Genomic DNA, 204,830 nt, shown 5'->3' on the forward strand with positions numbered 1-204,830 from the left:
AGAACATAAGAAATTCTGCTGCTGGGTTGGACCAGTGGTCCATCATGCCCAACAGTCCACTCACGTGGCGGTCCTTAGGTCAAAGACCAGCGCCCTAACTGAGACTAGCCCTACCTGAGTACGTTCTTGTTCAGCAGGAACTTGTCTAACTTTATCTTGAATCCCTGGATGGTATTTTCTCCTATAACATCCACCGGAAGAGCGTTCCAGTTTTCTACCACTCTCTGGGTGAAGAAGAACTTCCTTACGTTCGTACAGAATCTATCCCCTTTCAACTTTAGAGAGTGCCCTCTCGTTCTCCCTACGTTCTCCCTACCTTGGAGAGGGTGAACAACCTGTCATTATCTACTAAGTCTATCTCTTTCAGTATGTTGAATGTTTTGATCATGTCCCCTCTCAATCTCCTCTGTTCGAGGGAGAAGAGGCCCAGTTTCTCTAATCTTTTGCTGTATGGCAGCTCCTCCAACCCCTTAACCATCTTAGTCACTCTTCTCTTGATCCTTGCGAATAGTACCGTGTCCTTCATGTACGGCGACCAGTGCTTCACGCAGTAATTGGTTACATTGATAGTTACCTAAAAATAACTAATTACAGTAACTAGCATTAACTGTAGTTAGTACCCAGCACTGGGTATGCATATATGTGGGTACTGCATAAAGATTTTAAAGTGACAGCACACTTGTGGATGATGTTGCCCCTATGTAAGAATATATGTCTGATGGCTTTAGAGAACATCTGCTACAGGTAAGTTTCTGTACTGTTTTTGCCAAGATTTAAGAATGTAGAGCAGTGGTTCCTAAGTCTGTCCTAGAGGACCACCGGCCAATTGGATTTTTGGGAAAGCCCTAATGAATATGCATGGGGAGATATTTGCATATAATGGAGGTGACAGGTATGCAAATCTGACCCGTGCACATTCATTAGGGTTATCCTGAAAACCTGACTAGTTGATGGTCCTCCAGGACAGGGTTGGGAACCACTGATCCAGATGTTAGCCTGCAGTTTTCAGATCAAGTAGAAGTACTATAGCTTTTCAGAGGCTATAGGACACATGGAACTCCTGTCATTGAAAGTTTCTAATCCTGAAATACAGTAGAACCTTGGTTTGCAAGCATAATTCATTCCAGAAGCATGCTTGTAAACCAAAGTGCTCATATATCAAAGTGAGTTTCCCCATTGAAAGTAAGGGAAACTCACTTGAAAGTAAGGAAAACTCACTCCCCCCCCCATGAGGCCACTGGCGCTGCTCGCTTCCACCCCACCCCATCACATCCCAAAAGGACCCCACCCCCGAGAACCAACATCACCTGCCCACCCAAACCCTTACCATGATCTGGCACCGGCACGCAGCACCAACCCACAGGAGGTGCCGGAAGATCCTGCCTCTTTTTGCTGATCTCTGCTGGGCTGGGCCTTGAGCATCTGCGCATGCTCAAGGCCAGGGCTGCTCAATTCTGGTCCTTGAGATCTACCGGCAGGCCAGGTTTTCAGGATATCTACAATGAACATGCATGAGAGAGATTTGCATACCAAGAAGGTAGTGCAGGCAACTCTTTCTCGTGCATATTCATTGTGGATATCCTGAAAATCTGGCCTGCCAGTAGATCTCGAGGACCAGAGTTGGACATCCTTGCTCAAGGCCTTCTGGCTTCCGCTCTCCCCGAGAGCAGGAGCCAGAAGGCCTTGAACATGCGCAGATGCTCAAGGCCCAGCCCAGCAGAAATCAGCGGCAAGAGGCAGGGTCTTCTTGCATCGGCACATCCTGTGGGTTAGTGCCGCGTGCCAGTACCAGATTGCGGTAAAGGTTTAGGTGGGCGGGCGATGCCAGTTGTTGGGGGTGGGGGTTCGTAGATGGGGGTGTGACAATGCCAGTCGTCGGGGGTGGGGGCTCGCAAATTGAGTGAACGCACGGTTTGCGAGGCACAATTTGCTTGAGTGTTATGTTCGTCTCGCAAACCGAGGTTTGACTGTATAGTCAATTACACATCACAATTGAAACTCCTTATAGAGAGCCAGTTCTTTAATATTTTTAATAACCAATAAATTCCTAGCCAAACACAGGAATCCCATAGTTGGTAAAGCAAATTTTAATTGGACTTATTTAGATGGGATTAAAATTAACTATACTAATTTTCCTCGCAAAATTGGCCACATTCACCAGGTTTGCCTTTTTGCTGTGTTTTCACAATCGCTCTTAACATTGGTCATCTTCATGAAATCTTTCTGCTCAGAAATCCCATAGTAGTATCAAATCAAATCTGAGCTAACATTTTAATCTTAAATATTCCTTTTACCTTTTTAAGACATAACGTAGAACATCACACTGAGGACTTTAAGAAAGTGGATGTGACTGACAAGCCTGAGGTTAAATATTATGGTGCAAGAGACCAACCTAAGGTTACAGATGGTTCATTAAGTGAGTCTTACTTGAATCAAATTCCAAGTGAGTGAGGACCACTTAGAAATGCAACTTTCTGTGAAGGTTGTTAATTACATATTTTAAACTCATGCATCTAATTTGCATGGTCAACTCAAAAGGCAACATTGGTGTCAAAAGTGCCCTATTCTTTTCCCCTTTGAAACCACTGGTTGGGCCTTTCACTTTGCAAGCATCCTTCCCATGTGAGGGGTATATTGGAGGTTAATAGGATGCTTTTACAACTAAGAGTTCTTGTGAGAACTTTTTTAAGTTTGTAAAAATTAGGCTTTCTGAATGTTTGGTTTTTAAAATCAGGAACACTGCTTTGGTTTACAATGTACTGTGTAATTATTTTTTCTATTCTTGGTATTTTGTGTAGAGATTTGATTCAGCTGAAGAAATTCTATAGTTTAATGAAGGAAAAAAATATTCCATAATGCCTGTTTGTCATTAATATGCTTTAGTAAGCTCAGAGTATTTTATAATGAAGTACATGAACAATCAACTTTGATAACTGTATGACTTATAACCTTTTATCATTGTCTATTGGTTTGATATATCAATGTTACCATAGTGCTAGACCAGAGAAGGGAGAGTGGACAACAGACCTTTTTGGGTATTAGAAAATTTTATGGCTAAATTTTTGAGATTGTGGTTTGACATGACCTGACATATTATAGTTTACTAACATGTTTTAGGAAATCTATTTAACTTAAGTGGCCTTGAGTCTTGGAGAAACTGCTTTACCTGACTGGCCTTTAGTCAGTTACTTAAAATTGTGCTTTGAACACTGACTAAAGCCACTTCAGGTAAGTACAGTAAGGAATAATTTTTGCAATATTTTATATGTCTAACTTTGTAACACTTCAAAGTTTATAATTGACATTCATAACTAAATGGTAACTGAAATCTAGATGTGAGTAAAACCACACTTAAGACAATACAAAGGCAACAAACAGCCAATCTAACTGGTATCTTATGAAAGATCAATAAATTCTGTTCTTGACAAGGGTGAGAAAGTTGTTTGTTCCAAAGTTCTGTTCTGGTCTGTTAGTCAAACCACATGCACATTTTAATATCCCAGTTAAGTATTGGGCTGTGAATGCAGTGTTCATGAAGAAACATGTTAAAACTGGTCATTATTGGAGGGAATTTTGCAAGTGTGTAAGGCTTTTAGAAGCATTGTGAATAGCTTGAACTGGATATAACCAATTTGGGGGGGGGGTGATAGAATCTGTGATCAAAACACTCATAATGGTTGTTGCGTTCTGTAACAACTAAGACTTAAGAGATTTAGGCTTACTAAATACAATGTTTCAAGTTACTATTATTCAAAACTGGAACAGGTCAGAGATGGTCCCTTTAGATTTTATATCCCCCAGCAATCTATACAACCTATAGAGTTTGAAGGAAAAACCTAAACACACTTGTTTAACTTGTGGACACTAGCGTTTAGAATCCAATTTTGTATTCAAATATAACTGCTTATGGGTATAGGCTAGTGCTGCCTGATTTGCCGATTTTAAAACGATTCACTTCGATGAATTGATTCGTTGTCTAAGGAAATTGGACTCACTAATTCAGCAGCCAACACCCCCCTCCCCCTACTCCCAAAGCAGCAGCGGCGATGGTGGATGGTCAGTAGTGGCATTGTTCTGAACAGGCTGCTTGCAGCCTGCCCTGCTCAGGCCTTCCTTCGCTGCATCACTGATGATGTGGCAGAGGGAAGCCCTAGCACAGCAAGCCACAAGTAGCCCAATCAGAGCGATGTTGCTGCTGACCATCCACTGCTGCTGCTTTAGGAGGCCTCACAGGTATGTCAGGAGGATGGGAGGAATGGAAAGCTGCTACACGGGAATGGGTGGGAGGGGAGGAAAGATGCTGTACATGGGGGCAGAGGAAGAATTTTGGGGGTGGGAGGATGGGAAGGGAGAGAAGAGGTAGAAAGGGGTGAGGGAGACATACATGGAGCAGAGAGGGGAGACATATTGGACATAGGGTGGAGGGTAGGGCAAGATGGTGCATGAGGAGAGAGAGAAATGTTACACATCATAATGGAGGGGAGGAAGGGAAAGATGCTGCGTGGAGGGGAATAAAATAGCCTTGGTAATACTGATTACTGAGGATGGCTGGTCTTGATACAGACCAAAAAACTGGAGGGAAGAGGGCAAGAACTGTACACTGCATGGCAATACAAGCAGAGCACAGGGTACTCCACTTTTGTGGAGAGGTACCACGTGCTCCCTTTTCCTGTCCTGATTCTCGAGAAGCATTGAAAAGGTCAGCTAGCGGAGCTGCCAGAATTTCCCTAAGTTGCTTTAGTACCCTCAGCTGTACACACTATCTGGCCCCATCGCTTTGTCAACCTTTGTTCCAGTGTCAGGGTTAACATCTACTGCCACGCCAGAAGATGCTGGAGGAGATCAGCTACAAGTTAGAGCTCCTGTCTTAGTGGTTTTGGCAGGAATGACTACCATCGTAGATGGAAGTGATGGTGCATAGTGCAGATGAATGTGAGCATGCTCTGTGATTAGCTAGTTATCCAGGTGGCTCCTCTGTTAGCTCCCTTCACGGATTCAGTGAGGCCAGACTTATGGGACCCCCTCTTTAAAGCCATACGACATCAGCCCACTGGCTTCGGAGACATAGGGCTCCTTTTACTAAGCTGCGTTAGCGGTTTTAATGTGCGTTGCATTGCCGCACGCTAGATGCTAACGCCAGCATTGAGCTGGCGTTAGTTCTTGGCGCATAGCGCGGGGTTAGCTCGCGCGGCAATGCAGCGCGTGCTAAAAACGCTAGCGCACCTTAGTAAAAGGAACCCTTAGGTGCGCTCTGTACAGCTATGAGACTTCCCTAAGGACTTCAGTCTTCCTCTAGAGAGAAGGCCTTATCCATAAGAATCATATACTTGGGCAAAAATACTATTTCTGTTCGACTAGACATTAGCCCCTTGGGTTCTAACAGGGCGCTGGGTAATGCCTTGATGTGTGGTATAATCAAAGCAGTTTACACTTATTATATGCAAAACTAAAACAGCTAGGGGTGTTTATGCTTATTTTGCTTCTTAAGAGCAATTTGTTAATTTTCATCTCAACCTTTGGTACGCTCAGATGTCCATCATCTGGCCCCATTGCTTTGTTTACCTTTAGTCTATCTAGCTCCTTACAAACACAATCCTCTAAAAATCAATCAGGGTCTACCACACCTTCCAGCCCTATTTGCTTGTCTTTTGTAGTCCCGCTCCTGGCATTTCAGCTGTGAACACAGATCAGAAATATTTGTTGAGCAATTCAGCCTTAGCTTTATCAGCTTCTACGTATTCTTCCCCTTCACCTTTGAGTCTCCTAATGACACTTTTGCATTTCCTCCTATCACTAATATATATATAAAAAATGTCCCCCCTGTTTTATCGTGTTGGCTATTTTTTCTTCCATTTGCTGCTTTGCTTTCCTGACCACGTGACCAGCCTCTCCGAACTTTTCCAGACATTTTTTTGCCTGTCTTCCACTTTCTGCAATATTTTGTAGTTTATCAAAGCTAACCTCTTTTTCCTTACCTTCTCAGCTACTACTTTTGATAACCAAAGCAGCCTTCTTTTCTGCTTGTTTACTTTCCTTACAAAATGTTTTGCTGCCTTTCTACCATATTTACCCATATATAGGCCACAGCCTATAAATGGGTTTTACAAATCCGTGTATGGGGCACGGCCTAGTTAAATCGGGCGACTATGCAGCAATTTTAAATTGACCCCTACCCCCTGTACCTTTCTCAATCATCCCCCTCCCCCCCGTACCTTTTTCGGAGCCCCCTTGCTGGACGGCAGATGGCACACGGCTCGAATCTCCAGCAGTGCAGGGCAGGCAGCTGCAATCTCTACGGCATCCGGCCTGCCCCCGCACTGCTTGCTGAGTGGCTGACGGCCATTCAGCAAGTGGTGCACGCCATCCAGTTAGGGGGCTCCGACTAAGGTATGGGGGGAGGAGGAATGATTGAAAAAGGCAGAGGGAGGTACCGAAGATAAGCCACGGCTAATACCATGAGGTGGCTTATCCTCCAGTTTTTAAACATAGACTGCCCTTTTCTACAGCCTATGCATGGGGCAGCCTATGAAGAGGGGCGGCCTATATGCGGGGAAATACAGTAATAGCTCCTTTCAGCTTTGCAAACTACTTTTCTACTTTTTGCAGATGTTCCCATCCAGACAACAATTCTTTGACGCAGTCTCCTATCTGAATAAAGTTAGGACTTTTTGTATTTAAGTCTAGAACCTTTACTTTCAAATGAGCCCTTTCCACACCTGTCTTAATATTAAACCAAACTGTGTGGTGGGCACTGCATGCCAAATGATACCTACTACAACATCAGAATAGTAAAACTAAAATAGATAAAATAGAATTGTTTGTTTATTTAAGATTTGATATACTGCTCCTGCATTTTACTGACCTAAGCAGTTTACAATGCTTCAAGCAAAAATGAAATTAGGTACTTGAGGAAAAACTAGCCTATCTGTCCCAAAGGCTCACAATCTAGCTAAAGTATCTGATTAAACTAAAAATATGTAATATTTCCAAGATCAAAAATCAAAGAAATAGAAAATAGGAATAATGAAAGAAGATAAAAAATTAAAATATATTTAAGAGATAGAAAAGTCTCTGAGGCGACTTGATAGTAAGTTAAGTCTCCAGAACCAGATAAAGTCAACCATTGCTAATCAGTGTGATGGATATGCTTGTTTTTGAGTGCAAATTAACTCGAAACACGGCTCGATAATTGACAAGCAAACACAAATTTCATCATTCACCAATTTAATTTCTATCCGAGCTGAAAATCCAAGTTTGCAAAGATCAGAGGATCCAAATGGCAACAAAGCCTTGATTGCTTTGTTGCTCAAGTTAGGATAACTACTGCATAAAAAATAAAACTAAAAAATTCTGGAATTTCTCGTGGCACACCCAGAATCTCTTCAGGGTACACTACTGTGCCATGGCACACAGTTTGGGAGACGCTGCTGTAGGATATTGCAAAAAACAAAATTAAGGGTAGAGACAGATCTAATAGAGACAATGAGGAACACCAAAAGATCTGGTGACAGAAATCAAATTTTATTAAAATAGCAAACTCAGTCAAGCCAGAAGCACTGTAATAGAGTAGATCAATGGACTTGACACAATACTGTTTTTCAGCTAACATGTGCTTCAGAAGTCTTGGTCTAGACAGGGGTAGGCAATTCCGGTCCTCGAGAGCCGGAGCCAGGCCAGGTTTTCAGGATAACCACAATAAATATGCATGAGATAGATTTGCATCTCAAGGAGGCAATGCATGCAAATCCATCTCATACGTATTCATGGTGGAGATCCTGAAAACCTGACCTGGCTCCGGCTCTCGAGGACCGGAATTGCCTACCCCTGGTTTAGGATGATGTAGCGTTTAACATGTCCACATACAATATTATTTATTTTATTTTCTATCCAAACAGGTCATAATTTATCATGTTTATCAAGCAGTGTGGTTGTCCTAGTATGACATATACAAAGGATCTATTTCTAATATACAGTATATTACATATACAGTATATTACATATATTACATATACAGTAATATACATAATATCTAATATACAGTAATATACATAATATCTAATATACAGTAATATATATATATATATATATATATATATGTATGTATATGTATATATATATATATATATGTATGTATATATATATATATATATACAGAAAATACATACACTACTTGCCAGAGGGTGGGAGCCACCAAATCCAAAGAAGCAGGTGTGACAGTGCTCTTTATACATAGAGAAAAAAGCAGCCAATCATAAAAAGAGACAATATACCCCAAAAGCTCATGTGAATGAACCTCTTATTTATTCAATTTTCTATATCGTTCTCCCAGTGGAGCTCAGAACAGTTTACATTAATTTATTCAGGTACTCAAGCATTTTTCCCTGTCTGTCCCGGTGGGCTCACAATCTAATGTACCTGGGGAAATGGAGGGATTAAGTAACTTGCCCAAGGTCATAAGGAGCAGCGTGGGTTTGAACCCACAACCTCACTCTTCTTGGTTATTCTCCTGTTTTCATTTATAACAACCTTTTTTCTGCTCACTTTTTAACTTGATTATGCAGTCCTTTTAGGGAGCTTCTGGATCAGACTGAGTTTAAACATTAGATCTATGCAAATGACACAACTGTCATTCTACCTGTATCTTAATTGTAGACTACAACTTTGTCTAATATTTCAAATTGCATCAGTATGCTAGAGAATTGAACAACGATCCTTCTTTTCAAACTGAATAAGAATAAAACCAAGTTTATTCAGTTTGAAAAGTTGGACCATCGTCCAGTTCTCTGTTAGCACACAACTTGTATACATCAACAGTGTGGAAGAAGAAAATATGGCAGTGGTGATCCATGTGGGGACAAACAACGTGAGCAACAGGAACTACAACAGAGAAGTACTGAAGGACAAGTTCCGAATGCTAGGAAGGAAGCTGAAGACCAGAACGCAGAGGATAGCATTCTCTGAGATCCTGCCGGTACCCAGGGCTAACGAGAAGAGGCAGATGGAAGACGTGGATGTGGCACTGGTGTGAGAGAGAAGGATTCCACTTCGTGCACATTTGGACGACGTTCTGGGGAAGAGCAAGCTATTCAGGAAGAATGGACTCCACCTCAGCAGAGACGGAATGAGGCTACTTGCAAGCAACAGCAAGAGAGAAGTTGAGAAGTTTTTAAACTAGGAAGAAGGGGAAAGCTGACAATTGACCAAGGGAGAGAGTCGATGGTTCAGGAACCGGTATACCCGAAGGATACCGTGCAGGAAGATAGAGGGGAAGACTCACCGGATCACAGGCAAGACAGATTGAAAGAGACAAAAGAGAGAAGGAAATGCAAGAAAGGAACAGGCCGCAAACTCAAGTGTATGTACACAAACGCAAGGAGCCTAAGGAATAAGATGGGTGAATTAGAAGCTATGGACATCGGCATCACGGAAACATGGTGGACTGAGGAAAACGTCTGGGATACTGTGCTACCCGGATACAAACTATACTGCAGAGACAAGAGTGGCTCAAAAAGGGTGGGGGCATTGCCATATACATCAAAGAGGGAATTGAATCTACTGGAGAGAATATGCCACAACAGACGGATAAGTTAGTTTCTATGGGTCAAAATTCCGGGAACAAATGGACTGGAAACGAAGATCGACATCTACTACTGACCCCCAGGGTGATCCGAAGAAATTGATGGAGACATGATGGACGAGACTAAACGCAACTGCAAGGGAGGCACCACTGTTATCATGGGTGATTTCAACTAGCCAGGGATAGACTGGAACCTAGGCACCTCTGGATGCACTAGGGAGACCAAGTTCCTGGATGCTGTAGGCGATTGCTTCCTGGAGCAACTTGTCAAGGAAAATGCAATTCTGGACTTAATTCTAAATGGACTACGAGGACCGGCACAAGATGTAGAAGTAGAAGGGACTCTGGGAAATAGCGATCACATGATCCGCTTCAACCTGGACGCAAGGGCGAAACATCGGTCCAGAATGATGGCCACAGCACTGAACTTCCAAAAAGGGAATTACAAAGAGATGACTCATGGTGGGGAATAAGATTAAGAAGAGGATAAGCACTGTAAAAACGCTAAAACAAGCTTGGTCCCTTTATAAGGACACAGTCACTAAGGCGCAAAATCTATATACACCGCATATCAACAAGGGATCCAAGAGGAAAAAGAACAAGGAACTGGCGTGGCTCACTGTAAAGGTGAAGGAACTGATCAGAGATGAGAAAACTTTGTTTAAGGAATGGAAAACATCAAGAACGGACGAAAACTGGAGTAAGCACAAACAACATCGACGCAGGTGCCATAAGGCTGTAAAAGAGGCCAAAAGAGACTACAAGGAAAAAATAGCCAAGGAGGGGAAAAACTTCAAGCCGTTCTTTTGATATATTAAGGGGAAACGACCCGCGAAGGGAGCAGTGGACTGTTGGATGACCATGGAATAAAGGGAGTGCTAAAGGAGGACAAAGCAATTGCTGACAAACTGAACACATTTCTTGCATCTGTATTTACCAAAGAGGATATACGCAGCATACCAGAACCCATCAGGCTATATATATGCTGGAAACGAAGACTGGAAACTGACAGGGTTGACGATCAGTCTAGAAGAGGTATGCAGGCAGATCGATAAGACTTAGGAGCGATAAGACTTAGGAGCGATAAGACTTAGGAGCGATAAGACTTAGGAGCGATAAGACTTAGGAGCGATAAGACTTGGGACCGGATGGCATCCATCCGAGGGTCATCAAGGAACTGAAAGGGACCATAGCTGAACTGCTTCAACTAATAGCCAATCTGTCGATCAAATTGGGAAGGATTCCGGAAGACTGGAAGGTGGCTAATGGTACGCCGATCTTCAAAACAGGTTCGAGGGGAGATCCGGGAAACTACAGACCGGTGAGTCTGACCTCGGTACCGGGAAAGATGGTAGAGGCGCTGATAAAGGACCACATCATTGATCACTTTGAAGGATACGGTCTGATGAGGACCAGCCAGCACGGTTTCAGCAAAGGCAGATCTTGTTTGACGAACTTGCTGCACTTCTTTGAGGGAGTAAACAGGCAGATAGATAAGGGCGACCTGGTCAACATTGTATATCTGGATTTTCAGACAAGGTTCCGCATAAATGACTACTTCAAAAAATTGCGAGACATGGAATTGAGGGTGAAATTCATGGATTAAAAACTGTCTGGAGCATAGGAAACAGAGAGTGGGGGTAAATAGATATTACTCTGACTGGAAGAGCATCACCAGTGGGGTGCTGCAGGGCTTCGTGCTTGGACCCGTGCTCTTCAACATCTTTATAAATGATCTGGACATTGGTACGACGAGTGAGGCGATTAAATTTGCGGACGATACAAAGTTATTCAGAGTAGTGAAGACACAGGGGGATTGCGAAGAGCTGCAACGTGACATAATCAAGTTCGAGAAATGGGCATCGACATGGTAAATGAGGTTCAACTTGGATAAGTGTAAAGTGATGCATGTCAGTAACAAAAATCTCATGCACGAATCCAGGATGTCCGGGACGGTACTTGGAGAGACCTCCCAGGAAAGAGACTTGGGAGTTCTGATCGACAAGTCGATGAAGCTGTCCGCGCAATGCGCGGAGGCGGCAAAAAAGGTGAACAGAATGCTAGGAATGATAAAGAAGAGGATCTCAAACAGATCACTGTACCGGGCCATGGTGCGCCCTCACCTGGAATACTGCATCCAGCACTGGTCGCTGTACATGAAGAAGGACATGGTACTACTCGAAAGAGTTCAGAGAAGAGCCACTAAAATGGTTAAAGGGCTGGAGGAGTTGCTGTACAGTGAGAGATTGGAGAAACTGGGCCTCTTCTCCCTTGAAAAGAGGAGAGTGAGAGGGGACATGATCGAAACATTCAAAATATTTAAGGGAATAGACTTAGCAGATAAAGACGGATTGTTCACCCTTTCCAAGGTAGGGAGAACAAGAGGGCACTTTCTAAAGTTGAAAGGGGGATAGATTCTGTACAAACGTAAGGAAGTTCTTCACACAGAGAGTGGTGGAAACTAGAACGCTCTTCCAGAGTCTGTTATAGGGGAAAACACCCTCCAGGGATTCATGACAAAGTTGGGCAAGTTCCTGCTAAACTGGAATGTGCGCAGATGAGGCTGGATTCAGTTAGAGCACTGGTCTTTGACCTGGGGGCCGCCGCGTGAGCAGACTGCTCGGCACGAATGACCATAGGTCTGACCCAGCAGCGGCAATTCTTATGTTCTTATCCCAGTATAGTCTTTCTTAGAATTTATGATACTGTACAAAACCTAGCCTCATTTGTTCTCAGTCCAATCCGCAGGGCACACCTATGCAGTAAGCTTTTCATGATATATCCACAATGTCTGCGTGACAGATCTGCATGCTTTACTACCTTTGTGTGCAAATCTATATTGGATATCCTGAAAAACTGACTAGCTAATTGTGCCCAGTGAAGTGGGATGAGAACCACCTTCTAATGAAGGGCATCTCTGCCCTCAAGACCCTTCCAGCCACTCAGTCCTCAAAATGAATATGCAAGAGTGATTTACACACAGTGGAGGCAGTACATGCAAATTTATCTCATACATATTCATTATATTGTAGATCTCTGGAAAAACTAGACTAGCTTTGTATGTGTTAAGGAGCGAGTTGAGCACCCATAATCAAGGGACAGAGAAAACAACCTAACCATACTTGCATGTAACTTGTCTTAAGCTACTAAGTATAAACTAATAATTTTCTATTCAGTTCTGTGAGACCAACTGTCCAGTACATTTTTTTACAGAAAGGATGGTAGATGCATGGCACAGTTTCCCAGCAGAGGTGGTGGAGACCAGAAAGAGTGTCTGATTTCAAGAAAACTTGGGATAGGCACCTGTGATCTCTTAGAGAGAGAAAGAGATAATGGTTACTACGGATGGGCAGACTGAATGGGCCATGTTGCCTTCCTCTGCCATCATCTTTTTATGTTTTCAAGATGTCTGGATTGAATAAGCATCAGAGAGATTTGCATGCATTGCCTTAATGGTATGCAAATTTCTCTCATGCATGCTCATTGTATATATCCTGAAACCCAACTGGCCTGGTGCTCCCTCAGGACTGGGTTGAAAATAACTTTTAAAAAATACTGTTCTAAAAGTCCTTGTACCGTGTGCCGGATCAGTCTGCAAAGAAGATATGGACACTTCCTCATATTGCTGAGAGGAATTCATAAGTATTGAAATACCATTGCCTTGTTATCTAATCGTGCTGTTCATTAAACTGATTAAAAGGCAGCTCCCCTGACCCTCTACTGGAGCCAAAACAAACAAACCTTTTCTAATCTTAGAGCACCAAGTACATTGTCGTGGACTTGATAAAAAGCTTCATTTGCTAACACGCCTCGAACAATAAACATGGATATAGCAGCATGCAATCCTGACTGCTCTGTCCGAGAGAGAAGGGGAGGTGGCTTTCCTACAGCACCTGATGTTAGGTAAATATTTGTAGTTATCTTGGATAGCCACTGAAGCTGTAACCTGCCAGTGCTTGGATTGTGGGTCCTACTTCCTGTTAATAGTTGAGCCCTTAGCTGCTTTGTGAAATGAGGCTTTTCAGGCATGTGAACAAAACACCTTTGGCATTTGAGCAGTATATGTGCCTTTTGTGTACAGTTGCCATGGGCTATTCTCCATTTGATACGAATCTACAATAGGCCTGTAGCAGGACATGCAGTTCCTAGAGTAAATTAAAAGACAGAGTAAGTCAAATGAAACAAAAGCTTTGATGAGCCTTTTCCAGCTCACCTGCCAGTTTTTACGCCAGTGCTTGTAGTGGTTGAATCGAGTTTATCCTTGATGCTATTATTACAAGACACAATGAGGCTTTTACTGTGTAGTGAAACATTGTGCTAAAGAATAGTCTACACGCCAGTCGGCAGCCCAGGGCTTGTTCTCAAATGTACTACATTTTAGCTACCTTTGAAAGGAGTAGACGGAGAAAATCTAAAAGACTAGTTAAAATGCGTGCTAACGGATTTAGTGCGTGCTAAATACCAAGGCATTCATTATATTCTATGGGTGCTTTAGATTTAGGTGCACTAATCTTTAGCACCCCTTAATAAAGGGGTCCATAAGTTTTAATGCAAAGAAGTGCAGCTATTCAAAAGAGCTGTATCTGATACTGAAATGACTTTTATCACGGCAAGAATATATAGATAATGCAGTGTCGCAAACTTTCTCTGCCGCGGCACACTAAGCTCTGGGCCTCTAAGCATGTGCAGGCGTTGACCGGTGTGAGTGACATCACATTGATGCCCGTGCATGCTCAGAAGCCCTCCAGACATGGCTGCGAGCTTGGAGACCTTCCAAAACCCAGACAAACTGCCGGGTGTTGGAAATCCCTCCAACACGGGGGCTGAGAGGAGGAGAGGCGCCAGCGGTGACAGGCTCCTGTCTCGCCATGACACACCTGGAATCTCGCTGCAGACCCCAGTTTGCACATCACTGATATATTGTATATTCAGATAGAGATTGGAATCTTATAGGTACCTGTGTCTATATATTTAGTGATGCAGTAAATGGTTTAAGAGCATAAGAATAGCCTTATTGGGTCACACCAATGGTCCATCAAACCCAGTAGCCCATTCTCACGGTGGCCAATCCAGGGCAGTAGAACTGGCCAAAACCCAAGGAGGAGCAATATTCCTTGCTACCGATCCAGGGCAAACAGTAGCTTCCCCCATGTTTTTCTCAATAACAGACTATGGACTTTTCCTCCGGGAATTTGTTCAAACCCTTCTTAAAACCAGCTACATTATCCACTCTTATCACAACCTCTGGCAACGCGTTCCAGAGCTTAACTATTATCCGAGTGAAAAAATATTTCCTCCTATTGGTTTTAAAAGTATTTCCCTGTAACTTCATTGAGTGTCCCCCTAGTCTTTGTAATTTGTGATGGAGTGAAAAATTGACCCACTTGTACCCTAAAATGTCAAAAGGACAGACATGAAGTCTTGGCCCCTCAGCAAAAACAGCAGCGAATTGCATGTCTAAGAAGGCATAGGGGAAGAGTAACCTATGTGAAGTGGTAGTTACAGCCTTAATCTTTCTGGGCTGCCTAGGTAGGCTATTCGTGCCTTTGCCATAATCCTGGGTTCTATGCATCGGCTGATTCCATATGCCTGCTGCTCTGTCATGGTGAAAAGCATTTTGCAGCATCTTGCTTTCCTAGAAATTGCCTTGGGTATAAATCTATAGGCTGAAGCGATTCCTTTAAATTAGAGCTGCACTACATTTCAGCGTATGATTTCCTAATGCAAGGGTTAAAAAAAAAAAAAAAAGTCTTGCTAAAGGGAGGATGCCAATTAAATAGTGCATCAAAAATGTGCTCTAATATGCATGCACAGGTCTGTGCTAGCAGCAGCTATGCTTTGCACATCGAAAAATTGTCTAGGGCAGTGTCCCGCAAACTGCCTTGAGCCGTTGCACGCAAAATGTAGTGGCCATGGCGCAAGACACCCGGAAGTGCACAGACATCACTGTAATGATGTCGTGCACAGGTGCAATGTCATCACGTCTGAGCATGAGCGAAGGCCCTCCAGACGGGCTCTGAGATGCCAGTGGGGGTGCCGGCAGGAAAGAGGGCTGGAGAGAGGGAGAGGCGCTGGCACCAGTTAATTGCCTACAGGATGTGTCCTTTGCTGCAAGAGTCATGTCCTGCAGTCAGTGCCTCTCCTCCTCCCCAGTGTGTCGTGGCACACCTGAAATCTCAGGAGGCACACAGTTTGCGATACACTGGTCTAGGGTCTAGGAACAGCATGTACTGCAATGCTTTTATGTATATAATTTTTGCAATGCCAGCTTTATTTATGCTAGAAGAGGATTCCATAGAAACTCTGGTTTCTGTTTGTCTTCTGTTAATTTGCTGGTCAGGGTCTCCTGCCCATTTGACATTTTCTTCTTTCTCTGTGCTCACCATCCATCTTCCATTTCTGTTCCTTCCCACTGTCTACCTTTTCTCTCTCCCTGCCTTCTGTCCTGGGTCAAACCTCTCTGTTCCCCTCCTTGCAACATCTCTCCTTTCCCCCCACCATTATGATGTGCAACATTTATTTCTCTCTTCCCAAGCACCATCTCTCCCTGCCCTCTACCCTATGTCCAACATGTGTCCCTCCCTTTTCTCCATGCATGTCTCCTGCCCCTCCACTATATACAGGATTTCTCCCTCACCCATTTCTATCTGTTGCATCTTTTCCTTTGTCTCCTCCACACCATCTCCAACAATTCTTCTTCTCTCCCATGTGCATCAGCTTTCTATCCCTCTTATCCCCCTGTGGAGCACCTCCTAACCGACCCCCCCCCCCCCCCTTTGGGCCTCCTAAAGTAGCAGCAGCTGTGGGAAAATGAAAGCAGATAAAACCCATAAGGCTCATCTAGTCTGGCTAACCATGTCATCTACTATTCCATTGTATCGCAAACAGTGTGACGTGGAGGATTCCAGGTATGCCCTGAGATGCCGGCGAGGAGGAGAGGTGCCGGCTGCCTGCTTACAGGATGTGCTGCTTGCAGCGAGAAGCACATCCTGCAGTCAATCAGCTGGTGCCTGCGCCTGCTCCTCTTCACCTCTCCTTCTGCAGCGCACCCCCTACTGGTGGTAATAGGAGGCTCAGGGCCACGACTGGAGGATGTCCCCGCATGCATAGATGTTAATATGATGATGTCACATCTGCACATGATTTTGTCATGTAGACATCTGTGCATTTCTGGGTGCCTTATAGGATCAGCCCTGAGATTAGCATAGCAGCAGCTTAAAAAGTTTGTGATGCACTGTACTATTCCCCTCCTCTCTCTCAGAGAGTCAACATACTTGTCCCAAGCTTTCTTGAATGCAGAATCACTCTTCGTCTCTTACCACCTCCACCAGGAGGTTGTTCCAAGCATTCACCACCCTTAAGGCAGCCAGAAGACCTTCAACCAGAAAACGCTATGGGTTGAAAGGGAGAAGGTTCCGCTACCAGTGCACAGACACGCAGCGAGACCCCTACAACTGCCCCATACCGGACATCCTGCAGTACATACTGAGCTTATCTCAGGGGGACCTAAAACCCACTTCCATCAAGGTCCACCTAAGTGCAATCACGGCATACTACGCTGGCCTAGACAGCAAACCAGTGTCGAGGCATCCAGTAATCACAAAATTTCATGAAGGGACTGTCCAATCTGCACCCACCGGTCAGACCACCACCGCCCGGATGGGACCTCAACTTGTTGCCGCATCATCTCACATCGACCCCTTCAAACCTTTGGGGGAGGCAGATCCCGTATTCCTGGCTGGGAAAATCCTGACCATCGTGTCTACCGACACACTCCTTCATGAGAACAGGGTGGTACCCAGAACCCACCCCCGATTCTTGCCGAAGGTGGCTTCAGCGTGCCTCCCGGCACTCTACATCTCCCCACAGGGAGGCACACTGCTACCTTAGCAACACCTCTTGGACTGTGTGCGGGCCCTGACTATGCAGCAGATTAGACAAGCCTCAATTGTTCATCTCCTATGACCAATACAGACCAGGACTTCCGGCCACCAAACGCAGGCGCTCGCGCTGGATATAAGAGTGCATCCCCTTCACCTATAGAAAACGCAGCATCAACCGCAGGTGGGAGCCAACGCCCACCAGCGCAGAACCATAGCCAACACAACGGCTCATCTGCACCACACACCAATAGGGGACATCTGCGATGCAGCCACTTGGTCCTCCATGCACACCTTTACCAAGCACTACTGCCTCGACATAGCATTCCATGCTCCAAATGCATTCGGCCGAGCAGTCTTGGAAGTGGTTCTTCCCTCCCGGGAGGGACAGCAACCACTAGCACAGCCTTGACAAACACTGTCAAGTAGGGTGTTATAAATATCGACAAACACTGATCAAGTAGGGTGTTATAGATATTGATTAAGTAGGTCTTCCAGCACTCCTTCCTAGACTGAATGTGGAATAGGCAAGTATGAATTCTCATATGCAAGTACGAATTGTCACTATTGACCAGTTATGAATTGTCACCGTTGACCAGTTGGTTTTCTCACTGTTCATTGATTGTCATTGACCAGTTTTCGCTGTTCTGTGAGTTAAGTAGGTCTTCCAGCACTCCTGTCTAGACTGAATGTGGAATAGGCAAGTATGAATTCTCACATGCAAGTACGAATGGTCACTGTTGACCAGTTGGTTTCTCACTGTTCTTTGATTGTCATTGACCAGTTCATTGTTCTGTGAGTATTATTGCTCAGTTAACACAGCACTTTATCTAAAACCTTGTTTCCACAACTTTACCTGCTTTGCCTGATTACCCTGCCCGGCTCGGCTTCCACAGCCAGGCGAGGGATGCACAAAGCGCTAAGGCACAGGTCCAGTCGGTACATCCCTCGGCTAGGGAGTCACCCATATGTGGCTGACTCATCCTGCTTGTCCTAGGAGAAAGTGTAGTTACTTACCTGTAACGTAGGTTCTCCGTGGACAGCAGGATAGTCAGCCACACAACCCACCCGCCTCCCCATACGGCTGACCCGGCCACAGCTAGGAACATCCTGGGGATTAGGGGGAAGCAGGGGGAAATGGGTAGGGCTCGGGCATGCCCAGTGGGGCCCGGGCACTGCACGTGCTCAGAGAGAGAGAGAAAAAAAAATCTCTCTGAGCTATTGGAGAGCTTATCCGCAAATTGGGAGGTGTTGGGACAACACCCATATGTGGCTGACTATCCTGCTGTCCACGGAGAACCTATGTTACAGGTAAGTAACTACACTTTTCTGAGGTTACTTCTGAATCTATCCCCTTCATCCTGTGCCCCCTCATTGCAGAATTTCCTTGCAACTGAAAGAGACTCGCCTTGTTCAAGCAATGCTTGCAATGTTTTGCAATTCTATTCAGAGTTATGGGTTCACGGGCAGTTGTGTTTGTATATGTTATGGACATGTGCTGGAATGCTATTTTGTCAATAACCATTAATAATAATCTGTGCACTTATCAACAGTCCAGCACTTTGGTCTGTTCTAGCACATCTGTTCTTCATCTCAGCCTTTTTGACTCCTCTCCTTCAAGGAAGCCAAAAAACCAGTTGTGGGTCCTGTATGCTCGCAGTAAAGAGAAGGAAGGCATGAAATGCTCATTAACACTGACCTCTGAAGAATGAGCTAAGCTTTTACTCCTCCTCAGACCTTGGGCAAAAACCCTGTGCTCAACCTTTTGGGTCTTCTGTACACTTCTCTGCATCTGCTTTTAATAGCTAGGATTTAAATGAGCTGTTAAGAGTGTTTATATAGCATTAGCTTATGTAAAAAAAAAATATTTTAACAGAGTGTCCACAGTAGTGTATAAAATCAAAATTGTGGTTAAAAATGGAGTTAAACTAATGCAGTTTGAGGTTGGTTCCTTAAATTGTAAGCCCTCGGGGCACTAGGGCTGTGCCTAAGATGCTCCAATGTGCCTTGAACATAATTAAAAAATAAATATTTATGTTCAACAGCCTTTTCAGCCTGCCTAGGATGGAAATGTCACCTCTCTTTAGCCAGCCATACCAAACACATGTTTAGGAAAGAAGTAAGTTGTTAATAGTGCAACATCCTGATGAATCTGGTTTGTAGAGAATGTTTAGTGGGTCAGGAGAAACCAAAAACTATTTGATGCTAGGAGTAACATAGAAACATAGAAAAAGCGGCAGAAAAGGGCTACAGCCCACCAAGTCTGCCCATTCCAAGTATCCCCCCCTTGAATTTACTTCCTTAAAGATCCCACAAGAGTAGTGTGTGATGGATTTAGTGGACAGTTACAGTCAAACGCAGAATCTGAATGTTATCCGTTCTGGGTTTGTTGGGGAGAGCGGAATGGAAAGTGAAATCAAACAAGCAAGCAGTGCTATGTAGAGAATGACACGGGGACAGATTTTTCCCCGTCCCTGTCCCTCTCCCTCTCCCATTCCTCTGAGCTCTGCCTTAACCGCATAAGCCGTGAACACTTAAGATTTCAAAGTGTTTGAGGCTTGTGCAGATGAGGACAGAGCTTAGGCATAAGAATAGCTTTACTGGATCATACCAATGGTCCATCAAGCCCAGTAGCCCATTCTCACGGTGGCCAATCCAGGTCCCTAGTACCTGGCCAAAACCCAAAGAGTAGCAACATTCCATGCTACCAATCCAGGGCAAGCAGTGGCTTCCCCCATGTCTTTCTCAATAACAGACTATGGACTTTTCCTCCAGGAACTTGTCCAAACCTTTCTTAAAACCAGCTATGTTGGTGGAATGAGGTATTATGACATAGCAATCTGAGCTCTAGAATGTTGCTACTTATGATTTTAAAGGGTTTGAGGCTTGTGCAGATAGGACAGAGCTTGCAGGAATGGAGCAGGGACAGGAAAAGAACTCTGGGACAGAATGGGAGAATGAGTTCCCTCAGGGATGGAGAAAAATTTGTCCCTGTGTCATTCTCTAGTGCTATGCCCTACTCCTGCTATCTTTTACTAACTGGTAGTGCTTGTATACTCTTTTAAAAACTCCAAGATGACACAAATACTGTTACATCTTCATTTCTTGTCTAAAAAAAATCTATTCTCACTAACTCAAAGTAGCACTACAGGAGATATTTCTTACTTACAAAGTTCAAAACCAAAATCGATAACTGATAGCTGAACCAAAAAACGGCCAGACACACCTAGCAAACACTTTTGTAGGAGGAAAAGACCTCAAGTGCTCCAGACATACAGTATAAAAATGATTCTTGCCTTGTGTCTATAATCAGGTCATAAAAAAAGCAAGCTAAGTAACAATGTTTGATTTTACTGCTTGACATTGGGCAGTTTATATTTGCATTGCTCGACTTGCTTCAGTTTGATCTATTTACAATTATCTATAATTGTTCAGAATTATTGCTTGGATGGTTAAGTACTGACTTTGGAGGTTTCTTATTGACCAATGATAGCTCCTGATTATAGACACAAGGCATAAATCATTTCTATACTATATGTCTGGAGCATTTGAGGTCTTTTCCTCCTACAACAGAGTTTGCTAGGTGTGTCTAGCCGTTTTTTGGTTAAATTACTTACAAAGTCAACACAATACAAGTTATTATTATTATGAAATCTTTTTTATTGGTAAAGAGAATAACAACTCACAACCACAGAATACAGATAAGGATTGTAACTATTCCAACAACAGACAAAAGAGGGACAACTCCCCCCCTCCCCCCCCCCCCGAAGAGGACTGGACTCTGATGTCCTCTCAGGGAACAAAGAGACCCAAACACTCCACAATACAAATTAAATGGGGCAAGTTGAGCAGAAATGTGTAGGTAAGTATATTAAAGAAAAATAGGTAGACCCAATGATCCACTGATAAAAACAAAAAAACTGTGGATATAGATGTTCTGGAGATGATTTATTATACACTGACATAAAAACATGAAAATTCAATGAAAAAAGTACAATGATAAAAAATACAGTGGTAAAAAAATCCAACCGGACCTTACACGGTCTGTGTTTCGGCGAACACGCCTTCCTCAGGGGTCCAATTATTTGCAAACTCACATATAAAGAATTGAACTGAAGTCTATTTTCTTTAAACGTGAGCAAGGAACACCGCAGACAAGCCGAAGTAGCAAAAAAAACCACTATAGTATATTAAAGCAGATAAAATAGATCAAACAGGTGCCTGAATTTTTTTTAAAAACCTTTCCATCTTCTCCAGCTATCTCCTCACCTTCATTACCAATTCTTATGTCCCCCCTCTACTTCCTCATTTTGTTCCCTTCAGAGGCCAGTGCACAAGCTGCAAGCACTGAAGAGGATGGTGAAACATGCTGCAGTGCCTGTGGCTCCCATCTGTTCCTCCTGCCTCCCTCATGTAGGGGCTCCTGTTTTAATTTAGAAATGAATCCTGTGCAAGGACGGGATGAGGAGAAGGCAACCACGCCATCAAGGTTTTCAGTGTTGCTTTTGTAGTGGAATGGAGGAAGTGGCTTAGGAGTTAGAGCTGTGGTCTCAGCAGCCTGAGGTTGCAAGTTCAATCCTATCCTGCCCCCTGTGCCCCCAGGAAAGCCACTTAACATTCCACTGCCCTAGGTATCACAGTTAGATTGCGAGCTTGCTGGGACAGATCGGGAAAGTACTTAAGCGAACCTGATTTCTGTTCAATGAATTGTAAAACGTTTTGGGCAAATCTCTTCATGGAAAATGCAGTAAACGGCGTCCTGCAAGAGGTCAGGCAGCCTGGGGGTTTCCTAGAATGGCTGAGAGACTTTTGAGTGTTATTCAGTCCATATCGGAGGCAATTCTGGTGTTTCCATGTAGGTGCACCAACGCCAAGCACCGTGTACTAAAATTGTGTTATAAAATACCAGTGTAAGTTGACAGGTGCATCTGAGCTTAGGCGTGACCATTTAGGCAGGTGTAGATTTCCTGATCTATCTTTTATTCTACAATGTAATCACTCTGCTTGACTTTCCCTGGTTCTCTGCATCTCTCTGGGGCTCCTCCTTCCTTCCTGGAAAAATGCAAAGTGATGCACTTAAAGCATGAAAAAATAAGGAACACAAGTATAGTATGTCAGGTGCAAAAACCGAACCGGAAAGGGATCTGGGTGTATTAATCGATAGGACCCTGAAACCGTTGGCGCAATGTGCGGCGGCAGCGAAGAACGCGAATAGAATGCTAGGCAGGCATGATGAAGGGAATCACGAGTAGATCGGAGAAAGTAATAATGCCGCTTTATAGAAACATAGAAACATAGAAATTGACGGCAGAAAAGGGCTATAGCCCATCGAGTCTGCCCATACCAATGACCCACTCCCTGATTCTTACTCTCCTAGAGATCCCACATGAATATCCCATTTTCTCTTGAACTCTAACACGCTGCTGGCCTCAATCACCCTCTGAGGCAGCTCGTTCCAATGATCTACCACCCTTTCAGTGAAGAAGTACTTCCTCGCATCACCCTGAAATTTCCCTCCCCTGATTTTCAGCGAGTGTCCTCTGGTTACTGAGGGCCCTGTAAGACTGAAGATATCATCTTTCACCTCTATACGCCCAGTAATATACTTAAAGGTCTCAATCATGTCCCCTCTCTCTCTTCGCTCCTCCAGTGAGTACATCCGGAGTTTTTTTAACCTTTCTTCATACGTGAGTTCCCTGAGCCCCAAAACCATCCTGGTAGCCATTCGCTGAACCGACTCAATTCTCAACACATCTTTTCGGTAGTGTGGTCTCCAGAATTGAACACAATACTCTAGATGAGGTCTCACCATGGATCTGTACAGCGGCATTATGACTTCAGGTTTTCTGCTGACAAAACCCCTACGGATACAGCCCATCATTTGTCTTGCCTTGGATGATGCCTTCTCTACCTGATTGGCAGCCTTCATATCGTCGCTAATGATCACTCCTAAGTCACGTTCCACCGTGGTCCTGGACAAGGTTTCACCATTTAGTGTGTAAGTTATAGAGCGATGGTCAGACCACACTTGGAGTACTGCGTCCAACATTGGTCTCCATACCTAAAGAGGGATATAAAAATGCTCGAGAGGGTGCAGAGATGAGCAACGAAGCTAATAAAGGGCATGGAGAACTTGGAATACGAGGAATGACTTGAGAGACTGGGATTGTTCTCCCTTGAGAAGAGGAGACCACGAGGGGATATGATCGAGACTGTCAAAATACTAAAAGGAATCGACAAAATAGAGCAGGAAAAACAGTTATTTACAATGTCCAATGTGACAAGGACTGAAGCTGAGGGAGGACAGGTCCAGGACAAATATCAGGAGGTTTTGTTTCACTCAGCGAGTGGTGGACACCTAGAATGCCCTCCCAGAGGAGGTTATTGCGGAATCCACCGTTCTAGGATTTAACATAGTAACATAGTAGATGACGGCAGATAAAGACCCGAATGGTCAGGGGGGCTGAGGCTGTAGCTTTAACCACTGCAACACTCTAGAAATTAAAATGTAGTAAAAGTGAGCCAAGTAAAGGACAATCAAGCCATTGTGACATCACTGACGAGGTTGGCTCTTAGGCATTGGTGGAAAGAGGCATTATGACATCACAATAGCAGCTGTGGTTATCAGAGGCTGAAACTTTTCACACTATTTATTCAATTTTCTATACTGTTCTTCCAGGGGAGCTCAGAATGGTTTACATGAATTTATTCAGGTCCTCAAGCATTTTTCCCTGTCTGTCCCGGTGGGCTCACAATCTATCTAATGTACTTGGGGCAATGGGGGGATTAAGTGATTTGCCCAGGGTCACAAGGAGCAGTGTGTGTGTGTGTGTGGGGGGGGGGGGGGGGGGGTTAATTAGTACTAAATTCTATTAAAATGGAAGGTAAGGTTTCCAAACTTGTTAATTTTGTGCATACCATGACAAGAATGAATTTTTATATGCTTACAGTATGCTGGAGATTGTCTATATCTACCAGATTCACTGCTAATGCTCGTTTCAATATTTCCATTGTTCCAAAGATATCTCTTTTTCCAGTTCATAAGATGTAAGAGAGTATGATTGTGGGGTTCTCACTTCACCCAAGATTGGTTGTATGGTTGCTTTTGGCCTCTTGTTTTGTCTGCTTTTAAGTTCTGGGTTGTAATCATCTCCGATATTTTGTTTTAAGGGCGGTACATTAAAAGCTTTGGCTTAAACTATATTAATGTGGCGATGTGCTTGGAAAGTTCCTTTTTAATCAGACCATAAGTACAGCCTTACTGGGTCAGACCAATGGTCCATCAAGCCCAGTAGCCCGTTCTCACAGTGGCCAATCCAGGTCCCTAGTCCCTGGCCAAAACCCAAGGAGTAGCAACATCCCATGCTACTGCTCCAGGACAAGCAGTGGCTTCCTCCATGTCTTAATAACAGACTATGGACTTTTCTTCCAGGAACTTGTCCAAACCTTTCTTAAAACCAGCTACGCTATCTGCTCTTACCACATCCTCTGGCAACGCCTTCCAGAGCTTAACTATTCTGAGTGAAAAAAATGTCCTCCTATTGGTTTTAAGAGTATTTCCCTGTAACTTCATCGAGGGTCCCCTAGTCTTTGTCATTTTTGACGGAGTGAAAAATCGATCCACTTGTACCCGTTCTGCTCCGCTCAAGATTTTGTAGACTTCAATCCTATCTCCCCTCGGCCGTCTCTTTTCCAAGCTGACGAGCCCTAACCTTTTTCGTCTTTCCTCATCTGAGAGGAGTTCCGTCCCGCAGTGGCATCGAAGCCACCATGTCTGTATGCATCTGACACATTTTCTTGGTCTCTTTCTCACTTGGCACTGACACATCCACCAGTAATACCGTTCTAGGATATCTTCTTTTTACCCCGCTATTTCCTCTTTGCAAAGATACTGTTAAGTGTTGGAAAGTCACTTTTACTTGGTGTTACTCATGAATTAACAGGAACTTGCTTGCCTTTTTTTTAAACATATATAAATAGGTGACCTAATTCTTGCTACATTTATTAGATAAGTAACCTATGAAACCACTTCAGGCATGGCCTTGATGGTTAATCAACATTGGGCTTAACTGCTTATAACTCACTTCCTTCCATTCAAAAGGCTTAGCGCTAGAGTCCATTTCTCAGAATCAGCTAAAAGTGGAGTACTTATTCTCGGTTTATCTATGCAAAGGAAAAGGCTGATTGGTGAAATGCATTTTCCTAATTAAAGTTGATTTATATTTATAGACCCCCCAAACCAACATTTCCCCACTGTTAAAATTACAGAGTTTCAGTTTCATGTCCCCTCTAAGCAGCTTTTTCTAATTATGGCCTTGCTTAATTTTTGTTATATGTCTTGTCTTTATACTGTAAGCTCCATGAAGTAGAGGCTCTCTAGTGGCGTAACAGGAGGGGACGCAGACTGCACCAGGCGCCGTCTTTGTGGCGGCGGCGTTGCCTCTCCTTTTCTCCGCCCCCCTGCTCCTCCCTAGCTGCGGACGCGCCTTCAGTTCCCCGTCTATCTATCGCAAGTAGCAGCTCGTGCTGCTTGCGCCAGCCTCGGAACTCCCCCCTCTGATGTTACCTCCAGGTCATAGGGAGAGCTGGCACGGACAGCAAGTTACAGATGGGGCGAAGGGGGGCACCTCCCATCCTCCCTATGCCACTGAGGCTCTCCATTACATTTTATTGAATAGCTGAAGTCTAGAAGGGCTGATGCAGAAGGCTGTGGGTTAGACCCACAGGCTGATAACTGATCATGCAGCTTTTACACGGCGATGCAGTAAGCTCATTTGAAGCATGCAAAGCCTGCTGAAAAACACGCGGCACAAGGGTCTGCACCCAGGGCAGCCAGCGTGGCCAACTAAAATGAAAGTACAGTACCAACATCCATCTGCGTCTGTGCTAGGCTGCAATGTTATTCTATGGAGACATATCACTGTCCCAAAATATTTCTTGCAAGAATGATACTTATGTGCATAACAAGATTCCAGTTCATTGTGCAGATAAACTTGTTTCCTGCTCACACTTATGTGCAGCGCTGGTCACTTCCCATTCTGTCTTTAAAGTTGCAAGCACTTGCTAGGCCCATCTTGTATGGCCAGTAAGGTGGCTAGATTTGCAACCGCCGCCCCATGCCTTTTTCCAAGAGCAAGTCATTGCACTGCTGTTATGAGTGGAAGGGCCAAATGCTTGGTCCTCCTGCTGTTACCATTTATGGATCGTCCTATGTGAATTCCATTACCATTTTTTTCTCCATCTCTGGCACATGTTAGGAGTTATGGCTTTGTAGACACTGATTTAGAATGAACCTTGGACTTCACTCCTGTACCTGTCATGCCACCAATGCATGACGGCGAATTGCATTTTATGGAGATAGTAAGCAAGGTGATATCTCATGCATATTCATAAAAAAAAATTCAATACAAAAAGAGCTATACATTAAAACCATTAAATATTATGATAAATACTTGTTTATTATTTAATCATTTTTATTGCACCATATCCCATTTAAAAATATTCAATTAAATAACATATTTCATACACACCAAAACAGTACACGTGAAGCTCTCCCAGTCTACCCGGGGCTTAACTACTCATTTGGATCAGACTTGGGGCTTCTTTTACAAAGGTGCGCTAGCATTTTTAGCGCACGCACCGGATTAGCGTGTGCTAGCCAAAAAACTACCGCCTGCTCAAGAGGAGGCGGTAGCGGCTAGTGCGTGTGGCATTTTAGCGTGCGCTATTCCGCGTGTTAAGGCCCTAATGCGCCATCGTAAAAGGAGCCCTTGGTGTAATATGGCGAAGAGTTAACAACGGAATGAAAGTAAAGGAAATTGAGAGTTGGCACAGGGGTGAAGATTTCTTATGATCTGCTAACTGGACAGTATTTCATGTAGTGGATGAACTTTTTATGAAATTTGGGATAATTAGGGTAGCCTGGGAGGACTTCACATGTATTTTTTAAATAATAATAATAATAATTTTATTCTTTTTTTTATTTTTTTTATTTATAGCCTTTTCAATTTTAAATCAAGCATACATAACTTGAAAAAGATCAGAAACAAACAAAATGAAAAGAAATCACATAATTATACAATCAAATGTATTGAAAACATTAACTAATATTTAGTCCACAATTTCGAAAATCAAGAAAGGAAAATTTCATCAATTTGGAAATAAAATTCTCTATTAGAGTAACGGCAATAGGTAACCCAAGCTACAGCCGGATGGTAGGTCATTTATCATTGGACTGAGATTCCAACCTTTCTTTTGGTCCAATAAAATCTAAAAGCTGTTTGGGCTAAAAAAAAAAAAAAAGAATATTTTATTCTTTTATACCGCCATACTGAAAAAGTTCTAGGCGGTTCACAACAAGGTGAGCTAATACATGGGATACAGATAAAATACAAATTAGAATAATGGACTTAACAACAGATAAAAACAGAAAGCATTTACAATATAATATAGGAAAGAAAACAACAGTTTAAAATTGGGGAAGCATTGTTGACAGTTTAAAAAGAACTGTTTAAATGCCAACCGGACAGGCAATAGAATACCAGCATGGCAGGGAAAGAAGTAATAAATACATAGAACAGATAAAATACATCAAGTTGAATATAAGGAACTTTATTGAAAAAATGAAGTTTTGGTGTATGAAATATGTTATTTAATTGAATATTTTTTAAGGGATATGGTGCAATAAAAATGATTAAATAATAAAATATTTATCATAATATTTAACAGTTTGAATGTATAGCTCTTTTTGTATTGAATTTTTGTAAATTAACCAGAACTATTGAAGGTATTTTACAAGTCCTGCTACTGGTTTTTGTGCAATGCATATTCATTAGGGAGATCCTGAAGAAAAACGAATCTGTAGGTAGCTCTCAAGGACTGGGCGTGAAGATCTAGGAGGTCAGGACGTGAGTGTTTTCACTTTTTTGAGGCTCATACCTTTCGTTTTCTTAGTGAGTAAACTTGAACTCATTGAATGATGCATCTAAGTTCTGTGCTGCCATCTAATGGCTCGGAAGAGGTTAAAGCAGTCTGTTAAACACCAGTAAATTCTTTTAATACAAAATCCAACAAATTTTCCTGACGAAGAGTACGACCTGACTCTTCATTAAAGACACAAATGAATTATTACTGGAATTACTGTTACTCATTTCAAAGCCAGTTTTCCAGGAGACCCACTATGCATGAGATAGATTTGCATAGAATGTAGGTAGTGTGTGCAAATGAATTTCACGCATATTCACCTTGGGTATCCTGCAAACCTAACGGGTTAGGTGTGCCCTAAGGACTGGGTTCAGAGACCCCTTGCTAGATTTGTCATTTTGACCACATCCTCCTAACACATTTCAAAGCTTAAGTATGTGCTGTGTGGAAACCCCCTCCCCCCATCACTTTCTTTGATTTGTTATCAATCTAGGAATTAGTTTAACTGAATATGCTCTTGGGCTTGGAGTGGGGTTTTTTTTTGTTTTGGGTTGTTTTTTTTTTTTTACATCATTTGAAAGTTTAATTACCTGTTCCCTATTTAACCCTTCCACTGCAATCATGATTTATTGTCAAATATATTTATTGAGCCCAACAAAAGCAACAAAAAAAGAACACAGCAATACAGCAATTCCAGCTCAAAGTTTCATGCTCCCCCAACACCCCCTGCCCTCCAGTCCTCCTTCAACCCACTAGATATATAAAAAAAATAATAATAATAATACAGGCAAGGACTAGAAGTCTAGAAACAAAGGAACAACAAATTAACAATTCAACAAGTGACTATGAACCGCCGGAGCCATTGTTGTCCAAAGGGATCCCATGTACGCTGGAATGCTCGCCCAAGTGGAGAGGAGAAATCTTGCACTCCCCCACGCTCCCACATCAGGAGCGTTATCAGGCAACAACGCCAGAGAGAATGGTCCGATGCCTCCACCTCCAGGTCACCGTTCATGAAGAAGGACATAGTGCTACTAGAAAGGGTCCAGATAAGAGCGACTAAAATGGTTAAAGGGCTGGAGGAGTTGCCGAGATTAGAGAAACTGGGCCTCTTCTCCCTTGAAAAGATAATGAAGGGAATAGCCTTAGTAGAGAAAGACAGACTGTTCACCCTCTCCAAGGTAGAGAGAACGAGAGGGCATTCTCTAAAATTAAAAGGGGATAGATTCCGTACAAACGTAAGGAAGTTCTTCTTCACCCAGAGAGTGGTAGAAAACTGGAACGCTCTTCCGGAGGCTGTTATAGGGGAAAATACCCTCCAGAGATTCAAGACAAAGTTAGACAAGTTCCTGCTGAACCAGAACGCAGGTAAGGTTAGTCTCAGGGCACTGGTCTTTGACATAAGGGCCACTGCGGGAACGGACTGCTGGGCACGATGGACCACTGGTCTGACCCAGCAGCAGCAATTCTTATGTTCCTAGGTCAGACCAATGGTCCATCAAGCCTAGTAGCCCGTCCTCATGGTGGACAATCCAGGTCCTAGTGCCTGGTCAAAGCCCAAGGAGTAACAACATTCCATACAGAATCTCAAAGAATAGCAAGATTCCAGAATCCCAGAGAGTAACAAGATTCTAGAATTCCAAAGAAGTCCAGGAAATTGTCCCAAACCTTTCTTAAAACCAGCTACACTATCCGCTCTTACAAACTCACCATGCTCTAAAACTGGCTTCATTTCATGAAAAAGCTTAATCCTAGCAGTGATGGCTGCTTTTCTAGTGCAATAATTAGTCACATAAAGGTACAATTGTCTGCACTGCTAATCTTGTCATGCTGCGATTACAAGCTCCAGCTCTTGTACATAACTGAAGAGAGAGAGAGAGAGAGGCGGAAGCATAGAGGAGCCGGTGTGACCCAAGTGAGAGGAGACAGAAGCAGTCCAGCCGCGGGAGTGATCTGTTGGGCATGATGGACCACTGGTCTGACCCAGCAGCGGGAAATTCTTATGATCTTATGATTTTTGTGTTTATGATTTGCTATGAGAATCAATCTTGCTATAACGGTCCGAACCTTTGTATGTGTCACATTTTATCATTAAAAAAAAAAAAATCTGTATTCAGTGGCGTAGTAAGGGTGAGTGGCACCCCTCCCCCGCCCCCCTGCCGTGTATGCGCCCTCTTCCCTTTCCCCGTACCTTTTAAACTTCTCTGCGGTGTCGGCTCCCGTTGACATCACTTCCTAGGCACGGGTCCTGGCAGTGACATCGGAGAGAGCACCAAAAAGGTGCGTGGAAGGGGTTCATAGACAAAATCGCACGAGACAACGGCGTGCCGACAACTGAGTGCAAGGTTGACGGCGTGCCGAAGAAAAGCACTATTTTAAAGGGTTCCGATGGGGGGTGTTGGTGGGGAACCCCCCTATTTTACTTAACAGACATCGCACTGGCGTTGTGGGGGGATTTGGGGGGTTGTAACCCCCCTCATTATACTTGAAACCAAACTTTTTGCCTGTTTTTTAGGGAAAAAGTTCAGTTTTAAGTATAATGTGGGGGGTTACAAACCCCCACAACGCCAGCGCAATGTCTGTTAAGTAAAGTGGGGAGGGGGGTTCCCCCCCACACCCCTGTCAGAGCCCTTTAAAATAGTGCTTTTCTTCGGCGCGCCGTCAACCTTGCGCTCAGTTGTCAGCACGCCATTGTCTCACGCGATTTTGTCTATGAACCGGGCATGCGCACAGCAAGGAGAGGAGCGGGGAGCAAGCAGACAGACGGGCGAACGAGCTGGGGAGGGCAGAGAGGATGAGGGGTGCTGCTACACCGTTAGGAAGACCGTGCCCATGGCGCACTGCACCCCCCCCCCCCCTTACTGTCTGTATTTGTACTAAAACGTGATTTGGATCTTTTCAGTTCTTTATTGCGGGATGTTTCTCTTGTGTCTTGTTGCCATCCTCCCAGGAGGCTCAAACTATGCACATTCCTGGCCAACTTCTTATCCTAGCGCAGGGGCTGTTTATCTAACAGATAATAAGATAAGAGATTGATCTTATCCAGTCCTTTCTGCCAGAAGTTCAGTGCGTCACTGGGTGGCATGGCCTGATCTGAGATGTGCTGATAAGAGTTGTTGGGAAGTGCAGGAGAAGGAGCTGAAAGATAAAACAACACATTACACAGAACGTTTATTTTAGAATTCCATTTAAATGCGTTTGTATTTCTTTTAAAATTCTACATGATATCTGTAATCCTCTTATTCCTTTATTTTGGAACGTTTACCGATTCTCCTTTACGAGAGGTATCCAACAATTTCTTCCAGAAAAGGGATTAAAGGAGTCAAGATCTTCAGTCAATCTTTGGTCTTTAAACTCTCTCAACTCTGGAATGATCTCCCCTTTTTTTTTTTTAAGGAGTTCCAGTTCGTTTCAATTTTTCCGTAAATTTTTAAAAACTACTCTATTTGCCAAACATTTTGAAAATGAATTCTTTTGAAATTTTGCTATTATCTTCTATTTATCATTTGTAAATCATTCCCTGTTTATTTAATTGCTGTAAACAGAGTCGAGCCTTCTCAGAGTGATGACTCGGTAGACAAAGTTAAGCTTTAGTTTAGAGTGTGTCTGGGATTTACAAATGTGAACTTTGGCCCCCGAGTACTGGACTCATGTTACGCCACCGCGCCCGATACAACATCAGCAACTGGAGCGTTTGGGGACGGAGCTGGAGATTGGTCTGACTCTCACCCTCCCTGAATATAATATGCAAACTGTACCCGGAAAAATCCCAACCTCCTCCCACCCTGGGCCCAGGCCCCCTCCAAACATTCACTGCACCCATTAAATGGCTGGCAGGAATGCCAAAACCCCACCAGCCAATGAAATTCCTTGCCGACCCACACCCCTCCTCCTCACGCTGCTGAAGCAACCAGGAAGTCAGCAAGGTGCTTCCAGCACACCGACACCAGGACTCTTCCTGGATGCTTAGTATGCAAGAACTGAGCATGCTCAGGGAGTACCATAGTTAGCAACTGGAGGCACCCTGCCAACTTCCAGATTACTGCAGCAGCATAAGAAGAAGGGGAGCAGCTTGCCAGGGAATTTCTTTGGCTGACAGGACTTCAGTATCCCTGCCAGCAAAAGTAACATAGACACATGATCGCAGATAAAGGCCAAATGGTCCATCCAGTCTGCCCATCCTAGACTTACCAGATGTCTGGATTTCTCTGGACATGCCCTCCTTTTCGAAGACATGTGCGGGGGTTCGGATGGCTTTTCAAAACCTGGCACTTTGTCCGGGTTTTGAAAAGCTTCCTCTAAATCGTGTCGGGCAGGAGGGCATTCCCGCATACCCAGATGCCCTCCTGCCCGACAAGAGCTGGCGGGGGGTGGGTGGGAGGGGTGAGGCTAGGGAATGATTGGGGGCGGGACTGGGGTATAATAGGGCGGGGATGAGTGGAACTGGGGGGGGGGGGACCGATCTAGGGGTTCGGATTTTACTAAAGTAAAATCTGGTATTCCTAGCCCATCCACAGTATTCACTTTCTCCTCTCTAAGAGATCCCATGTGCCTGTCCCATGCTGTCTTGAATTCATACACAGTCTCTGTCTCCACCACCTCTACCGGGAGACTGTTCCACACATCTACCTACCTACAAGAGGGCATCCGCTCAATCTCAAGGGCGGGAAATTTCATGGCGACACCAGGAAATATTTCTTCACCGAGAGAGTGGTTGATCCTTGGAACGAGCTCCCGGTGCAGGTAATCGAGGCAAACAGCGTGCAAGAATTTAAGAGCAAATGGGATGCCCATGTGGGATCCCTTAGAGCAGGGGTGTCCAATGTCGGTCCTCGAGGGCCGCAATCTAGTCGGGTTTTCAGGATTTCCCCAATGAATATGTATGAGATCTATTAGCATACAATGAAAGCAGTGCATGCAAATAGATCTCATGCATATTCATTGGGGAAATCCTGAAAACCCGACTGGATTGCGGCCCTCGAGGACCGACATTGGACACCCCTGCCTTAGAGGGTTAAGCCAAGGGAACCTGTCACCAGGAGTGGGATCCCTAGGATAGTAGACTTGGGGGTGGGTCTGTAGAGTGGGCAGACCTGATGGGCTATGGCCCTTATCTGCCATCATCTTCTATGTTTCTACCTTTCTGTAAAAAAGTATTTTCTTAGATTACTCCTGAGACTATCACCTCTTAACTTCAACCTATGTCCTCTCATTCCAGAGCTTCCTTTCATATGCACAGGGGAGGACCCTCCCTTCCCCCCCAAAATAAAAAAAACGTGAAGGTCTGGCTATGTCACTCGATGTACCAGAGTAAAGGCAGAGGCCAAGAAAATGTGACCGTAAGATACCAAACTCGAGTTCCAGTTGTACTGGACATCCGTGGCCTGATTTAAGAAAGAATTTCCAAGTGCACCTTGATATATTGCCTGTACAGCTCATGAACTCCAGGAAAAAGATCTCTTCAGATCAATGCAACTACTAATGTGAGTATTAGTAGTAAATTTGAGAGAATAAGATCGTACTCATCATACCCTGGCTTAGGCCTGAGGTTCATTCCACTATTACCCACTTGGGGGCACTGTTGGCCAAGCGATTCATAACCCATGTCTTTATCTGGGACACATGATAGAGCAGTGGCCTCAAACTCAAACCCTTTGCAGGGCCACATTTTGGATTTGTTGGTACTTGGAGGACCGCAGAAAAAAAATAGTTAATGTCTTATTAAAGAAATGACAATTTTTGCAATAGGTAAAACTCTTTATAGCTTATAAATCTTTCCTTTTGGCTAGGTCTTAATAATAATATTGTCATTTAAAGCTAAAGAGACATATGATCAAGAAACTGTTTTATTTTACTTTTGTGGTTATGAAAAACATACCGAAGGCCTCAAAATAGGACCTGGCGGGCTACGAGTTTAAGACCACTGCTATAGGCTAAGGCTCTTTACACCTGCATTGTGATATCATAGAACTTTATGGCAGATAAAAGGCCAAATGGCCCATCCACTATCTCCTCCTCTCCCTATTGGCTAAGGCTCTTAACATTTGCATCTCCTCTTCCTATAGGGCAGTGGTCTCAAAGTCAAACCCTTTGCAGGGCCACATTTTGGATTTGTAGGTACTTGGAGGGCCTCAGAAAAAAATAGTGAATGTCTTATGAAAGAAATAACAATTTTGCATGCGGTAAAACTCTTTATAGTTTATAAATTTTTCCTTTTGGCTAAGTCTTAATAATAATATTATAATTTATAGCTAAAGAGACAGATGATCAAGAAACTGTTTTATTTTACTTTTGTGATTATGATAAACATACCGAGGGCCTCAAAATAGTACCTGGCGGGCCGCGAGTTTGAGACCACTGTGATAGAGGTCTCCTGTTTCCATCTCCACTGCCATCCTCTGCTCTTTTATCCTCTCGATTCTGTTTAACTGTAAATAAATTAATAAAGGTGTCACAGATTCTTTTTTTGGTCAAAAAATCTAGATTTTTCCTGATGTCACTAAGGTGACTCAATAGCGCAGAAAAGCCTTTTTGGCATATGGTATGTGGGAGTTAAGAATGTATTTTTTGAACCTGAACAATTGAAGTCTTTTCTGGACCTGAAAAAATTTGGTGTAGCCTCCAATTGATATGTACCGCAATCCGGGCCCCTTTTACAAAGCTGCGGTAGTGAGTCCCGGTGTGGCAAATACAACACGTAGGAATTGAATGGGCTATGCCACATTTATGAATTAGGCAGGATAGTCGAAGCTTATGCATTGCTTTATAATATTTTTCTTTTCCTTTATTAAAAACTCATAATGTGATTGATGTTCCCCCCTCAAACTGGTAATCTAATTAAGGGAAAATGTGTTCCTTGTTTCCTGGAATTGATACATTCACTCTGTGTTTCTTGAAAGTTTAAACAAATATTTGCTTGTGTATCATATTGTATCATAATTATAATAAATAAAAGAATTTAAAACATGTGTAGCAGATCTGCAGAGAATCAAGGGGAAAAGGAAGTAAACCCCTGCTCTTTCAATGCAATTAAACAGAATGTACCAGTGGTGACATCATTAAAAAAATGCATCTCCTGATAAGGCCCAGGCAATATAAGTTAATATAAAATCTTGGCAAGTCATTAGGCTACTATTAAAGAGTTTTTATTATATCATGTTCATATACGTTGGAAAGAATTCCGTGGCCCATTGCTCTGCATGCTTTCTCCGCTTGTAATACACAGGTGCCCGAGAGAGGAAAAAGCAATCCCTAGCAGAACTGAAATAGCAGCAATTGTGTATTTTATATAGGGCTACCTTATGGCTCCAGAAAAAGGGGGGACGGATTAAGACATCCGGGTTTTACTTCCATTGAAAGCAGTGGAAGTAAAACCCCGATGTCTCAATCCGGCCTCCTTTTTCTGGAGCCGTATGATAACCCTACACTTGGGGGCAGAATCGCACTTGTTAAAGTTTTCAGATCCCACTGTGGCTAATTCATCCCAGGACCCACCCTAAGGTCATCCCTGCCGGCCTAGGAGGGAGACATGAAGTGGGACCTCTGAGATGTATGTGCCCTGTTATATAAGGTCCACCAACACTACAAAACAGAATTTCCTTCTATAGCAGGGGTAGGGAACTCTGGTCCTCGAGCGCCGTATTCCAGTCGGGTTTTCAGGATTTCCCCAATGAATATGCATGAGATCTATGTGCATGCACTGCTTTCAATGCATATTCATTGAGGAAATCCTGAAAACCCGACTGGAATACGGCTCTCAAGGACCGGAATTCCCTATCCCTGTTCTATAGCTAATGGAGATGTCGTATTCCCCCTTCAGTGATTCCTTCCTTCCCACTACCGCAGCAAAAAGTTTATAGGTTGAACCTTATTTTAATTTGCTGAACAATCAGGGTGTCTGTCATGCAGAGAGCAGTGAGGCTAACCCCCCCCCCCCATTATAAATAGAGTTACCATATGGTTCCAGAAAAAGGAGATATCCCACTGTTATCACAGCTCTAATAAAACTTAATTGTTAATTATAAGTAAAGTGCTCAGACCCTTCAACCAGACTGTTTAGTGATGTCACTAAACTATGGCTGCCGTTGGGACCATCACGGCCTTTACTGTCCCATTGCCTTCCTTCTTTTGTCACATAGATATTCCAAGTGGACTAAAACCAGATAAGAGAAGCTGGAACGAACTTATGTTGTTGGGGAGCCTTGTTGGATACACTTTCGGCGGCCATAGACTGGAACGTATGTAAGTGCTAGTGCTCATAAGTGAATGCAGCAAAAAGCCATTTGAGTAAAATGGCCCCCCGACTCGAGTTTTGCACTCTTCCTCAGGAGGGGGGGGGTCACTGTCGGTTAAATACAAATACAAAAAATATGCTAAATAATCATGTTCTCCTTATACTACCCTCACTAAAAAGTTCCTAATTCATACTGTTTTAAACTACCTTAACATAAATTGGTTTATAAATCAATAACTCACATACCTGGGGCTCCTTTTACTAAGGTGCGCTAGCGTTTTTAGCGCACGCCCCAAATTACCGCGTGGTATGCTTCTAGAATAACACCAGTTCAATGCTGGCGTTAAAGTCTAGCATGTGCGGTAATTTAGCGCGTGGTATTCTGCGTGTTAAGGCCCTAACGCAGTGTTTTTCAACCTTTTTGCACCTATGGACCGGCAGAAATAAAATAATTATTCTGTGGACCGGCATCGGTCCGTGGACCGGCGGTTGAAGAACACTGGGCTAAGTCGTGGGCCAGACTCCGCCCATCTCTACCCAATGTCCACCCCAGACCCCGCCCCCATAATAGTAATAATTGCACCTTGCACGTCCCGTGCCTCACCTGGAAGCCTTCCCTCTGACGTTGCAACGTCAGAGAGAAGGCTTCCGGTTCAGGCGCAGGACGCGCGTAGGAGTCGCTGCCCGTGGCTTTGTGCACTGAATCAGTTAGCAAGAGGGAGCTGGCTCGAAGATAACGCCACATCGATTGCACCGTGGACTGGTGGTGGAAGAAGTTTATTATTAAGTTTCAAGTTTATTAGGATTTTATATACCGCCTATCGAGGTTATCTAAGCGGTTTTTACAATCAGGTACTCAAGCATTTTCTCTATCTGTCCCGGTGGGCTCACAATCTATCTAACATACCTGGGGCTATGGAGGATTAAGTGACTGGCCCAGGGTCACAAGGAGCAGTGCGGGGTTTGAACCCACAACCCCAGGGTGCTGAGGCTGTAGATCCAACCACTGCACCACACACTCCTCCCGGTTTTGGGTCTGATGCATGTGCTGGCCCTGTGGACCGGCAGGAAATTTCTGTGGACCTGCACTGGTCCATGGACCGGTGGTTGAAGAACACTGCCCTAACGCACCTTAGTAAAAGGAGCCCCTAGTCTTGGCGATTTCGAACTCAAAGAACAAGGAAGAATGAGCTGCGTGTGAGCATCTGCTGTTGCCCCCACCCTTTTTATCTCTCTCTAGCGGAAATGACATCATCCAAGAGAAAGTCAAATGAAAACCAAAAATGGAAACAGAAAAATGAATGAAGAACAAAATGAAATAAAATGAAATAAAAAAACTGCCCTCAACACTAATAATAAATCATAACTGGAAAGTGGGGGGAAGGGAGGTGGGAGTAGTAGGGGTGTCGATATGGGTCATATGGAAATATATTTTGGAGGAATGATAGAAATACTGTATGTATGAAAATATAAATGTGAATCTTTTTGAAATGAAATCTATTTGTATTATATTATATTTAATTACAGTATTTCCTTCAATAAAATGTTATAAACTAAATCATAACTGGAACCAGTCTTTTTCTACATTTAATCCCCGAGGGGACAAAGTTTGCCACTTAAAAATGAAAAAGGAAGACGGATTGAAACATCCAGGTTTTACTTCCGTTGTTTTCAATGGAAGTAAAACCCACATGTCTCTATCTGTCCTCCTTACTTCCATTGCTTTCAGTGGAAGTAAAACCTGGATGTCTCAATCCGCCCTTCTTTTTCTGGAGCCATATGGTAACCCTAGCTTATATAGTAACATAGTAGATGATGGTCGTTAAAGACCTGTATGGGCCATCTAATTCTACATATGCTCTTGATCTTGATTTGTCCTTGCCATTTTCAGGGCACAGCCCATAGAAGTCTGCCCGGCACTAGCTTTGTTTCTCAGTTTCTGAAATTGCCATCTCTAAGCACTGCTAAGTTTGGTTCCATTCTCTTTCCATACAGGATTTATTTGTGTTTATCTCATGCATTTTTTTTGCAGGGTCAGGAATAGATGCAGACAATATGATCCTATGTCAAGATAGGTTTATGGTTTATTTAGTATTGAATATACCAGCATTGCCTTTAGTGGGCACAACAAAGCGATTGGAATCCAAAAAATAATTTTGGGAAGAAAAAAAAAGGAACACCATTAGTCAACAGGATAGGACGGAGACAGTATCCAGTAGGATCCAGGAGTACAGAGTACCCCTAAACACCCAATAGTGATGAATTAAAGATCAGAAATTTCCAAGTTTTATTAAAAATTTGATAAAACGCTTATATAATTTCTAAGCAATTTACAATTAAAAAAAAAAAAAAAGATACATAAAAAGAAGACATATAGACAATACTTATGTTAATACTAACTTACAGGAAACACAAGGAAAAAGGGAGAGAGCTACAGTTTTTGAAAGCAAAGGAACATTCAAGGGAAGCACATTAAGGGAGGGAGGGGTTTCAGCCTTATAAGGCTAGTTTCTGGTATTTTGGAGAGTCTTATCTATCTATCCCTGTTAATGGATAATATCAATTTAAGATTTCAACCATCAGGTCAATCCTAGAAAAATCTTATACATGAATACAGGTACTTGGAGAGACCCCCCCCAGGAAAGAGACTTGGGAGTACTGGTCGACAAGTCAATGAAGCTGTATGCGCAATGTGCAGCGGCGGCGAAAAGGGCAACCAGAATGCTAGGAATGATCAAGAAGGGGATCACGAACAGATCGGAGAAGGTTGTCATGCCGCTGTACCGGGTCATGGTATGCCCCTGGAATACTGTGTCAAGCACTAGTCGCCGTACATGAAGAAGGACACGGTACTACTCAAGAGGGTCCAGAGAAGAGTGACTAAAATGGTTAAGGGACTGGAGGAGTTGCCGTAACTGGGCCTCTTCTCCCTTGAAAAGAGGAGACTGAGAGGGGAGGACATGATCGAAACATTCAAGATATTGAAGGGAATAGACTTAGTAGATAAAGACAGGTTGTTCACCCTCTCCAAGGTAGAGAGAACGAGAGGGCACTCTCTAAAGTTGACAGGGGATAGATTCCCTACAAATGTAAGAGAGTTCTTCTTCACCCAGAGAGTGGTAGAAAACTGGAATGCTCTTCTGGAGGCTGTTATAGGGGGAAACACCCTCCAGGGATTCAAGCCAAAGTTAGACAAGTTCCTTCTGAACCGGAACGAACGCAGGTAGGGCCAGTCTCGGTTAGGGCACAGATCTTTGACCTGGGGCCAACCCCATGAGCGGACTGCTGGGCACGAGGGACCACTGGTCTGACCCAGCAGCGGCAATTCTTATGTTCTTATGAGACAATTAGCGCTGCAATAGCACTGGCGTTAGGGGTGCACAGAATGTTCAGAGAGCACCAATGCTGATTGTTAGTTATTCCCTCCCCATGCTGAGAGACTGCACAAAATGAACCCCGCCCTTACTGCTGAAAACCTAACACCAGCTCGGAACTGGCTTTTGGGGGCTGGATGAGCCACAGTTTATTTCCAGATCACTGATTCCTTACAAACCTAAACGTTCTCTAAGATCATCTGATCAAAACCTGCTCTCGGTGCCGTCTTTGAAGATTATTGGGACCAGAAGATCAGATATGTTCACCGTTATGGGCCCACAATGGTGGAATACCCTACCTCAGTTTATTCGAACTGAAAAAGATATTGTAAAATTTAAAAAACTGTTAAAAACCCACTTATTTAAAGATGCCTATGAATCTTAACATTAGTTCTTTTTTTTTATTTAATCAAAAACTATACTAGATTGTGCATTGGTACTATGATTCCCTCCCATTTGTCTTTTCCTTTTTTCTAACCATACCCAAATATTGTAACTTTTAACCCCACCCCTTAAACTCATGTCCGTATTGTTTAATTTTGTTATTTGAATTTATTTTGTAAAGTCTTTTCTATCTTAATTATAATATGTACATCGCCTAGAAAATGTAATAGGCGATTCATCAAAGATTAAATAAACTTGAAACTTGAAACTTGGATGCACTATAAATGGTCGTTAAAACTGTGCAGGTCGCTGTGGGCCGAATTTTTGTCCGATTTCAAAATGGTGATTGATATGCCGAATGGCTTCCCATGCAAATGAGTTTTGCGGAGGGCAGCCACAATCCTATCCGATCGCTCGTTTTGAAAGCGACTCTCTCACAGGCACAGAGCTGGCAGGGGAAGCCTGAACAGCTGAGTGACAGGGGAAGCCCCAAAGCAGCCGCCCGCCACTCAGCTGTTTGGGGTATTTTTCTTTTTTAAAAAAAATTGCCCAGATGTGCGTGTGTTACACATTCACAATACTTGTCCCCATAAAAAAAAAGTGTCAGCTCCTCCCAGACTCCCCAGACCCCCTCACACTCCTGACTGTCCCCCTCTAAAGATCGCACCCCCCATGAGGATCCTTGGCAGGAGGGATGCCCACTCATTGCTGTGGCATGTTTTATTGCATCTGGCCCCCCCATAGCCCCTCGACATGAAGGCCCCCCTTCCGACTCTCCCACCATCCCACCAAAGTCCCCAAAAGAAGGCCCTGCTGGGCTGAGTGGGGGGGGGGGGGAGGGGTTAGGTCAGACACTCCCTCCAGCTAAAGGACTCCCCCACAACTCCTTTATACCTTGTAGGCATTAACGTCATTGAAATCTGGCAGGAGGGATGCGCACTCCCTCCTGCCGGCAGGACCCACCTCTGCATAACGGTGAGCTTTCCCCTTCCCTATAACACCCTTTAGTCAACAGTCCCCTTAAACTGTGTAAATCCTCCATGCACAGGAAAATACCTACTGTACCTGAATGTAATTCTCCTTGAAAATGGAAACAGTGGTGTGAATTAAACCCAAAATTCAAATACAGAAAGTGCCCACCTGTTTCCTCTTCCAGGATCTCCCTGGAATGATTTCCAATCCCTCCTGATGGCTCTGTGCTTGCAAATGAGAGACCAACAGCCCTGGTCACATATCAAAACTGTCAAGTGCCTCTACCGATGGAGAGACTCTGTGATGGGGAAAGACCCAGAGTACACACATCTGGGCTGTACTTGTGTGGAGAGCAGCTGGATAGAGCTGCAGTTGAAATGCAGCCTAGAGAGACAAGGAGGAGTAACCCCACCTCTGCCAAGAGACTGCACCGGCCACTTCAGCATTAGCTCTCTTTAGCTGACATAAGACCCCGGGAGACGTTAACCCCTCTTCGCTCTACATTTTAGGAGCATCACGAGGGCAGTATTTTGCAGGTGAAGTGGCGACACCCTCTGCAGTCAGCTTTGAACGAGGAGAGCAAGACAGGGCAGAGTGGGCAGAGCAAGGAGCAAGAATGAATGGGATGGGGGGAAGGGAGGGAGGGTCAGGGGGAGGGAGCAGCAACCGGGGTCTTGCAATGGAGAGGCAGTTGCTGAAAACACTCAAGGGCTGCGGTTTCCCAAAGAAGAGGAAGAGAAAAGAGACAGAACAAAGCGGAGTAACTGAACCTGAAAGGACACAGCTACTGAAATGAACCTGAGATGCCACCAACACTTGCAGGGCTAGAAGTTTGCTAAAGAAGTTTGCATATAGAGAGGTCTGTTGTCAGCTATTAAAAAAAAAATGCCTTGGTTTACATGGGCAAAAAATCCATCATCTAATTGTAGACATTTTTGTCGTCAGAGGACTATTTGCATTCTCTGGACTCTCATCCTTGGCTTGCTAGGAATGTCCCACATTGGTGGTGTCTGTACTTGCAAATTGCCTGAGATCTCCAGGGCTGCAGCAAGACAGGTACAAACAGGAGAAGACACATGGCTTGGGTTAACAGAAACGATGTGCGGACTACTTTCAAAGTGCAGGTATAAATCCAGGACAACTAGAGATCTCAGTTTAGAACAGCCTATGAGTCCACCAGTGGCAGCTAAGCCCAATACATCCGCACGGGAAGCAGCAATGGAGGAGCCTTCAGGGGGCAGAAGGAGCCTACTGATGAAGAAGACTCAGTGTCTGGAAGGAACGGAGTGTGAGGAGCAGAGGGAAGACATCCCAGGGTTTGACTTACCATGTCCAGCTCACTGCTTCTGTACCTCCACAGTAGTGAACTGCTCTTGTGCAGGGCTGCTGAATATTCCTGCAATAGGGTCCTATCCCTTCAGCACCAAGCATCTGTAAGTAGACAGAATTCTCCTTAAAAAGGTTTGAAGTAAGAGTCTTTTTTTTTTTTTTTTCTCCAAATGTTCTTTCTTTCCTTCTTAGTTCCTTCCTGTCCTCCACTGTCGCTCTCTTTCATTGTTGAAATTGTTCAGTTTCTGTAAGGTGATGGATCGTTTAGCTGTACCCTTAGGAAACCATAAGTTGCCTTTTGGCCTTGATCTGCTGTCATGTTTCTGAGTTTCTAAATCTGAGGCGGTAGTGGATGCTGCAGATAGGCAGACTGGATTGACCATTTGGCCTTTATCTGCCATCATGGTTCTATGTTTCTATAACCAAAAAGCTCTATGACCTCACAAAGCAAATGTTGAGAGTCTTAGCCTATAACAACAATGTTCTATGACCTCACAATGCAGGTGTAAAGAGCCTTAGCCAATAGGGAGAGGAGGAGACAGTGGATGCTGTGGATGGACCATTTGGCCTTTATCTGCCATCATGGTTCTATGTTTCTATAACCAAAAAGCTCTATGACCTCACAAAGCAAGAGTAAAGAGTCTTAGCCTAAAATCATAAAGTTCTATGACCTCATAATGCAGGTGTAAAGAGCCGTAGCCTATAGGGAGAGAAGACGATAGTGGATGCTGCAGATGAGCCATTTGGCCTTTAACTGTTCATGTTTCTGAGTTTCTTACATTTCATGACATCTCACAACCTTTATGACAGTGATATGTAGGGAGATTGATGCCAGAGAATCACCATCCTGTAATAACCATAAAGGTTCGGACAGCTGCATGCAGTGGGTGATTGAGCACCCCCAATATTGAGCAGACTCATGATTGTGTCCAGGGGTGGGGGTCATTTCCATTGGATTTAGCACCCCCTAATCACTGGTCCAGCGGGTGAAAGGAGGAAGAGAAAAGTGTCTTCTGCATATTCACTGGCCAGAAGCAAAAACAGAAAGGTTAATATCAGAAGAAATTTCTCCAAGAGGGTCAGTTTTGCACATACCATGACAGGAAATGTAAATTCCGCTGCTCTGTATATAACCACTAATTCGTATTATATTTTCCTTTCTTAAACTCTTGTAAACCGTGTGGAGTTCTATCCTTATAGAGAAGATGCGGTATATAAGCTTAAGGTTTAGTTTAGTTTAGGAATGACCCTCGCTCGTAAGCCAGCGCAGTCTCGGTCGTGTGTGGCCTACTGGGTTTCTCATTCTTTGACCGCAGCATGAATTTCTCAGTATGTGTTTATACACGCTGCCCTGCACCTCCTCACACAGGCAGGTGGGGAGCTGGGTTATTCTGTGGGAGGTGGTGGTGATGGAATGCTGTGGGAGACCATGCCAGCATAATAAGGAATGCATGCTATTCCCAAGGACCTGTGACCTCTCAGAGGGAGCCAGCAGACATACAAAACCCTAAGAAACAACAGACCAAAGTGTGGATGCCGAACTCCGTTTTCTAATCTGCCTTCCCCCTTCTCTTCCTACCCTGTGCTTTTCTCATAGGTAACATTTCGTAATGTTTCTTCATGGAGGCTCCACTGTTGTCCTAAGCGCTTGAATAAAGAAAATATCAGTCAGATGGGGTGAAGGGTCAAATGTCAGATGGTTGACCCTCCAAGGGGGGAACAAGGGATACTGGTTCAATGGAGAGAAAAGCTGAGGGACTGTGTCTGAATTCAAGAAAGTCTGGGATAGGCACATGGGATCTCTTAGAGAGAGGAAGAGATAATGGTTACTGCAGATGAGCAGATTGGATGGGCCATTTGGCCTTTATCTACCATCATGCTTCTATAACCATAAAGTTCTATGACATCACAATGCAGGTGTACAGAGCCTTAGACAATAGGGAGAGGAGAAGATAGTGGATGCTGCGGATGGGCAGACTGAGTGGGCCATTTGGCCTTTATCTGCCATCTTGTCTCTATGTTTCTATGATTCTGTGAGTGAACAGAGCTGCTCATCTTCCTGCCTAAACCCACCTCTCTGCTTCCCTCATTCTCCATCTCTGTAGACAACACTCTCATCCTTTCTGTTTTATCCACTCGTAATCTCGGGTTCATCTGTGACTCTTTTCTCTCCTTCACCGCTCACATACAACATATCGCTAAAACCTGCCGCTTCTTCCTCTATAGTCTATAACATTACCAAAATCCTCCCTTTCCTCTCTGAGCACACTACCAAAACACTTATCCACGCCCTCATCACCTTGCCCTTAGACTACTGCAACTCACTACTCTCAGGCCTTCGGCTTAGCAATCTCGCTCCCCTCCAATCTGTCCACAACTCATATTCTAATCTAATCTAATCTAAATCTTGGGTTTATATACCGCATCATCTCCGCAGATGGAGCTCGACACGGTTTACATATTCCGGGAGAGCCGCTTTCTCACGTTACTCTTCTCCTAAAGTGACTTCATTGGCTTTCCATCCGTTTCCAAATACAATTTAAACTCCTCTTACTGATCTACAAATGCACTCACTTAGCTGCCCCTCACTATCTCTCTTCACTTATCTCCCCCTATGATTCCCCCCCTCCCATGAGGGTAAGTCCCTCCTTTCTGTGCCCTTCTGTTCGGCTGCCAACTCCAGACTCCGTCCCTTCTGCCTTGCTGCGCCATATACTTGGAACAAGCTGCCCGAATCCCTCTGGCAGTGTTCGAGGCCCAGTTAAAAGCTCACCTCTTTGAGAGTGCTGTCGACTCCTAACTCCTCTAACTTTGATTTCTGCATCCCCTACCCTCTATGTCATGTCTTGTCTGTCCAAGTTAGATTGTAAGCTCTTCCGAGCCATGACTGTCTATAAACATCAAAATGTACGTCTTTCAGTGCCATATAAATGATAAAGTTGGAGTGGTAGGATCTGGCATCAGGTACAAAGGAGATCCCAGATCTCAGGTGAAAGGAATCGGAGAGACTGGGCTGTGAGGCTCACAGCCAGCGAAGCCCATGAAGAAAGTCTGTGAGCGTCTTGTAGAAATAGTTTGCTAATTGATGGGAACTTCTGGGACTCAGAGCTGTTGTCTCTGTGCAGGGTCCTACCCTAGCTGATTTCCTTTAAGAGCTCGGTCTGTTTAGTTTGCTGTCCATGACGACGAGTCTCCCATCTCGTCGGCCTTGACTCTTGCATCTGGAATCTGTAGCCCACAGCTGCCAGGGTTGCGGCTGGCACAAGTAAGGAATGCACGCATGACTAGCTGCTGCCTGCAGGTGGCCCAGACCTTGTTAACTCCGAGCCTTGTCTCCATGGTAACTCAGCCAGCTTTATCCTATGGGCAGGAGGGGGGGGGGGTTATTGCTACATTCCTCTGACTTCTCTGCCATTGAAGGGGTCTTTGCTTTGTTCCCACATTACCCAACCAGACAGAGGCTCTCTATAGGGACTGAGAAATACCGAGAGCAAGAATAACACCCAAGACCTTAAGAATCACTTTCAAGAAAGTTACAGGAATAGAATAAAGCCAGCAATTCAGCTTCTAGACAGGAGAGAAGGAAAACCCGACCTGCCACACTGTGGTCTTAGTTGTGAAGCCTTCAGGACTGGAGTTCACACCCCAAGTCAGTCTGGTGTTCAAGATATTCAAACTGAATACGCATGAGATAAATTTGCACGCACTGCCTTCATTGTATGCAAATCCTATCTCTTGAATAATTATTGGGGCTATTCTGAAACTCTGACTGGTTAGGTGTGTCTTGAGGCCCGGTCTGAGATCCTCTGTCCTAAAGACAGCCATCTTTAAACAGAAGTCGCTCTTCCCTTTTTAAGTACAAGAAACTTATAATTTTTTTTCATTTTTATTATAATCACATTTCACACAAGGACTTTTACACCTGGTTTCCGTTGATGTAAATCCTCTTGCCTAAAATTGGGTGCAAATCCTGGCACTAAGCGCTATGCTGTCAACAGCATCCAACTTGGAGTGCCATTTCTAGAATAGTGATCAGCGCTCTTTTTTTTGTTGTTGTTTTGTTTTGTCAAATTTGGTCCTCGGTCATTCTGGTTAACTGTCTGAGCGTGGATATAGCACTGGTGCAGTCTAGGGATGGAAAAAACCATAGTCTTTATTTCAAGAACTCTCAGGAACAAAAGATGTGCCTGGTGTGGCCGCATTTCACCCATGTGGCTGAGTCAGGGGCAAACCAGTTGGTGAAATGCACCCTATAAACACCAAAGCTGCAAATACACCCATAATTATTTCACTGATCCCAGTGCCTAAGTTTTGGCATTGTTTTCTGGAATCTACTCCAGTTTGTCTTTTATCTCCTAACTGACACATCCATACAACCCCCCTCTACTAAATAGTTTCCCTATGGGGCAGATAATATTGTAAATTGCCTTAAACTTATATAGGCATAGTGAGTCCATTGCAGGGAGAAAAAAAAAAAAAAATCCATATTCTCAATGCAAAGATCATCCCCCTCCTTCTACAAAACCTCCAAAGCAGTTTTTAGCAGAGGCCAGTGTACTGAATACTCTGCGCTAACTCCCGATGCTCAAAGGAACTCTATGAGTGTCGGGAGCAGCGCAGACCAGCCGGCGCTAAAAACTGCTTTTGTGGTTTTGTGAAAAAAAGTGTGGGGGGAGGGGGAGAGAATGTATTACATACTATAATATTTTAAAATATAAAGCTTAAAAGTAAGAAAAGACACCATGCTCCTGGACCCAAGTAACAATTTGCCTTGTTTTCCTCAATGTGCAGTGACTTGTCTTACAACCGACTGAGTGAACTGGGAAGGAAGGATCTTGATGGGTTTCCAAACCTCTACTCTCTGTGAGTAACAGAATTCCCATTTTCCAAGACCCACAGTAAGTAGAGTTGCCAATGAGATTCAACCATGCAGAGAGGTTGCACCAGTCCTTTTTAACCCATTGTATCTAAAGTCAATAGATGTAGTGAGGTAGGGGTGGGGAGGTAGGGTGGAAATCTGATTATAAATCAGTTTAATCTCGACCACAAGAGGGCACCCGCTCAAACTCAGGGGCGGAAAATTTCATGGCGACACCAGAAAGTATTTCTTCACAGAGAGAGTGGTTGATCATTGGAACAAGCTTCCAGTGCAGGTGATCGAGGCAGACAGCGTGCCAGACTTTAAGAATAAATGGGATACCCATGTGGGATCCCTACGAGGGTCAAGATAAGGAAATTGGGTCATTAGGGCATAGACAGGGGGTGGGTAAGCAGAGTGGGCAGACTTGATGGGCTGTAGCCCTTTTCTGCCGTCATCGTCTATGTTTCTATATTTCTATGTTTCTATGTTACCTGCCAGTGGAAGGCCCACTTATCTGGATTACAGGACCCAAGGCAACATGGATTCACATCTGATCAATTTCTTTGACTAGGTGACCAGAGAATTGGATAGAGAGCGCTAGATGTGGTGGTTCACGTCTTTGGCAGTGTTCCACACAGGCATCTAATAAATAAACTGAGTGCCCTCGGTATGGGTCCCAAAATGACAGGCTGGGTCAGGAACTGGTTGGGTGGAAGGCAACAGAGGGCAGTGGTCAATAGAGATTGCTCTAAGGAAAGGGATGCTACCAGTGGTGTGCCTCAAGGTTCGGTTCTTGGGTCTGTTCTTTTTAACATTTTTATAAACGGTATTGCTGAAGGGTTGTCGGGTAAGATTTGCCTCTTTGCAGATGATACCAAAATCTGCACTAGAGTAGACACGCCGGATGGTGTGAATAACATGAAGAAAGACCTGGCGAAGCTTGAAGAATGGTCTGAAATTTGGCAGCTAAAATTTAATGCTAAGAAATGCAAAGTCATGCATTTGGGCTGCAAAAACCCGAGGGAACGGTACAGATTAGGGAGTGAAGAGCTTTTGTGCACGACAGAAGAGCGGGACTTGGGTGTGATTGGATGTGATGATCTTAAGGTGGCCAAACGGGTTGAAAAGGTAACGGCGAAAGCTAGAAGGATGCTAGGTTGCATAGGGAGAGGTATGGCCAGTAGGAAAAAGGAGGTATTGATGCCACTGTATAAGACTTTGATTAGACCTCATTTAGAATATCGTGTACAATTCTGGAGGCCGCACCTTAGAAAAGACATAAACAGGATGGAGTCGATCTAGAGCAGGGGTGTCAAAGTCCCTCCTCGAGGGCCGTAATCCAGTCGGGTTTTCAGGATTTCCCCAATGAATATGCATTGAAAGCAGTGCATGCACATAGATCTCGTGCATATTCATTGGGGAAATCCTGAAAACCCAACTGGATTCCGGCCCTCGAGGACCGACTTTGACACCTGTGATCTAGAGCAGTGATTCCCAACCCTGTCCTGGAGGAACACCAGGCCAATCGGGTTTTCAGGCTAGCCCTAATGAATATGCATGAGAGAGATTTGCATATGATGGAAGTGATAGGCATGCAAATTTGCTTCATGCATATTCATTAGGGCTAGCCTGAAAACCCAATTGGCCTGGTGTTCCTCCAGGACAGGGTTGGGAACCACTGATCTAGAGGGAGGCTTCATCATAAGGCGTATGAGGACAGATTTACAGATCTCAGTATGCACACTTTGGGGGAAAAGCAGGAGAGGGGGAGATATGATATAGACATTTAAATACCTATGTGCATGAGGCGAGTCTCTTTTATTCGAAAGGAAGCTCTGGAATGAGAGGACATAGGATGAAGTTAAGAGGTGATAGGCTCAGGACAAATCTATGGAAATATTTTATTTTATTTTATTTTTTTTGCAGAAAGGGTGGTAGATGTGTGGAATAGTCTCAGGGTAGAGGGGATGGAGACAAAGACTGAATCTGAGTTCAAGAAAGCATGGGAAAGGCATGTGGAATATCTTAGAGAGAGGGGAGATAGTGGATGCTGCAGATGGGCCATTATGTTTCTTTGATGGAGGCACCTCAGGGTTGGAGCAATGCTTAAGTAACCATTTATTTCTATGTTTCTAAGGGATTTGAGCCACAACACCATCCACACTATTGAAGATGGCACCTTCTACCAGCTGCATCACCTCCAGTCTCTGTAGGTTGAAAGGGAAAATGCAAAGTGCCTTGAAATGATCCCATATCTTCCTGCCCCCATGTCTCTGCTTCTGTGCCTGTTTATCTCTCTTTTTCTACCCTACCCTGGTCTCTCTCACTCACCTCCTGTCTTCCCTTTCCTTTTGCTCTCTTTGTTTTTCCATCATCTCCCTTAGTTTCGTTACCCTCTTTATTTCTGTCCACTTTGTACTCAACCCAACCTCTATTGGGTTCCCCTTAATAAACCCCAGCCTCTTTCCACTTTTGTCAGGTTCTATCTGAGGATCCTATGAACTGCAGGTGTGTCTGACTTTTTGCTTTCTCCTCTCTATCCTTAGTAAACTGGGCTTCAATAATCTTGTGTGTGACTGCTCTATACGCTGGCTCATGGGCTGGATCAGAGAGCGAAGAGCCATTGTGAAAGATCATGAACTCCTACGATGTCTCCAGCCGTCGAGGTCTAATGGTGTCCATGATTCCAGCATTGAATTGCTGAAGTCTGATTTAACAGATCAGCCCTGTGGTAAGACTAATGTGAAGTTTTCCTTGCTGGATAGAAATCCCTGAGAATGAATCACCCTAAGAACATGGGACTCTACATTTACTCACTTACTCCACCTAGAGCTGAACTGAACCGAGGCCACTTCTTCCTACACAGGGTTAGCAGTGTAAGCTTGATAAAGCAACATCTTGAACCAGGGCAGTGTCTGAGGGCCCACAGCAGTAGAGGACCCATTGTCCCCTACCTCCCATTTAATTTAATCACTTTTGATAGTTGGTTAGGGGCCCATGACCCTTATTGCTTGAGGGTCCAAATCATTGCTCTTGCCCTGTTCAGAAGCAGCAGGAAACACCTTCACTTTCCAAGTAACCTACCCCCTTTTATTAAACCGCGATAGAGGTTATTAGCGCAGAGAGCTGCACTGCTCCCGATGCTCATAGAGTTCCGATGAGCATCGGGAGCAGCATGGAGTATTCAGCTGTGCTAAATCCTACTGAAATAAATACATGATCTTTGATTTCACATTAGTTCTTTTATTATTTGTTATGTTAAACCTCAATGCTCCCATTATTTGTATTCGGTATTTGACTGAATAGTATTTTCCATTATTCATATTCGGCTGAATAGCAAAATAAGCTATTCTGTTCAGCTCTAGTTGTAGATGAGTTTAGTAGACCGTGTCGGAAGAAATGCCCTATTCAGTTGGCACTTCTTCCACCACAACACTCATTATAGATTTTTTGGGAGAATGACAATTGGTAGGATGACAACTGGTAGGATGCACAAAGTCCCTACCAATTGTCGTACTACTATGGTTGCCAGATTTCCTTTATTAAAAAAGAGACCACCTGGTCCCACCCTGTTCTGCCCCCAGCCCTGCCTCATTCTGTCTCCTGCTCCGCCCCATCATACCCCCCAGCCCCGCCCTCACACGAACTTCCCAGAGCTCAGGACCGCATCTGTGGATGATGTCATTGCGTCAATGTCCATGCATGTGCAGACACCCTCCAGATGCAGACCTGAGGTTGGGGACTTCCAAAACCCGGACAAACTGCCAGGTTTTGGAAATCCCGAACAACCCGAACAACCCTCTAAAAAGAGTTCATGGCCGAGTTTTCCCGGACATCTGGTAACCCTACGTACTGCGAATTGACTTCCTGGCTGCATTCCGCACATTACCTCCTATATGTCCTTCCGCCACCTCCTTCTATTCATCATCCTTGAACAATTAATCCAAAGAAGGTCTCGACACTCACGTGCAACACACATCTTTTTGAATCATCCAAGAAAAGCTCTGGCAACCTGCAACGATTCCTTCTTGTGCAGTGGTTTTGTCACTGGGCCCAAAATGACCCGAAGACAGGGTTTGAGGGACTGACCCAGCTCCAGCCTCAACTGCATCTCTGTTTCCTCTCAGCCAACGATTTCGTCTCATGTGTGGCGGACCCAGAAAGGAAGAAAGACACCGTGCTTTACTACACTTACCTCGCCTCCACTTCACACACGCGAAGCTCTTGCCACACCCTCTGTTTCCGGAAAGACCACTCGCATTACGCCCAGGACTGTGAGGACCGCTGCCTGTGTGGATCGCTCACGGAGCGGCCTGCGAAAGAGACTGCCTGCGCTGCTGTGTGCTCTAACGCCGTTCAGACCAGTGTGTGCAACAAGACCATCGTCCATGCAGTCTACCCGGTTCAGGTAATTCTGGGTTTTTGGTCCTAACTGTGGAGGGAGGTGATGAGTTACAGATGATTTCAAAGAAAAGGACTCTTGGATTAATGCCGTACATTTTAGGCTCCCCAAACCTGTCCTGGGAGCCCCATAGCCAGTCAAGTTTTGAGGATATGCACAATGAATATGTATAAGACTGATTATCCCAGGACAAGCAGGCAGCATATTCTCACTCATGGGTGGCGTCAACGACGTTGCCCCCCGGTCCAGACACTTTAAAAGTGCATCGCCACTTTAAGTCTTTAGAAAGTTCGCGATAGCCCGCACCGCGCATGCGCAAGTGCCTTCCCGCCCGACGTAGGCACGCGTTCCCTCAGTTTCTTAGTTTCTGCGGAGCTAAGAAGTTGCGTTTTGGCGGCCGTTGAAATTTTTCCTTGCCTTCCCGCTCTCGCGCTTTTTGACTTTTGTTCATTTTTTCTTCTCTCGTTTACTTTCTTTCCTGAGGTAAAAAAACACAGAAAGAAAGAACTTTATTTTTTCTTTATTGGCAGGTTTGGTCCGGCAGGGCCTTTTCATCCACCTCAGCCATCATGTTCAATTTGGCATAGGCGGTATTCCCGTCCATGTCATGCCCGCCGATGGGTTTGAAAAAGTGCGGTCGCTGTGCTCGGGCTATTTCTGTCACTGACCCTCACTGCTGGTGTCTCCAGTGTTTGGGGCCCGGGCACCGTCATGAGACTTGCACGCACTGCTCTTCCCTACAAAAGAGGACTGTGAAAATCGTCTTCTGCAGCAGAAACAGCTCTTTGGTGCCGCCATGGATGGTGAGCCCACCTCAACACTGACACCGTCCATGCCGACCACACCGACAAAAATGACACCGAGATCTCCGGTGCTGGCAGATCCACCAGCGCTAACTCTGGTGTTGCAGTATACCATCTCTTTGGGTAATCCGGCTAAGAAGCCTTCCACTTCCCCATCGGGGCCGCAGGTCAAAGCTGCATTGAGTCAAGTCATGCTGACCTCGCGGAAATCCCTTAAGCGCACGGCTCCGATACCAGTGAGCGCCTCTTCATCGGCCTCCTCATCTCCGGACCGTGTTGCGGCACCAGCGGTACCGGCGAAAAAGCAAAAAATAGACAACTTGCTTAGGGAAGAATTAGGGGAGCATTTTCAATTATTGGTGCCGACCCTCCTTTTGATTTGCATATACTGAGTCTCCATTGCACGCAAATTGATTTTATGCATATTCGTTGTGGATATCCTGAAACCCTGACTGGCTGTGGAATCCCCATGACACATTTAAGAAGTCTGGCCTTACGTTTTGTCTAAAAGAGGCAACTGGACAAAGATGAATAGACTGATGTCTCTATTTCTGATGCAGAGAGAGGGTTGGTCCCCTTCCAGTGTAGGACAGAGTAATCTCCTTGTTTGATATGGGATGCCATGATTGTGAGAAGCACAGGGCAAGAGAATCTTCTATTCCAGGGGTGTTAAAGCTCAGTCCTTGAGGCCTGCAACACAGTCAGGCTTTCCCCAACGATTATGTATAGAACATTTAAATAATACATACAATGCTCTTAATGTCAGTAAGGTATAGTGAGAAGGGAATCTTAACAGGAAACTGAATTTAGTGTGAGTAGACCTAGTTTTGAAGAAAGATGTATGTTCAAGCTCCACTTTCTGATGCATGTTGCAAATACCATAATGTGGATATATAGCCAACAAATCCAGGACTGACCCAAAGTTTCTCCACTGGTAAGCAGGTTGTAATTAGGTGCACAAGTGGATGATGTCATCTGATGACCCTGTCAGATGATGTCACCCACTAGCGTGTCCACAGAGAACATAAGAATAGCCTTACTGGGTCAGACCAATGGTCCATCAAGCCCAGTAGCCTGTTCTCACGGTGGCCAATCCAGGTCACTAGTACCTGGCCAAAACCCAAAGAGTAGCAACATACTATGCTACCGATCCAGGGCAAGCAGAGGCTTCCCCATGTCTAGGAATTTATCCAAACCTTTCTTAAAACCAGCTACGCTATCCGCTTTTACCACAACACAACAGAGAGCACTTGTTATAGGTAATCAATACTTTCTCTACTGCAACCATGAAGTCTGACCCAGAAAAAGGAAAGAAATGGAACCTGGGAAGTTCCGTTTGTCACTTTCTGTAGACCCATCACCCTTCCTCCTCCACACCTTTCCCTAGTACTGGGATGCTTGGTAGATTTAGTTATATTTTTGGGGCAATGTCATTTTTGAGCATTCACTTCTGACCCGAAGAAGGCAGTTAATTTCGCAAAAGTTAGTCCAGAAATATATTTTTAGTCTAATGAAAAGATATCGCCTTATATTTTTATAGAGTTGTTTTTCTTTGCTATTGTTAATCTTTTCCTCTTTATTTTGTAGAATGTAGATCTGTTGGTTTTCTTTCCCAATTTTTTTAAAATTTCATACATTATCACAAAAATACTGAAGTCCATTACATAAAGCCATATGTTACAAAAAATGATTAAAAAAAAAAAAAACCCAAACCCAATGTAAACAGCAGGCAAATATACCCCATCAGTTAGTACAATTGTCCATTTAGCCCAATATTCTGTTTTCGTTGTGGTCAATCCAGGTCACAAGTACCTGGCAGAAATCCAAACGATAGCAGCAGAGTTCAGACAATAGATAACATTAATGCTAGTTTACAATGGACATAAATATGGTGTTCTCTCTTTTTTCCTACAGGCAAACCTCTTGCTTTATGCCCAGAAGCACTACAGCCTCTACCAGCTGATTAAATTCACAGCAGAGACCTCACTGTCTGTCACCCATCTGCAGTGGGACTTTGGGGATGGAGGAGAGGTGCTGAACACAAGTGTTGCACAGGCTCAGCACAAATATGCCCTCCCTGGCATATACACAGTGTCTCTCTGGGCACAGGTGGGAGTAAAGCTGCTGCATCACAGTCTGACGCTCAGAGTATCTGTGCCCCTAGGATGGGTACAACTAGAGTGCCCCCGTGTGGTGGAAACAGGACACAGCCTTGATATTTGGATCCAGACCCAGATGGGCACAGACCTCACTGTGCTTTGGAAGATGAAAACACCAGACAGACAAGAAACTCTAGGTAGGTCTTTAATAGCTATACTCATGGCTGGTAATTTATAAAGATGTTAATAGTTGCCTGGGTGTAAGTAGTAAGTACATTACATTACATCAGGGATTTTTATTCCACCATTACCTTGCAGTTCAAGGCAGATTACAAATTGTTTGTCCAGAGATTAGAAGTGTTTAGGGGGTAGTTTGTACATTTCTTTGAGTTGTTAAGGATTACATCTGAATTGTCATGATATTAGAAGTTCATATGTAGTAGTTGCAGGTGATGCAGGTGTTAGTTCGGTTTTATGTGTTTTATGAATAGAAGGGTTTTTATTTCTTTTTTGAAGGTTTTGTAGTCTGTGGTCGTGGTCAATAGGTTGTAGAGATGTGGGTCGAATTTTGCAGCTAGAGTGGCTAGGAGGTTGTCGTACAGTTTTTTTTCTTTTGCCGTTTTTGGTTGGAGGGTGTGTGGGTTCTCCTATGTCTGGTTGAGGTAGATTGAACTAGTCGATTGTTCCAATAGGCTGGGCCGTCTCCGTTTATTGCTTTAAATGGTAGGCAGTAAAATTTGAAATGTATTCTGGCTTGTATTGTATGTGCATAAGTTTATCCAACTTGTTTGGAGGCATTTTTTGAGAGAAGGGTTTGGGCAGAGTTTGAATTTTTGCATGCACTTTATATAATAAGTATATATGTATGCAAAATTAGCTAGGAAATGTGTGCATGTATTTTCAATAGGGTATTCTAAAAGGGAAAGTGTGTGTTTACTTTCTTTTTTATACATGGGGTAACATAATGTGCTTTTTTGATGCACAGATTAGGCCTCTGTTTTAAAATTAGCCTCAAGATATCCTTCATTGTGAACCGCCTAGAAGTTGCAAGATTATGGCGGTATAGAAAAAATTAAGTTATTATTATTATTAAATACCACTGGAAGTTGGGCCATCTGATACTGCATAGACCTGAACTAGGGGTAACGAAGCAGTATAGTGGTATGACTGCTTTGGAGTAGGTGATTGGCTGTGTGCATACAGCTGTACATATGAGGAAGAGAATATTAAACTGAAGAAAGGGGGAGGATTAGAATCAATGACTGAGAATAAAGGCAACATGGAGTCTGAGCATAAATGTTGACATACTGAAGATCCATCAAGCCCAGTATCCTGTTTCCAGCAGTGGCCAACCTAGGTCACAAGTACCTGGTAGAATCCCAAATAGTAGCAACATTCCAGAGCTGAGATTGTGATGTCATAATGCTTCATTCTATCAATGCCTAAGAGCCAACCTCATCAGTGATGTCACAATGGCTTGATTGTCCTATTCTTGGCTCACATAAGAATTGCCATACTTGGACAGGTCGATGGTCCATCAAGCCCACTATCCTGTTTCAGCAGTGGTCAACCCAGGTCCCAAGTACCTAGCAAGATCCCAAGATTTTATGCTGCTTATCCTAGGAATAAGCAATGGATTCCCCAAGTTCATCTTAATAATAGCTTATGGATTTTCAGTAAATTATCCAAACTTTTGTAAAACCCTGCTAAGCTAACTGCTTTTATCACATTCACAGGCAATGAATTCCAGAGTTTAATTACACATTGAGTGAAAAAAAATATTTTCTCCAATTTGTTTTAAATTGACTACTTAGGGGAAGATTCTCAAAACTTAATGGTAAAATCCGACGGGCTGCTACCGAAGTCACTATTGTAACGATTTTAAAAAGGCAAGCCATTTTCCAAAGACCCCGCATGCAAATGAGGTTCACGGATGTTCACTTAGGCTCACTAAATTTACTTGAGATGAGTCGTGGTGGTAGCGATCAGCACACCTTTCCTGCCGTGTTGTACAATCCCCTGACACTACTACCCCACCTCCCACAGTGAGAGGGATGCTCACTCCCTCCTGCCGTAGCCCAACCCCCCCATACCCCCGATGACTCCCCTGCCCCTCTCTACCTTATTGACGAAGCCCAGCCAGAGGGATGCCTATTACAAAATGGTGGGCCTGCCCCTTCCTGGTGCATCCTGAAAGGCACCAGGGAGAGGCCCAAGGATCTGATTGGCCCAGGCTTTTAAGGCCCTTCCTAGGAGGAGTGTTCTCAAGTTGTGGTGCCTCGAGTTGAGGCAGGGTAATCTTACGATATAACGGAATTAGAAAAGGTACAGAGAAGGGCAACAAAATTGATAAAAAGGATGGGACGAATTCCCTAGGAGGAAAGGCTAAAGTGTCTACGGCTCTTCAGCTTGGAGAAGAGATGGCCTAGGGGTGATATGATAGCGGTCTATAAAATACTGAGTAGAGTGGAATGAGTAGATGTGAATCACTTGTTTACTCTTTCCAAAAATACTAGGACTAGGGGCATGCGATGAAGCTACTATGAAGCAGGTTTAAAACAAACTGGAGAAAATATTTCTTCACACAACGTGTAGTTAAACTCTGGAATTCGTTGCTGGAGAATGTGATGAATTCAGTTAGCTTAGTGGGGTTTAAAAAATGTTTGGTTAATTTCCTAAAAGAGAAGTCCACAGGCCCTTATTGAGATGACTTGGGGGAAATCCACTGCTTTTTCCTAGGATAAGTAGCATAAAATCTGTTTTACTACTTGGGATCTAGCTAGGTACTTGGGACCTGGGTTGGCCACGTTTTGAAAACAGAATTTTGGACCTGATGGACCTTCGGTCTGTCCCAGCACGGCAATTCTTATGTCAATGAATAATTGTGAGAATTGAGGGTGCATTGGAATGAAGCTGGGGAATACTGGAATTATGGAAATAAGTAGAGACTAGGAAGCAGTTACTAAATCATAGCCAGGGAATAGAGAATATTACATAATAGGTTTAGCAATCAGTAAGTAGTTGTACTGGGATAGGGAGAGTTTGAAATGAATGCCCTTGGAGCTGGGGGCAACATGGGATTTAATCAACATTGCAATGGGATCAGGATGAGACCAATCAACCTCAACACACAATGCCCATTTTGTTCAGTCTTGGTTTGGACCTCAAAACTCATTAGCATTGATGGTTCTCATACTAAATATAGAAAACACTGGACTACAAATACCAGAGTGCACTAGGGGTGACTGGTCCAGCCTTGGTGACCTGATGGCCACTGCCTACTCTTGCTTAGTGACTGAAAAATGACAGGTAGAATCAGAAACGAGACCCATTTTTGTAACAGGAAACTAGACCTGATTTAAGGCTGCAATTTCTTCTCAGCCCCAGAAATGCCTTCCACGTTGAGATCTTTAGAAAGGAAAAGTAATGTCTGTATCCAGGGTGATGCTGGGCCAAGTGGGGAGGGAGAGGGTGTTAGTGGCTGGAGCTCAGCAAAGCCTCGTATAAGCTTCTGGGCAATCGCGTCGCTGGGCAGTTCATTTCAGCTAAGACAGATCGCACACAAGCCCACAGCAACCGGGGTGAGACTTTTCGAAGAGAGGAGGTGGATAGGACTAATACAGAGACGTCCAAAGTACAACCAGTGAGAGTGAATTGTTGTGCCGAGGAGGACAGGAATAGGCGCTTGGTGGCAGGTGCATCCGTGCCCTCTGGTGAAGGAGATAGATCTGAACAGAAACAAAGAAGACTCTGAGGCTGAAGGCCAGGCCACGGATGTAGACCACTCACCTGTAGACCACTTGGGCTGCTTGCTGACTAGCCTGCTGGCCAGTCATACTCAACGTGGCAATGCGCTGGATCTTACTGTTCTGGCTGATGGATTCTCTGACCGCAGGCTCCACCGGTAGGTGGGCATTTGCCAAAGAGAGGATGAATTGAAAATACATGCGCGCCTTGTATTAAGGGGCCTAGGGCTAAGTCTAGAGTTTTGTGGGCGGACGTTACATTTTAGAGGGTCAGGACTAAGTCTTGAATAGTGGCAAAAGAACAATACTTTTTCTCTCCTGTAGCATATTGACTAACACTTTACAAACTCTTGTACCTACTGTTTCATAGTATACTAGATGTGAAATGTTGGTTCATAGTAGAGAATGACACGGTGACAAAATTCATCACCGTTCCCGCGGATAACCGCGGGAAACCATCTTCATGTCATTCTTTAAGGAGAGAGGGAAGAATCAGAGTATGAATAGCCACAACCACTGACCCGCAAGCTTTGCTTTGAAGAATGCTGGTGTAGAAGGACCGAGGTTGAAATAGACACTAGAAAATGACATGGGATTATTTACCACGGTTATCCGCGGGGACGGGAACGGTGATGAATTTTGTCACCGTGTCATTCTCTAGTTCATAGTTCGGCTGGCTGAAGGCATTGCGTCCAATGAGTCCAGTGTATGGACTGTGTCATGTCCCATGGAGAGTGAAAGAGGTGACACGGGGAGAGCGATAGATGGCCCTTCTGCTACATAATCTTTCTTCATCGTCCCACAAGCGATGAGTTAGGTGTTTGGGCTACGCGGATCTTAATTTAAATGCCTGTTTCCATGTTATGAATTTTGCTTGCCCTGGGCCAAAAGCAGCTTTATGGTGCACGACAGGAAAATGATTCTGCAATACAAATAGGTGTCGCGAGTATTACGTTATCCTTCCAACATTACAGTCTGAGATGGTTTCATCTCTTAGGCGTCCTTCAGCTTTGCGGGTGCAAGAAATTTTGGGAGTGATCTGCAGATGAAACACAGCAAACTCGGGCCACTGTCAGATGTCTAGTTTTTAAGTGAATTTATAATAGCATTAGAAATATCTGGGCACAGAGAGATGATGAATTAGGAAGGTCATAGTCGCGGGAAGAGGCAGCATCTAAAAGAATTAGGATCTGTTAAGCAGGGGCCCCCTCGTATGTCTGACACTGAAGTGGAAAAGACCTGAACAGGTTGATAGCTAAGTTTTCCGTCAAATTTAAGGTGCGGAAACAAGTACATAAGAACCGCCATACTGGACCCATCTAGATAGCTGTTTCCAGCAGTGGCCAATGCAGTACCTGACAGACTCCCAAAGAGTAGGAAAATTCGATGCTACCGATCCCAGGGATAAGCAATGGCTTCCCAGGTCTCTCATAATAACAGATTATGGACTTGTCCTCCAGGAACTCGTTCAAACTTTTTTTAAACCCAAATATGCTGACTGCTGTTACCCCCTATCCTCTGACAAAAAGTTCCAGAGCTATATATTTTGTTGAGTGAAATTTTTTTTTTCTCCTATTAAGTATTACCGTTTAACTTCATAGAGGGCTCCCTGGTCTTTGTACTTTTTAATATGGTAGCATAGTAACATAACATAGTAACATAGTAGATGACGGCAGATAAAGACCCAAATGGTCCATCCAGTCTGCCCAACCTGATTCAATTTAAATTTTTTTAATTTTTTCTTCTTAGCTATTTCTGGGCAAGAATCCAAAGCTCTACCCGGTACTGTGCTCGAGTTCCTACTAGTAAAATAAAAACCCAGATGGTCCATCCAGACAAGTATAAACAATTAATTTATGTTTACCTGTTCTCCTCCAGTCACCTCTACTATGTCTTCCTTCGGACATCTCTTCTCCAAGGTGAAGAGCCCTAACCTCTTAAGTTTTTCCTCAGGGCTTTCTGATCATTGCTCTGGCTCATAGCTGCCAAAGCTCTTTTTCACTGAACAGTATTCATCTTTGGGGATACGTATTCTTTTCTGTAATTTCATATGGGCTATGGATGTTAAAGATGGTCACACACATATATATATATTTTTTAAATTCTTTATTTATTCATTTTCACATCAAAGAACAAAATACTTTGACAAAGGAAATAAAATATACTTTGAAGAACGTTATTACAAGAAAAAAAAAAGAAGGGGTGAAAGCATTCACACCTACTAATACTATGAACATAGTCCACAAATGTGGGGGGAGAAAAACTATTCTCTGTCAAGGAGAGTTGAGCTTGCAAATGATAACACTCATGGTCAAACATATGCACGACAGAAAGAAATGCAGAGTTCTGTCAATCGGTTCTCAGTTTGGGAGCTACCTTTCAACTTCGGTTTCGTGTTGCATTACTTCTCAGGCAAATAAATATATTTTTTATGACCCGGACCAACTGCATTTTTTTCTGGAATGCAAGGCTGCCATAAGGGCTCCAGACCCCTCCGTGACATCTGCTATCCAGGCATAATTAAATGGTCACACATATTTTTATATCTCCCTTTTTTTTTTTTAAATCCAGGCTCCACATCTTCTTTTTCAAGTGTTGCCTTGCTCGTTGGTTATAATATTATGGGGTAGAACAAGTTATGAAAATAAGAGTGACAGCCTAAGATACTTTCACTGGGGGCTGTCTTGAGAGTAAGACAGGGTTAAGAGTTTGCTATTATAGGACTGGGTGTATATTACAAAGTAATGGAGCCCCTTTTTGTTGACTTGTCAACTTTTCAATGGAATAACGAAGTCTCTAGTCCAGGAGTGGCAACTCCGGTCCTCGAGGGCTGGAATCCAGTCGGGTTTTCAGGATTTCCCCAATGAATATGCATTGAAAGCAGTGCAGGCAAATAGATCTCATGCATATTCATTGAGGAAATCCTGAAAACCCGACTGTGCATGTAGAATAGGGTAACTAAGGCGGTCTTTGGGGATTGGATTCAGAATGAGGTAACACTTTTGTTTCTTCTTCCATCTTTCTGCAGTGGTTCCCAACCCTGTCCTGGAGGACCATTAGCCAGTCGGGTTTTCGGGATAGTCCTAATGAATATGCATGGGGCAGATCTGCATTCCTCTCATCTTCATTACATGCAAATCTCTTTCATGCATATTCATTAGGGCTATCCTGAAACCCGAACTGACTGGTGGTCCTCCAGGACAGGGATGGGAATTAATGCTGCCCGATTCACGATTCAAATGGGTTCCCCGAATTGAATCAGGTGAATCGATTCGAATCGGTTTGTTTTTGTGAAAAACTGGACACATCAATTCAGCCCCGAGACAAGTTCAGGCTTTTTCTCACCGCCGGCCGCCGGACTCGTTCCCATCTAATGTAACTTCCGGTTTTGCGAAACCGGAAGTTATAGCAGAAGAAACGAAAGGACATGGGAGCGTCAAGCGAGTGGACCTCGTGCTGCAGCAAGGGGTAATTTTTGCTGGCTCTCTTCCCGCATTTCTCTTCTCTTCCCCGCGATTCCACATCCAGTGCAGTAAGTAAATGAATCGGCAGGGGGACTGGTGAGTCTTGGGGGCTGGGGATGGAAGCAGCAGGTCAAATAATTGCTGCTCGGCGAAGTTGTCTGAAGCCAGCCAAAGCTGACAAACTGATTTTTCTAAATAAGAACTGGCAAATGTAATTTATTTAATCCATGTTTCTAACTAATTTTAAAGCTATGGTATAGTTTGGATGTTCCTATTTTTGACATGACATTGCCTTGGTTAAATAAAATATTTAAACTTAAAAAGCTGTGTCATTAACAGTAAATCGAATCGAAAAATCGATTCAACAGGGTGAATCGAATCGAATCGAAATATTTTTCTCTGAATCAGGCAGCACTATTGGGAACTACTGTTTCTGCATCTGAGGACATTCCTTATTTAGTTAGAAGATAATGTTAAAAAAAAAAATAATTTTCCTGGGTCTGAAAATTGTCCATTCTTTCTGTAAGAGGAAATCACAAACACATATACATTTTACCAATGGAAAAATTAGTAGGTGAGCTCAGAGGTGGAGTTATGTTGAAGAAGCAACAGAGAAAAGGTGGGGAAGGAACTGAACACATCAACCAGAGATAAAGTAAAGTTTATTTAATACATGCAAACTGTATAAAATGCAAACAACAACCTGTGTAACTGGCATTTTCAAAACTGTGCATATTGAAAGGAAAAGGGGCCTGCAGACAGTGTGTGTGTGTGTGGGGCGCACCGCCCCAGGCGCCGTGTGGGTGGGGGCGCCGCCATCTCTCCGCCCTGCCACGCCAGGCCACACTCGTGCCATCCCTCCCAGCCACTCCTTACCTCTGTAGATCTTTGCTAGTGCGAACAACTTCTCCTGCCTGTTGCTCGCGCCAGCCTAGTTTCCCTCTGAATCGCTTCCAGGTCACGGGGCCGGGAAGTGATATCAGAGGGAAATCCAACGCTGGCATGAGGACCGTGCTGCAGAAGACATTCGTACTGGCGATCATTTAGAGGTACGGGGGGAGAGGGAGAGCGTGAGTGGGAAGCATGAAGGAGCAGGGAGGGGCACAGAAAGGAGGGAGCAGAGGGCACGGGGGGGGGGGGGGGGTGCACCCACCCACAGGTGCCTCCTACCCTTACTATACTTCTGTGGGTTCTTTCTCCTGAGCAGCTTCTAAGAGCACAAGTTGCTCATACTTCCCCTTTGAGATCTGGGGCAACATCCATGGATGAAAGTCCCCACATACTTTACAACTCTGCAAGCTGTTATGAAGCTTCTGATTACAATGAAACAGCTGTTTGCTTATGGTCCCTGGCCCTAAAGAACCTGCTGCCCTATGCTGGGGTGCCAAAAAAACAAGATGGAGCTGAAGGGTGATATAGGGATTAGACAGCAATAAGTGGCAACAGAGTGGAGAGTAGACCTCAGCAGAGCGAAAAGCCTCCCTCGGAGACCTGGAGCAGCTTGAAAAAGCTCAGACTGAGCCACTTGTTGAGGGAAAAATCACAAGCAAGTTTCTGTTGCTAGTGGGATCGACGGCAGATAAACTTTGTGTAAGGTTGCCAGGGAATTGGAATCAGTGGCTGACGCAAACTTACCAAAGCGACAGCATCGTCTGTTACTAAGAGACCTTGAGAAGACCCTGGACCTCCATGTGAGGCCCAGAATCTGAGCCAAAAGTGCAATGAATCAGTTGATTTACAGATTAGGGTCATTAGTTGGTTTTATATCTTCAGTCTCTACTCACAGCAGAAAACAATTAAGACTGAAATGCAAAAGCTGCAGTTTGCCATCCGTTTGGAACAGGCTGATTGACTGCTGACACTGACATTTTTGGATTTTTTTTTTTAAATTTGCTGCACTCTCTTTGAAACATTGGTTGTCTTTCACCTCATCCCCTCCATGCTACTCCATTAAGACCACAACACTATAGAGGGGTTTTCATGTCCCCCTCATACAGACCACATACCATTAATGCCAAAGCTGGTAAAACACTAGTCAGCTGGGCCCCCTGCAGGATGGTATTATCTGTGCAGCACACTCACAGCCTCCCCACTGCTCCTCAGATCATGCTACTCCATTTCTGTTATAACTGCATTGACTGCCCTTAAATGCAAGAATTGACGTTAAACTCCTGACTAGAGGTGTAGCTGGGGGTGGGGGGGGGGGGGGTGGTGCAAGGAGAGCAACTGCTCCCCCAAATGGATTTTGAATGAAATGACACTTATGTGGATTGGGCCTGAAACCTTGCATCAGTGCCTTTTACAAGATATCTGCTCCCCTTGCAATCAAAATCTAGATACGCTTCTGGCTCCAGAATATCTTAGCACTTTGATTTCACTATATACTCCATGTAAATCTTTGCAGTCATCTCAGTTGTTCCATCTAACTCAATGTGCTGGAAAATATCAACATGAAATAAATCAATGGTGGATAGAGGACCAGACATCTGGAATTAGCTACCATAAACCTTCAGATCCATGGTTTTTCAGTACTCTGGGATGTATACCATCAGGTCCAGGTGATTTATCACTTTTTTTTTTTATTTAGAACATTTTATTGAAAGAATTATACAAATATACAAGTTTACAAAAATATAATACAAATTGACTCTAACAAATTCATAAGAATATCACTTTTTAACTTGTCAACTTGGCTTAGTACACTTTTCAGGTTCATCAAGATTTTTTTCAGTTCCTCTGCACCATCACCCTTGAAAACTATTTCCTGTTCAGATCGATCTCTTACATCTTCTTCCTTAAAGACCGAAGCAAAGGATTCATTCAGTCTCTCCACTATGGCCTTATCCTCCCTGAGGGCCCCTTTGGCTCCTTGGTCATCCAACAGTCCCACGGATTCCCTCATATGTTTTCTGCATCTGATCTACCTAAAAAATTGTTTCTATGAGTTTTTAGGTGTCAGTTGAAAGCACAATTTATTTCATCAATATTTCTTTAAAAGATAGGTATGACTTGGGATTTCTTGTTTAACTTGTTTTTTTAATTTTTGTTCTGAATTATTGATTCCTTGGTATTCTAGCCCAATATTCTTGTTTTGTTATCCACATTGAGCCATAAGTGAACTATAAATGTCTATATTAGATTAAATCCATTTTTTAAAGTGAAAACAATGCTATTTAACAGTAGCATGGTAGATTATCTTGGCAAACCCTCTAATGGTTGCTATCATATGGTACACTCCATGCCATTTTAGACCAGAGGTTCTCAACCCAGTCCTTGGGACACACCAAGCTAGTTGGGTTTTCATGGTACCCACAGTGAATATACATGAGATAGATTTGCATACAGTGGGGGGGGGAGTGTGATACAGTGGTCAAAGCTACAGCCTTAGCACCTCAAGGTTGTAGGTTCAAACCCACACTGCTCCCAATGACCCTGGGCAAGTCACCTATTGCCCCAGGTACATTAGATAGATTGTGAGCCCACCAGGAAAGACAGGGAAAAATGCATGAGCACCTGAACAAGTTCATGTAAACCATTCTGAACTCCCCTGGGAGAATAGCACAGTAAATTGAATAAATACATAAAATACAATGGAGGTAGCACATGCAAATTTTTCTCAAACATATTTATTATGAGTATTATAAAAAAAATCTGACAGGAGATCCAGGAAATTGCAGACTGGTAAGTCTGACTTGAGTGATGATCAAAATAATGGAAATAATTATATAAAATAAGATTGTGGAACACGTAGACAAACATGATTTAAGGGGACAGAGTCAGCATGGGCTCAGCCAAGGGAGGTCTTGCCTCACCAATTTGCTGGACTTTTTTTAAGGTGTGAATAAAGGTGAGCTAGTGGATGTGTATTTAGATTTCCAGAAAGCTTTTGACAAAGTTCCTCATGAGACACTCCTGAGAAAATTAAAGTCATGAGACAGGAGGCAATGTTCAGCTTTGGATTAGGAATTGGTTATCGGACAGAAAACAGCATTAACCCCCCCCCCCCCAATCTTCATGTATTGCAGACAATTTTAGCAACATGTTACAGATAACTAACAGCAGATTAGCAATTTCATGTTTGAGTTCTTTCAGTACCCTGGGATGTATACCATCCAGTCCAGGTGATTTATCACTTTTTAACTTAAAGGCCACTACAGTAGATTTCTTTAGTGACGTCACTCCAGATATCAGCTCAAATTTGATCACATTATGATCACTGTTTCCCAGTAGATCCCACACAGTTACCTCTTGTGCTGTGCCCTGCATTCCACTATGGACCAAATCTAAAATAGCAACCCCTCTTTTCAGTTCCTGGACTAAGTGATCCAAGAAGCAGTCATTTATGACATTTAGGAATTTTACCTCCCTAGTGCTCCCTGATGTAACATTTATGTTGGGGTAATTGGAAGAGAGATGAGGGGTATTTGATCATGAACTTCATGTACACAGCTATTTATTTGTTAACTGCCTCTTCATGAAGAGATTCACCCAAAGTGCTTTACAATACATTGAATAATCAGGTACTCTTAGGTATTTTCCCAGTCTGTCCCAGAAGGCGTACAATCTAACTGGGCCGATGGATGGTTAAATGACTTGTCTGTAGTCTGAAGGAGCAGGCTGGGATTGAACTCACAACCTCAGGATGCGGAGGCAGCAGCAGCTCTAACCACTAGGCTAATTCTCCACTATGTTAGTCCTCATGGGGGTAAAATGAGAGAGGAATCAGTGAGCCCTAGGGTTAGGCTAGGGAACACAAAGAAGGAGCCACAGGATCTCCTGAATGCTACTCATCAGGAATGCTGCTCTGCATACGTGTGGCAGTGATTGTTCTCCAGAGAGGCTCAAGGAAGTGTTGGGGGAGATCCTGGCCTTTCCTTTCCCTTTCACTGCACATCTTTCTTTTTATTGACAGACAAATCCTCTTGTCCTAGAGGAGGGCGGATCCATACGGGAAACCTGAATTGCTATTGGCTACATCATAATAAAGAGAGCTGGCAGGATGCCAGGCAGGTGTGCCAGAGCAGTTCAGGAGGTGACCTGGCAGTGGTCAAAACCCAGGCTGTGCAGACATTCCTGCAGGAGGCTTTCTCCAGGTGAGTGTTTGCTATAATTCGTTGTGCTGCTCCTTAGGACATTGCATTGTCTTATTTATTTTCATCCTATGTAGAACTATAACACAAACTGTACTTCCTGTACTTTTCATGAAGCGGGTCCACAGCAACCTACTTTCAGACCTGCATTTCTCCTTCAGGCCATGAGGTAGCAGTATTGCATTTCATAATAGTGTGATAGTAACATAGCTGACGGTCCATCCAGTTTGCCCAACAGTCATACTCATTATCAATTCATGATTAAAATCCATGACGCTTTGAAAATGAGTCCTCATATGTATATTTGATCCGGATCTTTCTTTAAAAGAAAAATCCAAAAAGTGAAAGAAAAGAAAAAAAAAACCAACCAGGGACAGTATCTTCTGGGCAAACTTTTATTGTAACAAAATGTGTACTGTATATGTTTTACTGATCTCATACACCTGTGTCCCTGACATAAAGATACGCTTATCAGAAAGTTAAACCGTTAGCATGCTAACACACATGCAAAAATCCTTATAATCTTCTGAATTACGCTTTATTGAATAAATATTGCAATTGTACTCACAATTATTAGTTCTCAGAGGTTGGCAGTCTCTGAGCACGGTTTCTCGGTTACAATACGATGTAGAAAAATGGCAAAGGTTTGGAGATGAAGAAAGTAAAACAATGAAGTAATCCAGATTCCAGGAAATAAATGCAGAATTATCCTTGCGTGAGATCAGGTGCTATGAATGCGGTGAATAGACAGTCCTAGAAATAGGCCTATCTGGATTACTTTAATTCCCTCTACTACAGAATCACAGAGAAGGAAATGAATTGACTGCAAATGCTAAAACTATGCAGCGAGGCTAATTTGTCACACAAGCCATTTTGAGAGGGCTAATCCTCTGCTGCTTAAACTACATTGGCTGCCAGTGACTACACGATAACTTGTATGATCTACAAGGCTATCTATGACCATGGAGGGAACTCTGCCGGACTAGTGTTCAACATTAAGGTTTCACCCACCTTCCTCAATTCAAGATCTACACAGTGCTACCAGTTGCTATTCCCATCTTCTCAGCAAGTGCACCAGAAAAAGATGTTTGACTCCACTTTTGAGTTCCTAGGACCACACATTTGGAATAGTCTACCTACATTACATTATATTACATTAGTGATTTCTATTCCGCCATTATCTTGCGGTTCAAGGTGGATTACATCCAAACTAAAACAAAAATTACATTCAAAATTTGAAGGAATAAAATAAGTGATGACATAGAATTTTTAAGACACTAACAACTGGGGAGATATACAATATTATTCTGTGATGATTATTGAATCAACTCTCAAATTTATCACAGCTCTATAGTTATAAATATGATAAAATTTAAATATAATTATTGTGAAGTGTTCAGACCAATACCCTTAGATTCAGTGATCTCACCAAACTGGGGTATACTCGGGACCATCATATCACTTCCAATGTCCCTTTGCCATCCTGCTCCATTTGTACAATACAATAGATCTTACTATGTATGCAGATAATAAGATAGATTTCACTTATCTTGAATATAACTTCAATGGGCTTGACGGCAATCTCCTTGACCTCCAGCTGCGATGAGATTAAAGTGCAGTAAACTTAGAGTGCTGTGTGCTACTTGTGCTTGCCTTAACGGACGTGCTTGCTAAAAATTGTTGATACTAAGCCCGACCCCCCGACTCGAGTTTCGGGTCCTTCGTCAGGAGGGGTCCCTGTTAAAAACACAATTTTAATTAAACCCTAATTAAAACTTAAATTTTAAGCAGTACTGAATCTCTATTCGTATTACTTTTATTTATATAAATCTCAATCTACCTGTCCCATGAACCTACTATTATAAATCACTCTTACATACCTGTGAGGCTTTCTACTACTGGGTTAACATCGAAAAAAGAGCACGCTTAAAATCTATCTGCCTACGTGCATTATATATACTCCACTTTGCTTTTAGACACTCCCCCTACTTCTACAACTATCTAACCGGAAGTGACGTATCTACCTTACCAATAAGGTTAATACATTATAGATTTAACCATTCAATTTCTGAATTAAGGCCATATGGGTGTAAAGTATTCTTGTTGAAGATGAGACGTTGTTCTTTTTGCAGCAAGCATTTTGTAATGTCCCCTTCATAAGAGTCTATGTGAATCAAAACCGTATATTTTAATTCCTCCAAAGAGTGAGACTCTTGTATTCAATGGGCTACCAGAGGGACGGAGACTCTTCCCATACGTATGTTGCTTAGATGTTCTGTTATTCTCACTTTGATTTTACGACTAGTCTGGCCTATATATGGAAGACCACAAGGACATACTATATAATACACCACTCCCTGGGATTCACAATTGGTGCCCGTAGATAACATAAATTTTTTCTCTTTGGAGGCTGGAAACATTACTGATGATTGCTGCAAAACATAACTGCATAAACAACAATGCCCACATGGTTTGTGTGGAGGTAGAGAATAATTTCTGAATGACTTGTTAGTTTTTTTATATTTAACATAGAAACATAGAAGATGATGGCAGAAAAAGGCTACAGCCCATCAAGTCTGCCCACCCTGCTTACCCACCCCCTGTCTATGCCCTAATGACCCAATTTCCTTATCTTGACCCTCGTAGGGATCCCACATGGGTATCCCATTTATTCTTAAAGTCTGGCACGCTGTCTGCCTCGATCACCTGCACTGGAAGCTTGTTCCAATGATCAACCACTCTCTCTGTGAAGAAATACTTTCTGGTGTCGCCATGAAATTTTCCGCCCCTGAGTTTGAGCGGGTGCCCTCTTGTGGCCGAGGGTCCCTTGAGAAAGAAAATATCATCTTCCACTTCGACACGTCCCGTGAGGTACTTAAATGTTTCGATCATGTCTCCCCTCTCCCTACGTTCCTCGAGAGTGTAGAGCTGCAATTTGTTCAGTCTCTCTTCGTACGAGAGACCCTTGAGCCCCGAGATCATCCTGGTGGCCGTCCGTTGAACCGATTCAATTCTGCGCATATCTTTACTGTAATGTGGCCTCCAGAATTGCACACAGTACTCCAGATGAGGTCTCACCATGGCCCTGTACAACGGCATTATGACTTCAGGCTTTCGGCTGACAAAACTTCTATTGATACAACCCAATATCTGCCTTGCCTTAGATGAAGCCTTCTCCACTTGATTGGCAGTTTTCATGTCTGCACTGATGATTACTCCTAAATCTCGTTCTGCTGAAGTCCTAGTTAAAGTTTCTCCATTCAAGAAGTACGTCCTGCATGGATTTCCGCTTCCGAGGTGCATGACCTTACATTTCTTAGCATTGAAGCCTAGCTGCCAGGTTGAGGACCAACTTTCCAATGTAAGCAGGTCCTGCACCATATAATTCTGTAAACTGCATTCACTTACTATATTACATAGTTTGGCGTCATCGGCGAATAGTGTTATTTTACCTTGAAGCCCTTGAGTCAGATCCCCTATGAATATGTTGAAAAGGAGTGGACCCAGGACTGAGCCCTGCGGCACTCCACTGGTCACCTCCGATGTTTTAGAGGGTACCATTAACCACCACCCTCTGAAGTCTGCCACTCAGCCAATCATTGACCCATGCAGTTAGTGTCTCTCCTAACCCCATCGATTCCATTTTGCTTAGCAGCCTGTGGTGTGGGACACTGTCAAAAGCTTTACTGAAGTCCAGGTACACGATGTCCAAAGACTCTCCCAAGTCCAACTTTCTTGTTACCCAGTCAAAGAAGCTGATGAGATTGGATTGGCAGGACCTACCCTTGGTGAATCCATGCTGACTGGGATCCCGAAGATTCCCTTCATTCAAGATCGTGTCCAATTTGCTTTTAATTAGTGTTTCCATGAGTTTGCACACTATTGATGTGAGACTCACCGGTCTATAATTTGCAGCCTCTGCCCTGCAACCCTTTTTATGCAGAGGAACGACATTAGCTAATTTCCAGTCCAGGGGAACTTTCCCCTTACTTAGGGAGAGATTGAATAGCTCAGCCAACGGTTTCGCCAGGACATCGCTCAATTCTCTGAGCACTCTTGGGTGCAAATTGTCTGGTCCCATAGCTTTGTTCACCTTGAGTCTTGCCAGTTCACTGTAAACTTCACCTGGTGTGAACTCAAAATTCTGAAATGGGTCTTCTGTGCTTTGTGTTGCCTTCAACTGCAGACCTTGTCCCGGTACCTCACAGGTGAAGACTGAGCAGAAGTATTCATTCAGTAGTTTGGCTTTATCGGAATCTGCTTCAATATCTCCCCCAGATTCTGGGTCCTGGAAAAAGCAAACTTCGGTTTTTCTAACAGAGCTGGATAAAATTGGACAATGGGCCAATGTTTTAATATAATCTGTTTGAAGTAATTACTGTTGTTTGAATATGGTAATACACATACCGTATGTTCTTCTTTATTTTTAGCTTTTGGTTGCATCAACCAAGACCATTGACAAAATTTTGCCCGTTTCCATGCTCTCTTAATGATTTTATTTGGATATCCACGTTCTAAGAATTTTTTATACATGATTTTTGCTTGCATATCAAAATCTTGTTCATCTGAGCTGGAGGTCAAGGAGATTGCCGTCAAGCCCATTGAAGTTATATTCAAGATAAGTGAAATCTATCTTATTATCTGCATACATAGTAAGATCTATTGTATTGTACAAATGGAGCAGGATGGCAAAGGGACATTGGAAGTGATATGATGGTCCCGAGTATACCCCAGTTTGGTGAGATCACTGAATCTAAGGGTATTGGTCTGAACACTTCACAATAATTATATTTAAATTTTATCATATTTATAACTATAGAGCTGTGATAAATTTGAGAGTTGATAGAATTTTTAAGGTAATATATATTGGGTAAAGAGTTACCAAGGTCTTTAGGAGATAAGAATAGGATGAAATTATGGGTTTTAGATAACGTTTGGTAGATAAAAGAGTATTAGAGAGATCTAAGGGTAAATAGAGTGTTGGATATTGGGTTGGGATTGGTTTTGCTGGATAGGTTTTATGTGTTTTTTTTAAGAGTATGGTTTTAATGTCTCTTCTGAAGGCTTTGTAGTCTGTAATCAAAGATAACAGAGTGGTGATTTGTTTGTCCAGTTTAGCTGCTTTGGAGGCTATTAGGTTATCATAAAGTTTTTTTCGTTTGACATCTTTGGATGATGGGTGAGTGAATAGTGAGTGGGATCTTCTCTGTCTGGTTGAGGAGATTGATTTAGTCGGTTATTCCAGTAGGTTGGGCTTTCTCCGTTGAGAGCCTTGTAAAGTAAGCAGTAGAATTTGAAGTGCACTCTCGCTTCTATTGGAAGCCAGTGCAAGTCATGGTATGCCTCTGTGATATGGTCATATTTTTTTAGGAAATAGACAAGTCTCAGGGCTGTATTCTGTATTGTCTGCAATTGCTTCATCATGGTCGCATGACAAGGTAGGTATAGTATGTTGCAGTAGTCTATCATCCCATGGATAAGAGATTGTACCAATAGTAGAAATTGCTTCTTTTCAAAGAATGTTCGGATTTTTCTTAGAATTCTCATGGTCTTGAACGATGCCTTTATTATTTTGTTAATTTGGGGTTGCATGGTGCAGCCTCTGTCAATTGTGACTCCTAGCAATTTTAGTGTAGGTTGTATTGGGTATGAGATCGAGTTTATTACAAGATTAGTTAATGTTGGAGTTTTGTTGTTTTCACGTACTTGTGGCAGCCCTCCACAAACAATGACTTTAGGAAACAGCTAAAGACATATCTTTTCCCTTTGTAGCTGCTAAACATTGACCCACAGACTTCATCTATTTCCTTGTCTATCCTTACCTCCAACCTGAGACATCAATGTAGAGAATGACACGGGGAAAAAAATCTGTCCCTGCCACTGCCCCGTCACTGGACCACCGTCCCCTTCACTGCCCTGTCCCCGCCATCCCCTTCACCGCCCCGTCCCCATCGCATCCACCCTTCCCTCTCGCCACCTCACCGCCCTTCAGCGGCTCAAGAATCTCCCTCCCTCCCCCTTACCTTTGCAGCACGTTAGTAAAGAAACTTACTTACTGAAGCCGGCGGAGACTGCCTGCCTATGCCTGCAGTCGCGTGTGTGTGGGTGGAAGCTTCTCCTCTGACGCAACCGGAAGTTGCGTCAGAGGAGAAGCTTCCTCCCACACACATGCAACTGCAGGCAGGCTTTGCCGGCTTCAGTAAGTTTCTTTGCTAAAGCACCGCGAAGGTTAGGGGGAGGGAGGGAGGGAGATAGATTTGGCCGTAGGGAGGGAGGGAGGGGTCTGCACGCAATTGGTGACCGCGCGCCTTCCCTCCCTTAACTGCGGGGACAAACCATTCACCGTTCCACGGGGCGGTGGATGGCCTTGTTCCTGTGCCCGCAGTGAGCACTTTTCCCCTCCCACCATTTTGGCGGGTTACCCATGGCTACTTGTGGCTAGCCGCGGGGAACTGCCACCATGTCATTCTCTACATCAATGTTAAATGTGCTTATCTCCAAATCTTGAATCATCAATTTAACTTCTTCTTGCTGTGAGCCGCATTGATTCCATGTTGAAAATTGTGGAATACAAGAAGTTGTATTGTGTTATTGTATTTTCTTGGAACGACCAAGTTAGTCCAAATTTATTTCTGTACAGTTAACTGGACTAATGTAGCAACAGAATCCTTCAGACCATGCTGTAGGCTGTAGATTTCTCATGTGGCTTCTCCCCCTTTTCCTTTGCAGTGCTGGAGGGTTTGCGTGGATCGGGCTGAGTGATCTGTCCTCTTCTGGAACTTGGCAGTGGGTGGATGGAAGCCTCTTCGATCCTTTGCAGGACTGGGGAGCGTCAGGAAGGCAGGAAAGGAAGAGCAACTGTGCTGAGCTGCAGATCAACCCCAGGGGCGTGCGGAGGCGCAGCGCCTGTGATAAGAAGTCAGCCTTCATCTGTGAGAAGCAAGCTGGAGGTTAGCACTGAGATCCAGTGGCAGAATAGGGGGGGGCACCCCTCCTCCTCTCTCCCCCACCTCCTCCCACTCCTCCCCTTGCCACAGGCCCCCCCTTCCCTTCCCCCATGCCTCTAGTTGTTCACTGCCGCGAGCAACACCTTTAACATGCTCCTCGTGACCGTGTCATCTCTCCCGCTGACGTCACTTCCGGGTGCCGCACCTAAGAAGCGATGTTAGGCGGGAGAGACAACGGGATCGCGAGGAGCACGTTGAAGTTCTTGTGGCTTGCACCAGGGAAGGGAAAGGGGGTGCGCACGCGGCTGGGAGGATTGCAGAAGGAGCAGGGGGGCGGAGATGAGGGGCACCACCATCCCGGGCGCCTCGCACCCTCGCTCCGCCACTGCTGAGATCGGTGGGCGTTATTCTTTCCACGTGGGACTTGAGGGTGCCTCTGTGAGCAAGAATTCCAAAGCGCTGCATTTGTACCTTGTCGCAAATCTAATTAGCAAGCTCATTATCTAGAAAGGGCGCAAAGGGTTTTGCAATATTTCTAACGTTTTTCCCTCTTTGCAGATGTTTTATCAAATGTGAACTTTTTCCTCACCGGCGTGCCCGTGTTCACTGGAACGTACAACGTCATGAATGCCAGCCTGATGCCATCGTTTCTTCCATCCAGCAATGAGAGTGTTGAGGTAAGCAGTATTTTTCTGTTTTTCAGCTTCCCCCCCCTCCTTCCCCCAAACCTTATCCCAGTCTCTCCTCGTCTGGTTCTCAGCTTTTCCGTTTAACCGCCATCGATAGTTCTGTTCTCTCTTTCAAGCGTCACTGTTCTACCTTTCCTGCAGCTGATGCTGTTCCCTGGGCTTTGGTTCAGCCATGCCGGGACCCTGATCTCTGCGGAATTTGGGCTAAAAGCTGTGAAGAAGGTGCTCCGGATGCGCTTGCAGCTCTTCCGTCCGTACTGCAGCCCTAGTCAGCACTTGGTGCCCCCGGGTAAGAAGCGACGAGCTTCCTGTGCATCCACTTCCTGATTGTACTACACTAAAACTTAAATTTATAGACTGGGTCATCTTCATAAAAAACAGAGCTCGACTCGGTTAACAATCATGAAGTAAACTAACAACAATATTAGTCATAAATAAAATACACTTCTTCCTCCGTATTCGTGGTTTCCGTATCTATGGATTCGCTTATTCGCGGTTTTAAATCAAAAAATGCTTTTTCATTTTTCGGGCTATTTTAAGCCCTGTAAGCCCCCCCTTAAGCCTTACCTGGTGGTCTAGCAGGTTTTCGGGGCAGGAGAGATCTTCCACGCTCCTGCCCTGTGCAGATCGCTCACAAGAAATGGCTGCCTTGAGCTCCCGTCGTCTCTCGAGACTACGACGGGAGCTCAAGGCAGCCATTTCCTGTGAGTGATCTGCACGGGACAGGAGCATGGGAAGATCGCTTACAGGGCTTAATATAGCTGGGGGGAAGCGGGGGTTATTCGTGGGGTTTTTTATATTCGCGGAGAATAGCAGTAAGGAAAATTAAGCAGAACGGGTTGTTAGACACTTGGAAAATAAAAATGTTTTCAGTGTTCTATGGAATAATTGAAGAGAGTTTAAGTCTCTTATCAGAGTAGTGGGTGGTTAGTAGAAGGGATGGTGCTAGCAATTTAAAGGTAATAGGGGAAAAAAATCAAATTAAGGATCTCGTTCAGTGACGTGTTCATGTGATATAGACCCTGTTTACTAAAGTATATGCAAACTTGAATTATTGTGTTTTGAAATCATTAAGTCAAGTTAGTCGATGAGGCTCAACTGCAGATCAGCCTCTGATAAGAAGTCAGCCTTCATCTGTGAGAAGCAAGCTGGATGTCAGCACTGAGGGCTGGGGTTAAGGAGTGGCAGAGCACCAAGAAAATTGACCCTGGTCCCTCCACAGAGAGTAATATCGAAGAAGCAAAGAATCGTGGAGAGTCAATGTCCAGGATGAAGGCTTTATTCAAACAAATAAATAATCCACCTCAAAAATGTCTAGGGCCTGAACCTCTGGTGAAACATATAGACCCAATAGGGTCCATGTTTCGACAGTATAGTCTTCTTCAGGGGTCCCTATTGGGTCCTAAATGCAGGCATGTGGATGAAATAATGAACGTAAAGTCTCAACGCAGTCTCACTATTGAGTGCATCTCTACTGCGTTGAACTTTACGTTCATTATTTGATCCACCTGCCTGCATTTAGGACCCAATAGGGACCCCTGAAGAAGACTATACTGTAGAAACATGGACCCTATTGGGTCTATATGTTTCACCAGAGGTTCAGGCCCTAGACATTTTTAAGTGGATTATTTATTTGTTTGAATAAAACCTTCATCCTGGACATTAACTCTCCACAATTCTTTGTTAAGGAGTGGCAACCAGGGCATTGCCCTGGACCCTAAGCCGGAAGAGGCCTCAAGCCTGTCTCCGGCTGAAGGTGGCTTAGCCTGAAGTTGGACTTTTGGTCTAGATGAGTGTTTCTCAACTCGGTCCTGGAGTACCCCCCTGGCCAGTCAGGTTTTCAGGACATCTACAATGAATATGCATACACTGCCTCTATTATATGCAAATTTCTCTCATGCATGTTCATTGTGGATGTCCAGAAAACCTGACTGGCTAGGGGGTGCTCCAGGACCAAATTGAGAAATGCTGATCTAGAATGATTGTTTGTCTATAATATGTCGTATTCTTCCCTAACTATTAATGGGGTTCTTTTCTTTTATTGATTTTATAGTATGCTGCTGTGATTCTAACAGCTGATGTTGTATATCAAGTTTTAAATAAACACCACAATAAGTAGTCTCCAGTTTCTGCATGTTTAACACTTGCCCTGGACTGATATTTGCAATTTTTCAATATAAGTGGGAGCCGGAGAAGGTTAGGACGTCAGAAGTGTTATGTAAAATGTGGGACTTTTTTCTCGTGGTTTTGTCCTTTCAGGGGTTCATGTGTTTATTTGCAGGGTGCAAATTCCTCTGGACCCCATTTGCGTCCTGCCACTCCAGGCCTCTGTGTAACACCACTGGCGTGTGCCCTGGAGGGCAGCAATGGTGTTCACTACGGGAAAGTTGCCTCAATGTCTCCAGTCCCTGCAGCTCATATGCCTTTGAAGATGTCACATCAGATATCCTGCCTATTGCCAACCCACCGCGCTACAAAGGAGACCTTCCTTCCTATTCTCAAGTTGCCGATGTGCCGCTAGTTTTCAATCCAACCCCTGAAAGTTGGCATGTGCAGGTAGGGAACATGAGAGGTGCTTTCTTTACATCTTCTACCTCGTCAATGAACCTCCTCCATCCTGTGCAGTCTCTCTTTCCTCCAGATCTATTATTGTCTGTCTCTGTTAACTGGATTCTCTGCAGAGTATGACATTTTTATTTGGCCAACAAGAGCTCTCCAGAGATGTATGTGAGCTTTTGAGACCATATAGGCCTCTACTTGTTATGACGCAGAGATATTTGGCCCAGGATTCAAAAAAACATGTATCTGGGGACCAGATTATAACTATTTATTTATCTGGTTAGTTTATATCCTGCCCTCCCCAAAGAACGGGTAATAAGGTTGACATTCATAAAACATAGGCAAATTATGAATTTACATTTGTATAATAATGTTAGATATACAGAGTCAAGTTTAGCGTACAATTTGGTCTTTACGTTAACATACAGTTATTTCTATTTCTAATCTAATCTAGTCTTCGATTTATATACCGGGTCATCTCCCAGTGGAGCTCGACTCGGTTTACAAGTAATTAAAGACCAGCAAAAAAAAGCAACCAAGAGCATAAGAGAAAATAAGTGTTGTAGAGCAATCAATTCATTGAACCTTCAGGTAAACTATTCAAGTATTGTGTAAATAATAAAGTTTTTAGGACTTTACAAAATTGTAACTGACCTATCAATCAGGAAGCCCATCCCACATTTCTACCAATTTATAAGCGAAAGATTGACTGAATTTCCCTGCCGATTTAATTCCTCTGAAAGAAGGGAACAATAGTTTATATCTCTGTGTATTCCTCGAATGGCAAGACCCAATCAAACGATTGACGATGCCAAAGGGGGGATGGTACAGAACACGTCAACCAGAGATAAAACCAATGAATAAATATTTATTAAGAGCCAATAAAACAGCCTTTGTCATATATTGGATTAAACTGTATTGTACAGCCAATAAAAATCTCTGTCACAAATTGGATTGAAATGTGTTGTAGACCTGACATGGTCCAAGGCACCAATGCCGAAACACGGACCATGTTGGATCTACAACACATTTCAATCCAATTTATAAGCGAAAGATTGACTGAGTTTCCCGGCCAATTTAATTCCTCTGAAGGAAGGGAACAATAGTTTATATCTCTGTGTAATTCCTCGAATGGCAAGATCTAAGGGTATTCCAGTATAAAGGGACCAAAGGACCAAATATTCCATAGAGAAGCTTAAAAATGATGCAGGCGCGTTTAAACTGGAACTTCTCTGCTTGAGTGCCTATGAATACAGAAGCCATTTTTGAATCATTCTGCACAGAAATCAAAATTAACTAATAAAAAGAAAAAGGCCTCCAAAAAAACATCTAAGATACTTTTCTGTCGAACCAACTTTACGGGGTCCTTTTATCAAGCCGCGCTAACCCCTGCGGCCGACTAAAAACTAACGCCTGCTCAATGCAGGCGTTAGCGGCTAGTGCGGCAGGTGGTTTAACGCGCGGTATTACGTGCGTTAAACCCCTACCGCAGCTTGATAAAAGGACCCCTATATTTCTTGACTGGTTTTCAGAAATGAACATTCCCTTCCTTAGTTTAGAACAGTTGAACAAAAGATGCCTTTATCAGATAACGTATGTGAATTCTGAAAAGAAGTCCAATGACAGTCTGAAGGAAAAAGGTTTAGGGGGAAGCATTTTATAATCACGTAGGGGCTAGTCCTTCCAGTCCAACAGCAGAATCACCAGCAAAGTGCCTGCGTCAAAAGTTGTCCATGTAAGTCCTTTGTTCCTTCAAAGAGCAAAAAGTATTACCAACACATACAATGGATAAGTAACTTGGCTAATTCATACAGCTCACAGCTCAGTAGGATTAGGGTTACCAGATTTTCCAAACGGAAAATCCGGACCTCCTAGACCCGCCCCCTAGGCCCTCCCAGTTCCACCTATCCCGCCCCATTATGCCCAAGTCCCGCCCCCAATCCCGCCCTAGCCCTGCCCCCACTGCCTGCTCTCGTTAAGCAGGAGGGCATCCCGCACCCGCGTGTGACATCATTGCGTGGCGCGCGGATGCCCTCCTGCCCAACGGCGACTGGTTGGAAGCTTTTCAAAACCCGGACAAAGTGCCAGGTTTTGAAAAGCCGTCCGGACCCCCGGGACATTTCCTCAAAAGGAGGACCAGTCCAGAGAAATCCAGACGTCTGGTAACCCTAAGTAGGATAGATGAATAGTCTGTTGGTTTTGACAGCCTTTCTTTAGCTGTATGAATTTTCTAGGCACTTTGCTGAAACCCAGCCCATGTTGGGCCCTTTAATAAACTTTAGATGCCAACCCTTCCTTGGAGGCCTACAATGTCTTTTTAACTTGGGATAGAATAGGCTCTCATCATACTTTTTTGGGGAGCCTAAAAGGAGGCACAGGATTGCTTCCTATAGATTCAAATTGTGAGGCCCCCCAGCTGTAGAGTAGATCGTGACATGCTGGAACATTCTGTTATTCTGTTAAGAATGTGAAACATTCACTCTTCTTTCCTCCGATAACCCCTTTTCCTTTCCAGTTTCTTCTTTGTGTCATCTCTTCCACTCTATATCATGCCTAACTCCTACCTTTCTTATTCTAGCCCTTCTGAACTGATTTTCTAGAATCAAAGGCTTTATCTGATGCCACAAGTTTTAGACCAAGATTGTGTTTGATTCTTGCATTCTAGGTCCTCTTATCTGGGGAAGAGATTAGTGTGTATCCAGATGACATTATTGGAATACAGCATAATGGTGAGGCAGGCTCTGTACTTCACTGCCAGCATAGCCATGACTCCCATTGGCGTCAGAGCTACATCAGCTTGGTGAAAATCGGCTGGTGGGAGAAAGAGATTACTGGACTCACCAACCCCATTTGGGTGGACAATGCCCTCTGTGACCTCAGAGTGAGTTTTGCATATGATTTACGGAGCTTTGCAGCCAGTCCTTTGTTGGACAGCCAGTCAGAATCTGGTTCCTACACCTACACAGCTACGGTAAGAAATGCAGTCAGTGAGGCACAAGTGAACTGTTCAGTGGAGATGCAGACCAGGATCAGTGGACTGCAGATCATATACCCAATGCCAGTCAATGGCAAACTCCATGTTCCGACCCACCAAGAGACTCCTATTGTTATCAAAATCATTTCCGGCACCAATGCCATGGTGCAGTGGACAGAGCCGGTCGATAGGTCAGGAGTCCAGTTCCAATCTTCATGCCCCAGCAGTATCGTGAAAGATGTTCCTGCCTGCCGAAGGGACACTGATGATACCTGGTTCTCCTCTGCCCTGGTCTTCATGACAGAAGAAAAGCCAAAGCTCCTCACCATTATGGTAGCCAATGAGATCAGCTCTCAGAACCTGTCTGTGAAGATCCAGTCATATGATGCCATTGAAGACCTCCATGTGGTGCCACCAGGACCCCTCAGAATGCTGGTGGATGTCTCTCAGGTATAATAATAATAATAATAACAGTTTATATACCGCAGGACCTTGAAATTCTATGCGGTTTACAATGAATTAGAAAGATTCTACAAATTGAATGGAACATTCATAGTTAGAAATTAGTTGTTAACAGTTTACGGGATCAGATTTGGGGGGTGAGATTATGATGGGGTCGATTGTACAGCTCAGGTATGTCTGGAAGTGCTTGGAAATGGAGTGTAGAGAGGGTTTAGAACTAACTTTTCTGCTACTGCCCCATCCCTCTGGAACACCATGCCGTCACACCTCCATCTTGAAAGTACCCTTGACAAATTCAATATTAAACGTAAAACCTTTCTATTCCAAGATGCCTATCAAAATACAAGTTAGACCTTTCTCAAGCCATTTTTTCAACGTATATTAAGAAGCGACCATCCCTCCTCACTTGTTTTCCCCCTCCGCTGCCTTCTCACCCTGAATTTTTATTTTAACTTCGATGTATTTTTTGATCTTCCCCTCCCTCAGCACCTTTCGTATCAACTCCCCTTCCCTGTTATCTTTGTCCTGTCCATGTACCACCCCATTTTTATTTTAACTATTTTAAACTCCTATTTTAGTATTGTAAACCGACGAGATACTCGATGATGGCCAGCCTATCGAACTGTAAATAAACTTGGAAACTAGAAGAAAAGCATAGTTCTTCCTAATACCACATTGGGTTTTTGGAATATGGACACACTGTGCAGGATAACTTGATGTGTTGTCTCTATACCAACTTCTACATTCTAAAAATTTTTGCACCCAAATTTTCAACTTGCATTCAAATTTGGGCAAGTAAATACCACATTAATATCACTTTAGTACAGGTCTTGCATATCTCGGGGGAGGGGAGGGGAAGACATCATATAAATGAACTTAGCAAGTAAAATGTAATAATGTACTGGATTATTGATTCAACATTGCCTTGGCAATGAATGTGAAAGGCAAACAGGATGGACCACACAGGTCTTTTATCTGCCATCATTCACTATGTTACTGTGTAATAAGGTAATTCCGTAGTTCATTTTATTCTAATAACATTGATTGTGTTGCCTGTTAGTACAGTTTGGTTGCCCATGTTCCTGACAGGAGTTGACAGTGCCATGCCCCCCCCCCCCTCCACCTCCGGTAGTGTTGCTGGATTGCACTGGTCCTACAAGTAGTACATGGCTTTCTGGTGGTATTGGGTTTTGACACCACTAAGGCAGTTCACCCTTATGGCTTGCAGGTTTTTTCTGCTGAACTCAGCAAAGGCACTTCAGTCTCCTATACCTGGATAATTGACAACAAGGACGTGTTCGCCTACAATGGACAAACCTATAGTGTCAAGTTCAACAAGCCTGGCTTCTATGAGTTAAAGGTAAGAAAGTGTAACATATCACAGTCCTTTCCTGAAATTACATCAAATTATTTCCAAATGAAGGACGTTTCTGAGTGGAACTAAGAACTACGGGTTTTTTTCTTTTACTAAAATGTGTTAAGTTTTGGGCTTAATGAGCTATAAGCGCTAAGCCCACGATCTAACACTGCAACAAGAAGGGATATTCATGCATGAACAGGAAGGGCAAAGAAGGGGCAGCAGCAGTATAGGACAAAGCCATGGGCTGAATCAAGTGGGAGAGGGAGCAGTTCTTGTCTCCAGAAGACCCTAGCAGTGGGCTTGGGGATCCCCACCAGCTCAGGTATTTTTAATGCGTTGAGTTGGCCCAAGAAGGGAAGGAGGAATGTGGAGACCCATATGCTTACCCACTTTGCACAGTGGCCCACCCAGAATTTGAGGTCTAGCTACAGTCTTCTTTAGCTGTATCAGTCTCAGGTGGCTTTGAGGTCAGTTGTCATAAGTCCTGGTGATGTGGAATGTATGGGAGGGATTTCTCTAGATGTTCCAGGAAGATCACTTGAAGTTTTTCAGATGCATAAAGGAGCCAGCTGACTAAAAAAGTGCTTTGTTATATTAAATCAATGTGTCTTGGTATAAGTCCCTGGAGTACTCCAGCCAGTTAGATTTTCAGTATATCTACAATGTACAGTATATGTGTGATATAGTTTTGCATACATTGTGTCTCTAAAATTCACAAAAATATCTCACAAATACGAGGGGCCGCTGACAGGTTCTCAGCCCAACCAAGAAGAGAATGATATGAAGACATGAAACTTACCAATTATTCCACACTTTTCCTTTCAATGAGGCAAATTTATCAAATAAATGGGCAGAAGTATAGGGAAACCAAGCCATTGTGACATCACCTATGAAGTTCTTAGGCCTTGATGGAATGAGGCATTATGACATCACAATACGAGGAGACCACTGAAAGGTTCTCAGCCCAAGCAAGAAGAGAATGATGGAGCCATGAAACTTACAAGTTATTCCACACTTTTCTAGACACTTTTCATTTCATTTCATATCATTGAAACAAGAAGCATCAAGAAAAGTGTGGAATAACTTGTAAGTTTCATGGCTCCATCATTCTCTTCTTGGTTGGGCTGAGAACTCTTCAGCAACCCCTCATATTGTGATGTCATAATGCCTCATTCCACCAATGCCTAAGAGCCAACCTTATCAGTGATGTCACAATGGCTAGGTTTCCCTATACATGCGCCCATGTACTAACTAGATGCATTAGCCTCATTGAAATGAAAAGTATCAGGAAAAGTGTGGAATAACTTGTAAGTTTCCTGGCTCCACATCATTCTCTTCTTGGTTGGGCTGGGAACCTTTCAGCGGCCCCTCGTATTGTGATGTCATAATGCCTCATTCCACCAATGCCTAAGAGCCAGTCTCTTTGGTGATGTCACAATGGTTTGGTTTCCCTATACTTGGGCCCATTTACTAGATGCATTTGCCTTAGTGAAACAAAAAGTGTGGAACAATTTGTAAGTTTCCTGGCTCCACATCATCCTCTTCTTGGTTGAGCTGAGAACTTGTCAGTGGCCTCTTGTATTCATTATGATCAGCTAGAACCACTGGTGTAAATTGCCTGTTGCACCCAGAGAAAGGAAGAGCCCCACAGCCATTACATTAGTGACTTCTATTCCGCCAGTACCTTGCAGTTCTAGGTGGATTACAAAAGAAGATAACTGGACATTTCCAGGAAAATTACAAATTAGGGTGCTGTTTACATGGTTGAGACTTTGAAGGGAAATTTACAAGAGTGGTTGAGACTTTGAAGGGAAATTTACAAGAGTGGGGATAGACATGGAGATATATTATGATTTCTTGATAAATTTTTTGAATAACAGGGTTTTAATTTCTTTTCAAAATGATTTGAAGTCGGTCGTTGTCAGCATGTTGGAGATGGGGTGATCAAGTTTTGCTGCTTGCGTTGCTAGTAGGTGTCATACATCTTCTTGTACCTTTGAATGGGGGGAGATGCCCCACCTCAACCCCCGTCTCTGGATGCCACATGTATTGTCAGAAATAACTCAAGATTCTCTTGTGACTGCTATACCATGCATTTTGGTTGTTTCCAGTAATTCTGCAAATCTGGCTTTACTGCAACAAGCTTTTACTTCATCCAGGACTTCTCCTGATTATCTAATTTGTGGAGCTAGTGATATAGCATCACTTGATCAGAATCTTCAATCTGTGGAAGCCATCCTGTCTTGTACAAACCTTAAGATACATCCCTAACTTTGACACCGCACTGCCTCTATTTATTTTAACAATTTATAGTCCCACCAGCTTGATTTAAAATCCTCAGCAGGTTGCAAATGCTGTCGATGAGAGCTGACTGCGAACATGTTGATAAGTACTTAGTTTCAGTTCTAGAATTGTCTGAGATACCTTTTCTCTCTCCGCAGCTCAGGGCAGAAAATCCTGTGAGTTTCAAGACAGTAAAGCTGGAACTGACAGCCGATACCATGAATCCTCTGACAGAGCCCAAATTTCTGGGAATCCCTTGGATGGTACCAGTTCATACTCCACAAGTGCTGATTTTTGGGGTAACGGTGGACATCTCCATTGAAGTAACCATAAGGTGAGACTTCAAGGATCCTCAGGATTGTGAAATTAACAAAAATCAGCTAACATTATATAATATGACTAGACTTTAAGCCCTTTACATTAACTGGTGCTAGAATAGATGTGTGTGTCGGTCTTTCTTTCTGTCTCTCTCTCTCCTTGGCCGCCGTCTGTCTGTCTGTCTGTCTTTCTTTCTTTCTGTCTCTCTCTTTCCTCGGCTGTCTACCACCACCCCTTGCCTGATCCCCCTGTCCAGCAGTAGGCCCTTCCTAGGAGTCAAACTGCCACCGCCTTCGCAAGCCACCCCATGCACCAGAAATCGAATTCGGCACAGAGGCACACAGCATGGTGGCAGGGATCACAAAACTGTAAGTGCACATGCGTGCTTAGGGTTTTATTATAGAGGATTAGAATGCTTATTTTGCAGCTACACTGTCTCAGCCTTGCATAAGGCTGAAGATTTTTCAGATTGTAAAAATTGTCTCTGAATTTTCCACCTATAGGAGGGGCCTTAAGCAACCTGGGCCAATCAGAGCCTTAAGCCCCTCCCCAGCGCATCCCAGAATGCACCGGGAAGAGGAAGGCCCGTCTGCTAGCTGGAGCAGGGTAGGTGTCCCTCTGGCTGACCTTCCTGAATAAGGTAGGGAGAGGTGAAGGAGGTCATTGGGGGCACAGGGGGAGTTGTCGGGGGGCTGGGTGATGGTGTGAGGGAGTGGGCATCCCTCCCACTATGGGGGTGTGTGTAGAGTTGGGCACTTGTATGAGCACGGTGGGAAAGAGTGGGCATCTCTCCCATTTCCCCGGGTTGGGTATCTGGAGGTTGTGTGAGTGCGGAAGGAGTGAGTATCTCTTCTGCCTCAATCTTCAATTTGAATTTTATTAAAAAAAAAATATGCGAGTGTATTCTGCTCATGTTCTGATCGCTACCATCAGCAACTCATCTCAAGTAAATTTATCGAGCCTACGTGAACATCTGTGAACCTCATTTGCATACAGGGTCTTTTGAGAATGACTTGCCTTTTTGAAATCATTACATTAGTGACTTTGGTAGCAGCCCGTCAGATTTTACCGTGAAGTTTTGAGAATCTTCCCCTTAGTCTCTTTAGAATTTTTGGATGCTAGGCCATTCTGAGTGTCTCAGATAATATCCCTCCCTGATAACTCCTCATGCTGAAAGACTCTGTACACTTGAACTCGCACAACAGGTGACATACATTGCCCAGAACTCCTCTGTGTACACCTGTGTAGCTTTTCTTCTGAGATAGAATGATGTGTGTTTCACAGGTGGGATTTCGGTGATCGAAGTGCTGTGGTGGAGAGCCCACTCTCGCCTCCATATAATCAGGAACTCATGCAGCCACTTCCAGGATGTAAACAAGTGTCTGTGCAGAGCAGGGTGGCTCATGCGTATACTAAGCCAGGTAAGAAAAGCAGAACAGGGAGAATGCAGAAAGAATGAGAACGAATTGTATAGAAAAATAGAGGACAGGGAGGTGGTAAGAAAAGCAGCTTGGAGAGACCACAAGTCAGGGACAGGAAAAGAGACAAAGTTAAGGAAAAAGGCAGAAGGAAGGGAGAAGATGAAAAACAGGGAGAATGCAGAAAGAATGAGAATGAATTGTGTAGAAAAAAGTAAAGACAGAGGACAGGGAGGTGATTAAAATAGGGAAAATGCTGAAAAGCAAAACCTAAGAAAATGAGGGAGTGATTCATGCTGTACAGTGTTGCCCTGGTCATTCGCGGTATTCTCTGACCGGGACTTCCTGTGCTAAAGTCGGGCTTCTCCAATCAGGAGCTGGGTGTCAAAGCAGCTCCTGATTGGTGAAGCCTGACTTTAGTGCAGGAAGAGGCGGTCGGAGCATACCGCGAGTGATTTCCTTCACTCGCCGGCGCTCCAGCTGCCCTAGCCTGCCTCTCCAGCTGCTCTCTCCTGCCTCCCCAGGCGAAAAACCGTATTCGCGCTTTTTCGATATTCACGGGGGTTCCTGGAACGGAACCCCCATGAATATCAGGGGAGTCTTGTATACAAGTAGGGTTACCAGATGTCCGGATTTCCCTCCGAACATGTCCTCTTCTTGAGGACATGTCCGGGAGTCCGGACGCCTTTCCAAAACCCGTTACTTTGTCCGGGTTTTGAAAAGCCTCCTCTAAATCGTGTAGGGCAGGAGGAAATCCGCACGTGCACGGATTTCCTCCTTCCTGATGAGGGCAGGCAGCGGGGGCGGGGCTAGGGTGGGATTGGGGGCAGGACTGGGCGTGTAACAGAACTGGAACTGGGCGGGCCAGGGGGCTGGGTCTAGGGGGGTCCAGATGTTTCTATAGTAAAATCTGGCAACCCTATATACAAGTACAGAGACAATTAAAGAGAAAAGGGCTGATATTCAGTTCATGGAGGTTAAGTCTCTGACAGCCATGGGCTTACTACAGTTGTATTTAATGAACTCCTGAATGTTCATGTTGGGCCATGCATTGGCACTGATATTGAATGCATTTGTCAAAGCTGCAGACCCAGAACTTATGTGGATGCCAGCCAGTATTCAATGCAGACATTTGCATAAACTAAGCGGGTAAGGATAGGATTGCTTTTTGTGCAGTTCTCTCTGTCCACCTAGCTATGTAGGCAGTGCCCATAACCTGCCAGCTCCACCCTGATCTTCGCCTATGAATCATCCTGGTGGTCAGAGGGGATGCCAATTGAATGTGGTTTAAGTGGGCAGGAGCCCCTCCTGCCCACATAAACCCCATTCAATATCAATCCCAATTATCTTAGCAAAAAAAAAAAATCAGATTACCAAAAAAAAAAAAAAGTTAGAATCCAGACCTACACCAGCTCATGCGTGTTCTTTGTTGATCCTTTATAGGTGATTATACTGTGACAGCTGAAGCTTTCAACCAGTATGACAAAGTCCAGCAGATGACCCTCATCCGCGCCATCAGCCCTTTACTCTCGCTGGGTCTACTAGCAACTCCAAGTTCCGCCCTAGTGAACCAGACAATCTTGTTTGAGATCCAACCTCATCCTTCCCCTCATGGCAGTACCTACTTGTGGAACTTTAGCGATGGGTCCCCTGTTCAAGAGGGAAGAAACACAGTGATGCACCACACATTTGGGAAGACTGGAATGTACAATGTCACAGTTTCAGCCAATAACAGCCTCAGTGAGGTCATCACATACCTGCCTATGGTGGTAGGGGAGGGAGTCGTAGGTCTCCAAGTGTCTTCTAGTGGACTTAGTGAACTTGGTTCACCTACTGTCATCAGTGCCACATTACAATCTGGTACAAATGTGCTTTGGACATTTGATATGGGTGATGGGTCTGTGTACCATAACTTATCAACAGAGTCTGTCTCTCACTTCTTTGCCAAAGAAGGCAACTACACGGTTACAGTAACGGCAAAAAACATCTTCGCTTCCACCTACAGTTCTATCAGTGTGGAAGTGTACTGGTTTCAAATCACTGCTCTCCTAGCACCAGGCTTCCTCCTCAGCAGAGAAATAGCTCTTTTCCAGGCGTTTGTAACTGGGCCTATTAAAGGGATCCACTTCTCTTGGAACTTCGGTGATGGCAATTTGCCTTCAGTCTTAGAGGGTGACTCCAGAATTAATCATAGCTATTCAAAAGCAGGAAATTATCTTCTGAACCTGACTGCGTTCACTATGATCAGTACAGACTCCCACCAATCCATAGTTATTGTGGAAGATCGGATCCTTTCTGTGAAGTTGGCAGCTCCAGCCCAGGCAGCGGCTCTGGGTGAACCCATTCGATTCACATCTGAGGTTATCCCTGCTCCAGACCCACAGCACCAGTACCGATATTACTGGGATTTTGGCATCCATGAACCACCTGTGCAGTCGAGCTCTCCTGAAATCACTTTCATCTATGTAGAGGAGGGGGTGTATCAAGTCACCGTTCAAGCACAGAACAATGTTGACAGGCGGAACACGTCCATGCAGATCATCATTCAGAGAGGACTTGGCGCCATGACCGTTCATCATAGTGGGGAAACTGAGCAGGTTTTGGCAAGCAACACTTCCTACATCTTTACAGCTAAAGTTAGCTCTGCGGCGACTGCAAGGTTCACATGGAACTTCGGAGATTCCTCTCCCCTCCAAGAAGGTCAGAATGCCTCTCATGCTTATGACACCATGGGCAATTTCATAATAACGGTGTCTGGAGAGAATCTGGTTAGTAGTAAAACAGCCATGGTGAATGTAACAGTACTAACCCCAGTGAAATCATTGTCATTGAGATCTGAACACTTGGTGGAAGAGGTTGGGCAGGAGGTCACCTTTTGGACCTCTCTAGCCACGGGAGACAGAGTCCATTACCGTTGGGCAATTTGTGAATTCTGCGATTTTAGGGAAGGAACCTCCTCTTTAAAACACACCTTCTTCTCTACTGGTGTCAACATGATTGTGGTCATTGCAGAGAACACAATCAGCACACAGAAAGCAAATGTCAGCGTTGTGATCCAAGAGAAGGTACAAGGGGTTCAAATTCACAGTCAGAACACAGTCGGGGGACGATACGCTGCTGCCATGGAACCTTTTGGGCTGACAGCAGATGTGGTGTGTGGCTCAAATGTGACCTTCAAGTGGATCATTTCACAGGGTTTCAGCCAGCTGTTCTCTGCAGAGGGATCCTCGCTTACTTACTGTTACAATACCAGTGGAGAGCTCCTGGTAGTGGTAACAGCTGGGAACTGGCTGGGGAATGTGTCTGAGAACTTGATCTTACAAGTGATAGAAAGGGTTGATGGTGTCCAGGTACAGTCGACCACATCTAGTGCAGCTGTCGGGAGTCCACTTAACCTGACAGTGTCCGTCACGTCTGGTACAGATCTGCAGTATGCTTGGTATATAGATGACGAACCGCAAGCCCTGCTCAGTAACTATTCCTCTCTGTCCTATACTTATTGGACACCGGGTTCCAAGATAATAATTGTCATGGTTTCCAACTTCATGGGCTCAAGCAATGGATCAACAGAGCTAAGAATCCAGGAGCCTGTATTTGGCGTGAGTTTTAGCATCACTGGGATTCCACAGCCTTTCTTTGTGACATCTAATACCACGGTTGAGTTCCAGGGCTCGACGGAGAAAGGGACGGATATCCTGTGGGAGTGGCGTTTCCAGAGTGAGAAAAAGCCACTGCTCTTCCAGCAGCAGAATGTCTCTTGTGCCTTCCAGGAGGCTGAAATTTACAGAGTAGTTCTGAGAGCCTGGAACAATGTCAGTAGGGATATATTCGAACGCACAGTCGCCATCCAGGAGGCCGTGCTAGGGCTTGAGATAGAAGTGAACCATAGAAACATCTGCACTGATGACATGGCCAACTTTCAGTTCCAAGTCCAGCGGGGCACTAGCCTGAATTTTGCCCTAAATTTTACCACTTTGGGGTTGATCCTAGATATCCCTAAGCCTTATTATAACTTTTCTTTCCCTATTGCTGGCCTGCATCAGGTACTGGTTTCTGCCTACAATAATGTCAGCCTTCAGACGGCATCTGTCGCAGTGCAGGTACTGGAGAAGGTGAAAGGGCTGAATCTCGTGAACTGTTGCCCACCCGTCCTGGAGTTCAAGGAGAAGATGGCGTTCTCTGCCTCAGTGCAGGCTGGAGGTCAAGTGAGCTTCTTGTGGACCTTTCACCTTCACGGACTTTTGGAACACAGAGAAATGGGACAACAAGTCTGGTATTCTCCGCCCACTGAGGGGAACCTCACTATTCAAGTGTTGGCCAGAAATCTCTTTTGTTTGGCGTCTGTCGTAAAAACTGTCATGTTGCAGGTCCCTGTTTCAACAGCTGCCCTGTCCATCAATGGGACAAATGCCTTCATAAATCAGACAGTAGCATTTCATGCTGTAGTCCAACAGGGCAGCGACCTTCATTTCCAGTGGAAATTTGGCGATTCCAAAGAAATGTTTGAAAACAGAGACACGGCTGTAACTCATAGATACAAGCAGCCTGGTGATTTCACAGCAGAGGTGAAAGTCTACAACAATGTCAGTTTTGTGCTGGTGCAGAAAACAGTCACCGTGAGAGGGCTGCAATGCAACACCCCACGTGTAGATTTGGTAGAGACACCGCCTGTGATTCCAAAGTCACACGCAAGCTACTTCGAGGCCAGTGTGGATCTGCAGGGATGCACAGCCTACAGAGCGCAGTACCTCTGGGAGGTCTTTCGGGGCACAAGCTGCCAGCACATCAGCCACACTAATCAGGTTCCCTTGGACGGTGTGGATACAGCCGCTCCATTGTTAATGCTCCCCAGGCTCTCCCTGGACCTTGGCGCATACTGTCTGTGCTTCACAGCATCCTTCCATGACACTCCGCTCCTCCATACAGCTTCCCTACACATCACCGTGGTACAAAGCAAACTGGTCCCAATGATCAGAGGGGGCTCTCAGAGGAACTGGTCTGCAGAACAGGATTTGGTTCTGGATGGGAGCATGTCCTATGATCCAGATGAGGGAACAATGGAAGGAAATTCATCCCTAGAGTATCACTGGGACTGGATAATAAAGGTAAGATGTGGAGTAGAGAATGATACAGGGACAAATTTTTCCCCGTCCCCATGGGAACTCATTTTTCCATCCCGGCGAGTTCTTATCCTATCCCTGTCCCATTCCTGCAAGCTCTGTCCTCAGCTGCACAAGCCTCAAACCCTTTAAAATCCTAAGTAGCAACATTCTAGAACTCAGATTGTGATGTCATAATGCCTAATTCCACCAATGCCTAAGCTCCGTCCTTATCTGCACAAGCCTCAAACCCTTTAAAATCATAAGTAGCAACATTCTAGAGCTCATACTGTGATGTCATAATGCCTCATTCCACCAATGCCTAAGCTCTGTCCTCATCTGCACAAGCCTCAAACCCTTTAACATCATAAGTAGCAACATTCTAGAGCTCATACTGTGATGTCATAATGCCTCATTCCACCAATGCCTAAGCTCTGTCCTCATCTGCACAAGCCTCAAATGCTTTAAAATCATAAGTAGCAACATTCTAGAGCTCAGATTGTGATGTCATAATGCCTCATTCCACCAATGCCTAAGCTCCGTCCTCATTTGCACAAGCCTCAAACACTTTAAAATCATAAGTGTCCGAGGCTTCTGCGGTTAGGGCAGAGCTTACAGGAATGGGGCAGGAACAGGGACAGCGACAAAACTCGCGGGGATGGGGAAATTGAGTTCCTGCGGGGATGGAGAAAAATTTGTCCCCGGGTCATTCTCTAATGTGGAGTGTGATGAGGAATTTCTCTAACAGACTGGGTAGGAAGTGTCTATCAAAATTGAAGATGATTATAAGAAACTTACAACTGTTGTAAGCAGCTACCAGAACAATTCCTTCATTTAACCCCCCCCCCCCCTTTTTACAAAAGCTTAGCATAGATTTTAGTGCCGGACGCAGCAGTGACAGCTCTGACGCTCATAGAATTCCTATGAGTGTCTGAACTGTTACCGCCGTGGCTGGCGCTAAAAACGCTAGCGCCGCTTTGTAAAGAAGGGGATTAAAAAATGTTGTATCACTTTAAATTTTTTTATTTATATCATGCTATCTTAGAACTTGACCTTATTAACTTATAGGTCAAATAATAGAGTTAATGTATAGTTGCTAACATGTGCTATAGTGAACAAGAGTTATTCTGGCACTAACTCATGCACTAACTATTTTAGCACTAACTGTTCTAACTAATGAACTAACTCTTTTAGCACCAACTATTCTAACTCATGCACTAACTATTCTGGCACTAACCAGTGGCGCACTTAGTATATGTGACACCTTGGGCCCATCATTTTTTGGCACCCCCCATCTGTACGAAAAATATGATTTTTAGTAACAAGCCACATGTCACACATGAGTACCTAGGAAAAACCAGCATCTTACATATTGCAGTGAGCAGTACAACATCAATACACCCATTGTAAAACTAAACAAGCCAGACCAGTACAGATCAATCCTACACCGTCAAACCATGTCTTTTGAACACACAGAACACAGAAAACACCTTCGCCTAGTATGGAATATGTCATCACAAACTAACCCCTCCCCCTTTTACAAAACTGTAGTGTGGATTTTAGCCACGGTAATAACAGCTCTGACGCTCATAGAATTCTGAGCATCAGAGCTGCTACCACCAAGGCTGGCCCAAAAAAACGCTCCACAGTTTTGTATAAGGGGGATAAAATAGAAATACATAGACAAAGGTTAAATTGAACCAGCAAGAAGCTGGACTCTGCATAAAATGCAACACCACAGAAACAGTGACACATGTCTCCTAAAGCAATAAATAAATAGAAAATTTTTGTTCTACCTTTGTCTTCTCTGGTTTCTGCTTTCCTCATCTTCCTTGTTACTCTCTTCCTTCCTTCCGTCCACTGTCTGCCGTCTCTCTGCCCCTCCCTATATGGCATCTTCTCTCCTTCTATGCCCCTTCCAGAAATTGTATGCCTCCCCCTTCCATCTCTCCTTTCACCCCATTGGTCTGGCATCTCTCTCCTCTTCTTCCCTCTCCCACACCTCTCTTCTGCAATCCCTTTCTTCTCTCATTTTCCTTTTCAATTTATTTTCTGCATCCATCTAGATTACGTTCTTACTACCCTCTCATCAATTTCCTTTTTTACTGTTTACCTACAGCTCGCCACCTCTTTCCCTCACCCCCTCCAGTATTTCCCTAACTCAATCCTTTTTCCCCATCATCTGCCCTCTTCTCTCTCCCCACTTCCATCATCTGCCCTCTTTTCTCTCCCCTTTCTCCCCACTTCCATCATCTGCCCCCTTCTCTCAATCTCTCCATCCACCACAGGCCCATCTTTCTCCCTTCCTCACTTCTCCGATTTTGGCAACAAGATCTGCAACCCCCCCCCCCCCCCGCGATGACACTTAAGATCGGCAACGGGCCTCCTTCTACCCCTGGCATCAACAGAACTTCAGATCAGCAACATGGTGCTCAGTCAAAAGCGGAAACAGGAAGCTGAGTCAGAGGGAAGCTTTTGACGTGAGTACTAGAGAATTGCGGGGAAAAAATCTGTTCCTGTCACTGCACCATCCCCTTCACCACCCCATCACCGCCATCCCATTCACTGCCCTGTCACCGTCCCTGCAGCATACATACAAGCCTCAGTACTGCAATATTTAGCTTATTCCTTCCTTATAAATCAGTTCTGGCTGCTGAACTGGAGAAAGAGATGTTCAGCTGGCAGGGCTTTGTTTATAAATTTTTATCAACACAACTAATATACTACTTTACCCTGAAGCAAAAAAAAAAAAAAAAAAAGAAATAGAGTATTTTTTTTACCTTTGTTGTCTGGTTTCTGCTTTCCTCATGTTCTCATTCAATTCCTTCCATCCACCGTCTCTCTTCTTTCTGCGTCTACCATTTGCTCTGTTACTGTGCCTCTCCCTTTCTCCCCCCTTCCAAATTGGTCTGGCACCCATCTTTTTCTCTCCGCTCCCCCCATAGTCTGGCATCTCTGTCTTCTTCCCTACCAGCGTCTTCTCCCCACTCTCTCTTCCCCATTTCCCTTCAACGTCTTCTCCCCACTCTCTCTTCCCCATTTCCCTTCAGCGTCTTCTCCCCACTCTCTCTTCCCCATTTCCTTTCAGCGTCCTTCTCCACTCCCGTCTTCCCCATGTCCTGTCAGCATCCTTCTCCCCCCTCTGTCTTCCCCATGTGCTTTCAGCGTCCTTCTCCCCCCTCTGTCTTCCCCATGTGCTTTCGGCGTCCTTCTCCCTCCTCTGTTTTACCCATTTCCCTTAAGCGTCTTTTCCTCTCCACTCCACCTTTCCTCCCTTTCTCCCCCCCACCCACTCAACCAATTTCTGGTTGCGTCAGAGATGACCTTTACGGTAGCCACAAGCAGCTTCAATACTCCAGCTGCTGTAAGAAAGTAATTTAGACTTGCGGCCACAGGGCAGGGAGGTTTGTCGGACCGGGCCTGTTGTCGGTCAGTCGGTCGGGCGGGTGGGCGGGGGGAAGCGTCATGAAGGTAAAGGGACGTGGCCGGCTGTGCACCCCTCCTAAGGCTGCACCCGAGGCGGACCGCTCCCCCGCTCCCCCTTGGTACGCCACTGGCACTAACTCATGCACTAACTATTTTAGCACTAACTATTCTAACTCATGCACTAACTCATGCACTAACTATTCTGGCACTAACTATTCTAACTCAGTGCATGAGTTAGTGCATGAGTTAGAATAGTTAGTGCCAAAATAGTTAGTGCATGAGTTAGAATAGTTAGTGCATAACTATTTTAGCACAGATTCCACTTTATGTAATGAAACTTACCCCCGCCCCCATCCCTTTAACTAAGCCAGGGTAGAAGTTTCTACCGTAGGCTGGATCACTAAATGCTCCAATGCTCGTTGAATTCTTTTTTTTTCCCCCCACTATCTTTTTATTGATATAAATTTTACAATCACTTCAAAAGATACATGCTACAGAAATATCAGAAAACAATTATAAAAGTAAATTATTCAAAGGAAAAATATCTAGACAATCAGGTCCATAATTTTTAGTAAATATGGATCTGTGAAATTCAAAATAAAAATATAAGAATCAAGGAAAAAGAAAAATAATAATTCTCAGAAAGACTTTCCTCCTATATCCCTACTTCAGTCCACTTACTAACAGTGATTGTCTAATTCAAAATGATTATACAGTAAGTTTTAATTCCTCTCTAGCCACGATTAAATCCAATAGCTGTTTTGGGTCAAAGACATTATAATCTAATGTAATCTTCCATTTGTGAGTCGCACAAACCTAAACAAGCTTAAGGTGACAGATCAAAGAGGAAGAGGGAAAAGGAGGAGGGATGGGAGGTTCGGAGAAGCAAGGGGAGGGGCCTAGAAGGAGAGGGTGCTATACAGAAGCTGACTCACTATCAGTTTTTCTTAATAATGGCAAAAGATATCTATACCAAAATAGTCACAGAGTCCTCTGCAATGAGTTCAAAATGAGGTCCGAGAAGGGTATCAGACAGCTCCACAAACCAATATAGTTTGAGGAAAATAGACTCTTCATTTACCCACGGTACCTCCTCCTCCGTGTATATTCGTTTTCTATTTTACTTCTTTTTGTCTATTATTTGATTCTAAATTGTTAGTCATTTCCAATATTAGAGCATGCTATTATAAATCATTGCTCCTACGTGTCAATTCTGAGTACTTAGCTTTCAGCTGTAAACTCGCTCCCCTGAATGCCAACGCGTTTCGATTTCTTTATCAAGGCGACATGGGGAAAGCTGAAATCCAAGACAAATAAAAATTAGCATTCTCCAATTTAAATGGAACTAAAAACCTAATTTTATTACTCTATCTATTCTATAGAGGGAATGACCCACCCTCTCCAAAACCGTAATTGCTTACCTACTAAAGTGTACATGCACTGCATACCGCCCCAAAGCTTTATCAAAAGACAAGAGCGGCCTCAACACTCTGGACTTAAAAACCCCCGCCTAAATGACGACATTTCCGGGGGGCAGGCTCATCAATTCTAACTACAGAAAATTTTTAAAGAGACCGATGGAGCAAAAGGTTATACAAAAGGAGACCGGCCAGATTTAAAGGTCCGCTTGCGCTAACCAATCAGAGGATTCATTAAGCCCCTTAGGTGACATGGTGTCTAAAATAAACATCCACAGGAGTTCACATCGATTAAGTCTCCGGGCAGTATTCCCACCCTCCCACCCTACTATAATGCGGTCTAAAACTTGCCACTGTAAATCTTTCAATGTGTGACCACAACTTATCCAATGGCGGACAAGCGGGGAAGATTCATTGCGGGTATGAACTCTAGATTTATGTTCAGTGAGACGCACCCGTATCGGGCGAGTAGTCCTGCCTACATATAACTTGGGGCAGGGACACTGAATTACATAAATAACATTATCAGAGTTACAAGTGGTGTTATATTTACTCTTGAATATTTCCCCCGTACCGGGATGGGTCCAAATCTCCCCAGATATGGTATAACTACACCATTGGCATTGACCACACGGAAGGTGACTCCCTCCTTGGAACAAAGCCCTCTCCTGAATTTTGTTATGATTTAAATATTCACCCAAATTTCTTCTTCTCCTATATGAGCAAATAGGGTAATCATCCAAGGTAGGAGTTGCCAACTTAGGGATATGCCAGTGTTTTTTCACTATCTTCGAGATCTGATGGGCAAGGGCTCCACCCTTGGCATTGACCACACGGCATCCACCCTTGCCCATCAGATCTCGAAGATAGTGAAAAAACACTGGCATATCCCTAAGTTGGCAACTCCTACCTTGGATGATTACCCTATTTGCTCATATAGGAGAAGAAGAAATTTGGGTGAATATTTAAATCATAACAAAATTCAGGAGAGGGCTTTGTTCCAAGGAGGGAGTCACCTTCCGTGTGGTCAATGCCAATGGTGTAGTTATACCATATCTGGGGAGATTTGGACCCATCCCGGTACGGGGGAAATATTCAAGAGTAAATATAACACCACTTGTAACTCTGATAATGTTATTTATGTAATTCAGTGTCCCTGCCCCAAGTTATATGTAGGCAGGACTACTCGCCCGATACGGGTGCGTCTCACTGAACATAAATCTAGAGTTCATACCCGCAATGAATCTTCCCCGCTTGTCCGCCATTGGATAAGTTGTAGTCACACATTGAAAGATTTACAGTGGCGAGTTTTAGACCGCATTATAGTAGGGTGGGAGGGTGGGAATACTGCCTGGAGACTTAATCGATGTGAACTCCGGTGGATGTTTATTTTAGACACCATGTCACCTAAGGGGCTTAATGAATCCTCTGACTGGTTAGCGCAAGCGGACCTTTAAATCTGGCCGGTCTCCTTTTGTATAACCTTTTGCTCCATCGGTCTCTTTAAAAATTTTCTGTAGTTAGAATTGATGAGCCTGCCCCCTGGAAATGTCGTCATTTAGGCGGGGGTTTTTAAGTCCAGAGTGTTGAGGCCGCTCTTGTCTTTTGATAAAGCTTTGGGGCGGTATGCAGTGCATGTACACTTTAGTAGGTAAGCAATTACGGTTTTGGAGAGGGTGGGTCATTCCCTCTATAGAATAGATAGAGTAATAAAATTAGGTTTTTAGTTCCATTTAAATTGGAGAATGCTAATTTTTATTTGTCTTGGATTTCAGCTTTCCCCATGTCGCCTTGATAAAGAAATCGAAACGCGTTGGCGTTCAGGGGAGCGAGTTTACAGCTGAAAGCTAAGTACTCAGAATTGACACGTATGAGCAATGATTTATAATAGCATGCTCTAATATTGGAAATGACTAACAATTTAGAATCAAATAATAGACAAAAAGAAGTAAAATAGAAAACGAATATACACGGAGGAGGAGGTACCGTGGGTAAATGAAGAGTCTATTTTCCTCAAACTATATTGGTTTGTGGAGCTGTCTGATACCCTTCTCGGACCTCATTTTGAACTCATTGCAGAGGACTCTGTGACTATTTTGGTATAGATACAGAAGCTGAAACAGTTATAAGAACCCCCCTCTAAAAGAATCACACATAAACAAGGACATTTCAAGACAAAATTGGAACCCAGATTAACCACTCTTGGCCTAAAAGCCAAGAATGTCTGGTGCTTTGATTTATAGAGTGAAAGTGTAAGTGTAAAATATTAATGCGATCCAGTTCAAGAGCAAATGTAACAATTAGAGTTAATCTTTGAGTTATTATTATCTCCAAAGAAGATTCAAGGCAACCAGTTAAAACTACTACTGAAATTCAAAAAAACGTAGATTATTTCTCCTTAACTGGTTTTCCAACTACTCCAGCTTCCTATGAACCAACTTCTTATCTTTTACTAAAGCCACCCCCTAAACTCTTCACATTTCTGTTCAAGGGAAGTTGCTTTCTCCAACTGTTGAATTCATCTCCTGAGACTGAGATGCAGTCTCTTTCTGAAAAATATTTTAAATTCACCTTCCATTTTGTCCACATTTCGTAAAAAAAGAAGAATTCAAGTTCTATATTACATTACATTACATTACATTAGGGATTTCTATTCCGCCTGTGCCTTGCGGTTCTAGGCGGATTACAATATAGAAAATATCTGGGATATTCCAGTAGAGTTACATTTCAGGATAAGAGTAAGTTACAGGAACAGTAATGAGTTATGATACTACAATTTCACAGAAGATAATACTTATTACAGAAGATAATACATATAACAGAAGATAATGCATTTTACAGAGGTAATACATGTCAACTCGATCGGTTAAATCGGGTGTAGTGTAGAAGAATTACAGTACATTCTAGATCACAGATAAAGAGATAATATAGGTGGGTATTTCCGAAGTCGTTGATTGGGAGCTCATTGGGTGGTGGTTAGAGTGATGGGAGATATTTTTTGAACAGTAATGTTTTTATTTCTTTGCGGAACTCTTTTATGTCTGTTGTTTTGGTCAGTAATTTTGAGATGTCAGAGTCTATTTTAGCTGCCTGTGTCCCAGAGAACATCAAAGGTTACCACGGCTGGCTTCTCCGTTCTCACCACTCCACAGCTAACAGGAAGGACTTTTTCCCCTATTAATAATAATTTATTTTCTTATATACTACCCAACTGGAAGTTCCGGGCGGTTCACAGCACGAGAACTGAGACATATCAGCGAAGACACAAAATACAATAGAATTCAGTGGAATACAATACAGTGAAATACATTATGATGCAGTACAATGTAATATAATGTAATATAATTGCATAAATTTACCAAACAAATAGGTTTTTATTGATTTTCTGAACTCAAGGTAATCCACAGTACCTTGTAGATTAGAAATTTATTTATTTATTTATTCAATTTTCTATACCGTTCTCCCAGGGGAGCTCGAACGGTTTACATTAATTCATTCAGGTACTCAAGCATTTTTCCCTGTCTGTCCCGGTGGGCTCAGAATCTATCTAATAGACCTGGGGCAATGGGGGGGGGGATTAAGTGACTTGCCCAGGGTCACAAGGAGCACCGTGGGTTTGAACCCACAACCCCAGGGTGCTGAGGCTGTAGCTTTAACCCCTGTGCCACACTCTCCCTAAATCTTTGTTGTAATCCTTCTAAAGGGGGGAAAAAAATCCAATGGAGTTAAGTTCCCATGAAAGCAAGGGAGAGGATGAGGCTTCTCCCGCACTTTTTTGTTGCTCCTCACTCTCCAGTGGGGTGCTTCCAGGCTGTGGAGGCACCGTGTGACTCTCGGGACTTAGCAAGATCCCGTTTCCATGGCCGCTGCTTGCTGAGGCCTGCTGCGTCAAAGCGGAAGAGGCAGAAGGCATGGGTTTGACCGGCGTCCGAAAATCATCCAGGGTCATCTGTCTAGTCGGCGGTACTTGGCTAGCTGCCGGGATTCGAACTTTAGCCTTCCTCTTACTCATGATCCAGGTAAGAGACAAACCGGCAGACTTAGACTTCGGTGGTCAGGACAGAACGCTCCGAGCAGTCTTCCTATTCAGTCCCCATCTTGGAGTCCAAAAGTGATCTAAAGACAGTTCCAGTGAAATAACTACACAAATATACATAATGAATGATAACTAGTGGGCAGACTAGATGGGCCATTTGGCCTTTATCTGCCACCATGTTTCTATGTTTCTATACATAAATATAAGATGTATAAAATGCTAAATAACATCATATATATAAACCGATAATGTAGTTAGTCAATACTAGTATTCTATAATGGCAAATACGCAATGTAATTGCTGATATAGACTTCATGCTTAGTGTCCAGCATTGTAGTGTCTAATTTTTAGGAAATCTTTACAGAATTACCCCTGCTTAATATACTTTAGCTATGATGACTTTCAACCATTCATGATATTTATGGGTAAGATCCTGATAGAGAAGTTAATCTGAGCTGTTTTTCTCTTTCTTGAAGAAAACTCTCTCTCCCTCCTGTTCTTCTTCTCTTCCTCCTCTGAAGAGAATTGCAAACATAACTATTCCACGTGCCATGCTGTGTGGTGGAGCTACCTACGAATTCACCCTCACCGTCAGAACTGCTGGGAAAGATCCTGTCTCTGTGTCACAGACGGTAAGTTCAAGCTTTACTTTCCACATAACTTAAGGCCTATCATTGTGTGATGGTTCTACCAAGGAGAAAAAGCAATTGCTTCAAAAGTTATGCTGTGAAACAGTAGAGAGACATCCCTCAAAGCCCAATTTAAGGATAGGAGAAGTATTTTGCAGGCCAGAGCAGTGGAATGGAACAAATGGAACCACACCAACTTCCTAAGTCTATACAGTTGGAACTTAAGAATAGCCAAACTAGGGCAGACCAATGGTCCATCTAAACTAAAACTTAGTTTTATAGACCGGGTCATCAACCACATGGAGCTCAACTTGATTAACAGTAAATGGTAACATAATACAGAGGAACAAAAACAGGAAATCAGCAGTGGCCAATTCAGGTTCCAAGTACCTGGCAGAAACCCAAATAGTAGCAACATTCCAGAGCTAAGATTGTGATGTCATAATGCTTCATTCCACCAATGCCTAAGGGCTCTTTTATCAAGGCGCGCTACGGGGGTTAGCGCATAGGACATTTCATCACGCGCTAACCCCCGCGGCAGCCTAAAGTCCTAACGCCTCGTCAATGGAGGCGTTAGGTACTAGCGCGGCAGGCGGTTTAACGCGCGGTATTTATTTATTTAAAGTTCTTTAAGCTATGTAATAATAATAATAATCAATTTATATACTGCAGGACTGTAAAGTTCTATGTGGTTTACAAAAAATTAAAAAGATTACAATTAGATGAAATTAGATAACTAAATAATTAGAAATAATACTATAATGATCTAGGTAGTTCATTACAATATCCATAACAATTAGTTGCCTAAATGTTTCAGGAAAAATATGTCTTTAAATATCTCCTAAATTCCACATAGGAATCAGAGAGCATAATCAGATATTCCAGGTGCTTACCCCATAATCAAATATCCAATACAGAATACTCTCAAAATTCTGGGAACACACCTAGACAGAGGCTGCACAATGCAAACACAAATACACAAAACCATAAAAAAAGCATTCTTCCCCATGCGAAACCTAAGAAAAATAAGAAAATTCTTTTTCATAGAACACTTCAAGATCATTGTACAATCCCTCATACTCAGCTCCTTAGATTACTGCAACAGCCTCTACCTACCTTGCCCAAATACTTGATAAAACAACTACAGACCGTTCAGAACACAGCTATCAGACTCATCTACTCGCTCAGCAAATTCGACCACGTCACCCCCGCCTATGTAGACTCTCACTGGCTTCCGATAAAAGCAAGAACTCAATTCAAACTCTACTGCTTACTTTTCAAAGTAACCCTTGGTATGGCCCCCAATTACCTGAACAACCGTCTTTGCTGCTACCGATTACCCAGATCAAGAAGAACTCAGAATCTTTTCACCTTCCCCCCTCATAATGGTACCCGACGTAAGAAACTTTACGACAGCCTTCTAGCAACTCAGGCAGCGAAAATTGACCCCACCATCACCAAACTGATGATCAAAACAACAGACATCAAAGTGTTTCGGAAAGAAATCAAAACATTTCTTTTCAAAAAACACGTCCTTACTTAATATTCCCCTCCCCAATCGCACATGCACTCTCCCCAGCAAATAACACACTAGTCATCCCCTTGAACCTCATTTACGAAAAATATCCAAACTCCTAAATAAGCATCTTCCTTAGGTATCCATTTAACCTTCTCCTAAATAAGCATCTCCCTTAGGTATCCACTTAACTGATTCCTTCAAAGTTAGGTATCTTTCTTCAGTTGCCTATATTGTTTTCCCCACTGAACCTTGTAACTACTTGAACCCTGTCAAGTTATTCTATCGATAAATCCAGATATCTTATACTTGTATTTCTATACCACAACATGTAATTTACTTAAATCGTTGTAATGTAATTCTCTCGGTAATGTCCTGATCTCTTTTAACTGTAATCCGCTTAGCACCGCAAGGCACAGGCGGAATAGAAATCACAAATGTAAATGTAATAATGCTGCTTGATATGTAACAACGGAGAAACTAACCCCCTCCTTTACAAAGCCGCACTAGCGTTTTTAGCGTCTGCCGCAGTGGCCGGTGCTAAAAATATTAGTGCATCTTTGTAAAGAAGGGGGTACAGTAGCTAGAATAGAAATGCTAATCAACACGATGGATGTGCTTGTTTTTGGGTGCAAATTAACTCAATAGTTGACAGACAAACACACGCTTCATCATCCACCATCTGCAGTTGTTCTCTTTTTTCAATTTAGGAGTCCTTTTACTAAGGCACGCAAACCGATTTAGCGCGCCTTAAATCAGTTTGCGGATCTTAGTAAAAGGACTCCTTAATTTCTGTCAGAGCTGAAAATCCAAGTTCACAAGGATCCGAAGATCCAAACGGTAACAAAAGCCTTGATTGCTCTGTTGCACAAGGTAGGATAACTACTGCATAAAAATTTAAAACTAACATTATTTGCCGTTAGTTTTCAAGGACCAATCACATCAAAGAATGATGCTTGCCTAGGCGGTTATATTCTTACGCACACAGTCGCTCATACCATTGACAGACTCTTGCGTACATGACGTACATGTCATCTATTCCATGAAGGGGATTTAAAAAAAATAAAGTAAAATTCTGGAATTTCTTTGGGGCACACCACTGTGCTGTGGCACTCAGTTTGACCCATTTATTTGCACAGACTGGAATATTTTTGTATTTCACAATGCTCAGGTTGTAGAGGACAATAATTGTTACATCTTTAAACATTTATTTAGACAGTCAAAGCTTGGATAGCGAATAACATAGTTTACGAGTGTTTTGCAAGATGAGCAAATTATTTTCTTAAATTTTAACTCGATAAACGAGCATTGTCTTGCAGTACGAGCACATATATGTGCGTCATGTCAAATACGCATAATCTATGCGCGTCGCATCACTGATCACATCTGAACGTAATACATGCACCCGCAGTCCAAGCGTGCACAACATGTGCACATCTTACGCTGAGCGTGGCTGAATGTAATAAAAGCATCACGCCCAATTCACCTGCAATGTAGTGTCGGGTGGAGGGTTGCTTGACTTCAGCAGCTCGATTTGTTGTTGTTGTTTTGGGCAAGTTTTTGCGTTTATTCTGCACATGTACCCATGGCTTTCACTGGGTGCCTCTCACCCTTGCTACACCACTGGATGGGGGGGATTCTTGGGTACTCATTGGCTGTTTTTGACCTGTTCTTTGGCTAGCATTATATCCATTTATTATGGATCGTGTGCATTGTTGCTGCCATCCTTCCTGATTTTCTAATAAAAATTGTATGAAAGCAAAAGATCTGGGTGCCATTCTGTCCAATGTGCGGCAAAAAAAGCAAACAGGATGCTAGGAATTATTAAGAAAAAGATGTTAAATAAGACCAATAATATTATAATGCTTGAGTATTGCGATAGTCTGTTATTAATACGTGGGGGAAGCCTCTACTTGTCTTGGATCGGTAGCATGGAATATTGCTACTGTTTGGGATTCTAGAATCTTCTTACTCTCTGGGATTCCGGAATCTTGCTATTCTTTGAAATTCTGTATGGAATGTTGCTACTCTTTGGGATTTTAGAACCTTGTTACTTTCTGGGATTCCGGAATCTTGCTATTCTTTGAGATTCTGTATGAAATGGTACTACTCTTTGGGATTCTAGAACCTTGTTACTTTCTGGGATTCCGGAATCTTGCTGTTCTTTGAGATTCTGTATGGAATGTTGCTACTCCTTGGGTTTTGGAGAGGTACTAGGGACCTGGATTGGCCACCGGGAGAACGGGCTACCGGGCTTGATGGACCATTGGTCTGACCCAGTAAGGCTATTCTTATGTTCTTATGACTGTTCAAAATGAGTGAGATCTTGCAATACAAGTACGTACAGTATTGTATTTTGTATTAAAGTTTTTGGGATATGGAATGAATCATCTGAGTTTTCATTATTTCCTGTGGGGAAATTTGCTTTGATATACGAGCGCTTTGAATTCTGGAACGAATTATGCTCGCAAACCATGGCACCACTGTATTTGTTTTTTAAAAAATTGTGTACGCTTTACTTGTACCCTATCTAGATTGACTGGATATCACAAGAAATAAATAACTTAAAAGATATAGAAATGCCAAGCTACCCAATTCCAGGCTGGAGCTCTAGAATAGTCCTGGATTTCTAACAACCCTATTCTGCTGATTTCAATGGGCAGCATCAGGCACTACCAATCCCAGGACTGGCCAGAACATTTCCAGCCTGGCACTGGGTAACTTGGCACCTCTCGATGATAAGATTAAGCAAACGTGGACGAGATCTTTCGCTCAGTTCCTAACAGGACCCTGATGTCTGTGTTGATCTCTAGGTTTCAATTAGGTCTGGCCACGTCCTACCAGTGACGCTGGAGTGTCGCTCCTGCTGTGCGCTATCTAGTTACCAAGTGAGCCGAAGTATCCATGTCACGCTGTCTGGGCAGTGTGAGACCTGTGACAACTCAACTCAGGTCAGCTTTAGTTAATACTGGGAGAGAGCTTGGGGACATCAAATTTCCAGTTTCTGGGGTACCAGGGAATGAATGTCACCCCTAAGCCAGAATATGTTTGGAAATCATTACGTTCAAATAATCAAAACTTATTAACTGTCCCATTATCGCCTCATGTACTGTATCTCCACGAAAATAAGACTTACCCCAAAAATAAGCCCTAGCATGATTTTTGGGGTGGGTCCTAATATAAGCCCTATCCCAAAAATAAGCCTTAGTTAAGATCCCTTCCTTCCATCCCTTTGTGTTTACAATATTTAAACGTCCTTATCAGGACGACATTATCACTAGGATGACATTATCATTATTAAAATTATTTTTTTCTTTTTACCTATTGAGATCTGTTTTTTATTTTTTATTTTCATCTCACCTTTTGGTTTTGCCCTAAATCTATCTTTTCTATCCAAAATTGAAGTTCTCCCCGATTACCCTATTGCTCAAGCGAGTCAATATGTCCCGTCCATTGTTATTAACTGTTTTGGTTACTGTAAAGCAACACGCTAATTTTAACTGTAAACCGCCTTGAAACCACGTATTGGCGATTTATCAGATTTTAAATAAACTTTGAAACTTCCTGGAAAGAGAAGAAGCAAAGTTTAGCAAGACAGAAAACCACATTACTGTTTTATTGTTTTATGGTATTTGTGATGTATTTTATATGTTATCTGTATTTTGTGTATGTGATTTTGTAACCCACTTAGGATTTACCGTAAGCAGGCTAGATGTTTTTTAAAAATAAATTAATTAAATAAGGTTACAATTGCAGACACCATGGTGAAATGACTGCCACACTTTCATAATGAATTTCTTATTTTATCATTGGTCCTTTCAGTACAAGTGGACAGTTCTGAGTTCAGATGGACAGCTCCTACCCTTGGACAACACAACCACATCAACGGGAGCTTTGAACCGTGATCTGGTGATCCGCCAAGGAATCCTGAGAGATGGTGTAAACTATACGTTTACCGTGACTGCGTTCCAGCCCAGCAGAGAACTGTGGGGCGCATCTAGTATCACACTGACCCCAAACAAACCCCCTAATGGCGGGGTCTGCACCCTTCAGCCAGAAGACAATATCTACCTGTTGGAGACTTTTGTATCATATCGATGCACAGGTGAGAATCTCTAGGGTTATGCAGTAACAAAAGCGTTTCATAATGAGGCATGATGAGCTAAGACATGCCAACTCAGGTCAGACCTTGGGTCCATTGATCCCAGCATCCTGTCTCTGACAAAAGCCATCTGGGTCGCTAGGAAGTGCCCAGCGGATCCCAGACATTGGGAAAGCCACAACTTGGCCTGGATTGGTATCAAGGAGTGTTGCTACTATTTGGGTTTCTGTCAGGTACTTTTGACCTGGATTGGCCACTGTTGGAAATAAGAAACTGGGCTAGGTGGACCATGGATCTGACCCAGTATGACCAGGGCAGGATTAATCCTTTGATGGTCCCTAGGTACACAAGTACATTGGGCCTCCTGGCCCTACCTGCCCATGTCTCTGCCCATAGCCCTGCCCCATCCCGTTCCAATCCCTGTCTGGCTATGCCACAGAGCAATATAAAGCTAACATAGTCCAGTTAATAAATTCCAAAATAAAATACCTTTTTTCTACCTTTGTTGTCTGGACATTTTTTTTCCCTTCATGCTGGTCCCAGTTGCCTTTCTATGTCTTCTCTTAATTCTCTTTCCAGTGTCTGCTATCCATTTGGCTTTTCTCATTTCTCCTGTCTTGTTTCATTCCCTCACTACACCTCTGTCTCTGACTGGGACCAGGAAATGATGTCAGAGAGTGAGTTGAAGCTGGCGTGAGAAGCAGCTTGGAGATGCTTCTCACTGCTGGCAAAGATTGTGAAGAGGTGTGTGTGTGTGTGGGGGGGGGGGGGGCGCTCGTAGTGGGGATAAACAATGTGTGTGGGGGTACACAGTGTGATGATACCAGGTGCCACCCTCCCTTGCTACGCTGCTGCATCTCTGTGCCGAGAACGGGAGGGGAAGGCAAGCCGAGCCAGTCCTGGAACTACAGTACATTTCTCTGTATCAAAAGTCAAATGCACATCCTAACTCCTGGCGTTTCTAGCAAAAACATTAGTTTGACATTGTTAATTTGAGAAATGTCTTCTAGCCTGACTTATTGGAGTGTTTTGATTTCACTGAGAGTAAAAATGAGGATTAAGACATGCTGGAAAAGGCTAGCGAATGATGCTGGACTCTTTTTTGCTGTGATTTTTTTGCACAATATTAGATAAGATCTTTGTCTTTTTCATTAGCAAAAGATTATTTAATGGATTTTGGATCAGGGCATTGGATCCTCCCTTTCTTGCTTTCTTCTCAGGATGGGTTGATGAAGACAGAAATTTAGGGCAACTCATTTATACTTTACAAGTCCAGATCTGCTCTCTCAGTGGCCAGTCCTGCCAGCAATTCTGCCTCTACCGTGGGACCAAGCCCTCTTTCAGCACTTTATTACCCATAGGCTCCGGTGGAAATCAGTCTACGGTGGCTATCTCTGTTGAGCTGGAAGACTTACAAGGAGCCAAAACACTGGCCCTGAAACGGTGAGTACATTGTGTTGTGTTTGGACTTGGAAAGTAAAAGGTAAATCCAGACAGATGAACAGAACATGCCAGGTTGCAGTCTGAAAAAAACAAAAGGAATTGACCCCAAAATATCCACAAAGAAGAAAAACCAGAGAAAACCAAAAAAACTCTGTGGAGTGACGATGTTCCTAAATGGACTTTATTTGAAAGTATCAAAGTTCCAAAGGTACACTAAAATCATCCACATAAAATAATTCCATCCACATAAAAGTAAATCATCCACATAAGAGCCTTAAAGGCCCTAGTCCGCTAGGGATACAGGACCCAACACGGTCCGCGTTTCGACAAAAAGTCTTCTTCAGGGGTCCCTGGGGATCCTATAAAGGTGAGTACGTGAAGACTTTTTGTCGAAACACGGACCGTGTTGGGTGTCTCGCTTCTGGCTCACCACACAATTGTTTCCCATGTACTCACCTTTATAGGACCCCCAGGGACCCCTGAAGAAGACTTTTTGTCGAAACGCGGACCGTGTTGGGTCCTTTATCCCTAGCGGACTAGGTCCTTTAAGGCTCTTATATGGATGATTTACTTTTATGTGGATGGAATTATTTTATGTGGATGATTTTAGTGTACCTTTGGAACTTTGATACTTTCAAATAAAGTCCATTTAGGAACATCGTCACTCCACAGGTTGTAGTCTGAATCATTTGGATAGATTTTGGGCTTCATGTATTTTCCCCTATGGGGCTACAGTTTTCATGCATCGATGCTTCTTGATATAATTATGCTTCCCTACACCACATCATCACTAATGTCAAGTACCTCTTCCCGTTTTGTTTCTGTTTGGGCTTCATTTAGATGTGTGCAACTCAAAAATGTTCAAATTTATTTATTTGGTTTTATATCCTGTCTGCCCCAACGGGTTTCAAATTTAGGGTTACCAGATCTTCAGATTTCCGAACGGCTTTTCAAACCCCGGCACTTTGTCCGGGTTTTGAAAAGCCTCCTCAAATCGTGTCAGGCAGTGACGAAATCCACGCATGCGCAAATGCCATGCGTTACATCATAGCGTGGCATCCGCGCATGCGCGGACTTCCTCTCTGCCCGAGAAGAGCAGGCAGTGGGGGCGGGGCTAGGGTGAGACTGGGGGCGGGGTTAGGGCATTACAGGGTGGGGATGGGCAGAACTGGGCGAGCCTGGGGGGGAGGGTCTAGGGGGTCCAGATTTTCTGATTAGAAAATCTGACAACCCTACAAATTGATGTTTACAGTTGGATACACACTATAGACTGCATTCTATATATGGTGCCTAAAAAAATCGGTACTGAAAAAAAAACACTAGAGTGCTTAGATTAGTTGTGGTTTATAGAATAGCACTTACATCCGGGAATTGCACTGAAATGTGGTATAAATCCTCAAGCCTAAATTAGGTACGGATTCTCTTATTACATGCATAAATTCTAGGCACACCCCAATCCCTTCATGATTTTTTGCAATTCCATGCTCCAATTTTGGACTCATGCAAAACATTTAGGCACAGATCCCACACCTAAATACACATATGCAACTTTTAATTACATCAAATTAGTGTAGTAATTGCTTTTTAGGATGTCAGTTATCAATGCTAAATGGCTCACTATTTAATTAAGTTGTGTGCACATATTAGGAGCATGCCCAAATTTGTGCATGCGACTCAAAGCGCCATATATAGGATCCAGGGGTATTTGCAAAGAGAATTTGTAAAGAGTGAGCACTTTTTCCCAGTAGAGCATGCATGTATGCACTTTTTACATTTGGCTGTTCATGCATCACTTATAAATGTGCACACTTGGTAAAAAAAAAAAACCAAAACACCCCATGCTGGCAACACGATAAAGAGACATGACATGTACGCATACAGTAGATTTTTACAGAAATGTTTAATATATGATGAAGATAGTATACAGAACTATAATAAATTAGGATGAGTATAACTAGAATATGAGTAAATGGGTGAATATAATACCGTTGTTAGAGCCAATTAGGATGTGTGTAAATACCTATTTAGGACGGTGTAAATATAGTATGAGGAGAGACTGGAAGCCCTGAATATGTATACCCTAGAGGAAAGGAGAGACAGGGGAGATATGATTCAGACGTTCAAATACTTAAAGGGTATTAACGTAGAACAAAATCTTTTCCAGAGAAAGGAAAATGGTAAAACCAGAGGACATAATTTGAGGTTGAGGGGTGGTAGATTCAGGGGCAATGTTAGGAAATTCTACTTTACGGAGAGGGTGGTGGATGCCTGGAATGTGCTCCCGAGAGAGGTGGTGGAGAGTAAAACTGTGACTGAGTTCAAAGAATTGTGGGATGAACACAGAAGATTTAGAATCAGAAAATAATATTAAATATTGAACTAAGGCCAGTTACTGGGCAGACTTGTACGGTCTGTGTCTGTGCATGGCCGTTTGGAGGAGGATGGGCAGGGGAGGGCTTCAATGGCTGGGAGGGTGTAGATGGGCTGGAGTAAGTCTTAACAGAGATTTCGGCAGTTGGAACCCAAGCACAGTACCGGGTAAAGCTTTGGATTCTCGCCCAGAAATAGCTAAGAAGAAAAAAAAAAAATTTAAATTGAATCAGGTTGGGCAGACTGGATGGACCATTCAGGTCTTTATCTGCCGTCATCTACTATGTTACTATGTATATTAAGTTAAAATGGTTAATGGTAATCTTGAACAGCATTCGTTATTCGCTAGAATTATTTAAGATATACAATAATGTAACAATGCAAATGCATAAGATAGTATGTAAATCCGGTATACACAGTCAAAAAGACTAAATGTAAGAGATGTAAATGCACCACGCCAAAACCAAAAGGGAGTGCAGTTTTGAAAAAACCATCACAGAAACACTCTTAACTGTATTGCAGCACCTTTGCAGAAGCTCATGTAAACCGCTCTGGACTGATTCACCCAGTCAATGGTGGTATAGAAGCTTCTAATAAACATAAATATTATGCACTCTTTCCAAAAGTGTGCACTCTATGTGAATATTGCGCATTCTTTGTGAATATTGTGTACTCTGTAAATATTTTGCACTCTTTGCGAACAGTGTGCACTCTTTTGCAAAATGTGTGCACTCTGTGAAAAGTTACTTTTTTTGGAAACCCCCCACCCCCCATCAAATTTTCTGTTTTGTTTTTTTCTGTCATTTCTGTTAGAAAATTATATTTAGTGGCATAGGGAACGACATTTCAAATTAATGCATGCATATCCCAAACTTTATCCTGTGGTCTACGAGGGGGTACTGAAATGTTCTCAGCTCAACCAACCAACTTCCTAAATTCTGAGCTTTATTTTGCCACTGTAGCTGAAACCACGTCATTTTCGTCTTGGTTGGGCTGAGAACTTTTCAGCACCCTCTTGTAGCAACATTCCAGAGCTGAGATTGTGACATCATAATGCCTCATTCCACCAATGTCTAAGAGCCAACCTCATCAGTGATGTCACAATGGCTTGATTGTCCTATACTTGGCTCACTTTTATTACATACGAAGGGGTGCTGAAAGTTCTCAGCCCAACCTACCAACTTCCTAAATTCTGAGCATTAGTTTGCCACTGTAGCTGAAAAGAGTGTTATCTTATTTCATTAAGTGCCAATTTGCAGGAATTTCGTTCCTGCAAATTGGCACTTAATGAAATAAGATAACAGGATAAAGTTTGGGATATGCATTAATTTGACAGAGTATGTTTATTAGAAGCATTATGATATCACAATCTCAGCTCTGGAATGTTGCTACAAGAGGGTGCTGAAAAGTTCTCAGCCCAACCAAGAAGAAGTTGTATTATAGTTCTATGTTTTGACATTGTTTCAGATGATTGATTGAACCATATCCATGCCGTTCTGTACATGGTGGGGCTGAGAACTTTTCAGCACCCTCTCTCGCACCTTTGCATTTCTGTCTCTCGCAGACCTCAATATTATTCTTTTTCCTCCAGCGCTGGGCTTTCGTTTTACGTTCAAGTGTAGACTTCACTCTCCATTCATTGGCTCTCCCTCTTGCAGGATCCTGACCATTCACATGCCAGAATTGCCCCCAGAGTTCCAGAGTGTAACCAGCTGGCTGAAGAACAAAAGCCAGTCTGAGCTATGGGGCTTGGTCCAGCAGGGAAACCCCCTGGAGGTGATCCCATACTCTGTGGCTCTCATCAGCGCCCTCAATAAGGTGAAAACTCAGATCACTTGTCTTCCTTCATTTTGAGAAGAGAACATGAGAGTCACTCTGTGCTTTGATCTTGTCCCAGGATTCAGGTGGTAGCAGAAATGACAGCTGGAAGGACCTGGAGGACCGTATGTCTATCCGCAGTAACGTCACTACGGCACTTGCGTCTCTTAAGATTGCCAGCGTGAAGGATGTGACCCAGCTGAGTGCTGCTCTGGCGCAGTGCGTGGTAGGAAAAGACTCCGTCTTTGCTTTCTACTCTTTTTAAAAGCAAGGCCTCCCTGGTCAAAACGAACAGGAACACTTCCTGGTTTTAAGCATCCTTAATAGCACTGCCCTCCCTCCCCCCCCAATCTTTATAATCCAGTGGCATGAAAATAATATAGGTTTCTGCTGCAAATAGTGAATAAAAGAATGTGGACTTGGGATTATGTGTGTTATAATAATAATAATAATAACTTTATTCTTCTATACCGCCATAATCTTGCGACTTCTAGGCGGTTTACAATCAAGATAGATGGACATTCAGCGAAATACAATATGCAGATAATCAGATGAAATACAGAGAGCAGAGACTTTAAGAAAGCAAGAGTATAGAAATACAATTTTCTGAGCAAGAGTATAAGATGTACATTTTGGTAGGTAATGTCCGACAGGACCTGTTTGGAATAAATAACAACGAAAAATTACGATAAGATGTAGATAACAGTTTATATGTTACGTGAGGTCCTATGCACTGATATACCATCCTTCTAGTTTATTGCTTGAGGGTTTAGTAATTGGGTGTATGTAAAAGATATATACATATATAAAAAAGTTAAGTAATATTATTAAACAAAAAAGGCAGCTTAAAGGTATATTTTTACCTATTTTATGTAATATATAATAATTTATGAAATATCCTTTAACCCTACATATTGTACTTGTCTCTTTTTGGGTAGGATTTCGATTAAAAAAGATCTGTGTTTTTTGCTTTTGAGTTTAAAAATACTAAATAAAACCTAACAACCTCGGTCTGTAAGAACAGAGCACATTAAGGCCCAGATTCAATAAATGCGTGTGTGCCCTTCCCTTCCCTCCGTATCTCTTTAACGTTCAGGGCATGTGCAGCAACTCCCCAAACTGCTGCTCGCGCCCGTATCGACTATTCCTCTGTCGCCGCATCCTTGGCGCGGATACAGGAAGTGACATCGGAGGAAGCGCTGACGCTGGCACGAACAGCAGGTTGGGGATTGCTGCTTGCGCCTCCGAACGTTAACGAGGTTCAGGGGAAGGGCACGCACGGTAGTGGGGGGGGGGCAGGGCAGGGAAGGAGCGGGGCAGGCAGAGAGGAAGATGGGTGCTAGCGCCCCTATCAAGATGGCGCCCGGGGCGAATCGCAACCCCCCTGCCCATCCCACCCCTCTTTACTACGCCGCCGATTCTTCATCTTTCCCGTGTGCAGGTGTCACCAGAAGAGCTCACCTCGGACAGTCACGCCCGCATCTTAGAAACAGTTCAACGAATGATCCACATTATCGGCACAGAGACTGAGGAGGGCCACAACACTCCCAGCGCTGCTGGAAGAAGCATCTTAGGGATTCTGGGTGAGCTGCGATTCTTGGCGCTCTTGTAGCATTTTGCAAACTCTGCGTGAAACCAGAACTTTACAAACACACCCAGAGCGCCAGCAGCGTAGCAAGGGTGAGAGGCGCATGGGTGGGGCACCCCTCCCCCACCCCCCCTTCTCTGTCCCCCACCCCCACCTGCTGCTTCCCCACCCCTCCTGACACTCATGCACACCTCTTCCCTTCCCCCCCTACCTCTTTAACATTCGTGGCGTGAGCTGCAACCCCAACCTGTCTCTTGCGCCAGTGTTGGCTCTTCCTATGACATTGCTTTCTAGGCGTGGGTCCAGGAAGTGATGTCAGAGGAAGAGCCAACACTGGCACGGGCAGCAGATTGGGGTTACTGCACGGGGGGGGGGGAGAGCAGGGGTTGGCGAGGTGGTGCGAGGGAAGGGGTGCGTGGGGGGGAAAGGAGCAGGGGGTCGGCAAGGAGGATGGTTGCCAGCGCCCCCGCCAAGACAGCACCTGGGATGGACCACCCCTCCCCCTTTATTACGCCACTGCATAGTACAGTTAGAGTTAGAGTAACAGAAGCAGATTTCTTAATTTCTGTGCTGAAAGGAATACGGATTGGAAATTAACTCCTGTTCAGATGGGGTTAGGACTCTGAAGAGCTCACTGCTGAATATGAATGAATCTGTCAATGCATGTGAGAGTGTAGGATAACAGAGAGTAAGGCACTATGAGACAGATGAAATGAAGGACTGGAGAGAGGAGGCAGTGATGAGAGAAAGTGAATGAGAAGTGAGAAGAAGGCAAAAATACATTTGGAAGAGAGGGATTCAAATTAAGGATCCATGGTGAATGCAGGGCTTCATCTAATCCAGGGATGTCAAAGTCCCTCCTCAAGGGTCGCAATCCAGTCGGGCTTTCAGGATTTCCCCGATGAATATGTATGAGATCTATTAGCATACAATGAAAGCACTGCATGCAAATAGATCTCATGCATATTCATTGGGGGAAATCCTGAAAACCCGACTGGATTGCGGCCCTCGAGGAGGGACTTTGACACCCCTGATCTAATCTATGATTACTTTTTCAGGAAGGACTTTATCTTCTCTGGACACCGTCCCCAGCAGACATATTTCTGCACCGGGAAGCAGTGCTGCTGCTGCATCTACGTTTAATCTCACGCGAGCCCTAATGAAGTCTCTGATGAGGTCCCGAGTTCTGAATGAAGAGACATTGTCACTTTCTGTCTCTGAGATTCAGGTTCAAGGCAAGCGGGTGGACTCTAGGAGCTTACTGTGCACCGAAACTTCTGACCGTCACTGCCTCTTCTCCCTTCCTGCCACGCTCTCTGCCCAGCTCGCAGGGAAAGGTGAGCTGGTGCAAGTGATGATGGACGTCGGCGCGAACCCCTTCCCTTTCCACTACATCTCAAACAACCCCATCTCTACTCATCTGGCCTCCCTGGAGTTCACAGCTTCAGATGGGACCCAGATTCCCGTTGCCAACTTGTCTGAGGAAAAGGCCATCCGAATGAGGTTGCCAATTGAGGACCGAGAAATCTGGAACGCTAACAAGACATTAATCCACATCCCACCAGGAGACTCTCTTAATTTCACGGTGAAAACAACCGGACATAATGAGGCCACCAGGACCCATATCCACATTCATATCACGGTGCCAGTGGGTAAGTCAATTCTGTCACTTCGCTGTGCCAGTGGGCAAAAATGAAAATAATAAACAACATGCTTGCCAGCAAAATTTAATATATAATTTACTGCTTGCAATAAACTTTTCATATATGAAGAATTTGTGCTCAGAGACATGGAGGAAAAAGGGGAATTAAATTTACAGCAGTTCAAGTTTTTTCGATGCAAGGTTTTGCTAACTTTTTGAGAGACTGACACCCAGAGTATAAGACTTACAATCTTAACAGCCTTATCGTTTGGCTTCCTGAAGAAGGATCGAAATCTGGCATGTCGGAGCCAAAGAAATAACAACATAAGATAAGTGCTTATTACTTATTATAAGATCCAATATAAATTCAGCTTTATTGCAGTTTTGGAAGAGATACAATGATTGGGTGGTGAGTTTTGGGGGGGAATTTTATTCCCCTTTTTCCTCCATGTCTCTGAGCACAAAATTCTTCCTATATGAAATGTTTATTGCGATTACACTTTTCCCTCCATATTCGCGATTTCGATTATTCATGGTTTTTAGCTTGCTGGCTCCTCTCCCCAAATGACATCAGCTTGCATAGAGAAATCACTGATTTCAAGCGTTTACAGAGAAAATCACCGATTCCTGGCACTTTCTTCACTGTGTTTCGCCTCTCCTTCAGGAACAGGCCAGGTCTCCCACCATGTTATTCGCAGTTTCACCATATTCACGATGGTTTTTAAAAGAAAACAGCGAATAACATATGAAAAAGTTATTTGTGGTTTTTAGCTTGCTGGCTCCTCCCCCCAAATTGCGTCAGCTTCCATAGAGAAATCGCTGATTCCAAGCATTTACAGAGAAAATCGCCGATTCCCGGCACTTTCTTCACCGTGTTTTGCCTCTCCTTCAGGAACAGTCCAGGTCTCCCACCTTGTTATTCGCGGTTTTACCATATTCACGATGGTTTTTAATAGAAAACGGCGAATAACATATGAAAAAGTTATTTGCAGTTTTTCTGTATTTGCAGTTCTGTTAATCCCCTTTCACAGCGAATACGGAAGGAGAAGTGTAGCAGATTATATATTAAATCTTGCTGGCAAGCGTGTTGTTTATTTTTTTAAGTTTTAATGTTTTATGCTTCCAATTTTGCAAGCATTTACAGGTCCTTTTACTAAGATGCGTTAACTGATTTAGCACGCGCTAAACACTAATGCATCCATTATAGTCTATGGACGTGTTAGCATTTAGCGCGTGCTAAATCAATTGGCATGCGCTATAACGGATAACGCACCTTAGTAAAAGAGGGGGTTAGTTTTTCCTCCTTTTGTGGTGTTTGGGTAAAACGTTTTCAAGTTTTTTTAAGTTTCAAATTTTATGAAAAGTTTGATATCACACCCTATCAGGCTCATAGGCGGTTTGCATAATTAAAACAACGTAGAATATGTGAAATAAAAAAAAAAAATAAACAAACAAATCACAATTAATCATGAAAAACTAATCAAAACAAAGACAAAAACAGAAACAGAAGGGAAATAGGGGAAGAACTACAATATTCGGATAGTAAAATAGAAAAGAGAAAGAAAAAATAAAAAGGAGTAGGACAATAGGGCTCCTTATTAAGCTCTGATAGCGTTTTTAGTGCACGCAGAATTTCAGCGTGCGCTAAACCCGCGCTACGTGGCTAGAACTAGCTCAATGCTGGCATTAACGTCTAGCATGCGCGGCAATTCTGCGCGCGCTAATCGCGCACTAAAACCGCTATCGCAGCTTAGTAAAAGGAGCCCTTAAAAGCCGACGAAAACGCCGGTCTGAAAAACGATCATAGGTCAAAGGCATCTTTGAGCAGGAATGTTTTTCGTTCCGATCAGAAGGTGTTTAAAGAAGTAATTTCTCGTATGTGAAGTGAAGCTGAGTTCCACAGTAGAGAATGACACGGTGACAAAATTCATCACCGTTCCCGTCCCGTGGATAACCGCGGGAAATAATCCCATGTAATTTTGTAGTGTCTATTTCAACCTCAGTCCTTCTACACCAGCATTCTTCAAAGCAAAGCTTGCGGGTCAGTGGTTGTGGCCATTCATACTCTGATTCTTATGTGAGCCAAGGATAATGAAGCCATTGTGACATCACTGATGTGATTGGCTCTTAGGCACTGGTGGAATGAGGCATTATGACATCACAATATCTGCTCTGGATACCAGAGACTGTCATTCTGTAGTGTCTGTTTCAACTCAGTCCTTCTACACCAGCATTCTTCAAAGCAAAGCTTGAGGGTCAGTGGTTGTGGCCATTCATACTCTGATTCTTCCCTCTCTCCTTAAAGAATGACATGAAGATGGTTTCCCGCGGTTATCCATGGGGACGGGAACGGTGATGAATTTTGTCACCATGTCATTCTCCACAGCATAGGAGCGGTTACAGAGAAAATAGTAGTTTGCGTAGTGTTAATGTGTCTTAAGGAGGGGACCGAGAGTAAGTTTTGATTAATTGATCGAAGGGATCAGAAGCCCCGTCACGGTGCAGAAAGTTAAATCTGCCTCACTGTATAACTTTGCCATTGCCCTGGGCTGTATCTTCTCTAACCGTGATGGTTCTTCTATTTGTAGGCTTTGACCTTGCCTTGGAGAGAAAGCCTGTCGTCTCTCTCGATGCACACGAAAGTTCAATGCCCAGTGCACCCCGCTCATTGTGGAGACAAGATGTCACCTTCACGTCGGGAATATCTGGCAGCAGCAAAGAGCTCACCATCTTAATTCCACCTCCGTAAGCACAAGGTCACACTGCTGAATTCTGCTGCCCCAATGGTTGGTCATAAGGTGTTGGAGCTGCCTTATTGACTTCTCACAAGAGAAACGTTTCGTCACCCAAGGGCCTAATTTAATGGCTTTCCCCCATAATCTGTTCCTGGTTAAAAAAAAAAAAAAAAAAAGCTTTGAAAATCAGAGGATGCACCTGTGAGCTCCATGTCATTTTCAGACATAAAATACCATTGTATGAGCATAAATCTAAAAGTAATCAGAGTACAACCCAACACATAGTGGAGAATAGGCAGAGTTGCAATTTATGCATATATTTTATAAAATATGTGCTTACATATTAAAAGTGTGCACTAACATTTATAGCTTCTTTCAAGCAATCATAATGTCCACACCCTGAATTGAGGCCCTTGGTCTTCTTTCCCAGGCCTCAAGGGGTGCTAAAGGGTCAAGTTTTCATGATGTCCCTAATGAACATGCAAGAGAGAAATCTGCATGTCTGCTATCTCCATTGTATGAAAATTTCTCTCATGCATATTCATTAGTGCTACTTTGAAAACCTGTCCTGTAGTGAAGACCAAGGATGTAAGCGCTTTTGCTGCTGGATTTGTGCTAGTATTGTATAAAGTCCCATAGGTGCCTGTGTCTCATAAACAGTAGCAAAATAACCTTTATTAACATACGCCGATGTGGTTGACCCACATCTTGATAATCTGATACCCAATATTAACCATTGCATTGCCAAGAACTCAAACGTGATATTGCTGACGTGATCTGTAACCTGTCGCTAAAATCATCTGTAGTACCTGAAGATTGGAGGGTGACCAATGTTACGGCAATTTAAAAAAAAAGGGCTCCACTTTAATGCCAGGCAAAATGGTAGAAACAATTATAAAAAATAAAATTGTGGAGCACATAGCCAAACATGATTTAATGAGATGGAGTCAGCATGGGTTCAGCCGAGGGAGATCTTGCCTCACCAATTTGCTTGACTTCCTTGAAGATGTGAATAAACATGTGGATAAAGGTGAGCTGGTTGATATAATGTATTTAGATTTTCAGAAAGCTTTTGATAAAGTTCCTCACGAGAGGATCCTGAGAAAATTAAAGAGTCATGGGATAGGTGGCAAAGTTCAGTTATGGATTAGAAATTGGTTATCGGATAGAAAACAGAGGGTAGGGTTAAATGATCATTTTTCTCAATGGAGGAGAGTAAACAGTAGAGTGCCACAGGGGTCTGTACTAGGACCGGTGCTATTTAACCTATTTATAAATGATCTGGAAATTGGAACGACAAATGAGGTGATTAAATTTGAAGATGACACTAAACTGTTCACAGTTGTTAAAACGCATGGGAATTGTGAAAAATTGCAGGCGAACCTTAGGAAATTGGAAGACTGGGTGTCCAAGTGGCAGATGAAATTTAATGTGGACAGATGCAAAGTGATGCACATTGGAAAGAACAACCCAAATCACAGTTACCGGATGCTAGGGTCCACCTTGGGGGTTAGTGCCCAAGAAAAGGATCTGGGTGTCATCATAGACAATACGATGAAACCTTCCACCCAATGTGCAGCAGCAGCCAAAAAAGCAAACAGGATGCTAAGAATTATTAAAAAAGGGATGGTTAACATGACTAAGAATGTTATAATGCCCCCTGTTTCGCTCCATGGTGCGACCTCATCTGGAGCATTGTGTTCAATTCTGGTCTTCTTATCTCAAGAATGATATAGTGGCGCTAGAAAAGGTTCAAAGAAGAGCAACCAAGATGGTAAAGGGGATGAACTCCTCTCATATGAAGAAAGACTAAAACGGTTAGGGCTCTTCAGCTTGGAAAAGAGACAGCTGAGGGGAGATATGATTGAAGTCTACAAAATCCTGAGTGGAGTAGAACGGGTACAAGCGGATCGATTTTTCATTTCTTCAAAAATTACAAAGACTAGGGGACACTCGATGAAGTTACAGGGAAATACTTTTAAAACCAATTGGAGGAAATTTTTTTTCACTTAGAGAATAGTTAAGCTCTGAAACGCGTTACCAGAGGATGTGGTAAGAGCGGATAGTGTAGCTGGTTTTAAGAAATGTTTGGACAAGTTCCTTGAGGAAAAGTCCATAGTCTGTTATTGAGAAAGACATGGGGGAAGCCACTGCTTGCACTGGATCGGTAGCATGGAATATTGCTACTCCTTGGGTTTTGGCCAGGTACTAGTGACCTGGATTGGCCACCGTGAGAACGGGCTACTGGGCTTGATGGACTATTGGTCTGACCTAGTAAGGCTATTCTTATGTTCTTAACTTCGGTCTTGAGTGATGATGGTCCAGTTGAAATTAAATGCTGCCAAGACTAAGCTCTTATGGCTTGGCCCAAAGTTAGACTCTCTCCCTTCTGCTATGTTCATAGACTCAGGAGAATCTTTGAAAATTGAGTTTTCCTCGCTAATATTGGGTATTGTTATCGATTCATCAACTAAACTCGCTTGTTAAAAAGTGTTTTTTCAGCGTCCATATCCTGAGAAGAGTAAGAGCACTCTTTCATCAGCAACACTTCTCTGTATTGGTTCAATCAATCATTTTGTCAAGGTTGGATTATTGTAACTCAATGTACCTGGGTCTTTCAAAGGTCAGTTTGCAGAGACTCCAGCTGATACAGAATACTGCAGCTAAGCTCATTTCCAGTAAGAGTTAATTTGATCATGTAACTCCTCTGCTTAAGGAATTACATTGGCTTCCAGTGTATCTCAGAATTCAATTTAAGTGCATTTGTATTGCAATTTAAGATCTTATTTGGAATTTTCACTACCCTGATTCCTTTAATGATAATAATAATAATAATTTTATTCTTATATACCGCCAAAGCCGTGGTAGTTCGAGGCGGTTTACAACAAAGAAGAGCTGGACAAACAGCAAATACAGGTACAATGTAAGATCATCAAAATACAGGAGAGCATGATACAGAGATGAGGTATAAGAGATTTTGGGAACAATTCGGTTAGGGTTGGAGAGGAGATGCTTGAGAGGACTTGGTTACATATTGGTTAAACAAGTTTGTTTTTACGAGTTTTCTGAAACTTAGATAGGATGAGGAGTGCGTGATAATGTTACCCAGCCAATGGTTCACTTGACCTGCTTGGAAGGCAAGTGTTCTGTTCAGGTATCTTTTGTAACGGCAGTCCTTTAGTGTTGGGTGGTTAAATAGGTGTAGTCTGCATGTGGATCTGGATGGACATTCTAAGTTGAAATGGGGGTGTCAGGTCAAAAGCGCGCCGGGACAAAGGCGCGAGCATACAACTGAGCGTAGCGCGGAGGCACGCACTGAAGAAAAAGACTGTTTTTAGGGGCTACGACGGGGGGTGTGGGGGGGGGGACCCCCCCCACTTTACTTTATACAGATCGCGCCACATTGTGGAGGCGTTGTGGGGGGTTTGGGGGGTTGTAACCCCCACATTTTACTGAAAACTTAACTTTTTCCCTGTTTTTAGGGAAAAAGTTACGTTTTCACTAAAATGTGTGTGGGGGGGTTACAACCACCAACCCCCCCCACAATGCCACCGCAATCTGTATTAAGTAAAGTGGGGGGGGCTCCCCAACAAAACCCCCCGTCGCAGCCCCTAAAAGTCTTTTTCTTCGTCTTGCGCTCAGTTGTTGACGTGCACCTTTGTCTTCCGCGTTACTGTCTATGAATTGAAATGGGGAACCATTCCTTTAGACTGGAATGTACATAGATCTCATCTTGCCAGAAGTTCTCAAAAATTAAAACTTACATTTCCTTCTCTTAGGGGTAAAAGCAGAACTTTCAGGAGATTCAGTCATTCTTTGCTTTTAAACTAACAGAACTCAGGAATGCTTTACCGCTTGCATTAAGAAGTTTAGGTCCCGTTGCTCTATTCCGGAAAGCCCTGAAAACTTTCTTGCTTGCTAAACACTTTGGAAACTAACCTTTCTAGTTTACATTTCCGTTGTCGTGTTTATGCATTATGTTTTTCAGTATTGTTAACCGAGTCGAGCTCCTTTTGGCTGATGACCCGGTCTATAAAATTAAGTTTTAGTTTGGTTTAGTTTACAACCTCCCCTTTTACAAAACTGTAGCACGATTTTGAACACCAGCCGTGGTATTAACAGTTGCGATGCTCATAGGAATTCTATGAGTTTTGGAGCTGTTACCACTGTGGCTGGCACTAAAAACCATGTTACAGTTTTCTAAAAGGAGGCTTGAATGCCTTTCTGCTCCCTTAATCTAGGCTCCCTGTTGATATGTTATCTTTCTTCTCCTCCTAGCTTCAATGGCACCTCTAAGGACTATCATGTCAACATCACCAGTCATTTCTTGTATGCACCAGCCAATGCCTCAGTCATTGTTTTCTCCAGCCTCTGCCAGTATTTCCACTTTCAGAGCATGCAGTGGAGCACGGAAGGTATAACCCCAACGAATGCCACCAACCACAAGGAGGTGGTTTGCCTGACAGAACACTTAACAGTCTTTGGAGCCAGTCTGTTCGTGCCTCTTCGCAGTATTATCTTCCTTCCGCCAGTAAGTATCTCATTACTACCATCTATCTTTCTCTCCCAACATGGGAGAGGACCAGACAAGCTTCATTATTATTAATCTTCCCTCTGTTATCAGATTAGGACATTTTGTTAGTTCATTGATCTCCAATGACATGTGACACGGGGACAAATTTTTCCCTGTCCCCGCAGGAACTCATTTTCCCTTCCCGACCCGGCGAGTTCTTTTCCTGTCCCTGCCCCATTCCAGCAAGCTCTGTCCTCATCTGCACAAGCTTCAAATGCTTTAAAATCATAAGTGTTCGAGGCTTGTGCGGTTAAGGTAGAGCTTACAGGAATGGAGCAGGGACAGCGACAAAACTCACGGGGATGGGACGGGGAAATTGAGTTCCCGTGGGGATGGGAACAAATTTGTCCCCGTGTCATTCTCTACACTGCACCACTCTAGAAATCAAAATGAAGTAAAAGTGAGCCAAGTAAAGGACAATCAAGCCATTGTGACATCACTGATGAGGCTGGCTCTTAGGCATTGGTGGAATGAGGCATTGTGACATCACAATACCAGCTGTGGTTATCAGGGGCTGAAACTTTTCACACTATTTATTTATTCAATTTCAGCTGTACCTTTACTCCTTGCCCCCAGATCAAAGGTTTTTTTAAAGGTAGCCACAGATCTGTGGAAAATGTGAAGCAGCAGGACCCATTAAGGTGCCAAGAACCAACAAATAATCATCAGTAACTTGTCCATGGGTCCTGAAAGGTAACATAAAGGAAGAGTCTCTTCCCCAAGAGGCAACCACAGGCAAGAACTTCTCCATCGCAGTTCTAGTTGAAGTGTTGAATTTTTTTTGTTCCTAGCCAAATGATCAGAACTATGTTCACTCCTTTCCCTCCCCAGCACGTTAAAGGCCACTTTTCTCCTCATGCTTAATGTTGTGCTACTGCATTTTGATTTCAGAGTGAACGTTCGAAGCAGAGTCCTCTTATGGTGATCACCTGCGCCATGCTTTTTTCTATCTACCTGGTGATGGTCCTGATCGCCCATAAACTGGATGACATAGACATTACCCGAGTGGGCATCATTCCATTATGTGGTCCCCCAGGCCGGTACAAGTATTGGGTAGTGGTGAAGACTGGCTGGAAAAGGGGATCAGGTACGAAAGTCCTAAAGAACACGTCAATTCTCTGGGGCTCTAGCAGGCTTTCCTTGAGGCCATTGAGGCTCCGAGACATAGCATGTGCTGTTTGATAATATTCTTCCTCTTCTCATCTCCATAATGCTCAGCGATTCCATAGAGTGCAAGGAGATTAAATTAATATGAAGAGTACAATTTTTCTTATCCTTGGAGAATATTTATCTTTCAGACCAGGGGCTTTTAGAATGAATACTTACAAGTAAGTGAGAGAGTTTGAGAGGGAAACATAAACCCCCTCTTTTACTAAGGTGCACTAATCGATATAGCGTGCGCTAAATGATAACGTGTGCATGTTAGTCTATGGACGCGTTAGTGTTTAGCATGCGCTAAATTGATTATCACGCGGTAATCGGTTAGCGCGCCTTAGTAAAAGAGAGGGGAAGTATTGCTTCAACAATAGTACAGTTATACTAATATGCCTCTCAATTAGTCACCCTAGAGACAAATAAAAACAAATATCCTCCCCCCCAAAAAAAAAAACAAAACCTCAAGATAAAATGATACCTTTTTATTGGACTAACAATACATTTTTTGACTAGCTTTTATTTATTTATATTCCTCATATCCTACAATTCTATGCGGTTTACAAATTATTCAGGTACTCAAACATTTTTCCCTGTCTGTCCCGGCGGGTTCACATGCTATCTAATGTATCTGGGGCACTGGGGGATGAAGGGCTAGATTCACTAAGCTTACCGATCGTGTACCGATCGGTTTGCGACCCCGACCCAATTCACTAACCTGTGGCCGATCAACCTCCGATCCGAATCCATAAGAACATAAGCAATGCCTCCGCTGGGTCAGACCTGAGGTCCATCGTGCCCAGCAGCCCGCTCACGCGGCGGCCCAACAGGTTCAGGACCTATGCAGTAATCCTCAATCTATACCCCTCTATCCCCTTTTCCAACAGGAAATTGTCCAATCCTTTCTTGAACCCCAGTACTGTACTCTGCCCTATTACGCCCTCTGGAAGCGCATTCCAGGTGTCCACCACACGATTCCGATCCGTGCATGCGAATGAAGGGGAACACCGACTGGGCTGGCCAATCAACCAAAAAGCGACTGCTGGGGACCAGTCGCTCACGTCCTTTCCGACTGCCCTCTCCTGCTCTCTGCTGGCCTGCTCAGTAAAACTCCTGCTCTCTGCCCTGAATCTCCTCTTGCTGCCCCGGCTCGCCACCCTGCTCTCGCCCCGACTCTCCTCTCGCTGCCCTGCTCTCTGCCCTGACTCGCCGCCCTGCGCCCCAAATCTCCTCTTGCCGCTCCGACTCTCCTGCCCTTGCCCCGCAGTATGAGCCCATGGTTTTAACCCGCGGGTTAAAACCACGGGCTCGCGAAGTATTTTAATTTTTTTTTTTTAAAAGAAAAGCAGCTCTGTAAGCATGCGCAGACCATCTACAGACAAAGAAGATGGTCTGTGCATGCTTCAGGATCGCTCACTAGCGATCCGTGTGGTCGGTGGGGGGCATTCCTCTGATCGCCCCCCTTTGCATGCTGACCCGTTCAGAATTTGTCTGTCTGCCACGGATCGGTCACAATCGGGCAGGTTAGTGAATCTAGCCCTAAGTGACTTGCCCAGGGTCACAAGGGGCAGTGTGGGATTTTGAACCCACAACCCCAGGCTTTCAAAGCCAATACCTTCTGTGGGTTAGAAAACTTCTGACCTGAAGAAGAAGGTATTGCCTTCAAAAGCTTGTCAAAAACGTACCATTTTCTTTTCTGTTTTTCTTTTTATTTATTAGCTTTGAAAGTGGACTAACATGGGTACCACGTCAATTTATCACCCTGGAGAGGAACAAAACAAATTACTCAGTGAAGTATGAGATAAAAGGAAAGATTGATTTAGCTTTGTTTAGCAGTACAAATGTAGATATTGTCTTCTATACACATAATTAATCAGGGGAGCTCTACAACCAGGAGAGCTTCCCCCCCTTCCCCGGTCCAGAATCAATTTTGGTCCTAGCACTCTTGGGGTATCAGAGGCAAAGCTCTGAACTCCTGGGTCTGGGCTAAGATTTATAGATTAGATTAGTTTTACAGAAAAAGGAGTTTGTGTCTCTATCTGATTGGTTTAAGAGAGATGGTTTTGGTCTTAACTAAAGGTAGCACTGTGAATCATTACCAGATCCTTTCTGTGAATCTCTATTGTAATGTTATAGGAAGCATTGAGATTAAACGAAAAATTAGATGGTTTATTGGATTAAGTCCTGTTTCTTAGCAAAGAGTGTTAGAGAAAAAAGTTGACTATTTCTTTCTTTATTACAATTTTTGCATCCTATGTCAACAACTTACGTTTACGAACTAGAACGTAATACATGATTTTGAGTCAAGCTGTAGACAGTTCATTTTGAAGGTGTTCTGATACTGTTCTAGGTACAACAGCACATGTTGGTATTAGCTTATATGGGTTAAACCGAAGTGGCTCTCGACATCTGGACAAGGGCTGGGCCTTTCATAGGAATAGCCAAGACATTTTCCAAGTGGAGACGGATGCCAACTTGGGAGAGATCTGGAAGATCCGAATATGGCATGATAACACAGGTATGGCATAGGTAGATGGTAGAGGATTTCATGTCGTTGACAGTTTTACTTTCTTTTATTTTTATATTTATTGTTTTATCATTTTGCATGCTTAGCATTGGCTGTGAATGTCTTTGGATTTGGCAGCATTGCAGTAAAGTGATAAAATCTCCCCTTCTTTCCCCACCCCCCCTCATTTTTGTAAGACGCATAGGCCCTGATTTTGTAAGCGATCCCTGCCACGGCAGGCACCTACAAAACAAGTGCCTGGCGCGTGCCAGTTGCCGACAGTTGTTGCTTACAGAACCGTGGCTCCCAATGTTTTCCCAGGGTTTTACAGGCTTTCATTCCCAGCACCCAGGGCCCTTCCTGAAGCGGCGCATAGTGATGCCAAAGTCTGATGCTGCCCCTAAACACGACCACATCCAGGCTTCGGCGTCACTATGCGCCACTAGCCACCAGTGACCCAGGCGCTGGTCCCAGAGGCCTTGTAGCTAGGATCACCATAGTCCAGGAAAACCCGGACATGTACCTTTTTTTTAGAGGACTGTCCGGGCACCCGGAAGAATTTCCAAAACCCAGCAGTTTATCCAGGTTCCGGGTGTGCCACAAGAGATTCCAGAATTTTACTTTATTTTTAAAAATTCCCTTCACAAGTATGCATTAGAATAGATGACGTGTATGATGTTGCGTATGCAAAAGTCTGTCAATGTTATAAGCATTTGTGTGCATAAGGATACAACCGCTCAGACAAGCATCATTCTTTGACGTGATTGGTCTTTGAAAACTAATGGTAAGTAATTTTAGTTTTATTTTTTATGCAGTAGTTATCTTAACTTGAGCAAATAAGCAATCAAGGCTTTGTTACCATTTGGATCTTATCTTTGCAAACTTGGATTGTCAGCTCTAACAGAAATTAAATAAAAAAAGAGAATGACTGCAGAAGGTGGATGATGAAATGTATGTTTGCCTGTCGACTATCGAGTAGAGAATGACACGGTGAAAAAATTGGTCCCCGTCACCGCCCCGTCCCCGTCTCACCATCCCCGTCACCGCCCCGTCCCCGTCTCACCAACCCCGTCACCGCCCCGTCCCCGTCTCACCATCCTCTTCACCGCCCCGTCACCGCCACTGCCACCCCATTCACCGCCCCGTCACCGCCACTGCAATCCCATTCACTTTTCTTTATTTACGTATAAAGGAAACATTCTTTAAAACTTTAAAACTTAGTTAAATATTAGTTAATAACTATACAAAAACAAAACACGCAGAGAAAAAATTAATTAATAAAAATTCTCAAAACTGACACATTTTGATCACTAAATTTAAAATAGTTATTTTTCATACAGTTTTTCAATCACTAATCTTCCACCACCCTTGGGGCTAGCAATGCAAAAACAAACACGACATGTACTTTAAATGCTGCCGTGATTAGCATAGTGACCGCGGCTACGGCTGCAAGTCTCCCCTCCCCCCAGCGATCACGGCAGGAGGGCACCCAACCCCTCCTGTAGACCCCCCCAACGGCCCTCCCGACAATCGCAGCAGAAGGGTACCCAACCCCTCCTGCCGGTCCTCCCAATGGCCTCCCCTAAGATCGCCGGCAGGAGGGTACCCAACCCCTCCTGCTGGACCCCCCCCCAACGAACCCTCCCACCCCGGAACCCCCTTAGTCTTACTTTTCAAGTTGGACCGGACAGCTCCTCGCTCGTCTGGCCAGCAGGCCTGCCTCCGTCCAAATGAGGCGGGCCCGCCCCTACCCTGCCCAACCCACAGGATCCTAGGGCCTGATTGGTCTAGGCACTTAAAGCCACTCCCGCTATAGGAGGGGCCTTAGGTGCTTGGGCCAATCAGGCCCTAGGATCCTGTGGGTTAGGCAGGGGAGGGGAGGGGCGGGCCCGCCTCATTTGGACGGAGGCAGGCCTGCTGGCCAGACGAGCGAGGAGCTGTCCGGTCCAACTTGAAAAGTAAGACTAAGGGGGTTCCGGGGTGGGAGGGTTCGTTGGGGGGGGGTCCAGCAGGAGGGGTTGGGTACCCTCCTGCCGGCGATCTTAGGGGAGGCCATTGGGAGGACCGGCAGGAGGGGTTGGGTACCCTTCTGCTGCGATTGGCAGGAAGGGTTGAAATGACAAATGAGGAGCACGGTGAAATAGCGGTTCCTAGAAGGGGGTACATTGGCCCGCGGGGACAAACCTGTTCACCGTTTCCGCGGTCGGTGAATGGCCTTGTCCCCGTCACCGCAGCGACTGCTAGTTTTCTTCCCCGTTTTCGGCGGTGACCCGCGGCTTAAATGCGGTGGCCGCGGGTAAACCGTCACCGTGTCATTCTCTACTATCGAGCCTGGTTTTGAGTTAATTTGCACTCAAAAACAAGCACATCCATCGCATGGATTAGCAATTCTATTCTGTCTACTTTAGTTTCACCACTGTTGCAATTCCCAATACATAACTTAAATAACTCTCAAATTTAATTTTTTGTTGAATGTGCAATTTTATCATTTCAATTATAATGTGCCGTGAAAAACATTTGCTCCATTTAGTGTGCCAGAGCAAAAAAAAAAAATGTTTGAGAGACACTACTGTAGAGTATGCCAACTGAATGCCAGGCAACTGAGTGTAGTCAATTAAGTGAATGGCTTAATCTCTTTTCATCAGCCCTTTGAGACACTCTCTGTGTTCTGTCTTCCTTTATCCCAGGAATGGACCCATCCTGGTACCTCCAGCATGTTATCGTGTGGGACAAGCAGACCAATTTCATGTACTTCTTCCTGGTGGAGGACTGGCTGTCGGTAGAGAATGTAAAGAATGAAGGGATGGTGGAAAAGGAAGTTTTAGCTGCCTGTGAGTCTCGCCAGACATTCGCTTTAAATTAATTTCCCACCTTTTTCTGCCAGTCCAGTTTCTAATGTAACACGAATGCAGGAAAGTGATAAAAGAAAGTGGCAAACATTGAAATATTTATATGGAGGCTAGTAACAGTCAAGCAGAGCATTTATTAATAACCTGAACAGCAATCGTTTATCGTTTATTAAACTCGATATACCGCCTTAGTTGCAGCACAGTTCAAAGCGATTTGCAATAAAATACCTCAATAAAACATTCAAAGTACATGAATAAACATTCAACGTCCAACACTGCAAAAATGTGCTCGCCATTAGTTTTCACAATTAAGCAAAAGCTCGTGTATATGAAGATTCTAAACGTAAAACTTGATGGTAAAGAATTCCATAGTGCTAGCGCAATGGCAAAAAATGCTGAATTTCGGGTTCTCTCCCATTTCGTTTTCAAAGGGTGTGGAATCACTAGTCTATTTATTAAAGATAGGAGAACCCTTGATGGAGAATATGGAATAATTAAAGCTGCCAGATAATCAGAAACACCCGAATATAATATTTTATGGGTCAAAGTTAGGCTATAAGGGAAATACAACTGAAATAAACACATATATGATGGGTGAAAACGGCAGCATGCTGAATAATATCTGGCAATGGTGATCATGGTGGACCTGCCGACAAGGAGAATAATCGATTGTGGCAACTGGTAGCGATGGTTTGTTCTCTGCAATTTCAGGCCTTCAGGAGCTGAGAAGCTTCCCTCGAGTCTTCCTCGCACAGCTGCTTCTCGGGTTCTCAGACTGGCACATTTGGCTGTCTGTCTGGGGCCGCCCACCTCGCAGCCGCTTCACCAGGGTACAGAGAATCACCTGCTGCATCTGTACGCTTTACCTTTTCATGGCCTCCTGTGCTATGTGGTACGGAGCTGTAGGCATTAAAGGTCACAGGTATCTGTTATTTCATTTGTTTAATTCATTTATAACTCGCCCAACCGTCATGCCGTTGATGACATTTCCTCTGTCATTGTTAACGACTGCCCGTCATTAGCTGATATCTGGATAGTAACTTGTGATGAATATTCAAATATAACTTAAAGTGCTGCAGTCATTTAAATAAAGCATCACCTGTAGAGTTTGAATATTGACCATTAGCTATTTAAATGCTCTGAATTTTTGCTTGAAGTTTGAAACCCTTCTGCAGTGTATCTGAGTCAGTTTTCCTGTTGCATGGAGGTTTTTTTCCACCGGAAGTCTAATAATCAGAGCTCTTGTTTTATTTGACCTTCTGAGTGTCCCTATCGGAAGCCAAGCGTTGGTGACGGCTGAGAGCATCGCAGTGGGAATGGTGGTAGCAGTGGTGGTCTTCCCTATACAGCTGCTTCTCACGTCCATCTTCAGAGAAACACAGAGTAAGGTATGCAGTCCATATCCTGTGCCTCATTTTACTCAACATATCACACCCTTAATGCCCACCAACCAATCAATATTAAACCATAAGGAACTGTACCAATCTGCAAACCTACTACTGTTACACAGCACATCATAGGAATATTGTACAGGGTTCATAGTCATTCACGCGCGAGACTTCAGCACGCCGACATTGTGACACCAGCGTGCCGCCTAAAAAGTGACTTTTAAAGAGCTCCGATGTGGGGTGTGAGTGGGGAACCCCTCCCTAGTTTACTTCATTCTCTTCGCGCTGCCGTTGGTGGGGGAAGGGGGTTAGAACCCTCCATTATAGAGTAAACTTAACTTTTTCCCGATTTTTTAGGAAAAAGTTAAGTTTTCTCTATAATGTGGGGGGTTGCACCCCCATACCCCTCCCAACGGCAGCGTGAACAGTCTAAAGTAAAGTGGGGGGAGGGGTCCCCTATCCCCCATCAGAGCTCTTTAAAAGTCACTTTATAGCACACTCAAATGTCAAGTCACCATTGTACAGTAACCCAGCTCCTAACTCTGCCTCTGTGTCTTGTGTTTAATGGTTGGTTTGTTTTTTATTGTACTTTCATCAAAATGTTGATTAGTCCATTTTTATTGTATTTTTTTGCCTTGAGTTTCATCCTGTTCCTTTGGGCTTCCAGTTCAATCAAATTGATCTCCCCTAGACTATGGCACTGTTGGCCTTTACAATGGCTCACGGTTTTGTAACCCACTCCCTAATTACTCCAATCAATATAATGACTGCCTTTCACTAGAGCACAGTTCTTCAACCGCCGGTCCGCGGACCAGTGCCAGTCCGCAGAAAATTTCTGCCGGTCCGCACAGGGCCGGTGAGATCAAGTCGTCAGTTAAATTTCCTGCCGACTGCGGTTCCTCCCGACTGCGGTTCCTGCTGACTAATGTTCCTCCCAGCCTCAGGCGATCAAGATAGGCTGCCAACGTCGGGGCTTTCCCTCTCTGAGTATTGCCTGTTCGGAAACAGGAAGTTGAAACAAAATAGGCGGGACTCAGAGAGTGAAGGTCCCAAAGTTGGCAGCGTGTCTTGATCACCGCCCCTGCTGAGTTGCTGAAGAGGGCCGCGGGGAAGTTGCGATTAGAATGGAGAGAGCTGCAGATTCAGGTGCAGGTGGAGGGAGATGGTCAGCGTGTGCGAACAAGATCCTGGGGATCCTTAACAGTGGCTGTCTCCCCTCCCACCAGCTCTCCTATTTGCCAGGGCAGTGATTTACCGGCAACTTCCTGCAGGCAAGTACTGAGAGCTGCTGGAAGGGGAGGAAGCCACTGTAGGAGGCTGGGAAGTGTTGAATAAAGGGAGAGCTGTTACTGGACTTGAAGGGAGTTAGAAGGAGAGATGCTGTTGGGAGGGGAGGAGGGAAAGGGATGGGAAGAGAGTTAATGTTGGAGGAGGAGGGAGGAGGGAAGGGAGAAGAAGGGGAGATGCTGCTGGGAGGGGAGGAGGGAAAGGGATGGGAAGAGAGTTAATGTTGGATAGAGGGAGGAGGTAAGGGAGAAGGAAAAAAAGGAAGGAGGGTAGGGAGAAAGAAAAAAGGAAGGAAACAGCTGGCAGGGAGATTACAGGAGGGGAAGGGGGTCAGGGTGGAATGGAGAGATCAGATGAGGGAAAGGGGAGAGAGAGGAATGAGAAAGTAGAGAGACATTGATGCTGGAAAGGGGGTCAGCAGAGAAATGAGAGAGGGATAAAGATGCTAGATCTGGTGTAGGAGAGATAAAAATGAAGAAGGCAGTGAAGCTGGAATGAATGATGTAAAAAGGAGAGAGGAGGATGGACAGGGAAGAGGGGCATAGAAAGAAGTCAGATACATATGGAAGGGGGAGAGGGCAGACATTGGATGGAATGGGCAGATGCTGGAAGGAAAAGAGTGAAAAGAAGATGAAAGCAGAAACCAGAGACAACAAAAGGTAGAAAAAAATAATTTTATTTCTATTTTGTCATTAGAATATATCAGATTTGAAATATATATCCTGCTAGAGACATAACTGGGGACTGCAGTATTCTGTTAGCATGATATTTCTATGTAGCATTCTATAATAACTTGGCTTGTTCAGTTTTCTTGATAGTAGAGGGGATATATGTGAAGGGGAGGGGAGACAGGGGTTTTGTTGGTCTGTGCTCTGTATATTTGTATTTATAAAATCACAATTGTTCAGAATATTGTTTCTTTTTATACTTTAATAAAATATGTTCAATATAAAATCATAATTGCGGCTTGTGCAGATGGGATCAGATGGTTTGCGGGGACCGAGCTCGCGGAGATGGGGCGTAAACGGGGTTTTAAAATTTTAGTCCTAGTAGTTTGCCGGTCACAAAATAATTCTTTTATTTCTGCCGGTCCATGGGTGTAAAAAGAACACGGGTGTAAAAAGGACACAATACAGTACTCCCCTGATATTCGCGGGGGTTCCATTCCAGGAACCCCTGCGAATCTTGAAAAACCACGAATATGGTTTTTAGCGGGGGAGACAGGAGAGGGCAGGAGAGAGCAGCCGGAGCACTGGCAAGTGAAGGAAATCACTCGCGTTATGCTCCGACTGCCTCTTCCTGCACTAAAGTCAGGCCTCACCAATCAGGAACTGCTTTCTTTGAAATCTGGCTAATGTGGATCTCAAATCTGGCCACTAGATGTTGCCATTGTTACATTACATTGGTATCCTCTATCCTGCCAATACCTTTTAATTCTAGGCGGTTTACGAAAGAATTGGCCTGAGCATTCTCAGAGAGATTACAAGGTTGATAGTTGGAAAAGGCATTAGGATCTGGGGAGTCGAGAAGGTTTAGTTAGATCAATTGACAAATTTCTTGAACAGCATGGTTTTCAGTTGTGCAGTGACTTGAATTCCCCTATCCAGGGACTGCAAAATCTCCAGTGCCAGCTAACTTGGAGAGAGAAGCCTTCTGAGAATCTAAACTCATGTCCTTCACACAGCAGTGCACAGTAAATCATCTGAATCACAAGGCCACCCAGAAGTTTCATATTCATAACTTTGCATGCCTGATCATCTCATGAGAGCCTAGTGAATATCGTAAATAACACTTAAGTTTATTGAGGCATGAGTTTTTGAGGACCAAAGTCCACATTGTTCTCAAATACTCAAGCCACAATAAATTGGTTAGTCTATATTAAGGTGCTATCTATCTGTAATTGTTATAGCATACTAACAAGGATACCCCTTTGAAAATGTAAGTTTATCTTCTCTGATCAGCTGAGGCAGCAAGATTCAATATAACCTTAAAAGATTTGCCAAAGTATAAGGAAATAAAAATCAAACTCAATACAGGTACAAGTTCCTTTATCTGAAATCCTTGGGACCAGGCATATTTTGATTTTTGGAACTTTTTGGATTTTGGAATGGTACTGTTAGGTCAGAAAAAGATAGACCGTAAGACCATAAAATTGCCACCAGACTTTTTTTAAATTTCAAAATAAGACAGCATTAAACACTTCAAACACATACATGTTCCAACCTATGGGACTGGAGCAATATCTTCAAACATAAGTGTCAAATTTTGGTTTTTGGAATTCTGAATAAAGGATCTGAATAAATGTATCTTTAAGGCATTGCTGGAAAGCAAGAGTCTTTGAAGCTGAAAAGTGTATTACCAAGCCCGAGAGATCCCACAGCAGGAATGGGACACAATGTGGACTTTATTGTTTATCCACATACTTGATATATCACAATGTAAATACAGGTCAAAGTAATTTATCAAGTGGTATATTAGATGCAATGATCAAGAGGTATATTAGATACAGCGTCATTCAGGCTAGACCATCTTTTCAATGAATCTTGTCAGTATATGGTTACCTCTTTTTAGACGCTGTCCGGGTGCCTGGAGGAATTTTTGCCAGGATTTGGAAGTCCCCAGCTCGGGCACGTCTGAAGGCCCTCTGTGCATGTGTGGATGTCGATGTGATGATGTCACATGTGTGTGCAGGCGTGTGACATCATCATGTGGACGTCTGCACATGCTCAGAGGCTCTCCAGACCTCAGGGGACAAGATGGGAGGTTTGGCAGGAGGTGGGGCTGGGAGCAGAATGGAACAGGGCTAGGTGTCCTCTTTTTTTTTTTTTAAGAGGAAATCTGGCAACCCTACATCAGTATGAAGTGTGACGCTTCCTTTTGTTGCCGTAGGTAGTTGTAGAGGATCCTGACCCACCTGCACAGGACACTCAGGCTGTCGACATGGACATGTGCCTTGAGTGCTCGGAGCTGGCGAGCTCTTCTTTCTTCTCCATTCCTGGAGGTCTGGACTCCATCATGGACATCAGTTCCCTCAGCTGTGTAAGCAAACTAGGCAACCTACAGCTGCGTCCTCCAGGACATCAACCAACAGAACCCTATGCCCTTTGGAAAGATACTGCAATACTCTCCATTTTCATTTTGATTTTCTTTATTTTGATTTTGTTTTATAGGAATCGCCTGTGAGCAAAAGACCCGTCGCTATCCTAGAAAATACTACCAGACTGGATAATGAGAGGTAGTGTTATGGTGTGATGTGAAGACATGTGGGAGGTTTGCAGAGAAGATGGAGGTCGCATGAGTAGCAAAACTCCGTGTGGGGACAGTTCTCACCTGCCAATGTTAGTTCTTCTGTAATCCATTAAAAGCAAGTGTTTCAGATTATTAGAGGACAGATGCAGTAAATAACCACCCCAGGGATCCTGCAACATCTACAGAAGTAAATTTAAAAACCATATCTGTAAAGCACAGATTCCTCTCCCCGACCCATCTCTACTCTTAGGGCAGGCCCATTTTTTTTTGTAACAGATAAAGCTACCCACCTTGGCAAGAGCAGTTCAGTTCAAGCATGGGCTTTTTACTCTTTCCAGCCTAATGGAAGTTGGAAAGAATGATTTTTAAAAAAGGGATCGACAATGTCCGTCTGTTCATCTGTATGGGGGCAAAAATAGCTTTCTGAAAATTTAACAGGAGATGAAACTTGACATGTGGGGAAAAACTGGTGAAGAGTCACATTTTCACAAAGCCGCAGTAGCAAGTCCCAGAGCAGCAAATGAATGGGCTGCGTTACATTTGCAGCATGGGAATTGCTACCACGGCTTTGTAAAAGGGGCCAAATCTTCTACATGTGGTAAGCACGCATAAATTCTTCCCACAGCTTAGTAAAATGGGGCCTTAAGATTGTACCTGTGGCAATGGAGACATAAGCAACTTGCCTAAGGCTTGTTAGTGGGATATGAACCCTGGCTGATCTGGTTCATAGCTTGCTGCTTTAATCATTACTAGGGTTACCAGACGTCCGGATTTTAGAGGATTGTTCAGGCGTCCGGACGGCTTTTCAAAATCCGGCATTTTGTCCGGATTCTGAAAAGCTTCGATCTCAGGGCTGCAACTGGAGGGTGCAGCGTGGTGATGTCACAGGCATGCGCACATGCGTGTGATGTCAGTGTGCCACACCTGGGCATGCGCGGAGGCCCTCTAAACGTGGCTCTGAGCTTGAGGGGAAGAGGTTTGGAGGCGGGGCTGGAGCAAAATGGGACATAACTTGGGTGGAACAGGGCAGGGCGGGGCCACATGTCCGGATTTTACAGTCATAAAATCTGGTAACCCTAACCATTATGCTAATGTTCCAAATTACCCTCTTTGTGCCTCTGTACAGTGCTGTGTATGTCTGGTATGCATTATACAAATGAATGATAATTGAGAATAATATTGCCACTTAATATTAAATAAAAATTTGGTTTAACCTTCGCCCTGTATAGTTTTCAATTGTCCCTCTGGTTACCAGAGGTCCGGATTTCCCCAGACAGCTTTTCAAAACCTGGCACTTTATCTGGGTTTTGAAAAGATTCCTCTAAATCGCGTCGGGCAGGATGAAATTTGCGCATGCGCAGATGCCATGCGATGACATCACACGCAAGTGTGCATGCGCATGACATCATCATGTCACATCTGCGGATTTCCTCCTGCCTGATGAGAGCTGGCAGCGAATGGGACTAGGGCGTAACGGGGTGGGGATGGTTGGAGCTGGGCGAGCCTGGGGGGCGGGTCTATCTTTGTGGGAAACACTGGCTCTCTTGTGACAGCATCTTTGACATTCTTGACCTTTTGAACTCTGACCCTCCGGTGACTCGAAGTCGAATACTCAAGAGGAAGAAGGCTTTGTCGAAGCTGGGGATGGAGTCCCAGTCCAGCTCAGATGATGACCCCCTGTCCTTTTCCGTGGGCGACTCTACAGGCAGCAGAAGATCCAGCTGTGATCACCACCTTAACATCTCAGGTACTGCGCGCTGAACTCGGGTCATTCGCTTCCTGTTGCTGGATTCCTACCGTACAACCAACAATCAAGCTTTTTAAGCTGATCTACTATGCAAAAGATGTGCTCCTCTTTCTCTTGTGTAGGGTTACCAGATATGTTGAAGAGAAAAAAGAGGACATGTGTCCCTGCCCCGTTCCACCGCAGCCCTGCCCCCACACAAACCTCATCTCTTCTCCTTTCTCAAGTCCGGATCACATCTGGATAGGGTTACCAGAATTTCCTGAAGGAAAATCTGAATCCATGGCCATGCCCCCAGGCCCGCCCAGTTCTGCCCTATTCCGTCTGTGTCATGCCCCATTCAGCCCCCCAACCTCACCCCCAAATGACGTGACACAATGTTGCCATATGCATGCATGCATGCATGATGTCCTGACGAGATTTGGATGGAAGCTTTTCAAAACCCAGACAAAGTGCCAGGTTTTGAAAAGCCGTCCAGACCCCCGGACATGTCCTTGAAAAGGAGGACATGTCCTGGGAAATCCAGACGTCTGGTAACCCTACTTCTGGAGGGCCTCTGAGAATGCATGGATGTGATGGGTTGACATCACATGCATGCATGGCTATGACCCTACTCCACACTTAGCAGCAGGAGAGCACTAATGTATTCACAATAATCATTTCTTTTTATTTTTCTCGAAATGCAAGAGGAGCGTCTTCTCAACTCCGTTGTGGCAGAAGGTGGGACGGGTGAGGGTTCGGATCACGTCACAACGGACAGTGGCAGATTCTCCCCGTCAGAAGAAGCTGATCTGACCTCAGACATGTACGTCCATCTGTCTGCTCTCAGTGTTATTTCCTTCAAAAACTATCCTAGTGAGCCATTCCTAAGGGACCTGAAAATGGCATAACTTCTTTCTATAAATTTGACTTGGCAACATATTCTTTCATACCAGGGCATGTTCCTATTTCAAACCACAAAAATATTTTAAAATCTCAGCTTTATTAATATTTCTTCATTAAAAATATAATTCAAAAAACTTTTCTTTTATATATTAGTAAAGTGCTCAGTCCATGAAATCAATCATATTTTGAGATAACATGCAACAGTGGTTAATCCGGGGCCGTCATAATCTTCTTGGCCCTTTTACCAACCTTCTATCCAGTAATATAAACGAACTCATCTACAGGTTGGATTTCCATCAGAACCACTGTAAAATTAGGGAATATGTGCAAATGTGCTAAAGTGATATAGTGCTGTAAACTTGACTCCTTTGGGTTTCTTCTACCCCCCAACTCGAGTTTCGAGAATGTCTTCGTCAGGAGGGGTACTAGGAGCATAAAATCAATAAATTGACTAAATTATTATCAAATCTTAAAACACAGATTATCTACTCTAATGATATACCAATAATTTCTTACTAATACTCAAATCATTGAATTTCATAAATTCTACATCACATAAATCTACTTTCATACCTGTTAGTCGGCTCTCACACATTTGGGGCGAATGAACAAAACCGGCGTCTCACTCTACTCAAACCTAGACTTTAAATATCATATCTAATTACCCTAACCGGAAGGACTCCCTCTGAACCGAACCAAAACTATTACAAAGCTGTCCATTCTACTTCCATATTCAACCCTGTAGCTGTAAATGTTTTCCAGTTAAATATGAAACGTTGTTCCTTATAATGTAATAATTTACCTAAGTCTCCCTGATAGTTTCTTATATGTATTAAAACTGTTTATCGTAATGAGTCTACAGTGTGGGATTCCTGTAACCAATGGGCCACCAAGGGGGCGGTAACCCGAGCACAACGTATATTACTAAGGTGCTCCGTGATGCGAGTCTTAATCATCCTACTCGTCTGACCAATATATAATTTGTCACACGGACATCTGATACAATATATCACACCTGACGACTCGCAATCAGTACCCGATGAAAGCTTAAATTGTTTACCGTTGGTATGAGGAACTGCAATCTGACCTTGCTCCATTACATATTTGCAGTTACAACAGTGACCACATTTACGATGCGATGGTAAATGCTTATACTCATTGTTGTTATATTTACGATATTTAAGTTGTTCCCCCAAATTACTAGATCTTCTAAAAGCAAATTTGGGATTGTCTTTCAACTCAGGGTAAACTTGTAACACTGACTAATGTTTTAATATTATATTTTTGATCTTATTGCTCATTAAATTATAAGGTAAAACGCAAGCTATTCGTGACTCTTGATCAGGTGCCTCTGGAAGGAGGAGCCAGGATCGATGACAACTCCTGGCTCATTTCCAAGCCTTTTTAACAATTTTTTTAGGATAACCCCTATCACAAAATTTATGGTACATGATATTAGCTTGCCTTGTAAAATCCTCCTCCTGTGAACAGATACGTCTTATTCTTAAGAATTGACCCGTTGGAATACTGTTTCTCAGCAATCGCGGGTGAAAGCTTTGATATTGGAGTAACGTGTTCCTATCTGTTGTCTTTCTGTGTACCATCGAATAAGGGAATATTCAATTTATCATCTCGAACTTTGACCAATCAAGAAATTGAAGTCTTAACCAAGGGTTTATCGTTTGTCCCTACAGTGAACTATGACGGGTTTAGTACCCGAGTTAGCTTACAGAGGTTCTTCAGGACATTAAAATTGCGGGCTTATTTTCAAGATCAAGTAATTCAGCAACCAGATTCAAGTTTGCCAGTGGGTTTAAAATATCATTCGACATGGATACCACCAGGAGTGCCCGACGCGTCAGTAACAGCATTTGAGAGACTAGTCTTGAAGGATTTACAGGCAATGGAGTCCAAATCCATCAAAATAAGATCTAATTTATCTAACTCTCAACGCCATATCATTCAAGATCTTCAAAGTGACTGCTCAATTATCATCAGTCGAGCTGACAAGGGAGGGGGTATTGTAATACAAGACTATGTTAAGTATCAAAGGGAAGCCTATCAACAATTGACAGATTTGAATTACTATACCCCCGTAGATCAAGATCCCACTCTTGCTATAAAGAATAAAATAGATGACATATTACATGTTGCTAAAACTACAGGGGTAATATCTCAAAAAGAATTTCGATTTCTTAATATTAATAAACCTAGAAGTCCTGAGATATATTTTATACCCAAAGTGCATAAAGACCCTATAAACCCACCTGGTCGCCTTATAGTTACCGGTAAAGGGTCTGTTCTGGCAACCCTACGCATGTGAGGACTTGAAAACGCTTCTTCATCTGTCAAGTATCCATTGAAGTGGATTTTACTGTGTTAATCAATTTCCCTCCTCTTAACTCTTCATCCCTTTCATGGACCTTTCATGTCTCTCTCCCTTCCTGATGTCTTTCAGTTTGGAGAGCTCATGCAGTGACTGGTCCAATACTGTTGTGGAGCAGAGAAGGAGCAGCTGGGGCTTCCTGCACAAGTCTTTCTCCTACATTTCTACTGTGACCAGCATGGGTAGTATCCTCCTCCCGGCCCTGGAGCCAGCATCTGCGCCAGCTTCTTCCTTCTCCACTCGAATTGGTGATTATATTTAAGGGAGTGGTCAGCTAACCTGAGGGACGTGGAACATGGAAGGGAGCAGGAGCCCCTTTGGGTTTCCTGCTGTCAGCGCAGGAGGCCTAAGGATGCCGTCTAGCTCAGATCAGTTTTCAGTGGGGCAGTTGAATGCTGATTCGGGTTTTGAGAAATCACATTTCACTGCACTTCCCAGAGTTTAGTTGTAGGAACTGGAAGAAACTGAAAAAGTTGTAATTTTGACCTCTTTAGCCTATTTTTTAAATTTATTGTGGGATTACATTGTACTCTAGGTCAGTGTTTCTCAACTCGGTCCTGGAGTAACCCCTTGCCAGTCAGGTTTTCAGGATATCCACAATGAATATGCATGAAAGAAATTTGCATAGAATGGAAGTTAAATATATGGGTTTGAAATATATATTTTATGCGCCCGATCAGCGAAGATCCTTTTTGGACCTCAAGGGGTTTATCAGAGATGGAGCGTCTGGTTCAAATAATTTGTAACTGGGGGGTTTGATGTTTTAAGCCTTTTCCTAAATAGTTTCCTGTAACTTATCTCTCGGCAATTTTGATTCCTCCTTTCCTTTTGTTTGTGGTCTAAGGGAGAGCTGTTTCCATAAGATTGTTATTACTTCTTAATTTGCACTTAGCTTTATTTTCATGTTGGATTATGGCTGTGTAGTTCCTTAAAAAAGAATGGAGGTAGTGTATGCAAATCAAGTTTATGCATATTCATTATGGATATCCTGAAAACCTGACTGGCAAGGGGGTACTCCAGGACCGTGTTGAGAAACACTGATCTAGTTCACCTATCATGTCTCTCCTGACTTCTGCCCCATTTTTTTTTTTATTTTCTGTGGATTGTAAACTACTTAGATATATTTGTTAAGGGACAAAATATTAAATAAACATCAACTAGGAGCTAAAACTGGATGATCCAGACAAAACTGTCCCCAGTAGACTTGTAACACCAAAGAGATCTTCATGTTTTAGAGCAGCAAAAAACATGGGGGAACTTTTCCCTCTAAACAAGGGATCTTAAAGTCCCTCCTTGAGGGCCGCAATCCAGTCGGGTTTTCAGGATTTCCCCAATGAATATGCACTGAAAGCAGTGCATGCACATAGATCTCATGCATATGCATTGGGGAAATCCTGAAAACCCGACTGGATTGCGGCCCTCAAGGAGGGACTTTGAGACCCCTGCTCTAAACTGAGAAGTCCTCCAGCTGCATTGCTGCCAGTGGAGGGTGGTGCTTAGGGTTACCCTAAGGGTGCCCGGAGGGATTTCCAAAACCCGGCAGTTTATCCGGGTTTTGGAAGTCCCCCGAGCTTGGGGCTGCATCAGGAGGCATCTGCATATGTGCAAACGTTGATGTGTTGACATCACATGCCTCTGCATGTGCACGTGACCTCATCGCCTCAATGTCCGCGCATGTCCAGATGTGGCCCCGAGCTCAGGGCCTTCCAAAACCCGGAAAAACTGCCGAGTTTTGGAAATCCCTCCAGGCACCCAGACAGTCCTCTAAAAAGAGGACATGTCTGGGTTTTCTCGAACATCTGGTAACCCTATCCAAATTGGTCAGTTTTGGGCATACCCTGACAGCAGTTAACCTCATTCCTAAGTCAGGGTGTGTGGCTCAGATTTAGTGCTAACCATAGACGTCAGAACGGGGAAGGCCAAAGATTGGTGTTCTCGCGTGGTGCCCGCCCTCCCACCCGCTTCCTGGTGTTCTAATTTTAAATCTTCGGGCAGCTGCCGCGTCAATGGGCAAGCCTGCCCGGGGGGCACTTCATTCTACTTCTGGGGCAGGCCTGGTCGCTGATGCTGCTCAGTGGCTGCCTGAAGACTTGCAATTACAGCGCTGGGAGGAGGTAGGTGGGGAGTCGGGAGCTGGAGGAGGCTGCGCCCGCGCTGTAGGGCTCCACCGGGGCTAGGGTGGAGCTCCTGGGACCCCCAAACCACGCAGCGTTCTGACGTTTCTGCTACTAACAATCACTATCGTATTTGCATCGTGCCAAGAGCTTCCTTCTGGACTTCTACGATGAGACGTGCAGCTTTTCTTGGCGTCTAATGCTGGTCTTGTTTGCAGGCATATCGCGAAAACCTCCCGGCTGGTTGTTCCCACCCTGGATGCTCTCGGTGACCTATTCCTTCCTCTTCCTTATCCTAATGGCTTGCTTTGCAGCCACCGTTGTCTATGGCTATTCTCTCCCTGACAGCGTCGCCTTGATGTGGTTTATTTCCACTTGCTTTGCCTTCCTCACCTCCTTTGCCGTACTGGAGCCACTGAAGGTACAATCAGTAATGAAACTACTTTTAAATTCATTGTTTCTTTGGGCCAGATGTAAGGATCAGGTGAAAATAAAGTGAAAATATAATAGGGGAAGTGACTTGGGCACTGCTTTTTCTGTGTGGTTTACACCAGTGTTTTTCAACCTTTTTACACCTATGGACAGGCAGAAATAAAATAATTATTCTGTGGACCGGCACTGGTCCATGGACCGGTGGTTGAAGAACACTGGTTTACACAATCAAAGTGGTTCATCTATTTTAGACAGGCACTTATGTACCTGGGCTGTGGGAAGATTCAAAATTTTAATTGTTATTAATCACATGATTAAAACTTCTAATCACAATCACACAATTAAAAGATGCCCCGCCAAGTGGTGAAAGGCTCCTGGGGCAGTGGTGCCCCCCCTACCTCCACACACTCCTTCCCTGCCCCTCCTGCTGTGCGCATGCTGCTTCCCTTTTCCCGTACCTCTGTAATATTCCTGGCGCAAGCAGCAACCCCCAAGCTGCTGTCACACCAGCATTAGCTCTTCCCCTGATGTCACTTCCTAGGCATGGATCCAGGAAGTGATGTCAGAGGAAGAGCCAACACTCGCGTGACAGCAGTTTGGGGGTTGCTGGTCGCGCCAGGAGCGTTTCAGAGGTATGGGAGAAGGGAAGCGGCACACATGCACGGTACTGGGGGAGGGGGGTGGGGAAGGAGTGGGGCGGTGTGCGAGAGAGGAGGATGGGTGCCTGTGCCCTCATCAAGAGGGCACCCGGGGTGGACCGCCCCCCACCTCCCATTACTAAGTCACTGGCCCCGCCCCGCTCTGCCTCACCTCGCTCCTCTGCCCTCCTGGTCCAACATCCCTCCCCCCTCCCTTCTGAGGCCACCATCTCCCTTTGTTCCATCCCCTATAACAAATATGCCACCTATACATTCAATTTGCAAGTGTCTACCCTCTCTTTCTCTGTTCTCTAAAAAAAAATCTGCCCTCTCCCCACCCTCTCACTTAATGTCTGCCGTCTCCTTTTCTGCACTCTTTCCCCCTTCCAATTTCATCCAATGTCTACCCTTTCCTTCTCTCTCCCCTTCCATCTATATCTGCTTTCTCTTTTCCACTGTGGTAAAACCCTCCCCCCCACCCAAAAGAAGAGGGCTTACCTATTGGCAGGAGTGGAGCAGCCAAAATAAATGCAGTGGGGCTTTCCCAAAGTGAGTCCTCCATACTGGGTGGTGAAAAGATGCAGAAACTGGCATTGAGGCAGCCACGGATTGGTGACTCTAGGAGCTGCATTACCGGCATTGTGCGGCCTATCTGATGCACAAAGGCTTACCAGATTTTTTGTTTGTAAAATCTGGACTCCCTAGACCCGCCCCCAGGCCTGCTCAGTTTCATCCATCCCTGCCCCCATCATGCCCCAGTTCTGCCCCAAATCCCACCCTAGTCCCAACCCCAATCCCGCCCCAGCCCCGCTGCCTGCTCTTGTCAGGCAGGACATCCGTGCATGCGCAGATGCCCTCCTGCCCGATGCGATGTGCCGGGTTTTGAAAAGCCGTCCGGACCCCTGGACATGTCCTCAAAAGGAGGTCATGTCCGGGGAAATCCGGACGACTGGTAACCCTAGATGCACAGCTTAGAGCATCTGTGCATGCTCAAGGCTGGCCATATACTGCCGCCCACCAAACTTCCTGTTTTGGAGAGGTCGAAAGCCAGCCAATTGGCCTTGTGCATGTGAAGATGCTCAAGATCCCTCACCGGGCTGGCCATGCAATGCTGGCGATACAGCTCTGTGGAATGTAAGACCAAATGCTTCATGGGGAAAGAGAAGGGGAACCTAAGGCTGGCTCTGTCAGACCCAGAAACAGGCAGTTACTTCAAAGCTTGATGCAACTTCCTGTTTCTGGGTCCTGAAGAGCCAGCCTTTTGCCTGCTGATTTAATTGTCATTAAATATTTTAGTAGGTGTTAAAAATTTAACATGCTAATTGCATTATTAACGTATTAAATCTATAGCCCTAGTTTAAAAAAATCCTTCCATAAGTCTCTTTGCTTACATAACTTTGAATTAGTACATCTTTTGCCAACATTTCAATTTTTTTTTTCTTTTTGACGGCTTCTGAATCAGGAAAAAGTCTTCTGGAAAACTCGCTAGGAGACTTTTGTTCCTAAGGCCTACATTAACATTTATTTGTGTTTATTTACTCGGGGCAGAAAATTTCTCTGTGCCTCATGCTGTCTCTCACGCAGGTGCTCTTTGAGGCTCTACGTGCTGCTCTCGTCACAAAGCCAGTGGAGAATGAAGGGGAAGGGCTGGTGGAGGAACCACTCATCAAGAAAATGCCAGAGCGATTTGGGAAAGTGCGAGCACCTTGTGGCTATGGCCTTCTTCAGGCCAAAGAGGAGGCAAGGAAAGTGAGAGCTCTCGAAACATTAATGAGGGTGAGACCGTCCGTCCCTCTTCTCTTAAGCTACTCTCTTGGCCTGAACATTTCCCCTTTCCCTTCTGCAAGCGGTGGTGAAGTTGTGCCGGCAGGATCCTAGATCGCGCCTATCAGTGTCTAACACAATTGCATTAATCGGTTGTAATTGGTGTGGTTATTGAACACACCATTTAAAACCAATTAAAAGCACGTTAAAAAAGTAAGGCGCTTACCGGGGTTGGCACCGGAATCACACCTGCCGGTGCCTAGGATCAAAGTAGGCATGTTTAGGGGCGGAGATGACCACTATGCGCGAGTCTCCAAAAAACGTAGGTGCCGGAAACCCTGGCCTACATTATCAGCGCCTAAGTTTTTTCTTAGGCGCCGGTAGCCGTTATTCTGTTAACGGTGCCTAGGTGTGATTGACACGCAGCTGGCGCCATTTTTCTAAGTGCTGGCCGATTTATGCGCTGTTTACAGAATCCGGGCCTTTAAGCTCAGGAGAGACGAGTCTGTCAAACTCTCTCTTTTCAGTTTTGAATTTAGACCTTTGTTCTCAGTCTAGACTAGAAAAGGACTTCCTAAAAGACTATCTAAACTCAGAAAGTCCCAAAATACCCACCTTTAACGAAACCGCAAAATTATCAGGTGTGCGTCAGAGCTTTCAGCATCAGAGCAACGCGGAACATTCAGCGTGCCGGCCAGTGCTAAAAACTGTTTTCACGGTTTTGTAAAAGGGGGGGTGGGGATAATATTTTACTGTTGTGGTAATCTCCTGAACATCCGCCTACCAAAAGCCTGAGCACTCACAAAGTGCTGTCCTTTGTGCAGATTTTCTTTCAAAATGCAGCTAAAATGAGCTAAATCTGAACTAGCAGTGTAAGGTAAAAAAATGTACAAACCTCCGCACTTGACTCATGGACTTTAGCACTGTGTCTGGTTCATTTCCTCTCCTTAGAACTGCATTTTCCATATGCTCTTCCTGTTGGTGGTGCTGATGGTGAATTATCAGAGCTGTTTCCACGACAACAACATCCGACTGCTACACACTGCCATTAGGCAGTCCATCACTGCGGCACATGGAAACGAGATGAGCTTCACTGGAGTTCAGAGGTAAGGAGGGAAAACCGTGATGGTTCCCGAATGAGGAACATTTAAGGCACTGAAATGACGGGCAGAAATGGCATGTGGTATGTGGCAGGGATGGTTAGCTAATGTTCTGTCACATATCAGCTGTATTGTGGCTCACTCAGTGACGTAGTGAGGGTGAGAGGCGCCCGGGCTCCCCGCTCCTTCCCCGATCTCCCCTGCCGTGCATGCGCCCCGCTTCCCTTCTTTTCCTTCACACCTATAGTTGTTCACTGCTGCGAGCAATAAGAACTTCGACATACTCCTCGTGACCCTATCGGCTCTCCCTCTGACATCACTTCCTGTGCATGGCACCTGGAAGTGACTTCGCTGAGAGAGATGACGCGGTTGCGAAGAGCACATTGAAGTTGTCACTCAAGGCGGTGAACAACTAGAGGCATGGGGAAGGGAAGGGGGAGACGAGGGCAGGGGAGGGGCGCCATGTCCCTCTTAAGCTATAAGCAGTATACGAGGGTCATTTCATAAATAATGCACACTATTTTTAAAAATTTACATGTTTTATTATTTTTTTCAAGTATTTCTTTACAATCCTTCAATATAGTTTCCCTGCTTTGCAATGACCAAGTTCCAACGTCTGGGAAACTTCATTATTCCATCCAAGACACCGTTTTTGTTCAGTTGCCGAATGGCTCTGGTACCGGTGGAAAAAAGCTCTTCCAGAGATGCAAAACGATGTCCACGCAAAGGATGTTTCAACTTTGGAAAAAGGTCGAAGTCTGGAGGACTCATGTCTGGACTGTAGGGAGCATGAGGTAACACCTCCCAGCCGTATTCACGTAGTTTATCAATGACGAGTGGAGAGCTCCATCTTCCCCACGGCCACAAAAATTTTAACGAGCTCAATCAAAAGTCAAACAAATGATGATTTTTGCTTGTGATCATGAAGGCATCATCATCACAGACAAAGTTCCATGTGGAAGAAGTGTCACAGCACTGTACTATCGTGATTTTTTGCAAAAATTGCACAAAACCCAGCCTCAGTTGCTCTTGGCTGGGCCACTCATTCTTCACAACGCTCGCTCGCACATAGGGAATGTCGTCATTGAAAAACTACGCTAATACGGCTGGGAGGTGTTACCTCATGCCCCCTACAGTCCAGTCATGAGTCCACCAGACTTCGACCTTTTTCCAAAGTTGAAATAACTTTGCGTGGACATCATTTTGCATCTCTGGAAGAGTTTTTTTCCACCAGTACCTGAGCCATTTGGCAACTGAACAAAAACAGTGTCTTGGATGGAATAATGAAGCTTCCTGGATGTTGGGACTCGGTCATTGCAAAGCAGTGGGACTATATTGAAGGATTGTAAAGAAATACAGTACTCCCCGATATTCGCAGGGGCTCCATTCCAGGAACCTCCGTGAATCTGGAAAAACCGCAAAGATGGTTTTTCATGGGGAAACCTGAAGAGGGCAGCGGGAGAGGAAGCAGGAGAGCAGTCGGAGTGCTGCAAGTGTAGGAGCTGCGTGTCAAAGCAGCTCCTGATTGGATAAGGCCCGACTTAGTGCAGGAAGAGGCGGTCGGAGCATACCGCGAGTGATTTCCTGCACTTGCGGCACTCTTGTTGCTCTTTCCTGCCTCTCCCACTGCCCTCTCCTTATCGGTGGTTTGCGGTCGGAAAATACCGCGAATGACCGGGACCACGAACTGCTGACCGAGAACGATAGGGGGAACACTGTACGTGAAAAAACCCCCAAAACATGTGCATTATTTATGAAATGACCCTCATATAAATACAAAAGAAAATAAACAATAAACAAATAAATACATTTCCTCTGTTCCTTTTTCAGTGTGGATGACTTGTGGCAGTGGATGCAGTCAACCTTACATGCTCACCTGTACAATAACTCCAGGACGACCCTAGTGGGAGCACCACGTCTATGGCAAGATTGCTCTGCTCTTAACTTGCCCCTCGGTGAGTACTGTACATATCTCAAGAAAAAGGTAACTTGTGGATGGGCTTCAGAAACCATGCAGCCCACTTTCAAAGTAAAAATCAACGATCATGTCCTCACATCGAGGCAGAAGCAGAATTCAGCTTAAAGTGCCACTTGTAGGCCTGAAGGGTTACCAAACATCTGGGGAAACCTGGACATGTCCTTTTTTTAGAGGACTGTCCGGGTTCCCGAATGGACTTTCCAAAACCTGGCAGTTTGTCTGGGTTTTGGAAAGCCCTGAGCTCCGGCCGCATCTGGAGGGCCTTCAGCAAGCATGTGTGGATGATGTGGCCTGCATCCACGCATGCTGGAGGCCCTCCTGTAGAACCACAACCTTTTCTATTTTCGGACCTCAGCTTTGGAACAATCTTCCAATCTATTTGCGCGCTGAAACCTCCTTAGAAAAATTTAAAAGTAATCTAAAAAGCTATCTTTATAAAGATGCTTAGGAATCTTAGATCAGACAATCCTTTTGATTCTCCTATTCACTTTTAGATCAGGTCTCACCTTAACAATTACTCTTAGACTAAATCTTCATAAAAAATTGTTATTCCCTAATTGTTATTCTATTTTAATTGTTTATTTTAAATCAAATGTAATTTAACCTCTAATTCTTTACGTATCTTTAATGTAATTATGGATAAAATTGTATGTATATGGTTTTAAACTGTTTTATTTGTCCCCCCCCAAATTATTATTGTTATACGCATTGAAAATACTTGATATTGCGTTTAAATCAAAATCTCAATAAACTTGAAACTTGAAATAAGAAACGAGGCTTTTGGGGGAGCGGGGCTGGGGCCGGAATGGGGTGGGGCCATGCTTCTGGTTTTGTCCGTTGTTAAATATGGTAACCCTACTAGCACGCAGCCGGTTAAGTGCAATATTTAGCTCTTAACCATCTGTGGGGCTCTGCATAGAGATAAGACCTACTTTTATGCAGTTACCCCTTCCTTTACAAAGCCACGCTAGCGTTTTTAGCGCAGGCCGCCGCGGTAACAGCTCCGACACTCATGGAATTCCATTGAGCGTCCAAGCTGTTACCACCCCGGCTGGTGCTAAAAACACTAGTGCTGCTTTGTACAGGAGGGGGTTAATCTGGAACTTAACTGCCCGTGCTAACTCCATCCCTGGAATGCCCCCCCCCCCAAATAGCCGGTTTTCAGTTTGGTAGTGAATTTAACTGGCTCGGAGCTGTTTCTGGCTGGTTAAATCGCTTTGAATATCGACCCGATGGTCTTTATCTGCCTTCATTTTTCTCTGGTTCTGTATTCTTTCGCCCTGCTCATCTGCGACATTATTTAACAAAGTGTAGGATTACAGTACTCCCCCCACGGGGGTTACGGTCTCAGAGTGACCGCAAATGTTGAAAAACCGCGAATATCGGTAGAGTACTGTAATCCTCCCACTCCTCTTCTTCTCTTGTTCCGGCCCCGCCCTCTCACCTGCACCAGACAGAACATAGGCCCAACGGCTCCCTCAGGTCACAGCAGCAATACCCGTTTTGCCCCAGCCACCTCACCTCCTTCCTCCCCGCACCAGCCTCTGGTGTGAAACCCAAAACCCCTCTTTCCACAGCGCACGCGCCCCGCCTCTTCCTTCCCACTTGCGCAGTGTAGCAAAACGCTGTTGGAACCGCGCGAGCCCCCGTAGGCTCAAAACCTCACTGTCCGAAGAGTTTGACTTCAAAGTGCACATGCATAGAGGAGGTGGCGAGGCGCCTGCGTCATGGAAGGAGGAGCAGCTGGAGACGAGCATCAGATAGACAGGCACAGGGAGGAGGGTTTTAAAGAAAAAAAAAAAAAAGAGAGGGGAAAAGTAGTCACACTCAAAACTGCAGGGGGAGATCGTGACTAACGAACTTATTGCACTTCTTTGAAGGAATTAACAAACGGATGGACAGAGGAGACCCCATAGACATCATATACCTTGATTTCCAAAAAGCCTTTGACAAGGTGCCTCACGAACGTCTACTCCGGAAACTGAAGAACCATGGAGTGGACGGAGACGTACATAGATGGATCAGAAACTGGTTGGCGGGTAGGAAACAGAGGGTAGGGGTGAAGGGCCACTACTCGGACTGGATGGGGGTCACGAGTGGTGTTCCGCAGGGCTCAGTGCTCGGGCCGCTGCTATTTAATATATTCATAAATGATCTAGAAACAGGCACGAAGTGTGAGATAATAAAATTTGCGGACGATACAAAACTATTTAGTGGAGCTGGGGCTAAAGAGGAATGCGAAGAATTGCAAAGGGACTTGAACAAATTGGGGGAATGGGCGGCGAGATGGCAGATGAAGTTCAACGTTGAGAAATGTAAAGTATTGCATGTTGGAAACAGAAACCCGAGGTACAACTATACGATGGGAGGGATATTATTGAATGAGAGCAACCAAGAAAGGGACTTGGGGGTAATGGTGGACATGACAATGAAGCCGACGGCACAGTGCGCAACAGCCGCTAAGAAAGCAAATAGAATGCTAGGCATAATCAAGAAGGGTATTACAACAAGGACAAAAGAAGTTATCCTGCCATTGTATCGGGCGATGGTGCGCCCGCATCTGGAATACTGCGTCCAATATTGGTCTCCGTACCTTAGGAAGGATATGGCGTTACTCGAGAGGGTTCAGAGGAGAGCGACACGCTTGATAAAAGGGATGGAAAACCTCTCATACGCTGAGAGATTGGAGAAACTGGGTCTCTTTTCCCTGGAGAAGAGGAGACTTAGAGGGGATATGATAGAGACTTATAAGATCATGAAGGGCATAGAGAGAGTAGAGAAGGACAGATTCTTCAAACTTTCGAAAAATAAAAGAACAAGAGGACACTTGGAAAAGTTGAAAGGGGACAGATTTAAAACGAATGCTAGGAAGTTCTTCTTTACCCAACGAGTGGTGGACACCTGGAATGCGCTTCCAGAGGGAGTAATAGGGCAGAGTACAGTACAGGGGTTTAAGAAAGGATTGGACAATTTCCTGCTGGAAAAGGGGATAGAGGGGTATAAATAGAGGATTACTGCACAGGTCCTGGACCTGTTGGGCCGCCGCGTGAGCGGACTGCTGGGCATGATGGACCTCAGGTCTGACCCAGCAGAGGCATTGCTTATGTTCTTATGTTCAAATCCACAAAGGAGCGAAGATTCAGGGGAACAGGCGCTCACTCCTGCTCATTAGTTCAGAAAAAGAAGTTGGTTGCTAAGTGAGGGAAAAACCGCGAATTACTGAGTCCGCGAATTCACGAGGGTATACTGGACACATGACCCCGCCCTGTTCTGCCTCCAGCCCATCTCATTCTGCCTCAGTCCTGCCTCCAGCCTCACCCTATTCTGACTCTAGACCTGCCACCAGAAAGCCTCCTCGCTTTGCTACGAGCTCCGGCCGCGTCTGGAGGGCCTGAAGCATGCGCGGATGCGTGTGACGTCATCCGCGCATGCTCAGAGGTTCTAGAGAAGTGGCCAGAGCTTGTAGGGGCTTTCCAAAACCTGGACAAACACTGAGTTTTGGAAAGTCTGTCCGGGAACCCGGACAGCCCTCTAAAAAGAGGCCATGTCCGGGTTTTCCCGGACGTCTGGTAACCCTAACAAAGTGGATATGTTGCTCTTCTGAATGCAATCAAAATGGCCCTGTAATAGTTTTTTTTTCGAATCCAAACGTTTTATTTTTAGTAATAAAAATCAATGCAGTCCAAAAATATACAAAACAAGAACTGATTCAATGGTTAGCTCTTAAAAAGTAGGGCTGGTAGGGGTCTCACTAGTTAAAGAAAGAAGAGAAGCCAGGCACGGCTTGTGAGGAACCTCAGATCCTGCCAAAGACCACAGCTGCACCAGCTGGGGGACAAAAATGGCTGGTGGCGATTCTTAAAGTCCACCTAGCCAAAGACTGAATGAGCTGTGTGGGACAATTAGTGAAGATGCAAGAAACTGGGAGATATTCTACAATGCCTCCCTCCCTCCCCTTTCCACCGACCCATACAAACCCTCATGCTTTCTTCCTCCCATACTCAGGGCCCGATTTATAAGTATTGTGGCCCTTTAGCTGATTCAGTAGGAAGTAAATTGTAGGTTTTATAGACAGTGAAGAAAAAGTATAATCGACAATAAACCAATAATTATGATTATTATACAAATTATTATTATTATTATTTACAAATGCATTTAATATTTTGAGTGAAGCATGAGGCCCCTAGCTGCTGTTTGTCTACCTTATACATAAAACTATCCTCCCCTATAATCCTCCCGTTGCACAGTTCACCATCTACCCAGAAGCAAATGTAGGATTCACATATACTGGCCATGAAATTATAAAAGGTGATTCTGGACTTGCATTCATAGCTCTTTGCTTCCTCTACAATGCAAGATCAAATTTTTGCAACATTCAAAAATGGATTGTTTTGCTGATCTGAATTTCCTTCTCTCCCCAGGACCCTCTTTGCCTGAATATCCCTTTCTCTCCATGCCTAACTTTCACACTAGCAGTGCCTGCCCTCGCTGTGTCTCCCAGACCCCCCCAAAAGAGATTTTTCAGACAGGATGGACAAAGACAGAGTCATGCTTTGAACCCAGCCCTTCAAACTCATCATTTGAAATAGGGTAAGGCTGGTCACAGTTTGTGCTACACTCAGTGGCATGGTAAGGGTGGGGCACCATCCTGGGCACTGTGTTAGTGGGGGGCACCGTCACCTCTCTGCCACGCTCACACCATCCTTTCCCCCACCCCGTGCATCTGTAGATCTTCACTAGTGCAAGCAATTTCTCCTGCCTGTTGTTTGCACCAGCCCAGTTCCTCTCTTCTGGGACTTCTGGGTCACAGGGCCAGGAAGTGATGTTAGAGGGAAATCCAATGCTGGTGCGAGGAGCTTGCTGCAGAAGCCACTCACTCTGGCGAACATTTAGAAGTACAGGGGGAGGGGAGGGGGAGCAAAAGTATGGAGTGGGGACAGAAAGGTGCAGGAGCATGGAGAGGAGGGAGCAGGGGATTGCCACCTACCCTTACTGCGTCACTGGCTACACTATATTGTACAATGCTGTGATGACACGTTCCATTAATGAATGCTTATCATACTGACCTCCTTCTCATAAACTCGAGAGCAGGGGGTGTCCAGCCTCGGTCGAGAGCCAAAACCCAGTTTGTTTTTCAGGATTTCCCCAATGAATATGCTGTTCTACCGGCATTGGACCTTCCTCTCTGCTGGGTCCTGCCTTCACGGAAGTAGGAGGTAGGCTGGATCTAGCAGAGAGGAAAGCCTGATGCTGGCAGAGCAGCGAGTTGTGAAGACTGTGGACGATGAGAAATAGAGAGACAGAGAGGTATCCATGGGGGGTGGGGGGTGGGTAGAGAAATGCAGCACTATGTATTCGATTGGAGGGAGGGAAGGAGGAGTAAGGAAAAAAATCCATCCAGTTGGAGGGGGGGGGGTGGGGTGGAGAAGGAAGAGAAGGAAGAGGAGAGAAGAGAAGAGAGTGATGCCAGACTATAGGGAATGGAGGAAAAGGAAGGAGAGGAAATGCCAGAGCATGGATGGGGAGGAAGAGATGGAAGGGAAGGAGAAGCAGACAGAGATGCCAAATCATGGGGTGGGAAGGAGGGAAGGAAAGGAAAAGAGAGATGCCAGAGCATGGAGGGAGAGGGAAAGGAAGAGATGGAAGGGAAAGAGAGGAGAGAGAGATGCCAGGGCATGGAGGGAAAGGAAGGGAAGCAGACAGAGATGCCAGACAATGGAGTGGGGTTGGGTGGGAAGGAAGGAAGGATAAGAGAAGAAAGAGATGGCAGAGCATGAGGGAGAGAGTGAAAACAGAAAAAAAAAAATGGAGAAGGAGTGAAGGTGAAATGAATCATTTGTAAAGAAGAGAAGGGGCACTGGATAGACAGTTTATGGCAGGGGCATAGAATGAGGGAAGATGCCATACAGAAGGGGAAGAGGGTTGACAGTTGATGGAAGGAGCAGAGAAAAAGGATGGATGCTGGATGGAGAGTGAAGAGAAGATGAGAAAAGCAGAAACCAGAGAAAAAATATTTTTTGTTGTTGTTGCTTTAAAATAAAGTAATATTGTAGCTGTATTGATAAACATTTTAAAATGGAAATAAGATAATCTTTTTCTGGACTAAATTAATACATTTTTTACTAACTTTCTGAGACCAAAACCCCTCTCCTCAGGTCAGGACAGGATGCCGTAACAACAGTATACTGTACTGACCTGAGGAAGGAGGTTTTTGGCCTCTGAAAGCTAATAGAAAAATGGATTAGTCCAATAAAATGGCATTTTCTTATTTACCATTTTTTGTTGTATTTCTACAGTATTTGTTAATTTGTAAAGTAGTGATTGGTATTTTTCAAAATTACATCTATTTTTATATTTTGCACAGTATTAGGGAACATATCACTGTTTCTGTGGTGTTGCATTGCATGCAGAGTCTGGCTTCTTGCTGGTTCAGTTTAACTTCTGTCTACATGTTTCTATTTTTAGTTTGTGATTACTTAATGCATACTGGGTGAGGGTGTATCTGTGTTCTGTTTGTATGAAAAAGATGTGGGTTTCTGTGAGCACTGACTGTACAGGATCGATCTGTATTAATCTGGCATGTTTAGTTTTACAAGGGTTGTATTGATATTGTTAACACTGCAGTGAACACTAGATGCTGCCTTTTCCTAAGTGCACCCTTGTTGTGCAACTTGTGGATTATTACTAAAAATTCTTTTTTTTATATAGCGAAGGGGGGTGTTAAAAAATTTTGGCCTCAGCTGTCAAATACAGTATACTAGGTATGCCATGCATGGTAAAGCGAGCCTGAAAATATGGAGTCAGCTGGCAACCCCGAAGTCAGCAAATTCTTTGACATTACCATCTATAGATGTCAATATCAGAATGATATTTTCTGCCTCCCCCATTTCTCTATTTCTAGATTTTGGTTCTGGGGGAAGTTGGGACTTTACAGTAGTTACAGAGGCGCCTGGCAGGAGCTTGGAAACAGTTCAGAAGAAGCCCAAAGGGTCCTAAGAGAGCTTCAAAATACTTACTGGATCAGCAAAAGGTATAGTATACGTCTGCCTATTAGAACTGTACCAAATAGCGTATTTTACTATTCAGTCGAATATAAATAATGGAAAATATTATTCAGCCAAATCCCGAATACAAATAATGGGGGCATTGAGGTTTAACATAACAAATAATAAAAGTACCAATGTGAAATCAGAGATCAAGTGTTTATTTCATATTCGAATTTAAATCACTATTTGGCAGAATATGAATAATGTATTTGAGGTACTATTTTGGGTTGAATCGAATCGAATGCAAATATCCTACTATCTATAAGTTGATAGTTTTGTTGGGGATCCTTTGAAGAATCTGCGTGGAACATTTCCTGTAACGTAGACTCTGGAATCAAAAACACCCCAGTAAAGCGATATTAATAATTTGAATTTATATACTCTCTTTTTTTTTTTTTTTTTTTTTACAAAACTGTGGTGTGGTTTTTAGCGCTGGCTGCAGCGGTGACAGCTCCGACGCTCGTAGGAATTCTATGAGCATCAGATCTGTTACTGCCATGGCCGGTGCTAAAAACTGTGCTATGATTTTTTAAAAAGGGGAGGGGGTGGATAGTGAATTTCATCTAAACAGGCTTCCAAGGTGATGTATAGTTTGATATTTCAGAATCATATGTACATATCTCAGGAGTAAAAAGCCTACTAGGCCATTTCTGGCGCAGGGATGACATAACCGTATACAAAAAAACAAAACACAAAAAACTCAAGCAAGGAAGCTACTAAATAATCATGCAAGAACAAAAAACATCCAATATTATACACAGCACTATGTACTAAAAATTAGAGAAAAGACCTCAGTGTCTAATAGGAGTTGAAAAAACAATCTCTTTCCTGCTTCAATATTACACAAACTTTGAAGCAGGGAGACACATCCTCGGTCTAAAAATCTCCATAGGGCAACAATTACCCATACATAGCTTAAAGAACTTTAAATAAATAACTCTCAAATTTAATATTTTGTTGGTTTTGCAATTTTATCATTTCAATTATAATGTGCCATGAAAAACATTTGCCCCGTTTAGTGTGCCGGAGCTAAAAAAGTTTAAGCGACTCTGTTCTAATCCCAATTCATTAATTGGATGAGGATATTCAGTTTTTATCTCCAATCCTCAGGACTTCAACTGCGCTTCTGAAAATGTAATGTAATTTATTTCTTATATACCGCTAAACTCCGTTAGGATTCTAAGCGGTTTACAGAAAAATAGACAATAGGGTGCATTAAAATTATAAGTAAAATAGGTACTTAGAAATTCCCTTACTGTCCCGAAGGCTCACAATCTAACTAAAATCTCTGGGCCTCTGTTGGTTGCACATTAGCAAATGCAGGAATTTGGATTGATAATTGATTTTTTTTTTTTCTTTCGCCTTCTCCCTTTGCAATTCCTATTTCTAACAGGAGCAGGGCTGTCTTTGTGGAGTTCACTCAGTACAATGCAGATGTGAACCTGTATGCCGCTGTTGCCCTCTTGTTTGAATTCCCGCGAGCTGGATCAGCTGTGTCCACTTTAACAGTACTTCCATTTCACATGCTGCAGCTGAGCAAGGGTCTGGATTTTCCACTTGCCATGGCGGTACGTAACTCTGATTATTAAAACGTGACAAAGCTGAGCTGACCTGGTGGTTCAGTGCCGTGGACTTCCATGTAGGGACTTGCGTTCAATTTCCAGTTGAGGTCTTCTGCTCTTTAGGCCAGATGAAGCTGCATTCATAGTTCCTGGGTGGGGGGAGGCTCACAGTCAATGCACTGGATTTAGGGCCACAGCTGCAGGGTTCTGGAAGGTACTCTGAAAACTGTTACTGAAAAGAATTAACCAAGTGAATTAGCAATGAGATAAAATAAGGGAGGGGCAGGGTTTTCTAGTGTTTACCAGTGAAAGCTTATGGTGCTAACTCTAGTCTCAGTTCTAAATTAGCTTAGAGCCAAAAAGAATAGAATGAAACAGGTAAATTCCATGTTTCTCCAACTCTGCCCCCCCCCACCCCAAATATGGCAAAGTTCTGGCTACTGCATGAGAGTGTTAAACGTTCTTCAGAGAACATGGAGGGCATCAGACAGTCAATCACAAGCCAGAACAACTGTCAATCAGTTTTATCACTAGGAAACTACAAACAAGCAACAATTTTGCCAAGTGGATGTCATGCTTTGTAATACTATATTTGCCTAGCTATGTTTTGTCATACTATACGCACCATGCCATGTTGCCATGTTACCATTTTATCTTGCATTTCATTAGTTGTGTTCCTGATGATTCATGGATCTTCCGTCCTGACTCTTCCAGGTATGTCTGCTAATATTTGGTGTGGGTTTTCTAGTTCCTGAGCTCGTACTTCTGTTTCGTGAGAGAGGACTCTACTTAAGACAAGGACGATGCTGGATCCAACGGCTGCTGGCACTTCTCTCTGTCGCCATTGGCCTTTTGCACTTTGCCTGTGTCTGGATGGCAGACATACAACTAGAAAAATACAGACAAAATCATCAGGCCTTCACCAGCTTCTACAAGGTGGCGATACTGCAGCAGATGGAGATTGGTCTTTCTGCTCTTCTCTTGATGGTCACTGTGCTGAGGGTATGAGACACACACTAGGTTACCATATTTAGAGCTGTAAAATCCTGGACATATGGCCCCGCTCCATTCCACCCCATGGCTCTGCCTTGTTCTATCTTCATCCCCGCCCCGATCTACCTTCTGCTCTGCCCTGTTCCACCCCCAGCCCCGCCCCCCACAAAGTCTCATCTCTTCTTTCCCGACCTCTGGGCCGCGTCTGGAGGGCCTCTGAGCATACGCAGATGCAGGTGACATCATCTGCGCATGCTCAGAGGCCCTCCAGACATAGCCCGGAGCTCAGGACTTTCCAAAACCTGGACTTCCGGGTTTTGGAAGGTCCATCCGGGTACCCAGAGTCCTCTAAAAAGAGGACATGTCCAGATTTTCCAGAACGTCTGGTAACCCTAATATAAACCAATACAGTTTACGTCAAGGGTTCCCAAACCTCACCTGAGGATGTCACAGCATGGCAAGTTTTGGAAATGTCCACAATGACTATATATAGGATAAATCTTCATATGTTTAAAGAGCAGTGCATTTACCTTGTGCATAATCATTATGGATACCTTTGTTCCACTTCCAGCTCCAGCCAGTTCTGCCTCAAGTCCTGCCCCCCTCAAAGCCTCATCTTCTTCCCTGACGAGCTCTGGCTGCATCTGAAAGGCCTCAAGCATGTGCGGATGTGTGATGTTATCTGCGCATGGTCAGAGGCCCTCCAGATGTGGCCGGGGCTCATCGTGGCTTTCCAAAACCCGGACAAACTGCCGGGTTTTGGAAAGACCGCCTGGGAACCCGAACAGTCCTCTAAAAAGAGGACAAGTCCGGATTTTCCCAGATATCTGGCAACCCTACTTGAACTCATTCTGAAAATGAGTGCTCACTTGGTTCTCACTCACCTGGTTTTAACCTGTGCCACAGCACCTCTCCAATCACAAAATCAGGGCTCTGACTTCCTTTTTCTTACAGTTTCATATCAAAAGGGGGCAACCTGAGTCAGGCTTGCTTTTACACTACTGTATGCAGGGGGTGGGAGGACAGAAGTCTGTTTTTCCTAAGGACATGCATGTGATGGGGCAAATTCAGAACAGAATCAAGCCATCCCACTCATCATGGAACTATATACTCAATTCTCCTGTGACTCTCCCTCTTTCCTTAGACTGCTCAGCAGCTGCGTTATGTAAAGAGATGGTCTGTGTTTGAGAAGACATTCCAGCATGCACTGGTTGATTTGTTTGCCACCACCTGCCTCCTCTTCCTTCTCACCCTCATCTACGCCCAGTGTGGATATCTGGTAATTCTATTCTAAAGGTCTCATGGTGAAGCTGCATGCACTGGTTATCCCAGGACAAGCAGGCAGCATATTCTTAACACATGGGTGACGTCACCGACGGAGCCCTCGGTACGGACCTTTTAACTAGAAGTTTCTAGTTGGCCGCACCGCGCGTGCGCGAGTGCCTTCCCGCCCGACGAAGGAGTGCGTGGTCCCCAGTTTCTTCGTTTCCGCGGAGCGAAGAAGACGCGTGTATTTTTTCAACGGCCGTTGAAATCACTTTTTGCCTTCCCGCTCGCGCTTTTGTTATATATTTTTCTTCCTCTACCTTCGGGTTTCCTTTTTCTTTCAATTGCAAAAAAAAAAAAAAAAAAAAAAACTTTGATTTTTATTGTTTCTTTCGTTTTTGCCCCGGCGGGGCCTGTTGCCATTATACAGGCCTCGGACTTCGATTTTGCGGAGGCTATCTTCCCCTTCATGCCCCCGCAGGTCGGTTTTAAGAAGTGCCAGCGGTGTGCACGCCCGATCTCCGTTTCTGACCCACACAATTGGTGTTTGCAGTGCCTGGGTCCGGAGCATCGGGCAGATTCCTGCACCCGCTGTGCCACTTTACAAAAACGTACACTTAAAAACCGAAGAATCCAGCAAACCCTGCTCTTCGGCTCCGAGTCGGCGATGGATTCATCACCCTCAACGGCGGTACCGCAGAAATCGGCACCGTCCAGCTCGACACCGACCGATCCCGCATCGGCGCCACTGGCGCCAGGTAAGCCGGCTAAGAAGCCTTCCTCTTCCCTCGAGCGCCCTCCAGCTACGGTGACGACACCGTCCATACCGGCATCGCACCGGTCCCGTAAACGCTCCGCCCCGATAACGGTGAGTGCCTCGTCATCGGCCTCCTCATCGCCGGGGCGTGGAGCGGCATCCAAGGAACCGAAGAAAAAGAAAGCGGTTCCGATGCCACCCCTGGATGACCGTATCTCGGCCATTCTGCAAACTCAGCTTCAGGAGCAGTTGAAGAAACAGCTTGAACAACTGCTACCCTCTATCCTGGCACCGCTCCTTCCGGTACCAGACCGGCCCGAGCCCCGCACCGAGCCCCCGGTGTCCACTCCTTCGGTACCGGTAAACACCTCGATGCCGATCCTTTCGGCCCAACAACTTCCTGATGATCCTGTGGTTCATTCTCAACCCACAGTGGATCCTGCTCGGCACCAGGCGGTACGGCACTCTTCTCGGGACCGAGAACGACGCCGATCGTCCTCCCCTGGTGCCGTTTCGGTGCGCTCTGGTAAATCTTTGTCCAAGACTCGCCACACCGCACCCTCCACCCCGGTGTCCCGACACGCACCAGAGGTCAGGGATCCTGATTTATGGGAGGAGACTCCTCTCGGTACCGAGGAGGATCCCTCCTCATCTGATGAGGAACCATCGGCACCTGATGCCACCTCTAAACCTGAGCAGTCCTCTTTTTCTAAATTTCTGAGGGAAATGTCTGCTGCTCTGTCACTTCCCCTTGAATCTGACTCCAAAAAGTCCCAAGCCTTTTTAGAAGCCTTAGACTTTGAGCAACCTCCTAAAGAGTTCCTCAAACTTCCCGTACATGACATCTTACGGGAGACATTCTACAAAAACTTGGAAAATCCCCTCACGGTACCGGGAGCTCCCCGTAAACTGGACAACCTTTACCGTGTCATCCCTATTCCAGGATTCGACAAATCTCAATTGCCCCATGAGTCCCTTCTGGTGGAATCCACCTTAAAAAAGACTCAGGGCTCCAGTGTCTATGCCTCTACCCCTCCTGGCAGAGAAGGTAAGACCATGGACAAGTTTGGCAAGAGGCTTTACCAAAATGCCATGCTTGCCAACAGGGCAAACAACTATTCCTTCCATTTTTCCTTTTATCTCAAACACTTGGTCCAACAGCTGTCTGCCCTCCAGAAGTACCTACCTGAGCGCAAGGTCCCGCTATTCCAGCAGCACATATCTGGCCTTCTCCAAATGCGCAAGTATATGGTCCGCTCGATATACGACTCCTTCGAGCTCACCTCTCGGGCCTCTGCCATGGCTGTAGCCATGCGTCGCTTGGCCTGGCTCAGAGTCTCCGACCTGGACATCAACCACCAGGACCGCCTGGCCAACGCCCCCTGTCTCGGGGATGAGCTTTTTGGAGAGTCACTGGATTCCACCACCCAGAAACTCTCCGCCCATGAGACCAGGTGGGACACCCTGATCAAGCCGAAAAAGAAGGCTCCGCCTGCTCGACCCTATCGGCCTCAATCATCTTACCAGCGGAGGTTCTCAGCCAGGCCACTCAATCCACCTCCCCAACAATCTCGGCGACCCCGTCAACAGCAGCACCATGCCCAGGCTCGGTCTCAGGCCACTCAACCCTCCAAGCCTCCTCAGCCTGCTAAACAATCTCAGCCCTTTTGACTCTTCTCTCCAGGGCATAGCCAGTCATCCACCCTCGCTGCCTCTTCCACAGCCTATCGGGGGTCGTCTCACCATTTTCTCAAGCCGTTGGGAAGTCATCACGTCGGACCAGTGGGTCCTCAACATCATCCGCCACGGCTACTCTCTCAACTTCCAGACTCTGCCTCCGGACAACCTTCCCGTAGAGTCTGCTTCAAACTCATCTCAAACCCCCCTCCTCCTGAGGGAGGTTCAATCCCTCCTCCTTCTCAATGCCATCGAAGAAGTACCTCCAGATCAAAGGGGGCAGGGATTCTACTCCCGCTACTTCCTGGTACCCAAAAAGACGGGAGACCTCCGTCCCATTCTCGATCTCAGGGACCTCAACAAGTGTCTGGTCAAGGAGAAGTTCAGAATGCTCTCCCTTGCCACGCTCTACCCTCTTCTTTCTCAACACGACTGGCTATGTTCCCTGGACCTCAAAGAGGCCTACACTCACATCTCCATCAATCAACATTCTCGCCGCTACCTGCGGTTCCAGGTACTGCACCACCACTATCAGTACAAGGTGCTACCGTTCGGCCTCGCCTCCTCACCCAGGGTCTTCACCAAGTGCCTTATAGTGGTAGCGGCCTTCCTCAGGTCTCACAACCTCCAGGTGTTCCCCTATTTGGACGATTGGTTGGTGAAAGCACCTACGTCTCCACTTGTGCTACAGGCTACTCATCACACCATCTCTCTCCTCCACCTCCTGGGGTTCGAGATCAACTACCCCAAGTCGCATCTGCTTCCCACCCAGCGACTTCAATTCATTGGAGCAGTTCTGGACACCACGCTAATGAGGGCTTTTCTCCCCTCCGATCGCAAGCAGACCCTGCTCCATCTCTGCCGTCAGGTACTCATGCATCCCTCCATTCCTGCTCGACAGATGATGGTCCTCCTGGGTCACATGGCCTCGACAGTGCATGTCCTTCCTCTGGCTCGTCTCCACCTTCGTACACCTCAGTGGACGCTCGCCAACCAGTGGTCACAGACTACGGATCTTCTTTCTCATCCCATCTCTGTGACATCATCTCTTCAGCAATCTCTCCAATGGTGGTTGAACTCCTCAAATCTTTCCAGGGGTCTACTTTTCCATCTGCCCCCCCACTCTATGATCATCACCACAGATGCGTCCCCCTACGCGTGGGGAGCTCACCTGGGAGATCTACGCACCCAGGGACTTTGGACCCCACAGGAGCGTCGTCATCACATCAATTTCCTGGAACTCAGAGCCATGTTCTACGCCCTCAAGGCTTTCCAACATCTTCTCTGTCCTCAAGTCCTCCTCCTATGCACAGACAATCAAGTCGCCATGTACTACATAAACAAGCAAGGCGGCACCGGATCTCGCCCCCTTTGTCTGGAGGCTCTGCGCATCTGGACCTGGGCCACGGACCGCAATCTCTTTCTCAGGGCGGTCTATATCCAGGGCGAACAGAACTCTCTGGCCGACAATCTCAGCCGCATCCTTCAACCTCACGAGTGGACGTTGGACCCTCCGACTCTACTCTCCATCTTTGCTCGATGGGGCACTCCGCAGGTGGACCTCTTTGCAGCACCTCACAACCATCAGCTGCCCCAATTCTGTTCCAGACTCTTCTCTCCTCACCGTCTGACCCCGGATGCATTCCTGCTCGACTGGAGGGATCGGTTCCTCTATGCCTTCCCTCCACTTCCTTTGATGTTGCGGACCTTGTCCAAACTCCGCAAGGACAATGCCACCATGATCCTCATCGCCCCTCGGTGGCCTCGTCAACACTGGTTCTCCCTTCTGCTTCAACTCAGCTCCAGGGAGCCCATTCCTCTTCCTGTGTTTCCTACTCTACTTACACAGCAGAATCAGTCTCTACTACATCCCAACCTGTCTTCCCTCCACCTGACAGCTTGGTTTCTCTCGGGCTGACCTCTCCTGAGAATCTATCTCAACCGGTCCGCCTCATTTTGGACGCCTCCAGGAAACCGGCCACTCTCCAATGTTACCATCAGAAGTGGACCAGATTCTCCTCGTGGTGTCTCCGGCATCATCAAGAACCCACCTCTTTGGCGGTGGAAACTGTCTTGGAATATTTGCTCTCGCTGTCCAACGCTGGCCTCAAAACCACCTCCATCAGAGTCCACCTCAGTGCCATCACTGCGTTTCACGAGCCTATTCTCGGAAAACCCCTCACGGCTCATCCTCTGGTTTCAAGATTTATGAGAGGGCTCTTCAACATCAAACCGCCTCTCAAGCCTCCTCCCGTCATCTGGGACCTGAATGTGGTTCTCTCTGCTCTCATGAAACCTCCGTTTGAGCCTCTTGCCACAGCTTCATTCAGGCTTCTTACATGGAAGGTGCTTTTCCTAATTGCCATCACCTCTGCCAGGAGGGTTAGCGAACTGCATGCACTGGTTGCCGACCCACCGTTCACTGTTTTTCACCATGACAAGGTTGTTCTGCGTACCCACCCTAAATTCCTTCCCAAGGTGGTCTCGGCTTTTCACCTCAACCAGTCCATTGTGCTTCCCGTCTTCTTCCCTAAGCCTCACTCGCATCCTGGAGAACAGGCGTTGCACACGCTGGATTGTAAGCGTGCCCTTGCTTACTACCTTGATCGTACCAGAGCTCACCGAACATCCCCTCAGCTCTTTTTGTCTTTCGATCCCAACCGTTTGGGCCGTCCTGTCTCCAAACGGACACTTTCAAATTGGCTTGCTGCCTGTATTGCCTTCTGTTATGCTCGGGCCGGTCTCTCACTGGAAGGATCTGTCACGGCCCACAGAGTCCGAGCTATGGCTGCTTCTGTGGCTTTCCTCCGTTCCACGCCCATCGAGGAAATCTGCAAGGCGGCCACTTGGTCCTCAGTTCACACGTTCACTACTCACTACTGTCTGGATGCGTTCTCCAGACGGGATGGACACTTCGGCCAATCTGTGTTACAAAATTTATTTTCCTAATGGCCAACCATCCCTCCTCCCTCTTTGTTAGCTTGGAGGTCACCCATGTGTTAAGAATATGCTGCCTGCTTGTCCTGGGATAAAGCACAGTTACTTACCGTAACAGGTGTTATCCAGGGACAGCAGGCAGATATTCTTAAGTCCCACCCACCTCCCCGGGTTGGCTTCTTAGCTGGCTTATCCTAACTGGGGACCACGCACTCCTTCGTCGGGCGGGAAGGCACTCGCGCACGCGCGGTGCGGCCAACTAGAAACTTCTAGTTAAAAGGTCCGTACCGAGGGCTCCGTCGGTGACGTCACCCATGTGTTAAGAATATCTGCCTGCTGTCCCTGGATAACACCTGTTACGGTAAGTAACTGTGCTTTCTCTAATATTCCAAGATTCATCTTCATTGCAGGTCAAAGTCCTCATGTTTTATGATGACTAGGGTTAGAACAAACACACAGAACAAGATAACATCTAAGAATCTGCCCAAATTATTTCCTGCTGTATGAGGCAGATTCCGGTTGTTGTAGGCCAGGGGTGCCCAATATGTAGATCATAAAGGCAATGCTAGTCAATCGCAGAGCCCAACCCGGGCTCCGTGATAGACTCGCGTTGCCTTTGCGATCTACCGGGCCGATCAGCCTTCCTCTCCCCGACGTCAATTCTGCTGTAGGAGAGGAAGTTCCGGGCCATCCAATTGCTGCCTGGCTGGCCCAGAACTTCCTCTCAGAATTGATGTCGAGGACAGGAATGCTGGTCGGTCCGACACTTCTGCAGGGAGAGCTTGGGGCAGCGGTGGCTTGAGGGCCTGCTCCCTGATGGCAGTGGCAGTGGCTTGGGGGAGGGCAGGGAGAAAGAAAGAAAGGGGGCAGGCAGGGAGACAGACAGAAAGAAGGGAAAGAGAATGAAGGGAAAAAGAAAGAAAGAAAGGGGGGACAGGGAGAAAGCAAGAAAGGGGGCATGGAGAGAGAAAGCAAGAAAGGGAGGCAGGGAGACAGAAAGAAGGGCAGGGAGAAAGAAAGAAAGGGGAGGGGGCAGGGAGACAGGAAGAAAAAGCTGGGGGAGGGAATGAGGTCTGGAGGAGAGGAAGCATACAGACGGCTGAAAGAAGGGAAGAAATTTTGGATGCACAGTCAGAAAAAGAAAGTGCAACCAGAGACTCATGAAATCACCAGACAACAAAGGTAGGAAAAATGATTTTATTTTCAATATAGTGATCAAAATGTGTCTGTTTTGAGAATTTATATCTGCTGTCTATATTTTGCACTATGGCCTCCTTTTACTAAACCGCAATAGTGTTTTTTAGCGCAGGGAGCCTATGAGCGTCGAAAACAGCGCGGGGCATTCAGTGCAGCTCCCTGCGCTAAAAACTCCTATCGTGGTTTAGTAAAAAGGGAGGGGGTTATATTTGTCTATTTTTGTATGGTTGTTACTGAGGTGACATTGCATAGTCTGCCTTGACTTCTTTGAAAAAACCCGGAATATAAATGATAATTAACATTTTCTCTGCGTACAGTGTGCTTTGTGTTTTTTAAAATTTTATTGTTGGTAGATCATTTTGACATGGTCAATTTAAAAGTAGCTGGCAAGCCCAAAAAGTGTAGGCACCCCTGTTGTAGGCTATGAAACAACCGGGGTCTGCCTCAGGGTTTCCTTCACTTCTTAGCAGAGATATAATGCAAACCCCTTTGCTGTGTTCTGCTAATGGACCTCATACAATTCAGTGTTTATATGAAATTAATCTTAGCCTCATTCTTCTCTGGGGGCTTTCAGTCCTGACAAGTATGGAATCTGTCTCCAGGTTGTGGTAAAAGCAGATAGCGTAGCTGGTTTTAAGAAAGGTTTGGACAAATTCCTGGCGGAAAAGTCCATAGTTTGTTATTAAGACATGGGGGAAGCCTCTCCTTGCCCTGGATTGGTAGCATGGAGTGTTACTACTCCTTGGGTTTTGGCCAGGTACTGGTGACCTGGATTGGCCACCGTGAGAACGGGCTACTGGGCTTGATGGACCATTGGTCTGACCCAGTAAGGCTATTCTTAGTGCTTGAATTTATCTGAGATGCATTTCCTTGACAAGGGGAAGAGTTCATCCATATACCATCTTCTTCAACTGCAAAGCAGGAAGAAGAGATGGACTTTTTTTCCCTCTAGTTCTGAAGTTTTAGATAGCACATTTTAAAAAGCTTTTATAATGCATAAAATTATATTTGGAGGGCACAAAACTGACAATGGAATGCCATGGTGGGTTCCCATACCGCAATGCAAATATTTTTTTTTTCCTTCTTTGCAGGTGTTTCACACCACAGTCGAAGAATTCAGGACATTTAGTTGTTCGTTCTTTTCTCTCCTCTCCGTACTCCATGGGAAGATTCGCTTTTACCCTCTTCTACAGCACTCCCCCATTCTTGGTGGCATCTACATTGTCAGCTATGTGGTTGGCTTGTTTTTCATTGGTGGGTGGTTCCTATGTGCCATCGTACTCCACAGTTACCAAGGGGTGAGAGCTGAAATGTACCAGCCGACCACAGAGCCGCAAGACTATGAGATGATCGAGTTCTTTGTGAAACGGTTCAAGCTGTGGCTGGGGATCAGCAAAACTAAAGAGGTAAAACGCAAGAAGCAGTAGCCAAAGTCAGTTTCAGGAGGTTTACGTGAGCCGCAGTTCAGTTTGCACATTCACTTAGGGTTAGATTCACTAAGCAAACCGATCGTGTACCGACCCCGCTCCGATTCACTAACCTTCTGGCCGATCCTGTCCGCACCAGATCCGATCTGCGCATGCAAATGAGGGAAATGGCATGCAAATCTAGGAAGGCAGCGATTCACTAACATTTTTCAGGCATACCGACTGGGCTGGCTGATCCAAAACCAAGCGACTGATGAGGACCAGTCGTTCGCTCCTTTCCTGCTCTCTCCCGCCCTGAAATACCAGTCATGAAAAAACCCTGCTCTCTGCCACCCTGCCTGCCTCATGTGTTTAAGCAGCAAGCCTTCCTCTCTGACCGCTAAACCTTTGCGGCTGTGGGGAAAAGTGCCGTCCCGACTCTCCTGCTATCTGCCGCCCTTCCCCGCAGTGCAGCCCCACTTTAATCCTGCGTGTTAAAACCACGGGTTTGCATTGCGGGGAAGGGTGGCAGAGAGCAGAAGAGTCAGGACGGGTTTCATGTTCTTTCCCATAGTCTAACTGCCCCACAGGTAAGCTGGACAGTTCCCCCTCTTGGCTTTTTTAAAAGAGGCTGCAGCGAGTCCCGTCGGGAGACGAGATCGGGTCCGGCTCAGTCCTTGACCACGTCTGCCTTTGCCTGCCATTACCTCGCCACCCCTCCCCCTTTGTTTTGATCTCGCTGGTGCAAGAGAGCGGCGCATGCACGGATCGCATGTACAGCCATCAATGATGGTTTGCGCATGCGTCGCGATCGGTCTTCAGCCATGCGTGGGATCGCTTGTGGGCGTGTTTCCGATTAGGTCATTTGCACGGGGAGCCTTTAGTAAATCGGTCGCCCAGCATGACTTGGCCACGGATCGGAACTGGATCGGACAGGTAAGGGGGCTTTAGTGAATCTAGCTCTTAATCTAGTGAATCTAGCCCTTAATCCTGGAGATCTGTCATTCATAGGCTTAGGGTGGAGGCAACCAAGGTACTGAAGTAGGCGTTCTCATTAGTTCAGCAGGAGACTGTACTTACTTGCTCAAATTTATCCACTGGTTGCACTGTTTGAGCAGCTTAATTCTATCAATGTTGGGATGAGAACTGTCTTCAGTCATCTTGGTATTTATACTGCCTATATGTATTGTGTAATGTGAGATTCTATACCGCTACTAATGACTGGGGAGTCAATTCAGAGCGGTGTGCATGAACTTCTGTAAAAGGTGTTACAATACATGGACTCTATACAGAGTTACAGGGGCTTCTGTAGCGGTGTTACAATACAGAGTTATTAAGACCGGCATAATTATGGCATAATCAAGCATCCTACTTATGTTAACGGCACATCGGTCATCCTACTTCTTTGCATATGTTCATACCAAATCTATCGTCCCACCTATATTCCCATCTAATATTAGGTTTACTATTGCAGCTAAGTATACTATATTTACACACTTCCTAAGGAGGTTGGCCTACGTCATGGTGTTTAGTATGAGGGGTGTTTTGGGGAGAGGAGATTGTTTAGGGAAAAGACACCAGTGGTAAAATATTTTGTACAGTTTCCGTTCTGTATGATTGCAATTCTGTTTAATAAAAGGAGTTTAAAACAAAAGCACTTTGGCCAGGATTCTGTAACCGGCGCCGTTATCAGAAGCCACTGTATAAGCGGCTGCCGATCGCATGCCAGTCACGCAGTGGCACCAGGTACAGAATTGCGCCTCTGGCAAAGGTAGGCCAGGGATTTCCAGGCCGGTCGCGCCTCCATAAGCGCTTTAGACCGCCTAACTCCACTTCTGGCATGTCAGTCACACAACGGCACCAGGTACAGAATTGCGCCTCTGGCAAAGGTAGGCCAGAGATTTCCAGGCCGGTCGCGCTTCCATAAGCGCTTTAGTCCGTCTAACTCCACTTCTGGCATGTCAAGTCACGCAACGGCACCAGGTATAGAATTGCACCTCTGGCAAAGGTAGGCCAGAGATTTCCAGGCCGGTCACGCTTCCATAAGCGCTTTAGACCGTCTAACTCCACTTCTGGCATGTCAAGTCACGCAACGGCACCAGGTACAGAATTGCGCCTCTGGCAAAGGTAGGCCAGGGATTTCCAGGCCGGTCGCGCCTCCATAAGCGCTTTAGACCGCCTAACTCCACTTCTGGCATTAGCCACGCCCACAGTGGCTTTAGGCTGCCTAAAGCGTCCATGGAGGTGCAATTCTGGCACCACTTTTTAGGCGCCGCTAAGCTCTTTGAAAATCAGTTAAAAACGTTGTTTAAACAGAGTTGTTTTTTTTTACTGAGCTTGGGTGCCTAGCAAAATCAGTGACAGTTAAAGAATGCGCTCCCAAGAGAGGTGGGAGAGATGAAAATGGTGACTGAGTTCAAAAAAGCGTGGGATGAACACAGATGATCTAAAATCAGAAAAGAATAGTAAATATTGAAGAACCAAGGCCAGTACTGGGCAGACTTGCACGGTCTGTGTCTGTATATGGCCGTTTGGTGGAGGATGGGCTGGGGAGGGCTTCAATGGCTGGGAGGGTATAGATGGGCTGGAGTGAGTTTTGATGGAGACTTCAGTAGTTGGAACCTAAGAACAGCACCGGGCAGAGCTTTGGATTCTTGCCCAGAAATAGCTAAGAAGAAGAAGGAAAAAAATAACAACAAATTTTTAGATTGAATCAGGTTGGGCAGACTAGATGGACCATTCAGGTCTTTATCTGCCGTCATTTACTATGTTACTAAGTTAAATCTGGGCCTTTAGGTATAAATATCTATCACAGGCATAAAAACCTTCTGTATATATTTTCTTGTTAACATAATAGTGGAAGCACTTTACATTTTACAATACAAAGAACAGGATCGATATTCAAAGCGATTTAACTGGCCAGAAATAGCTCCTAGCTAGTTAAGTTGCGTGTTCAAGGCTAACCAGTCATATTCCATGGTACTTAACCGGATAGTCAAACCAAAAAAGAACTGTATCCTAACCACTTGTTCCTATCCTGCTTGGTTTTTTTCCCTTTAAGATATTGTACACCTTTCCTGACTTTTGGTGTCTAGTTTGGTTAATTTGTTCGTGTATTTTCCCCCTTATGTTTTTACTTTAAATATTGCTCACTGCTTTTATTTACTGTACACCGCTTTGACTTTTCGTTGAAAAAATGGCGGTATACCAAATAAAATAACTGTATTCAAATCAATGAAAAATGTGATTCCAAAATTGGTCCTTGTTTCGAAAAAGTCTTCTTCCTCAAGGTCCATGATGCTCAAGTATATACTAGAACATAAGAACATAAGAACATAAGAACTGCCATCTCCGGATCAGACCTTTGGTCCATCAAGTCCGGCGATCCGCGCACGCGGAGGCCCTGCCAGGTGTACCCTGGCGTAATTTATAGTCCATCATATCTTTATATGCCTCTCTTAAGGAGATATGCATCTAGTTTGCTCTTGAAGCCTAGGACGGTCGATTCCGCAATAATCTCCTCTGGGAGGGCATTCCAGGCGTCAACCACTCTCTGAGTGAAGCAGAACTTCCTGACATTAGTCCTGAACCTGTCCCCCCTTAGCTTCATTTCATGTCCTCTAGTCCGTGTCAAATTGGACAATGTAAATAATCTTCTCTGCTCTATTTTGTCGATTCCTTTCAGTATTTTGAAGGTCTCGATCATATCCCCACGCAGTCTCCTTTTCTCTAGGGAGAACAATCCTAGTGTTATAAGTCTATCCTCGTATTCCAGTTTCTCCATACCCTTCACCAGTTTTGTTGTTCGTCTCTGCACCCTCTCCAGCAGTTTTATATCCTTCTTTAGGTAGGGAGACCAATGTTGGACGCAGTATTCCAAGTGTGGTCTGACCATTGCCCTATAAAGCGGCATTATAACTTTCTCCGATCTACTCGAGATTCCTTTCTTTATCATGCCCAACATTCTATTTGCCTTCTTTGCCGCTGCCGCGCATTGTGCCGACGGCTTCAGGGTCCTATCTATCAGTACACCCAGGTCCTTTTCTTGTTCACTCTTCCCCAGAGTTGCACCTGACATTGTATACTCGTATTCCTTATTCTTATTGCCTAAATGCATTACCTTGCATTTCTCCACATTGAACTTCATCTGCCATTTCTCCGCCCATGTTTCTAACCGACACAAGTCGCTCTGGAGTTCCTCTCTATCCTCCTGCGATCTGATTGCCCGGCATAGTTTTGTATCATCTGCAAACTTGATGATCTCACTGGTTGTTCCTTCCTCCAGGTCATTGATATAAATATTAAAAAGGATCGGCCCAAGTACCGAGCCCTGTGGTACACCACTAGTCACTTTCTCCCAGTCGGAGAACTTCCCATTTATGCCCACTCTCTGCTTTCGGTTTTCCAGCCATTTGCCTATCCACCTTTGTATATCCCCCTCTATGCCATGGCTTTGTAGTTTCCTGAGAAGTCTTTCATGTGGAACTTTGTCGAACGCTTTCTGGAAGTCCAAGTATATTATGTCCACCGGCTTCCCACTATCAATTTGCTCGTTCACAGTCTCAAAAAATTGGAGTAAATTCGTCAAACATGATTTCCCTTTCCTGAATCCATGTTGACTGGGTTTCATCAAGTCGTGTGCGTCCAAGTGCCAGACTATGCTATCCTTGATCAGTGCTTCAACCATCTTGCCGGGGACAGACGTAAGACTCACAGGTCTATAGTTGCCCGGTTCCCCTCTCGATCCTTTTTTAAAAATTGGCGTGACGTTCGCTATCCTCCAGTCGTCCGGTATCTGTCCAGTTCTGATTGTCAGGTTTGCAAGTTTTTGCAATAGCTCTCCGATTTCAACCTTCAATTCCTTTAAGACTCTCGGGTGAATTCCATCCGGTCCAGGGGATTTGTCACTTTTAAGTTTGTCGATCTGATAGTATATCTGGTCTAAGTCCACTTCAACTGTGGTGAGGCTGTCTTCTATTTCTCCTGCAAACACTTTCTCCGCTTCAGGTATTGTTGAGGTGTCCTCCTTCGTAAAGACGGACGCAAAGAAGGAATTTAGTTTGTCTGCGATTTGTTGATCTTCCTTGATGTACCCTTTTCTTCCCTGGTCGTCCAGGGGTCCCACTGCCTCTTTTGCAGGTTTTTTCCCTTTCACGTATCTAAAGAAGGGCTTGAAGTTTTTGGCCTCCTGGGCTATTTTTTCCTCATACTCCTGTTTGGCATCCCTCACCGCCTTGTGACATTTCTTCTGATCATCTTTATGTTTGTTCCAGGCTTCGGTTGTCTTTATGCATTTCCATTTTTTGAAAGAGTCCTTCTTTTCTTTTATGGCTTCCTTCACCTGTATGGTAAGCCATGCCGGTTCTCTTTTGCTCTTTGTTCTCCGATCTTTGGAAATCCTCGGAATGTAGAGATCTTGTGCTTCTGTGATAGTATTTTTCAGTAGGGACCATGCCTGATCTACCGTTTCAAGTTTGTCCACCATCTTCTCGAGTCGTTTTTCTACCATGGCTCTCATGCGATCGTATTTACCCTTTTTAAAGTTTAAGGTGGTGGTTAAGGTTTTGGCATGTTTCCCTTTCCCGATGTCAAGTTTAAAGTTGATTACATTGTGATCACTCGTTCCAAACTCGCGGCCCGCCAGGTACTATTTTGAGGCCCTCGGTCTGTTTATCATAATCACAAAAGTAAAATAAAACAGTTTCTTGATCATATGTCTCTTTAGCTATAAATGACAATATTATTATTAAGACTTAACCAAAAGGAAAAATTTATAAACTATAAAGAGTTTTACCTCATGCAAAATTGTCATTTCTTTAATAAGACATTAACTATTTTTTCTGAGGCTCTCCAAGTACCTACAAATCCAAAATGTGGCCCTGCAAAGGGTTGGAGTTTGAGACGACTGTACTCAAACTATATGCCATTCTGCGCAGTTCCTTTGACATGAGTTTTTTAGCACCCGTTTTTTCAGAATTTTATGTTTTATTTGCTCTAATCCATATGGTTCTTGTATACTTATGTACTGAGCATCACAGACCCCTGAGGAAGAAGTGTTTTTCGAAACACAGACCATGTCGGGTCCGCACCCTTCATACCAAGGACCAATTTTTGAATCACATTTTTCATTGATTTGAATAAAATTCCTGAACCTTGTACATTTTTTCTGCAGTTCTTTTTTTGGTTTGATTGCTGTATCTTCAATGCAGATTTGTTGGTTTCTTTTTGTTTTACCTGAGGACTTATCCAGTTAGTGCCTTTGAAAATGTTCAGATAGTGCTCAGCTTTAAACTAGCTACTTTGGGGGTATTTAGGGGTAGAGTCAGATACCTATACCCACTGTATCATTTCCTCTACCATAATCTCCCCCACCCCGAAATGTCTTGTCTAAATTAGATTGTAAGCTCTTCTGAGCAGGGACTGTCTATTCTACATTAAAATGTACAGCATTGCATACGCTTTTCAGCGCTTTAGAAATAATAAATAGTAGTAGTATTAGAATCAGCACTTGATCAGTTATTCAGCACTGAACCCAATAACGTGGGCTGACATGGTAAATGCTCGAATGCCTGTAGGGATTGAATGGGCATCAGAGCATTTGCTACGGCCACTTGCTAGCGCTGCTTTGTAAAAGGGGGCCTTTATGTTTTAAGCCAGCTTTCCCTTCACCTTTGCCTGTGTACTGAAAGAAGTTATATGACTCCACTTTTGCATTCCAAGGTCCCAACATTTGGAATGGCCTCCCACAGCATCTGCGTGAACCGGACACATATTACAACTTTAGAGGGCTAAATCAGAAGTCTCAAAGTCTCTCCTTGAGGGCCGCTATCCAGTCGGGTTTTCAGGATTTCCTCAATGAATATGCATGAGATCTATGCGCATGCACTGCTTTCAATACATATTCATTGGGGAAATCCTGAAAACCCGACTGGATTGCGGCCCTCAAGGAGGGACTTTGAGATCCCTGGGCTAAATGCTCTTCTCTTCAAACATATAATTCAAAATGCCGAGACATTTCTACTTCTTCAAACCTATAATTCATTGCTCATGACCATTGATTAGAAATCTTTTTGTAAACCGCATTGAATCCTTGTTGAAACTTGTGGTATAGAACAGTGGTTCCCAACCCTGTCCTGGAGGACCACCAGGCCAATCGGGTTTTCAGGATAGCCCTAATGAATATGCATAGAGCACATTTGCTTGCCTGTCACTTCCATTATATGCAAATTTCTCTCATGCATATTCATTAGGACTAGCCTGAAAACCCAATTGGCCTGCTGGTCCTCCAGGACAGGGTTGGGAACCACTGGTATAGAAGAAGATGAATGGAATGGGATGGGATGATATGCTCTATAGCCGGTTTAGCTGCCTCTGGGCACGATGGACCACTGGTCTGACCCAGCAGCGGCAATTCTTATGTTCTTATAATACTGAAGCCCAGACGTAGCCCAGCATTGAATTTCCATTCTGGTCAGCAAACACTGAGTGATGCCAGCTGACTATAACCCCCTAATGATTTTTAAGGTGCCACTTTCCCCCTAGTTTGTTAAATAACAAATACATAGATACTGGATGTTTTTATGCCTATGCAGATCTTTTCCAAACCCTGTGCTAGATGTCAATCCTTATTTGCACTTATTTAGCATATGGGCCTCAGACCCACCACTCCACCGCCTAGCAAAAACTTCAAGCGGGAAGAATTATGTGGCTCTTCATCACTGGCCCCTGCATTTATTGCTTGTATTTTTACTTTTAATTTAAATAATTTAATAGTAAATTCCATAAATATCATTTAATAACCTTTAAATAGGCTTTTGCTAGCTTTTACTTGTCATCCTGAATTTTAAATTTCACTTATCTTATTGTGCGTGACCCGGGAGGGAATGACCTGACATGTTTCGCACTAGTGTGCTTTATCAAGGGTCCCCCTATAAAAAAAGAGACACAGTCAATGTTGTCCATAATACTGAAACTCCTATCTTAAATATCTTTACCAACCTAAATTTAAAACAAAAGACTCACCACGGCTGCTACTGTCATCCAACTCCTAGAATGCTTAGAGTAAGATGGCGGCAGCGTTCTATTACAATACAATACAATATTACACTCCCTCCAAACAACTGAGCTCCCCCGCCTACCAGATCTTTGAACATAAAATGATTTTTAGCGTTCTTATATGCTGAGGTTTTTCTCCTTTAGTTCACATTATAGTGGTATTTGCAGAAACTGTATTTTAACGATCAAGTACCTCTAACCTCGTTTGCATTTTGCTTCTTTCCAGTTCCGTCATAAGGTGAAGTTTGAAGGAATGGAGTCCCTCCTTTCCTGCTCATCTAGGAATTCCAAACTCTCTCGCCTGCCATCTGCTGGCACTGCCTTCCACAGCTCTGGATCCACTATCTCTTCGGGATCTTTCCGCTCGGAAGAGCTGGCTCTCCCAGACAGCCCTGCTCCTGATTCCTATGATGTTGGGGTTTACTTAGAGCGCCTGCCGTTGGCAGTAAATAACCTGTTGGATCAGTTTGACCGTGTTAACAGAGTCCTGGAGGACGTGTGTGGCCTGGAAAGTGGGCTGGAGCAGGTTCAGAAGAAAATTAACGAGAAAAAGAAGATGCATAAGGGGAGGAAGAACCCTCGAGCAGAGAAAAAAGCTGCCTGGACACCAGCCACACAGCTAGCACTTGCAAGAACCTACAGTACCTTCTCTGAGTCTGCCCTCTTTAGGCTGAGAGCTAGCAGGGCTAAGGTTTCAACAGTTCATGCTGTGACCAATCAAGCACAGGTCCCCAGGTCTTGCCTAAATGGGCCATCAATGGGAGCTGAGCTCTGCCAAAGGTTTAGCCAAGTACCTGGCATATCATGGAAGTGGAGACCAAAGAGTGAAGAGGGGCAGGGTTGCTCATACCGTGAAATCCCACAGTGGCGCATTCCGCTAAAGAGAAGAGCTTGGCAAACTGAAAACTCTGGGGACATGTGTTCACATGCCGACAGATAATTTTAGGCCTATTAGTCGGCTTCTTTTTATTAGCAAGTTTTTGGAACAGACAGGACTAGCCTCTTTGACTTCTCATCTGGGGTTTGTACAGGTAAAGGGTTTGGCAACAGGGCAGGTTGGTTAGCAAGTGAGGTAAGGAGTCAACATTAGTGGGACGGGCAGATAAACTGTGTAGTGGTTTGGATCAGGTCTGGGAGGGAGAGACAATAGCATTAGATCTCCAAGCAGTTTTCAATACTGTAGAGCAGTGGTTCCCAACCCTGTCCTGGAGGAGCACCAGCCAGTCGGGTTTTCAGGATAACCCTAATGAATATGCATGAGAGAGATTTGCATATAATGGAGGTGGCAGGCATGCAAATCTGCTCCATGCATATTTATTAGGGCTATCCTGAAAACCCGACTGGCTGGTGCTCCTCCAGGACAGGGTTGGGAACCACTGCTGTAGAGCATGAGCTTTAACTGCAGAACTGGAAGCACTGAAGGTTGTACAGAGTGTATTAGCTTGGTTTTGCTCCTTTTTGACCAGACATTCACAGCAAAGTTTGGTAAGTTGTTCAGTTTCGGTCAGTAGGACTACTGAGGTATGGTGTTCTTTTAAGTATCAAGAATATCTCCAGTTCTACAGTGAGGCCACTGGGGCTGACGGGGCAAAATACTCGAGCACCTGAATGTAAACCACTTAGGCCAGGGGTGTCCAATGTCGGTCCTCGAGGGCCGCAGTCCAGTCGGGTTTTCAGGATTTCCCCAATGAATATGCATGAGATCTATTAGCATACAATGAAAGCAGTGCATGCAAATAGACCTCATGTATATTCATTGGGGAAATCCTGAAAATCCGACTGGACTGCGGCCCTCGAGGACCGACATTGGACACCCCTGACTTAGGCTATAAGTGGTATATAAATAAATAATGTGTTGTGCTTAAACAAGGCTTGGATAATTTCCTAAAAGAAAAGTCCTTAGGTCATTATTGAGATGGCTTGGGGAAATCCACTGCTTACTCCTAGGATAAACAACATTAAATCTGTTTTTACTACTTGGAATGTAGCTAGGTACTTGGGACCTGGGTTGGCCACTGTTGGAAACAGGATACTGGGCTTGATGGACCTTCAGTCTCTCCTAGTATGGCAATTCTTATGTTCTTATGTGAGCCAAGTATAGGACTATCAAGCCATTGTGACATCACTGATGAGTTTGGCTCTTAGGCACTGGTGGAATGAAGCTTTATGACATCACAATCTGAGCTCTGGAATGTTGCTACTCTTTGGGTTTCTGCCAGGTACTTGGGACCTGGGTTGGCCACAGGATACTGGGCTTGATGGACCTTCAGTCTCTCCTAGTATGGCAATATTTAGAGATTCAGCACTAGGGGTCCCTCTTTGTCACAATATCTTTGCCTTGAACCATCTCTCGTTTATAATAACAAACCTTGTGTCTGTTGCCAATCCAGTCAAATGGTAGATAAGAGTATGGAAAGAGTAAAGATAAAAACAAGGGGGCTATAGGGCTAAATCAAGTAAACATGACAGGTCATGGACCTGATGGGCCGTCGCAGATGCGGACTGCTGGGCGCGATGGACCTCTGGTCTGACCCAGCGGAGGCAAATTCTTATGTTCTTATGGATCTTAAGACACATTTCAGTGTGCCATAATTCATAGTAGGGCAATTTTGAGATTGTAGATACCATACTGAGAGAGGGATGAAGGGGGCAATTTTTCCACTCTCTGTTTGGTCTGACAAAAATGGCAAGGAATATTAGAAGATACCAAGGGCTCCTTTTACTAAGCTGCGCTAGCGTTTTTAGCAAATGCTACAATGCCGTGTGCGCAAATCCCGCACTACGCGGAAAATACTAACGCCAGCTCTATGGAGGCGTTAGCGTGTAGCTACGCTAAAACCACTAGCACAGCTTAGTAAAAGGAGCCCTAAGACTCCTTGAATTGAGCTGTTTTAAGGTCCCTTTTACAAAGCCATGCTCTTGCTTCTCCCATGGCAAATGCACTGAAGCCCATAAGAATTGAATGAGCTTTGGTGCATCTGCTGGGGAAGGGGAGGGGGTGGGGGTGGGATTGCTACTGCAGCTTTGTAAAAGGAACCCTTAGTGTCTTCCTGCCTTAAAGTTTATATGAAATGATAGACTTGGGAAGGTCTACTGTTATTTTCTGACATTTCCACAACTTAGGGGGAAAGTAAGAAAATCTACTGGTTTTGGTCTCGTTTCAATAAGGTTCACATAAAAAAGCCTTGTTTTTCATTCGCAGTTCAGCTCGTTTCTATCTTCCTCTGTTTCCATAACGGGCATTCTCTCCTAAAACACAAAGTAAATGGGCCTGTACTTAGCCAACATCTGCCCAATCAAATTCACAGCCTCTAAGAGAAGCATCCAGAAGTAATGTTGACCACATTTAAGTTCTCACGAAAAGAACAAGAGTAGTTTGTTTCATGTACAGTGGTACCTCGGTTTATGAGTGCACCGGTTTGCGAGTGTTTTGCAAGACGAGCAAAACATTTGCAAAATCGGTGCCTCGGAAACCGAGCATGGCTCGATTTACGAGCACCCCCCCCTGCCTCGAACCGGTACCCCCCGCCACGATCCGAACTTGCTCAGATGCTCAAGGCCCAGCAGACGAGGAGGCCGATCTTCAAGAGTGCCCAGATGAGGGTAAGAAGTGGCGGGGGGGGGTGCCCAATTGTGTCGGGGGGATGTCGGATCGTGGCGGGGGGGTGCCCAATCGTGTCGGGGGGGGGGGTCAGATCGTGGGGGGGGTGCCGGTTTGAGGCAGGGGGGGCCTTCGAGGGGAGCAATGCCAGTTCTCGGGGGAGGGGGGAACGCATCAAAGCGAGTTTCCATTATTTCCTATGAGGAAACTCGCTTTGATAAACGAGCATGCTCCTAGAACGGATTATGCTCGTAATCCAAGGTACCACTGTATTTGAAAAAGAGAGGTAACCTTCTGAAAGGTTGAGGAAAAAATCCACCAAAACCATCGAACCAACAATACAAATCCTGGAGAAATACAGTAAGACATTTTAAAAAATTAATTTTGTTGAATTTTGACACACCCCATTCCTGAAGACAAAATAGGGTACAAAGTTACATAAAAAAATAAATTATACATGAAATCCAGAAACAAGCGAGTTCCCATTTTAAACCTGAACAAGCAAGCTGACTTGCACACTTATTTTGCCTACTTCAGGAGGTCCTCAGCACACCTCACCCTCAATAAAAGCTATGCATACAGTGGAGGTAGTGCATGCAAATTTATCTTATGCACAATGTTCTTACACCTAACACACCGGTCCAAGGGAAGTGGATAAACGTGTATTTAGAAGCCATCTGATGCCCGAGTGTTTTCTTGTTGAAATGAGTAAATCTCACTGTTGCCCATCACTCTCATGGTAGCATCCAAAGGCCCTGCTACTTTTCTGGACCTGAACGCTTGCCTAGTCCAGTGAAGAAACACCCATAGGGATAACTGAAAAGTCTCTAGCTCATGGATTGCTGGATACGCTGTCTTGTTTCACAGTACTTTGCCTCTGTTACGTGTTTTGTCAGGGCCAGGAGCCATTCCTTCTGCTGTTCACCCATGTTCAGTCTCATAGTCACCTCCTGGAACACCGTGCTTACCGAGACCTGTGTGTCACAAAAACAAAAGATTTCAGAAGCAGAAACATCACCCCTCCTCTCCCTCCCCCCCCCAAAAAAAGAATCCCACCACCCAGAGAATTTACTATTATTATTTCTATAGCACTACCAGATGTATGCAGCGCTGTACAGAGTCACAAAGAAGACAGTCCCTGCTTAAAAAAGCTTACAATCTAAATAGCCAAGACAGACAAACAAGATGACATGGATACAGTTAAGGGGAACGGTTAATTAGCTGGCTGGGTTAGAGGGGAGTAGGGTTATGGATTGAAGGCTATATCAAAAAGGTGGGTTTTCATTCTGCTTTTAAACAAAGGAAGGGAAGGGGCTTGTCGGACAAATGGGTAATTTATTCCAGGCATAGGGGGCAGCTAGATGAAAGGAACGAAGTCCGGAATTGGCAGAGGAGGAGAAGGGTACAGCTAAGGGCAGCTTATCGGAGGAACAGAGTTCGGCTGGGAGCTGTATAACATCAGAAAACATCTCACCTCCTTAAAACAAAGCTTCTGGAACATGCAGATACTGGCCTTGTTTTCCTGACCAATTTTGGCTTCAAATTTGGCGATTCCTAGTTTTGTGAATCCTATAAGAGGAAGTACAACAGGCACTGAACACACAAACTGACCTCCGCTGTTCATCAAGTCTCAGGATGCTCAGTAGGAGAATCAAGGTGTCCTCCTACATCTGGGAAACATTCATTGAAGACATATCTATTTCAGAAAGTATTTAAGACCTAGCTTTGTTTTGTTAATGGTGTTGCTTCCTGCATGGTGGGTAGTGAGCTCCTGGGGGTCTGGAGACATAGTTAATGGATGACACTTTTATTCTTTTATTCTCTTTCCCTACATAGTTCCTTTGGTTTTATTATAAACCACTTTGATGTAACATAGTAAATGACAGCAGAGAAAGACCTGAATGGTCCATCCAGTTTGTCCAATATTCACACGTATTATACATTCACAGTTAAAATGTCTTTTTCCCTTTGATAGATCTGAAACAGAGACCGAATTAGTCCGCCCGGTACTGCCTTTAGCTTCCAACTGTTGAAATTACTGTCGAAGTTCACTCCAGCCTATCCTATCTTGTCATTTGCAGAATACAGACCGTAAGAGTCTGCCCAGCACTGTCCTCATGTTCCAAATTGCTGGAGTTTCTGTCGAAGCCTTCCCCAGCCTCTCTGAAGGCGGATAATTAAATAAACTTGAACCATGTGGCGTAATAGCCTAGAGCAGGGGTCTCAAAGTCCCTCCTTGAGGGCCGCAATCCAGTCGGGTTTTCAGGATTTCCCCAATGAATATGCATAAGATCTATGTGCATGCACTGCTTTCAATGCATATTCATTGGGGAAATCCTGAAAACCCGACTGGATTGCGGCCCTCAAGGAGGGACTTTGAGATCTCTGGCCTAGAGGTTAGAGCACGGACTCAAATTCTGCTGCCGCTCCTCGTGATTGTTGGCAAGTTGCTTAACCCTCCGCTGCCTCAGGTACAAAACTGAGAGCGGTTCTATAACTTGGTGCCTCAATGCTCAGTGATAATTCTATAATGGCTTCTTGGTAGTAAGATTTCAGTTGTCAACGATGCACCTACATTTAGGTGTGACAACTTATGCCAGGGCTGTGACTGGCATTAAAGTGGTAGTGCCTAAGTGTGCAATGCAATGTATTGCCCCTCCTCACACTGCAGAACATAAAAATAGAACATCCAAAATATCTTGCATCATTCACCGCATACTTTATGGAAACTCTGTGGCCCTAGTGATCCAGCTCTTCTCAATGGCATGGTCTACTTTTCGCAGAACCCTCAACCGGATGCTACTAAATCTCCCATCCACAAAAGATCTTCACTACAAATGAGTTTTCCACTCCATGCTTACCATTCTAGGAGTAAAAACTTGGAATGGCCTTACAAAAATGACCAAAACTGATCCTTGCTACATCATCTTCCGAAAAAAACTGAAAACCCATCTGTTCGACACTTAATCTCCTGCATCCTCTCCTCTTCTCCTTCCCCTCCCCTCCCCCCTCTTATCTCTCCTCTCCCCTCCCTCTTACCTATCCTCCTCCCCTCTCTCCCTCCTCTCCTACCTCACTCTCCATCCTCTCCCCTCTCTTTAAAGTCACCTTGAGCCTGTATAGGTATGAGCGACGCACAAATAGAAAATTAGATTAGAATAGCTACACTGGGTCATATTGGTGCTCCATCTAGCCCAGTATCCTGCATTCACTGTGGCCAATCCAGGTCACATGTACCTGGCAAAAATTCAAATACAGTACCCTCTCAGCTATCTGGCACCCTTGGGGATTGGTGGATGCCGGATAACTGGCTTTCTGGTTGAGTTACTGTAAAAATACTGTAGCAGCAGGAAGCTACTCCTGACAACACCCCTTCCTCCCTCCAGAGAGTTACTTTTGAAAAGGTATCAGCTAAATTAATATGCCCCTCTGCAGTTTTGAAATACATTTGGTACTATCCACTCCTATCCATTACATGACCAGTACAAGTATCCCTTCTCATCCATGAAACCACCTCCACCTTACCATAAAACATCATCATCAGAGCTGCTTCCTTCCCAAACCCTTTGCCACGGTTGCTGGGCTCTACAAGAGAACAGATGGAAGGTGACGTCAGAAACCATGAATTGTGCTGTTAGTGTGACTCAGAGCAGTGTTTTTTCAACCCTGTCCTCAGGTACCACTTGGCCAGTGGGTTTTCAGGATGTGCACAATGAATATGCATGAGAGAAAATTGCATACTGAATAGGCAGTGAATGCAAATCTCTCTCATGCAGATTCATTGTAGAGATCCTGAAAACCCAACTGGCCAGGTGGTCCCCAAGGCCTGGGTTGAAAACTACTGATTAGAGGAACTCATGTTAGTCCAGAATGACAACTGATGCAGAAATAAAGAAACAGTGACGTAAAGCTTTATGAATAGAATTTTAGAGAAAGACAGTTTGGAAGGAAAGGAACAGAGGTAACATATGTGCCTTTATTGATAAGACTAATACATCAAATCTCACGCAATCTCCTTCTATTCTTTATATTTTCAACTAGTTTCTTTTACTACCATTCATCGATCATTGATCCTTTGTTCATTCTTTTTGGTAGCTTAAATAATTTAATTTTTTCTTAAATACTGCTTTTATTTAGAACTCTTAGCTCAAGCACCTATCTTAATTAGTTGAAGCTCTGTCCCCAGCCGACAGAGCTTCCAAACATACAAATGCACATAATCTAGACATGAAAATGCTGCCGTTTACTGTAGGCACTTTTAAAATGTTTCCACATTGTACCAGCAATCATGACTTCAATCTCTGCGAGTGCTGGTTCCTCAGGAGCTGTGAGAAATAAGTTCACGTCACCCACCATACAGTCCTCATCCAGACATGCCTGCTCCTCCCATCTCTTCTGATCTACCACGATAAAAGTGCATTCTGAGAAAACAAACAAGAGAGAACGAGAGACTAGGTAACGCCAGCATTCGCTTTTACATCAATAAAGGATAGACTGAAAATGCATGTGGGACTGCCCCTAGAGGCAGGAGAAATCAACTGCAGTGGGGCCTTACAATGATTATGTGCATGTCAATAGAACACTATTGTGGCACAGGAAGGGTCATCATGGAAGTAGTGTGAGGTCTGGGCATCTCAGTTTGCCCTGAAGTACACTCCAGGCACCAGGGTAACAAGTTGTTCATAAAAGACAAAAGCTCATCTGGGAAAAGGCAACCAGTGAGATAACTGTTAGGAGAGACTAGTAGTATTCATTACCAGTCCTCGAGGGCTGAAAATGAGCCATGTTTTCAGGATATTTTTTAATATACATGAAAAAGTTTATGTACAATGGAGGTGGCATACATGCAGATCTCTTACATTTATAGTCATTAGGAATAACCTGAAAATTTGTCCCGGCTGTGGCTCTTAAAAGCTAGGCGTGAAAACCACTGTGATAAAGCTTGGGGTGGAACATACATACATATTATATACATTTACATATGATAAGTAGAAATAATAATTTTATTTTTATATACCGCCAAAGCCATAGTAGTTCAAGGCGGTTTACAATAAGAAGAGCTGGACAGTCAGCGAAAAATCACAATGAAGTCTTCGAATACATGAATATTTGTAGGGAGGGAGAGAGACAGAGTAAAAGTCACAATGTAGGGACATCGAGTACATGTAAATAGAATACAGGGATAAGGCTTTAAGAGTTCTTGGTTACAAATCGGTTAAACAGGTTAGTTTTAACTAGTTTTCTGAAGTTAAGATAGGATGAGTACGGGAAACTTAGCTTGAGGGACTCTGGGTAGCTCCACATATTGGATCTTAAGTGCATACAGCTGAATAAAGGCAAAGAAACCCAGGTTGTTCACTTTTGCAATTAGGAAATGCCAGAACGGACTAATTACTCAACCATCTTAGGATCTGGGTGTGTTAGACAATGGAATATATTATTATTCGATAAAAAAAATAATTGATAGTTACTAAAATCAGAAAGGGAGAAAAACAAGCAGAGAACAGAATTTCTGTTTAATTAATGTGTTTAAGTCGAAGGAAAGAAAAGAATATGGAATCATTCCTCTCCTGCTGTACCGTGGCAAAGTTTTAGACTCATCATTTTAAGCTTCAGGTTCCAGTCTGGGAACTGCACTACAAGACATTGTTCCTAACAAGAAAGGGGCACTAAACGTAGAGAATGGGAGACTGGCTCTGCCCGGGAGAAACAAGTCATGCAAACAGGAAAAGGCAAGGCTGATGTCCTTTTTCAACCAAGGGAAACTTTATTTTATGTAGAAATCATAAAAAATAGTCCCCTGAAGACCTTTTTTTTTTACTGAAACTGGCATCCCCGTTGGGACTATTTTTAATGGTTTATTGAGATTTGATTGTTTTACTGTTTTATTATTAGAATTGTTATTATTGAGGTGTTGATTGTTATAGTATTTTACGAATAAAAAATTAACTTTTGCTTTTATTTTTTCCTTTCCTTTTTTTAAATGCAGTTCTTTTCTTAATGAATGTGAACTATACATTGTAAACCGCTTGGATCCTTTTTAAGCTGTTATGAGGTATATAAAGTTTTTAACAAACATAAACATATGTAAACCACTTTGAATGTGTAACCACAAAAAGGCGGTATACAAATCCCATCCTCCTTTAGTAGTCCCTTACTCAGGAAATTCCTCAGAACCTCAGGTTGTAGAAAGCAACGCAGTGTTTCCCACAGGGGCTAACTCCCCATCCATGATGACATTTTCCTAATGCACATGCTATCCGGTGACAGTGCATGGGGATGTGAAAGTCTCCTGCATCCAGGACACAGAAAAGTGACTTACTGTCTGCATCTTCCCGCCAACTGTGCTGCATGCTATATTCCTGCTCAAGGGTCAGGGGCTCCGAGGCCGTCAGTTTCTGCAGCATCTCCGATTTCATCCACTCATGGTACCTTCGGCAGAAGTACACAGAAGTAAAATATAATATCACATCCCCCACCACATCTGCTCAAAGTCAGATGTACATAAAAACAGCTGCAAAGGCAGAAGATACGCTTTCCCCAACAACTCCAGTTGTCAGTTAAAACAAAATCTATTAATGTCATTCAGTTCTGATATTCTTTTCCTTTTTAAGAAGAACTTTATGTTTAAGGTTGCAGGAAACATCTCCTATTTGACAAGTTTCAAGGCCTAAAAAGATGATGTCCCCCCCATGCTGATGCCTATTTTGGCTCCCTATCAGCATCAGGCTGACACACAGGCCTTGACTTGGCAAAGAAGAAAAGAGACATAATATGTAAATGACTCAGAATTGCTGCTTTAAAACTGCATAGGGACTGCTGTAGTGGAAAAGTGAGGGCATTCATAAACACCTGAGAATAAGGAAGCAAATGGGGATATTAGGTCCATCTGGTCTACCCAATTAAGCCGGATTTCATCTCCCCCCAAACCAAAAGGATGCTTGGCTGCATAGGAAGAGGCATACCCAGCAGAAAAAGGAGATGTTAATGCCCCTGTACAAGTCGTAGGTGAGGGCCTTATTTGGAGTATTCAGATTTTGTATTCAGCTTTGGACGTATTCGCTAAGGACATAAAAGATCTGAAGCAGTTCAGATGATTAAAAAATGGTAGACGGTCTTGTGCTAGAAGATATACGGGAACATACATACCCTTGACGAGAGGAGACATAGGATATAGATGTGTAAAAATCTGAATGGTATTAATATACACACATATCTTTTCAAAGATGGAGAAACAGTAGAATTAGAGGATAAGAAATGAAGTTGCAAAGAATTAAGAGTAATATGGAAAAGAGAAAGGAAAGGGGATGGAATTTGATATATCGCCTTTGTTGGTTACAATCAAAAGCGCTTTACATGTTCTATACAGGTACTCATTTTGTTCCTGGGGCAATGGAGAATTAATATCCAGTAGTATTTTTTCATGGAAAGGGTGGTGGTAGATATTCCCTGGTGCACGATGGCAGGGACAAAAATAGTGATGGAATTCAAAGAGGCATGCGAAAACCCCCCAAAGAATCCCAATATAGCAAGAGGAAGGAATCAAAGCAAAACTCAAATGACTTTCACACTTTGTAAGAGGCACCAAGGGGTAGAACCTGTACAGACAGTGGCATAATGGTGGACAGGGGGAGTCCACTCTAGGCGCCGTCTTAGTGGGCACCCGTCCTCTCCACTCCCCTACGCTTGTGCTCCTTCCCTTCTCCCGTCCCTCTTTATTGTTCCCGGTGCGAACAGAAACCCCAACCTGCTGCTCACACCAATGACTGCTCTTCCTCCGACATCATTTCCTGGACCTGCGCCTAGGAAGTGATGTCAAAGAAAGAGCAGATGCTGGCATGAGCAGCAGGCTGGGATTGCTGCTTGCGATGGGAACATAAAAGAGGTATAGGGGAAGAGAAGGGGTATATGGCAAGAGGGGGCGGTGGAGGAGTGGACAGAGTGGGGGGCGGAGAAGAGGCACCAACTCCCGGGTGCCTCTCACCCTCGCTATGCCACTGTGGCAGAGGAGATTACTCACAAACTCTGCGCAGAGGGGCGATTACAATGCTCTACTGGGCAAACTGGGTGGCCCATACTGGTCTTTATCTGCCCATCATTTACAATGCTACTATGTATGTCTCACTGAAGAGGAGTCTCAGATGCCTAAAATATTGTAAGAATTGTTTCATGTCTATGATGTTATCTGATCTTATCCAGAAGTGGACAGTGAATGCATGTGATTATAGAATCAAACCCCATCTCTCAGCCAAGGTTTTCCCCTTAGAGACAAGTTCTCAGCACAAGCTTTCATGTATTAGATTTAGCTGGTATCAGTTCAAGCCATACCATACCTGGGAACATGGTGCAAGGCGTAGGGCACCAGGGCAACCAGCTTTCCCTGCAGCACTGTGTCCTGGTTAATCCTCATGGCTTCCAACCTAGACCCAAAAACAATTTCTGAAATATTTTCAGGGATGAAAACAGCACTATGGATCCATAATTAAAATATTCTCAATTTTGTTTTCCATTCCTTTCCAAATAGAATGTTAGGAATTATTAGGAAAAGAATGAAAAACAAAAATGAACACATTATAAAGCCTTTGTATTGCTCCATGGTGTGAACACACCTTGAATACTATGTGCAATTCTGGTCATCACATCTCAAAAAAGATATAAAGGAGCTCATTTTCAACACAGATAAATGTCCAAAAAAGGCATAAAGTGGCACTCGGATGGTTAAATCACCAAAACATTCACATTGCCATTTTCAAAACCTATTTTTTAGATGGTTTTCTATGCTGTTCATTTAAATCCCAATGGGGTATGCTAGAAGCGGAGTTTGAGTGGGACTAAAGCAGACTTAGGACCTGCATGTTTTGCAATGATAAACATTTTACAAAACATCAAGAGCACAATTTGTATGTTTGGGGCTGGACCTGTTTTGAAAATGAATGCCAAAAAGTACTCAGTCCCTCCTGCTCCAGGCCTTCTCCAACACAAACTGCCTTAGGCCATGCCCCTGTGCATCATGTGATGCATGGGGAAGGGCCTAAGACCCTGATTGGCTGAGGGGCCTGGGGCGCCTCAGCCAATCAGGGACTTCCTTAAGGAAATTTGGAAATTAAAACAACCTTTTGGTTGAAACCAAAACCAGCCAGAAATAGGATTTTGGGCTGAAACCTAAAATTGGTTGGCCTCTAAAGTAGTTTGAGTTGGACATGGGACAAGATGCCCCCTAAATGTATGGTCCCCTTTTCCCACAATATGACTTTCTCATCCCAGGGCACTCATAGCCAGGTTGGTTTTCACAATATCAACAAGGAATCTGCAGGAGACAGATTTGCCCTTTTGAGGCAAGAGTTTTGTTTACATTTGGTTGTATTTGCTTTAAAGCATTGTTTGGTTTGGCTCCAGCTTACCCTTTATCTCATTTTGATTTGTACAAGTCTAATAAGATCACTAGAAATACTTACTTATTTATGTTTCTGATACCAAAAGCTTGTGGTTATAAGAGATTTTTAGAAAAAACATTTGCATTTCAGGTAGGAAAAATGAATACTTGGTTGAGCACTTTTATTCCTCAAGCTCAGTCTTACTATTCTTTTAGAAAGCTGTTGAAAACTTACTTGTTTGATAAATTTGTAATCTGATCATATTTTTTGCTGTATTTCTCTGATATGTGTATGTTCACTGATTGTACAGTCTTCTTTGATGTGAACCGCCTATAACAGGGGTCTCAAAGTCCCTCCTTGAGGGCTGGAATCCAGTTGGGTTTTCAGGTTTTCCCGCATGAGATCTATGTGCATGCACTGCTTTCAATGCATTGGGGAAATCCTGAAAACCCGACTGGATTGCGGCCCTCAAGGAGGGACTTCGAGATCCCTGGCCTATAACTATGCGGTGTGGCGGTATACAAGAATAAAGTTATTATTATTATTACAAAAAAGATGAGCCCGCACAAAATCTATCTCCCCCAGATTCCTTGTAGCTGTCCTGGAGGACAGGGTTAACGTAGGTGCTAATGGTTCCTTGAGTTTGAGTGGGTTATCAGAACTGCTGATTGTTACCCTAGGCCAGGGATAGGCAAGTCCCGTCCTCGAGAGCCGGAGTCAGATCAGGGTTTCAGGATATCCACAATAAATGTGCACGAGATAGATTTGCATCTCAAGGAAGCAGTGCAAGCAAATCCATCTCATACATATTCATTGTGGATATCCTGAAAACCTGACCTGGCTCCGGCTCTCGAGGACCGGAATTGCCTACCCCTGCCCTAGGCAACCGCCTAATAATTGAGCCGGCTCTGAGCAAACTACACCGACGCCGACAGGCCTGTCCGAAGCATACACGACCTCTCTCAATGCACCCAACATGGCACATTATGCCTTTCTAAAAAGGAGTGATGTACCCTCCCCTAACACTGTAGCCTTTTCACTTTTGGCCTTACCGGCTCCAGGAAGCCCGGTGCTCGGTCACGAGGACGTCAAAGGCGAGCTGCCCAGGCCGCGCCCCCCTTCAACACTTCATCCCGCCCCCAAGCCTCCCCCCACGCGCGCTCAACTCCGCCTCGCGTGCCAACGTGGCCGCCTCCTTCGGCTCCCTGACGCTAGCGGGAGGAAGCCAGGGCGGGTGACGTGTCCTGTTCGTCATTGGTTGGTTTTCTGGCGTCGGGTTGAGCTGTCAGCTCGCGGCCGGAAGCAACGGTGTCTGTGTGTCCCTCACGACGGAGCCGGCGCCTGCGGGCCTGTGTCTGTTATGGGCCTGAAGAACTGAGACAGTAGGAAGGTATCCTGAGGGATGGGGGTATGTCTGGCCGTGGAGGTGGGTTGTTTGGGGTTTTTTTTAATGCTTTTCCCCTGGAGGAAGCCTTCAGTTGAGGGTAGGGGTTGGGCTGGGCTCCTTCTGCCTATAGATGCGCTGCTGATTTCTTCAGGGGCTGCTGCATTAATAATATTCTTATGTTATGTTTATTCTTATTTATATGCCACAAACAATAACACCAAAAGGAGAAAAAAATGCCTCCAAAACCGGATAAAGATTCACTTTATTGCATTCGATTTTGATGCAATAAAGTGAATCTTTATCCAGTTTTGGAGGCATTTTTTCACCTTTTGGTGTTATTGTTTGTGGCTTCTTTGTTGGACTCCCTTTCTCTGTTTTCTGACTATTATTATTTATATACCGCACTTTGCTTTAACATCGGTGCGGTTTACAGAAACATCCAGGGCTCCTTTTACAAAGGTGTGCTAGGGTTTTTAGCGCACGCACAAAATTACCTTAGCCGAAAATCTACCACCTCCTAAAAAGGAGGCGGTAGTGGCTAGCGCACTTGGGAATTTAACGTGCACTATTGCGCGTGTTAAGGCCCTAGCGCACCTTTGTAAAAGGAGCTCATAGTGAGAAAAGAATGCCGATATTATAAGAACAAAAAAACAAAATTGTGCTCTTTTTCATTAAGATTGTAGTTCTCGCCCTTCTTCCCTAATTGTTTGTAGTTAGTACAGTGGAACCTTGGTTTATGAGCATAATTCGTTCCAGAAGCATGCTCGTAAACCAAGTTACTCGTATATCAAAGCGAGTTTCCCCATAGGAATGAATGGAAACTCGCTTTGATTTGTTCTACCTCCTCCTCCTCCTCCCCCCCACCAAGGCTACCGGCGCTGCTCCATCACCCCCTCCCCCTGCTCTAACCGGCATCACACCCCCTTGAACCGGCATCGCAACCCCCCCAGTGAACGCCTCCCCTGCGAGAACTGCATCGCACCCCCGTGGTGGAAGCGGCATCCGCCCGCCCTCCCAAACTTGCTCCTTACCCCATCTGCTGCTAGTGCAAGTGAAAGAAAGCTCCCGCCTCTTGCCTGGGCTGGGCCTTGAGCATCTGCGCATGCTCAAGGCCTTCTGGCTCTCGTTCTCTTGGAGAGAACGAGATCTCGGAGAGAACGAGATCCAGAAGGCCTTGAGCATGCACAGATGCTCAAGGCCCAGCCCAGGCAAGAGACGGGACTCGCACAAGCAGCAGATGGGGTAAGGAGCATGTTTGGGAGGGAGGGAGGGCGGGCGGATGCCGCTTTCAGCACGGGGTGCGATGCGGTTCTCGCGGGGGGTGGGGGGGTTGCAATGCTTGTTCGGGGGGTGCAATGCCGGTTTGAGCGGGGGAAGAGGTGCTCGTGTATCAGAACATGCTTGGTTTGCGAGACAAAAAGTTTGCTAAGTGTTTTGCTCGTCTTGCAAAACACTCGCAAACTGAGGTTCCACTGTATATATGTTTGTATGTGTTTACTAACCTAATCTGGTTCTGTTTAGTAATTTAATTTTAATTTGCTCTTAAGACACTTTTTATTTCTGTAAACCGCTTCGAAATTTGATTAGCGGTATAAAATTTTTTTTAATAAACTTGAAACTTGAAAAACGAAAAAAAAGCACAGGTTTATTTGTTACATATATGTGAGACCCATCCACACACAACCTATGTTTAGGACCATCTGTCAAATCACTGTACTATGCTAAAGATGCACCACATCCCTTTTACACAATCACCAGCCACTCATCTAATTTGTTTAGGTGGCTCTTTTTTCTATTTCATAGTAGCTCTTCGCAGACCAATTTTAATAAATTATATATATTTTTAGGACTCCCGAGGAAGGCGTTTTCACTGAAACACGGACCGTGTTGGGTCTGTTAGGATCAACACATGTGGACTATCATTTTATATATGTTTTTATTGAGGAATTTTACCAATAAATCATCATTTAGAACAGTGATTCCCAACCCTGTCCTGGAGGAACACCAGGCCAATCGGGTTTTCAGGCTAGCCCTAATGAATATGCATGAAGCAAATTTGCATGCCTATCACTTCCATCATATGCAAATCTCTCTCATGCATATTCATTAGGGCTAGCCTGAAAACCCGATTGGCCTGGTGTTCCTCCAGGACAGGGTTGGGAATCACTGATTTAGAACATCTTCATCCAAAGTTTTTTGTTGTTTTCAGCATTAATAATCGTAAAATAATTTAGTAAGTATATCTATGACTCAACCATTATAATTATAGTTAACTTCTCCCTTTGTATTTAGGGCTCCTTTTACAAAGGCGTGCTAGCGGTTTAACGCACGTAATACCGTGCGCTAAACTGCCGGCCATGCTAGCTGCTACTGCCTCCTCTTGAGCAGGTGGTAGTTTTTAGGCCAGCGCGGGGGTTAGTGTGTGATGAAAAGTCACGCGCGTTAACTCCGCTAGCGTGGCTTAATAAAAGGAGCCCTTAATGTGAAGATGGCTGCTCGTTATTTTTTAAAAAAATGATGGACACTAGTATCATCCTTGCTTGGATTAACCGTCTGCACCAGTGATCCCAAACTTTTTTCTATGTTGGAACCCCTAGCATATTTTTTTAGTACACTAAGGACCCCTCAATTTATGTAAACATATATATGTTCATATAGATCAGGGGTAGGCAATTCTGGTCCTCGAGAGCCAGAGCCAGGTCAGGTTTTCAGGAGATCCACAATAAATATGCTTGAGTTAGATTTGCATCTCAAGGAGACAGTGCATGCAAATCCATCTCATGCATATTCATTGTGGCTATCCTGAAAACCTGACCTGGCTCCGGCTCTCGAGGACCGGAATTGCCTACCCCTGATATAGATTTTATAATCTAATTTCTTGAGGAGCCCTAGAGTTCTCAGAAACCCGTTTTGGGAATCACTGATCTAAGTAGTGTTGGTGAAGACTTTGGTGGGAGAATTGAAGTTAAAAAAAAAGTCTGTGATGCTACAGTAGTATGAAGAACTGTTTGTTTGGGGGGGGGGGGTTTGTTTATTTTTTGGGGGGGGAAAGGTATCTGGAAGGAAGTCTTTGCTGTGTATGACAAGTGCTTGCTGCTCTAAAACTGTCCAGTCCTACTCTACCAGCAGTCAGTTTTTTGTGTCAGCCAGCTGAAATGGTTTGATGACATATATAAAAATAAAATTATTATTATTATCTATATATATAAAATCGGAGGTGTGTATGTATGTGTGTATGTATGTGTGTATGTGCCGCGATCACGCAAAAACGGCTTGACCGTTTTGAACGAAACTTGGTATGCAGATCCCTCACTACCTGGGATGATATGTTCTGGGGGTCTCGCGGCCCACCTGCACACGTGGGCGGAGCTACAAACAGAAAATCAGATTTCACCCATTCATGTCAATGGAAAAAATGTAAAAAGCTGCCATTCTCACAGTAATTCAAATACGGCTTGACCGATTTGAACGAAACTTGGTATGCAGATCCCTCACTACCTGGGGTGATATGTTCTGGGGGTCTCACGGCCCACCTGCACACGTGGGCGGAGCTACAAACAGAAAATCATATTTCACCCATTCATGTCAATGGAAAAAAATGTTAAAAGCTGCCATTCTCACTGTAATTCAAAACCGGCTTGACCGATTTGAACGAAACTTTGTATGCAGATCCCTCACTACCTGGGCTGATATGTTCTGGGGGTCTTGCGGCCCACCTGCACACGTGGGCAGAGCTACAAACAGAAAATCAGATATCACCCATTCATGTCAATGGAAAAAATGTAAAAAGCTGCCATTCTCACAGTAATTCAAAAACGGCTTGACCGATTTGAACGAAACTTGGTATGCAGATCCCTCACTACCTGGGGTGATATGTTCTGGGGGTCTTGCGGCCCACCTGCACACGTGGGCGGAGCTACAAACAGAAAATCATATTTCACCCATTCATGTCAATGGAAAAAATGTTAAAAGCTGCCATTCTCACTGTAATTCAAAACCGGCTTGACCGATTTGAACGAAACTTTGTATGCAGATCCTTCACTACCTGGGCTGATATGTTCTGGGGGTCTCGCGGCCCACCTGCACACGTGGGCGGAGCTACAAACAGAAAATCACATATCACCCATTCATGTCAATGGAAAAAATGTAAAAAGCTGCCATTCTCACAGTAATTCAAAAACGGCTTGACCGATTTGAACGAAACTTGGTATGCAGATCCCTCACTACCTGGGGTGATATGTTCTGGGGGTCTCTCGGCCCACAACTCTATGTTGCTTGCTCAAGGGTGGGTTCACCCAACAATTTATATGTTCTTGTTCCTGGAGGTGAAACTAAAAATGTTGTTTATAATCACGTTTTGCGTTAGTTGTATTGTATTCATTTTGTCAAATATTTCACATTATAATTTGAATATTATACTTTTTATTAAGCTGTAAAACAATAATTTCATTCACCACTATAAAGTATCTTTATTTGAATCCATTTACAGTGTTATAGCTATAATTAAATACCCGTGCAACGCCGGGGCATCAGCTAGTTATTATATAAAGATGATGTAGAAATATACTGTAATCTAATTCTAAATTCATTTTTTTGTGTTAAGGTCTAATGTGGTTGAAATAGATAGCAGACAGTTCATCACTTGTGACTTTTAGTAGTCCAGCAAACATGGCTGGTGAGATCACAGAGACAGGGGAGCTGTACTCACCATATGTAAGTAGAGGTGGTATTCTTTATATCAAAATTTCTATAGTCCTGAAAATTCATGTCATACAGATGCTGCTATTTAGAATCCCATTTTATGATTTCCTTTAAACTTTCTATTTAGCAAGATCATGCAAATTAAGAGATATATATTTTGGAGGGGAGTGAAAGAGTGCCTGACCTTCATGTCTAGCCATTTGCGTCAGAAAAAGTGTATTGTAAGAGGGATAGAATTTTTAGTAGGAATAGACATGAAGTGATGTGAGTTTAACAGGTATAGTGTTGCTGTAGGGAAGGTTTTGTAATGGCATACAACTCTGGTGTAGATGATCTGATCATTGCTAACAGTAGATAGGAAAAAAAGAAACCTTATCTCAAGGTGTTCAAACTTGTGCTGCATACTTTTATTGTACCATGGCAGAAGAGAGGAAGGACATCATGATGGGAGGGGGTAAAAATTACTTTGCTGATCTCAATTGCATGTTCTTAAAAATCTGCTTGCCGTGGTTTGTGAGGATTCCACAGTCCTCACGAGTGTCTACCACACGACTGATCCCACGGACCCATGGACCTCACAGATGTCTACCACACGACCTTAAAAAGAAAGTGACCATGGCATGGGGGTCTGCAGGGATCCTTGTTTTTAACTCCTGCGGACCTCGCAGATCCCACTCACCCCACGTATCTTCATTTTATCCCCTCTGTGAGGTCCACAGGAGTTAAAACGAGGATCTGCAGAGTGATCAAGATCCGTGGGGTCTGCGGGAGTTTAAAAAAACCTGAGAATCGTAGCTTTCTTTTTAAGGCCATGCACTTTTGGTTAAGTGGTTTCTTTTCTGTTTGTGGTTGGGATTGCTGGTGTTGAATACTGCATGAATTAAACTAAACTAAACTAAATCTTGGGTTTATATACTGCATCATCTCCACAAAGTGGAGCTCGACACGGTTTACAGGGGTTGGGATAGAACGGAACTCCAATGGAATTATAGAAGTAAGTATGAAGAGAGGTTAGGGCTTAGAGTACCAGAGAGGGGGAAAGGTTACATTTTGGAGAAGAGCCAAGTTTTCAGATGCTTACGGAATAGTTGAAGGGAGCTCAAGTTACGAAGAGGGGAAGTGAGACTATTCCAGAGCTGAGTGATTCTGAAGGGGAGGGAGGACCCTAGTTTACCAACAAGGGAGATGCCTTTTAAGGAGGGGAAGGATAATTTTAGTTGTTGCGTGGATCTAGTGGAAATTGGATTTGAGGAATTCCAGGATAGAGGAATAAAAGGAGGAAGGATGCCGTGAAGGATCTTGAAGGTTAGGCAGGCACATTTAAAGTGGACCCTGGAGATAACAGGAAGCAAGTGGAGCTTGGACAGGAGTGGTGAGACATGGTCAAATTTACTTTTTGAGAAGATAAGCTTGGCCGCAGTGTTCTGGATTAGTTGGAGTCTATGGAGGCTTTTCTTTGTTAAGCTTTCTCTTCCTAACTCTCTCCAATCCAGCTTTTCTGCACCCCAGTGCCCCAAATGCCTTCTACCTGGGGTCACCATGGATCCCACTGAGCTAAAGCACATGGCCTTAAAGAGAAAGTGCCCATTGTGTGTGGTCCACAGGGACCCTTATTTTAACTCTCACAGATCCCACATACCCCTTACATAAAAAGATTTTTAAGGACCTTCAATAGAGATCTGCGAGGGTGAGAGCTGCCCGGAGGGGTGGTGCCCCTCTTCCACCCTCATCTCCGCCCCCTGCTCCTTCCTCGCTCAGGCCTGCTGCGTGTGCCCCCCTTTCCTTCCCCGTACCTCTAGTTGAAGTTGCTGCTTGCGGCGGCCAAAAATGTGCTCCTTGCGACCCCATTGGCTCTCCCTCTGATGTCACTTCCTATACGCGGTACCTGGAAGTGACGTCGGCGGGAAAGCCGACGTGGTTGCGAACAACAACTTCCAGTAGAGTTATGGGGGAAGAGAAGGGGGACACACGCTTGGAGGGGAGGAATGGGAAGAGGCGGGGGCGGAGAGGAGGAGGGGTGTCAGCGCCTCCCCCCCTAACATGGCGCCTGGAGGGACCACGCTCCTCCATACTATGCCACTGGGTCCATGATTCTTTGTCAGTTCCTGTGCACTTAGGGCTCCTTTTATGAAGATGTGTTAGGGCCTTAACGTGCGGACTAGCGCGCGCTAGTCCCTACCGCCTCCTCTTGAGCAGGCGATAGTTTTTCGGCTAGTGCGCACTAATCTGGTGTGTGCGCTAAAAACGCTAGCGCACCTTCATGAAAGGAGCCCTTAGTGTGTTGAAGTTCCAGGCTGTCTGAGAAGGAAAGATTTATACTAGATGTAGGCAAGTTGTCTGTAAAAAAAAAACCAACCTTACAGAGTATGCCATGCTGTTGTTCTTGGGGAGCCGAGTGGGGGTAGATGGAGAAACAGACGTCTGATTTACACCAGGGCTGTGGAGTCGGAGTCGGAGGAAATTTCGGGTACCTGGAGTCGGAGTCGGAGTCAGAAGTACAAAAAACTGAGGAGTCGGAGTCGGAACATTTATCTACCGACTCCATTTTTGAACTTGGCATACCAATCACGAGTGATTCTTTCAGCTATAGCACCCACTATATACACAGCACAAATGTTGTGAGCAGCTTCTGCGGCCTTAGAACCTTGATTAAAAGCAAAAAGAAGGTGGTGTCGAAAATGCTCATTTCTCTCAACTTGACATTCCATTTTAACGATCTGAAAATTAACCAGTGCTGTGGAGTCGGAGTCGTGGAGTCGGAGTCGGAGGAAATTTCGGGTACCTGGAGTCGGAGTCAGAGTCTGAAGTACAAAAAACTGAGGAGTCGGAGTCGGAACATTTATCTACCGACTCCACAGCCCTGATTTACACATAAGGAAATGGTCTCAAGCCATGCCACTAACTTAACTACTCATGGCACCTGGAAATTGGTTAGTTGCAAAGAGCACCAAATTCTGTCAATGTGTTAATAACTCTCAGTTTGTTTATAAATAACTTTTTAACAAAGCTTGAATGGATCAATTTGTAAATTGTTGCTCTGTCTTGCATGAGAATGTACACACCCAGATAAACATGTTGCTCTGGATGTGGGGGCTGCCCAGATAAGTAAACATATTACACACCATAAAAGTTTGCCACTAATTAAAAAATTACCGTTTGTTAATATGCTCTGAAATCTTGTCAAGAGGTTCAGCAGCAAATATAGAGTAATTTTATGGGACCTTAGAGTGGTAGGGAAGTAAAAATCTCGGAGAGAGCGTGAACTCAAAGGCCTTGAGCATGCGCAGATGCTCAAGGCCCAGCAAAGAAGAAGACACAGATCTTCGGGCACCGGCATGTCCTGTGCGTTGGTGCCAGTGTCGGTGGCCAGATGGGGGTAAGCAGCATGTTCGGGTGGGTGCTGGGGGATTTGAGATTGTGGCGGGGGTGGGGGGGTGCGACACGAGCAGGGGGATTCCGGATCGCGGGGGGAGGGTGCCGGATCGGGGTGGTGGCGGATCACGCGGGGGGGGGGCCTTCAGGGGGAGCAATGCTGGTTCTGGGGGGTGGGGAGTAGAGCAGCGCTGCTGGCCTCGGGGGGGTGGGGGTGGGTGGGAACGTATCAAGTGATTTCCCTTAGTTCCTATGGGGAACCTCGCTTTGATATACGAGTATTTTGGTTTACGAGCATGCTTCTGGAACGAATTATGCTCGTAAACCAAGGTACCACTGTACTATGAATATGTTTTGATATGGGAAGATTTGGTGATTTCTGAATATTTGAAAAGTCCCAGATGAAGTTTAGCCAAATAGTGAACTGAGTAAAATGTAGGCATGCATGTTATAGAATAGGACCCAGGTAGTAGTATTATCTGTGCATAAACGCAAATGAGTGCAAATTCACACCAATTAAAAAAGGGTTTGCAAACAAGGATAAGGGCTCCTTTTACTAAGGTGCGCTAGCGGTTTTATGCCGCATGCGCTAGACGCTAACGCCTCCATAGAGCTTGCATTAGTATTTTCCGTATAGCGCGGGGTTTGCGCGCGCTGATCTTCAGCGTGCACTAAAAACGCTACCATACGTTAGTAAAAGGAGCCATAAGATGTTTTAATGCCTCTGTGGCACTCAATGGTGCGACCTCACCTTGAGCATTGTGTTCAGTTCTGCTTTCCTTATCTCCAAAAAGAAGAGCGACCAAGATTATGAAATACACAAATACAGGATGTCCGGTGCAGTACTCGGAGAGACCTTCTAGGAAAGAGATTTGGGAGTTCTGGTTGACAAGCCAATGAAGCCATCTGCGCAGTGTGGAGCGGCGGCGAAAAGGGCGAACAGAATGCTAGGGATGATTAAGAAGGGGATCACAAACGGATCGGAGAAGGTTATCATGCCGCTGTACTGGGCCTTGGTGCACCCCCCACCTGGAATACTACGTGCAGCACTGGTCGCCGTATATGAAAGACACAGTACTACTTGAAAGTGTCCAGAGAAGAGCGATCCAAATGGTTACCCTACCGGAGGAGTTACCGTAAAGATTAGAGAAACTGGGCCTGTTCTCCCTTGAAAAGAGGAGACTGAGAGAGGACATTCAAGATAATGAAGGGAATAGACTTAGTAGATAAAGACAGGTTGTTCACCCTCTCCAAGGTAGAGAGAACGAGAGGGCACTCTCTAAAGTTAAAAGGGGATAGATTCCGTACAAACGTAAGAAAGTTCTTCTTCACCCAGAGAGTGGTAGAAATCTGGAACGCTCTTCCAGAGGCCTTTATAGGGGAAAACACCCTCCAGGGATTCAAGATGAAGTTAGACAAATTCCTGCTGAACCAGAACGTACGCAGGTAAGGCTAGACTCAGGGCACTGGCTGGGCATGATGGACCACTGGTCTGACCCAGCAGCGGCAATTCTTATGTTCTTATATATGAGGAAAGACTAAAGAGGTTAGGGCTCTTCAGCTTGGAAAAGAGATGGCTGAAGGGAGATATGATCAAAGTCTACAAAATCCTGAGTGGAGTAAAACGGGTACAAGTGGATCAGTTTTTCACTTCGTCAAAAATTACACAGACTAGGGGACACTCGAAGTTACAGGGAAATACTTTTAAAACCAATTGGAGACCATTAGCAGATTTTTGTAATGATTAATAACATTTTCCCATAATAAGAGATTTGTTAAGTGGGGATTGATGTAAGCCGCTGTCCAGGCCTACCTCGGTAATGAGACCTCGAACGCTATATACTGGTTTCAATAAGTATATATTTATTTAGTCAATCAATAACAGCTTACAAGAATAGATCATATAGTATATAGCGTAACAGAAGGTGATGATCTCTAGGCCTAGAGGTCCTCCGATGTCTGTTCTAACCTCTCCCTTCTAAAGGCCTGGTTTTTATACATTTCTTAGTGGCCAACACCACGTTGGTTTACATCACATGATACATCCTTATTGGTTATTTACTTATGCATTACTGCCTAACTACATTCATTTATTGGCTATTCTCACCTACATCATGTTATATGTCTACTCTGTTTTCCGTAAAACCTACCTTTTCCCCGAAATGCCTGTTTCCCCACCATATTAGTATTTCCGAGCACAAGCCCCCCTCCCAACTTTAAACATCTCTGACACTTTCTATTAGATGATTTTTCTTATGAATTCTTTCTTCTGAGAATTCTGTCTTCTGACCATGGTCTGTTTATCTCTTTATGGTATCTGGCTGGGTGGGCCTTGGTGTAAAACCACAGCTAGCCCACAGCCTCAGGATCTGTTGCTTTTTCTCTAGTTTTATTTCTTCAGTAACTAATTGAACTCATAAAACAGCGTATTTCTCCATCTTTGCATGCTCTTCAGTTAATGGTGAAATATCTTTCCATAGTTAATCTACTGTTTCTATCATCTGCAGAGATAGATAAGGTAGATGTCAATTGCAGGGGGTGAGGGCAGTTTTTTCTGTAAAGAGAAAAGTGATCTTTGTCTTAATCCCATCCCCCTTCACCTGGCTAATGTCAGGACTTATCGGGATGTATCCCACTTCACCTGGCTAATGTCAGGACTTACAGGGATGTATCCATGCTTTATTCTCTCTCAGGATGTGGGTGGGTATTATTTTGTTTACCTTACAATATGTATGAATTAATTAATGCATTTTGAAGTATTAGGTTAGAGTTTCTGAAATAGGAAGGGAGGGCTTGGGGGGGGTTATTTTATTTATATTTGTCATACATATTAAATGATTTACATATTATCTAAAACATTATAAAAATATGAATATAAATATGATATATTGTACTTAAAGTATTCATGAATGAAAATCAAGTGTGTGTTTATAAGATTATATGTATTTTTCTGATACCCTTGTTGTAATATGAAAAAATGAATAAAGAAATTTATAATAAAACCAATAGGAGGAAATATTTTTTTACTCAGAGAATTGATAAGCTCTGGAATGCATTGCCAGAGGTTGTGGTTAGGGCGGTTAATGTAGCTGGTTTAAAAAAAGATTTGGACAAGTTTCTAGAAGAAGAGTCCATTGTCAGCTGTTGAGCCAGACATGGGGAAAGCCACTGCTTGCCCTGGATTGGTAGCATAGAATGCTGCTACTATTTGGGTTTTTGCCAGTTACTTGTGACATGGATTGGCCTCTGTGAAGACAGGTTACTGGGCTAGATGGACCATTGGTCTGACCCATTAAGGCTAGTCTTATGTTCTTAATTCTTGATTAATGGTTTATTAACTAATAATTTTGCGTGTGGATCCCAGATCTGCATCTGAATTTTGGCTACCCCATATAGAAACCAAAGGATTGCTAATGTTATACCAGTTCTTTATTATATCTATGGTTAGAGCTACAGCCTCGGCACCCTGAGGTTGTGAGTTCAAATCCCACGCTGCTCCTTGTGACCCTGAGGGAGGGGGGTCGGTGATCACTGGGATGCACAAATGTTTTAAATGGTCTAAGTCGCAACGTCCAAGTTCCATCGATCCTGTGTGGTATAACTTTCGGTTATACATGCAGTACGACTAAGTCTAAGCCTGCCCACATCCTGCCCAAAGCCTGCCCTCGACACTCCTGAAACGCCCCGTTTAACTATGGTCGTTCAGTGGCACTATGAAGGCCTAGGTCATTTAGAAATACGTTCAAAACCTGTTTTTATTATCGTCACTTGGACATATTTTGACAATGTTTGTCCAAGTGCCGACTTAGGCCAATGTTTGAACGTTTTTCTCTTTTGATTATGAGCCCCAATATGTCTTTCTCAATAACAGACTATGGACTTTGCTTCCAGGAAATTGTCCAAATCTTTTTTAAAACCAACTACGCTATCCGCTCTTACCACAATCTCTGGCAATGCATTCCAGAGCTTATCAATTCTCTGTGTGTCCATCTGTGAATTTCACCTGCACCTAACAGATACAGAGAGCAGCACCTAGCCGCATCTCATGATTTAATCTTTGTTTTCATCTCATCTCCTTTTTATCATCTTTTTTATTTTGTTCCTTTCCCCTGCTATGCCTCTCCAAACGTTCTCTTACGAAGCTAATGTTGCCAGTAGAAACCTTTGGCAGTAGAGGGTAGAAAAATAGGTTTGTTCCTTCCTCTGCTATGCCTCTCCAAACGTTCTCTTACGAAGCTAATGTTGCCAGTAGAAACCTTTGGCAGTAGAGGGTAGAAAAATAGGTTTTACTGTTAAATTTTATTTATTTTTTTTTTGGGGGGGGAGAACATTTGTAACTGGGATGACAGTTGGAAGATTCTGATTTTTTTAAAATATGAAAATAATTGTGATTGAATAGTTCCTAAATCCAGAATATATAACACCAACATCAAAACATTAACGGCCTCTTTTACAAAGGCACGCTAGCGGCCCCGAAGCCCATAGAGATTTAACGTGCTCTGGGGCTGTTGCCATGCGGAAACCGCTAGCGTGGCTTGGTAAAAGAGGCCGTAAGATCAGAATCAGCAGTACAAAAGAATATGTTAATAGCCAGGGTGCATTTGCAAAGCTATTTGAATTTTTATAGGTTATAATGGCAGTAAATTGGAAGTGGGGGGTGTTGTCTAATGGTTCTTGGTTTTAATTTTTCAAGTTATAATTAGGGCTCCTGGTTGTAGGGATTTATAAATTGTAAATTTAGATGTTTGTTTTCAGGCAATTAGATGCATTGGAAGGGTACTAAAATCGTGCATAATCAGCATTTTCATGCCATGAAATTTAAATCTTAGGCATATGTTTAGATGGCTTTACTATTAAAAATGTTAAATTGCTGCACTATTCTCTCTCGGTTACTTTCACCATCTGTAGCAGTTAATCTTTCTGTCCCTGGAACAAGTTCTCTTTCTCAGCATCCCATCCCTTGAAGCAGTATTTCTCGCTTATCTTATCTCTGCACATCTCTTCTTCCATTCATGGTAAATAGCTTCATTTGATCATGTGAACTTGATCATGTGGATTTAATAATATTAATAGCATTATTTCTATCCAGTCATACCTTTTCAGTTCAAGACGGTGTACAGTAATAGAGGAGCACATTGAGATTACAGTGAGCATTGGGTGTTAAGAGATTACAACATTAGTTTAGAGTGGGAACTAGAGAATGACACGGTGACAAAATTCATCACCGTTCCCGTCCCCGCGGATAACCGCGGGAAATAATCCCATGTCATTTTCTAGTGTCTGTTTCAACCTTAATCCTTCTACACCAGCATTCTTCAAAGCAAAGCTTGTGGGTCAGTGGTTGTGGCCATTCATACTCTGATTCTTCCCTCTCTCTTTAAAGAATGACATGAAGATGGTTTCCCGCAGTTATCCGCGGGGATGGGAACGGTGATGAATTTTGTCACCGTGTCATTCTCTAGTGGGAACATATAAGCAGAGGGGTAGTGTGTTACATAGGTAATAGGATGAGTGGGTGTGTAAGAGGTGAGGATGGACGGGCTGGGCGATTAAACAAATTTGCCGAATAAGTAGGTTTTTAGTTCTTTTTTAAATGATTGGTAGGACAGAGAGTTCAGGAGAAGGTTACTTAGGGTATTGTTCCAGAAACCTGCTTGGAAGGATAATGTCCTGTGGAATCTTTTGAATTGACAGCCCCTGGGTGTCGGGAATATAAATACTGAAGTTCTGTGGGAGAGGCGGGGTTTGTCCTGTAGGACAAAGTGACTTAGGAGGTAGGTGGGTGCTGTTCCGAATAATGTCTTGTAGTATAGGCAATCGAATCTGAAGATGATTCTGGCCTCGATCGATAGCCAGTGAAGTTTCCTGAAGTAAGGGGTGATATGGTCAGATTTTTTCAGGACAAAGATTAGCCGTACCGCAGTGTTTTGGATTGTTCTCAGTCTTTTGATGGGTTTTTTTTGTGGAATCCATGGTAAATAATGTTGCAGTAATCCAATGAGCCTAGGATGAGGAATTGTACTAATAATCTAAGGACTCCTTTTACGAAGGCGCATTAAGGCCCTAATGCGCAGAATAGCACACGCTAGCCGCTACCGCCTCCTCTTGAGCAGGCGGTAGTTTTTCCACTAGCATGCGCTATAGCGCGCTCTAAAAACGCTAGCGCACCTTCGTAAAAGGAGCCCTAAATGATATGAAGTTTTTAGTGTGCGTAGTTTCCATAGTATGTTGAAACATTTTTTAATTAAGATATTGGTATGGGCGTCCAGTGTTAGTTGTTGGTCAAGGGTTTATTCCGAGGATTTTTAGAGTAGGGTTGATAGGGAATTTTATTCCATTTAGGTTGATTAAGGGTTCAATGGTTTTGCTTGTTGGGGTGCTCAAGTTGAGTGACATTCAGGCATACTAGGTATTTCCCTGCAGTGTAAATTTGTACCTGAGGCAATGGAAGATTAAGGCCCAAATTCTGTAACCAGCGCCTAAAGTTAAGCACCTATTTCGGAGGTGCCCATCTAGATAGGCACCTATCTAAATTGAATAACAAGCTTAATTAGGCTTTTTAATCAGCACTGATTGAAACATTCAAGTTTCAAGTTTAATCAAATTTGATAAATCGCTTATTACATACTAAGCGAGTAACAATAAAATATACGTTATACAGCTTTAAAAGGGGAGGAAAACAAACTGACAAAACAGACAGACTCGGATGCATAAGGGAAGGGAAAAGAGAGGGAAAAAGTTACAAAATTATTATTCTTCAGTCGAGAAGAAAGGAAAAGCCAAATAGGGAAAAAACATAAAGATTGGGATAAAATTGTTAAAAACCGCAATTCTGTAACAAGGCGCCTCTAAAAATTTAGACGGCCTTCAAAAAATAGGCGCTATGCACATTAGGCGTGGGCGTGGCTATGTGTTAGGTGCCTTCTTATAGAATCCCTGCTCTTAAGCCTACTTGAGCACACGCATGGGCGCCTAACCTTTAGTTGTGCCTAGAGCTGTCCTATTTATTGGGCGCCTCCAACGTGATTCACTAAACAGCACCCAATTTTACTTGAATGGCGCTGAACAGTGCCTAAGTAGGCGCCTAACCTTTGGGCGCTTCTTATGGAATTTGCCCTAAGATAACAAGAGCGGCAGCGGTCTTTGACCAGGGGGCTGCCGCGGGAGCGGACTGCTGGGCACGACGGACCACTGGTCTGACCCAGCAGCGGCAATTCTTCTGAATGAACTGGACTGTGCTAGTTGTTAGCCTGATGCTGTAACTACTAGGTTACTCCTCTCTTTGGTCTGTATGGGCCTCGATGTCCTGGCTTCTTTGTCTTTTTCTCTGCAGCCGATCCTGATTGATCAGCTCACATGCTTTTCCTCCAGCTCAGGCCTGCTGATGTCGCCAGTGCTCCTGCGTTCCATTGGCCTGCGCAAGGGCTGATAGTTTGAGGTCACTGAAAGGGAGGAGAGGGAAGAGGCAACAGCTGTCTTCAGATC

General features: G+C 44.2%; 3 protein-coding genes and 1 long non-coding RNA gene across 10 annotated transcripts in view; 2 read left to right on the plus strand and 2 right to left on the minus strand.

Moving 5' to 3' along the window:
* Positions 1 to 31,065: 31,065 nt before the first annotated feature.
* On the minus strand, positions 31,066 to 41,672 carry LOC117368164. Its single transcript, XR_004540913.1, has 3 exons — positions 41,512 to 41,672; positions 34,713 to 34,808; positions 31,066 to 31,518 (listed from the first exon to the last, which is right to left on the minus strand). It is a non-coding gene; the product is annotated as an uncharacterized LOC117368164 (long non-coding RNA).
* Positions 41,673 to 42,099: 427 nt separating this feature from the next.
* On the plus strand, positions 42,100 to 176,134 carry LOC117368163 (polycystin-1-like). Of its 3 annotated transcripts, none has more exons than XM_033961537.1 (47): positions 42,100 to 42,776; positions 47,464 to 47,535; positions 49,671 to 49,742; positions 50,080 to 50,264; positions 51,661 to 51,941; positions 54,653 to 55,034; positions 66,960 to 67,140; positions 73,867 to 74,087; positions 74,643 to 74,761; positions 74,915 to 75,062; positions 77,055 to 77,329; positions 79,998 to 80,756; positions 81,997 to 82,128; positions 84,570 to 84,745; positions 86,014 to 86,150; positions 87,591 to 91,252; positions 100,603 to 100,758; positions 105,085 to 105,222; positions 106,094 to 106,376; positions 107,594 to 107,816; positions 111,845 to 112,004; positions 112,084 to 112,230; positions 113,446 to 113,587; positions 114,651 to 115,244; positions 117,823 to 117,979; positions 122,248 to 122,500; positions 123,434 to 123,629; positions 126,045 to 126,212; positions 128,888 to 129,031; positions 129,761 to 129,971; positions 130,314 to 130,437; positions 134,614 to 134,763; positions 134,895 to 134,959; positions 136,578 to 136,720; positions 137,405 to 137,522; positions 140,061 to 140,236; positions 142,321 to 142,523; positions 144,721 to 144,948; positions 145,888 to 146,042; positions 147,867 to 147,991; positions 152,436 to 152,604; positions 154,916 to 155,044; positions 156,454 to 156,628; positions 157,337 to 157,624; positions 158,760 to 158,894; positions 166,541 to 166,855; positions 175,137 to 176,134. In XM_033961537.1, exons 1-47 carry the CDS (start codon positions 42,229 to 42,231, stop codon positions 175,848 to 175,850), a joined length of 13,734 nt encoding a protein of 4,577 aa, XP_033817428.1. In that variant the 5' UTR covers positions 42,100 to 42,228; the 3' UTR covers positions 175,851 to 176,134. The 3 variants fall into 3 exon arrangements, with proteins under 3 accessions (XP_033817428.1, XP_033817429.1, XP_033817430.1); XM_033961538.1 differs by having other exon boundaries at positions 144,757 to 144,948; XM_033961539.1 differs by having other exon boundaries at positions 100,648 to 100,758.
* A 2,722-nt stretch (positions 176,135 to 178,856) lies between these two features.
* NAT9 (N-acetyltransferase 9 (putative)) lies at positions 178,857 to 189,030 on the minus strand. Of its 3 annotated transcripts, none has more exons than XM_033960731.1 (7): positions 188,938 to 189,030; positions 186,845 to 186,931; positions 184,834 to 184,943; positions 182,792 to 182,932; positions 182,037 to 182,096; positions 179,986 to 180,080; positions 178,857 to 179,485 (listed from the first exon to the last, which is right to left on the minus strand). In XM_033960731.1, exons 2-7 carry the CDS (start codon positions 186,919 to 186,921, stop codon positions 179,339 to 179,341), a joined length of 630 nt encoding a protein of 209 aa, XP_033816622.1. In that variant the 5' UTR covers positions 186,922 to 186,931; positions 188,938 to 189,030; the 3' UTR covers positions 178,857 to 179,338. The 3 variants fall into 3 exon arrangements, with proteins under 3 accessions (XP_033816622.1, XP_033816624.1, XP_033816623.1); XM_033960733.1 differs by lacking the exon at positions 188,938 to 189,030 and adding an exon at positions 187,430 to 187,453; XM_033960732.1 differs by lacking the exon at positions 188,938 to 189,030 and adding an exon at positions 187,121 to 187,366.
* Positions 189,031 to 189,041: 11 nt separating this feature from the next.
* The window catches only part of TMEM104 (transmembrane protein 104), a 124,614-nt gene continuing 108,825 nt past the window's right edge, over positions 189,042 to 204,830 (plus strand). The window contains exons 1-2 of one of the 3 annotated variants that reach the window (XM_033960729.1): positions 189,042 to 189,311; positions 193,876 to 193,985. In XM_033960729.1, the coding sequence (XP_033816620.1) occupies positions 193,941 to 193,985 (45 nt within the window). In that variant the 5' untranslated portion in view covers positions 189,042 to 189,311; positions 193,876 to 193,940. The remainder of the gene's footprint in view (positions 189,312 to 193,875; positions 193,986 to 204,830) is intronic. The other 2 variants (XM_033960730.1, XM_033960728.1) reach the window with 2 other exon arrangements.

The sequence above is a fragment of the Geotrypetes seraphini genome, chromosome 10 (genome assembly GCF_902459505.1).
Source record: "Geotrypetes seraphini chromosome 10, aGeoSer1.1, whole genome shotgun sequence".
Taxonomy (NCBI): Eukaryota; Metazoa; Chordata; class Amphibia; order Gymnophiona; family Dermophiidae; genus Geotrypetes; species Geotrypetes seraphini.

What these genes read in the sequence shown, in the direction of transcription:
- LOC117368163 (XM_033961537.1), top strand. Translation starts at nt 42,229, where the DNA reads ATGCCTTGGTTTACATGGGCAAAAAATCCATCATCTAATTGTAGACAT. An exon ending in CTGGCTTCTATGAGTTAAAG is followed by an intron (nt 82,129 to 84,569) that starts GTAAGAAAGTGT and finishes CTCTCTCCGCAG; the next exon opens with CTCAGGGCAGAAAATCCTGT. An exon ending in CTGTCTCTGTGTCACAGACG is followed by an intron (nt 100,759 to 105,084) that starts GTAAGTTCAAGC and finishes GTTGATCTCTAG; the next exon opens with GTTTCAATTAGGTCTGGCCA.
- NAT9 (XM_033960731.1), bottom strand. Translation starts at nt 186,921, where the DNA reads ATGAGGATTAACCAGGACACAGTGCTGCAGGGAAAGCTGGTTGCCCTG. An exon ending in GCCTTGCACCATGTTCCCAG is followed by an intron (nt 184,944 to 186,844) that starts GTATGGTATGGC and finishes CTTCTGCCGAAG; the next exon opens with GTACCATGAGTGGATGAAAT. An exon ending in AGAAGCTTTGTTTTAAGGAG is followed by an intron (nt 179,486 to 179,985) that starts GTGAGATGTTTT and finishes TGTGACACACAG; the next exon opens with GTCTCGGTAAGCACGGTGTT.